This window comes from Phaseolus vulgaris, chromosome 9 (genome assembly GCF_000499845.2).
Source record: "Phaseolus vulgaris cultivar G19833 chromosome 9, P. vulgaris v2.0, whole genome shotgun sequence".
NCBI lineage: Eukaryota > Viridiplantae > Streptophyta > Magnoliopsida > Fabales > Fabaceae > Phaseolus > Phaseolus vulgaris.
Genome location: NC_023751.2, coordinates 33,224,504 through 33,512,861, shown reverse-complemented (window position 1 = coordinate 33,512,861; position 288,358 = coordinate 33,224,504). Strand labels below are relative to the sequence as shown.

General features: G+C 30.7%; 14 protein-coding genes, 2 long non-coding RNA genes and 1 pseudogene across 40 annotated transcripts; 8 read left to right on the top strand and 9 right to left on the bottom strand.

The window, feature by feature from the left end:
* Positions 1 to 5,005: 5,005 nt before the first annotated feature.
* LOC137822423 (acetolactate synthase 3, chloroplastic-like) lies at positions 5,006 to 11,557 on the bottom strand (annotated as a pseudogene).
* A 3,420-nt stretch (positions 11,558 to 14,977) lies between these two features.
* LOC137821384 (pectinesterase/pectinesterase inhibitor PPE8B-like) lies at positions 14,978 to 19,461 on the bottom strand. Its single transcript, XM_068625949.1, has 3 exons — positions 18,718 to 19,461; positions 17,717 to 18,247; positions 14,978 to 16,015 (listed from the first exon to the last, which is right to left on the bottom strand). Exons 1-3 carry the CDS (start codon positions 19,061 to 19,063, stop codon positions 15,318 to 15,320), a joined length of 1,575 nt encoding a protein of 524 aa, XP_068482050.1. The 5' UTR covers positions 19,064 to 19,461; the 3' UTR covers positions 14,978 to 15,317.
* Positions 19,462 to 39,266: 19,805 nt separating this feature from the next.
* On the bottom strand, positions 39,267 to 44,228 carry LOC137821679 (uncharacterized). Of its 2 annotated transcripts, none has more exons than XM_068626388.1 (6): positions 43,183 to 44,228; positions 42,623 to 42,720; positions 41,040 to 41,064; positions 40,217 to 40,337; positions 39,996 to 40,130; positions 39,267 to 39,831 (listed from the first exon to the last, which is right to left on the bottom strand). In XM_068626388.1, exons 1-6 carry the CDS (start codon positions 43,514 to 43,516, stop codon positions 39,627 to 39,629), a joined length of 918 nt encoding a protein of 305 aa, XP_068482489.1. In that variant the 5' UTR covers positions 43,517 to 44,228; the 3' UTR covers positions 39,267 to 39,626. The 2 variants fall into 2 exon arrangements, with proteins under 2 accessions (XP_068482489.1, XP_068482491.1); XM_068626390.1 differs by having other exon boundaries at positions 39,419 to 39,831; positions 40,000 to 40,130; positions 43,183 to 44,045.
* Positions 44,229 to 58,476: 14,248 nt separating this feature from the next.
* LOC137822422 (uncharacterized) lies at positions 58,477 to 60,071 on the bottom strand. The gene is made up of 4 exons (XM_068627309.1): positions 59,633 to 60,071; positions 59,338 to 59,521; positions 58,749 to 58,830; positions 58,477 to 58,653 (listed from the first exon to the last, which is right to left on the bottom strand). Exons 1-4 carry the CDS (start codon positions 60,069 to 60,071, stop codon positions 58,477 to 58,479), a joined length of 882 nt encoding a protein of 293 aa, XP_068483410.1.
* Positions 60,072 to 65,619: 5,548 nt separating this feature from the next.
* On the top strand, positions 65,620 to 69,592 carry LOC137821003 (protein TIFY 3-like). Its single transcript, XM_068625389.1, has 5 exons — positions 65,620 to 66,082; positions 68,475 to 68,580; positions 68,662 to 68,830; positions 68,982 to 69,039; positions 69,148 to 69,592. The coding sequence occupies exons 1-5, from the start codon at positions 65,940 to 65,942 to the stop codon at positions 69,293 to 69,295; spliced, it is 624 nt and encodes a 207-aa protein (XP_068481490.1). The 5' UTR covers positions 65,620 to 65,939; the 3' UTR covers positions 69,296 to 69,592.
* LOC137821004 (uncharacterized) lies at positions 66,392 to 66,975 on the top strand. Its single transcript, XR_011082728.1, has 2 exons — positions 66,392 to 66,532; positions 66,752 to 66,975. It is a non-coding gene; the product is annotated as an uncharacterized lncRNA (long non-coding RNA).
* Positions 69,593 to 71,811: 2,219 nt separating the features above from the next.
* Positions 71,812 to 74,442, bottom strand: LOC137820584 (large ribosomal subunit protein uL18c-like). Its single transcript, XM_068624729.1, has 3 exons — positions 74,126 to 74,442; positions 73,876 to 74,037; positions 71,812 to 72,061 (listed from the first exon to the last, which is right to left on the bottom strand). The coding sequence occupies exons 1-3, from the start codon at positions 74,297 to 74,299 to the stop codon at positions 71,912 to 71,914; spliced, it is 486 nt and encodes a 161-aa protein (XP_068480830.1). The 5' UTR covers positions 74,300 to 74,442; the 3' UTR covers positions 71,812 to 71,911.
* Positions 74,443 to 81,829: 7,387 nt separating this feature from the next.
* On the bottom strand, positions 81,830 to 82,622 carry LOC137821014 (uncharacterized). Its single transcript, XM_068625403.1, has 2 exons — positions 82,390 to 82,622; positions 81,830 to 82,292 (listed from the first exon to the last, which is right to left on the bottom strand). The coding sequence occupies exons 1-2, from the start codon at positions 82,484 to 82,486 to the stop codon at positions 82,168 to 82,170; spliced, it is 222 nt and encodes a 73-aa protein (XP_068481504.1). The 5' UTR covers positions 82,487 to 82,622; the 3' UTR covers positions 81,830 to 82,167.
* A 56,916-nt stretch (positions 82,623 to 139,538) lies between these two features.
* Positions 139,539 to 141,529, top strand: LOC137820796 (1,4-dihydroxy-2-naphthoyl-CoA thioesterase 1-like). Its single transcript, XM_068625046.1, has 3 exons — positions 139,539 to 140,027; positions 140,135 to 140,326; positions 141,307 to 141,529. Exons 1-3 carry the CDS (start codon positions 139,887 to 139,889, stop codon positions 141,457 to 141,459), a joined length of 486 nt encoding a protein of 161 aa, XP_068481147.1. The 5' UTR covers positions 139,539 to 139,886; the 3' UTR covers positions 141,460 to 141,529.
* On the bottom strand, positions 140,892 to 143,285 carry LOC137820795 (uncharacterized). 4 transcript variants are annotated; one of them, XR_011082687.1, is made up of 7 exons: positions 142,928 to 143,285; positions 142,763 to 142,813; positions 142,092 to 142,225; positions 141,879 to 141,990; positions 141,663 to 141,774; positions 141,265 to 141,400; positions 140,892 to 141,163 (listed from the first exon to the last, which is right to left on the bottom strand). XR_011082687.1 is itself a non-coding variant. In XM_068625045.1 (5 exons), the coding sequence occupies exons 1-4, from the start codon at positions 143,219 to 143,221 to the stop codon at positions 141,903 to 141,905; spliced, it is 567 nt and encodes a 188-aa protein (XP_068481146.1). In that variant the 5' UTR covers positions 143,222 to 143,285; the 3' UTR covers positions 141,551 to 141,774; positions 141,879 to 141,902. The 4 variants fall into 4 exon arrangements, 1 of the variants encoding a protein (XP_068481146.1); XR_011082686.1 differs by having other exon boundaries at positions 140,892 to 141,400; XR_011082688.1 differs by lacking the exon at positions 141,265 to 141,400.
* An 8,585-nt stretch (positions 143,286 to 151,870) lies between these two features.
* On the top strand, positions 151,871 to 153,185 carry LOC137821726 (uncharacterized). The gene is made up of 3 exons (XR_011082871.1): positions 151,871 to 152,010; positions 152,162 to 152,236; positions 153,015 to 153,185. It is a non-coding gene; the product is annotated as an uncharacterized lncRNA (long non-coding RNA).
* Positions 153,186 to 174,848: 21,663 nt separating this feature from the next.
* LOC137823128 (guanosine deaminase-like) lies at positions 174,849 to 178,878 on the top strand. Its single transcript, XM_068628269.1, has 5 exons — positions 174,849 to 175,238; positions 176,110 to 176,169; positions 176,266 to 176,456; positions 177,524 to 177,628; positions 178,494 to 178,878. Exons 1-5 carry the CDS (start codon positions 175,223 to 175,225, stop codon positions 178,680 to 178,682), a joined length of 561 nt encoding a protein of 186 aa, XP_068484370.1. The 5' UTR covers positions 174,849 to 175,222; the 3' UTR covers positions 178,683 to 178,878.
* Positions 178,879 to 190,747: 11,869 nt separating this feature from the next.
* On the top strand, positions 190,748 to 194,913 carry LOC137820439 (WRKY transcription factor 6-like). Of its 2 annotated transcripts, none has more exons than XM_068624540.1 (6): positions 190,748 to 191,036; positions 191,327 to 191,383; positions 191,582 to 191,758; positions 192,405 to 192,677; positions 193,953 to 194,066; positions 194,157 to 194,913. In XM_068624540.1, exons 1-6 carry the CDS (start codon positions 190,944 to 190,946, stop codon positions 194,691 to 194,693), a joined length of 1,251 nt encoding a protein of 416 aa, XP_068480641.1. In that variant the 5' UTR covers positions 190,748 to 190,943; the 3' UTR covers positions 194,694 to 194,913. The 2 variants fall into 2 exon arrangements, with proteins under 2 accessions (XP_068480641.1, XP_068480643.1); XM_068624542.1 differs by having other exon boundaries at positions 190,907 to 191,235.
* Positions 194,914 to 196,553: 1,640 nt separating this feature from the next.
* On the bottom strand, positions 196,554 to 200,817 carry LOC137820437 (cyprosin-like). 6 transcript variants are annotated; one of them, XM_068624534.1, is made up of 14 exons: positions 200,631 to 200,817; positions 199,703 to 200,057; positions 199,543 to 199,603; positions 199,307 to 199,401; positions 199,112 to 199,224; positions 198,773 to 198,941; positions 198,654 to 198,693; positions 198,255 to 198,319; positions 198,070 to 198,183; positions 197,898 to 197,962; positions 197,652 to 197,808; positions 197,428 to 197,547; positions 196,951 to 197,039; positions 196,554 to 196,815 (listed from the first exon to the last, which is right to left on the bottom strand). In XM_068624534.1, exons 2-14 carry the CDS (start codon positions 200,042 to 200,044, stop codon positions 196,731 to 196,733), a joined length of 1,515 nt encoding a protein of 504 aa, XP_068480635.1. In that variant the 5' UTR covers positions 200,045 to 200,057; positions 200,631 to 200,817; the 3' UTR covers positions 196,554 to 196,730. The 6 variants fall into 6 exon arrangements, with proteins under 6 accessions (XP_068480635.1, XP_068480638.1, XP_068480636.1 ...); XM_068624537.1 differs by having other exon boundaries at positions 196,554 to 196,866; positions 200,631 to 200,815; XM_068624535.1 differs by having other exon boundaries at positions 200,549 to 200,730.
* Positions 200,818 to 201,338: 521 nt separating this feature from the next.
* On the bottom strand, positions 201,339 to 209,406 carry LOC137820436 (INCREASED PETAL GROWTH ANISOTROPY 1-like protein 2). Of its 2 annotated transcripts, XM_068624533.1 has the most exons (9): positions 209,277 to 209,406; positions 209,065 to 209,171; positions 204,718 to 205,357; positions 204,078 to 204,524; positions 203,850 to 203,981; positions 203,073 to 203,254; positions 202,700 to 202,811; positions 202,153 to 202,296; positions 201,339 to 201,819 (listed from the first exon to the last, which is right to left on the bottom strand). In XM_068624533.1, exons 3-9 carry the CDS (start codon positions 205,339 to 205,341, stop codon positions 201,706 to 201,708), a joined length of 1,755 nt encoding a protein of 584 aa, XP_068480634.1. In that variant the 5' UTR covers positions 205,342 to 205,357; positions 209,065 to 209,171; positions 209,277 to 209,406; the 3' UTR covers positions 201,339 to 201,705. The 2 variants fall into 2 exon arrangements, with proteins under 2 accessions (XP_068480634.1, XP_068480633.1); XM_068624532.1 differs by lacking the exons at positions 209,065 to 209,171; positions 209,277 to 209,406 and having other exon boundaries at positions 204,718 to 205,900.
* A 4,249-nt stretch (positions 209,407 to 213,655) lies between these two features.
* Positions 213,656 to 258,018, top strand: LOC137823127 (uncharacterized). 6 transcript variants are annotated; one of them, XM_068628265.1, is made up of 17 exons: positions 213,656 to 214,199; positions 217,056 to 217,153; positions 218,359 to 218,478; positions 219,441 to 219,530; positions 219,638 to 219,753; positions 222,508 to 222,607; positions 228,319 to 228,390; positions 228,465 to 228,512; positions 228,590 to 228,667; positions 228,751 to 228,870; positions 229,000 to 229,105; positions 235,488 to 235,651; positions 235,828 to 235,962; positions 247,182 to 247,318; positions 257,184 to 257,246; positions 257,344 to 257,422; positions 257,526 to 258,018. In XM_068628265.1, exons 3-17 carry the CDS (start codon positions 218,446 to 218,448, stop codon positions 257,598 to 257,600), a joined length of 1,416 nt encoding a protein of 471 aa, XP_068484366.1. In that variant the 5' UTR covers positions 213,656 to 214,199; positions 217,056 to 217,153; positions 218,359 to 218,445; the 3' UTR covers positions 257,601 to 258,018. The 6 variants fall into 6 exon arrangements, with proteins under 6 accessions (XP_068484366.1, XP_068484368.1, XP_068484364.1 ...); XM_068628264.1 differs by having other exon boundaries at positions 213,908 to 214,199; positions 218,346 to 218,478; XM_068628266.1 differs by lacking the exon at positions 213,656 to 214,199 and adding an exon at positions 216,232 to 216,349.
* Positions 258,019 to 277,702: 19,684 nt separating this feature from the next.
* On the top strand, positions 277,703 to 285,492 carry LOC137820801 (CBL-interacting serine/threonine-protein kinase 1-like). 9 transcript variants are annotated; one of them, XM_068625052.1, is made up of 13 exons: positions 277,703 to 278,039; positions 278,126 to 278,526; positions 278,804 to 278,866; positions 280,652 to 280,723; positions 280,809 to 280,916; positions 281,038 to 281,118; positions 281,475 to 281,654; positions 281,756 to 281,971; positions 282,079 to 282,186; positions 282,343 to 282,459; positions 282,552 to 282,614; positions 282,706 to 282,780; positions 285,100 to 285,492. In XM_068625052.1, the coding sequence occupies exons 2-13, from the start codon at positions 278,338 to 278,340 to the stop codon at positions 285,112 to 285,114; spliced, it is 1,287 nt and encodes a 428-aa protein (XP_068481153.1). In that variant the 5' UTR covers positions 277,703 to 278,039; positions 278,126 to 278,337; the 3' UTR covers positions 285,115 to 285,492. The 9 variants fall into 9 exon arrangements, 4 of the variants coding, with proteins under 4 accessions (XP_068481153.1, XP_068481151.1, XP_068481154.1 ...); XM_068625050.1 differs by lacking the exon at positions 285,100 to 285,492 and adding an exon at positions 282,856 to 283,059 and having other exon boundaries at positions 277,704 to 278,039; XR_011082693.1 differs by having other exon boundaries at positions 277,878 to 278,039; positions 282,324 to 282,459.
* The last annotated feature ends 2,866 nt before the right edge of the window (positions 285,493 to 288,358 follow it).

The window sequence follows — 288,358 nt, the reverse complement described above, 5'->3', positions numbered from 1 at the left end:
AATAGTATTCTTATCCTCTAAATATGAAATTGTAAAATTTTAATTATTCTATGATTATATGAATTTTTATTATGTGTTTTCATTTTAACTTTAACACATTTAATTGTATAATTTCTCAAAAATTTAATATAATAATTTTCTTTAATAGGCATGTGTATCAGTGAGAGTCGTACGACCGAAACCATGTCTCGATCCCCATCAATGGGTCGACCGACACCATAAATCCAATTACACTCAAACAGAATTAATCAAGTTAATCAATGGTTAAGAGCTAGGTAATGTATTTCTAAACATGACCAAAGCCCTCTAATAGATATGTGTACCGGTGAGAGTTGTACAACTGAAACCATGTCTCGGTCCCCATCAATGGGCCGACCGACATCATAAATCCAATTAGCTCAAGCAGAATTAATCACAAGTTAATCAATGGTTAAGAGCTATGTAATGTATTTATAAACATGACCCAAACTCTCTAATCTAGCCCAATAAGGAAGGCCCACTAAGGTAATATAAATAGCACACATTCCAAGAACCAGGTACGTCATCACACAGTGCTTTGATTACTGAGTTCATATACTAAATCTGACTTGAGTGTCGGAGTGCCTTTTGCAGGTACCATCCGAGTTTGAGTTACAAGAAGACCGAGAGGTGAAACGAGTAGAGAGGAGGAAGGAGTTTGCTTGGAGAGTAAGTGAAGTGTTGTCTGACCAATCGACCAAGGAGGGAGAGGAACTCTTCCAATATTTCTCTGGGCCCCAACCCCCATTTGAGAAAAGTATGAGATTAGATAAAAGTTTGATGCAAATAATTGATAGAACATAATCTTTATGTGAGGAAGGAGTTATTGACTTTATTGAATTTGCGATTTTGAGAAAGGAAAATTAATACATACATTGACCATGAAAAAAGTACAACAATAATCTCTTTTAGTCTAAAAGAATAATTTGTGAGCACTTGATTACAATTGGGATAAAAAGAGACTATGTTATCTAGGATCGACATATGGCATCTTCATGGAGAAGTAGCGAAGGAAGAAGATGATGACAAGCAAAATTATAATGATGGGACTCCTACGATGTTACATGATATTGAGAGTGCTATTAATATTGAAGACAAATAAAGTAAGGAAACAAAGTATACAATAAGTCCAAAGTACAATACAATGAATGAAATACATGGAAGTTTTATAAACTACTAGAGAATGTTGAAGAAGCATTATAAACTTGTCCAAGTTATTATTTATCGTTCAATTATTGAATATCAAAGGTCTTTTATTTGAGTATAAAAGCGATCCATATGATACTTACTTTATTAACAAAAACATTTTTACAAGGAAATAAAGTTCTTGAATCATGCTTTAAGGCTAAAAAATTATTCATGAACTTGATCATGATTACACAAGAATAAACGCTTGTGCGAATGACTGTATTCTTTATCGAGGTGACTATTTGAAATCAACTTCTTGTCCAACCTGCAAATTTTTCCAATATAAAGAACCACATAAAAAGTTACCTCAGAAAGTTTTGCATTATTTTCCTTTAAGGTTACAACAATTGTATGTGACATATATTATGACTAAAGAAATAAGGTGGCACAAAGATAAGTTTTTTAATGAAGATGGAAAATGAGACATTCAATTGATTCTATTGCTTGGAAGAATTTTGACTCACAATATCCATCTTTTGCGACTACTTCACGTAATATTATATTTGGTCTAGTAAGTGAGGGTTTAAATCCATTTGAAAATGTGAGTAATTGATATATTGTGTGACCAATTGTTTTATTTCCTTACAATTTTCCACCTTAGATGTGAATGAAAGATCCTTATTTTATAATAACAATACTTATTTTAGGTACTAGAGCTCCTAGAGATGACATTAATGTATATTTATACCTTTGATTGATGAATTGAAAGAATTATGGGAGAACTGTAAGGACCGAAAAAAATAGTCTTAGAGTAGAAGTTGTACAATTAAAATGGCACCTCAATATTTTATTATTAAAGTTAAAAGAGTATATAAATATAAATTCAGTTATTTAGGTTTCATTTTAAAAGAACTATCATCTCTCTAAAAACTTCTTTTTCATTTTCTTTGCCTTCTCTCTAAGATTCTGATCTCCTCGCTCATCAGTTTGACGATCGGAGTCCGCCATCAGGCTCCTGGTAGTGATGAATACTACAAGACTGCCCGATCAAAATCTTTAATAGAGTAAGTTCATTTTTGTTCTTCTCATTGAGTCAAATTTTGAACTTGCTAGGTTGTCTCTGCATAGGCTTTGCATGTGACTCTTTTAGCTTCGGGGTTAATCTCTGTTAGCTCAGAGTCTTAGTTATATAGTTAGATTTTTTATCAGGACTCTATGGTGCAGGTTAGGCTACCCTTGAGCTTTTGGTAGGTTTGGAGCTTTTAGTGAGCATATGTTCAAGTTCAGATAAGGAAAACTAGTTTAAATTTTCAATAGAACCTTAGGCTAGAAGATCTGGATGTGAGGGTGACATGGTCACCAATTCCAAATTTGGTTTGCATGATTGATTGTTTATGAGTAATGTGGTATTATTTGAAATAAAATGTGAAAAATGTTGTTTTTGATACAGATGATTTATGGTAGAGGTTTTTGTTTGAATATGAAAGTTTAGTTGATTTGTATAGTTGATATAGTGCAAGTTACTCTTGAAGTGAATGAGTTGTTGAAATTGTTTTTGTTTGACTCTGAATGGTGAAATTAGGCAGAATTATGTAGATAATTCTCGCTCAAGCGAGAATAGAATGAAAAGATGAGAAGCTCTCGGGTTCATTCTCGCTCGAGCGAGAAAGAATCTCGCTCAAGCGAGACCTAAGATGAAATTCTGGATGCTCTCTGGTTCGATCTCGCTCGAGCGAGACCATTCTCGCTCAAGCAAGCAAATTTTCGCTCAAGCTAGATTCTCTATATATAAAAAAAAAAACCTTAAAATTTTATTTTTGCTTTTGAAAGCCTATTTTATTATTGCATATTGTTTTTAAGTGAAAATTCTAAATTTTATTTCAAAATATGATTAAAGGAACTTAGTTATGCGTTTTAGTGAATTTTGAGATGTGTTTGAATTGTTTAGAAAGTTTAAAATATGTTGTGATTGAATGAGGTATTGATGTGTTAAATGAAGTGTGCAATGATGTGAAAGTGTGATCAAAACATAGTATTTTTCAGGAAAGGAAATACCGTGTTGAGAGTGTTATTAGGGTGTATTGATCTATCAGGTCCCGATCCAATGAGATGATCCTGACTCTACTAATATAATGGAATCACATAGATGAAGTTATTGAGTTAGTGAGACTCGATGGAGGTTTATATGACTTTGTTTGCGGTTTGAAATATAAACAGGTCTTTCAAGTCATATGAATTTACCTTGTCATACGAGATGATGAGATTATGAAATATTGAGATGTTTATGCACATGGCTGTGTGAATTCACAGGGAGCAGTATGACAGGTGAATGTCTCAGGATTCTAATTTCAATACATGATACTTCCAGAAGTAGAGTCAAGTGTCTATGTGTTGTGAGTCAGTAGAAGTCTAACATGAGAAAGATGAATTGTGAATTTTGATAGACACTTGATGGTTGTGTGAAATGCATGAGAATTGTTGCCTTTATGTGGATGTTTAAAGTTATATTTATAGTATAAGTTTAAAAAATAGCTAGCTTACTCTTTGCTTTGTTTTGTGGTTGTTTTCTTTAATATGTGATAATCATGTATTTACACGGGAGCAGATGATTTTACAAGTGATATAACTCCTCGGTGAGGAGCTGGATGATGAAAATATTTTATTTTATTTTGAATATTTGTTTTAATTTTATGTAAATATTTAAACTCTTATGAAAAGAGATATGTTTTGAAACGTTATATGAAAGAGTTGTAAACATATTTGTATTATGTTTATATATTTATTTTAATATTTCATACAGATTATGGTTATTAGATGTGGAAAAATATAGGATGTTACAAGAACGGTGTAGAGACATATGATGCGTCAATGAAAGAAACCTTTCAATTACATGCATCTATTTGTGTGGACTATTAATGATTTTTCCATATATAGAATATATATAAGGATGGGGTATTAAATAAAAAATTGCATATCCTTATTATAATTGAAATACACGGTCCTTAAGTTTACCAAATGGAAAAAAAATTGTTATATGAAAAATCGTCAATTTTTGCTAATTGATCATTCTTGAAGAAATAATGCAAAAATCTTCGATGGTACTAAAGAAAATCGTCTAACTCCTAGACAATTATCTGAAGATGATATAGCACAACAATATCTAAAAATTGACCAAATTAGTGTTCTTATGTATTTCTTAAAAATATTAATTCAAACTATTCTTATTTTTCTATTATATTTAAATATATTTTTTTTTAATTTTAAATATTTTTTTCTTAATTAAAAATATAATTAAAATACTTTTTAATCAAATAATTATTTTAAATTTAAGTTACACAATTAGATAATATAATTTATTTTAATAAATTAAATTAATTCAACTGATATGTCTTGGTAATTAATTTTATCCTTTAAATATTGAGTTAAAGGTTCAAGTATAAGTATTACCATTCTTATCTTGTTTACTTAAATTTAAACATTAATAGTAGATTATATATTTTTTAATGTGAATCTAAACTAATTCTAGTAAAAGAAAAAACATCATTTTTTTAATATTATATATATATATATATATATTACATATGTTTTCGTAGTATATATAATATTCATGCACTCATATAATTAGTAATTAAATTATTATTTATTTTTAATATTTTAATTTTATATTTTAGATGTATTAGCACTCATACACTCCTTTCACAACTACTTATATTTGTGACAAAGCATATTATCTTTAGTCTCATTACTACAACAAAACCCAGAGGTACAGTACATAGACCTAGGGACAGTCACCACTGCATATTATGACAAGTTAAATAGAACTAGGGATAGTCACCACTGCATATGACAAGTTAAATAAAAGGAAAAAAAAATACTCTTACTACCAAAAACAACAACTAGAAATTATGATGCTGCCAACCCTGCAACTAGGAAGACACTGATATATATTTTACAAAAGAAGCACCAGGAACACTTGGTGTTGCCAATCAGTACCTTGTTCTACCATCACCCTCAGTAATCACATCCTCAAAGGATCCATTAGTGGGAATCATGGGCAACACGTGTTCCGGATATGGAACTATGACATCAAGAAGATAAGGACCAGGGGTCTCCAACATTTTCTGAATTGCCGCTCTGAGCTCTTCCTTCTTCATCACACGCACAGCGGGTATCCCACAAGCATCTGCAAACTTTAGCATGTTTGGGAATATCTCATTCTCCCTAGAGGGATCTCCCAGATAGCTGTGACCTCTGTTGCCCTTGTAGAACCGATCCTCCCACTGAACCGCCATACCCAAGTGCTGATTATTCAACAACAATATCTTAACAGGGAGATTCTCCACTCTTACAGTGGCCAACTCCTGAACATTCATTAGGAAACTCCCATCCCCATCAATGTCAACCACCACAGCACCAGGGTTGGCAACAGCAGCACCCATAGCCGCAGGCAATCCAAAACCCATGGCTCCAAAACCCCCTGACGTCAACCACTGTCTAGGGCTCTTGTACTTGTAGAATTGTGCAGCCCACATCTGATGCTGCCCTACCCCAGTGGTTATAATAGCATCCCCATTTGTCAACTCATCAAGAACCTCAATTGCGTACTGAGGAGAAATCTCATCATCAAACGTTTTATAGCTCAAAGGAAACTTTTCTTTCTGCACATTAATTTCTTCTCTCCAAGCTCCAAGATCAAGCTTACCCTTCACCCCCATATCCTCCAAAATCCTATTAATCCCCTGCAATGCCAACTTCAAATCTCCACAAACCGATACGTGTGGCTGCTTAATCTTCCCAAGCTCATCGGAATCAATATCAATGTGAACAATCTTAGCCCTACTAGCAAAAGCCTCGATCTTCCCCGTGACACGGTCGTCAAACCTTACCCCAAATGCAAGCAACAAATCACTCTTATCAAGAGCATAGTTGGCATAAACAGTACCATGCATTATTACAGTAAATGAAGATGAATATTCCTTGTCTGATGTGATGCTTTAATGTAGCGTACGTAATCGCACGTAATCGTAATGAAGAAATAGAGGTTTTGATGAACCCTAATTGTAGAGAGAAAAATAAATAAATATAAAAGAAACTTTTATTCACTTGTATATTAGAGAGCAAAATACATGGTGTATATATAAGAAAAAGATTAAGACCTAGCTGAAACAGAAAAAGGAAAGTTGGGTCAAACAAACAAAGCCCAATAATTTAAAATAGAAAATTAAATATATTAACACGCCCTCAAGCTGGGGAGTAGATATTTGTCAGGCCCAGCTTGGATTTGAGAGTAGAGAATTGTGCGGAAGCAAGGGGCTTGGTGAATATGTCAGCAACTTGCATTGCAGAAGTAATGGGTAGTAGTTTGAGGAGACAAGAGTTAAGTTTTTCACGAACTAGGTGGCAATCAATTTCGATAGGCTTGGTTCGTTCATGAAAAACTTGATTGGAAGCTATTTGAAGGGCAGATTTGTTGTCACAGTACAGGGTTGCAGGCTGGGAGAGAGGAAGATGTAAATCCTGAAGGAGGTAAGACAACCATTGTAACTCACATGTGGTGGTGGCAAGGGCTCTATACTCGGCTTCAGAGGAGCTGTGGGAGATAGTTGACTGCTTCTTTGATTTCCATGATATTAGGGAGTCTCCTAAGTAGATGGAATATCCAGTGACAGATTTGCGTGTGGTAGGACATGTTGCCCAGTCAGAGTCACTAAAACCACAAAGGTGAAGTGAACTAGTGTGAGAAAAATATAGTCCTTCACCAGGGGTGCCCTTGAGGTAACGCAAAAGACGTGAGACAGCTTGCTGATGATGAGTTGTGGGTGCAGATATGAATTGGCTTAAATTGTGGACAGCGAAGGCGATGTCTGGTCGCGTGTTGGTTAAGTAAATTAGACGTCCAAGAAGTCTTCTGTATTGAGAAGTGGCATCAGCATCGAGAGGGGAGCCTTGGTCGGGAGAGAGACGGGAGGTGTGAGTCATAGGAGTGGCCACAGGTGCAGAGTCAAGCATGCCAGTTTCTTGAAGGAGATAAGAGTATACTTGCGTTAACTTAAATGAAGACTAGTACTGTTGCGAGCAATTTCCAGTCCCAAAAAGTAAGTGAGATTACCTAAATTTTTTATCTTGAAGTGATGGTGAAGGGATGCAGTAATTGTATTGATTTCCTCCGTGTCATCACCAGTTAAGAGCAAGTCATCAACATAAACAAGAATAACAGTGAGTTTATCATTATTATATTTAAGAGAAAAAGAGAGTGATCAGCAACAAAAATAGAGTAATTAGTTGATAAAAGAAAAGTAGAAAGTTTGGCATACCATTGGCGACCAGCTTGACGAAGGCCATACAAAGACCGTTGAAGCTTGCAAACATGCTGGGGAGAAGGAAGAGAGAGGCCAGGTGGGGGGGTCATGTATATCTCTTCATGGAGATCACCATGAAGAAATGCATTATTGACATCAAGTTGTTTTAAAATCCAATTTTTGGTAGTGGCAATAGCAAGCAGAAGGCGGAGGGTAGTGAGTTTAGCAACAGGTGCAAAAGTGTCTAAGAAATCAAGTCCTTCAAGTTGGGTAAACCCTTTGGCAACAACTCTAGCTTTGTGGCGCTCAACAGTGCCATCAGAATGGTATTTGATTTTATATACCCATTTACAACCAATAATTTTCTTTTCTGGAGGGAGAGGGGTAAGTTGCCAAGTATTGTTAGCAGCAAGAGCTTGAAGCTCATCTTGCATGGCAGATTGCCAAGAAGCATGTTTGGAGGCTTCGTTATATGTCCGAGGTTCAGGATGAGAATTGATAGAGGAAATAACATTTCTAAAATTGGAAGATAAGGAATTGTAAGACAAGTAATTATGAATAGGATATCTACTACTTACAGTGTTGGTTGCAGTGTGGAAATCTGCAAGATAGGCAGGTTGTCGGTGAAGACGAGCTGATCTTCTTGGAAATTGGGGTGAGATGCTTTCTGGAGATGCAGGCGGTGATAATTCTGATGGAGGTGCAATGTTGGATGCAGGAGCAGAGGCACTATTTGTTGGAAGATCATAGGATAATGAGGCTGATGGAGGAACAATATTGGGTGCAGGAGTAGAAGCACATGGCTCGACAGGAGGTGCAGTATCAGAAAAAAAATCAAAAGCAGAATTATATGCATTAGAAATAGGGAGAGATAAAGTGTTAGGGTCCTTAGGCAAGCCACTGTCCAATTTATATGGAAAGTGGTTTTCATGAAAGATTACATGTCTTGATATCTCTATGCTATGAAACTTTAAATTTAAGATAATATAACCTTTTGTATTTTGCGGGAAGCCAAGAAAAATACCTTTGATAGATCTATCATCTAATTTTTTCCTATGTGCAGTAATGGTACTAGCATAACAAAGACAACCAAACACTTTTAGAAAGGAAATGTCATATGGTTTTCCAAACAACTTTTCATGAGGAGTGATGTTATCAAGTAATGGAGTAGGAATAGCATTTATTAAGAAAACAACATGATTTACAGCAAATTCCCAAAAAATAGGAGGAAGATTTGCTTGAAAAAGTAAAGCCCGGGTTACATTTAGTATGTGCTGATGTTTACGTTCTACAATGCCATTTTGTTGTGGTGTTTCAACACAAGATTTTTTATGTATAATTCCCTTTGAAGCATAAAAATTTGACATAGCAAACTCAACACCATTGTCAGTACGAATCGTTTTGATATTAGTTTTGAAATGATTTTGAACGAAAACAGTGAAGTTAATGATGTGCTGACGCACTTCAGATTTGTTATGCAACAGAATAACCCAAGTATAACGCGAGTAATCATCAACAATAGTCAAGAAATAACGAAAACCTTGCATAGAAATTATGGAACATGGTCCCCAAATATCAAAGTGTACAAGATCAAAAATAGCAGAGGTAACAGTATTACTTAAAGTGAAAGGAAGTTTTCTCTGTTTTGCACGACTACAAGTGTCACATACATGATGAGTATCAACAGTAATAAAAGAGTATTGTTTGCTTAAGACATGTAATCTTTCATGTGAAGGGTGTCCTAGTCTATAATGCCATAGTGTTTTGTCTGTGATATTACAATTAATAAAAGGAGCAAAACAATGCGGTTTAGATTGACTAGAAGCAGGCAAGGTAGTGACAAGATACAAGCCAGCAGTGGCTTTAACTGTACCAATCCTCTCTTGAGTGAGATTGTCTTGTATAATGCAGTGGGTTGAAGTGAAAGTTAAAGTGCATTTAAGTTGGTGTGTGAGTTTAGAAACAGATATTAAGTTTAATTGAAAATGAGGCACGTATAACACATCAGACAAATAAAACTGATCAGAAAAACGTACTGAACCAGAATATGTGGCATAAACAGTTTGGCCATTTGGAAGACTAATTAAGACAGGTTTAATTTTAGTATAAGTAGTAAATACGTTCAAATTGTGACAAACATGATCAGTGGCACCAGAATCAATAATCCAAGATTCTTTTATAGAAGATAGTGAAGAGAGAAACTTACCTGTTGAAGAATGCTCAGTATTGGGGATTTCATCCGTAGAGATGCTGCCGACTTGATTAATTTGAGTGTGAGAGGCAGGATCCTCAAGGTTTTGCTGACGCAAAATGTTGGTAAGGAATTGACACTGTTGTGATGTAAGTTGAATCCCCTTTACATCCTGTTCTTTAGGAAAAAGCTCAGAAAAAGTGTCAGTAGTAATCATATTATTGGCTTGGGATGTCCAATTGGTGAATTTGTAGCCAGGAGGGAACCCATGCTTTTTATAACAGGTGTCAACAGTGTGGCCAAGACGATTACAAAAAGTGCAGACTTTTCTAGTAAAAGAAAACTTTGAGGTTTTAACATTACCAGGAAAACCCACTTTGTGAAAACAAACAGCCTCAGTATGACCATATTTACCACAAAAATTGCATGTAATAGTGTGACTACTATTAAGACTATGAAGACTAGGGTTTTCATTAAACATTGCCTAAAAGATTTTTAAAACCAATCAAGATTTTGAAAGAGAACAGAAAAAAAAAAGAATAACCAAGAACAACAAAGAGGGAAATAAAAATCAGAGAGAAGCGCAGTAGAACTCTTCATTCGAAGAGCTCTGATACCATATTACAGTAAATGAAGATGAATATTTGTGATGCTTTAATATAGCGTAGCACGTAATCGTAATGAAGAAAGAGAGGTTTTGATGAACCCTAATTGTAGAGAGAAAAATAAATATAAAAAAAACTTTTATTCACTTGTATACTAGAGAGTAAAATACATGGTGTATATATAAGAAAAAGATTAAAACCTAGCTGAAACAGAAAAAGGAAAGTTGGATCAAACAAACAAAGCCCAATAATTTAAAATAGAAAATTAAATATATTAAGATGCATCCCCAACATATTTAAAGGGAATGCTCGTGGCCAATAGGAAAAGTTTCGAGGCCCATCAAAGTGCTGGCAACGGGAATCCCAGTGAGTTCTACAAACTGCTTTAACTCGGCGCTGGAGTTCAAAGAGCCACCTCCCACGTACAAAACAGGTTTCTTGGCCTCCAATATGAGTCTGGCAATCAGTCCCAATTGGGCCTCGCTGGAGAGCTTGGGCAGCCTGGCGGTGTACCCGGGGAGCATAACCGGAAGGTCCCAACTAGGAACTGCAAGTTGCTCCTGAACGTCTTTGGGGACGTCGATCAGGACTGGGCCAGGCCGGCCCGAAGTGGCAAGGAAGAAGGCCTCGCTCACGACCCGAGGAATGTCGTCGACGTCGAGGATGAGGTAGTTGTGTTTGGTGATGGTACTGGTAACTTCCACGATGGGGATTTCTTGGAAGGCGTTGGTACCGAGCATTCTCCGCGGGACCTGCCCAGTGATGGTCACCACCGGCACGCTGTCCATCATCGCGTCCGCTAGGCTACTCACTAGATTTGTGGCGCCGGGGCCGGAGGAGGAGATGCACACGCCGGGGAACCCCGTCGACCACGCGTAGCCCTCAGCCGCGAACACGCCGCCCTGCTCGTGGCGTGGGAGCACGTTGCGAATGGCTAGGGTACGCGTGAGTGCCTGGTGGATCTCCATCGACGCGCCGCCGGGGTACGCGAAGACGGTGGTGACGCCGTGCCGCTCCAGCGCCTCCACGAGGATGTCGGCGCCCTTGCGCATCTTGCCTGGCGCGAACCGCGAGAGGAAGGGGTCAGCGGCCGAGGGCGACACGACCAAGGCAGATGGTGTAGCTGCCGGAGGCCTGGGGTGGCAGAATGAGATTGCGAGTGGGTGAGCGTGAGAGGGCTTGGTGAGGGTTGGGTAAGGGAGAAGGATGGTGGATCTGACAGTGCATTTAAGGAATGCCGAGTAGGAAGAAGAAGCAGAAAATGGGGTTCTGGAAGAAGCAGAAAATGGGATTCTCGAAGAAGCAGTGGCTGCCATTGTGAACTGACAGTTCTATGAACACACCATCTGCATGGAAATGATTATATAGAGAGGAAGAAGAATTAAGAATCAATTTCAAATTCTTCACCTTTTCACTTTTATTTTTCTATCTAGTATTTTTCTTTTTCTATTTAGTATTTTTTTTATTTTTTTAGCATTTTTTTAGTTTTTATTTCTCTATCTAGCACCATTTCAAAAATAAATAAAAATATCAAACTTTTTATAATTTTAATTTTGAATGCATTAAAAAATAAATATTTATAATGTTTAAAATAATTAGAAATATAATTAATGAATAAAAAAATGAATTTTTACAAAATAAAAATAAAAAAGTAATAAATTAAAAATGTTTAGTTTAATTTTTTTTAAATGAAGAAAATAAAAAATTAAACCCTACAACAACATAAAAGTTGAATCTATAAACACAAATTAGTATTTATTTTTATTATTATTGATGATGTAATCATGTTAATTTCAAGTAAAAATACAACACATAATTACAAAAAAAACCAAAGTCAATTAGTATTAATTAATAGTGGACACAAATAATATTGAAATGTCTACCCTAAATGCAAAATCCTAAAAAAAAACTAATGCAAATGTTACACTTAATGCTTAAAAATGAGAAGAAAAAATGAAAAAATAAATAAGTATAGAAAATAAAAACAACAACAATAAAATAAAAACAAAAATAAAAAATAAATAAAGAATGACAGAAAAAAAAATATAAGGCGATACTAAATAAGTATATGTTGATCATGTAAAGAAAAATAAATAAAAGATTATCATTTATTTAATATTTTCTTCAATGTTACATTAAATAGTTTGTTAGAAATGAAATATAATTAATGACGAGAAGTGCACAATCCAGTAATGTTGGGACCTGTGTTTTTTGTGTGTCCTGATATTTGACAATATGAATATTTTTTGTTTGATCATTTTGTTCTTTTATATCCATATCAGTCCTTATTCGACTTGACTTAGGCCTCACCTTTGAGATTCTTTTCATGTGGGGACTTGGACAGAGTATTTGACCAGTGTATGCATGTCAATACTCTTCATTTATGAGTTCCATCAAATAGTCTTTCGTAAGATGAAAGACCTATTGTAATGTTGTTGTTTTTATTTTCTATATTTATTTATTTATTTCATTTTTTTCTTATTTTTAAGCATTAAGTGTAGCAATTGCATTAGTTTTTTTTAGGATTTTGCATTTAGGGTAAACACTTCAATATTATTTGTGTCACTATTAATTAATACTAATTGACTTTGATTTTTTTATAATTATGTCATGTATTTTTTACTTGAAATTAACATGATTACATCATCAATAATAATAAAAATAAATACTAATTTATGTTTATAGATTCAACTTTTATGTTGTTGTAAAGTTTAATTTTTTTTATTTTCTTCATTCTTAAAAAAAATAATTTTAAACTAAACATTTTTAATTTATTACTTTTTTATTTTGTAGAAACTCATTTCTTTATTCATTAATTATATTTATAACTATTTTAAACATTAAAAATATTTATTTTTTAATGCATTTAATATTAAAATTATCAAATTTTTTAATTTATTATTTTTTAATTTATTTTTGAAATGGTGCTAGATAGGGAAATAAAAAATAAAAGGGTGCTAGACAGGGAAATAAAAACAAAAGGGTGCTAAATAGGGAAATAAAAATAAAAGGGTGCTAGATGGGGAAATAAAAGAGTAAATGGTGCTAGATAGGTAATTGAGCCAAAATTGACACCACATTATAATAATATAGAAAAATCTTTTATTAACACCCTTTGTCACTAACATAGACTTGACACTGCTTGCGTGATATTAATTGACGCTGCAAACATGACATTTGGTGAGGATGTGACATTGGCATCTATATTATAATATATGACCCGTAGCACACGCAAAATTGGCTACCCGTGTGTCTATAAGTGGTTACTTATGTGACACACGCAAAACTGGTTACCCGTGTGCGTAAGTGGTTACTTAGGTGACGTTTATGATTACCCACTCTTCATGAAAAAAAAATTCAATTTTTTTAATAAGAATCATATATTACATCGGTTAGATGACTTAACCGATGTAATAACCCTACCATAACTACCTAGCCACAGGTTCCTCCACATATACTGGCACACGCAAAACTGATTACCCGTGTGTCTGTAAGTGGTTACATATGTGACGTTTATGGCACTCTTCATGAAAAAAAATCAATTTTATTTTAATAAAAACCATATATTACATCGGTTAGATGGCTTAACCGATGTAGGTTTCTCCACATATACTGGCACACACAAAACTGGTTACCCCGTGTGTCTGTAAGTGGTTACCTATGTGACGTTTATGGTCACCCACTCTTCATGAAAAAAAATCAATTTTTTTCAATAAAAACCATATATTACATCGGTTAGATGGCTTAGCCGATGTAGGTTTCTCCACATATACTGGCACACACAAAACTGGTTACCCGTGTGTCTGTAAGTGGTTACCTATGTGACATTTATGACCCACTCACTCTTTATGAAACAAAAATTCAATTTTTTTTAATATGGGCCATATATTACATCGGTTTGATGACTTAACCGATGTAATATGGGTAATTCTGAGTAAAAAAAAATAATATTACACCGGTTGTTTCTAAGAACCAATGTAATATATTCTTTTTTACCCTATTTTGAAGCTCGCGCTGCTCATTCGCGTGCAATCTTACTCTGTCACGTCATTGCCATGTTTGCAACGTCGAATGTGTGTTACTGTCGAGGATGTCAATATATCAGGACTCAAAAATATAATAATATTTAAAATTAAAAAATAAATTAAATATGATTAAAATATTGTTTTATTGATTTGTAAAATGTATGTTTTTTTTATTGTTTGTGGTGTTAATATATATCCCGATCCTTTGTCTTAACCTTTTATAAGAGAAATTCTAGACATACGAGGACTAAACTTTTATTATGTATGATTAGTTTCCATTGGTAAGAAAGTAACCTTAACATAATCTTCTTGAAAATGAACTCAAAGTCAATGAGGTATTGATTCATTTATTAAATGGGTGTATAAATCACTTATGTGCATCTAACCTACTTGTTATTTTCACCAATTGTGAAATCATGTGTTCGTTACTATGTCACATTTTGCATGGTAGCTCCTAATAAGATGAAATGAGATACTAAATACAATGACTAAGTGTTTGAAGCCATACATCAACGACTTATGAACATGATTATAAATTATCTGTTACGACATAATATCAGAGCGTATGTTAATAACATTCAGTACAATCTCTTAGTAGATCCCCATAGTACCGACCATAAAAAACTATTTGACACCACAAGGGATAAAGGCTTCCCTTAATGCCTCAAGAAAAAAGAGCTTTTCACCTAATGAGAAAAGTGCGAAAATGACTTCATGTAACAATTCTTGTAATATCTTTGTTTACAAACATTTTAACAGTACTCTTTTTCTCTGGGTATCAAGAACTACCTACCAAACATTTTCCTACTACGAAACAATACACAAGGCACTTCTTTAAGCTTATTCAAGTTGTATCGTGCAGCACAACATTGAGGAACACCCAATTCCGAGACCAAACAGAAAAATATTAAATAGCCAAAGTACAAATTAATGAAATTGAACACCTACCCACCACCATTTTTTACATTTCATCTGGTTCTTTGCTCTGAAAAAAACACTTTGAATAAGCAAAGTACAACAAGGACATGAAAGATTTGGCAGTGTTTCAATTTCATTCTTCCAATCCAGATGTGAAGGTTACACCAGTTGAAGGTAGCCAAAGATTCCCCTCAATAAATTGTGATACTGTGAAATTACTAGCCTGGCTAGAATTATTCATCACATGGTACCCTGGCCATTTCACTCGGTTAGCAACACCAGCACCAGGCCCATAATTCAAGTACTCTGCATAGTATAATGTGTCCAAGGCAAAGTCCCCATTCCACTCCAACCACCCTTCTGGGCTCAACACATCACTGATGTAAGACTGCATGAAAACTGTTCTGGAATATGGTTTCCAGGGTCTGCCAAGGTATGTGTGGGTGGAGTTAACCGAGTTCACAAGGTCAGAATCAGCAGAAATGTTGCAAAACTGGATTGAGAAACCAGTTGGTTCATCAGGGGTTTTCCTTCCTTGAGCTGTGATGGTGTTCTTTTGATTTGGCAACCCTTTTTTGACCTCTATGTGGCAGTTTTGGAAAATGGCAGTGGCATCACCAAATATGAAATCCACAGTGCCACTGATTCTGCATTCTCTGTAGAATTGGCGCATGGTGTGAGTATAAAGGCTGTCTTGGTAACCAAAAATCCCACATCGGTAGAATACAGAGAGGTCAGAGTCTGATCTCAGTGCCACCGCTTGGTGCTTTTCTGGTCCTGCTGTGTTCTGGAAGGTAATGTCTCGTGCTATGAATCCTCTGCCACTCACAGCTACTCATGCAAACCAACCACATAAATAAATAAATAACTAAAAATATAAAAAATAAAAGTGTTTTTTGGTCTCATGAACGTAATTAATGCAGCACATGCACATTTATTTTCATCATTAATACTTGCATTCATGGATTAATAATATGTTAGTACGTGGTTAGCGTTTAAATAGTAGGGCCAACTTGCCAACTTTGCATTGGATGAATCATACGTAACAACGTACTTTTTTTTTCTCACGTACAACATCTTCAACTTAACACTAACTTCATCTCTTTCTATTTTCCTCATATTTCTAATAACTACATTAATCATATGCAGTTGTTTCATCAGCTTTATCAATAAAGTACGATAACTAATTCCGTCGAAATTATCTTTCATAATTTTTTTAATTAAACTATTCTTCTGTGTTCAAAATACTTAATTCTTTTTTTTTATCATAGCACACACTACGATTACTTTTTCTAATTTTATTTTATTTTATTTTCTGTGGTTCTTTCTTTTTCTTTCACCTCTTAAGTGGGGATGCATGTATCATGTTTGTAGGTATGGTAAACATCTCATGTGTGTGCTCCTACACACACTTGTAATATGGTAGGATATACCTAACCTCGGGAATGGAAAAAACTTCTTTCATAATCACAGAATTTATTTATTTTTATCGGCAACAACTACACAATAAATACTTCACAACATATTATAATAATATTTTTAATTAAAAAATAAATTAACTATAATTAAAATATTATTATATTAATTTGTTAAGTTAATGTTATCTATTGTGATGCTCCTCCAAATAGGTAATAGCAGTCAACTTTAGGTCTCCTTCAGTATTACAAAAACATGCACAAAATAATTCATACTAAGTCAATGTTCTTGCTGAGATTAGCATGTCATTATCTTATAAATTAAATATTTCACCACAAATTATTCATTTAAATAAATCAAAGCATTTGTAGGATTTAATTTTATATTACTGTCTTATACAGACAATATTATTGCTAATTTTGTTACTTAACATTTTTTTTAAATGTTTTTTACATCAAATTTCTTTCAATATAACATCTAAATTTATTTTCGTCATACTACTACTACTATTATTATTATTATTATAATAATAATAATAATAATAATAATAATATTTTTACATGATGATAAAATTAGTAATGATTATATATGATTAAAACCCTCATTCAATAAAAACTGAAAAAAAATCCTAATATAGGCTTCTCTGGAAGTAAGAATTGACTTATTCAATATTATTTATATGAAAAATTTAAATTTCCTAACATATATATATAAGTAAAAAAAAAATCAAATTTTAAAAGAATATTTTTTTATTAATGTCATATTCAAAATCATTAAGAATGTATCACTTGTTATATCTAATTGTAACAGTACGATTCTCTCCAATATGACAAAAGAAAATACCAAAAATTGGGCCCTCAGAATTAAACGAAGGAGAAAAAAATATGGACAGAAGAATTTCTCCAAAAATATTTTTAGATTGAAAATACGAAAAAAAAAATTATATATTAAAATTAATTCGTAAATAAATTAAAAAATAGTAAAAAAAAAATTGTCGTATACATAACTTATTTTAACTTACGAAACTTTCTTTTTCTAAAAATATTTATGGAACTTGTTACATCCTACTTTATACTACTTTATATGTAAGTAAAGTATATGGAGGAGTGTTCTTACCAAAAGTTGCTGACCGGAACGTGGTCCAACCGTCGATGAAGCTCCTGTTACCGGTGATAACAGTGGCACTTATGCCTTCTCCGATCATCATGAGGTTCCACTTCTTCTTCTTGATCTCAACGTTCTCATGGTAAACCCCTCTCTTCACGAATATCACGTAGCGTTTCATGCTGTAATTAGGCGCAGCCATGACTGCATCCATGAGCTTGGTGAAGTTCCCGGTACCATCGGTGGAAACCACCGCATCCACGACCACCCCATTTGCCTGGAGCAGCTTGCTGTCCTCTGGTTTAACCCACGACGGAAACTGCCCTTGTGTGGAAGGGAAAGGGAAGTGGTTCGAAACGGGGTTCACCTGTGTAAGAAGTTGTTGCAGCAATGACATCACTTGGCCTAGCCCTGAGGACACTAAACCCTTAACAATGCCGTTGGTGCCGTCGAATCCGTCCATGCATGTGTCTTGGTTCGCAAGTGCAGCACTTACCCATGTCCTCAAATCTGAACTTAGGTTTCCTGTGCTGTTATGCTTCCCTGCAACATAAGGTATACAAGTTTCAGAAAATAAAAAGTTGTCTTTAATTTTGCAATACCAATATATTGCTTCTAAGATGGCTGAAATTAGTAATTTGATACTTGTGCTCACCATTTGGGTTTTAACCTTTAGTTATAACTTGGTCAAGTCATTCCAATTGAAAATGGACACAATTGAAAAAGTACACAGCTTTAGCAGTCAAAAACTGTGATAATTGACATACTCGACCAAATTTTAAAACCGAAAAGAAAAACGGAGAACTAGACTGAAAATAAAAATAAGATAAAAGCCCAAAATTGCTTATTCTACCTTTCAAAATGCATTTCTGTGTAAGAAAGAATTAAAGAATAATGGAACTGGAAATCTTAGTATATGCGTTTTCATCTTTCAGCAGAGATTTCGAAAGATAAATGTGAAGAAAAAACATGGTAGAGATACAGTGACAAAGTTTTGAAGAGGAAGATGATACCTTGGGGCGTCTGGGTAGCAGAGACAGACCAATCAAGTTCATCAGAGGAGAGGTCAAGCAAATCTAGACAATCAGAGACGGCGTTAGAAAGAAGCGAGTCTCCGAAGCCGGAACCAAACTCAGAGAGGATAGAGGTCACATCTTGCAACACATCAACCACAGTTTTCACTGTCCCCGCGAATTCAGAAGGCGAAACCTTCAGAGACTCGAATCCCACGGGGTTGATGCTGCTGCTGCTGCCGCCATGCGAGGCAGTGAACACAGTAGGAAAAAACAAAAGGAAGAAGAAGATGAGTGTTTGTGTGGCCACTGTTGGAGATAAGTATTTGGTTGAAGAAAGCGCCATTGGGAGAAGAACCGTGTTGTGTTGTAACAAGCTCAGGAGAGTTGCATATTATAAAGAGAGGAAAAGTGGAATAAATAGTGCAGAATGTAATGGTTAGATGGGCAGGTGAGGGAATTTAAGGCAAACTGGTGTGTTGCAGCAGAGTTTGGAAAAATAGTATAAAAAAAATTATTTTGTTTCACATTAATGTGAATGTAGGTATCTAAAATTCAAAGCTTTTTTTTAAAAATCCTTGTGAGTCAACCTTTGCTTCGGAACAGTAAGGTGGTCTACAAGGAAGGGGTGTTTAAGTTGTTGCAGTGTCGGCGGTGACTATCCACTCATAAACTTCATAGATACTCTCACTTTCTTGTTATATTGGATAAAATTTATGTTCCAGCTTTTAAGGTTGCTATTCTGAAGTAAACACTTGGTGGAACAAACTTCCATTAACCTTAATAATGTTGTCACAACAGACTTTAATCTAATTACTGTCTATTCTGTAGATTTTATTTTGAAGTAGTTATAGAGTTACTTTAGTTTTAGATACGTAGATTGTTGTTAATAGTTTCTTGTGGGCATGTCACTCTCGATGATCGAACAAGAAATCTATAAGGGCATTTGTGGCCAGTGCCTACAGTGAATTGTACAGCTTCTGCCGAATCAATTTTGACATCTGTGTGAACTTCCTTCCCTGAAAGATCTGCAACGATCACGATCTTCTTCCTCTGACGTGACCCACCAAAGAAATGTTAACCCTGTCCCATTTCCATTTTTGGACGCAAGAACAAGTTTGAAGCAAAAAAAAAATAACACCAGAGACCCATGCGTGGCTGTCTTCTTTAAATTACTGTACGGGAGAGTCTAATTTAGAGCGCAGGACAATAACTAAATTTTCAGGATCCTGATTTGTTTAAACTCTAAAAATAATATTGCACCTAAGGTAAGAACAATTTGGATTAGCACTTTATTTTTTTAATTCTATTTTATTTGCCTTGTTCTTTTAAAGATTACTCATGACTTTAGGGTTTTTAATTTTCTTTTATGTGATTTTGAAGTTCTAAAGCTTGAACTCAGTATAACTATATGATTCAATGATATGAACATTATGTTTGAAGTCTACTAAGTAATTCAAACTAAAAGAAATATCAAACTTATACCGTAAATAAAAACTTGTTTGAACAACTAGATTGGTAAAAAGTAACTAGAAGGAAACAACATCATTCATTGATAAAGAAATTATCGAAAAAATTATGAACAACATAAAAAAAAAAACTAACCAAATAACAAGGGAATTACAATTCAAACTATTTTTACTATTTATACCTATATTTTTACATGAAATAAAATGTAAGCGGATTTCTAATTTCTAAAAACAAATCACAAAAAATAAACTCTACTATATAAGAGTTTTATTTATTATTTAATTTTTTTTTTCTCCATAGCTATACACTAGTCGTTATGTCTTCTTCATAGACGAGTCCTATAGTCAACGTACCCTTAAGGTCCTTAAGTATATGTTTTGCCACTTGTCGATGTTTCTTTTTAGGATTAATCATGTAAGTGCTCATTAGACTAACTACTTGAGCAATGTTTAATCTAATGCAAATCATGACATACATAAGACTCTCTATTGCACTATTATAAGGAATGTGAGTCATGTATTCCTTCTTGACTTCTAATAGAGTAGTACTTATTATAAATAAGTCAATGGACTATGTTAATAGAGTAGCAATTAGCTTGACACCACTCATGCAAAAACGATTTAGGACCTTCTGAATTTATTCCCATCAATCTTTTGAAGTACTCATGAGAGAAAATGAATTCATCGAACCTCTTGTACCATTGCCTTAAAGATTGATTTAAACCATAGAAGGACCTATTTATTTTGCAAACCCAATTCTCCTTCTCTAGTTCTTCAAAACTTCCAAGTTAATTAAGACATCATAATATGGTCCTCAATGTTTCCATGGAGGAAAGAGGTTGTCATATCATGTTACTCCTACTTCATATCCATGAAAGCCACAAGCAATAGTAGAAACCTGATGGAGGTGTGGTTGACTACAGGTGAGAAAATCTCAATGTAGTCCACTCCATCCTTTTGAATTTACCCTTTGGCCACTAGAAAAACCTTATATATGATGGATTCAATATAAAATACTTTAGATTGTTTAACTTCAACATTAGATTTTTAACACCGCAACATTAAACCTTCTTTTTATAGACCCACTTAGATCCTACTGGTTGAAAACTATTTGATGTGTCCATATGATCTCCTTTCCAAACTCTAATTGTGTACTTGAGAATACCTTTCAATGTGGTTGGATGATGCTTTAGATAGTTGCTTCAACGTGTAAAAGATAAACGTTGTATACCTCCACCATGTTTCCCTACTTTACCATAAAACTACTTTTTTCATACACCTGCATCACAACATCTTCAACATTATAAGTGAGCCCACTAGCATCTAGTGCCCCCATTGAAACCAAGTTTGTTTTCAATTCTAGAATATGACGAACATCATAAAATGTCCTCATTACACAGTCTTGCATGAAAATCTTTATAGACTCAATGCTCACAATTTTGCAGGGATTTTCATTGTCCATCATAGCATTATCGCTAGCCCTTTACTCATATAAAGAAATCCAACTCTGGTTTGGACACATATGGAAAGTACAATTAGAGCCTATAATTCGTTCTTTAGAGTAATTCAGGTTATCGCTTTGCAAGCATTAGATGATCTTCATAAGATATTGAACCATCTTGAGGCATAATAGCTAAAGAATCTTTGTCCCATCTCTTAAGACAATTTTTCTTTGAATGAATCAGTTCTTCCTTGTAGTGTTATATGTTTTTGAGATTGATCTTAACATTTTCTTTCTTTTTTTTCTCTACCTTTAGCAACATTAGATGTTATAAACCCAGATGACCCAAATTCGTTTATTCCTCCATTTTCCTTGGTTTGAATGTTATGATCATATAGGAAAGACTTCACATCCTTCAGTGTGATGTAATACTTACCAACACTAAAAAGATTAACAAAATTCATGATCGAAGGGGGGAAGACTGCCCCTAAGGATCACTCTTAGATCTTCATGCTTCATCTTCACATCCATACCCCTTAGATCCATTACAATTTCATTTATTTCATCATGATGCTCCTTTAAGGATGAACTCTCCTTCATGCAAATCTCAGTCAACTATTTTTTAAGAAACAATTTACTACATACAAACTTTGTCATGAATAACTTCTTTAGCTTTAACCAGAACCCATAAGTTGTGTCTTCAATTGTTACCTCGTAAAGAATTTCCTCTAAAAGAGACAAAAATGATTAGCAAATAAGCCTTATCCTTTTGAATTCTCAAAACTAACTTCTCCAAGTGTGCAATCCTACTAGATAGGAGCATCCAAACTCCTATTCTTTCAACAAAGATTTTTTTTTGTCTTGATGTGTCGTAGATTAAAGTTGTTCTTTCCTGTAAATTCCTCAATCTTAATCGTGTTGGTCATTTTCTTGAACATATTCTTCATGATAAAGAAACAAATAAAAGAGACTAATCTTGATCAAGAATCAACCACCAACAGATGCAGAAAGAATTAGAACTGAAACCTTGATAATAGTTTGTTAGGTATCCGATAAAGAAGTTCATGAAAAAACATGTAAAGAAAACTAGACGATCTAACGAGCACAGAACAAAAATGCGTAAAAAAAATATCAAAGAAATGATGTATTGAAGAAAAAGTGGTATATTTATAAATCAATTATTGATAAACACATACAAGAACATAAATACAACAATCTATAAAAAAACACCCTCAAACAAAAAAAAGTTAAGTGATCAATACAAATATGTGTATAATTTCTCTCATTTCGCAACTAAATTACAATGTGTATAAACTAATAATAACATAATTAACCATATAAGTCAAAACATAAAGTTTGTCTAGCTAAACAAAATGACAGGCTAATAACAAAGTAATCTATGAAGCATACATAGAAATATACATTGTTTTGGTATACAAGTTTGTATATCATATTTTATGTAAGGACCGAGAAAATTAGTCTTAGAGTAGAAGTGGTACAATTAAAATGACACTTGAATATTTTATTATTAAAGTGAAAAGTATATATAAATAAAAATTCAGTTATTCAAGTTTTATTTTAAAAGAACCATCATCTCTCTAAACACTCATTTTTTCTCTAAGATTTTAACCTCCTCGCTCATCAGATCAACGATCGGAGTTCACCATTGGACTTCTAAAAGTGAACTCTACAAGAATGCCATATCAAAATCTCAGATAGAGTAAGTTTATTCTGGTTCCTTTTCCTTTGAGTTAATTTTGATCTGGTTAGGTTTGCCTTTAGTTTAAGATTGCATGTGATGTTTTTATCTTCATAATTAGTCTATGTTAGCTCAGGGTCCTAGTGATATAGTTAGAATTTTTATTAGGACTTTGTGGTGCAGGTTAAGCCCTTTGAACAATTATAGGATTGAAGCTCTTAGTGAGCATTTGATAAAGTTCAGGTAAGGGAAGCTAGTTTTAAATTTCCAATAGAACCATAGACTAGAATATCTGGATGTGGGGGTGTCGTGATCACCAGTTCCAAATTTTTTTTGCAGGATGGGTTGTTTATGACCAAAGCAAGGTATTGCTTGAAATATAATGGGAATATGTTGATTTTGATATGAATGATTTATGGTAGATGTTTTTGTTTGATTCGGAAAAATGGGTTGATTTGTATAGTTGATATAGTGTAAGTTACTCTTGAAGTGAACGAGTTGTTAAAATTGTTTTTGTTTGACTCTGGATGATGGAATTAGGCAGAATTATGCAGATTTTCTGCATATCTCCCTCAGGCAAGATAATTCTCACCCAAGCGAGAATAGAATGAAAGGATGGGGTACTCTCGGGTCTTTTTTCGCTCAATCGAGAAGGAACCTCGCTCAAGCGAGACCTGAGATGAAATTTTAGATGCTCTTAGGTTCAATCTCGCTCAAGCAAGATAATTTTCGCTTGAGCGAGACCCATTCTCACCCAAGCGTGATGTCTCACCCAAGCGAGATATTTAGAGAGAAAAATAATTAATTATTATATTAACTATGTTAAATATATTTTATAAACTATTTTTTTTAATATTTAAAATAGTTTCTATTAATAATAAAAATTTATAAAGTAATTTCTAAATTGGTATCTAACATTAATTACTAAAGTTTTAGTTTCTAACTACTTTATATTCTAATTTAGTCACTGTGTAGTTAATACTTTGGTAACTAAAGTTAAATATCAATTTAGAGACCATTTTATAATTTTTTATTAATAATATAAATTATTTTAGAACTGTCATTGATACAAGAGACATAGAAAATTTATTTTTTTTATAATGATTGTATAAACGTAATAGAAAATTCACCTTCTATATCGGTTCTAAACAATTCCTCATAATAAAAGCATTAATATATGTTACATTCCTATGTTTGTGCCTATTTTCTATTACGGTTGAAATTACACCCAGTTTCTATGATCAATGATGTTTTAATTGTCACATAATGTATTAACTTTTATGATGGTTAAGGTCAAACTAGTGATAGAAAGTAATACTTTTTAAGACATATATAGCAATAACCATAGAGAGTGTATTTTTTTTTTTTAACTTTTTGTGATATATTCATTTTCATACTTGCATAACATAACTTGCATAATAAACACATTTCTCAAGCAAATATTTTCAAATAAAATCTTAGTGGTCTAATACATAAATAATTTTAAAATATACTAAAGTTAATATGTTCAAGTTCATACAAAATTGTTAGATAATTCTAACATGATCATTTACAGTAAATACTTAAAAAAAAATAAAGTCTATTGTTCTCGGACCTCTTTTAACACTTCCTCTTTCAATGAAGATGAATCATTGGATATCTACATAATCAAATATTTAAGATGAAATTAACATTTATGTGAGCACAAGTTAAATACAAATATTATAATATAATAATTTATATATTGTAATGAATATAATATGAATTACTTACATTTGGTGTAATGTATTGTAACTTCTTTCTAGCAACATGTGGAAGTCGTGCAACCTCAAATGAGCTTTATAGCTCTATAAATAGTTACATACATTAAGACTCTATTAACTATGAAATCATATAACATAGAAAACAAAATAATAAATAACTTACGCGTCGAGTATATTTCTAATTGTCAAACTATTAATTTAATTGTGCAATGAGTACAAGAGAACAATAAGAGGTTGTCGAACTACATTTGACTATTGACATCCATATTTGCTCAATTGTATTTAACATGAATGAAGTTGGTTGTTTGTATTTAACATTAGTGTAAGTTGGTTGTTTAGACCTAATCATGCTTCAAGGGATGAAATTTTTTAGGATTTTGAAGGTAACTTTTTTATGTTTTTCCAAATATATTGGTATATCGAATAAACTTACAACTACTATAATTGTTTTAGATGTATAGTGATTGGTGGTATTTTTTTATTGAAGTGTGATTCAAAATTAATAATTTTAATTTTTGTGATTGGATAGATTGTCTTGTATATGGGATAATCAATATTTAATCGAGGAGATATGATTCCGATAATTCATGAGTCAACTCATACAAAAGATTTGATATCATCTTCAATTCAAAAAAATTAAATAATAAATTTATAATTTTTTTTCTTATACATTCCTTATTTTATTTATCTTTATCTCTACCAAATATAAGACTCTCAACTCCATAATTAAATTTTTCATTTTCCACATATTGTCTCTTGATAATTATGGGTTAGAAGGACAAAATGCATAACTTTATTTTTTCCATGTTTTTTATATACCCATATATTTAATAGGTATAATTACCTTATTGGTCCCTACATTTAGAATCAATATTCAATTTAGTATAGTGGTTTTTTTTTAAAAATCAATTTGGTCCTTATGTTTTTTAAAAAGTATCCAAATTGGTCATTTCCATTAAATCATATCTTACGGCGTCAAGTGTTGTTTATGTGGCAGAGAGAAGTGGGATTAGGTGTGTGTGAGGTGGCAAGTGGAGTGAATTGACAAATTAGTGAAAATCAATTGGGGATTAAGGTTTTTCGAAATGGGGGGTTAGAGTTTTTTGAATTGCAATGAGTGAGTGAGCAATGAGATTAGGATTTTTTAATTGCAATAGTGTGGTTGCACCACGCTCAACACAAATTTTCTCTCCATGATGCCTGACGACTCCTAGAAATGCGTCAACTCACTCCAAGACTCACTCCTCACCCGCAACATCTGAATACCCCAACCCAACACTATTTGCGACGCCATTCTCTACTTCTGTGTCATCAAACCCCACTAAATAACATTCCTAACTTGCAACGCAACGTAACGTTTTTCTCCCACAGAAATACCACTTCTATCGCCTCCGTTCGCAACTTGGAGAACAATTGTCGGAACTCCTCTTACACCGGTTGCACCAAATGTCTCCCATCTAGTTGAAGTTGCACCCGTGATTTCGCTTATGAGTTTGGGTTTAGAGTTTGTGCAGAGAAAAAATAATATTCAAAAATTAAAAATAAATATAATTAATTATAATTGTGCATAATACGCAGAATCCAACTGTACCATATAGTGTGCCACATAATCATCATTTAAAGTTGTTCATAGAAGGAACCAAATTATATATTTTTTTAAAAAACTTGAGATCAAATTGATTTTTTTAAACCATTATAGTAAATTGATTTTTTTAAACCTAAATATATATAAAAAAGTAATTATACCTATTTAATACATGTTAGTTTATAGCTAACCACATCATTTATCAAAGGCATTTTTTGTTTGGTGGGACTAAGTTCAAAATTTCATATCATATAAATTTATATTATTATGATTATATATATATATATATATGAATGTCTGTCTGACTATTGAGAAAGCAATGAAGTGGAAAGAGACCTGCTTTAAAGATGCGGTGATGCCCCAACAAGAAAAGCGCGTTTACAGCTTGCTTTCGTGCTATTGCCACTTGTACAAAATTAATAATCCAATTTTTTTCAATAAAAAATCTCATAGGTTTGGTTTACAAATTAGGCACTTGTGTATTTTTGTTATGTTCCATTTTTGTAGAAAATTTTGTTGGACAACCAACACTCATAATATATATATATATATATATATATATATATATATATAAAGATTGATCTTTGATCAATGAACTTGGAAGACCCGTGACACAAAACAAAAATTGAATTAAAATTGAAACATGTATTTATGATTATTGAATTATGGTAGTTTAATGATATAAAGTATGAAAACCTAACTAAGGTTGCATGCAATTGAAATAAAGTAGTTTACTGTGACTTCAAATAAATACTCTGCTTTAAGAAATCAACCCTTTAAGTTTGGAATTGAAGCACATTACTTAATATAGTAATATTAAGCATTAAGTAAAATTTATATATATTTAATATAGTATTAATTAAAATTTATATATTTGAAATGTAGTATTAAGTCTATTCTAATAATTGTTTAGCCAGGTATACCACTGTTAGATGCTATTGATGCACATGCAAATGTTCCATTTTGAAATGTCTAATTTTGAATGTTAGACATGTTTCTTTATATCTCGTGTTAATTACTATACTACGATGGAATATATAATATATAAATGTTCAAATCTTATCTTATAAACGAGTTTTTTTAGATTTAAATTACAATAACTGTAATATTAAGAATATTAATTAGATGGATAAATTTAAAATCATTAAAAAATAATATTATTCTTTTATGAAGTAAAAAATCATATTACGTAGAAAACTATGGAGCGAAGATGAATGTTCCATCTCTTTTGGGTCTTGTGGTATATACAAGTTGCGTATTAGACAGGTTCATCTTTTTCGTGTATAATTTATGCAATTTTAATAACATATTTATATATGCATGCTCCTTTCTATATATTTTTTTTCAATGTTTTCATATTGGAGTTTTAATTCATACAATTACAATAAAAAATAATTTTTTTATTTAATAGTAAATTTTAATCATTTTCCAAAAATATTGTTCCTATAATTAATAATAATAATAATAATAAGATTAAATAATAAAAATATATAAGAAACATTTAAAATAGGTTCTACATTAGAAAAATACTAAGAACAATAAAACATAAACGGATTGGCATCTCGTTTGTGCAGCACAATGTTCCTCTGATGCACTTTGAAAATTTCTGCTTGCCCCAAGTGAGTAGTAAGCAAAATCTCTTGTGGAAAGGAGTTTGGGCATGTGTAGTGAGGAGTATTTGGGAGCATAGGAATTCTGTTGTGTTCAAACAAGGTGTTGTTGATGCGGAAGAGACTTTCTTGTTGGCTCAACTCAAATCATGGCAATGGTTAAAGCATAAAGGTCACCGCTGTAGCTATTCTCTGGCTGATTGGGTCCTAAATCCATTTATCTGTATCAAAAGCTTCAAGTAACGGGTTGCTGGAAAAGTTTTTCTTGAGGAGAGGCATTAGGTGCTGCAGGAACAGAGGTAAATAGTGGAGTTGTCATCAAGAGCAGAAGAGCGGCTTGGCAGAAAGCCTTCAAAGGGGCTGTTTGGTACAAGAGGATCCCCGGTGTTGGGGCTGGGGAGAAAGCAGGTGGCAATGGAAGGTGTTATGGTGAAGTGGCTGACCTGGCTCTTGTTGGTGTTGAGGGAATCTGGCAGGCATGGCGATCTCCATGTGCTAGTCGGTGGTTGCCGAAGGCAAAGGTAAACATGATCGTCGGTTGATGAAACGGCGATCTCCATGTGTGCGTAGCTGTTGGTCGTCGAAACTTGTAATGGTGATCTCCATGCACTAGTCGGTGGTCGCCGAAGGCAAAGGTAAACATGATCGCCGGTCGAGGAAACGGCGATCTCCTTGCGTGCGTTGCTGGTGGTCGTCGAAACTTGAAATGGCGATCTCCATGCGCTAGTCGGTGGTCGCCGAAGGCAAAGGTAAACATGATCGCCGGTCGAGGAAACGACGATCTCCTTGCGTGCGTAGCTGGTGGTCGTCGAAACTTGAAATGGCGATCTCCATGCGCTAGTCGGTGGTCGCCGAAGGCAAAGGTAAACATGATCGCCGGTCGATGAAGCGGCGATCTCCATGAAGTGGTCGGTGAAGTTGTGTATCATTGCCGTATTCGAAGAACGGAAGATCAGGTACTGAAAATTACCGAGGTTGACACATCGCCGGGTTTGTGCTGGTTCGATAAAGATGTCTGTTAACCGTATAAGAGCAATGAGATGGGGTTTTCCCGAGTGGATCCTCCCCGAGAACATGGTTTTTCTTGATTGGGTATGGTTTTCTCACTTTAAGGTTGTTTTGTTCGAACCATAAAGGAGAGATATGTATATGGGTTGGGATACCCCTGAAGTATCCCCTTTAATTTTATTTATTCATTGCTGATAAAAAAAAAACAATAAAACATAAACTAGTAGGATATAAATAAAAAATTGCACAATTTTAGAAATATATTTTAATATTAAAAATGCATTAGAAATAAGAAAATTTTAGATACACACCTCAAGATGAGAAGAATATGAGAAAAATACTTACTCCAAGAGATAAATAGATAGACCAAAACCCATCATGAAGAAGAAGTTAACCATCTTTATAGGGTAATTACTTGATTAAAAGGATTTTAGTGGAGATCATCTAATACAATGTTAGACTGTCTAACACCAAAGATATGATAATATAAATAATGTCAGATTATATTAAGTCGTCTTCCAATTAATTCAGTAGTAAATCTAGTTAAGACATTATTAAAAACTTATCTACAATCAAAACGGTCAGGAATAACAATGAAAATAAAAGGGGTCGATATTGTTATGCAAAAAAAATAAAGTATATAAAACAATAAAAGGACACAGGTTAACTCTCAAGTTTATTCAACAATGAATTCATCATTGATTTTCTTTAAGATTTGTCCTCTTTTAGTCCTCACACTGTGTCAAACTTAATCAAATTCAATAAAATCTTATCAGCATAACAAACGTTCACTAATGTATTCACTATCTCACTAGTTCCAACGTCTACTCCTAAGATGTTTATCTTCTATCTCTTGAATTAAACAAACAAGAGATTGATTAAGACTAAGAGAAACAACAAAGAAAATCAATTAAAAAAAAGAAATGAATTCTCAACAAGCATTAAAAAATGACTCTTTTGACAAAAATCAAATTTCAGAAAGACCAATGGTAAAACACAATTTGCTATAAAGAATTTAAGAATAAAATTTTATTGAACAGAAACCACAAAATTAATTGCAAAAATCACAAGAGAATCAACCCTAATAATTTTAGTCTTCCATATGGAGGAAAAATGAAAGGATTACAATGAAGAAAAAAAAACCCTAATGACATGTTTTTCTAACACCACTGTCAAACTCCGAAGCTTGATGTTTTCTCCTTGAAGCTTGCAGGTTTTTATAGGTATTTTTGCTTCATCGATTTTGGAAATATATTTATGTTCAGATTTTGTTCAAAGTTTATCAGTTTCTAACTATTTAGAATTCTCGGATTCTTTTTTCACTTTTATCACGAAGTCTATTTCTTTGTATTCTTGTAGAATATCCGTTTCTAAGATATTGTAGATTTTATTTTCTAATTCTTTAACTTAGATTTCATTTTCTATTTTGATTCAAGAAAACAACTTGAACTTTCGCGTATTTGGCCCCTTCGCAGAGGTAGAAACTTCCTTTAAATCGTCTACTTTGGCTAAAAGCACAAAACTAGCAATTAAGGCCAAAATAAATTCAATTAGATGAATCTGAATTAAAACAATGAATTTATTCATGATTATAGTCTAAGAATCTATGGTTAAAGTTTTAAAGTGTGAATAAAACAATGTTCATCAACCCACTATTACAACATTGGCAAGTGTATCGAAGCGTATAAGTAGTAAAATGAAAAGTTTAAGTATTATTTTCCCAAGAGACTTATGTAATACTAACAAAGTAGATAATTTCTTACTATCTAAACTAATTAAACTATGAAATTTTGATATAAAGATGAATATGAAATTTTTAACCTAACTAATGTACCAAATTAACATTAACATCAATTATCAAAATTATTCATATTACAAGAAAATTTGCTATTACTTACTAATATTTACGTATAGATTTGGATCTGTATGGATCTGTATGTAAATTGGGACTTACATACGAATTATTATCTATAAATAAAAATAAGTTACCTACAAAATTTTTTGTATTTAATAATAAAATAGTTTGGCGGAAAAAATCAATAGGTAAAATTTGTATTTAATTATGGTGGGTTGAGGCAAGAAACTTTTACCTATGGATATTACATACGGATTGTTACCTATGGATAAAATTTAAACATATGTACAAATTATAGTTATTATTAATATGATCATTATTATTAATAAATTATTCATATTATTATTTTTAATTTGTATATGGTTGATATTATTAACATTATTAATAATATTGTTAATTTTATTTTTATTATTAACATTAGTAATAAAATTACTAATATTATTAATATGGTTAATGTTATTATTATTAATATTACTTTTATTATAATTATTATTATCAAGATCTAATAATAATATTATTAATATTACTATTAACAATATTAATATTATTTATATTAATTATATAAATATAATTTTTAATTTATAAATATTATTATTAACATTACTAATAATATTATTAATATTAATATTAAGATTAACAATAGTATGAAAATGATAATATTATTATTATAAATATTATTAATGTTATTTTTAATACTATTAATAACATTAATTATTATTAACATTATTAATATTATTACTACTATATTATTCCTATATTAATAATAATAAGAAGAAGAATTATAATAATAATAGTAATTATCATTATACGAATAATATTAATCATATGATCAAAATATTTATTTCATGTAGTGCTTAAAAGTTCAATGTATTATGTCAACTCCCTACAAGATCTAAATTTTACATTGATTAAAAACAAAGATGCAGAAAGTGAAACATATAAACAATGTAATATATACATCAATTAATGGTAATAAACACTAACCAGTGTAACATTCAATATAAAATGTGCTAAAAAAAGGCAAATTTTTCAAAACTTTCAAGTTTAAAGTGTTGCATCTCACTGAATTCTAGATGGAGTTTCTTTTGTTCTTCATTGTCCAAGTGATTTTATTCTAGTTTTATTTTTAAGTGTTTGTAAGTGTGGTTTTTTGGTTATGGTTATCAAGATTTGCTTGTGGAAGGATTTCATAAGTATGATTGGATCTTGTAGTGTTAAGATTTTGTATTATGTTATCTTTTTTGAAAATGCTTGTAAAAACTTGAAATTCGTAAATTTTCTTAATAAGAATGTTTAAGCAACTAGTCTCTCATAACCGTGAACTAATATAAACATTTTTTACAAATTTTAAGCACAAAGGTATTTATGTTCATATGTCATTTCTTGATTAATTAATCCCAAATTTTGGAAGAAAATAAGATTTTCAAACATTTTAAAGTTATATTCGTATATTTGAGTATAATATTATTTAAACTAACAACTTATGGATGTATATGCCACATTTTTAAGTCCTTACTTTTATTGTTTTTCGATAAAAGTTATTTAGTACATATATATGATTTCGCGTCAAATTAAGTTAAACATATGCATTATCTATATTCAAGTTAAAATTATTTAAAACAAATTATATTTTTTCACATTTGCAATATGGATTCGTAACCAAATATTAGAACAAGCATACACTTACTATTTTTTTTTATGTGACTTCTATTAGTTTAGTAATTAAGATTATATTTTTTTTCTTAGGTAAATGAGGTTAGAACTCTGATAGAGGAAAAACCACTTCTATGTTTTTTTTTTAAGAATCCAAATTTTTGTATAACTGTTGCATATTTGTCTCTTATCCCATGTTGAGCTCCAACTTTGTTTGACTTTTTACAAGTATACTAATTGTTATGTCTAACATTTAAGACATAATTAATGTGGTTCGTAAATTTGTGGATCCACCATGTGAGAATGCATGTATCATCTAAAGTATCAAGAAATTTATGAAGGAATTTATGACTTTCGTTATGGTCCTTTTAATGCACATTTATGGAACACTATATATGGTAATTAATATTACAAACTTATTACGAAATCACTTATGAAAACTCAAAAAATGTCATTAGCATTTTATTGGAGTGGGGCTTTTATAACAAATGGAATAATATTAATTCCATTCCTTGTTTGGAAGGTTTCCAATCGTAATTCATTTTAATAATTTATACAAAAATAAAACATTTTTGTTATGGAGATTATCAAGATGGATTTCAATGTAAATATTTTTTCCAAACTCTTTTCTTTTTTTCTTCTTTCTCTTATCTTTCAATCTGTCTTTTCCATGGCAAATATTGCATGCGATGGCTTCACACGCTTTTCAACGTTAAGTTTTTTCTCTCCTTGTAGAATGTGTTTGAAATCTTCTGTGTTTTAGACGCGTTTATTAATTCTGCAAAAGCTATTTGTAGATTCTATATTATTATACCTGAGTCAAAACCAAACATGCATTCAATGACTTTCTCTTTTACCAAACACTATCGAACAAATTTGGGAAATTCTAGTGTATCCCTCTGTCGAGAGGAAATAGGTTTAAAACATCTGTGTTATGATTTTTTTTAATCAATAAATAATAAATAAATAAAATTGAAATACAAAGATATGTTTCAATTTTCTTTAAAAAAATACAAAATATCGTATAACGAATGTAAAACTTCTCTCTTAAAAGTCAAGATTAATAAGAAATACTAAACGACTCTACGATCACTACAAAAATAATAAGATTTAGATGTCATTGAAAGCGTGGACCAACAGACAGACGCTATTTGCATTGATTAAGCCTACGCAAAGTGAACAAGAAAAAAAAGTAAAATAGATAGCGTTGGTCAAACACACAAAAAATCCACGCAAATCATTGTAAAAAATAATTAAATAAAATTAATTTATTTGTGTCAGTTAAGGAAACACAAATGAGACACTAAATTTGGGAGAAAAATAATTGCATTAAGTGTAGGTTAGGCCACCACTAAATAATTTCCAAAAATTTTAAAACTAATTTAACTTTGATGGAGGCTTATTCGACGCAAAAAAAAATATTTTATTGAAATTTTGTAGGTTTAGCTGACGCAAAATATTTTAGAAATTATAAATTTATAATAGTTTAGTTATATGATGGTGAAAAATTAACCCATATAACTTAAAAATCGCACAAAATGAAATGAGGTAAGCTTTCACGGGTCCTTTGGTAGTCTCATAGGTGTCACTACTTTTCATTCTCAACTCTCCCAAAACAGTCTTCTCTTCCAACTCCAACCAACCAGTCTTGGATACCACCACACCTTTTCCCTTTTCTATTTGTTTTCAACTCTTCTCTATTTCTCACTATCTCACTTTTTTATTCCTTTTGTTTCGTTTTCCTTTTATTTTCCAATCAATTGAGTGGATCACGCAAGTTCAAGATCGAAATCAACGGTAAGTCATCTTCTCGAACCCTAACCCTAATGCTTCATCCATTTGTTTCTTCTCTTCTCTCTGTTTTTTCTTTGCAACAATTCCATCTATGAATACCAAGTCACAACTTTCATGACAATATAATGATCTTAGCGTTGCGAATCGACTTCATAGGTTTGGAGAATTTCGGAGCTTCGTAGTGGACCGTGACGTCGTCGTGCTCCGATTTGGTCGTAGAAGCTCGGAACCACCATCTTCGGGGGCGAGATACGTCAAGACTCGCGTTGTGGATGCAGTGGAGAAGTCACAGACTCGGTTGAGTGAATTCTAAAGCTTTTTTGAGTAGCGATTGATCGGTAAGAAAGAAGGATGAATCAGAACCCGCAATCGAGTGAAGGAAGAGGCGACGATGATGCCACTCTCTCTGATTTCCTTGCCTCCTTAATGGATTACACTCCCACGGTAACTTTTTTTCTCTCTGTTCTTCCAACTTCCCATTTTGCACAATTTAATTCTTTGTTTAGATACCTGATGAATTGGTGAAGCATTACTTGGCCAAGAACGGTTTTCAGTGTCGTTCAATTGTGGGTTCCTCCTCTTATCTCTATTTACTATCAATTTTTCTTCATTTTCTATCCCACAAAATAAGGTTTCATGGAATTCGATTTAGGCGCAATTTTTATTTTTTTTTTGGAGGAAACGCGTTATTGATTACCGTCGTTTATGTTGGGTTTCTCTTGCCTTTTGTGGCAGTTATTGAAACATTTTGTATTTATTTCTAATCCATTCTTAGCCCTTGCATTTCTTCTTCATATACTGTGAGCTTGATTGGAAACACTTATCATTTTTTCAGGACTAAATTGGTAGTTGTTGCCACTCAAAGTTTGTTGCTTAAGTTGCAGAAGATGCACTTCAGTATGTTCATTTTACTTGTGTTTTTGGTTGAATCTTTACCTTATAGCTTTTATTTTATATTGAACTTGTTGCAAATATTAATTCATTCATGTGAGAGGAGTTGAGGAGTGTCTGAACAACTGTTACAGCTAAAATATCCACCATGGAACGTTCTTACATTTCCATTTATGCCTTTTATGTTTAGGTTCTGGATTGCTTTTATAAATGTTGGTTGAATTTCAGAGGGTACATATCTCTTCTAGTTGAGATAAATTGGCAGATTTGTTGCTGCATTTTCGATGATTTGATTGCTTCCCCTCTTCATGTGATGAAGAGTGGTTGCTGACTTTGTAGTTACACTTATCATCAATGTCTTGTGGCACTTCAACATTGCAAGAACTGATTTCTTTCTTGTTATCATCATTTGAAGTTTTGCCTGGTTCAAGTGGCGACAACAACTCTTCCAACTTGAGACCATTTTTAAGACACAATTGCAAGTGCTTCTCTTCAAAAGACCAGTTCTGAGATATTTGTGTGATCATAACCAAGAACATATTGTTTTATTGAGAAGGGTTTAACACTGGCTCCAAATTGCATAACCATAGTTAGGTTTTTGGTTTTGGTTTTGTTGTTGAGACATCACTCACATGGAAGACTGCAACTTTGCATGTGGATCCCAAACTAAACTCCCTAAATTAATATTTAACCACAGATCTTGAAACTCCAGTTTTTGCCTATGACAACAAGAACACCACACATAAGATGTCCAAGAAAAAACTCCATAAAATGACCAGGTGCAATACCGAAAGGTAAATCTTGAAGCTTCAGAAGAAGAAAAAGGGTCACACAAATGCTTTACATTCACATGTACAAATATTAAAAATGTCCTATCCTGTATATCTTTTTTTTTATTTCACAATTTGTGTGGGTGTAACGCACGCTAACATTTTCTTTTATTTCATATTTTGTATGGACCTAACCCACAGTAACATTTTAAATTATTTCTTTATGGTGTCGGCCAAACTCATTCATGACTTTAATTTAGCATCCGAGTAACGTAGGCTAAACCTACGCTAGTTTAAATTATAAAAAAATAGTGTTAACTTTGTGACGGCCAAGATGGCATAGTGAGTCTACTTGCGTCCACATTGCGTAGGTTTAACCTACTCAAAAAGTGTTCATATTGAGTAGGTTTAGCCTACTCAAATTGCGTCAGCTGCTGGGACCTACACAAAAATGTTTGCATCCAAGGTATTAGCTTCCATCTTTTCGGAGACTAGGCCTACACTACCAATGATTTTGCGTAGGTTTTTGGCTATTTGTGTCTATCTTAAGCTCATGCCATTTACCTTGTTTCTTGTAGTGGACAAAGAAAAAGTGAACTTCTCATACAAGAAAAACCAAAATCAAGTCGCATAAAGAAAAAGAACGCACACCTGCCAAGCAGTTTGAACAAATTATCGTCCTCTCAAACCACATAAAGATCAGTGTTTTGCTGCCATATTCATACAAGTAGTTGGGAATTTACCCAATCAGAGAAAGAGAAAGACACCGTTGAGACCTTGTTTTTTAACCAAGTCACGACTGCACTTGAACCAGAGAGAAGATTTCACTTGCATCCATTTTTGCTTGGTTAAACATTATCCCGTTCTTGTATTTTAATATACACCAAATGATGAAAACCAACTTCTTTCTACAACTTAGTGCCTTCTTTGCTAAACCAAGAACAATAAAATTGTTTGAAGTGTTCTTTCACAGCAAAATGGTTTACAAATCTAATCCCGATCCATTTGTTGCATGAATTTCGCATAGTATTTGCAATCGGACAAGATATTAGGAGTTGGGAAGTCGTTTCCTCCTTGCTCCCACATAAAACGCACAAAGAATCCACAAGGTGAACCAACCTTCTAAACAGATTTTGTTTTGTTGCGATCTTGTCTTGCAATGCCCTCTGAACAAAGCATTGTGCCGAGGGTGGAATGAACAAACCCACAGGACTCTGAAGATATCATTAGATGCACCAAGGGTTGGATTAGAAAGTATTTCATATGCAGATTTGGTGAAATACTTATAGGTTTGTGGGTCTCTCCATAGCCATTTTTCGTCCCAATCTGATTTCAAGGTTTGCATATATTATCCCATTTAATCCAAGCAATTTTCCTTCCCTTAGAATCCCAATCCCACAAGAATTTGCATTGAATCTTTGTGATCTTTTTGCATGTAGAGGATGGAGCTTTGAAGAACGAAAGTTAATACAAAGGAATGGCACTCAACACCGAATGAATCAAGCAAACACGACTAGCAAAGGATAAAATTTTACCTTTCCAAATAGATAGCCTCTTCTTAACCTTTGTAATCATCGGGTTCTAGAAAGAAGCTTTAGAAGGAATTCCCCAATAGGTAATAGGTAATCCAAGATAAATAAAAGGAATATTCATAATGTTGCAATGGAGAACCTTAGAGAACATTTCTAACATGTTTCTATCCATTCCAAGGACGCCAATTTTTCTCTTAAAAAAATTAATTTTAAGCCCAGAGTAAATTTCAAAACATCTAAGCATAGCTTTAACAACACAAATATTTTGGATATTCGAGTCGTACAAGATCAAAGTGCCATCTGCGAACTGAAGAAGCTTTATCTCCACTTTTTTGGCACCAACTTTCAGTCCGAAAAACAACTCCTTTCTAGTAACTTTATTTACTAAACTTGAAAGTCCTTGAGCCACAATTAGAAAAAGGAACAGTGCAATTGGGTCCCCTTGTGTGAGGCCTCTAGCCGGTTTGAATTCCTTAGATGGACTTCCATTAACTAAGATAGAAATAGAAGAGAAATCCAGACACTCTTTGATCCAATGCAGCCGAAACTTACTTAGTTCGGTCCATGACTTTCATCACTTCCGCACTCCTTAATTTCTAATTTCTCAAAAGGTGCAATCAACATATGATTGTCATTGTTTGTTATCTTCTAAAATGGAATATTATCCAAAGTGACCCCAAAATCTTCAAGTGTTGCCATCTTGTTTGAAAAGAATTTTAAAACTTCATCTTTTATTATGTTTGGTTCTTCAATCCATTTATCCTGGCAGAGCAACCTGTTAATTCCACTTTTCCTTCTTTTCCATCTAATCGTAGCATGAAAGAATTTAGAATTTGATTCCCCGTGCTTAAACCACTGAGAACTGTAAACTTGTGTTGAGAACTGTAAACTTGTGTTAGAGAAGGGATTCCTTTCTCTTGTCAATGATATGTAATCGACTCAAGATATCCAAACGAGACTCATTCTCAAAGTCAACAAGAATGTTTTTGTCATCCTTTTGATCCAACACTTTTAATTTATTCAGAAGACTTGAAAGGTTTAGAGCCCAATCCACGACATGTGTTTTCAAAATTAAGGCGCAATGATCCGATACCTGTAGGCCTAAAATGTAATGTTTACTTCCTGACCAGGTTTGTAACCACTCATTTGAAACTAAAACTAAGAATCTTTCAATCATGCTCTTTGTCTCGCTATTTGATCTTTCTCCTTAAACAAGGAATGTATAACAACCCCATCCTCTCAATGAAACTATTGAAATCGCCATTTGATCTGTATCAAGTGAACTTTGTCCTTAAACAAGAATGTATAACAACCCCATCCCCTCAATGAAACTATTGAAATCGGATATCTCCCACTTTCGCTTCTACCGTAACAAACACCCCTTCGCTCTTCCTTCTTCCTGATGACATTAAAGTCACCAAGGATACACCACGATTTATAGGCCTTGATCTGTCTTAATTTTGACAACTCCCATAACATGAAGATTGAACTCGAAAGATATTTTTAAAACTCAATTAATGTATAACAATGCATTATGGTATTGAATACAATGAAGATTGAACAAAAGTGTTACAAAATGAACTTGAAGGTCCAGATTGCTTTGTTAGATGAAGGTAGAACTCCATGATAAGAATTTTCCCGGAATATCCATCTGGTGTATAAACAAAATTTTCTCTATTAACCATATGGAAATACGTGAGAATGAGGATTATAGCCCTTGCAATAATAAACTCTTGAAGCTACCTACCCTAGTTTCACCTTTTTCAACTCTTCATTAGATATTGCAGGCATAAGAACTAGTCCACTACTTAAACTAAAAACCAGTATTTTTCACTAATCCTTGTTGTAGGATTTAAGTAACTACAAAGCTATCAATGACATCAATTGTTGTTCAACTTCTTCCCAGTTCTTAACTTTGGTCACCAGGGGATGCTGATCAGCAGAATCAGTCTTGGACCAAGGGTATGAGTTTTCATAATCAAAAAGTAAGACTCTAATTCCGGCTTCAGCGCACTCTATGGCATATCTTGGGTTATCATCAATGAGAATATTGGCATTTAAAGACCTACAAGTATACAAAGAATCTATCAAACAACAAATCATTGCAACCAGCAAGCTAGAAGCTTTTTTTTATCTGACTATCAAGAGAATTGGTCAAAATGTTGGCAATGAAACAATGGTTTTGTCCTGAAGCAGAGAAATGAAAGTAAACAGGATTAAGTTGCATACCTACAAATCTCTGACTTTGGTCTGGACACCCCATCAAGAGCAAAGTGGTTTCCAAAGTGAATATCCTGAAATAGTCCTGAAAAATGCTTCTCTATCCACTCAACTGTGTGATCCTTGATCACATTTTGCCGGGATCTGATCATAAAATACACAAATTGCGGTTAGTTCATGCTGACCAGATCCTGCTACTGGCTGAAGTAAAATCAATACCAACATCATACGTTACAACTGATAGGTTACAAAATCTTGATAACTTCTGCAAGGCCTTCTGAGCACCTGGGATAGGTTGGATCCCTGACTTGAAGTATGATGTCTCAAAAAATTCATGAACACGAGTATTTGCTGCACAACATGTAGGTACTCAGCACAAAGCATAATAATATGAATAAAAATGGACTTCATAAAGCTATTGAATTGTTTCACTCTTCACCTAATCAAATGTTTACATATAAGAATGTGAGTATCATACAATCCTGGATATTGAAACATCATTTAACCAGTGAGATGGAACAGAAGATGGCTTCACCTATTGTACTCAAACCATGGGAAGGATTGAAAAGTCTATGCAAAGGATTTGCTAATTAGAGATGGCAACAGAGTTATTTGGAAGTGGGGAACACAGGCAAGCATTCAGTGATTTTAGATAGTAATTCTGCAGAATATTTTTCTGAGGAGCTGAGACTCTAGCTGTAGCCATTAAAACACAATAAACACTCAGGCTCTATTTCCCATTTTTTCAATGATAGGGTTGTTCTCTATTACATTGGTATGCAAAAGCGACTCAAATTTGACAATATTTTGGTCGACAATTAAACTGGCTTGAGAACTTTATTCACAATAGACCTGTTCCCTTGAAAGATGTCAAATTTCAAAACACAACATAATGCCTTCAATCAGAGAGCAAAGTGAAAATGAAATAAGAAATAAAACAATTCAAATCTGATTATCCCACAGATTTTCATAAGAAATGGAGTGGGAGTAGAGAAGAATAATTCACAATTTCAAACAATGCAATATCCATGTGACTGGCATATATGCAATTACCTTCGTCACGTGAACAGTTCCATATCTGTATCAGAAATGAAAGATGCATCAGACTCACATACAAACATACTCATTCAAAGCAATACAATGGAATAAATGAATAAAAGCACGGATTATCTTTTCATCAGTGAAATTTTAATTCACAACAATAGCATCAGACTCACATACAGACATGCTCATTCAATGGATTAAATGAGTAATTAAACTCACAAAATATCTTTTCATCAGTGAAATTTTCATTCATAGAAATAAGGTGGTTGAAGGAAGTAATACTACTGCGTACAGTAAGTTGAAGACCAAGGCGAGATATGATAAAAGTACTCAAGAAAAAGGACAAAAGCTCTACAAATGAAAGAAACCCATCATAGAACAGAATTAATTAACAATTAGCACTACAAATGGAAACATGTTTTTCAGTAATGTTAACAGAAATGCATGTTTCCATTCATCCAAGCAGTTACCTGTAGTTCTATATCTAATTATAATTCAAATTATGAATCATTATGCTAATATTTGAAACTTGAATCATAAATTGTATCAAATTGTAAGATTCAAAAACACAAGAAAAAGATCTTGAAATATATCACATAAATAATCTATAGTTATTCAATATAATAATTGTCAACTAGAAAAATGAAGGTAAGACTCACAAATAATGTGTGCATCTAAACAATATTCAGGCCAATATGGACTTATTTTCTGTCCCTGGCTGGATCTTGTACAATGAATCAATCGACTAAAACCGTAATACAGCTATGACTAAACAAAGCAGCAAATGGCAGAATTTCACTGATGACTTCATCACTTTCCTAGAGTTTGGAAGACACGCTAGAACTTAGCCAAACATATCAAATTGGTTTGTTCTATGTTCAGTGTACTTCAAAAAAGAAACTAGAATAGAAAATGAGGTTAAAAATAAGTACTACAAGGTGTGGAACCAAGGAAAGCAGAACAGAACAGAACATCTGTTTGCATGCAAAACACTATGGTAGAGGAGAGGGGAATTCTCCACTAGTACTGTGAAGGCAGAATGAAGAACAGATAAGAACATGTGATACACTGAAAATTCCCAGACCCTGAAACTTGGGAGAAGTACATGACAAAAAACAGCTATTGCAGTAGGGAAGCCCAATGCCTTATAAATCCCACACTAGAATCCCATACTTCCAATGTGAGGCTCATGTCCTATATACCTTGATAGTGCAATTGAGTCCTATCCTTACACACCTCTAAGCAAACCTTTAAAATTCAAGGTATGTAATTATCAGTCACCAATGGTAGATTAAACTTCAAATTACATCATGCGAGATCAATACCAAAGAAATTAAATAATCTCAAATAAGCCTGATTCCATAAAATTTGGGTTTCCATGCGACTTCAATAACTTCATACATCTGCTGTCATTTTTTTTAAGTAATCTAAGGTTACAATTGTTTTATAGAGGATTAGTTAACAAGGGCCAAAATGAGTCTTGAGAGATAATGCAAATTATAGTAATATTGTAAATACAAAAGTTGTGCATTCCGAATTTGCAATTACTTGTCATTAAAGAATAGAATTACTGAAATAGCTATGAGGTGTACCTTGAAGAACTCATACACATGATACTCAGAAACTGAATGATTTGATGAGTATCGATCTGCTATGAACTCGTTCAGAGCGGACACAAAGTTTCCTAATACTGCTTATATAAAAATGCAAATGTAAAAGGTGCACATTAGAGGAAAATCAAAAGTGGATAATGATAGAGTAACGTTTACATTCTATGAATTGCCAAGAACGTTTTATGTTGACATCTAAGACAAAGCAAAAAATTGAGAAAAAGCTTCAACTGAAACATTGACAAAGTACATTAAGGAAAAATATATATGTAACATGCACCAAACTTCTATTTGAACTGCAGAATAAATTGACAGTGTCATGCACCCAGGTAAGGGATATTTGTCTTAGTTTCTTAATCATTTAATATTGCTTAAGAAATATCCTAAAATATAAAATGAAAGGAAATGTAGTATAGATCCAGACTAATAAATGAAACTGGAACAGGATAACGATTCAGCCCAGATTCTTCACAGAAAATTAGAAGCCTAATAAGATAACATATAACACAAAAAAGATGGGGAGCACATGCATAAAGACACACCTTCATCAACATCAACAGCAACAACAAGTTTCTGGAGTAAGTGTTGATCATCGAAACAAAAAGGTTTGGAGGGACTTCCACCCAAAGACCTATCTTCAACAGAAATACCTTTCTCAAAATCACCTAACAAGGGTGGGTGAGGAAGACATGCAAAACCATAAAGCTTTTTCTTTTCCTTCACGAAAACCCGATCAGAATTTTCACCAGCATTGGCATCAGAACAGGCTCTAAAAGTGAATCTAAGTCTTCTGTTAGCCTCAGAGGAAGAAATAGAAGGGTAATGGAAAAAGGCCCTACTTAAATGGGAACAGGGTTCATATAACAAATGAGCCATGAGAAGAAGAAGAGTATAGCAATGCAGAAAAAGGGGAAGAGCTTGCTGAAACAACAAGCGCACAAGGCCTCGTAGGTTCTTTAATTCAAATAGAACAACACCATAATCTTGGTAAAAGGAGTAATATTCCCTTGCAAAAAAGCCAAGGCCTTTTAACTTGCCAATCAATGGAACAATTTAACCATGCATCAAGGAACAAACTTTCATTGGACACTCTCTTTCGGCAACAAAAGGGTCTCTTTCTAACGCAACCTTTAAAAAAAAGAAACCATCAAAATGGGAACGATTTCAGAAAGTAAAAAACAAAACTTGGCACACCCCAGGTTCAAAACCAAACAGAATTTATGTAAAATCTGCGAAAAGAATGGCTTAGCACAAGAAGAGTTTCTAGAAGATGCTCCAAAGCTCAAAACAGAATATGCATTAAACTAAAACAAAACAAGAAGGAATGAAAATGGTAGAAAGTGCTCGGATCTTGATTCTCAACTACCCTCTTGTTTCTCTCCAACGTTATATACGGGATCAAGGCGGCACATATAGACAGAGGTCCTTCCTTTTGAATGAATAAAAATAATTAGTTAATTAATAAATAACATGATCTTTGTTGTCGGAGGAAAAAGGAAAAAAATAAAATAAAATTGGGGAAACCAGGATTTTGGGCTTCATTTTCTGGTTTCTTTGCTTCATTTGGGTCTACAATTTATCTGCCAACGACAAAGGGTGATAGCTGACGTAAGTGTTTACGAAAATTTTCCACTATGAGTAATAATTATGGACTCAATCAGTGTAAAAAAGAAGATAACGAATACAAATCTTATAAGGATTTTCGATATTCACTAGGATTTTGCTGATAAAAAAATTGTAAAGATATTTTACCTGACCTAAAAAAATATTATATGTATATAATCAAATAGATATTCTGGAAAGAAAATAGGAAAAAAAGAACGGAATGAGACCCAACATCAACATTAAAAAAAAGAAGAATATTAATTTGAATAATATTCTTTATTTTTTATTTGGAAATCTTAAGGTCATATTAATTATACCTTTATGCATTTTGTGATTTTTAAATAATTTCATATCTATTTATCATATAAAATATAAAAAAAATAAAAAATAAAAATTATACACCTATTTTATTATAAATAGATATAATAAGTCTTAAATTATCAAATTCATGCATACACTAAAAAAATGATGAAATTTTCTCAATCTAATCTAAAAAACATAAATTAGAACAAATGATTTTATATTGATTGATTAATGGAATTCATCCTACTTAATCAACACCCTTTTCTCATTTTTAGTTTGTTCACATAAATATATATATATATATATATATATATATACCTTTTTTTAACGTAACATGTACCATTGAAAGTGCGAAGTCGAAGTGGATAGATACAGAAAAGGTTCAGCGGTGGGTGGCTAAGCTAATTGATGCACATCAAAAGAACGTCCCACCAATCAGAAATAAAATTTTAAATTAATTTTCAATATATAAGGTGAATATTTTTATTTTAATGCATTAAAATAATTCACTAATTCTTCTTTTTATTAGAAGTTATATATTTATCATATCTAGATATTGGTTAAATTATTATTTGAAACTTAAATAAATTATTATTTTATTATACACTACAAGAAAATCATAAAATAAAAATCAATTTTTAGAGATCAAAATATTTAGTTGTAATAATAAATAAATTAGAGACTATTTTAGAAACTAAATAAAAAATTAGTTTCTAAATTAATTTTTATTATTGTTAAATGAATATCTAATTAGCAACCAAGGTTTTAACTACCAATTATTTAGTTTCTAAATTTGGTATAAAACTTTGGTCGCTAATTAAATACAAATGTAGAAACTATTTAACATTAATAAAAACTAATTTAAAAATAAATAAAAAAATAGTTTCTAAAATGGTCTCAAATTCAGTTTCTATTGCAACTAATTATTTTGATTTATAAAATTTAGTTTTCATTTCATGATTTTCTTGATAATAAAATATTTTGTTTCAAAGAGTAATGACAAATACAATTGTTTTACTACTTAAAATATAAAAATAATCTTTATTGGAATATTAAATAAATGTAAGTGGTGTGAAGGTGTCATTATTTAAAGTAAAATAATATTTTTCTCGTATAATAGGGTAGGGAATTAACTCAAAATTTTAACCATGTCCGATTAAACTGCATAATTTACCCGATTTTGAGAACTAATTTAGATTTTTTTTAGAAATCTTTATTTTAGTTATTACTTTTATTAGTTTAAGGATCGATTGTAGAAATCAAATAATATATACACAAAATAGCAAGATTCAAAACAAGCCAAAATGACATGTTGGAAATTACAAAAACTTGTAAAAAGGTAAACCAACTCTATTACCAACGAAGTCATCTTTAATGAAACAAGTTTTTTTTGTTTCCTTCCTTACAAATATGGATACCCTAAAACTATTTTTATCAAAAAAGATAAGCAGTAGAGTGATCAACTTCTCATTCTCCAAGGTACAAAGTAGATATCCTTAAAAGCTTTTCTAACAACTTCTTTATCACTTTATCTTTGGCTATTTCCACAACATTTGTAGCAACATAAAGTTGATGTTGGAAGCCAAATTTTACACCCAGATTCACAGCAAAATAACTAGACTGGGAGATCCCTGGAGCCTCATCTGTATTACATTTAATCACCATGCATGGTCAGTTAACTTGACACTGAAACCTGGTTTTGCATTTAATAGCTAAAGAGAAACCTTAATAATTCTGAACTCCTGAATCTTAGGATTCATGCATCTTACACAACTAGTTAACTAGTTGTAATTGACTTAACTACTGAAAATATAATATTAAGAGGAATATAATATTGTAGGGTTTGTTGTCAAATCTGATTTTGTTTCTAACCTTCCAGGTTTTAGCAATGGCACTTAGACCGGTGATGCAAACCACACTTTTGGTTTGTTCTCCCTTAGGTTTACTACAGAGATTTATAATGTCCTGCACAAATTGAAAATTGAGGCATAACTGAATAGTACTTGTAAGCCAATTCTACAGTGGACAATACACACTACAAAAATAATGATGGTAGAGTTTTCAAAAGAACGACACAAAGAATAAAAGAAAGACGTTACATGGGGCTAGTGTGATCTTAGCGTCTCAATAAAAATGAAAGTTAATCATTTGGTGGTTATGCATTAGAGATGACTTCCATGGGACACAAATTTACAAGGTAGTGTTTACTAAGTCTACATAAAAAAAATATTTTTCAACTATAGCGTGAGTTTGGGAGTGGACTTTAACTCTAACTCAACCTCATAAAACCGGCTATCAACTTGTGCGTGAGACTATATATTATGAGTGGTTCGATAGCCGCTCGATAGCGGGTGGCCTAATAAGCCCAACAAATAATTGTTAGGATAGACTCGAAATGACTCTATTACCATATTAAGAAGTGAATTTTAAGTCAAATTCAACCTCATAAAATTGACTTATAAGGTGAGGTTTGCACCCACTTATATATTATGAAATGTCATAATCTCTAGTCGATTTGATATCTCCAACCATAATTAAACTTAGCGCCGTTGTTGGGGACACTACGTGAGAAAACAAATGTGAGTAAATTGTTGTCATTGTAAACACTACCTAGAAAATAAATATGAGTAAAATGCACTTAAGGAGAGTGAAATGGCCACCAAGACAAAAACAAAAAATAACTTAGCGTGGGCTAAGGACAATAAACGTCCACGTCACCTTAGTGTCGCTTAGACCAACACTAAATGTAATAAAATATTAACTTACATCCACTTTGTGTCCCCATTCTCTCGACACAGTATAATTTTGCAACTTTTTTTTTATTGTATCTACTGTGTCCTCATTCTAGATGTTAACTTACTATTATTATTTTATAATTTTTAACTTACATCCATTTTATGCACTTTGTGTTCTCATTCTAAACTAAATATTATTTTTTCACTTAATTTTTTTCATTACATCTACTTTGTGTCCTCATGTTAACTTATTATTATTATTTTAATACTTTTTAGTGTGATTTATAGGTCTCTATTATGGACATAATATTTGACATTTATTCTTGTGTCCAACTTGAGTAGACTTCACCCAAACTAGTGGCTTCTTTTTATTGCCCCCACCTTTTGGTAGCAGCTAAAATGAATTTTTCTTGTAGTGACAATGATATTGAAAGAAAATGTGTTTTAAGACAATGAAACAAGTCTAACTTTAAGAATCTTTTCTAGTACATTTAATATGTGATTTTCTTGTAGTGAAAGAATTTAATTGATTATTTAAGTAGATAATCAATTAAGTGTGTAAGTATATATTTTTAAAATAATTTGAAGATAATCAATTATGTGACTAATGGTAATAGATTATTTTGTGTATGAAACCTTTTTAAAATGTAATCAAACTTATATAGTATGACTCGTACTCATTCAACACATGAAAGTTGTAAGCCAACTCTTCAATCGTTATGATTCTTGATTTTATTTTTTTTATCAATATATTTGTACGTGAGTCTAATGTATATTATCATTAGAGGGTAAATGACTTAATTGAATCATGACATTTAAGTTTTTACATTCTTAAATAGAAAGAGTTATATTACAATAAATTCACGATCCATTCATGAAATGTTGTGAAATGTTGGTGTTCCATCTTCTATTATTCTCCATTAGTTTAAGATATGATTTTATAAGGTTAAAATTAGAGGAGGGTAAAATCTTTGAGAATAACTTTCAATAAGTATTACAAATGTACAAGCATATTAAACAAATCTAACATATTGTGTTACAGTGTGTTTGGATCAATAAACGAAAATTAGAAGAACTAATAAGAGAAACGAAGTTGGAAAATTGAGACCTATAATGATTACAAAAACATAGGAGCAATATTTACATGGAAATGAAGACCTAATTAATTATATTTTTATATAGATGTTATATATTAATTAAGACATATTATGTTTTAAATATAATTGATTTATGTTGTTAATTTTATTAATATTTACATTTTTTATTATAATAAATAAATAATATAATATAATTAAATAAAATAAGAAATAAAAGTAAATTATTAATAATAAATATATATATATATATATAACTTTCTTCTTATTTTCACTCACTTTTTCTCAATGAAAATAACCTTAATTTTCACTTTTTTTTTTCTTCTTCCTTTCTTTTCATTTCCACTCCAACTTCAATCCAAACAAAATCAAAAGAAGGCCACGTTATATTTTTCTATGGTTATAAATGAGCATGCTAAGAATAATAGATTCGATAAGAGTGACTCTACCCATACTTAGAAGGCTAATCTTCCATTAAACGTTTTGTTTTGATTTTATCAACAATAGGTTGTAAATAAATTCTCATGGGCTAGCTATGAAATATGTTAATCCCCAAATATTGGAAAGGGATAATGGCTTCAGAAAACTTAAAAGAGAATTCAAACTAATTTTTGTTTAAATATAAATTAGTTTATATTAGAACTTCAATTTGTTTAAGTTAATGATTTGACCCAAAATTTTGATCATATTCTTGAACAAAAAGACATTAAACCAACATTTTCCAGAGACCTTACAAAAGATCGTAATGTCTTCAACACACAAAATATGGGAATAAGTTGAAGCCTTGCATCATTGACCAACACAAGCATATATTTGTGCCCATAATGAATAAGACTAACCTTTTAGTCTAGCCAAGAAGGTTGTCTCCCTACTAAAGCATCTAGTTTAGCCAAAAACAATGGTCTGCCTATTTTTATCGATCATATGTGTCATTTTTATGTTTTACTTGCTCTCCCTACCCTTTTGTATCTGAGTTTGTTTTAAGTATTTTTCAATATTAAATGTTAATTTTCCTATTAAGGAAAATTTTCGTAATTTTAGCTATTATAATAATATGAGGAGAAAATAATGGGATTGTTATCTTGAATATTTATTATTATTTAAGATTGTTTTCATATCGACTTTATTCCTATTTGCAAGAGCCCAAAACTACTCCAATATTTTCTATTATATTTTTAAATTTTTTATTAAAAAATATAAGTAATTATGAATATTATATATTAGAAAAATTTAATTAATTCAAACTTACACACAAAAAAATCATAATTCATTATTCAAATATTTTTTAATAATAAGGATAAATTTGTAAACTTACAATAAATCATCCTCACAAATTCACTTTATCATCCCTCAATCCAATCAACCTCACATATTTTCACACAACCTCTTTAATCCTCACAAATCCACTTCCTCCCCTCCCCACAAATCTCCTCTTCAATCCAAACACAACATACAAGTCCCCTAGCCTCAAGGCGAGGTCTTAGACACTAACTAATCAAAATTTTATTAGTAGTAATGGACCAAGCTTGAGCTTGACACTATGTCAAGTTAAGACTTAGACATGGTTTTGCTTTATTTATGCAAATTTCAAATACCTTAACATTGTTTTGTCAAATACCGACTAGTTTGTATCTAATATAATATTCTCTCGCATACCGAGTGATTTTTATTCATGTAGATTTCAAAATACCTTGACATTGTCCGTTAGATACACACTAGTTTGTATCTAATATGATTTATCAAATATTAAACCGCATACACATTTATGTATATTCTTCTTCGAATCAAGACGACATATGACTAACCTTTAAATGTAGAACCAAACATACATTTCTTCATTACTCAATAATATATCAATTAAAATGAAACTTAATGTATGAATCATCAAGATGTTACATGACTTTTCAGTCTTGGCTCGACACCATATAAAGTTAGGACTTAGACATTAATTTTATTTCTCTGATAGTGGATCGAGTTTGAACTTGGCACCATCTCAAGTTAAGACTTAGACATGATTTTCGTTTCTTTGATAGTGGACCAAGTTTGGACTTGACACTGTGTCAAGTTATGACTTAAACATGATTTTTATTTTTTTGATAGTAGACCGAACTTGGACTCCACATCATGCCAAATTAAAACTTAATTAGACATGATTTTTATTTTTCTAATAGTTGATCGAGCCTGAACTCAACATCATGTCAAATTAAGACTTAGATATGGTTTTTATTTATATGATAGTGAACCGAATTTGGACTCACGCCAAATTAATTAATTTTTAACGTTGCAAAGTAAAATTAGGTTTGATTGATTTTTCTCTCTTATCTTATCTAAACTTTTAATTCCTAACATAAATATATACAAAAGCATGTTAAATAGTTTTCTTTTTCCATAAATTAAAAGAATTTAAACATAAGTTACAAAAAAGAGTTTGAAACAAATATTACAAAATCACTGTATTGTATGTAAATCTTAATTGAAAAATGAATATAAAATAATAGTTAATGGACTGATAATGGTGATGAAATATTCACACATTAAATATGACACTTGTTCATCAATGTACTCATAGTAATTTATAACTAAAATAAATTATTTTAGAAGTTTTTTTTCATCTTTACCTTTGTCTCCTCTTCTTCTTTCTTCCTTCACATTATTGCAACCCCGCTTAAATCTCATTCTATTGATTGCTTAGTTTATTGGTGGGAAGTTTATAAAAATGGTTTAATTTATTTAATTTATAAAAATAGATAAATTTTAAAAATATAACTTTACTGAAATTATGTTTCCTAAAATGACTTTGATTCTTTTTCATTAAAGTTGTGCTTTTCATTACAGTTTTTTTTTTCTTCTGAAAGCGTTACTTCAGTTAAAAAAATCAAATTATAATAAAAAATATAATTTTGACTCATTAAAAAAGTTATTTATTGAAATACAATTTTTTATTATGAAAATGTGCTTCAAGTTATTTATTTATATATATTTTTTAAAAATTTATCTATTTAAATAAATTATAAAAAAATATCACTCAAATTTCTTAAAAGTTTACTAAATTGGGACATAAATTCATATAAATTTATTAGAAAAAATATATAATTATACTACCAACCTGCCGTCGCGATGCATATAAATCTTTCAGAACTATTATATTCTTTTAATTTCATTTCTCTTTATTTTAATTTTACAAAATTACTTTATAAATAAAAATAGTCTTTCATTTATGTACTATATCTTATTATAACTATATATTATTTTTTATTATAACTTTAAAACACTATGTCGCTATTATTATCCCTGTTTGGTAAGAAATATTTTATAAAATTAATTCTCATAAATTTAGATAATTGCGGTAAAAAAAAAACCCAATAGATGCACTAAAAAATTATCTGGGCTGAATCTAAAATAAATTAATAAAAAGAAGAGAGCAAATATTCATGCATATCTTGCCAGCTAACATCTTTTTGAGATTCTTTTAATTTGTGGCATTAATTATACATTCATAGTACATTATGAATCAAGAAATCAGCAAATGGTTGAAAAAGATTCAGAACAACCATTACTAGAAAACAAGAACAAGACAAGAAGAAGCAATTAAGAGAAGCAACAAGTACCAAGTACCAAGATAAAGCTGAGACAGAAAGATGCCATTAGTAAGGGACAAGTGCCTAAATTTAGTATAGTTATCTCTTTAACCTTATTTTTCAGTTACTCCATTACCACAGGAAAACTTTTAAGTTGGTTTATTTTGAGTTCTTTATTATTGAAATGGAAATCTTTTTTTGCTAAATTGTATCAAGTAGATACTATTTATATAATTAATGGAGTCTATTAGTTTGTAACCATTTTGCCTAAACGCAGAAAAATAGTGTGAATCAAGAACTACTATAAAAAAAAGTTGGATGAATCATTTACGACTCTATTTAGTGATTTTGTTTTTCATAGTTTAAGTGAAATCATGTAATAACGATGTTCATTCTTCATTGTACACCAATATGCTAACGTGGTCCATTACATAATTTCATTACTTTACACAATTTCAGTAAAAAAAAAAATATATTAATGTTAAAATCTTGAAATTTTAAGACATTTCTGACTCAAGAAAATCACTAAATAGAAATCAATTTTAGAAACAAAAATAATTAGTCATTATATTAACTAAATTAAATATTATTTTAAAAATTAAAAAAATATCAGTGTGTAAAATAGTTTTTATTATTCATCAAATTTATAAATTAGTTTTTAATTTGATATCTAATTAGCAATTAAGATTTTAGTTACTAATTAATTTAGATTTTAAAGTTGGTAGCTAAAATCTCAGTATCTAATCAGATACCAATTTAGAAACTAGTTTATCAATTTTATTAACAATAGAAACTAATAATTTTTTAATCTTTAAAATCATATCTAATTTAGTTAATATAGTGACTAATTATTTTTTATCTATAAATTTAGTGATTTCCTTGTAGTGTCTATTATTGGATAATGATTCTCACCCTTTACTCAAGACACTCTTATTCCAAGAGGGTGGCGGTTCTCCCATCAAAAAAGTAATTATATTTTAATAACTAGATATAGATACTACATTACATCCAAATCATTATTTCCTTTTCCAATTTCCAATAATTTAGGAGATAATTTTTCATATTTATTCTCCTCCACCTAGTAAACTTAAATAAATTTAATTTCTATGATATATCCCACCAAAATATTCACAATTTTCATTATCATCCAAATAAAGTATAGACAACATTTCCTTAATTAGTACCATTAACGGTAGAAACCATTATAAGATATCTTATATACTTATAAGTAGCATAAAATAAGATGAGAGAGAGATTTTATTTTGATACTTTTCAAGGTATTTTAAAAGATTAGCAGAATAATAATTAAATACATAATTAAATTGATTATTTTACAAATCTTTAATATATAATTTTTTTTGTGACATTACAACTTACGTATATTAAAAAATAATCAACTAATTTTGTTAATTATTTTTGTAACAAATCTTATGAATATTTATCATATCCGTAAATATGATGAGTATTAGTAAATTTTATTTTTGAAATATTATTGAATATAATGTGAGAAAAATTGTTCTCAAGCTAGTAGCTGAAATTTTTTAACATAGTCTAAAATCTTTTGATGAAATTTTAATATGTTTTTTTGTGAACAGTCTTCGGGTATGCAAAAACTCTCGTAATAAGGTATGTAGTTTTCAATACACCTTTATTATATAATATTCTTTTAGGTGTGTTGTCGTTAAATAAATTAGCAATGATAATGTTAATAATAAATTTGAAGCTAGAGTATAAAAAAAAATAGGGATAGGTAAAATTCATTAATGCCTAAGTGTTATTCAACAAAAGAAATATATGTTTTATACTCTAAGTAATATGTAAATATCCTAGATCTAAAGTCAAGGTGAGTGTTTGAAGAAAGACAATATCAATTTGCAGAGGAATTGAAGGAGTGTTAATATTATGATAGAATTGAATCTTGATACAGCATTGGAAGACCAAGTAATGTGTATTGTGTCTTATTATTCTAAATGTCTTGAGTTATTAAAGAAAAAAAAAGTTGGACGAAGCGAAAAGAAAAAATAGTGGCAAAATAAGTTAAAAAATTGGTGGAATCAAACATAAGAAAAATTCAATAGTCGACGTAGTTTGAAAATGTGGGTATTTAAAAAGTCAAATAAGAGAATGAGTACTTATTTTACATATTTGAATAAAGTATATTTTAAAGATTCATATCTTTTGCCATTAAGATGATTTTTATAGTAGAATTTGTCATCTTATGCTACTAGGTTACATCATTCGATTTGAAAATGTGAGAGTGATATTTCAAAGAATAATGAAAAAAAAATCTAAAAGACATAATATGTGAAAGCTTATGTTTGTGAATTGCATAGTACCTTTGACTGATTTAGTGGGCATTAATCTCTGTACCTTTGACGGTTTTGGTCATGGTTATGTAACCGATTTGATGGTTTGGGTGCTCAATAAGAATTTGAGTGTATGCATCGTGACCCTAAAGATTTGGTGCATATTTTCAAAGATTCTCTGCACAAAATTCAGAAGCATAATATCTTCATGCATATCCACTCATAACTGCCATATCAATCCATTTATTCTGCTATAAATCTGTGTGAATACTTGCTACCCTCATTGGCCATTCTCTTTCTATTCTCACCATTTGAAATCAAGAAAAGAATTCAGGTTAACATGGCTTCGTCTTCAAGACAAAAACAGAAAGGCAAGGGAAAGCAAACCACTTCTCAAGGTGTGTTAGAAGGATGGTTCGCTGGAAATGAAGAAGGCATCAATGCCTACATTCATGAAACAAGCAGGAAGCAGATCAACATACCCAAGGTGCTGGATTTCAACTGGCTGAAATCTGAAAAACTGGTAGAAACAAGGGCTGTGTTGAAGCACCAGAAACTGAAAAAGATGCTGGAATTAACGGGTAATGTCTATCCTGACTTGGTTAAGGTGTTTTATACTAACCTCACATTGGATGGGAAGAATGTTGTCTCTTATGTGAAAGGGACAAAGATGAAGATCACAAGTGAGGTGTGGAATTCTGTGGCTGGAATAAAATATGCTGGACTGAAAGTAGGGAAAGGAAATACCAGTGGAATTTCAGAATTCAACAAGCTGCAATATTACAAAAGTTGCATGAGGAATCCTACAGAGAGCATAAACAGATTCCATGCAGGGCATTTGAACCTCACTCCACGTCTAGTTGCATACATCATAGCTTGGCAACTGATTCCTAGAGGGACAAACCATGCTGTCTTACATGAAGAGGATCTCATTCTCCTATATTGCATCATGAACCAGATTAAGGTAAACTGGGTGTTCATTGTCAACGAACACATGCTCAAGTCAAAAAGGTTGGCTGATTACAGATTTCCCTATGCTATTCTTGTTTCCAAATTAATTGATTACTTTGGTATTGATGTTACAAATGAGAGAAATGACCCTATCAAAGCTGTAAGTGAGATTGATACTTCAACTCTCACCAAAATGGGTTTCCACAAGATTGAAAACAAGTGGGTGGTCCTCAAGGAGAAGGACACTCAAGCAGAACATGAAGATGAGGATGAAGCTATTCCTATGGATGATGACTCACCTGCTGCCCAATCTGAACATGAGGAAGTTGCTGCAAATGCCATAGTTGCCTATCAAAGTCCAGAATACCGTGGAGAACCAATGTCTATGTTTGAAAGGCAAGTGCTGTACCGTCTTGATGTCATGTCTACAGAACAAAGGGCACACTTTGAGGCTACTCATGCAAGGTTCCAACACCTTGATCATCAGATTGAAGGAGTTCAGGCACAGCTTGCAGAGCTTTACTACAAGGATCAGTAGTTTTCTGTTTTTAATGCTTTCCTTATCAGTTTTCAAGTTTATGTAATGTTGAACAATTTGGTTTCCTGGTTCTGAACTATTATGGTTATAATTTCTGCTTTATACCCCTGTATTCCCTATGCTTATATGCTGTTTGATGAATCCAAAGGGGGAGAAAAATAGCTCACCATGCTAGGTGATGCTAGCTGAAACAGGGAGTTAATTCTGCACCTTTAAACAAATTCTGCATGTTATGCAATATTGCTGTTTTCTGGTTTAAAGTCTGGTGCAGTGCAGGTACTTAAAGCAACGATGCTATGAGGTTAGCTATGGGGATTTGTCTCCATCAAACAGGGGGAGATTGTTGAAGATGGTTGCTGCCCCTTCAAGATTGTGTTTGATGAAGACTTGTATGTTGTGTTTGATGAAGACATTTATGTACTTTCCATGTATTTGTGCTTTGCTTTAAGTATGTCTTAGTTAGTGCTTAGAGGTTGTCTAAGAGTAGCTTTTTGCTGAGTAACTCACCTCATAACCACTGGCCATGTGTTAAGAACAAGCATAAGTTTTCTAAAACTGTTTTTCACATGTTTTACACAAAAACACGTTTTACTGCATAAAAATAAATCTGTTCTTGTCTAAATAAACAGATTCATTTTCTTCACTGATGCCTTGGCTAAAGTCTTGCAAAAATTTGATTTTGTGCATCAGGTATTTTGACTAAGTCTTCTTCTTTTCAAAACGACTGAGTTTCAAATAGTTAAACTTCCTCTGTTTTCGTTTTGAAAAATAAATCTGTTCATTTGTAAATGAATAGATTCTTTTTTGCCTCTGGTGCCATATCATACTTAAACGTTTTTCAGTTTTTTCTCAGCACCAGAATGGTTGACTAAGTCTCCTCACTTAACAGATTCTCTAACTGCTTTTTGAAAATAAATCAGTTCATTTTATTTTCAATCTGTTCATTTTATAACAGCTTTAACTGTTTTTCAAATTTCTGTTATAAGCTGGCTTTCTATAAAATGCAAACTTGTTTTCTGAGTTAAACAATGATTCAAACAGTTCATACATTTGCAAAAAACAAGTTTTGACAGCAGAGAGTTAAGTGTTTTCAAGGATTAGCATTTGTTCTTCAAAGATTTCAAAAATCAAAAAGTGCTTGTTCTTGGTTTGGTTCCAAAAGCTTGGTGTGAGGCGCAGCTACTGTTCGAGCAATCTTGCCTACTGGGTTAAGGCAGATCTTTGTTACCTCAATCAGGTGTAGTCGTTTCACTTCTTATTACTTGTAATAGTTTGGTTGAATCCTCTTCTTGATAGGTGTTCTTGGAGAGTGGATGTGTGTGTATGAGTGCTGAAATAGGTTTTTTCAGCAAGAGTACCTAAGTTCTTGTAGGTTTCAAGAACAGTGGGAAGTGTACTTGATTGTACTGTGTGTTAGTGAATTCCACCTGTTGTTGGTGAAGACTGGATGTAGCTCAGGTTGAGTGAACCAGTATAATTGTTTGTGTTCATTCTCTCCCTCACTCTGCAATTTCGATTCTGCATAATTGATAAAACAGCAAAGAAATAAATCTGTTCAATTGAAAATAAATCTGTTCTTTCTGGGCACTGTGCATACTGTTCTTGATTTCTGAAAAAGGTGTTTGAATCTGATAAGAACATACATAATCTGCTAAAACCATTGGAACAGATTGACTGTGATAGGCTGTTCAAGAAACTGTCAATGCTATTAATTGAACCTTAAACAAATTGCTTAAAGTTGAAGCTTGCTGTTTTGTGATTCATTGTTCTTAATTTCTGGAAAATTTCTTGACATCAAGAAGAACACTCATAGTCTGTTAAAAGTCACTGGAACAGCTTGTTTGCAAAGGTCACTCAATTAACTAGCATGTTATCAATTGAACCTTAATCACTTGCTTGAAATTGAAGCTTGCTGTTTTTGTGTTTCACTGTTTTTCAAATCTGATATCTGTGTGTGTGCTGCTGGAAATCCTCACTGCATAGTCTTGTGATTAGCTTTGATGTATTAAAAGCGTTTCAAACAGAAAAACAGTGCTGAAATAAATCTGTTCATTTTCACATAAATCGATTTATTTTCTCTAAAACTGGGTTAAACATTGTTTCTGCGAAGAAGTTTTAAAAGGTCAATTCACCCCCCCTCTTGAACTTTGGCACTATTAAACCCAACACATATCTCTTAACTTGATGAAAGCATTGATCTTCAAATGGCTTAGTGAAAATATTTGCAATCTGATTTTCTGATTTGCAATATTCCAATTAGATCATGTTCTTCCCAACTTGATCTTGCAAGAAGTGATATCGAATATCAATGTGTAACATAAATCTTAATTGGAACATGTAGATTAGAATCAATTTGAGTCATGATATTATTTTTTTCAATCGCCATCAATTATTCCTTCATAGTCTTTTGCCATTTGGGGTGTTGAATGACATTTGCAAGTCTCACGGGCAAAATCTGCAAGAAAAACAAAGTGAACTAAATCTCCATTGTCATCAACTTCATCATCAAAATTTACTTCGCAATTTTGAAGGTGTACAGGTTGTGGTTGTTGCCTTCTTGGTCGCTCCATCATAGTTGCAACTTCAGGTTGAATTACAGTTTCAGGTTGAATTACAACTTCAGGTTGAACTGCAGGTGCTTCAAGAGTGACTTCATCTTCCACATCATCATTCAAAACGTAAATATATCGTTTTTTCGAATCCATTTTAGCTGTTGAATTTCATTGTCATTCCTCATATTCGGCAAATGTAACATCACGACTAACAATCACCTTCTTTGTCATTGGATTGTACAGTTTGTATCCCCCATGCTTATATCCAATGAAAATGGTTTTTTCTGCCTTATCATCCAACTTCGATCTTACTGCCTTGGGAACATGAGCATAAGTAATTGACCCAAATACCTTCAAGTGTTGCACATGGGTTTGAATCCGCTCCATGCCTCAATCGGAGTTGTGTTAGGAACACTCCGAGTGGGTGATCCGTTTATCAAATATACCGCACATGTTATGGCCTCAGCCCAAAAATAATTTGGCATACCTTTCGCTTTAACCATGCTCCTTGCCATGTCCATGATTATTCTATTCATATGTTCATCGGGCCACAAACATATGTATGAACCAGCTCCAAAGAAAATTTTGCACGCCAAGGCTCCTTAACAAATGGTATCTTGTGATTCTTTCTAAAAATGCAAGCCTCACACAATTGATCGGGTGATGAATATGGGGTAAAACATTCACTAAATTTCGTTTGGACAAATTTTCCAAACTTTGAAAATTTAAGTGCCCAAAGCGTAAATGCCACAACCACGATTCATTATTCACTATTGCATTCAAGCACTTGAAATCACCCATATGAATATCTACTGGAAACATGCGGTTTTTTGATAAAAAGGTTTTAAGAATCAAACTACCTTTTTTTTATCAAAAATTGAGAATTTATTTTCAACTATGTGCATCACATAACCCTTCTCGGCCAGCTGTCCTATACTTAACATATTACTTTTCATATCAGGTACATAGAAAACATTGTGATCACCATTCTTCAATGTGATAAGAATTCGCCATTTTCCAGTCACCGAAACGAACCTGCCATCACCGAATTTCACTTTTGTGTGAAATAAGTCATCCAAATTCGCAAACAACTCCTTCTTACCACACATATGATTTGTGCAACCTGGATCCAAATACCAAGTCTGATTGTTTGGAGTTTCATTTGATGTGGCTGTCATTAGTACTGCATGATCCTCTTCATCTTGTTCGTGATTACTATCTTCTTAAGCACAATTGACAACATGATTATCACCTTTTGATATGCACTCATTTGTATAATGGCCACGTTTATGGCAATTATAACACTCAACATTTGATTTATTATAAATGCCTTCTCGTCCTCCGTGACCACGTTCCCCGCACCAAAAGTTATTTGAACTTGGATTGTGATTGGAACCAGTGTTGTTTTGCTCAGCACCTCCATGATTCTGGCCACCATGACCTTTGCTGGAATAACTACCATGTTTATGATAAGAGCTACCAATTGAGGCTTGTGTTTGTAAAGCCTGTTCAATTGGTTTTTCAATCTTATTGTCATTCATTCGCTGCTCATGCGCTCGTAGGGAACCAGATAATAACCTTACTGTCATTTTTGAAATGTCATTGGCATCTTCAATTGCGGTAACAACATGTTCAAATATGGGAGTTAAAGATCTCAAAATCTTCTCCACCTTTGCCTGCTCCGAATGTGTTTCACCATTGGTCTTCATCTGATTTGTTAAGGCTATAACTTTATTTATATAGACATCAACACTCTCTGTGGTTTCCATCTGCAACAGTTCATATTGGCGTCTTAGGGTTTGAAGATGCACCCTTTTGATCTTGTCATCACCTTTATAATTGGTTGACAAAATTGTTCAAACCTCATTGGCAGTTGTTGCTCCTTCTATCTATTCAAACGTCTCGTCATTCATTCCTTGATGGATGAGATACAAATCCTTATTGTCCTTCTTCTTCTGATCACGATGCGCTACTCATTGCGCCTCAGTTGCATTAGCAGCTAATGCAGTCACTTCACTCTCAACGACATCCCATAACTCATGATAATCAAACAAAACTCTCATTTGCACACACCACCGATTGTAATTTTTTTCATCAAGGATAGAGACTGATAGTTGGGTAGAGTTCATGATAACAGACTAACTCTTGATACCAATTGTAGGAACTAATTGAAGGAAATAAGAAAATACAAAAGGTTGTAAAAACTAATTGAAGGTAATTGCACTAGATTGCAAAACTGCTGAACTGATCTTATTCATTTTGATTTACTTCAATAATATATATAATAAAATTACAATTACTGTAAGCTATAAAATAGTAATACTAATAGGTATGTAAATTGACCATTAAGGTTGCAATACTAACGGTAAAATAGTTTAAAGGTAATAAAATCAGAATTAATAATAACAAATTTGTGAAGAAACTTTATTGAAGTTTGTGAGTGATGTGATGGTTGTAAGAAATTTTTTATTTTTTTTAAATATATAAAAGGTAAGTTTACAAATTTACCCTTATTTTTAAAAATATTTAAAGAATAAAATATGAGTTATTTCAACTTCAAATTAGTTTTAATATAAAAGACATAATTTTATTTTTATTCTTTCATAGTTTTTGTAACATCCCTAGATTTTCACACATCTAAAAACTAAAAATCTGTATAAAATATTAAAAATAAAATATAAACATAATACAAATATGTCCACCACTCTTTCTTAAAATATTACAAACATAACTCTCTTTATAAAACATCAATATCTACATAAAATTAAAACAAATATTCAAATTTCAACTAAAATAATTTCATCATCCAGCTTCTCACTGAGGAGGAGCTCAAACACCTGTAACATCATTTGCTCCCGTGTAAATACACGATCATCACAGATAAGAAACAACACAAACAAATAACATGGTAAGCTAGCTATATAAAACAAAATTATATATAAAATTTCAATTTGAAATTAATAAACATAAATTATTAAGTTTCATACAATTTCTCAAATCAACACAAATTCTTAAATCATCAAGTGTCACACAAATTCTCAAATCATCAAGTGTCACACAAATTCTCAAATCATCAAGTGTCACACAAATTCTCAAATCATCAAGCGTCACACAAATTCTCAAATCATCAAGTGTCTATTAAAATTCAATATTCATTTTTCACATGTCAGACTTCCACTGACTCATATCACAGACACTTAACTCTACTTCCGGAAGACTCGTGTATTGAAATTAGAATCCTGAGACCTGCATCTATCATACTACTCGTTGTGAATCCACACAACCATGCGCATAAACATCTCAATATCTCATCATCTCGTATGACAGGGTAAATTCATATGACCTGAAAGACCAGATTATATTTCAAACCCCAGACAAAGTCATATGAACCTCCATCGACTCTCACAAACTAAATAACTTCATCTATGTGATTCCATAATATCAGTAGAGTCAGGATGTCTCATTACGGGCCTGACAGATCAATACACCCTAACAACAATCTCAACACGGTATTTCCTTTCCTGAAAATACTATGTCTTGATCACACTTTCAAATCATTGCACACTTCATTTAACACATCAATACACCATTCAATCATAATATATAATTTAAACTTTCTAACAATCCAAATATATCCAAAAAGTTATTTAACAATAGTAATCTAAAATAAACTATGCTAAAATAATAAAATAGCAATATTCATATATGTATACAAATTTTTGGATTGAACGAAAATATTTTAGGTTGATCGAAATCACACCAGAGAGCACCCAGGAATTTGGTTTGAACGAAAATATTTTAGGTTGATCGAAATCACACCAGAGAGCACCCAGGAATTTTGGTTTGAACGAAAATATTTTAGGTTGATCGAAATCACACCAGAGAGCACCCAGGAATTTTGGTTTGAACGAAAATATTTTAGGTTGATCGAAATCACACTAGAGAGCACCCAGGAATTTTGGTTTGAACGAAAATATTTTAGGTTGATCGAAATCACACCACAGAGCACCCAAGAATTTTGGTTTGAACGAAAATATTTTAGGTTGATCGAAATCACACCAGAGAGCACTCAAATTAACAAAGACCCTGCTATAGCTAAAATTACTCTAATCAACATCAAACAACCCAGACTCAATAACATTATAATTGTATAACAACAACCATATATCAAATTTCACCTTCAAATCTTCTAGCCTAGTGTTCTATTGAAGATTAAGGCTAGCTTCCCTTACTTGGAAATTAGTAGATATTCGCTAAGAGCTCCAAAACCATCAAGAACCCAAAGGTAACTTAACCTGTAACACAGAGTCCTAATAAAAAATCTAACTATATCACTAGGACCCTGAGCTAACAGAGATTAACCCTGAAGCTAAAAGGGTCACATGCAAGCAAGGACAAAAACAACCTAACAAGTTCCAAATTTGACTCAAAGAGAAAAGCAAAAATGAACTTACTCTATCAGATATTCTGATCGGGCAGTCTTGTAGTACTCACAGGAGTCTGATGGTGGACTCTGATCGTCGAACTAATGAACGAGGAAGTCAGAATCTTAGAGAGTAGGGAGAGGAAAGGAAAAGAACTTTCTAGAGAGATGGTGGTTCTTTTTAAAATAAACCTGAATAACAAAATTTCTATTTATATGCTCTTTTAAATTTAATAATAAAATATTCAGGTGTCATTTTAATTTTACCACTTCTACTCTAAGACTATTTTTCTCAATCCTTACAGTTTTTATATTTATATTACTAATTTATTTTCTTTTACTATTATTATAAATATATTAATATTATTATTATATATATATTTTTATTTTATTATTATATTATTATAATAATTAAGTATAATATTATTATAATAATTAAGTATAATATTATTAAATTTATAACGTAGTCGATTAAGTTTAATATATAATTTATTATGTTACAAATTTTTATAAAATAATCGATTTTCATAATCCATTGATTATTTTATAAAATTTATAAAATACTACATATCAAAGCACTTAATTTACTTAATTTATTATGTTAAAAAATTTGTAATTAATTATTTTATTTTTATTATAATATAAATATATATATATATATAATATTTTTTATTGTAATATATATAATAGTGTTATTTTATGTGTATAAAAGAATGAGGGTAATCTTGACTTTTTATGTGAACTCTAACTTTCTTGGTTTTTCTTTGCTCCATAGAGGGGCTGAATTTATTCTTCTCCCACAAATCATTGCCTTTCTTTCCTTGCATTTGAATGAATGCAAACACACTCATTTTTTCCTTTTCTATTCGCATGAACAATGTTTATGTGAAAACAAACATACCCTTAAAGTACTAAAATAACAAGAGTAATTCTCCTAAACTTGCAAGAATCTAGCAAGAGCAACAATAATTGAAAATGACAACAATTATAAAACATACAATATTTTTAATATAGGAAAATTTTCTCAACGTGAGAATTAAGAACACATAGGCCCAAATCAGTTCATCAAGCTCTCACTAAGATCAAATATAGGCCCAAAATAAGCTACCTACTAGGGTCAATTTGGAAAGGCGAGGGGTGTCGGTTGAAAATTCTTTGTGTTGTCTGTGTGGGAAGGAGGAAGAATCTTATCACCATTTGTTTTTCGATTGTAATTTTGCTTGGCGCGTTTAGTGTTTATGCTTTAAGTGGCTTGGAGTTTCGTTTGTGTTTCACATTGATCCTAAGTCAAACTTTGACCAATTCAGGTTGAGCCGATCTTCTGATTCGGTTAATGTTGTGTGTAGTACAATTTGAATTGGGGTGGTGAGTGAACTCTGGAATCACAGGAATTTTATCATATTCAAAAGAGGAGTAGTGGACGCGTCTGAAATGTTTGCTTTGGTGCAAGTAAATGTTTGGTCTTGGATTTCGGTAAAAATTCTCTCTGCTTCGTTTTCCTACTCTAATTGGTATTTTGAACCTTTGATGTGTATGAGGATGATTTCTTGAAGTTTTTTTTTCAGGATTTATTTTAACGGGTGGGGCTTTTGTTAGTTAGTTTGGTGGTATTTGTTAGATGTTGGTTTCTGTATAAGGATTCACCCCTGAAGTGATTCCCATTTATTTATTTTTTATTGATGATAAAAAAAAGAAGATCAAATATGAATACAAGGAAGTTAGATAAAATGCTTACAACTAGTCAATACATCAAAACAATAATATTTTTAAAATTTGAAGAACAAAAGAATAAAAACCTATAATAAAGCAATAATGTGAAACTGATTTCTCCAACTAAAGACTTCCAATCGATGATCCCAACATTTAAAAGGAAGAACATTATATTTTAATTCTTATGTCAAAATTTAGCATTATTCATGATGAATAATTTAAGAATCATAATATTATTAAAATTGTTTGAAACTAGTTTTCCCTATCTCTCTAAAATATAATAGTAGTAAATATTTTATTATTTATTGTATAAGATAAAAAATATTATTTTTCTTAACTTAATCACCCCGAAATATCGTTTTATTTTATTTTACTAAAGATTTGAAGGTAATTAATACAACATAGTTTTATCAATTGGGGTGGGTAATGGAATTAGAACTTGAATTTATAACTTGCATCTTATTTTCGTCTCAACACTCTCCACTCTTATAATATATACTTCACTTAGCCAAATATCAAATGGTTAGTCACAGTCAATTCAAACCAAAATTTATATCCCCTTAATTTAAATTAATTCTTTATAATAAAATAATTAAATTTTACTGAAATCTATTTTATAATAATAATAAAATAATATGTAAATTAAATTCTTAGAAATACTGATTAAAGGATAATGACTACAATTATTGAATAGTATTTTTTTAAATGAAGTTACCGATTTTTTATTTTTTTTTACAAAAAGTTACGAGAAAAGAGAACACCTCCAATAGTTGTGAATAGGTTACAAATGATTATTTTATAGGTTTCAAAAATAATTTATGTAATCAACCAACACCTCAAGAGAGCAAAAAAACTCAACATAGAATAAATAATGATTATACATGTTTAATCATAACTACCTAATGGTCCACCAAAAACTATTTAATTGAATAGAAAGGCAAGTAATTTAAACATGTTTAAACAACAAATTAAGAATACCCCTTAAAAAATTAGGTACATGTTTACTTTATTCTGAGATAAAGTTAAATATAAACGTAAGACGATTTTGAAGTCCAAATTAAGTAAATAATAAATTTCGATCTACGATTTTATTTTCTAAAAATGTCTGATTAAAGAAGAAAGTGTATTTAAATTATGAAAACAATAAATATTTATTTATAATATAAGATTTTGAATATGAAATAAAAAGCAAATTAGATGAAGGCATGGAATTTGCAGTGGGAAAGTAGGCCATGTGAGGGCAACTTGTGAGAGACGCAAAGCAGAGAAGTAAGAGAATAAAATAAAGGAAAAACAGAAGCACAAAAAACACGTGCTCCATTAAAAGGTCGGCAACATCGTTGGTTGGTCAGGCCGCAGGTTACAGGAATCCACATAGCTTTTCTCGACGCGTTGAACAATTCTCAGACACGCTTCCCCAAATATTCATCTTCTTTTTCTTATCTCTTCTCTTCCTCCTTCCCACTTTCTTCTTCCCTCCTTCTGATCTCGTTTTCCCACAACAATGGGTGGCTCTGTCACTGTCAAGTCCGAGGTTTCCCTTCTAGAATCTTCTCCCTCTCCTGTGGAGAAGCCTGATGGAGTTTGTTCCAACATGGAGGAACACCACCTGGTCCAACCCAATATGAATGACTCCTCACCCAACAAGTACGTTGCCATAACTCTTCTGTCTCGCTTTCTATGGATAAACACACACCCTCTTCCCTCAAAGTTCCTTCCTTTTTTGTTTTTTCCTTTTCATTTATTGTATTTTTGCAATTGCCCTTTTTGATCTTGGCCAATTTTTGTGGATGCTGATATGCCATGGATGAAGAATAAAAGAGTGGTTTTGCTTGTGTTGATGGTTTCCGCATGTGTGAGGTCAGATAGAGGACCCATATGCTTTTAGGTTCTCTATTGTCATTTTATAGATGAAAATAAATAAAAAATTGTAGTATTTTGTGTTGACTGAAAAGGGGTATTGTTTGGTGCTGGAGATATGTATGGTTGGAAAAAATAACGGTGGGGGGTTTCGATTGTACTTGCAGGTTGTAACCCTACCTTAAGTTTTCTGATGAATTGAGAGAACTTTTTAATTGGACCCATCTTCTGGATTGGGTGAGTTATGTGTGCTGGTAAAGCTTTGGGGTTTCATTTGGGTGATTATTTCTTTTTCCTTTGCAAGAATGAAATTCTGGGAAGTGGAAGAGGGAGTATTTTCTTGGGTTTATTCTGTTTGACTCTATCAGAAAATAATTTTTCATAAAAGAATTTGACATTTGATCATGTTTAATGTTTAGTACTCATTGGAACCTCTGTTCATCCTCTCTCTCACAGAATCAAACCACCCAACTGAAGCAAGTTTCTGTCTTCTTCTCCTAAGCAGGCGCTGTTCTATTTTTTTGTCAGATGTATTCATTGCAAGAATCCTAGTCTTATCATTTTTTTTTGTTCACTCATTTAGCTTAATGTTGTCATATTTGCTGCACGTGTTATCATCATATTTTGTTCTCTAGGTGGAAAATTTTGACTAACACTCGTACTGTAGAGTTTTGTGGTTTTCTTCAACTGTCTTGTAGAAGTTTTGCTTGACTTTGATAGGTACTTTATTATCATGAATTAAACCTGAAACATTTCTTCATTTAATCCGTCTCTGGCTTGAATTATATTCGTGACGTCTCAATCAATCACCCAATCACTTTGAAAGTAGACCTAAAATACCTGATTATGGAACTTTTTGGATTATATGAGTTATGATCTTCAATTTTCCCCATAGAACAACCCACCCCATGTATTTTTGAACTTTCATCCCAATTTGAGCCACTCTTGTCTTACTCCTGTTTAATTAATAACCCTTTGATTTCAAAGCATCTTTGCATCTCAAGTATAACATTTCCTCTTTCTCAGCATGTTTTTGTGGCTTTTTCTCCCTAATTTTGGAATGAACATAAAAGTTATGCCGTATTTTGAAGTATCCTAAATTATATCCTAAAAACATTCTAACGAATCTGGAAAACATTAACCAAATGTCTTCTTATTTCTAAGGAAATGAGTTGGGGCTATTTTATTGTTCACCAGGGACTCATTTTGAAGTCAATGCCTTTGGTTTACTCTAGATTAAAAAAGCTTCTGGGCATTTATTTTCTGACATGGATAATGGATGGATTCATTTGGAAAGAGAGAATTCTACTTAAGATGAAATTAAATACTGAATTTTCTTTATCTACATCTTTAACTTAATGCCTTTTCAATTTACTATTTGAGGGTCTTTGCATGACAAATATGATACACCACCTTCCCTGTCAAGTTGAATACAAAATAGAAATTCATATTTTATATTCACCTAAAAATATAGCAAACCTCAATTTAACCTCTGTATTAGACAATCTAAAGATATGTGCCTCAAATCATCTCCCTGTTTCTTCTTGTTTTTTTAGTCACACATTGTCTCCCAGCAGAATACCTTTTGGTTTGGATAAACTTAAAGAATAGTAAAACTTTCAATACTTTAATGGATGAAATTCATGTGCACCCATACATTCTGTTTAGGTCCAATTGCAAGGCTTTTATGTGCATCACAGTTTTTTAACAGTGGTGGTACTAAGGCCTATTGACTATTATGGCTTGGCAATTGAACCCAAAGTCAATGGCTTCCTAGCTACTTGCGATGTTGTAGAGCAACAGTTATTAAGACACCTATTTAAGTTAGTATTTGGATCAGCCTATTTTGTGAGTAAGAGACCTTTTTGTTTTGATAGCTTCTTGAAGGAGCTTTTAAAAAGGACCATTTCCGTTGAAAAAACTAAAACAAGCATGCACTTGTACTAATCTGTGTGGAGTTCTACTGAAAATTAATGCTTGACTTGACACATCCCTTAATAATACAAAAAACATATCACCTAAAATTTAGAAAGTATAAGAAAAAAAAAGGGATTAAAGTATCGATGATTCTAAAAAGTCCAATTTATAATTTCCATCGAGTTCATTCTAACCAATTGGTTTACATGTGTTTGTGTTTGGTTGCATATTTATTTTTTATTATTTATTATTTCTCTTTTAGGTCAGTGCCTGCATCTGGACTTAATGCAGTGATTCCTAGTACAAACCAGCTTACCATATTCTACAATGGGAGTGTTTGTGTCTATGATGGAATCCCTGCTGAAAAGGTATGCCCTTGCTGCACTTTTACCAGTCTCTAACTTTGCATCTTATGATGCAATCCTAATCATCGTTTTATATACTAACAGGTGCATGAAATAATGCTTATTGCTGCTGCTGCTGCCAAATCTACTGAAATGAAGAAGATTGGGACCCAATCTACCCTCATTTCACCTGTTCCCACAAGGCCTTCTTCTCCACATGGAATCACTAACAATATTGCTGCCTCACAGAAGAATTCCATTTGCAGGCTGCAAGGTGATAATTTTTCCATTTTCATGCTAGATTTGGAGATGGTAGTCTTAAATAATTGTCTTTTTATAATTTACCATATAGCAGTTGCATTGTCTTCTATCTTAATTTGACAAACATTCAAGTCTCTTATGGCTTTTGCATCATCTTTCTTTAGAATTTCCAATAGCACGCAGGCATTCACTTCAAAGGTTTCTTGAGAAGCGGCGAGATAGGTACACTATCTACCTGCCATGTTTAGTGGGGGTATCTAATATTTTTTGTTCAGTTTAGAGACTCCTATTTTGTTTATGGTCTTATTTGTATAATATTTTTGGTTAAAGGTTGGGTAGCAAAGCTCCTTATCCTTCCTCATCAACCACTAAAGTGGGTGATAACATAGAGAACAACTTCTGTGCTGACAATGCTCCAGAACTGATTTCCTTGAATCGAGCAGAGGAGGAATTTCATCCAACTGTCTCTGCCTCTTGAGCATAAGTAGTGTTTGTTCTATGCTATGTTCTGTGATAGTGTGGAAGACCATGAATTTGCATGTAGAATCACAGAAACTAATATAATTATATTGTTAGGTTCTGAAGTCTATAAATGTGTTTTATATGTGACATAGCTATTGAACCTGAAATGGTGTAACAGTGTGACTTGAAAGTTGCGTGTATCTGTGCACGTTTAGGAAGTATGCTGTGTGTTCTGATCACCCTATATGAAACTGTTTTTCCTGTATTTCATTATGTGAACAACTGATAATCTATTATGTTGATGTTCCCACTTCTTCTTAGCTTTTAATCCTTCATATTTGTTCCTTGTAGAAAAGAATTGTAATAAGATGGATTTGATGGTTCTTGAGTTTTCTAATGTCATACAATCTTTGCAACACAAAGAATCACCTAAAACTATTTGTGAAAACATTTGAAAATTTCTATACGGCAGAGTAGGATAATATATTTTTGAGGCTACAATTGTGCATGAACGAGAATGTGAAAAATAAAAGTTCTAATAAATATAAGATTTCATTTAAGAAGAAAAAAAGACTAGAAAAGTAACAAAAGTTTCACACGAAAGTAAAGTGTGATCCAAAATTGCGAGAAAATCTAAATGTACCTAATTTTATAGGATTTTAGTCACAAACTTTTAAATTACTTAAATATTAATATTAGTTGTGTCTATTGGGCTTAGGTTAATTTTAACACGACAAAAAAAGTTAATTTTAATACTAGTACATATTCAAAGTGCTATTTTTACGAAATATGTAAAATTTTTTTCAAATGATAAATATTTTAAAATAAAAGTAACGAGTTAATGAAATGATACGATTCTTAATATTTTAATTTAAAATTCTCTTTAACTTATAAACAAATAGGTTAAAATACGCACCGTTCTTTGAAGGAAAAAAATACGATAACTTTGATTAATAAATAAATTATTGGGATAAAAACAAATAGAAGAAATGAGTGAAATGTAGAGAAAAGAGTTGAACGGAAAAAAAAAAAGAAGAAATAAAAATTTAGGAAGATAAATTTTCAATATTTTGCGAAATACTTGTTTATTCAAATCAAGTCAAGGGTCTGCAGGTACATTTAAGTCAAAATCCACATTTTCTTTATGTTCATCTAGAACCTCATTGCAAGTTGTAACTTTGAGCAATTTAAGTATAATTTTTTTTGGGAGCATAGCCAACATCTTCTACGCTATTCAGGGAGTCTTCAACTACCTCCAGATAGTTTCTGCTATCTTTGAAGCATTATCATCCTCTATTCCAAGTTTCATAGAATTTTTGGTTCTTATCACAACATGTTTTAAAAAATGGATTCACTATTCTATTAGTAATTGCAAAGGCCAAATACCAATGAAAAAAACTCATAAAAGACTTCATGTCACAAATATTTACCTCTGAATTAAAACAAATTCATTTATCAGTGTGAATTTAGGAGAGTTGTAAGCAAATTAAATAGCTAAAAGTTAAAGTCAATGCAAAGATATAACTGGTATAAAAAGGAACAATTTTTGGTAAAAAATGTAACAGATGAAAAGAAATGGAGGAAGTATGATTTATACAAAATGTTCAGTGAATTTTGCATAAATTTAAGTGGTTCAGTGTGCAAGTTCACATGAATTCTAAGATTGTCCTGTCCATAATTTTGAAGATTGTCTAATTACACGAGCATAGTACTAGAGTTTTATTTGAACAAGGTGTATCCAGCCACTGTCAGTGCCTTAGGTAAAGATCAATGCATTGAATTGAGGAATCCGTAACACTGTTAACAGTTTACTTTTATTTCATTTTGACTGCAATTTCCTGTTTTCATGATTATGCTAAAGGTAAAAGAGTTTTTACCAGGTTTAGTCACCTTCTAAAATTATGAGTCAATCATGTATATAGTTAAATAATGCATTCAGAGCATCTCTCATAATCTAATTAACATGCCCTGGCTTACAGCCTAATTGCAAGTTACATACAGCAAAGCCAGTGATTGAATCTAGTGAAACATCATACCAGCTATAAAACAGGATATGGTCGTAACATGACCTTATACTGCCAATTCTAGGAGGATGGACTTGTCAAGGGAAGTATAGCAGATTGGAGGTGTTCAGCTGTACTATTTTGATGATTATTCTTCTGGAAGATGCAGCATGCAATGTGATGTTGGATGTGAAGGGCAAGTAATAAACCAAGGCAATTTAAGCAGAAATTGACAAAATGGGTACTGACACTGGCTAAACCTAGTTATCTGCAGAATTTCAGATTACATGTCTTCTTTAACAGTGTACTTGTAGCTTGAAATGATTCTCTTTCCAGTTTCCTACTTTGGCTTTTAAGAAATGCATTGCTTTCTGTTAGCTTCTAAATATTACATGTTGGGCCAAAAATTTTATGCTTGTAAGAGTTGAACTCTATATAATCATTGTCAACATTTCTAGGGTGACTAGAGGTTACAAACAGTCTTCAACTAAAAAGAAAATGATGAATGAATAAGAGCCATTGGATCATATTGAAGTAGCTTGAAATGAGGAAAATGTCATTATAAAGAATTGTTGAAACCTCCGGTTACAAATTGAAACATGAAATACAAAGGACTGAGACTACTTAATTTAGAAATCTAGGCCATGTTCACGAGCTGCATCAGCAAGTGCTTGAACACGGCCATGGTATGGGTATCCCCCTCTATCAAAGGCCACCTTTTTGATCCCCTTCTCCAAACAGGACTTTGCAATGATCTCACCTATCCTCTTTGCTACTTCCTGAAACCAAAAAATTCAAAAGATCAGGACCACCATTTAGTATATAGAGGAAAAATAAGATTTGGCAATAAAACCTCTTAAGCAAAGGAGAGAAAAAAGATATGGCTAGAAAACATTTTAACCAAAGGTGACAAGGGCATTGATTATAACCATTGAAAAAATGTCTTTATGCGATAGAGTTAGACATTTCTAAAAGTAAAATGAAAGGAATCGGAATGATACAACTGTTTTGGTGCAGATAACAATTGTGCTTTGAAGATTATTAGATTAATTGAAAATTTTAGTAGATTATGGAGTTACTGGAGTATTCTTCTGACGAAACCATGTAAAATCCACTGTTGGGTAGCCACTTTGGTTTGACTTTTTGCATCCTGCTTTTAGTATACATTAAAACATCTGAGAAAATTAATGAAACTATATGAACCCTGATGGTCAGTTAAAGATGTAAATGGTTTCTTTCTTCTATAGTTATATTGTGTGGTGAACCAAATAAAAACAAAAGAATAAAAAATGGCATGGTGAAAGTACATCGTCATGAGAGATTCAGAGGGAACTTAAGCAAGAATCCATTGCCAAGAAACTCATTATCCAACTAATGCAAAAATTGACAATAGAACCTTCAACTGCAACTGATGTAGCTCACTTACAATGATTATTACAAAAATATACGTGCATACTTATACTCAAGAACCCAAGGATTCCTTCTTCATGTTATTTTTGTTTCCCTCAGTATCACCTAATCAATTGGCAAGAGGAAAACTTCTGGAATATGGTCACACACAGAAGTTGGGGTCCTCCCATGGTATTTTTTAACGGTACCGTTTCTACAGTGCCACATTTAAAATTTATATCCAAAGATCTTGCAGCAAAAATTAAAAGATATTCCATCCAGTTTATTGACAAACAGAGAGAAAGAAAAATGACGAGAATTGCAATGACTTATGACAACATGAAGTCAATCTTTGAGATCCTAGCCATTGCCACGTGAATGTGAGGGCAGTGAACAACATCTTTCAAACTGCATATGGTTTCTTCTTTTGAGTAGAGTTGCTAATTACAGATTTCATTTCAACAAATCAGTGTTTAATTTAATGATTAATGGTGTTTATCTTCCCTACAAAATTGCCAAGTGCTGGTTTTTGCCTCTAACTTGAAATCACCCACTCTTCATTCTTGCATTTTGTAAATACCCAAACTTTCATCGCTCAATTTTAAGTTAATAGAGAGTTACTTGGTAATATTTCTAACAACAAAACAATCATGGAACATACGAATTTTGACCCCTACCCCTGTTAGACATATCATCAAGTAAACTGTTCAGTACCACAATAGTTGGTTTTTGCCTCTAACATTTAAAATCCCCACTTTTCATTCTTGCATTTTCTTAATACCAAAACTTTCATCACTCAGTCTAAACCCGTTAAGTTACTAGACAGTTACTCTGCGACCATTCTGACAAAATTCTAGCCATGGAGCACACGGATTCTGTCCCCCTCCCTCAGTTAGACATATCACCAAGTAACTCTACAGCAACATATCATAGTTAGACAAAGGGATGAAAGTTTATGTAAATAATGCCGGGAGACAAAAAGGGGTTTTCAAAGTCAAGGGCAAAACAAAAAATAAGCAATTTGGACACCATTTGGGTCATTGTATTCGAGGTATTGTTCCTAAGGGGGAAGAGTGAGCTACCTTAATGTTGAAGTCCACATGGGAAATTTACTAATTCCCTTACCAATCCTTAACACATTATGCAGCAACAAAATCCCAACAGCATGTAAAACACAACACAAAACACTATCTAAATAACTCACAACAGTGGGGCCAGCGGAGTAACTAAACTCTTCAGCAATGGTCTTCTGCATTGTGGAAGCTGAAGCAAGCGTGCACATCGCGGTGTCATCAATCACCTGCACAGAGAGGTGCTTGTTGGATCGGAAAACCGACAACCTGGGCCTCTCGGGTGTCCCTTCAACCTGACAAAGGAAAAAAATGAAAAAGAAAAGCTTTCACCTTTAGAGAGAGTGAAAATTGAAATTGGGGAAAGTGAGTGAGTGAATGAACCTTCTTTCTGATGCGAGTGTGGCGCGCAGTTCTGTCTTCCCTGCGGGTCCTGACCTTGGCTTCAACCATAAAAGGTTTGAGTTTTGGTTGTGATGTTGTGGATAAGGAGGAAGAAGAAGAAGAAGAAGAAGGGAATCCGCAGGAATGGAGGAAGGAGAGAGAAGAAGCTAACATTGTTTCCAACTTCACAGTAATCACACACACAACCGTTTCTCCAGTTTATCGTCACCTTATCCTTCTACCACAATCACTTCTCCTCACTTTTTCTTTTCAAGCGTCTACTTTGATTTTTTTATTAGTATTATTTTAAATTTCTTGCTGGATTTCAGAATTATTTTGTTTTTTTATTAGGTTTTTGAATTAAGTTTTCTAGTTGATTCTTTGGATCATATCTCCTACTACTTTCTCAAATTATAGTTATATTATTTTTTTTATTATAATGATTCTCTAACTATAAATATAAAGCTTTCAAAATGTAAGGATGCAGGAATAATAATGTAATGTGAGAAATGTGAGAATATGATGTTTCTAAAGCAAAGAGAAGGTTTGTCTAGAATTTTAAAAAGATGATTAAATAAGTATTTTCACCTAAATTGGCAACTTTAAAACCTTTTTGGTGTTTTTAATACTTAATATTGAATAATTATATTAATTTGATGATAATGATATGTACATTGAATTAATTAGTGTACTTGTAATGCTTATTATAGAAAAATTAAGATAAAAAAATGTTACTAATTTTAAAATTCTTAAGAGTACTTAAAATTATATATTTAAACTTTATTTAAAAGTAATAATTTGAAAATTTTCTTAAGTTTTCTTTTCGTATGTTTATGTTTTTTTTTTCTTTAATTCAACTTTAATTGGTACATCCTTTACTTAATTTTGATTTGGATATCATTGGTTCTCCTAAGGTAAGGACTTACCGATTCAACATCATTTATCAATTCATGTTAATATAAGTATTTTTTTATGTTTTTTTTTTATAAAAGCTTTCAGGTTAGGTATCATTATACAACTTGACAACACATCAAGTAACAACAATCATATGCTATCATATGAGAAAAGTATTATTAAAAAAGAAAACAAATATAAAAATATGCGGATCTTTGAACCATAACATCTTAGCCATTTCTTTTCAAAATAAATATTGACAATGAAAGCATGATCAAACTCCTCCTTAGCAATATTTTCTTGATAGAGAAACTCATCAATATCAGACAAACTAACAGTCTCTAAGTTTTGTTGAATACCGAGGAGGAGAACCTGCTTAAGAAGAATTGCATTGTGAACATTACCAAAAGAATTTTTATTCTAGTCTCAGAGCTCAATTTTCAACCTTTTTAACTTATGTTGCAAAATAAACACAAGACAACCAACAACCGTATTAGCCCAAGAACCATGAATAAGCTTCGGACATGAAGTGTCTTGAAGCCACATAGAAAAGAAACAAAAATGGATAACTTTCCTCAAAGAATTACTAGAAAGACTAGCAAGAATAGGGGAATGATCATAACAATTTTTAAAAAGAACATGATGAGTACAAGAATCTCATTCATCCAGACACACTCCATTACATAAAACCCTATCCAGTCTTCTATGAATTCTATGCTACCCTCTTCTTCCATTACATCAAGTATAACAAGATCTAGTAAAAGGCATACAAGAGAAATAATTAGTATTAATCCAATCAAGGAATTCATTACAAGAAATCTGATTAGGAGCTACCCCTTTTACAATCATCCACTGAGAGCACAACATTAAAATCTCCTAGAATACACCAAGGCCCTGTGAAGGAACTAAGATCCCTCGACAAAAACCGTCTAGCCAAGTATGTGTTAGCACCATAAACACCTGCAAAGCTAAAATATTTATCATGCACAAGACAAGTTACAAAAATAAATTGATCATTGACCAAGAAATTTTGGACAAGATTAGGAACCGACAAACACCAAAATCTAGCAACTTTATTAACAATAGGAGACGTAGCCATAAAATGCATATTAACAGATTTGAAAAGGACGTCTAAAGCATCAGTCTACGACATCATGGGTTCAGTAAGAAAAACCAGGAGGGGTTTATATAGTTTAAGTAAACTAATCAACATCTCCATAGTTTTGTGATTTCTCAGTTCTCTAACATTCTAGAAAAATGAAGAGACCTTCATTGCGACGTTGTAGAGAAAACTGCCTTAGCAGTTTTTTTAGATTTACCAGTCCCCTTAGGTGGTCTCCCTGGTTTTCTTTTAGTGCAAACTATTTCCTCCTCAATATCACTGACATCCTCCTCCATCTCATTAGGATCAACCCAAAATTTTTAAACAACATCTGTAGTTTTCAAACCATCAAGAAAGGAAAAGTGATTTTGCAGGACCAACAATAGTGCTTTAACATCCCCAAGAGATTTAGCCTTCCGAGGGTGGGTATGAGGTGACGGAGATGGTACAGTTACAATAACATATTCCTCCACATGCTGACCATCATTTGGAGTATTAATTGGTGTTTTAGAATCTGCAGGTGATTTAGCCTTCCGAGGAGAGGTAGGATGCAACGAAGATGGTACAACCACAAGAGCAGAGACCTCCACATGATGATCATCAATAGGATTTGTAGCTGAATGTGACTTTGAGCCCTTGGCTTGCATAACAATAGGTGAATTTCTTATCATCCCCAGTTCGGGGAAATCCGAAGTGGGAGTGGACAACCCCTGCGTGGATGGGGACCTATCATGATGCAAGGCATCCTTGAGAAGAGGCATATCTGCAAAATCATCCACCACTCTACCTGGTTTATCAGAAGCAAGGTGACCCAAGAGTGACTTTGCATTAGCTTCGCCAAGAGCATCAATTTTCAATTTATCAGTGGGGCCTTCCACGAGCTTCGGCTGCGGATCTTTCTTCCGATACTCTGTACACTGATATGTATTTTTTTATGTTAAAATTGATTAAGATTATTTTCTGAAAAATATTACTAACATTATTTTTGTCAATATAGGTTAATGGTATTGTTAAGACTTAGACGATCTATATTTGTCTAAGATCATTAGATCATCCTTTTACAGATAAGTTTTGATGATAATAATATGAGCATACTATATTACATGTTACCATATATGTTTAATGAATCTCCTAATGTATGGTCTATGAAGTTGAAGTTCTATTAAACTTTTTAAGAGTATCATCTAGAACAAGATGATGTAAGTATATTTGTTTGTAATTGTTAATCAAACATATGTTAAATTGTAATTACACGAACCCTCTTGTACATAAAATAATTTATAATGAATAAGTTTAAATTTACTCTAATAAACTTAATATTTATAATCAACATCTGAAGAACTATTTTTTAAACAAGGAAATTTAGGATTCCAACAACATTCAAAATATTTATATTAAGAATCAATTGATCTTTACAAACGCGAAGCATATTATTTGCATATAATATTAATGCACATTATTTGTTATATATTATTTCATATTTCTTTTTTTACAACTCGCATAACTTATAGGGAAGTGAAACCTTCTATACATAAAATTGGACATAAAATAAAATAAAATAAAATAAAAATATATATATATATATAAATAAATGTATTTGTGCAAATTGATCAAAGATTATGTTATCCAACAAAAACAAACTTTATTACTGAAGATTACATAGAGCAACTTAAAGACTTATATAAGAGTAAGCTCATAACTCTCAAGAGACAAACACAGAAAAGATCAAATCATGTTATGCAAGTCATACATATTTAAGTGTTTTTTTGTCTTTAGGGGAAATGTTAACCTTTGGATTATTCATGTTGGGAAGCAATCCACCTATGAGAATTCTTGCTATATCATTTATCTTAAAGTTACCTATTCTTATCATCTATCATACATGTTTGTACACTACAAGAAAATTAATTAATGTCAACTAATTTAGAGATAAAAAATAATTAATCACTATAGTGACTAAGTTAGATACTATTTTATAAACTAAAAAAATTATTAATATCTAAAATAGTTTTTATTATTAATAAAAATTATAAAATAGTTTCTAAATAGGTATCAAACATTAGTTACAAAGGTTTTAGCTACTAATTACTTTAGATTCGAAATTAATTTCTAATTTTAAGACTAATTTAGAATCTAAAGTAGTTAGCAGGTAAAACCTTGGTAGCTAATGTTAGATACCTTGGGTTTTTCAAGATCATCACATTGTCTCATATGTTATCTTTGGCCTAATTCATTGGGATGGGGGGACCTATTCAAGCTGAAAATGCTAAGTGAGATCGATGTTATCTTTGGGAAGTCGTAAAATGAATCTAACCCCACCCATTTGTTTCTCAGTGACCGACTTAGAGGACGTTCTGCCACATGAGGATGACCTAGTGGTTTTATTCGTGATCATTACCGGGTCCTGATTGATAAAGGATCCCTTGATGTCATGTTTTGAGACACATTCGTGGACCTTAATATCCCTCGTGACCAATTAAAATCATTCAATGGGATCCTAGTAGGATTCTTGGGTGAGCAAGTTGAAGTCCAACTCATGTAGAGTTGTGAACGACCTACTCAAACGACGAGGCGACAAGCACCATCATGGTCAAGTATATCATTATGAATACCCCCTCGTCATACAAAATGTTGTTGGGTCGACCTTCGTTGAATATGTTAGATGCAGTTGTCTCTACGATCCACCTTAAGATGAAGCTTCCATCTCCAAACGGGAAGATCATCATGAAGGTTCACAAGGAAGCGATACATGAACATTCTAATGACACGTCAGGAGCGTACACCATAACCACTTTTGTTGCAAACCCAGATGTGGAGGCCAACCCCCGAGTGGTGTGTAACAAAAGGCACCCCAAGAATGTCAGAGATACCCGAGAGTTATAGTTGGAAGGAAAAAAGTTCAAGGTTGGTGTTTCCTTGAGTGAGGAACTGGAAAAGGAATTTAAGGAAATTCTATTGAAAAATATGAATGCTTTCATGGTTGACAGTCTACATGCTAGGATTAGATCTTGATTTCCTATGCCATTGACTAATCATTGATCCTCATGACAAGCTGGTCATGCAGAAGAGGAAAAAATCCAGTAAAGACAAATCATTTGCATTTTAGGAGGAAACCAGGAAGTTGGTAAATGCCAACCAGATAAGGAAAATCCAATACCCCGATTGGCTGGCTAACATCGTGATGGTGAAAAAGACTAACAACAAATGGATGATATGTGTCGATTTCATAGATTTGAACACTGTTTTTCCTAAATATTTGTATCCCTTTCCAGCATATATGCTTTGGTGGATAATGCCTCAGTTTGCAACTTTCTCAGTTTGATAGATGCCTTTTCGGGATATAACAAAATATGGATGCGCCCACTCGACGAGAACAAAACAACATTCATGGTCGAAGTGGCCAATGTCTGATGGGCAAAATATTGCAACCCATGATGGGCCAAAATGTGCAAGCCTATGCAGATGACATGGTAGTCACATTTGAGAGGTCGAAAAACTATTACTCCAGCCTTGAGGAATTTTTCAAAACCATCGGGATGCATCACTTGAAGCTCAACCTAGAGAAGTGTGTATTCGGGTTCGATTGAGAACATTCCTCGATTTCCTACTTACTAATAGAGGAATTGAGATCGATCCAGACAAATGCTCGACCATCATCAACATAAGGAGCCTTGCCAGCGTAAAAACACTTCACGGGGAGGATGGTCGCTTTGTCGTGATTCCTTTCGACAAGCGGGGAGAATTGAAACCCTTACTTCCAGTGCCTCCGTCGGAATGAGCACTTTGGATGGACAAATTAGTGTGAGGAGACATTTCTAAACTTGAAGGAATATTTTGCAACCCGCCAGTCCTCAACAAGCCCACACCAAACATCCCCATCTGACTATACATCACGGTGACCGACCATTCCATTAGCTTACTCATTGTCCAAGATGTTGTTAAGGGAGAAAAGCCTATTTATTTCGTCAATAAAGTTCTTCAAGGAGTTGAGAAGGTTGCCTAACTGTTGTTTTGAAGTCAAACAACGCCATTATTATTTTCAAAGTTTGTTTGTCGTGGTGATGATCGACCTTCCCTTAAAGCAAGTCCATAACAAACACCGAATATAGTCGGGGAGGATGGTCAAATGGGCAATCGAATTGTCAAAGTTTGACATATGGTACAAACTGCGAGGTCTGATGAAAGGGCATACTCTAGTAGACTTTGTGGCCGAGCTCGCGCACATACCTACTCTAGCTCCTCAAGCGAACTCCAAGTGGAATTTTTCCATTGATGGAGCTTCCAATTTGAAGGGCAATAGAGCGAGCATATTTCTTGAAGGACTTAATGAAGTTTTGTTTGAGCAATCCCTTGGTTTCTCTTTCAAGGCAAGCAACAATCAAGCGGAGTACGAGGCTTCGATCGCGGGAATGTTACTTGCCCAAGAAATGGGTGTTTGTCATCTAATAGTCAAGAGTGACATGTAACTAATGATATGACATGTCTTGTTGGAGATCTCACATCGACTAGAGATAGGAATATTTCATGTATATAAGTGAGTGCAAACCTCACCCCATGAGCTGGTTTTATGGGGTTGAGTTAGGCTTAAAGTCCACTTCGTAATATGGTATCAGAGCCATTTCGAGCCTATCCTAGTGAGTGTTTGTTGGGCTTATCAGGTCACTTGCTATCGGGCCGTTATCAGACCACCCATAATATGTTATCCCACGCACGAGTTGTCACTCTTGGCATGAGGGGGTGTGTTGGAGATTCCACATCGACTAGAAATAAGAATATTTCATTGTATATAAGTGGATGCAAACCTCACCCCATGAGTCGATTTTATAGGATTGAGTTAAGATTAAAGTTCACTTTGTAATATGTCTTCGAGATTTTCAACTGAAATCAACATTAAGAAAAGGTCCATAATAATACATGATGCTCAGTAAACAACTTTGGTCTATGTCCAAATTTTTGTGACCCATTTCAACCAACTTATATTCTCCCTAAAATTTCTACAAACTGATTAACATAACTTCGAAATTCTCAAAGATTGTTTCTTATTACTGCTTGTTAGAAATCTAAACCTACAAGTGAAGAAAAAATTAAGAAAAAAAATCAAAATTTTGACATTCATTTATATTTGCTTCACCTATATATAATTTGAACCAGAACAACTTCCATTTCGTTAGAAACTATTTTCTGAATAAATTAAAATTAATTAATTTCCGTATTATTCAAAATGGTTTTATTTATTAAATTTGTCGATAGAAGTACTTCTATGTATTTTGAACTCAATTTTATCTTGCATATAAAAAATTATATATGAAAGGTCGAAAGTTGAAAAGCTTTGTGGGACCATGGCTCCTTTTACTTTGAAGGTTCGCCACTGATCTTATTCTTTAATAAAACTATTTTCTCTTTTAACAATAAACATTTATCCCTAATCGATCCATCTATCTATCTATCAAATAAAATTGATCTGAGCATTTAAAAGTAATCTATCTAAAAATAGAAATATCCCTTTTCCATAAAAAATTTCCTTTCAACCTTTTGCAGGTGTACTTTGTTTCTTACCAATACACTCTGCAGTATTCTTAAATGTAGTATTTAGTATGAAGTGTTCTATATAAGTTTTAAAAACGAAAACATTTTTTTTTTTCTGATAATACGATCATGAAATCGATTTAACCTCCTGCTGAAAATCACCATCTTGAACAGTGAAAAAATAGAGGAGAAAAAGAGAGAATGATAGATAAAACAATGTACATTTCATAAAAAAGTAAAACAAAATCTCTCCATGATTTGCTCTAATCAATCATGTGGATTCCCTGTTATAATAGGTCCTTTGACTTGCAAGAATCACAAAGTGAAATCACCACCATGAAGAAGGGGCACTGATCCAAAGCTATCAAACAGCTACACATCACTCTTTACATTCAACACCATCCACCAGATTCAAAACAAGGCATATCAGAAAACCAGCATCCAAAAACACATGCCAATTGCTTCAGCAGAATCCTTTTTCTCCTGGTAGATGAGAGAAGAGGGGAACAGCACACACGTGTCATGATGAAGTTATATTGCAGGCTGAAGATTTTGACTTGTCAAGAATTGACCACATAACTTGAACATCTTCATACCCACATGCCATCACTTCACCATGGAGATCCATAATCCGGTTCTCTTGTTCTGCAGAATCACACAAAAACAACATATAAGTAATCGATGACCCACCAGATTTTATGATAAGACTATGTTATGTTATGTGAAATACAAAGACAGAAACCTGTTTGAGACTTCTTAGGGTCCCTGGGGGGTTGCTGGTTAAAGAAAGTGCAAGCCTTTTTGAAAGGGGTGGCAATGGTTTTCTTCCATGAGGCCATGTTCTTGGTATTGAACTATTGGGTTGGTCTAATCTCTTGGCCTTATATAGTAGTGTGTTTGTGGAAGAATAATATTATAGAATAAGAAATTGTAAGAGACACACAAAGAGAGAGAGAGAGAGAAGCAAGATCCGTGAGATGAGGGTATAGAAGGAAGAAAAATCACTCTTTTTATTCAATTCTCTTATCTCATCAAACAAAACCTCGCCGACTGTAACCAAGCACATGCTGCACTCTTCCTCACACACCCTACTTACACGTGAATTCTTTTCCACTCGATTCTATTATTTCTTTTTTTTTTCTTTTTCATACCATTAATATTTTCTATGCTACCACAGTTTTTGTATAAATTAAACATAGCTCTCTTTAATAATTATTTCAATTTCGTTTACTGTTTTCATTCTTTTTTTAATTTAGTCCTTCAAAAAAAACAAGTTAATGTGGTCTGTTTTATTAAATTCATGATAACAATGTTACACTCCTCACTGTAATTGATATGAACCATGAATGATTTAACATGATGAACGAATAACTCATTGATAAATAAAATAGGTGATACAAACAGATAAATAACAAGTGTCAAATATTATACTGCAGTACTGTGGTCACTATAAATTTAACAAAAGAATTACATTATTTCAATTTCGTTTACTGTTTTCATTCTTTTTTTAATTTAGTCCTTCAAAAAAAACAAGTTAATGTGGTCTGTTTTATTAAATTCATGATAACAATGTTACACTCCTCACTGTAATTGATATGAACCATGAATGATTTAACATGATGAACGAATAACTCATTGATAAATAAAATAGGTGATACAAACAGATAAATAACAAGTGTCAAATATTATACTGCAGTACTGTGGTCACTATAAATTTAACAAAAGAATTACATTATTTTAGAAAAATGAAGGACTAATAACATTCAAAATAGTAGAACAAAATGAATATAAGATTTTTTTTTTATTATTAAACCTTAAATATAATTACTTCCCACGTCAAAATTGAATAAATGATTGCTTTATAAATGAGGAATTATATAATTTAATCATGGAGGATATTGATTAAATATATGAAGATATACAAATGTTGCAAGTATGTTTTCTCTATAGTTTTTTTGTGATATTTAATTATTAGTTTATGATGTTTAAAAGTTAATTTGATATCAACATTTAAAGATTAATAATAGAGAGTGTTTTTTTTTTAATATTTAAAAATCATTTTTTTTATTTTCTGGTATCTCCAATAATTTTACATTATTTAAGGGTTGAGATCAAGAATAGTTTAAATACATTTTTTTCTTTAATTTATCGTGACAGAACTTTAAACTCCAAAGCAGATAATACATCAGATGCAGTGATTGACTTTGTGATGTTATCTCAATGGACTTGAGGTTGGAATATTGACGTCTGTATGTGGAGACGAAACAAGGTTCTAAAGACAAATCATAGTTTCCTTAACCCTCAACTAGGAGGAATTCGTTCCTCTTAGACCTCAACTGAGAGACTTGTTCTGATACGCTCAATAGTAGTACATTACTTAGGAGTCAAGGTCAATGATAGTTTAAGTACATCTCTCCTTAATCCACCAAAACATCTTTTAAAGATAAAATCGTAATATAACTCCAAACTCTAAAGTGAATAATTTCTCAAATATGATGATAATCTCAACAGACTTGAACTTGTAACATTTTATTTTTAAAGCTAAATTATCACATTTTTTGGGGGAAAATGGGATGGGATAAATTATTTTTGGTTTGAGTATTTAACATAACACAACGTATTTGAAATAATTGATTAAGCAATCTAATGTTAATAGATTCACATGCTGAACGGTGGATTCTATTATTATTTTTTTAAAAAAAAGAGGAGACAAAAGGGTATTCTTTCTTTGCCACTGGAAGGGAGGTCCTGGATTTTCGTGGAAGGTCCCTCATTGCCTTTTTTGCAACATATTTTTCTTTCCCTAGTTTCTCTTTGGAAATAAGTCATACACATTGGGTGCACAATTTCATGTTCACTTACCCCTTTTAGACCTTCCAAAGCTCCTTGTTTCACACCACTTATATGATATGTTTATATATAGAGTTTGTTTCTGTGGGCTAAGAATAAGGGCTATTATTTATGAATCAGAGTGTTGTAAAAGCAAAAGTTGTAGATAAGCAAAATATTAACTAAAACCATTAGCCAGCAGAAGAAGTAGATAAGCAAAAGTTGTTTTAGGTCTTGGGTGATCTTTGATGGTGGTTTTATCTCCTAGGGGTCAACAATAACGAATAATGATATGGTGATTGCTTGAAGGGAAGAACCCCAATGGTGATCTGAAAACTCTGAGCCATTTGTGATGAAACAAGTTGGTGATTGGACAAGGATTAGTTCCCCATTTCATGGCATGTGATGCCCACATGCTTTAGTGGGGAATGGGAACATGGATCACTGAACTTAAGGCATCCAAAACAAAAACCAACCCTTGTGTTGTGCAGGTCTCTAATAATAACTAAAACCTTCCTTTTCAAACCCTAGTACCCAACTTTGACGTAAAAATATGCCCATATTTTAACTTTCCAATTCAATGGTCTACAAATGTATTCTCAGATGAATACAATAATCAAAATATAATCTTATGGGTTGACATCACATTCACTTGCATTTCAGGGAATCATTCATGCTTTAACATGTCAATAAAAAACAACATTATCATTTGAGCGTGAGAGAATATTGTCTCTATATAATATTATATACTATTTTCCAAAAAAAAATATTATGTTGGAATTTAATTATTGATTTAATGCATACACTTGATGCCACCTTAGATATTAGATCCTAAATGAATGAAAAAAATAATGTAAATGTTCTTTAATAAATATGTAAACATTCATGGTTATGTTTCTACTTATTACATATATTACATAGTAATAAAACTTAAAGACAAAAAATAATTAGTCAACTAACTAAATTAGATACTATATTAAAAATTACAAAAATTTTAGTTTCTAAAATAATTTCTATTATTAATAAAAATGTACAAAATGATTTTTAAATTGGTATATAGATTAACTACAAAAGTTTTAACTATTGATATTTTAGATTTTAAGTTTAGTCTCTAAAAGATTAATAGAGACTAATTTAAAATATAAAGTAGGTAGTAGATAAAACCTTAGTAACTAATGATTAGATACCAATTTAGAAATTACTTTATAAATTTTTATTAATAATAGAAACTATTGTACATACCAATAATTTTTTTTTAGTTTATAAATATAATTAATATAGTAACTAATTATTTTGGTCTCTAAAGTTAGTTTCTATTAATAATTTTCTTGTAGTGATAACACGATAAAAAAATACACAATAAAAAATATATTTATATAAAAAGTAAACTAAATATTTTATTTTTAAAATTCAACATTACAAATGACAATAATCAATTTCACATAACCAAGAACTTTCATGGATTTATAGTAAAATTTGATAATAAGAACAAAATATATTGTGCACCAAATTTTCATTAACAAAGGTTAATGAATTATGTTAGTATTAAATTAATATAAAAATGAAAATAAAACCATTTTATTACAAGTGTAATTATTTATAACTTTTAAAATATTATTAACATTATAAAAAATGACAATAAATAGTTTATCTAAAAAGGAAAAAATATAATCATGTCTATAATATGGAAAACAAAGAATATAATGTTCAGTGAAAATAAAAAATAAAAATATTAATTTAAAGCAGTATGAATTTGATCCACTTTTTATTTATTCTTATTATTATCTGGAAAAATATTTAAATAAGATACTAAGATTTAGGATAAAGTTAGTGAATATTAAAATATGAAAGGTTGTAAGTTAAGTTCTTTTTATAAGTTGTGAGAGGAAAATTAACTTTTCTTAGTGAAGTTTATGCGTAAATATAGATTGGAGTTCAAATATCTTATTTGAATACATTAAACTTTTATGTTTGATTTTTTTATTTTATTTTTATTATTGGTTGTGTGGTGGACATTTAATATATTGGGGAAAGAATGTACAATAAATTTGTTGTAATAAATGTGAAATGTTCAATCCTAATGAATTCTACCTAGTATTGGAGTTTCAAATTTGGATTATGGCAGTTGAATATGTGTGCTTTTAGTTTAACAAAAGTCTTTTCGAAAGATGAAGTTTTTTTTTTATCAGCAATGAATATATAAATTAAATTAAATGGAATATTTTAAGGGTGTCTCAATCCTTATACATGAATTATCTCTACAAATACAATCCACCAAAAATTCAACCAACACACATGCCTAGGGTACTTTGGTTCTAGCTTAGAAAGGTGAAGTTAAGTATGATGTTTTGTAGTTAAGAATGATAAGAAAATACGTGAGTATTGGTGATAAAGTATTGAGATAAATATTAAAGAGAAGACAATAATGATATTATGGACAAAGTTCGAGAACTTGTATATGATAAAGTCCTTGATCATTCGTTTATATCTTAAACAAATGTTATAAAAATAGTAAAAAGACTATTAGCAAACAATTAGATGATTTTAACAAGTTGATTATTGATCTCGAGAATATTATGTACAAATATACAACAAGGATCATGTTGTATTTATTTCCTAAGACACCTGACCAATTTAAGAAGAACTTATCGTATTAAAGAAATATTCTCTTTTGAAGAAGTTTAAATGACTCTTAGTTCAAAAGACTTAGATAAGATACTAAAAAAATCATTAAATAAAAATTAATTTTAAAATAAAAAATAATTAATTACTAGAAATTTATTGTTATTTAAAGTAATTTTTATTATTAATAAATAATTTTTATTAATTATTTATGATTTTTAAAATTGATTTTTATTTTAATGATTTTTTTTAGAAGGTTGACGAGAAGACGTTCAATCAATAATAAAGACGACCTTGTAGCAAATGAAAAGTGTTTACTAATAAGAATAGAAATAGAATAAGCTTAAAGTGAAGCACAAGAAATGATAGTGGAGGTAATGTATCTAACCTTTGATGTTAACCTTGCAAGAAGAAAAAGAAAGAAGAAAAGACACATGAAAATATATTGTCATAATAATAGGGATGGAAAATAATTAGAGATTATCCTCAACTAAATAAAAAGTAATAAGTGTAAAAACTATATATATAATAGGTATATTCATTCCATGACTACTAATTTAAGTAATGTAAAATATGGGATTTAAATAATAATTTAACCTATATTAAAATACACAAAAAATAAGAAAGAAAACTTTTGATTTTTACTTAATGTGATGATATATTGTTATGTTCCCAAAGCAGTTTGATTTGATTAAGTTCTTGGAATACTTCCATTTAATTAAAGTATATGTGTTCATTGGTTACAGCAGCATGAATGATTATCTTAAGTTAGAAATATATAATTATTCCATTGAAGGAAACTGAAAGTCCATGTATATATTTATTAATTACTATAGGGTAGTGAGACCCCATGAATAATGGCATCTTATGTCTGTGGAATATCCGAAATTGGGTAAGTCGTTTTTATATGTTATGTGCATTCAACTCGTATGCATGCTTTGATGCAAGTAACATCATTTGATATAAATTGTGATAATGCAGAGAAACCAACGAGGCTTTATTGTTTATATGCTTTCACATGCAATGTGACTGACAACTACAACAGTGATGATTATTGCTGCTATCATTTTTTTGTTTTGTTTTATAAATGAAAATAATGCATTTATTTAACAGCGAATTGAGATGATTGATGGGTGGTTTTCACATGTACGCAGACTGCATGTTTGCCAATTCAATGGATGGTCGGTCTCTGCTTTTCTTCTTTAAGCTTCATCTTTTCCATTTTCTTTTTTTTTTTCACTTCATTTTTAAATGTAACAATGTTTCTCTGTTTATGCTCATCCACCATCAACAACAGTATCCATTGCTTCTGCCACAGGATTAAATATTCTCTTCACCATCATCCAAAACATTTTAAACTTTTTTTTTACTATACCGATAAATATCAGACGAGTCAGTCATTCAATTTTTTTATGATAACACTTAATAGATGACAACGATAGTTATGAGAGTCTTTATGAACTATATTTATGTTCTGAATTATGCAAGAAAATATATTTGAGAAATCAACTAAATACTAATTAATTAAAAGATGATAGAGATATTCTTCAAATATACCAACAAACCTATATACCATAATACATTCCTACAAATCAGGATCACGATATACATTAATGAGCAACATATTCAACCATAACAAGAATCCATGATTAAGACTATAAATAAACCCTTTACAAAAATGTAAAATACGTTTTTATCAACTTTACAATATGTATTATTTACACAAAGTACTTACTTAATTATCGAAGTATCTTTTTCAGATCAACCGAACATCAAGATTTGAGGAAAATGACTAAAAAAAAGAAAAAAAATCATCGACATATCAACAATTGTGCTACTTAGTTTCCGATACTATCTAGACCCTTTTTTCCTATATAGATACATTCATTAAAAGAAGTAGAAATTAAAATGATTGAAGTTGTTGGATTTTGATTGTTATATTGGTAGGATTGTTGAAAAGAAATGAATGTGTAGTGTTTATGGGCATCTTTAACTTTGTGACCCATTCTTATCTATAAGCTGTTCCTAGTTGGTGGTTTGTGGTAGTTATGACCTAGGACTTGGGGAGGTGGATGTGGACACAAAGATGAGCTTAACTAACAAAGTTTGAAGAGGACGAAATTGAAAGGGTGAAGGAAAAACTGAAAGGTTGGGAAGTGCAGTATGAAAGTACAACATCTGGTGCAATTCAAATTGCAAACTAGAGAGAGACCTACAAAGGTACCACTAACAAGGACTAAAGCTTGGATGCAATCATCAAATATCAAAGCCATACATACCCTTTATCCATTTACTTTTTAATTCATGCCTCAACTTTTCTTGGAAACTTTCTGGGTTGTGTACACAATTATGTGCATATTTTTGTCTCTTAAAGCACAGAAATTGGTCCCCACCTCCATCTTTTCTTACTTTCAATTCTCTCTCATCTCACTATCTCCCTTTCATTTGAAACCCTATCATGAGTTTTTTAATATCCATCAATTCTTTTGTTTATCATTAATCTTAGTTCCAAAAACCTATCTGTTTATGCACAATTTCTCTACTTTCCGAGTATGAACATTACATAATATTTTTTAGACTAACTACTAAGGGTAGAATGAATACTTAATTTCATGAAAATTGTAGTGATTTATATATGGAGTGAAATTAGGTAAACATGTACAGTTGTGAGTAGAACTTTTTTAAGTGTTATTGCTTATCCTCTCAGGATTAACTTGCAATTAACTATTGAAATTGAAGAAACATGATCTGCAAGTCATGTTTTATATTGACTTTGTGTTTCGGTTATGTTCAAAGTAACTGTAGAGTTTTATATTATTCTTAAGAACAACTTATTGATTAATATGCTGTTGTAACCAATGAACATAAACACTTTAAAAGCAAGGTAGCTCATTATTAAAGTGTTAATATAGAATATACCATCACTTAAAACGGAGACAATGTTCAGTGTCCACTAAAGTAGGAAAATAAGACTTTTTTTATGTTAAATTCCTCGTTTTCTGAATTATTTATTTATAAATAATTTTAAATTCGATTTTTATAGTGCAAATATTATTCAAAGAGGGAATTTGAAGGGAGAGATAAAAGTAAGAGAATAATTTATGAAAATTTGTAGATGAGTGAAATTTATAAAAAATTTAATTGATGAAATTATAAGATTCTAATTTTATTTTATAATTAAAATTAATTTAAAATAACATATGATTAGTCATTTTTACATAAAACTCGTGTGTAATTAAAATATTATTTTTGTTATGATTTATGAACTCAATTAAAAAAAAAATATGAATTATTTAATCTTGTAAATATATGTAAAATTGTTGAAAATAAATTTCAATAAAATTTAAATAAAAATCATTATACAAAATTTAATCAAAATTGTAAATTTTGTAAAATTTAATAAAATAAAAAGGATTTGGTGTAAATATTTAATACCAAATAAATATTAAGCATAAAAATAAAATATGAAGAAAGGAGATAATTAAATTACAATAACTAAATAAGAAAAAAATTATATCATGAGAGTAATAAATCTAACACGCTCAATAAATCTAAAAATGTATTAAAATTATTTTTATAAATTAAAATTGAAATTAAATAAAATTATTATTAATACTATTATTATTATTATTTAATAAATTTATTTTGAATAGTATTATTATTTCATAATTTTTTTTTATTTTAGTTATTATTTTTTATAATTTTTTTATTCTTAATAATTATAATTATTATTGATATATATTATTATTATTTTATAAGTTAATTGTATTATTATTATTATTTGTTACTATATATTATTATTTTATAATTTTTAATATCTATATTATTAATTTATTATTATTATGATTATTATATAAGTATATTTATATTATTTATTATATATTATTATTATATTATGTTATATTATATAATTATAACCGATTAGTATAATTTATAATATAATCAATAATTATGTTATATGTAATGGATTATTCCAGTTTTATTTCAGAGTCGTTTGTTAGTACAAAAATTAAGGATAATTTCGTTTTTCACCATAGTTACCTGTTTTTCTTTTTTCTTTCTTTTTTCTTCATCTTTACAAGGAACATAGCAAGTCCTCCTCTCATGTTTCTCCATTTTCATTTCTTTGCAAATGGCTTAATTGAAACACAGTGTAAGGGTTTTTCATATAAATCTAATGCCAGAAATTGGAAAGAATTTGAGGAACACAGTTGAATAATTTAAACATTTTTTTATTAGATGATGTGATTTAGAAGACAGCATAACTGAGCAACATATGGATAATTGAAATAAAAGAAACTGAGTGTTTGCCACATGCCCAATTTTTCTACTATAACTGCACCACTTGTCTTGCACCCTATTAAAATAATAAATATTTAAAATGCATATTTTTAGAGTACTATTCGATTCAAAACTTGAGAGAAGAGAGATTTTAATAGAGAAAGGTAATTTTAAAAGGTATGAATTAAATATACCTTTTTAGTGCACTAAAATTAGTGACTTTTGTATTTAGTCTTGAAAATATACTTTTATACTAGGTGACTGCAAGAACGAAGGTTGAGGATGATAAAAAAATTTATAGGGTTTGCAGAGGTCATATTTCTATTACCATAATAAAATATTAAATTAACTTTTAAATATTGATCATGATGCTAAAAAGATTAGTTAAACTGAATCTAATATAACGTAAAAAATTAATTTGTTATAAAAGAATTAAAAATCATATTTATTTATTTTTAATTAAATAAATATTTGTGTTAGTGTTAGATTTGTATCAGTTTAGTCAACAATAATTGAAGGTGTTTAATGTTGAATGTTAATGGAGTTGGTTAAGTAGACTCTAACGTGATATAGAGAGTTATTTTTAAATTTTTAATAAGTAATTATTTGTGTTAGTGTACTCAACTTAGTCAAAATTATTAGAGTTTGTTTAATCGACACATAATGTTGGATTCTAAAGTCGGCTTAGTCAATACTAGGGTGATGTAAAATATTTTTAAATTTTTTTAATAAATAAAATTATTTATGTTAGTGATAAACTAATATCAACTTAGTCGATATTAACTAAAATAAATATTAAAAATAAATAAGGTTAGTGTTAGTATAAAATGCTAAGTTTATTTATTTTTAGTAGTTTTATTTTAGTTAATGTCGGTGTAGTCGATGTTAATTTATATGTTATAAATTTGTGTGTCTTCGTGATAACGTTCTGTATAAATTTACTTACATTGATATCCTTCATCCACATGCATCTCTTTCGCCTATACTCATCTCTTTCATCCACACACATCTCCTTCATCCACACATTTCTCCTTTATTCACACTCTTCTCTTAATTCCTTCAATTACACTCATGTACTTCATCTACATTCATCTCCTTCATATATACATTCATCTCCTTCATAAACATTCATCTCCTTCATCCACTACATTTATATTTTATTTTGTTAAAAATGAGGCATTTTACGAGAGACATTTTCTTAGAAATTATTATCATTAACGTCGACCAAACTGATACATGTTAAATTGATATTAAAAATAGATTTTATTTACCATAGGCTAAGTCGATACTAAATTAATTAATATGAAAATAAAAAATATTAGTGTCGGCTTGGCCAAGTTAAAATACTTTAATTAAAAAATCAATTCAAAAATTCGTTTAACATTAGCATTGATTAAGCTGTGCTACTTACATTACAAGAAAATTATGAAATAAAAACCAATTTTAGAGACAAAAAATAATTAGTTGATATAGTGACTAAATTAGAGATGACTAAATTTTTTTTATTTCTATTATTGTTAAATAGTTTCTAAATTGGTATCTAATTAACTACTAAGGTTTTTGCTACCAAATTTAGAATCTAAATAATTGGTAGTTAAAACTTTGGTAGTTAATTAGATACCAATTTAGAAACTATTTAACAATAATAGAAACTAATTTAGAAACTATTTTTTTTTCAAGTTTCTAAAATGGTCTCTAATTATTTTTGGTATCTAAAAATTATTTTTTATTCCATGATTGTCTTGTAATATTAGAATTGGTCATCAAAAGTCAACACTAATTAATTTAAATAAATGATTTTAGAGTCGAACACATGTGACCGACGTTATTAACTAATTAAAGCATGTAAATAGAAAATTTTAACCTAGAGAGTACATTTAATCAATTCAGTGTTATATAATGAGATTGAACAATGGGTTTGAAACTTTATATGGTTTGGTGTTATATATTTGGATTAGGAATTTAATGATTGTGAAATGGACATTGATGTGTAAGGGTCTAGGATTAGTTTAATAAAAGCTGCCACTCTTATATTAGCTTGGGATTTTGCTCATTTGAACCTCCAAAGGGCTAATTCTATATTATTGATTGTTTGATTATTGACAAATTATCTTAAGTCTTTTTTTTTTTTAATGTTTTTTAAAGGAAATTTTGGATATACCTATTTATAAAAAATGAAACATACCTATTTATAAAAAATAAACATAGGTAGAATATACTTATTTATAAAAAAATTTAAGAAGAGATTAAGTGGAAATCTATTATATCAATAAAATGAGTCTCTATATATAAATCCTAAGTTAACTAGCTTATTCACGCATCCCCTTCACGAAAAATATAAGTAATTCTAAACCTTATTTTTTCACAATAATTATTTATAATTTATTTTCAAACATAGGTTCATTGATAATTAATCATAATTTCTATTAAATTTCTAAGTGAAAATAGTTAATTATTTCAAAATTGTTGAGATACCAAATTTACATTTAAACGATTATCTTTTGAAATAATCAATTAAATTATACAAAATTATATTTTCAGAAACAATGAAAAATAATATAATTAATTATTTTTATACATGACCGATTTAGTCAATAAAAGAACATTTTTCAATTATCTTTATATTGTTTTCAATTCTTTCTTGAAGTTATCAATTGCAGTTGCTTTAAAACATTCTATTACTTCAACAAACACTTCAACAACTTATGATCAATATTCTTTTGTTAAAGCTATCATTCAAGATAATTTGGTGGTATTGGTACATTATATAACTTTTAGGACATTAAACACATGAATTCAAATATATTCATCTTTAGTTGGTTTTTGCTTTTGGGGTTTCAATTATTGTGTCTAACTTTTTTTGTGGAAATAGGTTGGTCTCATTGCGGATTATTTGTTGTACATGTTTGCCACCAAAGATGGCATTGTGCGAAGGCAAGTAATTGGCTTACATGTTAAATTATGTGTAATTTTGAGAGATTTCACATCCGTTAAAGTTTTAATAGTCGTAAAGAGTTTTTTTTTTTTACTTTCTACGTTAAGGAATTTCTTTTGATTCAATAACATAAGGAAAGTTTTTAAAATAATCAATAAAAAAAAGTTCGTGTAGCATAGTGCATATTGAAAGGAGAAAACATTCTAATAAAAAATATATACAATATGTTGAAACTCCCATATAGCAAGAATTGATATGGTTTAAGTACAAGTTTTTTCCATAAGTTTTTTCCATAACTATGATGTGAGTATTTAATTACTTTACCTTTTACTATCCTTATCATACATGACTCTTTTCATATACTAATGTTATTCACATCATCTACTATTCAAACTTCTAAATCTTTCTATATTATCTTTTTTTTAATATTTTCAAAGACCTTCATATTCCATATTTTTAATCTTCCTTCATGTACTTTAGTTTATTTTTTTCCATAATCTCATGCTTACTTCTTTATTTATGTTACATTCCTACAATTTCTTGACTTTCCCCTCAATTCTCTGTGTCTGCCATATGTCCATTGTTTTGAGTGACTTTAGTCCCCAATCTGTTATTGTCCTTCATTGTTATTGCACAATGGTATGATACATTCCTATCTAGCATATATTATTTACAGCGATTTCATTGGTTCAACCATTCTTAGGTTAGTAACACTCTATATATCCTGCTTTTTGATGTATCATCTATTGTATACCATGTAAATTTTCCTCCTAGCAATAGTCCGTCCACTAGTTCCATGTTATTTATAAATAGATTAAACCCTTTTATCTATTTTCTAATGTTGTTTATTGTATTTCCACCCATTCTCTCATCTTTTTTCCTACAACATTGAAGTCCCTAAGCAAGCACCATATTTTACATGTTGCTTTAATTATTATTAGCATAACTTCATCCCATATCTTTTATTTTTCTTTTGAATTCACAAGATGAATATATATTACCAATAGTTACCCTAATACCATTCTCTCGAATTTTTTCTATTATTATTAAGAACCTCTTTTGTATTACTTCTTTTTCCAAAATGAATGATTCCATTTGCTACACACTTAAGATCTCACCTGCCGTTATATTGTTTGTTATGAATCCATTCAATGTCATTGTTTTTCACATTCTATAAACACTTGCTTGCTTATTTCTGATTTTTTTTTTCTCGCAAACACATAATTTCCACAATATTATTTTCTAATTAGGTTGCTTATATGTGTCTTTGTAGTCCCTCCTAGTGCTCTTATATTCACGGTTACTATCTTCATATTATATATTTTCTCTACCCCTTTTTTCCTTGTTTTTGCACCTCTATCACTCTCTTTCATCTCCTTGAGTACATTAATTATTATTTTCTCATCTCCTTTGATAGTGAATCCTAATTCATTTCCTATATTCCACATTCTAATCACTTCCTTGTTTTCATTATTAACCATAAGCAATTATGTATACCACTATCTGAAATAAAATTGTTGAGTGTTTGGAGCTTTAACCTATTTGCATTTCTTTTTTGTGTTTTGTTGCTTTGTATTTGATCTTGACTTTTCTTTTGGATATACCTTTTGCTATATTTTTCCTTCAATAGTATTTTTTTAAAAAAATTTGTTGATCTACCATTGCGATGCTGATTAGCTTCGTATGATTTTCAATTATTTCTTCATCTTCTTTCTTCCTTTTTTTTGCAACCACCTTCCCTTGGACTCTTTTTTGTTTTCGTTGGCTCCTTTGGGAATCACCATTGTAGCCCATCTTCTGAGAGTTGTCATCTTCTCTCCTCGTGTTTTGCCCTAATTAATGTTCATTTCTTCGTAGGTTTTCAATTTTGTTTTCTTAACTTTTTGTTCGACATACTTGAGTCCATAAAGGATTATATTGACTTCCTTTATAGTGGAATCATGTTTAGTGAGTGGGCCTAATAATTGTGTCTCTTTTACAATCTCTATTTAAAGAGATCATTGTACTTGTAATTGGTGTGCAACAGGACATAATGAAAACCTAATAGTTGTTCGTGTGTATGTAGGTTGCAGTTGGCGACTGGACCACGTTAAATCTTGAGTCGTTTATTTTTCTGCAGTTGATTCGTGATTGTGTGTGTTGCTTCCGCGTGCGTTTTTCCCCATCAAGTGGTATCAAGAGCCTTGGTTCGTTTACACACTAGAGATCCGATCAGCAGAAATTAATCAACGAGACGTGAAAATTGCAGTTGCAGTAGCGTCCCAAAACTAGGGTTTCGCAAGGGTTGCAGTAGCGTCCCAAAGTTAGGGTTTGGTAGAGGCTGCAACCGCGTCCCAAAGCTAGGGTTTCGCAGAGGATGCAACAGCGTCCCAAAGTTAGGGTTTCACGGTGGCCCAGGATTCGCACAACCCAAATCTGCAACTCGCTGCAAGTGCGCGCAATAGGCAATGCGACAGGAGTGGTGGCGGCTCGCGACGTTGTGCAGGTGGCTTGCTCGTAGTAGTGTCGTGTTTAGGCAGTGTGGTGGAGTGCGCCAGTACGGCGACGGATCGCGTTTTGCGGTGAACAGGTGCAGGTGCTTGCGGTGAGCGAGATGGCACGGAGGTGCAATGCGATGTCAGTGACAGAAGACGCAAGGTGGCGCATGCATTTTTCTATTGGTGCAGCAGTGACGGTGCGATGCTAGGCGCGGGGTGTGACTGTTTTTCGCTATGACACGGAGTTATGACAGTTCAGTTACTGAGGACATCAATATTCGATCTTAGCCAGACTTACGTCAGTGGGTATTAAGTTCGATGATGAAGTTCAAGCTTTACTACTGCTTTTGTCTTTGCGTGACAGTTGGTCCATAATGGTTATAGCAGTTACCAATTCAGCGGGATCCGATGGATTCACTTTTGAGAAGATTCGTGATCTCATTCTTGGTGAGAATGTCCGAAGAAGGAGTTCTGGGGAATTATCTAGTGAATCGCTATATGTCATCAGAGGTAATAAAAATATCAGAGATAGTGAGAGCAAGAACAAAAGAAAGAGTCAGTAAAAGACTCGGGATTGCTCAAGTGTAACATATTGGAACTGCAAGGAGGTGGGGAATTTCAGGAATCAATGCCCAAATGATAAATAAGTCAACATTGCAAAAGACTTCGTGGACGAGGACCTTTTAGTCTGTTGCGCGGATAGCAGTGTGGATTCCTGGGTCATGGATTCTGAAGCATTGCAGAATCTAGTTATTGGAGACTTTGGAAAGGTAAGACTAGCAGACAACATAACTCTTAAGGTTACGAGCATGGGTGACATAGTGTTGAAGACACCAGTTGGTTTATGGACTTTGAAGGATGTTAGAGTTGTTCCAAGCTTGAGGAAAAGTTTGATTTCTGTTAGGCAGTTGAACGAACAGGGACATGAAGTGAAGTTCGGAAATCAGCAGTGGAAGGTCGTCAAGGAAAATCTTGCCATGGCCTGCGGAAGAAAGAGAGGTTAGTTGTATATGATCGGATTACTGTGTCTGAGGGAGTGACCGTCCCAGTTCAGAAGATAAACAAAGTCCGGTTCACAGAATCTCGTGGGCAGAAGATGGTTGTCTTTACAAGAGAGAAACCTAGAGCCACAGGTCAGATTCAGGATGAACGAGCATGGAAAGGTTCAGGTAGACCAGTCAGAGGTACTTGTGGCAGTGGGAGCACGGGTTGTGCTTTAGCTGAGGTTCCTAGACGACAATGGGTTAGGAGAACCAGTATTCCAGCGGTTGAAACTTCTCCAGAAAATTTCTTGTTGAATATGGAGAGTGTTTGTTCTCGGGTTGTTCCAGGATCCAACAATTCCTGTAAGTGGGAGTCAGTAGGAATAGAGAACGGGTCAGTGACTGACGTGTTGAAACTCAGGGGAGTTTTAACGAAGTCTTCAAAATGATTAAGAAGGCCGGTGGCAACAAGAGGTGGAACATTGAGTTCCGTCGACAGATTACAGAAGTACATGTACACAGTTGAAGCGCAAGTGAACATTGTTCTGTGACTTCAAGTGAGAGATTGTTGGGTATGAAGTCAAGACCAATTGGGTTGGGCTAACTAGACACCATGTTTAGTGAGTGAGCTTAATCATTGTACACAGTTGAAGCGCAGGTGAACATTGTTATGTGGCTTCTGTTGAAGATGGTTGCTGCCCCTTCAAGATTGTGTTTGATGAAGACTTATATGTAGTGTTTGATGAAGACTTATATGTACTTTTCATGTATTTTTGCTTTTCTTTAAGTATGTCTTAGTTAGTGCTTAGAGGTTGTCTAAGAGTAGCTTTTTGCTGAGTAACTCACCTCATAACCACTGGCCATGTGTTAAGAACAAGCATAAGTTTTCTAAAACTGTTTTTCACATGTTTTACACAAAAACACGTTTACTGCATAAAAATAAATCTGTTCTTTTCTAAATAAACAGATTCATTTTTTCACTGATGCCTTGGCTAAAGTCTTGTAAAAATTAGATTTTGTGCATCAGGTATTTTGACTAAGTCTTCTTCTTTTCAAAACGACTAAGTTTTAAATTGTTAAACTTTCTCTGTTTTCGTTTTGAAAAATAAATCTGTTCATCTGTAAATGAATAAATTCTTTTTTTGCCTCTGGTGCCATATCATACTTAAACGTTTTTCAGTTTTATCTCAGCACCAGAATGGTTGACTAAGTCTCCTCACTTAACAGATTCTCTAACTGCTTTTTGAAAATAAATTAGTTCATTTTATTTTCAATCTGTTCATTTTATAACAGCTTTAACTGTTTTTCAAAATTCTGTTATAAGCTGGCTTTCTATAAAATGCAAACTTGTTTCTGAGTTTAATAACGATTAAAAACAGTTCATACATTTGCAAAAAACAAGTTTTGACAGCAGAGAGTTAAGTGTTTTCAAGGATTAGCATTTGTTCTTCAAAGATTTCAAAAATCACAAAGTGCTTGTTCTTGGTTTGGTTCCAAAAGCTTGGTGTGAGGTGCAGCTACTGTTCTAGCAATCTTGCCTACTGGTTTAAGGCAGATCTGTGTATCCTCAATCAGGTGTAGTCGTTTCACATCTCTTTCTTGTAATAGTTTGGTTGAACACTCTTCTTGATAGGTGTTCTTGAAGAGTGGGTGTGTGTGTATGCTGAAATAGGTTTTTTTCAGCAAGAGTACCTAAGTTCTTGTAGGTTTCAAGAACAGTGGGAATTGTACTTGGTTGTACTGTGTGTTAGTGAATTCCACCTGTTGTTGGTGAAGACTGGATGTAGCTCAGGTTGAGTGAACCAGTATAATTGCTTGTGTTCATTCTCTCTCTCTCTCTGCAATTTCGTTTCTGCACAATTGATAAAACAGCAAAGAAATAAAACTGTTCAATTGAAAATAAATCTGTTCTTTCTGGGCACTGTGCATACTGTTCTTGATTTCTGAAAAAGGTGTTTGAATCTGATAAGAACATATATAATCTGCTAAAAACCATTGGAACAGATTGACTGTGATAGGCTGCTCAAGAAACTGTAAATGCTATTAATTGAACCTTAAACAAATTGCTTAAAGTTGAAGCTTGCTGTTCTGTGATTCATTGTTCTTAATTTCTGGAAAATTTCTTGACATCAAGAAGAACATTCATAGTCTGTTAAAAGCCACTGGAACAGCTTGTTTGCAAAGGTCACTCAATTAACTAGCATGCTATCAATTGAACCTTAATTACTTGCTTGAAATTGAAGCTTGCTGTTTTTGTGTTTCACTGTTTTTCAAATCTGATATCTGTGTGTGTGCTGCTGGAAATTCTCACTGCATAGTCTTGTGATTAACCTTGCTGTATTAAAAGCGTTTCAAACAGAAAAACAGTGCTGAAATAAATCTGTTCATTTTCACATAAATCGATTTATTTTCTGTAAAACTGGGTTAAACATTGTTTCTGCGAAGAAGTTTTAAAAGGTCAATTCACCCCCCTCTTGAACTTTGGCACTATTAAACCCAACAGCTTCAACTGGGAGATTGTTGGGTATGAAGTCAGGACCAATTGGGTTGGGCTGACTAGACACATGTTTAGTGAGTGGACTTAATCATTGTCTCTTTTATAATATTTATTTAAAGAGATCATTGTACTTGTAATTGGTGTGCAACAGGACATAATGAAAACCTAATAGTTGCTCGTGTGGATGTAGGTTGTAGTTGGCAATCGAACCACGTTAAATCTTGTGTCGTTTATTTTTCTGCAGTTGATTCGTGATTGTGTGTGTTGCTTCCGCGTGCGTTTTTTCCCATCATCTAGGACTACCCTTTATGAGAAATTCCTAATTTGTGTATGTTGTCTTTGTCTTCCCTAGCTCTTCTTCTTTGCGGACATTAGTTTCAACTTTGGTGTTTGTAGATGGTCGTTCTCGGATGCTTCCCAACGGTAACTTTTGTGCCTTGTGACTTTCATTATCATCTCTGACATTGTTGTCTTTGACGAGGTTCTCTTGCGATTTGATTTTTATCTTTATGTGATTATCCTATTCTTGATTAAATTTGTTTGACGAAACACTAGTGTAAAAATGGCATACTACAATGACATTCTTGGTCGATCAAACGAGAACTGGTGTAAAAAAAATGTGGTGGCAGTTTTGTAAATATTTGGTACATATTACATCGGTTAAGTCATCTAAGTGGTGTAATATACTACTCTAAGACTGAAATTTGTTTAAAACTTTTTTTTGGTGTTAACATGGTATATTACACTGGTTAGATGGCTTAATCGGTGTAATATACCAGACTCACAAAAAAAATTTAAACAAAACTTAAGTGAGAGCGTGGAATATTACATCAAATACACATTTAAGCCCCTATATTACACCGGTTGACTCGAGTAACCAGTGTAATATATGGCCACATATAACATCGATTGCTCAATCGATGTTATATGTAATTCATATTTTACAACGCTCACATCAACACCGGTGTCATGATCGATGTAAAATGCCTCATAGAATCGGTGCAAAATGCCATTTCTGCACTAGTGATACCATTTCTGATATTCCCATGGATGATCCTTTGTCATCCCCTCTTTCCTGCTTCTTTATATTTACATTTTTTTCCTCTATAATTTGGTACAATTCTTCGTTGACTTTCACCTTCATTACCATGTTGGTCTCGCTTCGGATTGACAATCGTATTTTTATTTTTGAAAAATCCCGTGACTCTTATGCCTTAGTTGTTTCATATACTTCTAGTGTTTCCATAACTACAATCAATTTACTAAAGCATTCTTCATTCCATAATGATATTGGTAAGCTTTTGTACTTTGCCCACACTATTGTATTTCCTGTGATTTCGTTCTTCAACTAGGGAATGATTGATTCAAACATCATAAATAAGCATTTCCCATTCTCCTCGATTGTTATTTTAATATATGGACATTCTTCTTATGTTTTCAATACTTGGTTATCCCCAAGATATCTCACTGTGATGTACCCCTTGTCCCTTATGATTAGGTTGTCTTTTATGAACATGTAATCATTCGTCACTACAAGAAAAATGTCTCTTAGCGACCACCAAAATTGGTCGCTAAACTGATTTGCAACTGAAATAGCGACCAAACAAAATTAGAAGCAAAAACTCTAGTGGCAAATCACTTAACGACAATTTTTTTCATCGATCGAAAAATTGTGATAAAAAAATACTCGTTATTTTGTTTGCAGAGGATTTGGTCACTCGAATTTTAGGAGACTAATTCAACTAACAAAAATTAAGAAATTTGATTGATAAATCAGTTATTAATGAAGTTAAATTTAATAATTTTAGTAACTAATTAGGAACTACTATTAATGTTAATATTTTTTTATTAATACTATTAATGTCAACAATGTGTGAGAGGAAATTGAACTTAGGTCCTTTGAGTAGAGATGAAACTTATACCACTATATCAAAAAAATTTGTGATCATATTATTATTATTATTAGGATTATTATCGTTATCATAATTATTATTGAGATTATTATTATTATTATTATTATATTAATATTAATATTTTATTTATTTATAAATATTATTACAATTATTATTACTATATTAATAACAATTAAAACAATATTCTTCTTAATAAAAATAATCATAATAATTAAAATAAAAATAAAACATTAAAATAATTATAAGCATAATCATAATAATAAAATAATTATAATTATTATAATAAAATAATTATAATTATAATTCGATTGCTAATTCTATTGTTAATTTTGAGTGATATATCTGTATTTAACGATCAATTTGATTTCGTTCATTAAACCCATGTAAATTATCAACGAAAAATAAATTTGATCATTAATTTGTAGTCACATATTTTTATTTAACGATCAATTGAAATTTAGTAGGGGTGGCAAAGCGGGCCAGAATGTCCCGCGCTTGGCCCACAAAAATGCGGGCTGGGTTGCCCCGCCCCGCAAAGTTATTGCGGGCTAGAATTCTCGACCTGCCCCGCATAAGAGCTAGCCTGCGGGTTTGCGGGCCAACCCGCGTTCTTTTTTCTTTTACATTTTTTTCTTACAAAATTGTCAAATTAAACTTATATATTTGTTACTATCAAACCTAAATTAATTTTTCTTCCTCTTCAAACATAATCAAACATAAAAACATTAAACAGTAAGATAAATATCAAATATCACTATTCTTTCACTTCCAAAACATTAAAAATACCTAATTCCAAAATATTAAACATAAACATAAACATTAATTCAAAAACATTAAACATAAACATTAATGACATTCTTCCATTTTAATAACATTTGATGTCACTTTAGAAGAATTTTCATCCATTTTTTTTTCTTGCGGGTTAGCGGGCCAGCCCGCCCCGCCCCGCTGCTGGCCCGCGCGGACCGTGAACTAATGCGGGTTAGCGGGTTGAAAAAGTCAGCCCATCCCACGTTTTTTACCAGCAGGCCGCGGACCGACCCGCACGGCCCGCCTCGCTTTGCCATCCCTAAAATTTAGTCACTAAACAATGTAAATTATCAATGAAAATCAAATTTAATCACTGATTTATAGAAATTTAACAATCAAACTTAAATTGATCGATAGTTCAGAAATATATCTTTATATTTAACGAAAAATTTAATTTCAATCGTAAAATTAGTGATAAAAATCAAATTGGATTGTTAGTTGTTACATATTAGTAATCAAAACCACATCAATCTTGATTTCAATAAATTTATTTCGGTTGCTAAAATGGGTGAATGAATAATTTTTTTTACTCTGTCCTGTGTAGCTCTCCCTCATCCATGTATATATTTCTTCTCTAACTTTTATCTCCATTCCCTTCCATGTTTCATCACTGCCTCCGATTTTCCACCATTCTTTCACAATTTGTGCATATGTCGGTTGTTGCTCTTTCTTTCTCCAAATCCCTATACTTTTTTCTTATCTTACAGTCTCTTGCGTTCTCATTTTTTCTTCATATCTTTTATGTTTTGGAATCTTCACATATAACTTCATGTTTCTATCCAAATGTTATTCAGGCTTTTCTCTAGTTCTGCACCTTCTTTTAACATCAAAAAATCTTACAAATCCAAATATGTTTCCTCTCCAGTTGTGTTTCCTCTTGAAATAAATTCTTCTTAGACTCTTTTTCACCTTTAGAATATTTTTAACATTTCCTTCTCTCCAAAATTTTCTGGAAAGTGTGGGAAAAAGAATGTTGTTCCCCGTTCTTCCATGCGTCTCTCCATTTTGAGCTTAATTCTTAATGTGAGTTAGCACATACATAATGTTCTGGGAAATCTGAAAATGTGGTGTTAATCATAGTGTGAAGTTTGAAAGCATAGGTCCAAGTAGTGATGTGGGTCCTCAACATTCCAATTTTGAGTAAACATATCATACATCAATTTTCAATGAATACACCATTTAGCCTCCATCATCATGTGGACTACACATCAACCATTATGTTTCTTCATCTTTCTATGCCACACAAACCAACATCATCTCAATTTTCATAACACACCATCAAGGAATCCATTCATGCCCAACTACATTAATTACTTTTTATATCAAAGATTACAATCATAATCTATTTTTAATTATTTCCATAACCCCACTTCAAGCATTTCAACAAAATCAATCAACCAAATATTACTTCAACCAGTATATATAATTAGTTATTAATTTTTGAACAATTTAAAGTAATTAAACCTATGAATATTTTTGAAATGTAACTTAATATATACTAGAAAATAAGTTAAAGATTCTTTGTCTACTAGAGTGGATGATCAATTGGAAGTTACAAATAGAAATTTAATTAAGATAAGTAAAGAAGATAGTTGAATTCTTTAAGTTTTTTTTTTTTTTTTTTTTTGTGGAGGTTTAATTATTGGCCATGTATATGATTTAGGTTGTAAGGTGGTCGCATTTAAAGCTAAGCTTAACCTAACTATATTGTTGTGAGTTGGAATGAGTTATTAAGTTAGGTTATATTTTGTTTATTTCGATATACCCAATTAGAATTTGGTGAGGTAAGGCGTAAATGAGTTTTAAACTAAATAAATTCCATCCAACCTTAATATATATAATAACCATATAATAAAACTGTTATTGTAAAATGTTTTATATCATATATATATTACTACAAGTAAATGTTAATGTTGTAGTACAATTTTGTCTCTTAAAATATCAATTGTGATTTTGATTTTTTTTATTGCTATTATTTAAAATTTTCAATATTTTAAGAATTTCTATTTATATGTGCGTTATATGTACTATATCAAGCTTAATTAAGATAATTAAGGTGTATTGAAACTATTTATTTTGAAGTTTTTCTCCATAACTTTTTTTAATTACTCATCCTAATATCTTAATTCAATCTAACTATAATGAGTTGAGCTACCAAATAAGAAAGGTAATTTTCCTCAATCCAACCAAAATTTAATTTAATTCGGTTGAATTTAGAATTAGAATAAATTCATTTTAATTAATGAGTTATTTACTTTTCTATAATATAAACAAGACCTTCTAGAGAGACAAAAGCTCATTTTTTTATTGAAAAAATATTTTAGAAAAAAATTATTTGAAATTAGGAGAAATAATGGATTAAAAGTTTTGATTCAAGATGATGAGAAAATTCCTTGGAACCTATACTTCAAATATATATTGTATACAAATAAATATTTGAAAATTTTCTTTGTATCCATCAAAGTTGTGTTTTAATAGTGTCAGTTTCATTCATTCAATACTTAGAAGTACTAAGAATATATTTTCTAACACACTTTTATAAACATATTTTTCTTTGATTGAAATTTATTATGAATTAGAAAACTTTTATTGGGTCTAACAAGTTAATCAGTGACTCTTTCTTCTGCTTCTTAGTTTTAGATTGTTTTTAACAAAAAAAAAAAAAAAACAGTGTATTGCAGGATATGTTAGCATTCCTTTTCTATGATTTTATTAACATTTGATGTAGATGATGATAAGAGAGCAATGAACTATTTATTACTTCTAGCCAAAATCAATATATTAACCATTAATATTTTTAATTGTTCAATAGATTCACCTACTATATTATATCTCTTTCCACAAAAAAATTTAATAAATATATCTTATTATAATAATTTTTATTATTTTTATCATCTTATAATCATTTATCGTGATTATAATTATAATCATCCTTATCATACTATTACATTTATAATAATACTATTATTGTCCCTCCACCGTACCTAAACATTAGTCGTAGCTATTGAAAGTGATGCCTTCACCATAAAAATGTACTCAACACAACAATACAAGTATAACTATTATTTTCCCTTAAATATATTTAAAATTATTTTCTTTAACTTCTAATATCCATTTTAAAATAGAAAAATAACTGTCACATTCACATCTCATATCTCTGCACAACTACAAATAACACTAAATAAAAATTTCTGCATAGAAATATTTTTAAAACACTGATATGTTGACAAATTTTCCACTAAATTATAATTAAAAAATAAGTAATGTTATATCAAATTAGTACTACTGTCCACTCTACAAGTAAGAAAAAAAAGAATCGATGCTTAAATTGGATAGATTGTTATATAAGAAAATTATTTGAGGCAAATGGAAGTGTGAGTGAAGATTGAGAGATATTGTAGTGAGAAAGAGAAAGAGAAGTACATTAATTAATACATGCAAGAGAAATGGACTTTCACGATGGAAATTGGCGAGTGAAACGGGTGGTGTAATACTTAGCAATGAAATCAGAAGCTTTTTTATCAATACCAGGCTCTGCAACCCAATGCTCTCTGTCTTCATCACTCGCAAATATCCTTCTTCTCCCTCTCTCACTACTTTCCCAACACTCATAATCATTCCTCCTTCCACTTTTGAAACAACTCTTAAGAACACAAAATGGCCCCTTACATCCCATTTAGATTTTTACAAGGATGTTTTAAGCTTTTTGAGGTAATCAAAGTGTTGATTTTCTACTTGTTTTGGTTGCAATTAAGGTACATGCATGGGTGTTCGAATTTATAGATATTGTAACCTCTTCACATGTTTATGTTAGATCTCCTATTGGACGATCAAAAAGTAGGCTACGGATTCCCTGAACTTACTTATAAGACTGGTTATTGGTGAATATTGGAAATGAAGCATAAGTTCTGTTCACACAGTCAAACATTGCTTTTCTTTTATCCTCCTCACTTTTATTCCCTAAAATTTTCTACCAATTATTTTAGTTTAAGGCTCACAAAACACAAAATCATAGATACAATACATTTTAATTTAAATTAGATATAATTTATTCATTTATCTTTATCCCTTCAAATTTTATTTAAATATTTTATTCATTTTAATCTATTTAATAAAAAACCATCTAATTATTTAATTTTATCAAAATTCATTTTTAACAATTTTACATATATCCACATTACTAGATAATTTGTATTGTTTTCAACTATGATTTGCAGTAACGAAAATAATGTTTTAATCAGACGCTAATAATCTTACAATTTCATTAATTAAAAAAGTTTATCAATCACACTCTTTACATCCCTAACAAACTTTCATAATTTTCTTTCTTTCTTTTTCTTCACTTTTCACTCTCTTAATCAAAACCTCATTTTCTACTCTTTTTTTTCCCTTTAAATCCATCATTTTCCTCTTCCATAAATCCTTCCCTTAAACAAAATATTAGGAAATTAAAAAATAGACTGAAACGAGATTTATAATTGACTCAATTTCAAGTATTGTTAATGATACTGTGTAGTTCTGGTATGTGAAAGAATATGAGAAATGAAATATGATATTGGAAGAGTCACATTATCCTTAATATTTCATCTCCAAGCATTTATGATAGGAGTTTTGCAACATGTGTCTACCGTGAGTGTGTGCAGTACCCATTACCCTTAACATTATTCGTTTTAGTTTATCATCTAATTAGTTTTTTCAATTAACACATGAATTACAATATGTATGCCATTAAAAACCAAAGGCTAATTTTGTAACCTTGTTGGATCATATCTGTGAGAAAATTCACATTTTTGTTCTAAAAAATAGATCACATCTCATAGTTTTGGATAGCTAGCAAAGCCAAGTACAAAATAAGTGTCATCAGTTGGCATACGTAAGCCAACTTATTTTGGGCCTGAAAACAATACAACCTAGCTTTGGTATCTTGGACTCAAAGTTTTTTTTTCAGCATCTTGGACTCAAAGTAAGGTTTTGCTTTTTGCACAGAAAGCACCCTCACATAAAAGAGAACTTATGCATCTTGATTTTTGTAATAATGATAATTTTTTTATTTGTTATTTGAGATGTTAAATATTTATATAAAAGTTTTTATAATGAAAACTTTTATAAAATGTGTGTTGACAAATCATTCAACAACCTAAAGTATTCTATTAGGTTTAGAAATATTTATATAACTAGATTATGACTTGTACAATTGTATGTTTGTATGTACTGCTTTTCAGTTTTGACAAATTCAGTATTTGATTTGTGGATCATTATTTGTAACAATTAATTTTAAAAGTGCTCAATTTAACTCTAGAAATGCTTTGTTGCACTCATATTCACTTTCTCACAGATTTAATCTTAAAGTCAATAGAAATTAATTAAGAATCTTAACTGATACATAAGTTGCATCTTAAGAATTGATATAACTAAAAATATACTTATATAATCTCACTCTTTCTGTTATTTTCTTTTTCCCTCACGTCTCAAACTCAATTTTTCTTCTTTTGTCACTTTTTAGATGTTATTGTCTTTGGTTCTTCAAATTACGATATTTAAGATATGCAAAATATTTAGTTGTTATTAGCATGAAGGTATTCAATCCTCAGACAAAATCACAAGTGCCTAATTTTTATTTTATTTTATACATTTATAGTGTATGCAAAATTATTTATCCACACATAATCCAATCTAATTCGTAAATATCTTAGTAGTCATAAAGTTAAAATAAACATTTATGCAAAGAATATTTGACTCCCTATTGCAAAGAACATTTGACTCATTTACACTCAATAATTGTTGATGTTAAACATAGAGAGAATCTAAACTCAAATATATTATTCCTTTATGATTTATCCATGTTATGTTTATTTACTTGTGAAACAATCTCTAAAATAAGAGTTAAAATAACACTTTCATTAGAATGTTGGAAAAATCAGAACTAATTTTTCATTTTTTGTGTAGAAATAAAATAGACACTTGTGGAAGCAATGACCAAACAAAAGAAAATAAAGTCTACACTATGAAATTAGGATTACAATATTTGTTTCTCTCACTCAGAGGATAACACTTAATCTCACCCAACAAGGATGAAATACAATGTCTCTCTAACCTCTCACTAGGATTTATAATCTCACTATGGTGGATATCAATTCTCTCATTGAATCTCTATGTTGCTCTTCTTACTTGTTTGCATTTCTCTCCCCCACAAGTTTCCTCTATCTAAAGAATGAGATAAGAGATAATAGATAATTAATGTTTGACACATTTTCAAGATACCTTAAAAATACTATCTTTAACTTTGTAGGTTGAACTTCATTCTTCAACCGACATAATTACTAGACTTAGAAATGTCCATTAAATATACTCAATGGGACAATTATCAAGATTCATTGATATATCCTCTCATTAATTAAAAAAGAATTTCCAATATAGATTAGGAAATATTGTTGAAGTTTTAAACAATATTAGAATAAACAAAATCAATCAAATCATCCAAATTCAGAATGAAAATATTATTTACAACTCTCCCTAACCTTTAGTTGAATCTCCGGCAAAGTTATCTCCAACTTTTGAAAGTCATTTATTAAAATTTTTAGTTGTAGGTTGTTCACCATCAAAGAACTTGTTATTAAGTTTGATGTTCTTAGTAAGTTGTTGCAACATTTTGCAGTATGACCAAATATACAAAAAATTCATTGTTGAATACACAATATTTTAACTTGAACCTATTTGAACTGCTGGAAAAATCAGGGTGAAATCACCTCCTAGAACAACTACATGTCCACAATAAAGGCACGTTAGGATTAAAAGATGTTGAGAACCGTAGAATATCTCTTAAACATTTGTCTAAAGCTTCGAAACAAAACTTATTTATCATAGTTCTGTCATCCAATATTATCAATTTTTCTTTTTTTGAAAAGTTTAGCATGTGAATTCTCTTATTTATACTACAACACGAGTCATTTGTTTGAATAAACACTTCATCCATTTGAAAGTTTCAAGGAACAATGAGATACATCTGACCCTTAAAACACAGAGTAAGTGTCAATGTTCCAAACAAAACTTTTACCAATGCCTCCATAACCAAATATGCCTCTATTCTTTTTAATCAGCAAAAGAATTTAAAAATACTAAGATCTTCCAATTCATTTACAAAAAGGAACATATAATGTTGAAATATTACATAGGTTTATTAGCCTCTTCTGTTGGTATAACAATGGACCATATAGAAAGAAAAAACCACCTTCTTTTTCAACAATTGCTTCCATTATCTTGTCATAAGCAAATTACTAATTATTTATCATGAAAAATATTGATTTAACAATTGTGATAAACAAGTGTGAACAAAATTCAAGTCTTCTGTAGTGAAAATAAGATCCAAAAAAGTTAATCCAAAATAGTGAAAAATTAGAATAAGATCCAAAAAAGTTAATCCATAATAGTGAAAATAATTCATATCACTTCTCTCTCATGCATCATTGTTTGTTGGATCCAACAGGAACCAAGTTCTTGTGGCCTTAAACCTAATAACTAAGTTGTGGCTGGTTGATGTTCCAAAGCATTATTAACTCCCGAACCTCTTATTAGAAGATACACGTTTCCCTATTAAAGAAAATTATGTTTTTCTTTCTATGGATCAAACCCTAACCAGTCAAATAAAGAACATGTCTGCTCTCTTTCCATGAAAATTTCAAACTACAACTTTCTCTCAAACAATATGAACCAGTTGATCTTGATAATTGAATTTTTAGTTTTTGCATAAATTTATAAATTAGAATATTCTCTTCTGGTTTTGATGGAAAAGGGCCAAACCTGATATAAGTAAAGAAAACAGAATTCACGTCAAAAGGATAGAAAGAAAGAGATCGCATGCAATGTACTCTACTCTCAAATGCCCTCCTTCACATCAAACTATGTCCCTTCAACGTGATTTTGTCGGATTCATATTCATTATTTTTTTTTTAACAAATATTGTAAAAAGTGGACATTATATTGGTTCCAATAACGACCTATGTAAAAAAGTGAGATATTATATCGCTTCTAAGAACCATGTAATAAAAGTTTTTTTTTAACTCTTTAAATACACTTTTATATGGTTATTATTTAAAAAATTTATATTGGTTACTATATAGAATGAATATAATATTTGTATATTTTATATAGATTATTGAATTAATAAATATGTTTCACTTTCTACGATAATGATATTTACATTTTGTTGGGAAAATCATAACTATTTCTCTCTCTTTGGTGTAGATACAAAATGGACATTTGTAGAAGCAATAAGCAAGCAAGTGAGAAGAACAACATAGAGAGTAAATGTGAGAGTTGATATCCATCATAGTGTGAAATTAGAAAATGTGATAAGCATTAATATTTCTCGACAATGGTATCATTCACTAGTTCTGATACAAGATGGAATGAGTCATCACTCTTGAGAACTAGTCGGACATGTTGACCTAGACGATTTCAATTAAAAAGATACTAGACCGTTATAGGGAGTTTAATTATTTATACCACTCAATTAAGTCGGGAAGAGGGAGATTTGTTGGTAATCCCTCCTTAATTAATGAGAGATCATGACCAATAAATCTTGGTTATTGATCCATTGAGTATATTCACTGATGAACATTCCAAAGTCTTGGAATTATATCTCTCTTGTAGACTATAAAATTTAACCTAGAAAGTTATAGGTAATATTTTCAAGGTATCTTGAGAATGTGACAAACATTAATTATCCATTATCTCTTTATGAAGAAACATTCCTCTCAACTTGTGAAGAAGAGAAAGACAAGAAAGTGAGAAAAACAACATAAAGAGTAAACGAGAGAGACCATAATGTGAGATTAGAAATCCTAGTGAGAGGCTAGAGAGATATTGTATTCCATTCTTGTTGGGTGATATTAAGTGTTACCCTTAGAGTGAGAGAAACAAATATTGTAATCCTACTTTCACAGTGAAGACATTTTCTGGACTAGGTCATGTGGGTTTTGAATACGAAGTACTATCACTCAATGATTAAATGGAAATATTACACAATGGTCTAAACAGTCTTAAGATAAATGGTCAGTGGTGTGAGGACCCCCTAATAGTAAAAGAGAGGGTGAAAGAGTTTCTCAGGAAAAGGTTTAGAAATTAACAGTAGGTTCAACTCAGGTTGGATAATGTGTCCTTTAATAAAATATCATATGAGGATAATGCTATGTTGGTTGGTAGTATTTATGAGGAAGAGATGAAAGAGGCAGTTTGGAACTGTGATAGTAATAAGAGTCTTGGTCGGATGGTTTTAACTTTGACTTTATTAAATTTTGTTGGGAGGACATTAAGAGTGATGTTGTGAGTGAAGTTAAAAATTTTGAGGAAGGAGGGAGATGGATGAAAGGGAGATTGTGAAGAAGTCGTGTCATGTAGGTACCATGTCAAAGTAAACTCGTGTTAATGTGACACAATTTTAATTGGCGATTTTTTTTTTTAAAAGTAAAGACGTGTCTAAGTAGCAGAACCTCAGATCAAAGTAGGTTATACTGAAATCATGCAAGGGTGACACGACTCCAACTTAACAAGTGTGTTTTTTAAAAAATTGGAATAATTAATTTAACAAATTTTATAAAATTAAGAAAGAAAGATTTAGTAATTTTTAATTGAAAAATGAACTAAAAATGGTGTTATAAACGTAATTAGAAGTCTAAAATTTACAAAAAGGCCTAAAAATACTTTTTTTTTTTAAAAAAACTATTAGTAAATGGTTGATTTTTTAAAAATTTGGTATCCCCAATCCCCTTCGAGTATTGACCATCGCATTCCTAACCTCATTTTAAACAACTTCTATTTTTAACGTGTTTCAATTCGAGTTATTTATAAAATTTATAAAAAAATGTATAGGCTGATTTTTTTTATAAAATTTGTCAAATTAATAATTCAATTAATTATTTTCATTTTTTAAAAGAATAAAAATAAAAACATTTTTTTTAAAAAAAATCAATAAAGCTGAAGTCATGCCACGATGTAACTTTAAGAAAAAAATCGTTAATCAAAATCCTGCAAAATCCTGCTAGGTTGGCATGCATTACTAAATTTTAAATAAAAAAGTAATTAGTTATTATCTTGACTAAATTAGATACTATTTTATAGATTAAAAAATTATTGGTATCGAAAGTATTCGGATCAAGTTGTGTCACTTTAACACAACTCTAACACGACTTCCATAATGAAATCGTGTCATGTTGCATGACTTTTCTTAATTTGTATTTTTTTAAAAACCAGTCTCATATAGATAATAATTATATATATATATATTATAAATATTTATACACACTTACTACCTCTATGCATAAATAATTACTATTGGAAAATTCATCAATACTTATCAATGTAAAAATATCATGGATAATTACTAATGGATGTGGTACACACTAATATTACTAACTCATTTGTAGCAATATTTCATAATCAGCTGGTAAATTGTGATTACTGAAAGATTTTCACATTTTCTGACAGATTATAGTCGTTGGTAGCTCCATTGCTTCTTGTAGTACGAATGAAGAGTAAGTACAAGTGATGGAACTAACAATTACAAGTGATGTGAGTAAAAGAAATAAACCAAAATGATTCATGGAGACCACAGATCTATTTGAGATCTACAAAGATAAAAGGAAATAGTATGTGTTAACCTAACCAGGTTGATAGACTGAGAAGGGTTCACACAAATGTAATTATTTTGAATTATGGGTAAGTGCATGAATGGGAAGAAAGGGAATTTTCAAGATGCAAATTTGCTGTGAGAGTCAGTGAGTCTGGTGGCATAGTAGTTAGCAATGAAATCAGAGGCTTTTCTGTCAATGCCAGGCTCTGCAACCCAATGTGGTCTGTCTTCATCACTTGCAAATACTCTTTTCCAATTCCCATTGCCACTGTCTTCATCATACCTATTCTCACCTGAGAAACATGCCTTCCATATGTTGTAAAATGAGTATGCAGATGACCTCTTCCCTCCCACTCTCTTTTCCCTTCTCATCATCACTCTCAACACTTACAACTCAACTCCTTCCAATCTTTTCAGCCACAACTCACCTCTAACTGCTATCTTAGCTTTCACTGATATGCTTATACAAGCAGCTGCTTGTATTTATAGAGTGGCAAAGCAAGTCACATGCCCTATTGTTTAACTTATTCTGTGATGAAAAAGGAGGATAAGGATTCCCTTAAATCACTGATAACCGATAAGGATGGTTATATTTTGTGATTGATCCACACAGAAGAGGCAAAGTGTCCTCCTTCTCTCCTTTTCAATTGTTAGTTACCATTACTATTCTTTTCCCTCCATGCCCTTTTCTGATTATGTAAATAATGGTCATAGAACTAGAAGAGTGCAAAGTAAACCAGTAATTTTGTTGAAACACCGATGAATGTTTGTTGTGAAGCTTACAAATCTTACAAGAGTTACAGCACAATAGTTTGGTAGAGCATGTCAGGTTCATATGCATGAGCAACGAATTGTAGGGGTAGCTACCTAAACTAGGCCTTCTTCATTTACACCACGAATCAATTCCTCACACTCTGCACAGGTTCCAGTTAGATTAATTCGCGCATACATTCCCAAATCACATTCAAAATATCAACAACATTTCTATCAAATTAATTTTACATTACTTTATAAGAAACGGACAAATATAAATAAAAGTTCTGCAATTTATTAAAAGGTTTCTGAGCACTCTATAGATAGCATCAGAAAGTAAGTTACCAAAGCAACCTTACACATTAAAAAAATAATTAATATTAATTAAAAAACAAAATAATTAATTATTATTATATTGATTAAGTTGCATGCTATTTTATAAATTAAAAAATTGTTAATATCTAAAGTAATTTTTATTATTAATAAAAATGTATAGTTTTTAAACTGATATTTAACATTAATTACCAAGATTTTAGTTACTAATTGAACATTTTCACTACAAGAAAAATTGGTTTTAGGGGAAGTTTATTTTCACTACAAGAAAATCATCAAATAGAAACTCATTTTTAGATACCAAAACAATTAGTTGCAATAATAACTAAATTATAAATCATTTTAGAAACTAAACAAAAATTTGATTTCTAAATTAGTTTATATTATTGTTAAATAGTTTCTAAATTGGTACTTAATTAGCTACCAATGTTTTAACTAGCAATTATTTAGTGTAAGGAGAAGAAACACTAAATAAGACACTATATTCTTCTTACTCCAATATTGCTTCTTCCATCACCTTACTTCCCTAACATGAGTAACAAGTCATTGTTACCTAGTTCGACAACAATAGGAGTTTATCACTACTTTATATATCCCAAATAATTTCATTATCTATGGGCTTCAAAGCCATATGTCTTTTTGACTAAAGATTGCAAGGAGAAAGTAAGTTTATTACTTCCCACTTTCACAGGAAATTAATTATTATATGCATTTTAAAATAAAGGCCTTAATTTAAAATATTTCAAAATTATGGGAATTGAATATTAATAATTATAATTAAAACTAAAATTGCACATAAATTATATGTGCATAAAAAACTTACACTTTCAAAATAAATTTTTGAAACTTTAGAAAAATTATTTGTAATGTAAAGTTACACTTTCAAAATTTTAGAGAATTTAGTTATTAAATATATAAAATATATTAAAACTATGTAGTTTTTAATTATTTATTTATAAATAGATTGAATTATATTTATTTATTAAAGTTTGAGAAATCAGGAATGTTTTATTAAGGTTGTACAATAAATCTTTGAAATTTAACGAGTTAAAAAAATCTACGTTATTTTGTGGAGGTTTTTAGAATAAATCTTTAGAATTTAACGAAGGTTAAAAAAACCTCTATTATTTTGCCAAGGTTTTAAAATAAATCTTTAAAATTTAATGAAGGTTAAAAAAAACCTTTGTTATTTTGTTGAGGTTTTAAAATAAACCTTTGGAATTTAACGAAGATTAAAAAAACCTTCATTATTTTGCTAAGGTTTTAAAATAAACCTTTGAAATTGAATGAAAGTTAAAAAAACCTCTATTATTTTTTCGAGGTTTTAAAATAAACCTTTGAAATTTAACAAAAGTTAAAAAAACATCCGTTATTTTACTGAGGTTTTAGAATAATCTTTGAAACATAACGAATGTTAAAATTACCTCCGTTAATTAAATCAATTCATAGGATTATATTAACCTCGACTAAATAACCTCCATTAAAATCTTTTTTTCTTGTACAGTTCATAGCTATTCAACATCTCACAAATTTACCAAATGTTCCTAATTAGACCTTAGATGACTCTAGTATCGTTAATCAGAAAGTTATTAGAAATTTCATTTAAACTTCTCATATTCTCTCTCAGAGTAGGAATGTTTGATTTGGGAGAATTTCATTCCTCTTGTCAAGACTCTTATTCTTTAGAAACTTTTACATAGTAAAATTTCTTTCTAAAAGGAGATTCAACTATGTGTTCTCCGTAGAGGATAGCACTTTACATCTCTATTTTGGGTGTTATATTACTCTTAAAATTTAATCTTGGCTTCAACAAGTTTTTCTAGGTTTGATTTTTCTCTCTCTTAATGATATTTTGCAGTTTCTCAAAGTTGTAGGTAGTCCTCTTGTAAAAGGATTCGTGTAGAAGTTGTTACTTATGTTCTTTGGATGGTGTAGAGGATGTGAAATCATGCTAGGTTTCAACAAATTTAAATTTAATTTTTTTTCATATACATAAATTTAATGGCACATCAAGATGTTAGGTAATTGTTTTAAACATTTAAATAATGATATTATTGACTTTTGCATTATGAATTTCTTTGGTATCCAAACAATCCCATAAAAAAAAATTGGACCTTAGGTCATTACCCCAAAACTAATTTTTTTTTAGTAATTATATGATAACTTCATGGCATATCATTAGCCGCAATCCTGGTGACATTACTGACAATTGAAACACCAATCTTTTTTCTTTGATCCACAAAAAATAAATTAAATAAAAATAACAAATTAAATAAAAATAACAACTCATATAGTGTATTGAAAGCTTTTACCTATGAATTTGAAATTAAATAAAAATGACACCTCATATTGTATATTAAAAGGTGTAGGTGAATTGTGGAAACAAAGAAATAAGAAAGTTTTTATGAATAGACACGTAGTCTACACTGAAATCTTTATTGTAGGTTTGGTCATGGATTACCTCTAAGGTAAACTTAACATGTTTCTCTTACTCTAATTAGTATCTGGAACCTTTAGTGTACATAGAAACGGTAAAAAAATGTTAGAAGAACTAGGCTGGGGTGAACAAGTTTTTTTAATGTTAGAGGTGATGTTTTTTTTATTTTTGGGTATGGGGGTAGATGTGGTAGCTTTTGTGCTTCCCAGTTTTTAACAAGAAGTAGAAGCAATTTTTAACAAGAAGTAGAAGCAAGTTTTAAGTTGGAGGAATTTGTTTTTATATAAAGATTGAAGTTTCTCTCTATTATTTATTTATTTTTTATTGGTAAAAAAAATATCATATTTATGGGATAATTACAAAAGATAGCTGCAATTATCTTTTTCCGGACAGGTATACATAGTTCAATACTAAAAAAATAATCATAAATTGATAAATCCATTTATTCATACAACCACATATTATTATTTTTATTCTCATGCTTCTCAAAGTTTATTTTCCATACTCAACCGCAGTGACCACTATTTAGAATCATGCAAGCATTAAGAACCACAACTAGACTACATTCACTATAACTACATCAGTACGTTGCATGTAAACATATAGATTTTAATAAAAGAAACATTATAATTGCTATTATTTTCAGAGAGATAGATGCAAAATAGAAATATGTTAATATAACTTTTTATACCAATACTATCGTATTTGAATAGAGATTTTTTTTATGAGTTGAAGTAATTCCAGTACTCTTATTTATATTATCTTTTATTGTTGATTTAAAAACCTATGAGAAAAATCTAAAATGCTCTCTTCCTTAATTGCTTGCTTGAGTGCAAAATAAAATAAACAATATATAACGCTTGTATTATCCACGTATAACTCTTCTCTATCCGTATAGAACAGATAACTCCAAATCAGATTCTACGGATTTATAGAAGAACACTTTTTTTTCCTAACCAATTAAACAGGCTAAGTTGGAATGCGATGAAGTGCTGCATAAAGGAGCCATATAATCCTATAGTATCCAACAAGATTCTCAAATGACATGTTGTATAGGGTAAAAGTGAAACATGCGTGCATTGAGTTAACACTATGTCTGCTCTATCTTACAAGGAATATAGTATATATTTTGGACTGAAAATTGTAGAAAATAGAAACTAAGTGTTCTGATGGAACAGTGTTATCAGCACTGAAGTTAGTGCTATATACAAAAGAGCCAGAAGTGGGAACCTTATGATTCCAAGGATAGACGACATTGACTGATGAGCAACATGTTATCACGTGATGTATATCTGTAGTCATTGTGATGTTCACTTTTTTGCTGATAGTGATTCCATGCAAGCTTTGCCACTGCTTCTCCCCTAAAACTCAGAAGAGGACAAACTTCCTTTCTAAACCACACTTCCTTTGTCCGATTATACCACACTAATGTAACAGATCTCATCAAAACTCTGTGTTTTAACGAGAGTAGTAATAGGATGGATAAGCTCTTGAACGATCTTCGTGTTACACCTACATTTTACCAACATTGCATGTTCATTAAGGAAGGTGCCCTACAAGGAGAGGGTGAGATAAGAGAATATAAAAAATGATAGAGTCGAAGTTTCATAAAGTGGTTCATGAACTGAGTGAGTATAGGACAGGACTTGCCGAAGACAAGAAAGCACTTCTGTCTTTCAGACTTAACAATAGAGGCTTGTGAACCATTCAAATGAGATCACTTCAAAACCAGTGACCCTGAGATCATTTGGCCAAATCAAATCTCAATATTTATAAGTTGAAACTATTTTGAATATTTTCTATTTTGTATATAAGAAATGTGAAAGTTTCTTTTCACTTTTCAGAGTTTTTAGGCCTGAATAGTTACAATTACAATGGCAAATAATAAGGTTTTAGGACCTCCAACAAGTTGCAGTGGTATATATCAATCACATCATTAGTTATTTTCATATCTTAATGAAACTACAACCGTGACTGTGATTGGTAAATTAAAATCTTTACAGAGCATATTTCACGAGAACAAGCCTACAAGTCACAATTTATATATGTTTGTGATGGAATCAAGAGGTTTATTATTGTTTGAAGTAGTTTAGAATTGTTTGAGTAACATTGGGTAATACTTATTTTTAATGCATTAGTTATTATTAATGATATTCAAATTTTGATAAATATATATATATATATATATTATTTCATATTATTATAAAAAAATTATTAAATAAAAATTATTTATTTATTATATTAACTAAATTAGATATTATTTTTAATTATTGATATCTAAAGTAGTTTTTGTTATTAATAAAATTTATAAATTATTTTTTAAATTAATATCTCTAATTAGTTATTAGTATATATTTTTTTAAACAAATAAAATATTTTGAAAAAAACATGTTAATTTTAAAATAATAGACTTTAAAATATTTTTTAAAGTTTTTCAAAAGACATTATTTTAATATTAATTGTAATAATGTTAAAAAAATGTTAATAATAATAAATAATTTAACCACCTTTAGAAGCAAACGGAAAGTTCACTATAACAACTTACCCTCACCATGCCAATTTTGTTCAACAAAATGCAATATGCCCAAGAAAGAAAAAGAAATGATAATAAAGAAATTAACAAAGTGGTGCATTATGCAAATGACAAATTAGAATTAAAGTCTCATGATTGAAATAAATGAGCGATGTCACATTTATTTATTTTACAGATAACGTTGAGTTATATTCGTTCAAAATGATTCGGTTACACCTCACGTATTTCTTTTCAAACAATTTAGCATTATCCATTTATTTTGTTCGTGAAGAAGTTGTAATATTCTTGTGTTGTCTTAAAGAAAAGGGCTAAGGAATATTGTGTGAAAAGGCAAACCAAGTGACGAGACACGACACATGAATAACTTAGAGAAGATGTGCAAAAGACACAAAAAGTTTGAAACAATGAACTCGCTCATGTATATTGAGTTCAGATTCCTTCGATAACAAACCCTGTCCCTTCAACATCATTCTGCCAGATTGATGCTTTTATAAACATTATATATATATACTAGAGTTTGATCATAGGTTGTGGTCAATTTCAGACTATAGAAAGATCCAAACTGAAAATTAATATGTTTAACACATTCAATTAAATAATGGTTAAGTATATTTTTCCAGAAATTAATCTAAATTTTAAATTTATTTATAGTATGAAAATAATTTATTTCGTATACAAAATTGATTCGATCTAAGATTCTACTTCATCAAAGTGATTATAGTATACATCAATTTAAAATAAAATAAAAAATCTAAAAAAATATTAATAATTTTTAAGAAAAAATTAACAATTATTTCACATACAGAATAACTTATTCCAATCAATTCCATAATACAAATATATAGATGCTTTAAAGCTTACATCAAGGAAACACAAATTGTGCTATAATACTAAAACCAAAAACATATTTAACCCATTAAATAAATAAGATAACTGTTTAAGGTTTCAAAAGTTTATAAGGTTGATTTTCTTAAAAATTTAATTGATATAAACTATTAAAATATGGATATTTTTTTATATCTGGTTCAATATTTTATACGGCTAATATATTTTATTTTTTTATATTTTTCTTATAAATTTCAATTATTTTTTTTAAAGAATCACTTAACGGTTATCAAATTATTTTTTCTTTACTTATTTATTCAATTATCTTTTAATTTTAAATAAAGTTTTATTAATTCATATTTTATCTCTTCATTTCCCTTTACTTTACATCCAAGTGGCAAAAATCACTACAAGAAAATCATGAAATAGAAACCAATTTTTAGAGACCAAAATAATTAGTTGCAATAGTAACTAAATTAGAGACCATTTTAGAAACTAAAAAAATTCTAAATTAGTTTTTATTATTGATAAATAGTTTCTAAATTGGTATCTAATTAGCAATTAAGGTTTTTTTGCTACCAATTAAGAATATTAATAATATGAATATAATATTAATAATATAAATATAATTTATATTATTATTATTAATATAATAATAATAATTATTATTATTATTAATATAATAATAATAATTATTATTATTATTATTATTATTTATATTATTATTATTATTTATATTATTATTATTAATAATAATAAGTATAAATTATATTAATAATAATAAGTATAATAAAAATCGTAATATGACCAAAAAAAACTTGTGTAGTGATTAATGATTCTTTGGTCACTCAACATGCAAATAGATGGTGGAAGAGGCTAAAATTAAAAATAAAACATGTGTAATAGTCAAGGTGAATTTTGGAAAGGTTTATGACTTGGTTAGGTGGGATTATCTTAATTACATGATGGAGCGATTAAATTTTTGCAATAAGTGGATTATGTGGATGAAGGAATGTTTGGAATCATCTACAAATTCAGTACTAGTGAATGAAAGTCCTACTAAAAAATTCATACCTACAAAAAGACTAAAACAGGGAACCATTAGCTCCATTTATGTTTTTAATAGCACTAAAAGGCTTATTGGGAATTGTAAGACAAGAAAGCCAAAAATATATGATAAAAAGTAAGAAAGTAGGTGAAAATGAAGTTGAGATTAATATATTAAAATTGGTTGATAACACATTATTCATATGTATTTTCAGAATATAGTGGTTATAAAAAGTATCATTAGGTGCTTCAGAATTGTGTGTAGGCTTAAATTAAACTTCTACATAACCATTATTCTTCACTAGAAGAAAAATTCAATTTATCTAAACTGCTGAGATTCCAAGGCAAGTCCCTTAAAGAATGTCCATAGAAACTTTAACCATTACACCAGTCAAATTTTGTTGTTATGTTATGATTATTATTATACTTATGAGTATAATTATCAATATTAATATAATTAATAAAATAAAAATTAGTAACATTATTCATATATTTAATATCATTAAATATTTTTAATATGACGATAAAAACATTAATTTTTACGAAAATAACTGTCGCATTATACAACTATTAAGGGAGTGTGGAAGTGCATATTAGAATCCAAGTATGTGACATGGAGAAATTTGTGGGCAACATTACATACGGATTTTTTTGCAATAATAATATTATGTAAACAGGTATTTGCAATGAATGGGATCCGAAGCAAGGTTCCTTCAGATAACTCAAAGAAAATTTAACCACTACACCAAGCAAATGCTTTAATATGATTATGATTTTTATTATACTTATTATTATTAACAATATTAATATTAATAATATGAATATTAATACTAATAATATTAGTAATATTAATAATATTCATAATAATATTAATAATATTTATACATTTTCTTTTGTTCAACTTAAAATATTTATTAAATCAACTTAAAATATCTTCTTTTGTTCATCAAGTCAGTCAATTTATACATTTTCTTCGCCATCTAAAATCGACAGGGGTTTGTCGTGTAATTGCCTATATGAAAGGAACATATCAATGAAGTTTATTATTTCTCATGGTGACAACTCTTAAATTGATAGCTTATGATAATGTTGATTGGGTTGGGTTTATTGATACTCAATGATTTGTTGTTTGGTTGGTGGTAATTTCTTAACTACTCATTGATCGAAAATTAAGAAACAAGCACAAATTTCGAAGTCATTTAATAAATTAAGGCATCATTCCATGTGTATTGCTTGTTCTAAAATAATTTGGTTTCATGATATTTTAGTTGAACTTGGGTTTCCTCAAGTAAATTCAATCCCTCTTTATGCTAACAATACAAAATTGATTCAGATTGTTGCAATCTAGTATTCCATGAGTAAATCACGCACATTGAAATAGATTGTGACTCTATTTGTGAGACTTATGATGAACATGTATCAATCCTTCACATCAATATCAATATTTTTTATTTTAAAATTTATTTACTTTAGTCACAGCTATTATATGTCTCTATACCAGATTTATTTTCTCATTTAAATTGAATTGAGCCAGTTTAAGATATTAAAAGTGCCAAAAAATGAAACAATGATGAGCTAAAGCAACAGATTTTCTCAGCTAGTATCAAATACAGTGGTGAAGATGAATATCACAACTTACACTAAGATATGGAAAGTCATAAGAAACTTTAGGGAAACAAAGTGAAATGTCAAAATTCTAATGACAATGAATGAGTTCTTATACTGTTAATCTGAGGTGATTAACAGGTACATGGTTCCAACCCCAAACACATGAGAAGTAGGAGATGAGTGAAACATGTGCAGAAAGCAAGGATGTTGGAAGAGTGGGAAGCAATTCAAGATGCAAACTGGCGTTGAGAGTCAGTGACTCTGGTGGCATAGTATCGAGCAATGAAATCAGAAGCTTTTCTGTCAATGCCAGGCTCAGCGACCCAACGTCCTCTGTCTTCATCACTTGCAAACATCCTTCTCCCACTTCCTCCTTCTCTGTACTCTTCATAACTATTTCCACTTGAGAAACATGCCTTCAACATACTCCCTAAGGAGCAACTGCATGACCTCTTCTCTCCCATTCTCTCTTCTCTTCTTTTCTCTTCTCTTCTCTTCTCTTTTCAATGCCATTGAAGCAAGTGTTACCATTTATAGACCCACAACTCACACTCTCTTCCCTTACCACATTATCTATTGTTTTATGAAAAAGAGTATAAGAAAAAAAGGTACAGATTCCCTTAAATCACTCATGAACATATGAAAAAGAAGCATAAGCGTTGTCCTCCTCTACTTTTCATTTCTCACGCAATACTTCTCCCCTACCTCTTCCTCCATCATACACCACCCAACTTTGCTTTCTTACTATATATTCTTATCACTTTTGTTATGAGATGTAAACAATGACTTTATATAAAAATATGAAAACAGACCCTCTACTTTTATTCTTTTGTTTCATTCAATTAGAGTATGCAGATTTTACCTGTGTAATGCTTAAGCTATTTAAGAACTAGAAAATAAACTAATGTGTCTAGCAATAATTATATTTTATTCAATAAATGATCAATTTTAATCCGTCAAGTGATATATTGTTGCTATATTAATTTCTAATACGAAAAGTATGAAATAAGTCTTTTAAATATATTTTAAATTTTCATTTAAACTTTTAAATTTAAACACTTTTTTTTTCATTATTTCTTAAGCATATACTTTGTTTTTGTTAACTCTCCAAAGTAGAGATAAAAGAAACAATTGTTGATTTGAAAATCCTAATGAATTTCTAGAACTTATGAATTAATTGTTCTAAAAAGATAAAATAAAACAGAGTTACTTTATTAATAAGTGAATTTTAAACCTAACTCAAGTTTATCAAATTGAATTATAAGATTATGGTTGCATCCATTTATATATTAAATGTTCTTATCTTAATCTTTAATCAATGTGAGATTTGCATCACACCTCTCACGTTGAGACCTATCAACTCGTGCATAAGACTATATATTATGGTTGGTCCGATAGCGGATGATCTGATAAGTCCAACAAACTCTCACTAAGGTATATTATAAAGGACTCTGATATCATATTAAAAAGTGAACTTTAAGTTTAACTCAACCTTATAAAACCAGCTTATAAGGTGAGGTTTGCACTTACTATATACTAAAAATGTTCTTATTTCTAATCAATGTGTGATCTCCAATAGTCACAATAATATTTTATTTTGAAATCGTTCAAATATGATCTAAACTCCATTGGAACGAGTCACATAATGAAGGATAGAGTATAGTTTACCTAAAATAAATTTTTTTATCAGCAAAAGATAAATAAATTAAAATAGACATTTTAGAAGCGTCTCAACCCTTATACAAAAAAATCAAGAAGAGTTCATCTCCTTATTTCAGCAACAAGCAAAAAATAATACAAAAAAAAATAATAAATTCATAGTAAAATTAAGGCTTATACATTGTAGTGACTCTGAATGCAACGTAAGTTATTAGAAAGCTCAATGAGAAAGAAAATAAAACAATTTCTCACACAATTCTCACCAAGCACAGTCCATTGAGAAATTCAACCAAAGTTTGATGGAGAAGAACCTTTAAGTCATGCTGAACTTGAAATTCTTTATGATAAGTTTCTGTATAAGTGTTTTTTAACAGATGAACTAATTTTAGTCTAGGTTTAATCAAATAAGTTAATGAAGCCCAAACATTGAATGAATTTATTCAATTTCCCATATACTTGCCCCTGAATTTTCTCAGCCAGTATTAATATATGAGCTACACATCAACTATGTTTTTATCTTGTATAATACAGCCCATATATAAGGTTAAGGGTGCTGATATATTCAGACCCTCAATTCACATTTTTATAAATTAATATTTTATTTATTCTTATTTTATTTTTTAATTTATAATTATTATTATATTATTATAAACAGTATTAAATGTATGTTATTCATTTTGTTGACAATGTTAACAAAACTTTTCTCTAAGGCTAAATGGACGAGAATGAGTTTGTAGATTGTAATCTTTTATTCCTCAATGAACTATAACTTTATATTCATGAGTTACGAAAATTTTAATGTTATTTGATTGTTGTGTTAATGATGCATTAATCGTAGAGATATGTAAGTTACAAAAGTTTTAATGTAAATGAGTGATTGAGAGGGTGCAGCAAAATAGTGATATTGACATTCAAGTGTATTATAATATCTAAGTTCAGAATTTATTTATTATAAATACATTATTTTGAGATATATTATAAAAGATTACTAAAAAAGTATATATTAAAATAGCTTTCAAACGATTAAATTACGACATTATTAACTTAGATTAAGTTGACTATAATGCAACGCAAAAAAAAAAAAATTGTAAAATTGTTTTTATTTTTTAATTAAGTAATTATGTATGTTAGTGTAGAATTAGTCTTAGCTTAATCGATACTAATAGAGTTAACTTAATGTTCGACGTTATTAGAGTCGTCTTAATCAACTCTCGGATGACATTGAATATTTTTAATTCTTTTAATAAGTAAAATAATTTATGTAAGTGTTGGACTAGTGTTGACTAAGTGAGCTAGCTAAAATAAATATTAAAAGTAAATAAGGTTAGTGTTCGTCTAAGGGACGCTAATTTTATTTATTTTTAATATTTATATTAATTTAAATCAACATTGGCTAAGTGTACCCTCGTGATAATAAACCGGAACTGTAAATTCTTTTTAATCTAAAGACTCATTTAAATTTGATAAATCTTCTCATCTACAATTTTCCTCTCTCACTTTCCATAAATCTCCTTACACTCATTTCCTTCATTCATACTCAAATCTCCTCATACTCATTTCCTTTATTATCATTCATCTCCTTCATCCACATATTTCTCTCCACACTCATGTACTTCATTCACAATCATCTTCTTCAACCATACTATTCTTCTAATTCTTTCATTCACACTCATCTACTTCATCCATATTCATCTCCTTCACACTACTAGAAAATCATTAAATAGAAACTAATTTTAGAGAAAAAATAATTAGTTGCAATATTGACTAAATTAGATACTATTTTAGAGACTAAAAAAATTATTGGTATCTAAAATTAGTTTCTATTATTGATAAATTGGTATTTAATTCGTTATCAAAGTTTTAGCTAATAATTACTTAGATTCTAAAGTTGGTAGTTAAAACCTTTGTACCTAATTAGATATCAATTTAGAAACTATTTATCAATAATAGAAATTACTTTAGATACTAATAATTTTGTTAGTTTCTAAAATAATATATAATTTAGTCAATATAATAACTAATTATTTTTATTAGTAAAATTAGTTTCCATTTAATGATTTTCTTGTAGTGTCATCAACACTCATCTACTACCAATTTTTTTTCTTTTTATATTTTATTTGTTTTTTTTATAAAAGTTCTTATGTTAAGCATCACTAAGATTTTTTATGATAATATTTTAAAATTTTTCTTATTAGTGTCAACCAAATCAACTTAATTTAAATTAATATTAAAATATTTTTTATTTAGCATCGATCAAGTTGACGCTAAATGAAATAAATTTTAAAATAAAAAAATTATATTGACCAAGTCAATGCTAATTACTTTAATTAAAAAAATTAATTTACAACAAATTAAAATTGGTTAAATCGACACTACTTAGAGTTTCTCTTCACAAGTTAGCATTAAAGAATTAACGATTTTAGAATCGCACACATACGATGCAAACCTTACGATGCAAATCTAACGCTGCTAACTAATTAGCATCAACTTTTGATTGTTATTGTCTACTTTTAACAATGCTAAACAACTTTTTTCTTGTAGTTGACATAGATAAAAATCATGACTAAGAATAAAATGAAAAATATTAAAATTGTAATCACGATCATGATTATCAACATTGTACATAAAGATGTTATAAACAGCTTAACAATGTTGTTTATATGAATGTGTCTTGGTGATTTACATAAAGATGTCATAAACAACTTAACAATGTTGTTTACAAATGTATCATTTTGATTTGACCAATATCATTTGGTATTTATTTTCTTATAGCACTGAAAATTTGAAGATAGATATAACGATGCATTACTTTCTAACACTAATTTTAGTTTGATTTTTCATATTTGTTTTCTCCTTTTATACATATTATAATTTACCTTAAATCTTATAATTTACCTGGAATAATTGATGAAACTTAAGGTTCAAGTAATGATGCGCTTGTTCAACCATTAATTCATGCACTTAGTACCTTATCCGAATCAGTGATCACTTTTATTCTAATAACAATACTAATTAACTTTATTTTTTTTGGGGCACGTAAAGAAAATCTCTATTCTCTCTATAATTGAAACGAGATTCTTGCTATATTTAATGCAAATAATTCCATCTTTAAAGGTAGGTGTGTTGCTTAGTTATAATTTACAAGTACACAAAGATTACCAAATCTTGAGTTTCCCTTTGACAGATTATGATGAGGAAGGTACATGTTATACAGGCCAATTATATATACCATAAATCAACCGAATTAGCTTATGTAGCTGTATCATAGTATCTATGGCTCTTCTCACACTAAACTCAAACTAATAAAGGGCCAAAATAAAGTGATGCAGCAAATGAATGATATAATATATGTGATTACAACCTAAAAGACCTTTAGCAAATGATTAAAAATAGTGTAGAATAAAGACAAAACATGAATATAAAAATAAAACTGCTTTTGTATTTGATCAAAATTGAATTGTACCATATGTACGCGGCTACTATGGTGTTGGTTGAGGATCCCTTAAGAATTAAGTTCTGAGAAAGTTAAGACAGCTTGAGGGCACTCTCTGTTGGAATCAAGGTGTGAGGACTTTCTCAGAACTATACATGCTTAGGCCTTTCCCTAAAAATAACATAAAAGCACATACACTAACAATATATATGTCCATTAAAGCTGAAAAGGCACAGAGAAAGGAGACAGAAAAAAAAAACTTGCTTTGTTAAAGAGAAATCTGTAGGGTACAAAGCAAGGACTCCATCTTTACATAATACAAGTACTTGTTTAAGTAATGCTTTTAACTGTGTTTAGTGACTCTTCATTTTTTGCATAATAAAAATTTACATTTTCTAATATGTATAGTGTCCGAATAAAATTGGAATTCTAAAACAGCAAATTATGTATGTTTTGTCCAATGACAGATGTCCTAAAGCTATAACATGCTGGAATTAAATTCCATTCAAAGTACATTACTTTGCTTTAGCATAACTTCCAGATATTGAATATCTTATATCTTAGCAGAAGACAAAGAAAAGTTACACATACAGATTGAGCAAAATTAGGAGCATAAGCTTATTATGATTTGTGTAGGCATTATTTGTACAAGGAAAAGAAGGCATCTAGGCAAACAAAGTTATCACTGTAATAAGAAAGCAAAGTTGGGTGGTGTATGATGGAGGTAGAGATAGGGGAGAAGTATTGCATGACAAATGAAAAGTAGAGGAGGACAACGCTTATGCTTCTTTTTCAGATGTTCATGAGTGATTTAAGGGAATCTGTACCTTTTTTCTTATACTCTTTTTCATAAAACAATAGATAATGTGGTAAGGGAAGAGAGTGTGAGTTGTGGGTCTATAAATGGTAACACTTGCTTCAATGGCCTTGAATAGAGAAGAGAAGAGAAGAGAAGAGAAGAGAAGAGAAGAGAGAATGGGAGAGAAGAGGTCATGCAGTTGCTCCTTAGGGAGTATGTTGAAGGCATGTTTCTCAAGTGGAAATAGTTATGAAGAGTACAGAGAAGGAGGAAGTGGGAGAAGGATGTTTGCAAGTGATGAAGACAGAGGACGTTGGGTTGCTGAGCCTGGCATTGACAGAAAAGCTTCTGATTTCATTGCCAGATACTATGCCACCAGAGTCACTGACTCTCAACGCCAGTTTGCTTCTTGAATTGCTTCCCATTCTTCCAACATCCTTGCTTTCTGCACATGTTTCACTCATCTCCTACTTCTCATGTGTTTGGGGTTGGAACCATGTACCTGTTAATCACCTCAGATTAACAGTATAAGAATTCATTCATTGTCATTAGAATTTTGACATTTCACTTTGTTTCCCTAAAGTTTCTTATGACTTTCCATATCTTAGTGTAAGTTGTGATATTCATCTTCACCACTGTATTTGATACTAGCTGAGAAAATCTGTTGCTTTAGCTCATCATGGTTTCATTTTTTGGCCCTTTTAATATCTTAAACTGGCTCAATTCAATTTAAATGAGAAAAGAAATCTGGTATAGAGACATATAATAGCCGAACATAAGATCTATTACAGTTTACACATATAATTTACTAGCACAAATGTCTTGGTTCAGTATTTGGCACAGTAGTGTCATTTTATACAAAAGCATAGTATGACTTAATATAATGTTCATACAACATCACGTTGAAGGGAAAGGATTTCTTATGAATGAGGGAATCTGGACTTAGTACAAGTAAATGAGTTCATTGTTTGTAACTTTTCCTGTCCTTTTACGTAATCTAATATCTTCATGTGTCCTGTGGTGTTCCTTTTACTTTTCAACACAATATTCCTTAGCCCTTCTGTTTAAGACAAGAGAAGATAATTATAAGTTTCAGAAAAATACTTTTTTTTTGTGATTCAGAATTAATCACATACATGCACTTAAGTGGTTGCAGGTGTAATTAAAATAATAATGTGAAAACTGGCTTTTAAAATATTTGATTATGTAACGGTACAGAGGAGAAACAACAGAAAACAGAGAAAAAGAACTCAAGGAAGCAATGGTTTATTTAATCAAATTATGCAGCATCAATATAATTGACAATTGAAGTTTATAACAATTGTTTGAATTAGACGGTCAAGATGTCAATGTAATAAAAGAATTCCACTAGACAGAATGTCTGGTGTAGGTGGTAAGTAAAAGAATTATGTGAGGCATTGTATGAAGAAGAGAGAATATGAGAGGGGAAGGAAGGTGAATCAGATTTAGGAAGAAAGGTAGCATATGAGTTGCTCCTTCTTAAGGACACACAAAGTCCTTTAATAGGATATTTTCCTTGCCTTGACGTTTGCTTCTGCATGTAATCGTTTTAATGATTTCCTTAGGCTCCCAATTCTCATCTTCTCTTGTTTCAATACCCTCCATGTAGGCCACAACCTTGTCCTCAAGGTTAAAAGAAGCGTAGGACAGTTTTAACTCTCTCATTTTTCCAAGTAGTGTCTTCCATTCCCAAGGACTCGTATTGAATCAAGACTTGAGGAACATGTAAATTACCTTCACTAAAAAATAAAGTTGGTTTTTTCAATGGAAGAAATTCGTTGGTAGAGTTCCAAATCCATCACAAACTAGATATTATGCCGAATTATATAAAAAATAAATCCGTATGTAAATGGGTATAGATACATTTATATATAGAAACATTTTTTTTGAGTGTAACATTATTTATGAAATAATCTGGAGGTTTGTGCATCTACGAAAACATCATCCCAAAAAAAAAAAGTCGGATTAACCAACGATTTATTATTTACGAATTTAAATCCGTAAGTAAATTTAACATTATATACAGATATTATTCACAGATCTAAATTCATAGGTAACTTAACATTTTCTACAAAATATATCTACGAATTTAAATTCGTAAGTTAATTCAATATTACCTATATATTATTACTCACTAATCTTTATTCATAGGTAAATTTTACTTTATCAACAAATTTTACCCACGAATTTATATCAATAAATAAATTCAATATTATTATTAATATAAATATTTTTATTAACATTATTAATATTTTTCCTACAAATTAGAGTTAGTGAACATTACCTACGAATTAAAGTTGATGGATATTATTAACGGATTAGAATTGGTAGGTATACATAATACTATCACTATAAAATTAATAATATTACTAATATTAATAATCATAATAATAAATATAATAATAATCATAATATGAGGAAAAAAAAAACTTATGTGATATAGTGGCTAAAACTTATTTGGTTTCTCAAGTAACTTAACTTCAAGTCTCACCCAAAAAAAAATGTTTCTCATATGAAAATGAGTGACGTATACATTTTACATTATATAAAGTTAAAAGTAATTTTGCATTTTTTAACTTTTAAAAAAACAACAGTCGCTTTAGATTCGACTTAATTAGTTTTAATAATCTCACATTTTGTCTAATTGCTCCCATTCTCTTGTTATATTCATACTTCACTTTTTAATTTCTTGTTGTTTATATAGAATCAATATAATGCAATTTGATATAGTCAAAAAAATTCATGAAATTTTCATCAATCTTCAAAACAAAATAAAAAAATTGTATAGAGAGAAAAGATAGAATATGGAGAAAAAAAAAGTCACTACATATAGTAATGGGTCTAAAAAATAGATTACTTTGGAAACTAATTTAATATTTTTTAGTACTAGTAACATCCGTTCATAGTTGACACTATAGTAACTAATGGTTAAAAATTCTTGTTGTGATTTAATTTTTATTTTTTTTCAAACTAGACCGGTGCATGAACTCCTTCTTTTAACTATATTTTTCCATTGTTTTAAACTTTTTGCAAGTACCCTATTGGACAAAGGAAAAGGCAGCATTTGGGTATTGAAATTGAGAATTAGAAACTATTATCAATGGACGTGCAATGTTGGTACGGTGTAAGTGGCACCATGTATCATAGTGCATTGCAGAAAGGAAGTTGTCATTTTGTGCTTTTTCTGGGAAAACCATTGGCAAAGATTGCAAGGAATCACCATCATCAAAAAGTGTACATTATCACTAGATATGTTTTAAAGCATGCATAGCTCAGAACACCATTCCAGCATATTGCTCATCAATCAATGTCGTCTATTCTTGGAACCCTAAGGTTCTCACTTCTGCCTTTTTGGCACAATTAGAGCAACTTAGTTTCTACTTTCTACAGTTTTCACTCCAAAATATATACTAAATTTCATTGTAAGCTGCAGTACTGATTAATGTCAACTCAGTTCACTAACGTTTCACTTTTTTCCAGCATTTCAGATTCCAACTTAGCTCGTCTTATTGGTGATGAAGCACTAAAACACGTGCTCTTATGCAAAGTGGTGGAATCTGATTCGGAGTTATCTGTTCTAGACTGATAGACAGGAGTTATATTTGGATGATACAAGTTTTATATATGCTGTTTATTGTATTTTGCAGTGCACCAATTTAAGGAAGAGAGCATCTTTGATTTGTTTCATAGTTACTTCAGGAAATGAGTTGTTTGTAAACATCATACTGAATGTAGTTCTTTTCTTTTCGCTCTTATGCCTTATCTTATGATTCAGAAACACATATAAAATGGAGCAAATATCTGTAAGTTGTCCAATTAATCTTTGCAATGTTTCAATTTGTAGGTATTGATTAAATTGCATGACATTTTATCTACAATGGAGAGGAAATCTTTGCCAACTAGTGAATGCATTTTATGCATAAGTTTGGCAACATTATTTTTGACGATGACAATTGTCTTAATAGAAGAATTATGTGTGTTTGTGGATAAAAATGATATTTTATTCCCTCATTTAAATTTTGTTTCAAATGCATCCATCAATCATATTTTACACTAAAGAGTTTAATATTATCGCGGATGAATATTTTTCGTGAAGGGAATGCGTGTACTGATAAGTTGGTTAATTTAGGATTTATTCATAGAGAATCTTTTCATTGGTATAATAGGTTTTCATCTAGTCTGTTCTTAGAATTCTTTATTAATAGGTATAATCTACCTATGTATCGTTTTTGTTAACATATGTGTTTTGGTCTAGTACTCCATATTTTTGTATTTTCTTTCTTTTTCTTTTTTTTAATAATAATTTTTTTTTTCATGTAATGACAAATGACTGTTTTTACTTGAGGTGTCAGAGACTAGGTGAGATGTCAAGTAGCATAATGATGCTTAACATAAAAAAATTTTATAAAAAAAATAAAAAAATTATCCTCACCTCATATCTTTCGCAATATGTTAAGTAGTAAGTAGTTTTTTATTAGTAATCAGTGCGATAAGTTAATGATAGAACTAAATTAAGAAGAAAAAAAATTACACTAATATGCTCCAAAATTATGTTGTATCATTTGTGGGATATACCGCAAAAGATCTTATATCAATAAACCATTAACCCATTTATATAAACAATTATGACATTATTTCCAATGAAAAATTATAAGAGAGATGAATTTATTAGTTTTTATTATATATTACTTAATTGTATAATAATATATGAAAACTTATTGAGGAGATTAGTTACACTACAAGAAAATCATGAAATAGAAACCAATTCTCAAAGACAAAAATAATTAGTTGCAATAGTAACTAAATTAGAGACCATTTTAGAAACTAAAAAAAAATTTGGTTTCTATATTAGTTTCTATTATTGTTAAATAGTTTCTAAATTGATATCTAATTAGCAACCAAGGTTTTAGAGACCAAATTTAGAAATTAAATAATTGGTAGTTAAAAGTTTGGTTGTTAATTAGATATTAATTTAGAAACTATTTAACAATAATAGAAACTAATTTAGAAACTAATTGTTTTTTTAGTTTCTAAAATAGTCTCTAATTTAGTTATTATTGTAACTAATTATTTTAGTCTCTAAAATTTGATTTTTATTTCATGTTTTTCTTGTAGTGTTAAGGTGTATTTGGTAAAATGTATTATTCAGATTATAACTGTAATTAAGAGATAAATTTTTTATAAAACTATTTTACCTATGTTTGATAATGTAACTTTTAGCTTAGTTCAATAATATTTTCAATAATATATTTAGATAAAATTTATATTTTACTATCTTACTTTTTAAAATAATAATAAAAAATCCTAAACCATGCTTTACACTATTTTTAAATTATTGATTCAACGTTACATTTATTTATAATTATTCATTATTTATTTAATAAAATATTTTTTTCTACTGAGAAATTACAACTACTTTCAAGTTTTATACATAAATATTACTTGAAATTTAATTTATATAAATTATAAATAAATTTAAAAATATATATGATTTCCTAGTATTGACTTTCAAACTAATTTATAAGATTTGAACTAGCTTATTTCATATATTTTTTTCATATTTCAACTACTTTTTCAGTTAATTTTAGCTAATACAGCTTTAGACTAATGATGGGAAAGTTTGTCACTCTTTCAAAAGATTCATATAAGATACTTTAAAGAATGCTCTTAGGCATGAGCACAATAAAAATGAAAAAATTATATCAAACTTTGAATTTAAAATCAAGATCCTCTCCAATCCAATCCACTCCTGACTTGACTATTTTCTTCCATGAGTGGGTGGTGGGGCTTAACCAATTGGTGTAGGCTCGTATAATCAAGTTTGGAAGGTTGCATCATAGTAAAAAAAAATAGTGCCAACAAAAGCAAAGTTGAAGAATTAATGTTTCACCAAGCAAGGTAGGTGAGAAGTATTGCGTGACAATTAAAAAGGAGAGGAGAAGGATGCTTATGCCTCTTCTGTGTGGATCAATCACATGAGACATAAACATCCTTATCAGTTATCAGTGATTTCAGGGAATCCTTATCGTCCTTTTCATCACAGAATAAGTTAAACAATAGGGCATGTGACTTGCTTTGCCACTCTATAAATACAAGCAGCTGGTTGTATAAGCAAATGAGTGAAAACTAAGATAGCAGTTAGAGGTGAGTTTGGAAGGAGTTGAGTTGTAAGTGTTGAGAGTGATGATGAGAAGGGAAAAGAGAGTGGGAGGGAAGAGGTCATCTGCATACTCATTTTACAACATATGGAAGGCATGTTTCTCAGGTGAGAGTAGGTATGACGAAGACAGTGGCAATGGGAATTGGAAAAGAGTATTTGCAAGTGATGAAGACAGACCACATTGGGTTGCAGAGCCTGGCATTGACAGAAAAGCCTCTGATTTCATTGCTAACTATTATGCCACCAGAGTCACCGATTCTCACAGCAAATTTGCATCTTAAAATTCCCTTTCTTCCCATTCATGCAGTTAGCCATGATTCTTCAATAATTACATATGTGGTCTCCACCAATCATTTTGGTGTTTATCTCTTTTACTCATATCACTTGTAATTCTTAGTTCCATCACTTGTACCTACTCCTCATTGCTACTACAAAAAGCAATAGAGCTACCAACGACTATAATCTGTCAGAAAATGTGAAAATCCTTCAGGAGTCACAATTTACCAGCTGATTATGAAATGAGTTAGTAATATTAGTGTGCCAATGAAACTATAACATCCATTAATAATTATCCATGCTATTTTTTCATTGAAAATTATTGATGAATTATCCATTAATAATTATTTACGGATAGAGGTGGCCAATATTTACTTCTATATCACTACAAGAAAAATCATTAAATATCAACTAAATTTAGAGATTCAAAATAATTAGTCAATATATTGACTAAATTAGATATTATTTTACAGACTAAAAAATTATTGGTATCTAAAGTGATTTCTATTATTAATAGAGATTAATTTAGAATATAAAGTAGTTAATAGCTAAAATCTTGGTAACTAATGGTTAGATACTAATTTAGAAACTACTTTATAAAATTTTATTGATAATAGAAACTACATTAGATGTCAATAATTTTTTTAGTTTATAAAATGGTATCTAATTTAGTCAATATAGTAATTAATTATTTTAGTCTCTAAAATTAGTTTCTATTTAATATATATATATATAGTTTCTTTATATGGGTGTGGATGGATGTGGGTTTGTGTGTGTGGGTGTGAGTGTTTGTGCACGAACATGTGTGTATGTGTTTGTTTGTGTGCATGTGCTTGGGCGTGAGTGCTTGTGTGTGCGGGTGTGAGGGTTTATGGGGGTGGGTGTGAGTGTATCCATGTATGTGTTTGTGTATATAGGTGTGTGTGTGTGCATGTATGTGTTTATGTGTATGTGTGTTTGAAGTGGGGTGTATGTTTGCGCTTGTGTTTGTGTGTGTATGTGTGGGTGGGTGGGTGTGTGCTAATGTATGCATATGTGTTTGTATGTGTGAGTGTGTGCATTCGTGTGTGTATGTGTATGTGTATGTGGGTGGGTGGGTGGGTGGGTGTGGGTGTGGGTAGATGTAATGTGTGGGTGAATGGTTTGGGTGTCTATGTAGGTGCATATGTGTGGATGTCCATGTGTTAATTTGTTGGTGATTTTGGGTGTGTGTTGCTTTGTGTGTACGTGGGTTGGTGTTTGAGTGTTTGTGTAGGTGCGTGTATGGGTGGATGCATGTGCGTTTATGGGAGATTTGGGTGTTTTTGTTTATGGTTGGGTGTGCATGTGGGTTTATGGGTAGGTGTGGGTGTGAGTGTGTTTATCGGTGGGTTTGGGTGTGTGAGTAGGTTTATGGGTTAGTGTGGTTGTTTGTGTTTATGTGTGTGGGGGTGTGTATATGGATGGTGTGTGTGCATTTATGGGTGGCTTTGGGTGTGTGGGTACGTGAGTTTGTGGGTGTGTGTGCTTGTGTGGGTTTATAGGAGTGTTGGTGTATGAGTGTGGATGTGTGTGGGAGAGTGGGTGGGATGTGTGCGTGTGTGAATACGTATATGTTGGTGGGCAGGTGTGTTGTATGCATGTTTCTGTGTGAGTGTGATTGTGGGTGGTCGCGTGTTTGTGTGAGTAGGTACGTAGGTATGTATGTGCGTGTATGTCTGTATGTGCGTGTGTGGGGATGCATGTGTGTTTATGTGTGAGTGTGTAGATGTATTTGTGTTCAGGAGTGTAGGTTTGTGGGTGTATACGTGTGTGGATAGGTGTGGGTGAATGGGTTTGCGGATGGGTATGGGTGGATGTGTTGTATGCACATTTGTGTGTGTGTGTGTGTATGGATGCGTATGTGTTTGTGTGTACGTGGGTGTGGGTGTGGGTGTGGGTGTGGGTGTGGGTGTGGGTGGGTAGGTGTCTGTGTGCATGTGTGTCCCCTAATTGGTGAGTCATTATTTCATTAATTCATTTGATTGTGAACTTTATAATGAAATGGATAGTTGAACCACCTCCACGAGCATGACGAGGCTGTTGTCACAGAGGTCGTCCACGAGCTTTGTGTCGTCAACGACGATAATGAACTTATCGGAGGTGGTCTCCAACATCTTCTTGCGGAGAAGGACCATATTGCGGCTTTGACAAGATTGAGGTGAGGATCGAAGTTGTCCTTGGTAAGGATAATGAAGCGAATGGTTGGGAAACATTGAGGACGTGTGTGCAGTTTAAGAAAGGTAGGGGTGTGCAGGATAGCTCCGGGAGCGTGTTGGTGTACGGAGGATAGATAATGGGATGAAGAGAGGGATAAGGAGGTTATTGAAGAAGCGAAGAAATCCAGGTTTGTTTCTTTAATTTTTTTTTCACTTTATTATTTTTTTGCTTCATTAATATTCATTTTTCTGCACCCATAATTGGGGTTATGATTTTTGACATGTGTCTTGACTATTTTGTTATCCTATATACATACATCAATAAGAAAGTGCAAGAATATTTACACTGTTTTTCGATCCATCTTATTTGTTTAAGTTGGTATCAGAGTGGGTAGGATCTTGCTATGCCTTCTTCATTGTCATTGTCTCCGTTGTTGTCCAGTGTTGTTTTTTATAAAAAAAAAAAAAGGGTAAGGCTTAGGTGCACCTTGAGGAGCGCAATCCAGCTGCGATGGTATCGCAACCAACTGTTTGTTTTTTACTTCATTTTTATGTTCTTATTACCACCTTTGTGTTTGAAGACTTACTCTCACGATTTTAGGGTTAAACTTAATCTAATGTGTTCTTAATGCATAAAAAAAAACTTTGTAATGAAATAATAATTCTAGTTTGTCTAGAGAGACTCTGTGTATTTGTGCTTAAATTGAGAGACATTTTAAGTGTATAATCTAGAGAAACTTTATGTACATAGTTTGAAGAGACATTGTGTATTCAAATAGTCTAGAGAAACTTTATGTTGTAAGTTAGAAGTGACATAATAATATTTATAATATAAAGTGAAACTCTTTTTCATTTTTATTAGAGAAATGGATGTAGTTCACGTTGGATGAACCAGTATAAGAATTTCGTTACTACTGAACTTTCTATAACACATACATATCTTATTCGCTATCTCTTTCAATAAGATTTGTGAACTTGTTCATAAAATCATTAGACAATCCCCTACCAATGTCTAATAGACCTCTTACAAAAAGATTTTTTAAATTTTTTTAACTTTACTTAAATTATCCCCTTCCTAAAATTAAGATCTTGTTTCATTCATTTTCATAGTTACAAACATCTAGTCATAGTAGCAAAATATTCTCTTGACTTTTAAATTTTATAATTCATTAATAACATAGTGGCAAAATACTTTCTTGACTTTTAAATTTTATAATTCATTAATTTTATTTTTAGAATAGGATTTTATAGTTTACAATAGTTACAAATTTTGATTTATTTTCAATTTATTGTATGTTTTATAATAAACATTCCATGTTGTGAATTTTTTATGTGTGACTTAAGGTTAATTATAAGTTGATTCTAAATTACCTTAGACTATTGTTTTATAAATTATGGTTGAATGAATTTTAGTATGATGTAGATTAGTTTTATTTGAAGTAACCATATAAAATTGAATCAACATTAGAACAATAATAATGTGGTATCTCATTTTTAATCATATATTTTTAATCAAACATTGAAAACATATAATTTTCAACTACAACTTTATTAATGATTTAAAAAATTAAAGAAGCTTTAACCTCCATTAAAATTCTCTTTTACATAATTATCCACTATAATCCCATCATAATAGACAAATATGACAACTACATTATACAAGTAAACAATAAATCGTTCTTTAAAATTTATAATTCAATATTAATTTAGTCACTAAAAAATAAACTTAATATTAAATTAGTCTTTAAACATTAGATTTTTTATATAACGGTCCAGTAAAATTTAATAACATAACACATTCTTTATATTTGTATATTCAACCATCAAAATAACCATTTAGCCTAAAAATTCGCCCTACCAATCTTTGAACAGTAAAAGAATCCAAGACTTTGATTCAACGTAAGAAAAAATCCTGTTTTATTAACTCCATTTCTAACATCCACCATGTCTCTCATGATGAACCCTTCCTCCATCTTCTGCATGACTTATCCAAACTTTTAAAACTCCACTCACCAACCACTAAATCATGTTTCTCTAAATGCCTAAACCACCCTCCAACCAACCAACCAACCCCAACAATTTTCTAGTCAATATTATACATACAACTTTCCCATTTTGCAAAGCCTCAACTCACAAAAAGTTTCACCATTACATAATCTGTCAACAGGGGAAAGCTTGTAGCTTTAATCTGATCTAATTTGTTCATGGAGGATCAGCCATCATCATCATCAAAATCAAAAACTGCTGTTTTGGATCAACCCCTTCATTTAATGGGGTTTGAACTTGAAGAATTATCACCACAAAAAATCACTGGCCGTCTCCTTGTCACCCAGAAGTGCTGCCAGGTCAAGCCAATTTCATTTTTTTTTTCTCAATAATAAGTTTTTTGTGTGTGTTTCTGAATGTTACAGAAAGTTACATTTTTCATGGTTTTTGATTGTGCATGAGGCAGCCATTTAAGGTGCTTCATGGAGGGGTTTCAGCATTGATAGCAGAGTCTTTGGCAAGCATGGGAGCACACATGGCTTCTGGGTATAAAAGAGTTGCTGGAATTCAACTAAGCATCAACCATTTGAAACGAGCTGAGATGGGTGACTTGGTGCACGCAGAAGCTAAACCTTTAAATGTTGGCAAAACAATTCAGGTGCTTCCCACGAAAATTCTTTATGTTTTTTGCAGTTTTTGTTTAATTCTTATAGCATAAAACTCAACAAATGACTATAATTATATGAGATATGAATGAGAAACATGTTTGTTTTGGTTAGTGGAATTGAGATCATGAACCTTATCTCTTCTTGCGAAGACAATAGCAATAAATTGAAAAGGACAGAAGAATTCGATTTCACATTTAGTAATGACAAGTGGACGGATCAAAATGATTCTATTTCACCTAACTTTCATTCCTCTCATTCACTCACTTTTATCACACTTATCCTATAATTTCAATTTTTACAATTTTTTATTTCAAATTTTAATTAATAATTATAAGCATAATATTTTTGAGAAAAGATTATTTTATCTTTAAAAAAGTAAATTCTAAAATCTACACTTCGAAATTGTATTTTCTCTTATTTACATCTTTCGTTATTTCAAATTTAGAATTAATTTTCAGATTTTACAATTTTGAACATTTTTTTAAAATAAATATATTTTAGATTATAAAATTCAAAAGGTATTCTTAAATTTAACCTAGGTACGAGTAGTAAAAATAAAAAATAATAATTCAATGTATCTCATAATTTTTTAAATGTTGGGTAAAGTATTGCTAGAATTAGAGATGCGACTACAAATAAAGTCACCAACACACTCCAGAACAGTTACAAATTGTGAATCTTAATGGAAAATCACATCCCAATTATCCCCACAAAGAGTTGAGTAGGATGAAATGAGAGGACAATGTATTTGTACAAGTTTTTCCATAGCCTTATAGACATTCCTAGCTTCATTCTGCTTGACAAGGGCCTCTAACAATCTGCTATCTCTGTAATGAGTAAATATTTGTTGGCTAGATACCATCCATAAAAGACATTAAAGAAAAGACCCTGTTCATCAAATTACTATGTTGTTGCTACTAAGGCTTACAAATATGAGAAATGTATGTCATGGCAGTTTTATCTGTAGCAGGTGTGGGAGGTGAGACTATGGAAGATTGATGCTTCAAACTCACAAAGCAGATCCTTGGTTTCATCTTCTAGAGTAACTCTAGTAACCAATATGCCTGTCCCAGTTCATGCAAAAGATGCTGCTGAACCGTTAAAGAAGTTTGCAAAACTGTAAACATATTTATGACATTTTTTCTTAAAGTGAAATTCAAATTCTGCTTGAATAGAATTAATTATATATTAAACCAATGGTCCAAATGTTTACGTATGTTACATGTAAGAAACTACTATTAATGCACAACATCATATATCTAAAATATGGTTCACATGCCCCAGAAAACTCCCAGCCTCAAATAAGCCAACTTATTGAGTCAATACCTATAAATGGATCAACAGAGAACTAGCACAGAGCTTCTTTCTCATGATTTTGCAACATCAGCTTCAAAGTTAAAAGCCCAACAGTTCCTTGGGATCATATTTCAGTATAAACCTGTAATTTCAATTTTCAACAAAAATCATAAGGCTGAAAATGTTGTATATCTATTCAGTGATTCCCATTCAACAAAACCAAGCAAGCTCAGTTCCAGAACATACAAGCTTTACTCAACGTTATAAAGGTTAGGATGTTGGGTTCTTCTTGCGAGAGGATTTTGATCTGACAGTGTTCATGCCCTTTGTTCCCATAGGAACACCAGCAATTTTATGCCTACCACCAAACATTGACATAACATCATCAGAGATTGACTAACAATAGCAGCAAGTATTCACCAAAAAGAACAAAAATTAAGCTAGAAAAACAGTAATTGCCTGAGAAGACTAAGTTGTTGGGTTAATTCATTCAGCTCCAGACTAGAAAGTTTGAGGGAAGATAAAGTCCCAGGCACCTCTTCCGAAACAACCTTAGACAATTTCTTCACTGAAGCTCCTAATCTTCCAAAAGCCTGTGCGAAAAACAAATAGCAACTCTTTGAATTTTATCCATTCAACACATCACTGCACATATATGGGTTTCACACTAACACATCATGACCACATATCAGACGCATTTACCGACAACTTTTCATGATATAAACTTTTTTAGATAGTATAATTATGGTCCAAACCAATAACTGTCGGAACATTCCCCATTCAACACACCACTACATACATCTAGGATTAAAAGGAATAATTTAACAAGTTAAATTTGTTAAAAACACTCTTAAAATATAGCTTGCGTAGACTATAAGAAACATCTGCAACAGCAATGTCAAGCAATGTCTCTGCTAGAACATTTACGTCTGCAACTGAAATTGAGATAATAACTCAAGGATGTTAGGTTTCTACTATCACATTGAAACCACAATTCTGATCACATCAGCAGCATTTATCCGCAAAATCAAAACCGAAACAACAATTCAAAACCTTAAACAATCACAAAAGCCGCAATTTAAAACTTTAATCAATATATTCCCGAGTGCATGAGATAAATATTAACTTACAATTAGGGTAGGAATGGAAACCAGAGCTACAGAGAAAAACGCTCCAAAAGCCTGCAAGCCCGAAAAACGCAGGTTCAGTTTACTTGATTTTGAAGCCAAAAATGCTTAAAGATGCAATTTCCATTCTTATTTGTTTAACAAATGGGCAATGATATAAGATAGCACCATGGAGAGGACGAACAAGTGTGGTAGAAGCCCCAAGTAAGGGTTGGGTCGGAACCCTAGATTTTTTGCCACTTCAATGGGCAAAGCTGCCACGACCAGCGACTGCGATGCTGACGTAAAATCAGGTTTCTGCTGTTCTGAGATTACCGGCGCCGGGACTGTGTCCCCGGCGACCGGCGTCGAGGTGGCTGAGATACTGACACGAACGGAGAACGGGGCACGTAAGGTGGCGGCCATTGAAACCCCGTTCAACTTGAAAGGATGCGAAGACAGTAAATGCGTTTGAGAGAACATTGTCAATTATGATGCAAAGTTTCCGATTTTGCAATGAACTGATTCAACCCAAACTACTGTCACAAAAATAACCCACACACTTTTTTTTTGTAATATAATGATAATTATTAATTATATATTTAATCTGTAAAACTTTGGAAAAAATCTGACTTTCGTCTCTCAAATTACAAAAATATTTTTCTTAAAATTAAAACATATGTAATTTATTCTATAAACATTAAATTTGATAGACTTTAAATCATTTCTAAACTTTAAAATTTAAATCTTAAATTATAAATCTAAAGAACTTAATCTCTAAATCAAATAAGTCGTTTTGCCTTTTCAATTTAATATTTAACTACTAAATTTATTTTTTTCAATTTTGACGAACTATTTTTTTTTTTTCAATTTTCAAGACCAAAACTATAATTATCCAAGATTTTCATTATTAAAAGCATAGTTAAACCTAGATATAATTGCACAATCTTTTCTTAATACGTATATATTTTTCAAGTTACGTTAGTTTGGTAAAGAAAATACGATAATGAAGAATACAAATATATTTATTAAATGTTTGATTTCAAAATATAGACGATAAAACAGCACAAATTAATTCAACATGGAAAGGATAAAAGTTGTGTAATTTTTATTATAAATGATGAGATAAATTTGTAATCTTCAAAACTAAAATTGTAGTGCACATTAAAACTATCTGTAAAACTAGTCTATTTTTCCTATTTTATTATCTATCAATCTATAAGAAAACTCGACCCTTTGAAGACACGTTTCAGCATTTAATAAAATAATTTCTCGTTTATTTCTTATTTCCTTTTTTTTATGTTTGTCCTCTAAAAGCTTAAATAATTTTATGTGTTTCTCTATCACTTTTTTTTATGTTTTTTTATAAGACACAATTCTCTTTTTCTCCCTCAAAATTCATTTTCCTAAAAACGTGTTTCTCCCATGTTGAAATATAGTTTCAACATAAAAAAAAAAAGTAAGTGATATATATATATATGAGATTCTTTTCTTTTCTTTTGAACTTCATTTTTATTATTTTATTTTGGTTTTAGAGATTTTGATTGAAAAATCAAATTTCATCAAATAAAAATAAAATTAATCCATACGATTAATATATAATCACACATTATTTAAAAATCAAAACTAAAGATAATTTAAATACAATTTTTTTTAATCCACTAAGATACGTTTAAAAATAAAATCGTGACTCAAAAAGACTTTAAAATAATAATATACCATATATGAAGATTAAAAAACTTCAAAACAGATAATATTTCAAATATAATAATTAATTGTTGATATCTCAAAATCGTAACATTCCCCAATTTTTAATGTTAAATCATGATGGGATTTAATATTGGAGGCAAGGATTTTTTGATAAGGAATATGCAGTTAATTAGTAAGAAAAGTAAAAGCTTTTTTGGTAAAAGAATGGAAGAATGAATCAGCAATCCAACATTATTACTGGCAACTGAAATATCGTTCAACACATGACACAACAAATTTTAGTTCTAGAAAAAGGGCTCTTTAAAAAGTTTATTTGAATATAGTATTGTATTTTGCATTTCAACAAACTATTTTAGTTAAAATAATGCAAAAAAATAAATGTCATTGACTACCTATACACATAAAAAAAAAATTATCTGCAATAAAATTATTAAATAAATGGGAACCACTCCATGTGGTCTAAACATAAACTCTAAACATATACACATAAATAACTAACATATCTCATATCTTCTCTATGTTGCAATGTCCAATTAAATATTTAATTGATCAATTACCATAAATCAATAACTAATTATGTATGCGTTATTAAAATTATTCAAAAAATTTATTATTATACTAAAAATAAAATTGAAAATATTTATTGTATAAAAAATACAATAAATATTATTGCGGTGTGACCTTTATTTTATTTTATTTAAAATAAATAAATTTAATGTACTAAAAAAAGATAATGTTTTATTTTAATAAATAAGTTAATATTAAGAGTGACATTGGATCTAGTTTTAAGTAAAATCTTATATTTAAATTTTTTTAATAAAAAAAATAATATAAAGAAGAGATTTCAATAAGATAGTCTTTAAAAAATTAGTCATCTTTATTAAAATATTTGTAGCAAAACTTTGTTTTGATAAAATACTTTGATATACTTACATAAATATAGAGAGAAAATATATGCAAAACAAAATTTTAATTATATTTTGTCAAATTTTCTAACGACCCTCGTACTTGAATTCATTTTTTTTATATTAATTGAATGAATTGAAACATAGATAAAATTTAAATTTTTCAGCAAAAGAAATATGTTTTTTTATAATTAATAAAATTTTATTTTATTTTTAAAAGGATTCTTTAATCGGGTTGGCTTGCGGGCTATCTCTTATCCGAGAGCGGGAGTTTCTTCCTGCACCCCATAATTTTTAAAATTTCAAAACTAGCATTTACCTTTTATTTGAAAAGGGGCACCTGCATTTTTTAAATTATGGAAATGCATTTTTTGTATTACGGATTCTAAAATCTGGAAACATTTTATGAATCCACAAATCTGGAAGATTACAAGACTCACCAATTTAGAAGATTTACGGATGCACCAATCTGGGAGTTTTGCGGATTCAATATTTTGGAAGATAAAAAAAAAACAAAGTGTGGATTCCCTGTTCCATAAATCTAGCAAACTACACTGTCTGGAATCACAACATATGTACGGTAGAAACGTAAATTTGCAATAAAAACATAACTATAGATCTGAAAACCAAAAAAAAAATACTTATCTTCTTCTCCAAACAGAGAACCACCAAGACAAACCACCACCAAGTCGTTGAATACACCACCGATCACCACCAAGAGAAACACCTTCCTGTGCCAAGAGACGGAGTAGCACCACTGTTGAGAGAGCAATGCAGTCTGTCTGTATGAAAATGAAGAAGAAAGAGTAGAGTGTGGGTGTTGTGTGTATTTTAGGGTTTTAGAGAATGTTAGGAATAAATTGTCTTTGCATAACATTGTGGGGGTGCAGGAAGAAAAATATAGGGGTGTAAGAAGAAATTGACCTCTTATACGGAACGAATCAATGAGATGAACCCACATACCTTATGCGGGATGGACCAACTCGACCCACATTTTACAATACGAGACGGACCTGTGTAGGACAGGTCAATCCGCATTGTCATCCCTAATTTTATAAAAAAAATCATTAAAAAATTCAAAAGTACTTTTTTACTTTCTAAGATTTTTTAATTTCAAAGTTTCTTTCTAATTATACATTTCAGGAACTTTTATTATATAAAAAAAAATTCAAATTGTAAAATAAAATGACTTCTAAATTTTGCAATTTAAAAGACTTTTTTCATTGAGTTTACCTATGATAGAACATATAGACAAAGATGATGGCGACGATAAGGGGATCGAGAATGCAAGAGAGTGACGGAGGCAAGGGGTGACAGTTGGTAAGTGAGAAAATTTGTTTCTTTTTACCACTATATGTGCACATGGAAAGTTTGAGGGTGTAGAAAGAAATATTTGGTAAATGGATATGAAGGTGAAAAATAATAATATGGGCCATCTTATTTCAGGGCTCTGTTATAATATGTATCATTTCAAGGTGAAAAGTAGATTTTACAATGTTAAAAAAAGAAAACATGCTGCAGAAAATAGCTTTTAGAATGTTAATAAAATAAATATGTCTTTTAAAAGTATATTCTAAAATGTAAGAAAAAGCATTACGAGAACTAATTTTGAAACTCTATATTTCAAAATGTAATTTCTAGAAATACTTTTATTTTCTTTACATTTCCTAAATTACTTTTCGTAATACATTTCTTTATTTTTTTAACATTTAAAAAAATACTTTTTAAAACTTTAAACAAGAAGAGAACAAGGGAAATATGTCTTTTTAAATCAAAGAACAAACGGGAGTGTATTCAGCAAAACAAATTATCTTTTTTACAAATTTTAATTGATATCTTTTGACTTCTAAAAGAAAAAAAAAAGAAAAAGAAAAAAAATTCTCATGAAGTAAAATTTTTATGCTTCTAATTTTTCTAATTTTAATTATGCATACTGTATTGTTAGTTATAAAGCAACTTATACAAGACAGTTTTGTTTAAGCTTAAAAATAAAGTGATTTTGATAAATATATATATATATATATATATATATGAAAAATAAGTGAATTTTATGAAAACATAAATTACTTATGTTAGGAAAATGTATTTTTTTCATTAAATTTGGCCCTTCGTATTGTTTAAAACACCTTTCACAGCAGCTAAGTTTGTCTTTTCCTTCTTTTTGCTTTTTAAAGTTTAAACATATACAAAAATATAGTAAGTGCTCTTTGAACTTAAAAAATAATACTTATCTTAATTACTAAATAAAAAAAATCAGGTTTAGAATTTCTTACATTTTTCGTAAAAGGTTGCTTGTGCTAACTTAGTTTTTATTCATAAAAATCAATTTTATTGGTATAATAGACTTTCATCTAGTATTTTCTTAGAATTTTTTATTAATAGGTATAGGTATAGATTACCTAAATATCACTTTTTTATATATGAGGTTTGATATAGTCCCTTATATTTGCTTCTATTTTTTTTTTAATAATATTTTTTTCATGTGGTGACAAATGATTGTTATTACTTGAGGTGTCAGTCTAACTGAAATGTCAAGTTTCACAATTAAGCCTAACATGAGAACTTTTATAAAAAAAAAGTTTTTTTTTTTCACTAAAAATAACTCAAAACCGATCATAATTTGTCTTTCTCTTATAAATGCTTATGAAAAATTACAACCAACCATCTCAATCAAATTAATTTTAGTGTGTTTAAAGTTGAGTTCATATTAAAATGATAAAATAATTCATATATCCATCACTAACTTAGTTCATCCATAAATAGTTTTATTTAATTCATCCATTAATAAAATTGGAATATCCTTCCATGTGTAATGTTTGTAATGAGTCATTGTTTTTCAAAATTCAACTATAATTCATTCATTAATATTAATAGTTCAAAGTTAATATAAGCATTTTTCTAGAATTAAATATTTTTTTAAAGAAAATATCAACATTGTTGGTTCGATCTTAGGTGTAGTATTGTTAGCTTGATATTAATAAGAGAAATGATGGCTAAACCTTGATCGAACATCATTGACTCGACCTCAACCAATGCATCTTGAGATTGACCTTATCCAATGCTTTGTCAACTTCGTATTGGCCATGACATAATTGTCTTAACTTCAGTTGGAACATTGTTGTCTTAGTCTTATTGGTTCATTTTAAGTTGAAACAACGTCAACTTTTTTTAGTTTGACCTCTATCAAAAGAATTATCGACTCAATATTGACTGGAACATCGTTAGCTACTTCGACCAAGGATACCAAATCATCTTTGGTTAGGGACATTGTCGATTCGACCTTAACCAAATATATGACTAAGTTTGGATTAAGAACACAATTAATTAGTTGAGGGTGTTATTGTTTCAACTTGGTCGAAACTTTATCATTTTATATTTAACCTTAGTTACTTTTCAAAACTACATTTGTTTAGAGCATCATAAGCACTACCTCAATCAAGGTATCATTGTCTTGACCTTAATTGAAGCTTTATCGACTTATCTTAACCTAATCCAAGTAATTGTTGGAGTAACATTGATTTGAGTGTGACATTTTTCACCTAATCTTAATTTAGACACTTTTAGTTTGACTTTGATTGAATTTCTTTTATTATTCTCAACCAAAAACATCTTTTGGCTAATTATCTTTCAACTTTTTTTAATGGATACAGTTTAGTTAGACTTAACCAAGCATCTTTTGACCAATTTCAACTAAATATCTTTAATTTAACTTCGATCACAATATATCATTATATTGATAAAGAAAATATTAATCTTTAAAAACAATCAATGGATGAATTAAATAGATAGTTTATTAGGTCAATAAGGATTGATAAAAAAAATTAAATAATGCTTAATTTTTTGATGAATTAAAATATATTAATAAATTATTGTATCCAATCCATTAAATTTTGTGCAATTTATCTAGTTTTCCACATCTAGTTGATATACAATTATATTCACGCCAAATATTTGAAAGATGTGAAAGTTACATATAAGACATGTTTGAGTAAATTTGTCCACAATAGGTGGTTAAAGAAAATAAATGAAATTAACTTTTTTTATAAACTAAATATAGTTTATAGAAAACTATAAAATATTTAATTTAATAAAAATAATATAAGAGAATATCTACCCACTTAACTTGCATATATAAATTAGTTTTAGTTAATACAAAAATTATTTTAATTTTAATTTTCTTAAATATTTATTAAGAAATTTATTCCAACGTTGTTTAGGTCAGAAATCACATTTTAAATGGTGTTTTAGACATGTATGTACATAGTAAATTGAATATAGATGCATTCATTTGTGACTCATGCAAGAATAAAACTATTTTTTTTAATATCGGTATTATTTTTTAGTTTTAGAAAGGTTATCTTATTTTTATTTCTCTAAAATGAAAATGTAACACTTAGTATTTGATAGTGATCCAAGTTTTTATACTAAAAATGATGTATTTTAAGTAAATAAAAAGATATTTTTTTATTTGAAAAAGCTAAAACTAAACTTTCGAAAACTTTATAAGGAGTGGAATTATATTTTATAGTATGAAGATATATTTGAAAATTATAAGAGTGTTTTAGAGTTTATCTACTAAAAGGAATATTTAAGTAAAAATGTCTAAGAGTTGTTGTTATTTGTATCTAACACGTGTATTAAAATGTGTGATTGAGCATGACATAGATGGACACGTGGGATAGAACACAGGTAGAAGTACAACAACATTGTTGACATGAAGATAAGAATAGGCTTATAGTAGGTGACCTATCACCCAGACATTCTAATACTTTGAGTGATACTCATGTTGTTGTGTCTTGGATATGATTTGACAATTAATGTGAAAGCTTTTGTCTAATCTCAATTATTATGACTAATTCATGTTTTAAATGTGAAATGAAGCTTTGGATAAGAAGATAAAGAAGAGGGATATGAAAACACTTGCTAAGGTTGTATTTGGTGGATGAGAAAGGATGGGTATTATTAATTAAAAAGGAAGGTAATTTGATTTGGAGAAACTTAATGAAAATGGAATTTTTTTTTGTAGACTTGTGTAAAGTCAAATCACAGTGGAATAGTGAAAAAAAAAAATTAAATTATTTTTAAGTGAAATAAAATATAGATAGATAAGTGATTCACATTCAAACCATAGTTTATGCTGGAGATTTCACATCGACTAGATATTAGAGTCTTTCATAGTATATAAGTGGATGCAAACTTCATCTCATTGAGTCGGTTTTATGAGGTTGAATTAGGTTAAAATCTCACTTCTTAACATGATATCAAAGCCATTTCGAACCTATCCTAACAAGTATTTGTTGAGTTTATCATACCAATTGCTACATCCACAATTTTTTGAATGTAGTTTGGTTAAAGTCTTTTGTAATGGTATGAATGCAAGTAATGTAAAAAACATTAGAAAAACTAAAATATTAATAAACTATTTAAGTAGATAACTGATTATAGGTGAAAGCACATTTTGAAAAATACGAACAATCAACTCATAATCAATTAAATAAAAAATAATCAATCATCAATAAAGTGATTTTTTTAAATAATGTGTTAGTCAAATCATAGTTGATAATTTCTAATAATATTAAGTTTTTAACTAATTATAATAATTTATTATTATATGTGATAATTGATTGATTGATTCATGAAACCTTATTTAAAAATAGTTTTTAAAAAACACACATACAATATAATGTTTTCATTATCAAAGGTCTTCAAACATCTTCAAATATCTTTACATAATGAACTTGATCAATAATCTTCCTTTTTTTTATGATAACGAATTTTTTTTCTTTTAAGTATGGTGTTCTTTAATTATGCTTTCATACACGAATTAGAGAAAAGTTTGTTCTTTAATTATGCTTTCATACATGAATTAGAGAAAAAAAAACTTTTTTGTAAATGCAGATTTGTGTGCTTAGAAGTTAGATCTATTAAACATAACTTTCACACATCTAATATGAACCAATAAAATGATGTAAAATAACTTGAGACTTAGTTAAATCAAGAGTGGGTGAATTGATTTTCTATAACTTTTAGAATTTTTTAAAAAGATGAACCCTTTTTTAAACTTTTAAAAAAAGTTTAATTAAAAAATTGAATGTAATTAATTATGAGATCAAGATTGATAAATATTGCACACAAAATATCAAAACATAGAGAATAAAATATAAAAGATTGAAAAAAAGTGAGAAAAGTTAAACAAAGATTTATATTGGTTTAGGGCACACAAAAAATCCTACATCTAGTCTTAGATATTCAACCTTAGAATAGTCTAAATCCACTATCTTTCAAGAACTCAATGCAAACAAATACAAGATAAGAAACAAACATATCAACTCTTGAACGCACTCAAGAAGGATGTGTTATCTCAGAATGAATCAAATGTTCAATTTATAGAGTTTCTGAAAAGTTATTTAAAACTTATTCAAGTACATTTAATCGATTATCTTAAGTTGTTAATGTAACAGCGCTTTTTTTTAGAAAAAGCTACAGACCCCCTCCCCCCATGCCATTTTCTCTTTTCTCTCTCTCTCTCTCTCCAATTCTCTTCTCTCTCTCTCTCTTAATTTCTCTCCCAAACTTCATCTATTTTAGAATCTGATCATACCACGCTGTAGCAGAGGAGTTAAGGAACATTTCTACCCGATCAGATTTTCAAACAGAGTAAGTTCATTTTTACTCTAAATATCCTTTGTTCTCTGTTTTTCCTTAGGATTTAGTCATCAATCTTGGTGGGGTCAGTTGAGAAGTTTAATCCTCTCAACTTATTATATTATATACTGAAATTTTGTTCTGTTTGGATAATTTGCATTAGGCCCGTAAATCTTGAAGCTTATCCAAACGGCGGGGAATAAAATTCTAAAAGTTGCTTGGAAAGCAAGCAATTGAGGTAAGGGAAGCTAAATTTAATTTTTAATAGCACCCTAGGATAGAAGATCTGAATGCGGAAGGGACGTGGTCCCAATATTCAATTTTTCTTGCAGGCATGTTGTGTGTTATATATATTGGGTTGTTTGTTTATATGTTATTTAAATTTGTAAAAATATTATATTTTGATGGTTTAATATTTAAGTATTGTTTTTTTATTTTAATTACGTTTTTGAATGTTGTGGATCGTGTTTGGAATGATATTGTATTGACGGAATGGTATGGAATTGAATTCATACATTTGAGATAATGTATGGACTGATGTTGGCTGTGTATTAAGTATTGATGCCTATGTGGTAACAGAGATCTCCGAGCTTCACTGATGATCTAAGTCACATAGACTAAGATATCAGGTGGTGAGAAGCTGATGGGGGAGTTCATGCACACCGTGACATATGAGATGCACGGCTTGGGTTGTATTGAACTTACCCTGATCCTTTCTGTTGGATTCGCTGGTAATCTTTGGATCAGGTGTTAGTCTCTGGTAGGACTTACTTAATACGGGTCTTCCGGAAGACGTTGTTTGTTGAATATCTTGGATGTGTAGATCCATGTGAGATCTATGTGATTGTTTTAATGTTGAGATTTGAAGAAAGTTGAATAATTTGAGAAATTGATCATGTAATTTGGTTTTCTCTTTTGATTTAATTGTGTATATTATAAAATTCTATTTTCACTAGCTTACCCTTGCTTTTCTTGTTGTGTTTGAACTGCAATGACTGTACTATGTACACGAGCAGATGACCATACAGGTGCAGGAGAGCCTTAGAGGGTTCAGAGTCTTATTTTGAGTTGTGGATATGTAAATTGTATTTCTATAAATCCTAATCATGTATTAGGAATGTTTTTGAAAAACTCCAAGTTTGTATAGAAACTGGTAGAACTTTTATTGTAATAGTTATATGTAAATTATGGGGTATTACAGTTAATTGATTATTCCTAGAATAAGGTGAATTTCAATTAAAACACTATTTGTTTTAATGAATTATTTTACTATTTAATTGATTATTATGTTCTTCATCATTTTTGAAAACTTTTTTATAACGTATTAATTGATTATTCTTAGAGACAAATTAAGAACTCAATTGTTTGTTCTCTATTTTAATACATTAACAAAAATGTAAGCTTAAGTGAGATATCACTAATCAAAAGAAATGTTTTTTATGTCATTTTTATAAACTAAAAGCACAAACAAAAACATTTTCAAAGATGTCTTTGTTCCAACTCTTAATGTAGTTTTGAGGTACTTGATATTTTGTTTAATAATAAACATAGAGCAACCCACAACATCATCTTTCTAACATTGTTTGATAAGTAACTTGCAGTTTTTGTGATCCTTCTACATAGATAAGAAGTGAAAAGATGATTTATCATTTTTGGACATTATCCATATACCTTAGAATAAGATGATGATCATATTTACTTTGAGTAATTGTGCAATAATTAACAATGTTCCATGCATTTAGGCATGTAAGATTGTAGTAACCTCTATACAGGTGCATTTCAGTAAGCCAAGTGATCATTTTACCATTAGATCATGAAAAATTGGATTCAAAAGTTGGGATATCCAACATTTAATTGGAGTCAACCTAATAAAAATAGTTAACACAAGAAAATAATAGAATAAATGGTCAAAATTTTCACTTTTCACTATCTTTTTTTCTTTGCACTTTACTTCACTTTAATCAAACAACTTCTCTTCCATTTATTTCTCTTATTTTCTTTCCTCTTCCATTTCATTTAATTCTTTCCTTGAAACCACATAAAACTAAATCTTATTTAAAAAAAACAATTTCTTTTGAGATTTTTTAACCGCATTTCAAAATATCCACTCATTTTATTATTGTATTTTATGGAAATCTAACCAACTTATTGTATTAAGGTATTTCCTTCCGACCACTTTTTTTTATCTAAAAAATTAAACCTAGATTCTTATTTAAAGTTTTCAAGTCTAGTCTAGTAACATTCAAACAAAATGTTGATTGAAAGTATTTTATATAATATTACGTTGTCATGTTTTGTTCATAGTTTTGAGGTATCTATAAAAATAATTTTTAATTTCCTTAGCATACTTTATATCTACTAACACTATAAGAAAATCATGAAAGAGACCAAAATAATTAGTTACAATAGAAATTAAAATAGAAACCATTTTAGAAACTAAAAAAAAATTAGTTTCTAAATTAGTTTCTATTATTTTCTATTATTGTTAAATAGTTTCTAAATTGGTATCTAATTAGCAACTAAGGTTTTAACTACCAATTATTTAGTTTCTAAATTTGGTAGCAAAAACCTTGGTTGCTAATTAGATACCAATTTAGAAACTATTTAACAATAATAGAAAATAATAAAAACTAATTTAGAAACCAAATTTCTTTTTAGTTTATAAAATGGTCTCTAATTTAGTTACTATTGCAACTAATTATTTTGGTTTCTATTTCATCATTTTCTTGTAGTGTAAATACACATTTTCATTTTATTATTATTATAACAATAATAATAATAATGATATGATAGTAATAATAATTCTTTACTTCAAAAATTATTTTAAAAAATAGAAGTAAATTTTATTAATTAAAATCTGTTTTTAAAAAAAAATCAATTTGAGAATATTTTTACAAATTAACTTATCTACAACACAAGTTTAATATATAAAGATTTGATTTTTGAAATTTATCATTTTTTTTTTATCTTTTAAGGGATTTAAATAGGGTTTTAAGAAAGAAAAAGTATTTTAGATAACATTGAAGGAGAAAAAATTAGTGTATTTTAAAATTAGAAGGACAGAGAAAAAAAATATTTTAGCAAATATGAAGAGTTAAAATTAAACCTTAAAATATTCTATTTCATCTAAAAGTATTTTTTACCCAAAAAAAGTAAATCATTCAATCATAACGATACAATATCAAGATAAATAAATAGTGACACAATCAATCCCATCATAACTATTAAATACAAAGATAAACAAACAATAAGACAAAACATCAAATTTTCTCAAAACTATTTCCTCTATAAAATGTTTCTTGAGAAGAATATACAAAAATAAATAAAATCAATATTTTTATAAGTTAAAGTTAGTTTATATAAAAATTATATAAATAAGCTTATAAAAATTACTTTTTATATTTTATTTTTGTATTATTTATCTCCTTTAAAAATCCTTATAAAAAAAGTTTTGGATACTAGAAAGTTCTAGGATGGATGAAGATAATTTCAAATAAAGTTGAATTATTAGTAGTGGCCTACGTCAAACATATTGCATGTGTCAGCCCCAACTTACCAAAACTCTGTTATATAAAATTATAAATATTATTTTATTTTATATATAATGCTTCACATGTATTAAGAACTAACGTCACAATCAACAAATCAGAAAACGGAACAACACCTCCGTAACGTGTGGCTCTCCAACATCACAGCAGCACACATGGCTTTAACAAATGGAAGATGATACTTTCACATTATCACCTTTTTTATACTTTTATTTAACAACTACACATATTGTTATTTTATTTTAATTTTGCTTTATATTTACTTTTATCAGTTAAATATAATATTTATTATGAAATTAGGACCACTACCACCTAACTAGACTACACCATGTGAAACACATCATAATGACCATTCATAAAAAATTAAGAACCTAACAAACTAATTCAATATAGGACAAAACATTATATATTATATAAGAGTTATGATAGGTTGCTATTTTGTTATTTTATAATATTGTAATAATGTCGTAAGAATGGATTCACATTGATGGGTGAAGACTTTAACGAGGTTTAATTTATCATCATTTAAAAATTTCTAATATTGTAGTATAATATAATAAACTAATTAAACAAATAAATAATACACAGAAATTTGTAATATTCATCTTTACCATTACATAAAAATAATATAATATTTAATAATTTTTTTATATAATCTTTTAATTGAACAATTTTATTTTTTAATGAATAAATAAATTAAAAGAAAAATTTAAGAGATGTCTCAAGCAAAAACCTACATCAAAACATCAAGCTTCTAAAAAAAATTAATATTACTAACCCTCAAGATTAAAACTTAAAAAAAAAAACTTCTTTAATGAAATTTTTGGTGATAATAACTAACATTGAAAAATGGTACAAAGAAGTCCTTTGCATAATGTATCTTATTTTATATATTCTTCATAATAAAAGGTTATTTGTAGTTGTTAATTCCAGCATCAGGCTATGAACCTAAAAAATTATGTCAGAATGTATTGGTCCATTTTGGTCTATATATTCACTAACATACTCATCCAATATTGATGTGCTACCATATTTACCAATCATAAACTACCACAAAAAATCAAAGTGTTTTCAGTCATAACAAAGAAATCAATAAAAAAAAAAAAATCTTGTTATATGATACAAATTTGCTAATTAACCCCATCATTTCGATTGTTTAGTAACTAATTGAAGAAAATAAGAGAAGACAAAAAATTGTAGTAACTAATTGAACATAATTGCACAAAATTGCAATTTTGATTTACTCAATCATATATATATATATATATAAAAAATAAAATTACAATTACAATTACTGGAAGTTATAAGATAGGAATACTAACAGGCCTGTAAAATAACCATTAATGCAATATAACAGTAAAATAGTTTAAGGGTAATAAAATCAGAATTAATAATAATAAAATCTGAATAACCAACATTCTCCTTTAATTCTGATTTGGAACAACCTTTCCAATTTGAGTCATGATATTGTTTTTCTCAATCGCCATCAATTATTCATTCATAGCCTTTTGCCATTTGGGGTGTTGAATGACATTGACAAGTCTTACAGGTTCTGATTCTGCAAGAAAAGCAAAGTGAACCAAATATCCATTGTCATCAACTTCATCATCAAGATTTACTTCGCAATCTTGAAGGTATACAGGTTGTCGCTGCTGCCTTCTTGGTCGCTCTATCATAGTTGCAATTGGAGCTGCAACTTCAGGTTGAATTACAGCTTCAGGTTGAACTACAGCTTCAGGTTGAACTACAGTTTCAGGTTGAACTGTAGGTGCTTCAAGAGTGACTCAATCTTCTACATCATCGTTCAAAACGTAAATATATCGTTTTTTCGAATCCATTTCAGTTGTTGCATTCCATTGCCATTCCTCATCTTCGGCAAATGTAACATCACGACTAATAATCACCTTCTTTGTCATTGGATTGTACAGTTTGTATCCTCCATTTTTATAACCAATGAAAATGGTCTTCACTTCCTTATCATCCAACTTCGATCTTGCTGTCTTAGGGACATGGGCATAAGTAATGGACCCAAATACTTTCAAGTGTTGCACATTGGGTTTGATTCCGCTACATGCTTCAATCGGAGTTGTGTTAGGAACACTCCGAGTGGGTGATCTGTTTATCAAATATACCGCACATGTAACGGTCTCAGCCTAAAAATAATTTGTCATACCTTTCGCTTTAAGCATGCTCCTCGCCATGTCCATTATTGTTCTATTCTTTCTCCCGACAACTCCATTATGTTGAGGTGTGTAGGAACAAGTTATGTTATGTTGCAACCCAAGTTCTTCACAGTGCTTCTTGAACTCATTAGACTTGTACTCACCTCCTCCATCACTATGCACCATCTTAATTTGTTTACCACTCTCTCTTTCAACAAATGCTTTAAATATTTTAAAGCAGTGGGATACCTCATCCTTGCTTTTCAATACATAAATCCAGGTTTTCCTTGAAAAATCATCAATAAAAGTTAAAAAATACTTATTACCTCCAACTGATGATATGTTCATCAGGCCACAAACATCTGTATGAACAAGCTCCAAAGGAAATTTTGCACGCCAAGGCTCCTTAACAAATGGTATCTTGTGATTCTTTCAAAAAATGCAAGCCTCACACAATTGATCAGTGTGATGAATATGGGGTAAACCATTCACTAAATTTCTTTTGGAAAGATTTTCCAAACTCTGAAAATTTAAGTGTCCAAAGCGTAAATGTCATAACCACGATTCATTATTCACTATTGCATTCAAGCACTTGAAATTACCCATATGAATATCTACTGAAAACATGCAATTTTTTGATAAAAAGGTTTTAAGAATTAAATTACCTTTTTTATCAAAAATTGAGAATTTATTTTCAACTATGTGCATCATGTAACCCTTTTCGGCCAGTTGTCCCACACTCAACAGATTACTTTTAATGTCAGGTACATAGAAAACGTCATAGATGTACCTGTGATCACCATTCTTCAATGTAATAAGAATTCGCCCTTTTCCAATCACCGAAACGAACCTGCCATCACCAAATTTCACTTTTGTGCGAAATGAGTCATCCAAATCTGCAAACAGCTCCTTCTGACCACACATTTGATGTGGTTGTCATTAATACTTCATGATCCTCTTCATCTTGTTTGTGATTACTATCTTCTTGAGCACAATTGGAAGCATGATTATCACCTTTTGATCTACACTCATTTGCATAATGGCCACGTTTATGGCAATTATAACACTCAACATTTGATTTATTATAAATGCCTCCTCCTCCGCGACCACGTTCCCCGCGCCAAGCGCCTCCATTATTCTAGCCACCACGACCTTTGCTGAAATAGCTATCATGTTTGCAAACAATCCCAAGGTCCATTGAACACTGGTGCCCTTTAAACAGATCTTGCATATATCTTGAATGAACCTGCAGGTTAGTACCTCCTCGACCTAAACAAAGACCATAATATATTTCAAAACACAAAATCTGCAATGTAAAGATGGTATCTTCTAAGAGAAGTTCACAACATTTTCAAAAAAGCATTAGGCGTTGTACCTAGTTAGAGTAAGAAAATTGGGCTTTAGGTATCTTATGCTTTAATCATGTCCAAACATTTAGTTGTGCCATACAAAATACTTCTAGGACATCTACCATACCTTGTTTAAAACTATCATATTCCTATGGTTTCAAATTGTCCATGTAATTCCTATCTACACTCCTTTCCATACTCTCTTTTTGTTTTTCAGTGAGTTTCATGAGGTGAAAATATTGAAAATGCTGGAGTAATTGTTCATGATGTACAAATTTTACACCTAACCAATTATCATAGATAACCCAAAATACTAGTATTGCCTTTAATTCTCTAACACTTTATTCTTTCTGGATACAATGTTGAATTAAAAGATCATATTTGTTCTCAATTTAAAATACAAGGATCTTCTACTAGTTAAATAAAAAAAACCCTTCAAATATGATTAATATTTGATTGAACAAGCAATCAATTATTGATCAAGAAACCTAACAAATTATCTATTAAGTGAATGACAAATTCTCCCTGCACATCCATACTTTTTTTTAATTCCAACAATACCCTTTTAAGTATATGGAAGAGTATGGTGTCTTCTTCATTTTCAAGTAGTAGTGATTGCTTGTGATGACTGGTGGAGAACATTGGTGGTTGAGGTAAGTTTTTTGGTGATTTGAGACTAGGACCTTAAAGAACAAGATTCACATCAAACTAGATCGACACTTGACTCTCTTTTATAGGTGCAAGTGTCTGAATTATGTTGTTGTTAGATTTCTTTTATGAAGAATTTTTTTTATAAAAAAGAAAAGAAGATTGAACGACATGGTTCCTTAATTATGTATCTAGTTTTGCAAGGAAATGAAAACATACTTATTTGGCTAAGAAGCGCAATATGAGTCAAATAATTATGCAAGGTCGAATAGCAGGAAAGTGTTTCTACAAGTCAAAAAGCCTTAACACCTTTTTGGGTGCGGGAGAGAAACACTTTTCATCAGTTTAATTGCATGGTTTTGAGAAACTTTTCCTAGTTTGTACTATGCTAAAAGCGAGTCAATCTCACTAACTTATTAGCAACAACGTATGAAAGAAACTAAGAGTTACCAACTAAGGACTCTATTTAAGAAACTGCTAGCACTTCCTTTATTGTTATCGTGTTCAATCAATCAAAATGAATAGAGTCTGAAAGGGAGGTATGCGACTAGAAGGAAGATATGAGAGTGCGATAGTGTAACTGAGATTATTTAAAAATATGATATTATACTTTAATTATTTAAAATTAAAAAAACCGACTTTTCTCATTAGTATGAAAAATATGAAAGTGTATGAAAACTATGATGGTGAGAGAATTTGCATAACTGAATTTATCACAACTTAATGTGGTATTAACGAATAAACTTATCAATAAAAAATTAAAAATACGGAGGAGTGAGATAACCTTGTAGCATTTGTGAGTGTATAAGAAGACCTACATATGAGCATTGTGACCTAATTATCATCAAGTTGAAAACTTTATCTCAATCATTGAGCATTATGATGGGACAACAAAAATTCTTAATCTGCCGCCGCGTCCATCCCAATTAGGTTTTGTAAAACAATTCAAAACACTTATTCATTAGTTGAACGTTTTTGTCGTCTACCAAAATTGTTGTCAATAATTGTACCCACAAAAATTCTCTTCTCATCCTTATTATTATATGGCACTAAAAGATTATTTTCATCACATGAATATTTCAATATCCAAATAATCACTTCAAAAACTATATATACAACTCTTTTAGTCAATATTTTAGTTTAAATTTTAAAAGATTGTTCAGCAACTTTCTAAATTTCTAAAATTTAATTACCATGAAGTTTATGAAATAACTAAAAAATTAGGAACTAATTTTTTGAACTTTCTTATTTTAAGAACTGACAACATTTTCCACTTTGAAGTACTAAAATAATCCTTTGATATTTCATTGTTGGCTATGATGTATCTATATGACACCCACCTAATTTTTTTTACCAAATTGGTCTATTTTTAAGATAAAACAATACTTTAAAATAGTTTCTCATTATTTATATTAAAATTAAGTATAAATTAGATAAAAATAAAAAGAATAATATATATTATAAACTTTAAATTTAACTTAATCTTATAAAATCAATTTATAAAATCGACTTATAAAATAAGATTTGCAGTCACTTGTATACTATGAAATGTTCTTATCTTTAACCGATATGAAATCTCAAATCCACACCCTTCATGCTAAAGTTGTGAACTCGTGCGTGAGATTATATTATAGGTGGTTCAGTGGTCTAATAAATCTAACAAACTCTCGTTAGAATATGATCTAAATGACTCTGAAATCATATTAAAAAGTAAAATTTAAATTTAAATTAATCTTATAAAATTTACTTATAAAATAAATTTTACACCCAATTATATAAATATTTTTATTTTACTAGTTGATGTGAGATGTTTAACCATATATATATAAAAGAAAACCTAAAAATATTTAGTTTCTTTTATAGGTTTACTTATGGTTGATTAATTTTTTCTGTGTTTCTTCTTTCCAAAGAACCCAACAAGGAGATCGAAATATAATGGTTCATTAATAGACTTAAGAATCAAATCACTTTAATCAACAACTTTTTTAATAATATTTTAATATTGATATTAAATAATATCGTCTTACATGATTTGTGGGGTCTCTGAAATTTTGAGAAGAAAGGGGGCATTAATAATTTTTGTTGGAGAAGGTTGTAGATGAGATAGACACGTTAGACAAAGCACTTGAAATATTAGATAGTAGAAAGAGTACAAGTAAGTAGCTTTGTGGGTGAAGGCTAAAGAGCATGAATCCGAAAGTGTGTGGAAATTTCCATGGAGATAAGGATAAGAGAAGCTGATTAGGATTCAATGGAACTTAAGGAAAGATGAAATAGCATGAGATAAAACAGGTGACGCTGCAACTTCAAACAAATATTCAACTTTCATGGTTAAAACAACTTCAGAAAGACTTCAGCAAATTATTAGCATGTTAATTAAATAAGAGTTTAATATTTTGGTAAAATAATGGAAGATTGATTCAGCAACTCACCATTATAACCATTCTTATATTCTATCATCTGTTTTACAGTGTCCACCATGCTTGAGTTTTTTAATAGAACTTGTAATTGTGTCAACTTCTTTTTATTCTCTTTGAAATGGTTATTTTTTATCACTTTCACAGAGCAACCTTTCTTATAAATCTTTTATAAATTCTAGCTATTGAATTATGTTAGATTTACCAGTTTAAAAGTTAAAATGAGAAAAATTTACTGAAAATATATATGGGACTGTTTTTCTTAAGTATTATTCATGTATTTTAATAATACAAAATTCTTTTTATTCCTTAATAATTATTTTTAGGATATTAATTAGCATTTGTCCTATAGTCAATGGAATGTTTTTTTTATTGGAAAATGCTTACCAATACTACCCTAGAACATTGATTGACAATGGTTAAAGAAATAAAATTAGTATTTTTTTTTAATTGGGTTACATAAAAATACCCTCTTCTAGAGAATTTTGATAATTTTTTTTTAATTTCATAACGAAAATATCAAGAACACTCATTAAACTGTAAGAAAATATATGTTTAACGTTATTCAAAAATTAACATTAATAAATAAAGATTAACACTAATTAATCAATAATAAACGTTTATTCATTAATTTCAACTTTTCAAAATCGATACTAATTCATCATTAATTTTTAATTAAAAATAATCAACATTAAATTAAATAAATTTTAAAATAAAAACATATTAACACCGTTTAATCGATATTAAATAAAATATAATTTTAATATTAATTTAATTTGTGTTAATTTAACGTATGCTAATGACAATAATTTTAAAAAAGAAATTTCTCATGCAAGATTTTTATCTTTAAAAAATAAAATAGAAAAAAATTGTTGATGAAGGAGAAAAGTATGAACAAGAAAGATAAATATCAAAGAATTATATGAATGTGAATAAAGGAGAGGGAAAGATAAGGGTGAATGAAGAAAATATATATGAATAAATGAAATAAATATGAGTGAAATAGACAACTGTGAGGAGATTTCAAAAAAATTGTGAATGAGAAGATGATTAATTAAAAATAATTAACAAGTCATAGTTATCGTCACAATAGTTAAAAAAAAGTTAATACTAACCTAAATAAATATTAAAATATTTTTATTATTAAAATATATTTAATATTATTAAAATAAGTTAAAATAACTTTATTATCTTATTTTTATACTATATTTAATATTATTAGAATCGATTAAATTAATTATAATATATTTTGTAACATATTTATAATTATTATAATATATTTAATATTATTAGAAACGGTTATATAATTCTTATATTTTTCTAATATTATTAAAGGTGACTAAGTCCACTTTAATATCTTTTCTTTCAAATATTTTATATGATTAAAATTTATAACATTTTTATGAATTACATATTATTAAAATAATTATAAACAGTTTGTATCGTGTAGAAATCTCTTTAACTAATTTTAACAATATCATTATTGGCCAACGCTAAATGTTAAAAATTATCTCCACATTTTTCTTAGTCTTACAAATATTTTATTTATTTATTATGTGACATCACTACTATGTATTAAACATTACCAGTAAAACCTTGGTCTATTGTAGAAGTTTTAAGTTCTAATGTTACTATTGTCGTACAAAAGATAAAAGGCAAATGCAAACTAGTGTTTGATTAAAAATTTATAAGATTTTTTATTAAGACGTGTAGAAATATAATCTCCTATGATCTTTTTAATGTAGTCTATGCTATTTTCAATAAAAAAATTGTTAATGATTTAATCAATGCTATGAAGACTCACATATAAAATATTCATTTTAAATATTTTTTTTTTAAATATTGAAATGCTAATTGTATCAATATGGGTGAGGCCGACTCCTTGTCTCCTTGACCGAGACCCACCTGACTGCCTGAGACCTGGTCTACTTGACTGAGACCAGAGGAACTTGGCCGAAACCTGAGAGACTCAGCCAAGAGGACGAGACCGATGGTCTACATGGTCGAGACTTTGGCCGAGACGACCAAGGCGAGGCCAACTCCTTAAAAGACTTGGCCGACGGCCGACCCATATTACCGTCAATGCTCAAACCCAGGTCAGTTAAGCTAACCCGTCATTAAGGATTAGGTAATGCAATCCTAAACAGGGTCCACCTCGATAAAACGGGCCCAACAAGGTAGGGTCATTAGAATAATATAAATAGCATGCATCCCAAGGAGTAATGTATGTCATTTATTACTGTTCACCTACCAGAGCACCATCACCCGCTTTACTGACTTGAGCGTCGGAGTGCCTTTGCAGGTACCCCCACCATCCGGTGTTCACCGAGACCGAGTGCCGAAGGAGAAGCAGGAGAACGAGAAAAATCTCAGTTCATCACCCAACGACTTGACCGACTGAAGGAAGGAGAAGAAGACTTTAACAGTACTCTAGGTCCCATCTCCCTAGTAGGAACACTAATAAGTGCACAAATTATTGATAAAAAGTTTAAAGAAAAATATTTTTAATAGGAAAAATAGCATATGTTTTCTAATAATTTTTATGCAATTCCGCATAATTTTCAACAAATATTTTATATTAAATGCTCTAAATGATAGCATAAATAATAACTTTGTTTTATAGTCTCATATATTTTGTAATTTTTTTATATGATGATAATGTGTCACATAGCTGAATAGAATGATGTCTAATGAAAATTTTATTTTAAAAAATATATTTTATTTTGTATTTTATAACTTGGTTAATTTTTAACCTTTTATTAAATGAAAATTAAAATTAGTTGATATAATAGATAACCATATAATTCTTTTAACTAAAAGTAATTGCATAACCCTTCAACTAAAAAATAACTACATAATTTCTCAATTACAATTTCTAAAATAACTATTATATATTTAAATATTTTACTGATGTAAAAGTGCTGACAAACACAGTTGAAAGCTAGTTTAAATAATGGGAGAAGCTTCGTGGGAGAAAAGAGTTAGGGAGAAATAAATGGTATAATGAAAACGATTTCTCATTAATTACGTATGAACAAGGGTTGTCATAGTGGCACGCGTGCTTATTTTATTACCTCATTATTACTTTCATAAAAAACTCACTAATATTATACTTTAGTATAGAAGATAATGCTTCTTGACGTATACATATAATATAATTAATTCTTAAAATGTCATTAAGAATGCTCCAATTATTGACACTCAAGTTGCACATATCTTACCTTATTTCAACTACTATAGGGAGGGAAGTTTCTTACAGACTACACTTGATTCAATATTTGTTTAATAAGTTTTGATTACAAACATTATATTATAAATTTAATTACTAAATTTGATTATGTTTTTGTCTTTAAAATTTGAAATGAGTTTGATTTTAGTTCCAAAATGTAAGGATTTATAGGATGTCATGCCTATATTAAAATAAAATTGTTCTTTGTATATATTAATTTTAATTATGTGAATCTTCTATCACACAAATTTTTAATGGATTTTTTAAAGATTGAATATTTGTTTTAGACAGGTCCATTTGTTTGGAGGTGGTATGTTGAGCTAAGACGCAATTTTGTTCTTATGTTTTGATGTCCAAAACTTAGAAGTAAATTTAAAATTCTTATCAAACACTATACTAAATGATTTTTCATGCAATCTTACAATATCTTTTATGTATAATTCAACTAGTTTATCCGATGAATACCTAATATTAATTGGTAAGAAATGATTATATTTTGTTAATCTATCTACAATAAACCATATTCAATCAAATTTTGGAATTGTTCGAGGTAGGCCAACCACAAAATCCAATACTATACAATCCCATTTGCATTATGGTATGTCCAAAGATTGTAGCAACCCAACTAATATTTGATATTTTATTTTAGCTTTCTAACATACTAGACACGATGCTACATATTGTGCTACCTCCCTTCTCATCTTGGACCACCAAATATTTTCTTAAGAATTTGGTACATTTTTTATGTACTTGTATGTATGGTCAATATGCTCTTATGCGTCTCTTCCAAAATCATCCTCTTAAACTATGTTATTAGGCATTCTATCACCGAATCTCAAGATTTCCACCCTATCTAAGTTAAACCTTTCTCCACCCTTTTGTCCTATCAATCACTTCTTCTTTTGAATGAATTCCTCACTTACTTGGATATGAGGGATTTGTCTTTTTCGGTCACTGGTAATTTGAATTGAGTTTAATTTCATCCTATCATGGTTCACGATAATTGACAAATTTATATCCTAAATTTTTCTAACGTATATTCAACCATCAATAAAGAGACATGTAAAGATTTTTTGCTTAATGTGTTTGCCACTGCATTTGCTTTTCATGGATAGTAATGTAATTCAAAATCATAGTATTTCATAAATTTCATCCATCTTCTTTGCCTCATATTTAAATCTTTATGATCAAACAAGTACTTAAGACTTTTGTGATCACATAATGTCTCCATGTTTTAAGTGAAAAAACAACCAAAATTAGTTCTAGATCATGAGTTGAGTAATTTTTCACATGTGCTCTTAGTTGTCTAGAAGCATATGATATTACTTTCTTATCTTCCACACGAATACATCCTAATCCCTTTTTAAAGACATCACAAAATACCACAAAGTATCCAATAACATTTGGTAAAGCTAATCTAGGAGAAAATGCTAATATCTTTTTGAGCTCTTGAAAACTATTCTCACATTTTTCTGTCCACTCAAAAGTCTAACTTTTTTCGGTGATTTGGGTTAAAGACATGTCTATTTTAGATAATTCTTAATGAATCTCCTATATTAACTTGCTAAACCCGAGAAAATTAACCTTAGTCACTATTTTAATTGTTTTCACTTTGGTTGGGTGTACCAATACTCCTTCCTTGGAGATCACGTGTCCTAATTTTACTTCCTCTAACCGAAATTCACATTTAGAAAATTTAGCATACAATATTATCATCATCTGTCTTGGAACAAATAAAAATGTCATGTTTAAAAATAACTAAAAAAAATGATTTAAAAATGCATAAAAAATCCTACTCGTGTAATCTTTGAATATTGCAGCAGCATTGGTCACACAAAAATACATTACTTGATATTTCTAATGTGGACCTGATTCCTAAATCAATATTTTGTACATCTTCTGCTTTTACTCTAATTTAATTGTATCTTGACCTTAAATCTATCTTAAAGAATAAGGTGTTTCTCTTAATTGATCCAAAAAATTGTCTATCATAGGAAGATAATATTTATTCTTGATAGTGAATTTATTTAAGTGACAATAATCTACACATAACTTAAAGTTTCCATCTTTCTTAAGAAGACACAGCAGGATGAATGAATAATTTCTCAAGCAACTCCTCAACCTGTTTCTTTAATTATGCTAATTTAGAATATGACATCCTATATGGTGCTTTTAAAATTGGTCTAGCTCCAAGTATATATATTTTTGAAAATATTCAATCTCTATGTTAGGTGGCACACTAGGAATATTATTGAAAAAAAAATCAGGAAAATCTTGAACAACTACTATATTTTTCAAATTTACTTTTCGCTTTACTTCAATGAAGGATAATTACATATATTCATTAACTTCATCTCCTAAAGATCCACTTACTGAGTTGGTAGGTGAGTTTAAAAGGTCTTTAGAATTGGAAAATATTATAGAATTTTTTACACAATTGAGAAGGATTTGGTTGGAAGATAACTAGTCCATACCAAAAATTACATCTAATTGTGATAAAGGTAAATAATTAGATTTGTAAGGAATTATGAACAAAAGACAATCCAAATAGATTTTATTAATAATTACGTAGTTATTTGTGGGGATTGAAATAATCAAACTAACATCCAAATAGGAAAGTGACAATTCAAGGTTTCAAACACAATCATAAGAAATAAATGAATGAGTTACACACAAAACATATCGTACATTTAAAGTGCTTCCTTTAATGAAGCACATACCTTGGATCAAATCATTGTTTTTAGCAATTTCGAACCTAATCATGGTGTATACTCACCTAATTGTTGTAGACATTGTCCAAAGTGCAAAAGGGGTGAAATGTGGTTTTTGTTGCCCACATGCTAAGAACACATGGCCAAAATTTTCACGCTTGAAACATTCGGATCCCTTAAGTTGATGATTTCTAGTATAATGATATTTTCCACACTTAATTTGATTATTTATTAGTCTACTAAAATTTTATGAAGAAAAGTGATAGGATTGGGTTTCTATTGACGGTGGTTATAGGATTTTTCTTCATTATATATTTTCTTATTTGGATTAGGCTTGGAATACTTTAGTTTAATGTCTTGACTGTTTTTAAAATCTTCAAAAAAAAATTTACACTTATGAATAAGTGTAGGAAAATAAGAAATTTATAATATTTTTAATGACTTCTTTAATTTAAACCTATGTCCATTTTCAAATTTTATGACATATTCGCATACTATCATATTTTTCTATTTCAATTGTATAAATCTATTTCAATTGTATAAATTCTATTTTTTTTTTCTCACATTAAGTAGTGAAAAAAACTATTGGTAACACTCTTTAATAAAGAGCTATAACTAAAAAAGTACAATGACATTTGTCAAAAGCGAAAAATGAAATTAAAGTTTTCTTAAACAAAATGTCTCCATAAAAAAAATTATTTGAGAAAAATAAAATAAATAAAGTTTTTCGTAAACTAAGATTATTATTTTATACAAATTAAAAAATGAATTTTTTTAAAAAAACTACTTAAGAAAACGTTTACAAATTAATTAACTTATGCATATAGACTAATTTTAATTTATGGAGTAATTATTATTTTTTCCTAAATATTTCTAAAAAATTTATGGGAATATATCCTAAAAATCCTAGTTTCTTCTATTTTTAAAGAAAAATGTTCTATTAACACCCTCTTTCACTAACAAAGTCTTGACACTGCTTGCGTGTCATTTAATTGACGTGCAGACGTGACATTTGGTGAAATGTGACACTGACTCTATATTATAATATATCACCCGTAACACACGCAAAACTGGTTATCCTTGTGTGTAAGTGGTTACTTATGTGAGGTTTATGGTCACCCACTCTTCATTACAAAAAAATCAATTTTTTTAATAAGAACCATATATTACATCAGTTAGATGACTTAACCTATTAAAAAAATAATCATTATCAAATTATATGCAATTATTGTATGCAATATTGTACGATATTGTATCCAATTATATGCAATTAATTTAATTTGGAAAGGGAAACTGCCTACACTAGTATATATTTCCTATACATGTAATAGTGATGTAAATGTACACACAAGAAAATAAAAGTGACATGTTTGTTAGCGTTGCAGGTCTATTTGCCCATAACTCGTCTATTAATTCTGCTTTTACGAAACCATGGATTTTGGATAGCGGAGCAACCAATCATTTTGCATCTGATTCACAATTTTTCACACACACTTCATCATCATTTATTCCAAATGTTAATCTGCCCACAGTCTCAACTGCGCTCATTTCATCTACGGGCACAATTAAATTCAATGACAATATCACTCTCAAAGATGATGTTCTTTGTGTTCCTTCTTTTAATTTAAATCTCATGTCCGTCAGTAAGATAACCAGTTCACTAAATTGTTGTGTCGTTTTTACTCCACATGGTTGCTTTTTTGCAGGACTTGACTATGAGGAGGATGATTGGCTCGGTAAACAACACGCAGGCTTATACTACATGTCCCCTCTTCCAAACCAAGCCGACACATCTCAAATTTCAACTGACCCTGATTTATGGCACAAGCGCCTCGGACATCCTTCTCCGGCGTGTCTACAACTTGCACCTTCCTTACTACCTATCAGTAAAAATCTCATTCTCATTCATAATAATTGTAGTATTTGTCTCAAAGCTAAACAAACTAGGCTACCATTTCCTTTAAGCATAATAAAATCTCATTCTCCATTTAATCTATTGCATTGTGACATTTGGGGTCCTCATAAAACCCTAACTCATCCTGGAAAACGTTTTTTCTCACTATAGTTGATGAGACTATACTAGATGTACTTGGTTATTTCTTATGAATCACAAGTTTGAAACTCAAAATTTCTTAGAATCATTCATTACTTTTGCACAAAATCAATTTCAGACATATATTAAAACCATCCGCGTTGACAACGGATTGAAATTTATTTCTATGCGTAATTTTTTTCTCAAAAAAGGTATTGAATGTCAACGCACTTGTGTCTACACTCCTCAACAAAATGGAGTAGTAGAACGCAAACATAGACACATTTTAAACACAACACGAACCTTCCTATTTCAGTCTCATTTACCATTAGAATTTTGGGGGGAATGCGTTTTAACCGCCACATATATCATTAATCGTTTGCCAACACCTTTACTAAAAAATAAATCGTCCACCTACACTTTCTCACTTAAAAACTTTTGGTTGGCTCTGTTATGCAACTGTTGTTTCACCTAAGCAAAAATTTGATCTGCGCGCTCGACAGTGCATTTTCATTGGTTATCCTCTCAATAAAAAAAACATACAAATTATTTGATATAGATGCATGCACTTTTTTTACAAGTCGGGATTTCATCTTCCATGAAAGTGTTTTCCCATTCTGCCAACAGTCCCAGACGCAATCCTCACATCCATTACAAGGTATTTTGCCCACTATTGACATTGACTTACCCACTCCTGTCCAACATTCACTCGATCAACCTTCTTCTCCTACTCATCACAATGCACCTGAACCTCCATCAAACCAACCTTCTTCTCCTACTCGTCACAATGCACCTGAATCTCCATCAAACTAACCTTCTTCTCCTACTCATCATAATGCACCTGAACCTCCAGCAGACGAACCTTCTTCTCCCACGCCAAGAAGTCTAGCACTCATTACCAAACTTTCTCCAATCGACCTTCCTATTCGATGATCCAGTCGCACATCAACCCCATCTTCCTGGCTTCAAGACTACGTAACGAGATCCCAAGCCAATCACTCGACCACTGCCCAAGACCGACCGAATGGAACCATGTATCCTATGTATAATTTTCTTTCTAATTCACGATTTTCTTCACACATAGTGCATATCTCACTAACATCACAGCCACCAAAGAACCTCACACTTATGCTCAAGCCATCCTTGATCCAAATTGGCAAAAACCCTAAATCAAACGTGGACCTTGACACCGTTACCCGCTGGGCAGAAACCCATCGGATGCAAATGGGTCTATAAAATAAAGTATAACTCAGATGACATCGTCAATAGATATAAGGCGCACCTTGTCGCAAAAGGTACACTCAGATTGAAGGTGTCGACTATTCTGAAACTTTTTCACCAATAGAAAAATTAACAACTTTGAGGTGTATCCTCACCATTGCAGCAACTAGAAATTGGTTTACTCACCAGCTATATGTGCAAAATGCCTTCTTACATGGCACATTGAATGAAATTATTTACATGGACTTGCCACCCGGGCATCATCGACAGGGGGAGAACATTGTATGTCGACTCAACAAATCCCTTTATGATCTCAAACAGGCATCCCGGACATGGTTTTCAAATTTTCTCATGTGATTAAATCTGTAGGATTTCAACAGTCCAAGACAGACTACCCTCTATTCACAAGACAAAATAACTCATCATTTACTACCCTTTTGATTTATGTGGATGATATTCTTTTGACAGGAAATGATTTGACATCAGCGTGTTAAAAACTATCTATTACAACAATTTTGCATTAAAGATCTTGGAGACTTAAAATATTTTCTAGGGATTGAATTTTCCCGTTCCAAAGTTGGTATTGACATGTCCAAAAAAAATATGCGCTTGATATTTTGCAGGATACGAGACTCGCATGTGCTCGTTCAGACAAATTTCCAATGGAGCAATACCTAAAACTCACACCAGACGATGGAGAGTTATTAAAGGATCCAGTCAAATACAGGCGACTCGTGGGACGAATGATATATCTCACAATTACTCGGCTTGACATAGCATTTTCGGTTCGGACCCTAAGTTAATATATACAGACTCCACGGAAACCTCATTGGGATGCCGCAATTCGAGTCCTAAAGTACATTAAAGGATCACTGAGACAAGGATTGTTATTGCCATCCGAGAACAATCTGACATCGACAACTTATTACGACTCAAACTGGGGAGGTTGTCAGACAACTTGGAGATCAGTATCTGGGTATTACTTCTATTATCTCATGGAAGTAAAAAAAACAGACAAACGTATGAAGCGGAAGCAGAATATCGTGCGATGACCAATACTTGTTTGGAGATAGTTTGGTTGCGATATCTGTTGCATGATTTAAAGGTGCCATGTAACAGCTCAACTTTTCTGTGACAATCAAGCGGCATTACATATAACAGCAAACCCAATATTTCATGAACGCACAAAACACATTGAGATAGACTGCTACATTGTGCGAGAAAAATTACAAGTTGGGATAATCAGTCATTTATATGTACCGACACAGTATCAGCTCGCAGATATTTTTACGAAGACAAGACACTAGAGGAACAATTTAGTTTTTGACGCTACAACACAAGTTGGAGGTTCATGATCTTCACCTACCAACTTGAGAGATATTAAGGAAATAATAATTATCAAATTATACACAACAATTGTATGATATTGTACCCAATTATATGCAATTAATTTAATAATAATAGGATCCTACCTAATTAGATTGTAATTTAGAGAGATAAACTCCATACACTAGTATATATTTTCTATACATGAAGTGATGTACACACAAGAGAATAAAAACATCTTTTTTCTTCTTTCCATCTTCTTACATACAATTTTCTTATATAACCGGTGTAATAACCCTACCAGAACTACCCAGCCACAGGTTCCTCCACATATACTGGCACATGCAAAACTGGTTACTCGTGTGTCGGTAAGTGGTTACCTATGTGACGTTTATGGTAACCTACTCTTCATGAAAAAAAAATCAATTTTTTTTAATAAAAACCATATATTACATCGGTTAGATGGTTTAACCGATGTAATAACCCTACCAGAACTGGTTACCCAGCCACAGGTTCTTCCACATATACTGGCACACGCAAAACTGGTTACCCGTGTGTCTGTAAGTGGTTACCTATGTGACATTTATGACCCACCCACTCTTTATGAAAAAAAAAATCAATTTTTTTTAATATAGGCCATATATTACATCGGTTAGATGACTTAACCGATGTAATATGGGTCATTCTAAGTAAAAAAAAAATATTACACCGGTTGTTTCTAAGAATCGATGTAATATATTTTTTTTCTCTATTTTGAAGCTCACGCTGCTCATTCGTGCACAATCTCGCTCTATCACGTCATTATCACGTCTGCAACGTCAAATATGTGTTAATGTTAGAATGTGTCAATATATAGGACTATTTTTAAAATATTGTAAAGGTGAAAATCCTTATATTCTTAATTAATAACTCTCAATTCGGGTGATATTGATGTGTTGGAATATGCTTTGATATTAGGATTAAATTTCGTTATAGGAAAGGATCACATTCCATTAAGATTAGATTATATCTACTTTTTATATGTTCTCCGTTTCATTTGTAACAAAAATAAATTATGAACATTCATCATTTATTCAAATCAACCCCACTCAAATATGAAAGAATATAATCTACATAGCTTATTACATAAAAAAAATATGAACATCCTCAGTTTTAACCTAAACTACTCAGTGTATCTTATTATAAGATATACTAGAAAAGTAATTTAAAAGACATTGGGAAAAAAATAAATTGGATAAAATAGTTTATTATAGCATGACCCATGTGAGTATGATATTGTTGACAACTTATCAAAATTTGTAACGACATTGGATAGGAACGATGGGAATCTACGTTGGTATGAGTCACGAGATCGAGAATAAACATCCCACCTGTCTCTTCCTCATCATCTCCCATAACTAATCACTGCACCACCATCTCCTTCTCATCCATTTTCTTTCAACACCCTCTTTTTTATTCTTATTTTGTATTTCATTTTCATTCCAATTTTTCTTTTTCTTTTTAATTTGTTATATAAGACGATTTATGAAGTTAATTTTTTCTATTTATGTTTAATATTTTCAACTTCATTTTACTCTCTTTCTAAATATTAATGGAAGAGTTCATTAATTAACACATGATAAACAAAAACAACAAATGACACGGGGAATTGACAAAAAAGTTAAATTGCTACGTGGCACATCACTGTCATTATGAATTTGACTAAATAATTACGTTAATTTATCCTAAAAAATTGTTCAATTAAAAATATTTAAAATGCCATGACAAAAAAAAAAAACTATTATACCTAATTTTTTTACTCTTTTATACATTTTTAGTGAGAAATCTATATTCGTTTTTCTTCTACTTTTGTCTTTTCTTTCTTGAACATCTAAGTGTGAAAAGAGGCCTTTTTTTTATTTTTATCTCCCATGTGGGTGTTTCTATAACTTTGCATCTAATTATTTTTCTGCACGATACCGTCATATCACGAATTGTTCTTTACTTTTATTAAACATTACACTAATGTATATATAATATACACATGAGAAATGTGGTTAACGTATATTTTAAACAAATTCTTTACTATTTATTGAAATTTGTCAACTCGTTCCTGGTTTAATAAACATCCTTTATAACTTCATGAATTTGAACTAATAATGAAAACATAATTTTTTTTATCTCATAACCTTATTAAGATGTCGTAATCTGGATTAATATTTTATTCTATCTGGGTAACTCTCTATGTATAAACTGAAAAACTTGATTATGTATTAGATAGATATTGATTCACATATTATTATGACTTTATTGTAAAGATTATAAGAGAGGTATATTATATAAATATGATTGGATAATTTATGAGACTAAGTATAATTTTATAGTATTGATATGCGTAGAGGGAACCACATTCTGCATTTATTGTGGAAGGCATTTTCTCTTTCATGGTCATCATCCACTTGGATCTTCATCTTCTTCACCAATGCACTACTATAAATAGCCCAACAAAATCGTTGATTCATCGGAGTTCACACAAATAGTTTCAGTTCACTAACGTAGTACCTGCTTCGTATCTTCGTTAGTTCATAACACCAACAAAGTCATGGAAGAAGTTAACGGTATGTGCCTTTTCTTAGGGTTCAGAAATTTCTCATTATCATTTTTTCAAGTGCCTTTGATTTTACCTTTATCAATCAATTTCATTCCTACAATTTTAGCTTCTATATCCATGGTTTTGGGCATGTGTAATTGTCTCTCATCTACTCATAATTTTAATCCCAACACATTTTTGCTCCTTCCAGTTACAATAATTGTCCACTGATCTTGTGTTAATTAGCAAAGAATGGTTCATTTTAGGTTCTTTTAGAGGAGGTAAAGTGTGTTTATTTACCACAACTGATTTGAACTTTTTGGAAGACATAAGAAAATTTTGACACCAATAAAATATAAATAAATTCGTATAAAAGAATAAAACATCTGTTTTAATTCTTTAAAATAATATATTTATAAATATATTTTTCTTCTTTCTTATTCCATCCAATAAGAAAGCATGGCTCAAACTTCACTCCAAAAGTTCAATGTTGTGTAGCAAAAGGGTACAAGTTAAGCCACCTTGTTTGGTTATAAGAGATGCTTGGATTAACAGTAAAATTGAGAGAAAATAAATAGAAAGCAACAAAATGAAAAAAAAAATTGTTTTACTCAATTTTTCTTAACATAAAACTGTTTAGTGTTTTTAAATGTTTTCTATTAAAAATATTTAATTGTTTTCTTTTGAAGAGGGCTTTCTTTTCTGGCGGAGCCCACTCATTTTTGCAATTTCTAGGTGGTATGACTTTTTTATACTTCAGTGGTGTTGAAAAAGTAAATAAATTTTAGATTTTTGAATTTTTTTGAATTTTAGAATTTAAAATAATTTTTGTTTAGTGAATGTTGAGTTTTTTCCTTTTAGTATTCTTGATAACTTTTTTGCTTTGTTGATGACCACAGTGGTTAAAACGAAGGGTGGAACAGTTTCAGTAGCTTCTGCATTTGCTGGGCATCAGGAAGGTAAGTGATACATTGAGGTTCTTAAGTTTTGTCTCTGAATTTATGATTTGTGTTGCCTCTTATTAATTAGTTTTTGTTGGTGCAATGGTTGATTAGCTATACAGAGCAGAGATTACAAATTTTTAAGAATTGCTGTTGAAGAAGCATATAAAGGGGTAGACTCTGAAGATGGTGGTCCCTTTGGTGCTATCATAGTTTGTAATGATGAAGTAGTTGCCAGTTGCCACAACATGGTACTCAGGAACACAGATCCCACTGCCCATGCTGAAGTCACTGCAATAAGAAAGGTCAGATAATTTCTTTAAATGCCACTAAAATGCATATTTTCTTTTAGTATGATTTCTTAGGCAATTCATGCTTCATGTGTCCACATATAGCTTCATTTGAGCAAGTTATTCAAATAGTATTATGGACCACTATGGAGACACTGCACAATTGATTTTCAGCAGCAATCTCTGATATCTGTTCTGCATAATTTTCTCTGCTTCAGTGGACATTAGCTGGAAAGTTGGTTAGCAACCTAGAATATATTCTGCTGCCGATTTTACTAAACAAACATAATCTCTCAAGCATAAGCATTGTCAGACTCTCACTATTTTTGGAATAAAAACACTTTTTCTAACAATCAAATCAATCTCATAAAACTAACAAAAAAGAGATTTACACCGGTTTATATATTATTAAATATTTTATTTTTAAGTAGATTTAGGACGTCAAACATATATCTTATACCAAGATTGATACTATATATTTATAGATCGATAATAGCGGTTTGATAACATGTTACACTACAAGAAAATCATGAAATAAAAATCAATTTTTAAAGACTAATTAGTTGCAATAGTAACTAAATTAGAAACCATTTTAAAAACTAAAAATAAAATTGGTTTCTAAATTAGTTTATATTATTGTTAAATAGTTTCTAAATTGGTATCTAATTAGCAACTAAGGTTTTAACTACCAATTATTTAGTTTTTAAATTTGATCTTTAAAACCTTGGTTGCTAATTAGATACCAATTTAAAAATTATTTAACAATAATACAAACTAATTTAGAAACTAAATTTTGTTTTAGTTTCTAAAATGTCTCTAATTTAGTTATTATTGCAACTAATTATTTTGGTCTCTAAAAATTGGTTTCTATTTCATTATTTTCTTAGTGCAACCTGATAAGTCCAACATATTCTCATTATATTTGAATAAATTTTAAATGATTTTAATCTTCAATAATAATAATAGAATTATCGAATTGAGTGCAAATTATTAGGTATTTTGTTTTTCAACTTTATGTGTAGAAAACATGATTTATGCATTAGTGGGATTCATAATTTAAAGTGAATGATATGATTTTGCAGGCTTGTGAAAAGCTAAACCAGATAGAACTTTCGGACTGTGAAATTTATGCTTCATGTGAACCTTGCCCAATGTGCTTTGGAGCAATCCACCTTTCACGAGTTAAGGTTGGAAATGTCCTGTTTTTCCTAAGCTTTTCAATTGCTCTTTTCCTTTCATTAATCCTACAATAATTTAATTAAAGTACACTAATAGTGTAGAAGACTTCTCCAATTATTAATTACAAATTATTCATAACATTAACTTTTTGTGTAATTATTTTAAAATTACAAGATTAAATAATTTTTTCTTACCCCAATTGACTAGTACTAAAATTATTACTTTTAAAGTTGATATATATTGAAATTGATAGTTTATAGTAAAATTGGTATCTTCAAAACTTTCCATTGTTTTTAGTACTCAACATAAAATTTATGTTAATTTTACTCTTAGAATAACTGTTACTCTTAAACTAATTATATGTTTATATAATCATCTTAATCCTAATCAAGAATTTGTAGATAGACTATAAATAACATTATCAAAATTAGAATGGCAGCACGTTACTTTAAAAATAATTAAAAAATAATCACTGTTATGACTACATTAACATATTTATTAAAAATTAACTCTAAAAATGTAAAAAAAAATTGACATTCTCTCAAAAGAAAAATATCTACTTAACAATTATTTTAATAATATAATAATATGTATAGTATTTTAAGTTAAAAAATATTAATATTTTGAGTTGTTAAGTAGATATATTTTATTTATTGTCAAAATACTAATATTGATAAAAAAATATTGAAATTCTTTTGAGGGTATTGGTTTCAATCTGATCCCTTGAAAGGTAACCAAAATTTATATTAAGATTTCTTAAAATCAGTGAACAATTCAGAAAACTTCACAGGGAAAATACATGGAAATTAAAATGATTTTAGAAAAGTTACTTTGTGCACATTTTCTTATAGAATGTTGAATTTATGTATGTAGAGATTGGTCTATGGAGCAAAGGCAGAGGCAGCAATTGCTATTGGATTTGATGACTTCATTTCAGATGCATTGAGAGGAACTGGATTCTATCAGAAAGCACAGTTAGAAATTAAAAGGGCTGATGGCAAAGTGGCTAACATTGCTGAAGAAGTTTTTCAGAAAACAAAAGAAAAATTCAGAATGTATTAAGTCTCTGCTTTCCAACCACATCTCATGAAGCTTCATGTTCTTTAAATTCTAATAAATATCAACTACTAACTCTATCATGCCAATAAAAAAAAAAAAAAAGTTTCACTTTGTACTATATCATCATTCTCATCCTAAATCTTGCAATGATTGTAAATAAAATAATTATGAAACCCCTCCTATTTTCTTGTTATGTTAATATTAATGAGTTTTACACTTTATTTATGAGATGCTAAGAGAAACACCTTATCTCTTAGCATGTCATGTTCAAGCCTAAACCACTAATTAAGAAAGTTTTGGTTAGAATTCAAACTTCATCATCATGACCCAATTTACTAATCCTTCATTATTTCATTAATTAAGAAAGAATCATGAGAAAATTCCAATTTATCTTTTTTAATTCTTAAAGATAAAGTTGTTCTCTACTCTATTATCCATGTGTTGTGTCATGGATTCATATAAGAAATGTTAGTAGATTTTATTTTAGTAATGTATTTTGAATTGTAAAATTTGGAAGACACTTTTATATTTTATAATTTTTTTATGAAAAATAACTTTCAGTCACTTTCGAAGTCATTTTTTTCATGAATCTTTTTATTCTAATTACTTTATATTACACAACACGAAAGTTAAAATTGGCTTTAAAATTATTATTTTGGATTATCTAATCTTGTGAGTTTTTAAGTTTCAAATTCAACAATTCAAGAGGTTTTAGATTTCATGATCTAGAAAAAACTTTAAATTAAAGGACAAAGTGAGCATTTTAATATTTTTAAGGTGTAGAAGAAAATTATGTGGTGGAAAAAGAAATTCCTTGAGGTCCAATCTCTTAGTCCGTTTCTATGTTTCACAAGCCCACAAGCTTAAAATCATATATCTAATTCATTGACTTAGGCCGAGTCAAATTATTCTACATATTAGGTCATTTTACCATAAAATAAAATACTTTAATTTTATATCTGTTTTACTCAATAGTATGAAAATAATTATTAAAAGTGTTTCACTTCTTCTCTCTTAATATACTTTTCCTTTGAAAATTGCTAACTTGGAACTTAAACATGTATGTATTAATTCTCTAACTCTCTTGTAGCATCTCTTGAGTCAATCTTAATGGTAAAACACTTAAACTAATTTGATTTAAGAAAGACATGAGAAAGGAAAATGAATCAAAGTGAAATAATTTTCTAAAAAGTACTTATGTCAAAATATCCAAAGAAATCACAGTAATTCAAAAGTTATTAAATAGTTACATGAAATAGCATTATAGCATTTTCTAAAAAGTTAATATATGTCTAATCAACCTTACTTTATCCACTTCGTCATTGTTTGCTAATTGCTGATGAACACTTCTAACATTTGATACTTACAATGAATAAAAAATGATTTCATGACTATCCTAACATATAAATACAATATAAACTTGTAGTAAAAAAATCATATTCTTGCTTATGTGTACACATTTATACTTTACAATGTTTTTAATAAAGAGATTTTTCTTCAACCATCAAAGAAATTGTCATATCTCAACTCATATCATGATAGGATTCATGAAAAAATATATTGTTCACCATAAATTTTAACTTCGTATGAATAATTCACTTTCCACAATTTTCCGATACATTAAATAGTAGAACAACATGCAAAGAAGAAACTTTTATATTTATAAATTTCATATTTAAAAGAAGTGACAAATCAAATAATTATCATATTAAGAAAACAACAACAATTTAATAAAATAGTCATAATAAACCCTTTATTGTTAACAATTTTCTTAGTGTATATAGTTTGAATTTCCTCCCCTTTGCTAACTATGCATCTTTTGTATTCTTGAAAAATCTATTTTAACAAAGCAAATTTTTTTGTCCTCATTTTATACGAGAGTTTTCTTCACCAGGCTGGGTGAAAATTAACACTGATGGGCCTACTGGGGGATATCCTAGTCTTGCTTCTTGTGGAGGTATTTTTCGTGGGAGTATGAGAGAATTTATTGGAGCTTTCTCTACATCTCTTGGAAATTCAGTTTGCTCTGGTTGCTAAGTTTTATGGGGTTATACATGTTATGGAGGAAGCTCAAAAGATGAAGCTTACTAATGTCTGGCTGGAATGTGATTCTACTTTGGTTTGTGCTACGTTTACTGCTAGGACCAATGTTCCTTGGATGCTTCATAATCGATGTGATGAAATACTTGTTTTAATTACTGTGGGAAAATCAGGTTTAGGGTTATTCATATTTTTCGTGAAGGGAATGCGTTTGCTAATAAGTTGGCCAATTTAGGATTTATGCATAAAGAATCTTCTCATTGGTATAATAGGCTATCATCTAATCTGTTCTTATAATTATTTATGAATAGGTATAGTTTATCTATGTATCGTTTTTTTTAACATACGGGTTTTGGTCTAATCCCTAATATTTTTGTTTTCTTTTCTTTTTTAATAACATTTTTTTTTTCATGCGATGACAAATGATTGTTGTTACTTGAGGTGTCAGCATAGCTGAGATGTCAAGGTGGATAGTAATGCCTAAGAAAGCTTTTATTTAAGAAAAACAATTTTTCTTGTCTTTTTATTTTATCAAAATAAAATAAAATATTTTGGGGATGTTTTAACCTATTAAAAAAATATGATTTATGCATAACTTTAAAAAAATAAATCATCCATAACCATACAAACAATTAAGTGGTCTATCAAAAGATATAATTAATACATGAAAAAGCAGCTAGTTAGTTAGTTGTCATCCATAGCTAGCTAGTTGTCATCCATACAAAGATAAATTCAATATCGGCACAATATAGGAGTTCCAAAAGTCTAAAGAATCCAATCACAAAAAACAGAATCAAAATAACAGCATAGATTCAGTAACATAAACACTCCCTAACCAATTATATTCAGCATCATAAATTCTCTTGCCTCTAATATTTCTTTCTATATAAATATAAGGTTCCCACAATTCCTATTTGTTCAAAAATAGCATTCTTTTACCAAATCATCTAAAGATTGAATTGCTATTAATCATTACCCATCTATTTTAATGATAATAAGCACATCATGAATTTTGAATAAATTTTTTTTTGCTTACATAAATTATCAATACTTACAAATTTCTCTTTTATTTTTAGCCCATTATAATATAATAACATATTTTTTATGACGTGTTGGACAGATGCAATCATATCATCCTAAAATACAATAATAATAAAAAATGTTATTTTGACAACCTTCGTAGAAAGATATTCGTGCAGGATTTTCACATATCAACATTCTTATCAAAATAAACACGTCTTTATAAGAAAAAAAAAACTTATATTTGTTAATATTTTTGTGACTGAACAAAAAATACTAAACATAAATTACATTATTTTTTTTATATAAATTTAGTCAGTACAATTTATATTTGTATTTATTTATTTTTTGGAGTGATCTAGCATGTGAGTGTCCCTCCCTAGTGGGCAATGGAGTGTGGAAAACTAACCAATTTGACCAAATCATATGATGTTGGGGGCCTCAACTCATTATATATTAGTTAAGAAGAATGAGTCAAATGTTGTATTCGGCTGCACATATAGGGCCAAATTTCACTAGAATTTGCACAGATTGAGGATGTTTGAGACATAATTTCTGGTCGTGAAGCAAAAATTGGTATGAAAGGTATATAGGTGCAGCTTTCTTTTACCACCTGATTCTTCTTCCTTCTACTTGTTGATTTGGATATATGACTTTGAAGCAAGTCATTGTTTTCTCCTATATCGTTTTCATCAGTAAACTCACTCATTTGAAACCCAATTATTTATTCCTATAACCTCATCCAAACACGGCACAGTCAACCCTAGTGTGGTCTTGCTTGGAACTTAAGTTGAGAGATCCACATTAATTTACTGGTTCACATCCATTAACCAGTTTTTTTTTCTTTCTTCAAATAAGTTAATTTCATTCCAATAATTACTTCTATTTAACTATAATTTTAAAAGTTTCGTGCTACATATGGTACTTTATTTCAAGAGTGGAATTTAATCCCTGCCAGAAAAGTTTATTAATACTAAAGAAAAGTTTATTCATAGTAAGCAAATTTGCTTAAAAAGTTTTGCACAAAACTTGTCTACGAAAGTGAAAAATTATTGGATAAACAAATAGAAAGTAGAATCAAAACTTAAAATTTGAATTGACCACTGTTAATTGGTAAAAGTATAACGATTGCGTCACTTACTCAATGATCAAAGTTTAAATTATATTTTTGATATGAAATATATATATATATATATATATATATATATTACATTATATATATAATGCAAAAATCAATATTATATTTGTTGATGTCATGATGAACTCTAATTTATGTACCACAAATTGTCTCTAGAGCTTAGTTAAATGTTTAGACCGTCTTATGAAAGGGTGTAGAAGACTGTCTATTAGAGACAATCTAGTAGTGTTAAGATGAGTTAGATTGTCTAGTGCATGTTTGTTGTAATTGTTTTAACGATTTTGTTTTAAACGGTGTTTTGTTATTTCTTTTGTTTAGGTTCTATATATAGATATTATTTTGTGTTTAGAGGATACACTGTATCATGAGTAGACTTTCTGTATAGAACCTTATAGTGGGATAAAAGTGTTTTCTTCCACTTATTATTTTTCTTGCTTTGTTATTGTAGAGAACTTAACAATTGACGTCATTATTTGGGGAGTGTTACACGAGTAAGAGAGAGTCATGGGTAAACACTTTCGAGGTGGAGGGAAGTTTGTGTGGAGACTCATATTTGAGGGAGAGATTGTGAGAAATTAAGAGTGAAGTCAAGAATCTCATATTGGGTGGAGATGGGTAAGATTATCAGTATATAATAGGAGAAACACCTACAAATCTAAAGTCTTTGTATCTATATTTTTTATCATTACTATATGTGTATTTATTAGAATGAATTATAAATTTATAATATCACAGTAAACTTCCAAACACACGGAAGCAATCCAACAAATCAAGAGAAATTCCTCACCACTTTGATCTTCTTCCATCTCCAATCTGAAAAAAATGGATGTGTTGAAACCTGAAACTTGTGATATTGTTGAGCTTCTCTCGTTTTCCTATTCAATTTCTTCAACTATGAGCAACACAAGGGAGATCTCAATCAATCTTCCTCTTAAAGGATTTCTTCACCCAGTTACAACTCATTGTTTTAAATTTTATCAGAGTGGAATGAAGTGGAGCAGCGGAGAGAGTGATTGGATGGAAGTTATTTTCTTTGATATGTGAGAGATTCAGTGTGGGAATCAGGAAAGGGTGTGATCTCTCAATAATGAAATGACGAAATGTAATCAAATGAAATGTATTAATAAGGATAAATAGAAAAAAAATTGTGTATACAAAAAAGCGCTTATGAGGAGAGTCCTCATTATATATTTCTAGCGGAATTTTAGATTTCTAAATACACACTTACTAGTTATTAAGGAAGTTAGGTTTGATTTTAGAAGATAGAATTAGAAAAATAAAAATAAATACTAATAAAAAAAATGACGGGAATGTTCAAGATAAAAAAAATTTCTTATTATATATTTTTAAAATAATAAAATAAAATATTGGTATAAGGATAAAATGGAAAAGTAAATATTTACATCAAAATAGTGGTAGAAAATCTTATAGATTATAAATAATAATAATAATAATAATAATAATAATAATATCATTTATTAGTTATCCTGATTTATTTATTTTAATTGACATATTGTAATAAAATTGTTCACCTATCAACTTTATTTTTCCTTTGGAAATATCCAAATTTTCTTAAATAGATATTTTTTAAATAATATTTACTCTTTCATTTCTTAGTTAAAAACACTCATTCTAGAACAAATAAACAACATTAATAAACTATATATTTATATAAACTTAATTTAATACTTAAAAAAATAACGGTTCCTCAGCATTTTCAACGAAGACAAAGCATGATTCATACATTTTCAAAACCTACATCTATCTTTTTATTATTATTGTCACCAAAAATTGAACCATTTTAGTCATGCTGATGATGATTTAATTCTTCTATCTCTTAGTATGTGAATCAAGTTAATTACGGATAATGATGAAGAATATATACGTTCACCACCAATGATAAATGAACAGAACATCAAATGAAAATAGACTAGTGAATATCACTCTAAAATAATTTATATTATTAATACACATTTATAAATTAGTTTCTAAATTAATATTTAACATTAACTATCAAAAGTTTAACTATTAATTATTTTATATTCTAAAATAATCACTATAAAAAATAATTTAAATTTTAAATAATCAGTACCTAAAACATAATGTTAAATAATAATTTATAAATTTGTATTAATAAAAAGAAATATTTATAAAATAATACCTAACTTAATTATTATAATAATTAATGATTTTTTATTTCTAAAATTAGTTGTCACTAAAAAAAATAATGAAATAGAGACTAATTTTTAGAGACCAAAATAATTAGTTGTAATAGTAACTAAATTAGAGACCATTTTGAAAATTAAAACAAAAATTGGTTTCTAAATTAGTAGTTAAAACCTTGGTTGCTAATTAGATATCAATTTAGAAACTATTTAACAATAATATAAACTAATATAGAAACCAATTTTTGTTTTAGTTTCTAAAATTGTCTCTAATTTAGTTACTATTGCAACTAATTATTTTGGTTTCTAAAAATGAGTTTCTATTTGATGATTTTTTTGGAGTGTGTGTTTTAATAATTTTGTAGTGATATATATTTTTATATATAAATAGGTTTTTACAGTTTTTTCGCCTTTTGATTAATAACTAATATACTTATATTAAGTTTTATGTAATCGAATAATATATTGGAAATGAAATAAAAGAATAAATTTGCTAGACTCTAATTTGAAGTAACTGTTATTTTTTTAATTATAACTATATATTTCTAAACATAAATAATTATAATATTTTTGAAGAAGCTATGATCCTTAACTCTCTGGAACATGGTAGTTTTACTTGTCTTTGGTTTGAATTGATTATTTAGTGTGACGTTTTTCCATTAACGTGAGCGTAGAAGGTTTTTGATTACCTGTTACTACTCAACAAACTCATAACACAGATAATGTCAAAATTCACAAACGCGGGGTAGACGCGCAAACAATTCCAAAAGTCTCCTTCCACAATAACTATTTAATTCTTCTAATAATTATTTCAATATAAAAATAAAACATTTTTAATTAATCATGTTCCCACTTTTAATGTTTAATTTAAATTTACACACTTTTATTAAATATCTAATATTTATAAGAAAATGAGTTACAATAATAAGGTGAAAGCAAAAGTCGCGCACTGGTTTTTGAATTTTGTTTTCTCGTCTTTCCGAAAGACCTTCTTTATTAATTGGATGTAATCGAATGATCCATAAATTATTAATATAAGACTAGTTTCCAATTTTTTAAGACTAAGAAAATGGTTTTTTGAAGACTGTTATTTGCAGCTTTTTTTAAAAAAAAAAAATATCAAATTTAAAAACTAAAAATATGTTTAATGAAAGAAGAATCAAATTCTCTTGGAGATTAAATGTAACAGCAGGGAAGATGCAGAGGAAGATTATTAACAAAACCTGAAGGCGTTAAACAAATTCTATGTTTTGGAACATCTTTCAAATACTTTATTTTATTTATTTAAAATTTTGTTGATAATAAAAATGAATGAGAAATTTAAAATTTCTTAAAATGTTGCTATGTATAATAGTTGAATTTAGAGTTTTGAAGAGTATTTTGGAGGAAGGTTGAAGGTTCCTTCGTGGTGAATAAGAATAATGGTTACATATTTATGATGAGTTGGCTTGGTCTATATTTGACTCTCTGTCAAAACCTTGGGGAGAAAATAATATCAAACACAAACCACTTTTCTATGTCGCAAACCATATATTATATATTCATTTTAATTTTATATAAATATTTTGTTTATATAATTTTTTTTTATTTTAGACATTATATTCAATTTAATATCTCAGTTAGATTCTCCCCTCAAATATAATAATGATATGCTAACACATAAAAAAAAAATATATCAAAACTTATATGCTAAAAAAACTATAAATACTTATCCATATCCAATTTGGCATTATTGAAGCGTAGATGTTAGTAGTAATACATAAAGAGTGGCGTGTGACTCTTGATTGGAAGAATAATAATTAGCATAATGGTCACTATTTTACAATTTCCGTCAAATTCCTTCATGTAATTATTAATGTCTTTTAGTTCAAATATAAAAACAAGTTTTTTATTTTTTTTCTTCGGGACAAAACACAAGTTGAGCCAAACAAAGTTGAAGCAAGTTTTACAAAAAAAAAATAAGAAGTTTTTTATATATATATATATATATATATATATACATATAATAAACAAATTACTCACTCACCAAACTTTAGAGAGACTCAAACACATGTTTCTTAAGTGAGAAAAACATTTAACCACTACATCACAAAAATTTTATTATCATATATGTTAGGATTATTATCATACGTATGATTATAATTATTAATGTTAGTATTATTAATATTAATATATTTTTTAATATTATTAACATTTTATTAGTATTATTAATATTATAAATATATATATTACCTACCAACTAATATCCATCAAATTTATAGATTCCTAAGTAATCTTATTTACTTTTCTTTCATTTTTCATTATTTTTTTTTTATCTTTTGTTATTATTTATAATTATTATTTACAATAATAATAATAATTATTATTATTTATAAGTATTAATTATGATTATTATTTATAATTATTAATATTATCGATATTGTTTATATTGTTCATATTATTAAAATTATTAATATTATTAAGATTATTTATATTAATAATATTTTAATAATTAATTAGATATCAATTAACTAATTAGATTTTAATTTAGAAACTAGTTTATAAATTTAAAAACTACATTAAATATCAATAATTTTGTAATTTTTAAAATAATATATAATTTAGATAATATAGTGACTAATTTTTTTTTTCTTTTAAGTTAAAACTGTGAAATAACAATTTAAAAAAATTATCTTTAATAATTTTTAAGTTAAAAAATATTAATCAAAATATTGTAAAATTTTTAGAGTACTTTTGTCCTCTTGCATACATATAGTTGATATGAATTATTTAAAGTTTTTAACGTGTGTCCCAAATATTGAAAGTCTTAGACAATGTGTCCAACATGCATGTACATATCCAACAGCTGGATTTCTCTTTCAATATTTTCTTTATACATAAATAAGTAAAAAAAAATTTGAACATTTAATTTTGAATATATGGAAAATGTAAAGTGTTTTTATGTTGGGGAAATTTCCCTTGAATTTAATTGGCCGTGTGGTGTACTTTGGTGGTTTATTTAATAGAAAGTGGTTAATATATTTAATTAATTATCTCGTCTTTTTCCTTTGCATTAATGAAGGGAAACTAAGTAATCTAGAATCCTAATTTGTCACTTTCATTCCAAGGTATTTCTACATTGACTTACAATATTACAAATAATATTCCTTTTGCATAATACATAAATACCTACACTTTAAATACAAATGGAACATTTTGTTAGAAGTCATAAAATATACATTCTTATATTAAATATCAATTAATTTATAGATAAAAATAATTAATTATTATATTAACTAATTTAAATATTATTTTATAAACTAAAAAAATTATTAATATTTAAAATAATTTTTATTATTACTAAACATTTATAAAATAATTTATAAATTTATAAATTAATATTTAATATTAGTTACTAACTATATTTTTTCTATCTTGACCTGCTGCAACTAAATAAAATTTAATGAGTATCTTGTATAAAGTAAAAATAAAAAAAGGTCTTAAAAGTGATATGATATTCCAAAAAAAAAAAGAGATTAAAACAACACGACTCTTGCAATCAAGATGTTATTTTAAAAAAATGTCTTAATAATGTCAGAAAAATAAAACTCACAAAAATCAAATTAAAACTTGTAAAATAATCTTAGAGATAATCTTACATCATATAGACTAATCAGATTACTTCCATTGTATTCATTTGAAAAGTTTTCACACTGTTATTTTTTTTATATATAGGTAAACTTCTTTCTAAACTTTTAAAACAGAAAAATAAGAAAAAGATAACCACATTGTCGATAAAAAAAATTATTTTTCTAATTTGTGTACAATTTAATTTTCTTTTTATAAAAACTTTACTTTATCACCAGAAAAAGTATTATTTTAAAAAAAATGAAAGAATAGAATAAAACTCATATATTAACAAATTTAATTTATAAAAGTTTATTTTATATTTTTAATTTTTTTATTAAAATATTGTCTAAATAAATACTAAATTTTTTAACTAGTACAGCTCATTACCGACTTTTTAAATTAGATAGGACCCATATGCGCTCTCATTGGACATTTGTTCACAAATGTTGAAATTTTTATATGAAAATTAATTAAGAACACAGTTCAAAAGCAATAGATGAGAAGAAAAGACAAACTCTTACAACTTGTATTCCAAACTGCTAAAGTTATAATAAACGAATAACAATTCACAGAAAGTTTTTTTTTTCTTTTTTATCATTGAATATTTTTTATGATCACTAGTAGAAATACGTGTTGTGTTGTTAATTTTGTATGTCATAGGATCACGATTTTAAAAAAATAATTATCATGATAAGAACAGTTACCATAATATTATAAATGCAAAATACTTATTAGTCTTATAGGTCGTTAATTTCTGTAAAAAAAAACTTGTTGATTTTAATAAAAAGAAGTTTCTTTTAAATTATATGTTTTTATTTACAATTTTAAGATCTTATTATAGAAAATTTGTTTGTATATCACTCAATCAACCATTTATTGATTAGGTTGAATTTATGATAATTAAAACAGTTTTTTTAACTAAAATATTTCAATTTATTTCAACCAACCATATATGCGACTAGTTTATTTTGGTTGATTGGTAGTAGAGTGTTAGGAAACTTATGTTTGGGTGTTTTGTATAAGGATTGGGATATCCATGAAGCGTCTCATTTTATTTTATTTATTCTTTGTTGATAAAAATAAAAGAAAATTATTATTGATGGCTCTTAGTTGAAAGTTGAAAGTCTTTGATCATTAACACAAAGGTTTAGTCTTCCATGTCCAATTCAACCAAATCTTGGAACCTCCATTATGCATAAAATAATAAAAAATCCTTTTTTATATATTTTTTATTAAATTATTGTTTTTCTATAAAAAGAAAAATATATTTAAAGAATGTCTAAACCCTATTATATATAGCAGGTTGTGACTCAGCATAACCTTCAATAAATCAACAACAAAAAAACCTATCTCCTATCACCAAATGTTGATAGAGAACCCTCTCCCAATATTAAAAAAACTCATAACATAAAAGAGAAATGATACTTTCACAATCATATAAAATTTTTATATAACTTTTAATATGATTGATTTAAATATAAATATATATAATAAATAATAAATTTATAATTAAATAATATAAAATGTAGTTATATATAAAAAATAAATAGAATTCTCAATATATCATTATCCTAACTCAGCTTCATTAACGTCTAAAGTTCATGAGAGTCTTCAGAAGCTAATTTCTCTTTAGGAGATCACACCTCATAATTGTTGCAACATGCACCTACATCTTCCTCACCATACAAACAACCATAATATACATCCCATAAACCACCACACATACCAATCACAGAAAATCTTCGTTACATTTTTTTCCTTCTCTTAATTATGATAAGATAACAAATGAAAAGTTTTACATTAAATTCTTAAATAAGTGAAAAGTTTTAAACTAAATAAAGGTGTTGATTACTATATAAAATAAAACACCAAAAAAATTTTTTATTATCTTAAAGTTTTAAGTTAAAAGATGTATTAATCTTTAATATTTGTTGATACGTATAATATATTAAAAGTATGGTATCTTTGTGGAAAGAAACCAACAAAAAGTCTATCTCTTTTCTCCACCCTTACATGAGGTCATTTTTCATATTTTGTGTAAAAAAAGTATATCTCTTTTCTCCGTCCTTTACTTTGAGTCTTTTTATATTTTATGCAGAAAAGTATTAATTTAACAAAGGAATTAAATACTTTAGATGGAAAAAACAAGGTAGTAGAAGAATAGACTTAGCAAGGACAGTGCAGAAATTTCGTCCATAAATGCTGCAGACTACACACCCACTATATATGGATATCTGATATCATCACCATCTCCCAGTTAACTTGTAGTAATCATCATAAAGGGTTACATAAATGGAAGAAAAATCTTCGTTAAAAAGTTTGCTGAAAGATGAAGAAAGGCCTTATGATTGTAATACAACAAGGAACCGAACCGATGAACCCTCTGTAAGTTGTTTTACTGCTTAATCTTTATCAGATTTTTAAACTGTTGTTGTGATCAGTATTCTTTCAATATTGCAAAAACCTTGAGAAAAATTGTGATCCATGAGACCATCATTATTGAGGTTGACCTTGCTCTCGATCTCCTTGCTTAATTCCACTTTTTACATCATACAGTTCTTACATGAATCATCCACATATATGTGTAAGTGTGAGCAGAATTTTTCACAGCATAACATGGTTTTGAGCTATGAACTGATTTTGGCTTACTAATTATGAAAAAAAAAAATGTGCAGATGGGATCTACTCTTCTCTGCTTGAGCCTGAATAACTCTGGACAGCCCTTTAACCAAGTGAGTATTAATTTCTTTCTGGGGTACCCTATAAAGCTTAGAATCTCTTATTTTCTAAGCATAAATTTTCACAGCCCTTTATCATGCATAAGGGATACTCTGAAGTATCTGTATAAGAGTTGAGACACTCTTATTTTAGTATCTGAAGTGTCTTATTTTAGTATGTATTTCAATTTTTCTGGTGTTTGTTGTTGTTAGATGGGCATCCTGAGAATGAAGCTTGAGGAAGCGAAGAAAGAGAATGAAATCTTAAAGGCCATGCTCACTCAGGTCAATGAACACTGCACTGTTCTTCAGAATCGCATACTTTTTGAGATGCAGCAGCATCAACTCTCTTCATCACCTTGCAATAATAACAATAATCATGACTCGCAGGTAAGTTTGACTTAAATTTTGTTTTGCACAAAAGCTTCTTTTATCAACGTGTTAACTTTCCTTTTTCAATTACTCTGATTCAAAATTTTAGATTAAAATTTCCTTAAAATGAAGCAATTAATGTAGCTAGTTTTACTTGGTCAACAACTCAGCATATATATTCAGTGCCAGCAGTAATGTCAGGCCCAGAAGGTCTCTATCTTCTAGCTAGCTATACCGGGAATTGAAGACAAACAGATAAACAACAACTATATATGACCAAAACAAAAGAAAAAAAAACATTATTTTTTGTTGTTTTTGTAACTTTCATGACGTATATACATTTGACAGAAAAATATACAAGTGCAAAAAGAGTAAAATGATTGAGGGAAAAACTGTAATAAAACCAGGACTATTAATTGGAGATTAAATAATTATTAGGACTATGAATTGGAGATTCACACATGCTAATATTAAGAATTTTTTTGTCACAATGTTGGCATATATGCAATTGCAATGTGATTAGAATTGACATTAGTTTCTGACTTTTTGAAATAAATGTTGATGAGTGTTAAACCTTTAAGCTTGATTTTTGCAGTATATTCTGTCCTATGATTATGAACAAGCTAACTAAATATGTTGCATATCTTTATATGAATTTTTGAAGGGAGAAATGCAAGATGTGGAGAAACCAATGCTACATACTCGGCAGTTTTTGAACATTGGTGACTGTTCTTCATCACTTTCAGAGGGTTACAAAGAAAACTTTGTAAAGAAAATGTTAGGCAGAAGCCTGGCATGTGAGAAAAACAATGTTGTTGAAGGTGAAATGAAGAAAAAAATAGCATTGGATGAAGCAAAATGCAGAGAAGATCAAGCATCTGAGGTTACTTGCAGAAGAGCTAAAGTATCCATCAGAGCACGATCAGATTTTTCTATGGTAAGAATTTCAACCTCATTTTGTAACTACTGTGTTATTATATGGCTTTTGTACAGAACTTGGAAATTTTATATTAGAAAAAAATACTCCTCACGCCACAACATGATCCTTCAACTTTGATTCTTAATTTTTTTTAAAAGTGACATGATATTTTTTTAATAAAAACTATATCATATGAAATTGAACGCGTGCAAATCAATTTATTTTTTCTTTCTAAATTATAATATCTTTTACTTTTACATGTAATAATTGACTGATCATAGCAAGAAAAAATAAGATTTTTCTGATAAACATATATACCTGGCCGGCTGACACCTGCGTAAATCTACCAATGCCATTGTATTATGTTTTTAATTAATTGAAAGAAAAATTAATTATATTCAACGGGTTTGAACATGGATTACCCCACTAATAACTCTTTCTGATTTTTTTTATTTATTTTACCACCTCTAATTGTTTAGGTTAACAATTTAGTCTTTTTTACTTTAATTGTTTATCCAATAATTATATGCTTGACACTTTGATTTCCACATATTATTTATCTTTATAATATATCATCTTATCAAATTATAAGTGAATACTTTAATTATCCTATTATAAATAGATGATTCTAATTAAACTATTTTATTTATATTATAATAAATATGAAAAAGTAAGTTAGAAGAATAAAACATGTTTTTCACCTACATTTTTTTATCAACAAGAATGAAGAAATAAATGTGAACTATTTTAGGATGGTTTAATCCTTATACATTTCACTTAAAGTAATTTTCCACCTTCGTTGATACTCCTTACTCGGTAAAACTAAATTAAAAAATTTCTAGTTTACTAAAAGTTGAGTTATACTCTTTTCATTTTATGTAGCCTACCATTTCTTTTGTAGTGAAGATTGGTTGAGTGGTTTGTAGAGCCTCAAGTTTGTATATAAGTCAAGTATTGAGAAGATTGATCTTAACCATTTTTATATAAGGGTTGAGACACCCTTAATTAAAATATTATAAAGATTGAATCCGTGTCTCATTTTATTTTATGTATTTTTGTTGATAAAAAAACTGTTTTTATTTCAATTATAATATAATTTGGACTTGTGGATTTTGGAGAAGGTATAAATAGTTTCTCTATCTCAAAATAAGGGTTGAGAATACCTAAACTACTATTTGTAAAAAGTACTCATTATTATTGTATTCTAATTGATAAAAAAGTAATATAATTTGAACATTTGTTACGAATGAAATGTGTATTTGAGTGGAATTAATGGTATGATTATGTATTGAGATGGGAGATGGTTGTCAATGGAGAAAGTATGGACAAAAGACTGCAAAAGGAAACCCTTGTCCCCGAGCCTACTACCGTTGCAGCATGGGAACTGCATGTCCAGTTCGTAAACAGGTTTCTTCTTCTTTCAACAAATCTTCAAAATTCTTAAAGCTGACAAAAACTTGAAGAAAATCATTAATGGTGGTATTACATTTGCAACAGGTGCAGAGGTGTTTTAAGGATGAGACTGTTCTCATCACAACCTACGAAGGGAGCCATAACCATCCACTCCCACCAGCAGCCAGAGGTTTGGCAAGCTCAACATCAGCAGCACTCAACATGTTCCTTTGTGGCTCAATCTCAAGTTCAGTTGCCACCACAACTCCTCCAAACTCACCTCTCTTCTCTTCATCACTGTCTTCTATTTCCCCAACTGCACTAGCTACTTTCTCCCACAATGCAACTTGTCCCACAGTAACACTGGACTTGACCCACCCCAACAGCAATAACTATCTCCACTTCCAAACACACCCTTTGTTCCCTCTCCCACTACATGCCCACTCTCCAACCTTGTTAACCCCAGACAAAAACCTTACATTGGTGGATGTTGTCAGTGAGGCTATAACCAAAGACCCTTCTCTCAAGGCAGCACTTTTTTCAGCCATTTCCTCACTCAGTAAGAGTAACAGTGGTTATGATCCTTGTTCTAAGATGCCTGCAATACCACCTCATCAGCCTTACACTACTGAGTTGACATAGACCTATATCAATATATAGTTGTCAAGATAATAAATCAAACAGCAAAAATGTGGCTTCTTTTCTAGCAGAAGAGGTGAGCATGTTGTGTGTGTGTGAGAGAGAGAAAGAGGTAAGTTTTATGAGAAATGTAGGTCACAACCATGCTAACACTGGCTTTCCTTAGTCTTTATATTTTGTAAAATAAATTAATGAACATATTGAAGTTTTGGCTCTTAATTAACTATCCGCCTAGTGTTATTCTATGTGTGTGTGTGTGTATATATATATATAAAAGAGAAGAAAGCAAATCTAAAGATTTTAATCTAAGGATAATAAGTGTTTTATGATGTATTTAGAGGAGGGTAGAAGTGAAGAAAAAAGAAAATGTTATTTATATGGATAAATATAAAAAATGAAGTGGAAGAATTTCTCCTCATTTGTTTAATTGATGAATGGAAAGGATTCAAAAATAATCAAAAGAAATAGTTGAATTAAATATAGATATTTTTATTATATTTAAGATATATTTTAATATAATATAACTAACTAAAGGAAAATGGATTTTTTTTTATAGTTTTAAATTGTACAAGTGACTTAATCTATCAGAGGTCATTCAAAAGTGAAGTTTAGTTCCAAATAATCAAATAATTAGTTAGTGTTATATAATATTTTATTTTTTTTTGTCGATGCCTCCATATAATATTGAATCATTTAAAATAAACATGATATCTAGAATGTAATTGGCATGTGTAAAAATAATTATATGATTTTAGTTAAAGGAAGTATCAAAAACATGTTATTTAGAGAAATCACAAAAAGAATAATCTAAAGGTTGAATTTTGGTTTCTCAAGCTACTTTACATTATCATAGTTACTCACTCAAAATGCTTCTAACATTTATGAGATTTTTTGTGTCATATTTACCCTTTTGGATTTTATATATGTTTAGTGGTGAGTAAGGAAGTGAATTTTTCTAATCTTTGTCTCCCTCCCTAAGGCTACAAGGATTTGTTTGAATGAATTTCTTCATAAAATCTTATAAGATAGAAAAATAAAAACCAAAAATTTAAATTAACTTTTCTATAATCTATAAATTAATTTGTAAAAGTTTTCTTAAAACTTATCTTAACTTCCTTTTCTTACTTATGCATAAACTAGTTTTGTCTTATAAAGGTACTTATTTCATATTTTCCTTTTCATCTCTAAAAATGTTTATGAAAGAATTTATCTAAACATGTTATAAGTAATAAATTTTTTCAAAGCATATTCCCCTCGTCCTGATATAAATTATCAAAAGATACACTCCAAAAGATATTATAAAAATCATGTTCCAAATATCCACCATGTTCCCGAAATTTTTATGAAAATTTTGGTTATCCCGTTCCAGAAATTCTGGAAAGCATATGCTAGAAGAAAGCCTAATGTGGAGTTCACTTTAAAAAAGGGTAATATGGTCATTTTGAAAAATTGTTGGGGTTTGTCAATAAAGTTTGGGAGTGCAGGAAGTAAAGGTCATAACAAAAACAATTCAGAATTTATTTAAACAAGAATTATTGATCAGTAACTTAAACTTTTTACAAATTTAAGGTCGACGTATATGATTCAAGTGGCAAATAGAAAGTTCGGGTAACATAGAAACTATTTCAAAAGTTGTCTAATCTCTTTACAATTTTGCTAGTCAGATTATGCTCATAATGTGTTTGATAAAAGTTGTGATTGAACATTTGTATTTATTTTGGCTTAGCATTTCGTCAAAAAATTTCATCTTAAAGTTCTGTTTTAATTCCTCATTTCTTTCATAAAGGGGCGTAACTGAATATCAAAGCAAATGTTTTTCTTGCTAAATTAGAATCCTAATTCAAGTGATTACTTCATATATAATTTAAACAAATATCACAAATTTTATTCTTAGAATATTCCAATCACCATTTACAATAGAATAGAGACCTTGAGACAAATTCTCAAGGACTGCAATTATTATTTGCCACAGTGAATCATGTAGACCTCCATTTTTATTATTCAAAAAGAATTTGGCATAGTAATATCACCAAGCTATAACTATGCAGCTTCTGCAAATCCTATACGGAGATTGCCATAGTCAAATACTGTATGATATGCCCCCAAGAATATATTTCCAAGAACCCTGCAAATATATCACTACTGTCACACAAAGGGGGGAAGAGAGAACCAGCACCTGGCTCATTGCTGAAGTGATTTAGTACCTTACATAATTTACATTTTATCAACGAAAGACATTAATATGACTAGAATAGATTACCAGAGGGGACCCTGTGGAGGGGGCACATCTATAGCAATAAAACCACCATAGCAGACAGTAGAACAGCCATCTTCAAATCGAAGTATATACTGAGGACAAAGGAGAGATAAAACGTTTGAAATATTATGAAATGGGAACAAACTATGGATTGCATCAAACAGGACCAGCTTTGCTATGTTTATTTGTTAAACCTTTTTAATGGAAAGGGGTAGAAGAAGCAAATATGAGAAGTTGGTGTTGTATATCCACATCTAGAGACACAGACAATTCATAGTATATAAGTGAATGTAAACCTCATCCGATTTTATAAGGTTGGATTAGACTTAAATTTTATTTTTTAATATTATGAAATGTCATTAGAGAGAAACTGATAAAATTGAGGTAGTATCTGATATGAATACATTATGCATGAGCCCTTTTCTAGTGCTAAGACAGTGATGTATAAAAACAACACAGAATTCATGTTAAACAACAAACCTGATCTGGAGAGAGGGGAAAGGATTTGTTTCCAATCGTGAATGTGATGTGCGGCATGGATGAAATACTATTGCAGTTTATAAATGAATGTCCAGGGGGATTTGGGAGCTTCTCACACAGCTTTGGACAAGGAAATTGACACAATGAAAAAACTTGTGAGTGATTAATTTTTTACATTTGTGATGTGAAGCATTTCTAACCGTTGTAAGTTTGTAAACAACTACCTCATCAACATATTTAAATACTTTTTCTTTTACATTGCTTTGCTTAATCTGAACTTGGATCCAAAGGACAATCATATTGCACAACGAACAAAAGGGACTCTCCCTTGTCGGTGATCCATTCCAACTTTCATTATGCACCACTGTTTCAATAACATCACTGCAGGTTAAAATTAGACTTATGTTAAGAGAACAGGAAGAAAGGAGTGTCTCTAAAGAATCAAGGTAAGGAAAATGAAAAAAGAGTACTCCATTGTGTTAAATCCATTATTTGAACAGAGTCCAATGTCACTGCATATAAGGTCAGGATTTAACTGCAGATATGAGACGTGAGAAAGTAGGTAAAATAAGGTTAAAATTCAAATAGCTGTAGTCTGTGGATAATAATTGAGTTAAGTGTAAAATTACAGAAGGAACAAACCCCAGCAATCAAGGATCCCCATATTGAATTCCCATAGTTATGGAGAATGCTTTTACACTCAAAACTGACATATCCTTGTGCTCCAATGGCATGGTTAATTTGAGTCACAACACTCTGCAAACAAAAACTAGTAAGAAAACCCCCCAAAGAGGAGTGAACAAAGAGAATAATGTTTGAGAACATACTGTTGGACCAGCAATTAGAGATGTTCCTGAGTCTACAATTGCAGCACAGCCACCCTCACACAACCCTGTAAAATGTTTTGCATGATTTTCTGATGTGAGGTAATTGACAAAAGTACCAAGCATGGTAAAATTTGGAAATAATGCATGACTGCAATAAAAGAGTTAACGTTGAAAAATGAATCAAGAGGACCACTTGAATTAAAAAGGGAAACAGTTGGTACAAAAGACTTTTTACTTCTCAAATGGCTGTGGAAATTTAAAATGTCATTTCTGGAACATGTACCAATTTGTAGTCTTTTAGTATAATGCAACGTCTAGCAACTTTAATCTAAGAAAACGTACATAGTATTCAGTCACACAGCTAAAAGAAACAATGAAAAACGATGCAGATTTAAGCACCTGTTGAGTTATTTGCAAGTAAAACATCTCCCACATCAATCTGCAGGTGCAAACTCCAAAAGTCAATAAAGACATATTAGATGATTATAGCCATGGATGAAGTTCTAAATAAGCTATACCTGCCAATAACCCTTTTGGGAAAGGGGAACATATGTGTGATCACCTCTAAAATGCCTGTAGTCTATACCACCAAAGACAATCTGACCCCCCATTTCTTCTGTTGGATCTTGATTTAGCCAAAGAGAGAAAATTTTGTGGCATATGTGCCCTTGTTCGATCATATTATACCTGCATTCACAAAACTAATTATTGCATCTGAAGCAGAAAAAAGTCAAGAAAAAAGGGAAGTTTGACTATCCCTCTACCCTGTTACCATAAAAATAAAATCAAATCTAAAATGGAGAAAAGAAGAAACATCAATAAAGAGAGAAATGAACTAATAAAGTTCTTGTGTGTACCACACTGGTGTGACTTTTCCAATTGAAGCATCTTGGAACCCGAGTCCAAGTATGCCATCAAATGGAAGTGCTGAAAGTGCCAAAGATCCCTCTCTTGTAATCTCCGCAAACTCCTGGAATATGGGAAGTAACAAAAATCAGCAAAACCAATACAGCATAATCTGACTGAAAACAAACAGAGGTCAAAACACTGACTTGATCTTTGATTATGACATCTCCAACTTGTACATTATCTTGGCTGAAGAATCCATAAATAGATCCTTCGCCATAAGGGATTGTGCAAGGTGTCCCTGCATATTTTCCCAAATGCAACTTTAAGTATGTTCATTGAAACAACATTTATGTTTCTGCATATAAAAACAAATGAAGCATATAAAAAGAAAACAATTAATTGATCTTTTCAATTATACGCCATGATAATCCAAAGTTACCAATTTCGGTATAGGTGCTAGATATCTTCGACCTATACTTGGAATGAAAATAGCAAGCGATCTGCACATCCCATGTGTGTTTTTAAAACATGTTCATTCAAGAAAACAAATAATATATGAGTAACCACTTGCATCAGAATCAGATCATTGGGTAACTTACAGAGAAGATGCATTTGGAAGATGGAACCCAAAGATTTGAGCTGCCAGTGTCAAACACGACATTGAAGTATTGTGGGGGTGAACCAATACTAATCTCCCCAAAAAATTGTGCATCAAGATAATTCTTAAGATATATTATATCTTCATCACAACAATTTTTTTTAGCACCCCCTAAATCACTAGGATGAACGGACTCTTCGATTCTTGCATCTTTAAGACTCTGAAGGTCTAAATTCCTCCTTTTCAGACCAACCCTCTTCAACCCATCATCAGAAGTTGCAGAAGTCAACGATCCTAACCAACCCCAAACACACATAACAACCAGCAGACACTTCAAACCCATTCTTACGAATCATCTGGTTCAACATGTTCAAATAACTTCAGCAGAAGCAATATAAAACCAACATATTAATCACAACAATCAGATAATCTTTACCGTTTTCAGTTATTTTAACAATTTCAATAGTTTAACTTAAGTAAACAGCTGAATGTTAAAAACCCTTGAGTTCATTTAAATGCCAGCCATATATGAAACAAAGACTTTTCCAAACAAAAGTAGAAATAGAAAACTATGATAATATCCTTTGAATTAGCATCAGAAGCAAAACACAACAATTTCAAGGTTCACTGATTGAAGTGAAGGAAATATACTAGAAGTCTAAAATCAATAGTAATTGAGAACATTAAAAGATAAACTTGAAAATATCACACCAGATGAAAAAGGTAGGCCTACACTATAAAGGAGAGTAACATGGCTTTCGTATATTGAACTAAACAATCATACGGGTTCACAATTTTATACACCTAATAGCAACTGACTGTGAAGTTTGAACAATTTACAGCTTACCCTTTCCCTCAAAATCGAAGTTTACTTGTTTATTTTCTGTTTAAGTTGTTTTTTGTGCTGAAAAGGAACAATTCAACCTTACATGGAAACCACTGCGTAGTTTCGATTAAGATGATGTTGTTTCCCGCACGGTAATAGGAGTGGAAGTAACTTCAGCAGTTTTCAGCATATTCCCAGAATCCAGATGTCACTTGAGTTTGTACTAATTATAACGACACGAACAGGTGTTGGTCGTGTTCAGGGCTTCACGGCAATATAGAACGAGTTACACATGGACATTTTTATTATAATGTTATGCATGCATAAATTCTTACAAATTTTATTTTTCAAATTTTAGTTTTAATCTACCAAAAAATTTTAATCCAAAATTTAGTCTCAATAGTTACATGCGTGTTAAATTTGTTCTAGTGAGATTCCTTTTGTGATCAAAGTATACGGTAAGATAGAATACGAGCCATGATGGGATAAGTCTAAAGATTAATTATATTTATTTATTGGTTTGGTCCAAAATAAGAATTGAATAATAATATTATTAGTTTTGATTGGGGTGGCCACAAAGTTAGTCACGATAATGACAATAAAGAGATGAGAACAACAATAATAAAGTCAGATGCTAATAAGAATAGGGGTGATTATAGTAAGAATGTTAAACTAGCTTATAAAGTGAGGCTTACACCTACTTATGGATTACTAAATGTTTTTATCTTTAATCGATGTAGTTTTCCAACAAGAAATTATGTTTAATGAATATATATGTGCTCAATATGTAAAAGATCTATATCATCAATCGATTAAAATCAGTTTTGTTGGTTATTATCAAAGTTAACAAACTTATCATACGTGGTAATCTGAGTCTGGATAATCATGAAAAGTACTTTACATTGTAAGTGCATATAGCAAGCATATCCTTTTTTTTTTTTCTCAAAAACTGTTTAAGCTCAATGACTGTGAAGATTTTATCCATAGAACAAGACGAGGAACCAGCTAGTTTGTAACAGTCCAATTGTTACAAACTTAGCTACTAAACTTGCTCAAGCACCCTATGGAAAGTTCTTTCTTCAAAATCTCTGCATGTATATTCTTATTTCTTCTGAATGGTCGTCAATAGTGTTGAACATTGGGGATAAGGAAAAGAAAGCATAAAATACAATGGCCTCTCACGATGATGCTATGCCAGCCAAAAGTTCTCGAGACCCTGCTAAGTGTCCTGGTACATGTTGCCTTATCTCTTCAAAAGCACAAAGAGTTTCTGCATCCAAACCTCCAGCAAACTAGAAAAACATACCAAAATAAGTGAATCAGCCTCATAAATGATGAAAATGGTAATATTTCCTATTGTGGCTGCAAATAAGTTTTTTGCTTTTTTATAAAAGAAAGGGTTGATGGTCCTTTCATATGGAAATTAGAATGGGTTAGGATGATCCACTTAATTGTTTAAGCTAATTACATCACCTTATTGGGTTATATGCTTGGCAACTATAGTATACTTGCTTTTCTTAGGTCTTGTGATGGAACAATTGCTATAGTAGATATTCCTAGTAACTATATATGATGTTTCTATAATCATATATGGTGTGCAGAGATTTGCAGACATTGAGAAATACCTGATGAGCTCTATATGCAAAATGCATGCCCTGAAGCAGAAGGGATTCTTGACTAGACTGTCTGTCTGAATTCTTAGCAGATCCAAGCTCCATTGTCACTCTTTTCATGTACATCTTGACCAGAGTCATAGAAGCCTGCTTAATCTGCATAAATGGCATATTTATTATTCATCCAATCAAGTTTTACATTGAAAAATTAAGATACAAAATGTATGTTAGTAGTATTCAGTAACCAATTAATTACAAGAGACTTGGATTAATAAATCCTAAACTGAAGCATGTTCTTCATTCAGTTAGTTGTGTTGTTTCATTTCATTTTCATTGAGTTAAAGAAACACTGAAAGTAAAGCAACACATGGCGGAGAGTCCTATGGCTCACACAACACAACTCAATTCATGGTTAAGTATTATATCTATTCATGCAAACTAATTTCAAGAATTGCCAATGTCATTAAACCTTAACTTCCAGTTCTTATTAGAAAGACAAGGTTTACTAAGTGTCGTTATTGTTGTCATCACATTCACAAAGAAATCATACAAATGATACCTTTGCCGTGATTCCTGAGTCAAGCATCCAAGCAGTTGGAATTTTGTAATCTTGATATGAACGCATTACAGAATTTCTCAACTTGATTAGTCTCTGTATGCTGCACTCAGACCTATCACAATGAAACCTGGCATATTTAAAACCGAGGAAATAGACTATGCACTCATAGTATAAATTTTACACCATCATCTCAGTACAAATTATCATATATGGTATGTTTGTTAACTTTTATGTTATCTACTTCAAAAGTTGTATGACCAGTGATATTTTATTAGTTCACGATGTAAAACTGTTTACATTATCTGTGCTGTGCATAACCATTAAACTCTTTAAAATTAGTACTTAAATATGTGATATAGATTTACTTTCTTACTTGTCTAATAGTGTGGCCATCTTTCTCAAGGAAGCTCCACATGGAATTTCAGGATCATCCTTGAAAGAGAAAATCTCTTGTTCTAACAATTTAAGGTCACGATACTCAACTGCAGCTTCACGCATGGCATCAGCTTTCCTCTCAGGCCAATTAAAATGCTTCAAGACTGCACGCTCATCTGCCTGTAGAAAACAGAATATGTAGCAATAAGAAACCAACAGCAACTTAGCATCCTTTCAGTTTCAGTTTTGTATTACTTGATAGCAATATCACCATAAAACATATACTGTTTGGGGTGATCCGTCTCATCTCATTTACTTAAAAAAATCATTAGATGTATGTTGTCAAACTACAAAATCAAGTAGCTCGTGGTGTTCACTTAACCAGCTTTCCTTATCTACCAGGCTTAAACAAAATATTCCAACAAAACCAGAAGGACAGTATGATAGAGGTAATATCAGAAGGGGTGTATGGCATTAAATGAAAAATCAGCAAGAATTTGTAGTTTTCATTCTGAAGTAACTAATGATAAACTTTCAATCAACAGCAGTAAATTTTTCATATTTTAGAAACAAGATATACACCCTTTTTCACACCAATTTTAAACTACAATAAATTTATAAAGGAATAAAACTATGTCTCATATCAAAATGGAAACTATACATTTGATGTGTCATGGTCTTGAATGAAAAATTGACAATGAATTAACACAAATTAGCTGCCTAACTAGTACAGAATAATTGGTCCAAGAGATTAATAATTTTTCTAGACACTCACCAATGATGAGAGTTCACCATCAAGCCAATTAACAAAATTTAAGACATCTTCAATGTCCATGTAGGCCGCTTCTACCACCTTTTTTATAAGGTCATTGATAAAATCTCCTTTTGTTTCAATGTCTGCCCTTATCTGGAAAGCATAATCAGTCACTAATGGTGTATATTTAATTTTGAAAATGACAGCAAATGTATAGCCACCAGTTCAATTTGAAAACACAATGCTTACTGCTAAGAGATGAGCAGAACGGTTTTGAATTTCTCCAACAATGCTGCTATGTACATTCACAGCATCTGGCTTCTGCTGTTTAACCGGTCCTGTTGTGTTTTTCATTTCTTCTTGATTCTTTAATGAGTGAAATAATTTCACAAATGCAGGGGCCCTTTGGGTGTTACTCACTTTTGCTACAGGCCTAGAAGGGATTGACGGTGGCATCGGTGGTGGGGGTGGTGGAGGCGGTGGCAGACATGCTTTTAGTGCAGGCTTTCTTCCTATCCTTATAGTTGTAGCTTCAGGAATGGTAGGAATTGCTGTTGGTGCTGAAGTTGATGCTTTAACAAAGCATCCATCAGTAAGGGCTTCCTTTTTCACTCTGGACCTTTCTAATTTGTCAGCAATGAGTTTCTGAATGTGTTTAAATTTGGGGCTCTGATGTTCACCAATTGGCTCCTTCATCTAAAATAAAATCCAGAATCATTTTCAAGGCAGCAACAGATATGTGATGGGCTAACCATACTAGAAAATATGAACAGTAAAAAGAGAAAAGACAATGGAAGAAAAGAAGCAGGATACATTCTAAAAGTCCAATTATTTTTTCCCATAAGCATATGATAACAAATAACAAACCCATTAACATTTGAACTCTCACCTTTTCACTTCCACCCAAAGACATCACCTTTGATTCAGCAGCAGCAATATCCTTAGTGAGTTTTCTGTTGTGAGATTCCAGCTCCACATTCAAGCCCTTAACTTTTTCCAACTCAGCCTTCAAAGCCAGCACTTCAGACTGCAGATTCCTAATCAAACTCTCACTCACCTCAAGCTTCTCCATCAATTCCTTCTTACTCTTCCCATCAGGTTCCTCCTTATCCCTCTTCATAGCAAAATCCCCAACCGCACTCCTTGGACTAGCAAACTGTTCCACAGCATGAGGCCTCATGAAACGAGGCACGGCCTTAGGCTCTACAGCTTCCCTACCCCTGTGGGTTCCCACAACCTCTTCATTGGGTTTGGCCTTGTTCAGCACTAGACCCCTTTTGATCCTGGAAGCGTGCTTCAACTCTGGAGTAACAGACTTGGCTCTCCTTGTTGGAGTTGACACCACCCCATTGACAACCTCTGGTGGAGTCCTTGGAGGCTCTCTGTACTTGGAAGGAAGTCTTAACCTTGATGGAGTTAAACTGCTCTGAAGCCTGATCACATTTTTTGTTGTTGGTGGTGGTTGTGGTGGTGATGGTGGTGGTGGTGATGATGCTGGTGACCCTTGTTTCATGGCTCTTGTTCTGAAACTGTTGTCTCAAAAGAGGGAGATAACTCAAAGAATGACAGAAGAAAAAGAACAAAAGAGAAATAAATAAAAAAAACCGAATAGTTCTCTGTGTCAGTGGAATGGTGGTGTTTTTCTGAATGTCAATAATACAGGTGGTGGTTGAAGCAGGAACATGCCACCTAGAAAAGACAGAGGATTTATGCAACACCTTTGTGTGTGGAAGATGAGACATAACACAATCAGTTATAGTATGGCCATGAACAGTTACACCAATTCTTTGACTCAAGACAATTTGTGTGTAATAAAGAGCTTTGATGATTCTTTATTCTTTCTTATTCTCAATTAAATTGCACATTGCAATGAAGTGAGTAGAGTAGCTCAAACACTTGTTTGACATGGAATGGAAAAGCTCAAAAACTTGGTGCTTAACTTGGCCACCATAAAAGAAAGTGACCCACATCTAAAGGGTGAGGACACTATGACTCTTAAGGTACGATTAGATTCTAATAGAAAAAGGGTCAGAAATTCCATTGATTCTTTGTCTTTCACTAGGCAGAATCTTGTCCTAGTTGTTCCACTTTAGATGGAATATATGCTGCTTGAATGCCTAGGACTAGTTTTCCTCAATAGGAACTTACCTATATCTGCAACAATGCTCCTATATCACAATATAAACTTGATCAAATATCAGATTACTAATAGATTATCTGATACATTATGAACCCGTTTGTTTTAAAATTGAATACAAATATTTTTCCATTGCTAAAACAAATTTAAGATCCCATGTACACGTTGTAAACTAAAACATGTATTACTAACTATACACAGACTATCACATGCATGTGTTGATGACGATTTTGTTATAAAAGGACTAAACCGTTATTTTCAAAATAAATAAACCATCTTGGTCCCAAAAGAGAGTTACTGTTTTTAGTGCAAAATGCCACGGTGTGATTCCGTAGTAGACTTTGTCGTGTACTATAAGAGACAGTGTCAGCATCCTTAATTCAATGTTCCAAAGCAGTTAAAGACATGAAACTTGGTCATTATTTAGTAAAGTACAATAGTACTCTTGCACATTAAATCCTATTCCCATAAAACACATTACATAGAGAGAGTCGTGTCTTCAAAGGTGAAATTACTAGTTGTTGGGTGTTATTTATTTTTGTAAGGCCAACATAGAAATGTATTCTAACTAGATTTGGTTGTCGAGTTTTCTGAAGTTGGTAGAACTTAGAAAAGAGCACACTTGATGTTTGGTGGCATATTCTCTTTCATTGTGGCTTGAATTACAAGTTTTAGCAGTCTCATTGGTTCATCGATCAATAATGCGTTTCCAATTGACTTAACAACTTAAGCACTAAACTAAAACCCTTTTTTCCCTTTAACCATGAGTGTAAACAATGCTTTGATTTTGGCTGAAGGGAACAAAGTGTCACTTGCAAGCATGGAAACAATGTTTTAAGGATATGGATTCCTCTGCCTTAAATGTCAAAATCAAACTCATACAGGTCACTCTTTACCTTGTCTTCCACGGATAATTACAAAGTCATTGGATTAGGGACCAGGGGTTGAGAAAAAAATATCATTACAAAGGAACTAAAAGGTAATAAAACCTTACTACAAAATCATTATATCGAAAGCAAAGGAACTAAAAATCTTGGTAGTTAGTTAAATATCAATTTAGAAACTATTTGTTAATAATAAAAACTAATTTAGATACAAATAATATTTTTAGTGAAAGTTAAAAGATGTTTACATTTTCTTTTTATTTCTCTTAGCACCAATGTTAATATTAGAAGGCAATGAATGCATCAGACAGAAAAATCTAAGTCATGTAATATATAGGTTCAAAACTCCAAGTCTCAAACCCAACAATCCCATAAACTATTGAACTAAAAGACAAAAAGTGTGGGTGGGGGTATCATGAGCTTTAGCCATCAATTCTTTACTTGATGCCCCAAAAGCAATAAAAAATATGTAGTAAGTTCCTTTTCACTTTCTGCAAGAAAGATTCATCAAGAATATATGGACGAACCTATATGTGTTTTAGACCTTTATAGACTTTGGCTTCAGGTGTTCATTTATCCTTTATTCTTTCAACACAGCATATCAAATTCTTCATTTATCCTTAACATAATAAAGCAAAAGGAAAATTATTACTATCCCATCTTGAAAAGTTAAAGTTTAATAAAATCTTAGTGGGACCAACCAAGTAAAATTTAGAAGGAATGAACTGATGGACTAATATTGTTGCATTTCCTCAACTCAAACTAAAAACATTGTTGAATGTAACCATGCAGTTATCTTACTGGAAGAGTGTCTCATAGATGTGAATTTGTTCAATATTTTAGCAGATGGGGATTGCTGACATAAAAATTCAAAGTCTCATGTGAATGCAAGGATGTTCTTCTGATCATAAAAATGTTCTCATCAAACACTTAATTTGTGAAAAAGGTGACATGTGAAACCTGAATCAACTACATCAGCAGCATTACATCATTGAAGCATTACATCATTGAAGTGCATGAGAGAGAGAATGGTGTAGGTAGGATTTGCAGTCCCTACAAGTATTACATTAGATGCTACCTATGGTTGAAAGCAGGCTTATGTGATCTATGCACAAGATCAAAACACAAAATAATGTCAAGTGTATCTTAAATGAGAATTCCTTTGCAATAAATCAATATCTGAATAAAATCTCAAAACCACATTCTTTTTAAAACTAAGCAAACAAAATTTATATAAATAGTTCTCTTCAATGTGTTCTGATATCATCACGAAGTTATCTTTTATTGAATTGACAGAGTAGGAATGAAAAAAATAATATGATAAACTCATAATTTTTGCTACCAATGATGTTTGTATGCAATTTATGTTGATAATAATAATAAAAATGTTATGTTCATAGAAATATTCACACTTACAAATACTGTTGGTACTCGTGGCTAGGATCCGCAATATTGCCTGTTATTAATAAAACTATTTTTATTGTTTAAAATAAGTTATTTTTACTAGTTATTAATTAACAAAAAGAACCATTTTTTTTAGTTTTAAATATTCAAATTATTTAAAAAACTATCAGAGTAATTATAAATTATGATCAGGCGTTTCTCTCAATTATTTTTTTGAAGTTGATAAATATGGGTATTCATGATGCCATTATTATAGTAAAAAACTACTATTTCATTATAGTTTTGCAATATGTTTTGTACAAAAGATTTAAAATTAATTATATGAATTTCTTTGTTTATTTATATAGCTTTACTCTTTTTATTTGTGCAATTTGAGAATAGTTCTCTGAAAAAACAAAATGCTACTTGTGTCGCTGAATCAAAGTATATATAGGAGTGCAGAAAATAAATTATACTGTATTAACTTCATAGTGAATATTCTGCATGCTCTGTACAAATGCTTGTTACTCTTTGGTTTGTTGGTTCCATAGTTTCAAAATGCTTTTCTTATAATCTCAACTTTTAGGAACTTCGTTGATTGGTGTGAAGAGAAAATATGTTTTCCTTGTTAAAACTAAATAGAGAACACAGATATAAGAGAATTTGAGCCTGCAGTTTTCAGTGTTTGATCAAAAAGGTCAGAATTGCATCGTACACAATAAAGAGTACACATATATGCTTATACTTCAGAGAAAGTGAGTGTAATTAATTAAAGACTTCAAACTAGTTATTGTGAATCATAAACAAATAAATAAATAACAGAGCAAAGTACCTGTTTTCCTGAATTTATATTTCAGAGACAGAATGCAGTTTTGAACATGAACTCCCCTTTAATCATTTAGCAACTTCTTCCAACTAAAACTCCTTTGATATCAACATCTGACCATGCAAATGATATATTTATGGATTAAAGCTGAACTTGATATGCTGAGTAACAAGACTGATACAAACATACCCAGATGGGAAAAAAAGGTAAAAGGGCACCTTGAAGCTTTCTGCATTGAACTCCAACCAATGTGAGGTTGAACTAGTCTTTGGCAATGTGAAAAGTAGCAAATATAAGATGGAGAGAAAGGCAATGTGAGAGAAGGAGTGTTGGGGGGTTGAGTGGGTGATTCCCTTTGAAGGAATACTTGAAATAATACACAAGAAAATGTTCTAACTTTGCCTGCGGTTAGTTGTGACTTCACATCACAGAAGTGCCATTTGTTACTGCGGTTGTGACTTAAGAAATGTCATTATATTTGTTCGATCAGTGGCTTGTCTTTCGCAATTTTGCACCTGAATTCACGTGCCTAACATTTCATGTCTGTTGCATATCTAAAGAGGTGTGAACACAAACTTCATCCCATTTCAAGTGGGTTTAATTAAAACTATCTTAAGATGGGAGACAGCACCATGTCTTAGTCACATTCATTTTATTACTATCTTAACCAAACTTCCTTTTCATTTCTCCAACTTTTCTCTTTCTTTCCAACTCAATATATAACTCACACTTTTGACTTAAAGTCATTATTGAGATTGTAATATAATCTTAATACAACATTAACTACATAGGCTGACTGAGCTGTTCTAGGTATTGCCAACAACATCTCGAACATGTAGAGTAGAACTCACTTAAACAACATATCAACATATCAGAGATTTTATACTTGATGTCAGACTAATACAATGATTAACTTTGATATCGTTACTAATTTAGGTCCATCACCACGAGAATATATAACACATTTCTATAAATATGTTGATCAGGCTAATATATATATTTAATAATATTTATTATCCTCAATTACCGAATATTAAATAGTTACTTGAACGTAGTATTTTTTTTATAGATATATTTAGTAGGATTAAAAATTCACAATCAAGATTTATTAGGTGCTAATATTGAAGAATCTAAAGAATACGAGTAATGTGAAATACAAAATTTTATCGATCTATACAAAAATCAATGGGTTAATGTTTAACAAAATAACTTAAAGTTATGAAAATAGTCTATGTTGTGAAAATTCGTTATTCAAGTATGATTTGGTTTAGTGCCACTAATCATCTTTATGGATATTAACCAAACCATCTAATTTTAGGAATTTAAGTGTAAAGGTTTTTTTTAGATATTAACCAAACCATTTAATTTTAGGAGTTTAAGTGTAAATTTGAAAGTTGATATGTGATAAAGTAACGTTATATAGTGATTATATAGTGAGAAAGATTCATCATAAGTTCTATTTTTCTTTTTTAGAAATAACGTCAAATTTCTTATACGAATTAGCTATCTGAATTCTTCAGATTTTACCATGAGTTGATTGGCACTTATAAGATTTAAAAAATGATGTAAGGTTCTTGAATGACACTAACACCTATTTAAACTGAATCGTTTTCTTACAGTGATTAAAAAAAAATTAAAGTTCTATTATAAAATATTTAAGCATATTAATATCAAAAAACTAAATTAGATACAACAAAGGCAAGAAAAAAAAACACATATACTAAGCTCAGTTTGAAAAAAAAAATATACAAACCATCTTTTTAAACACTTATCATTATTTTCCTATTCCAAAATTACCTCCAATGTCTCAGATTTCTTTTTCTCTGTTAGAAAATTTAAATTAAAAAATTATATAAAAAAAGTTGGCTTTTGATTTTTAAACTTTAAGAAGTATATTTGTATTAGTATATTCAGATAAATTTTTGAAAGTCTATTTATATTCTGAAATTATGACTCTGGAAATATATGTTTCACATTTAGGACATAAAATGTTAAAGTTTATTTATATAGGTTTATGTCTGTGCTTTTATAATTCATAAGCACATTTGTTTCGTATCCTGAAAATAAAATTTTGGATCTGTTTGTATAGTTTCAGAATGTGTGAGATTTGGAATTGCAGTTCGAGAATATAAATATTAAATTTCAATAATTGACATTTGTTACGGATATATTATTTTATTAAAAGTAGTGTATAAATAAAAGGTAGTGTCAAAAAGTAATTCAAATGCATTTTTATCAAAATTAGAAAAGTGGATTAATTTTACATCCTAATTTTTTATTTTCGAAAGGATAATTTGAAATATAAAATTTATATTTCAAAATGAAAAAAATATTAATTTGATTGAACAAACTTCTTCAAAGACTTTTTTTATGTGTCTATGTGATACAATTTGCCTTAGTGTATCAATATATTATACCTGTTTTTATCATTATTATTATTCATAATTATTATATATGTAATCATAATATTTTTAAAGTTATAAACAATCTAAAAGACTCGAAACCAAGTCTCTAAACCAAGTCTATTGAGTGATTAAAAAAACTCAAACCAGTAAAGACAAGTTCTTTTATTAATATTAATAATTATTAATATTATTAACATTATTAATTACTAATATTATTAATTACTAATATTATTAATTACTAATATTATTAATTACTAATATTATTAATTATTAATATTATTACTATTATTAACTATTAATATTATTAATTATTAATATTATTAATTATTCCTATTCTAAAGTTAGTTAAAAAATACAGAGTCCGAAAATAATATTTTATTATTTATATTTTATATAAGGTAGATATAATTTATGAATTCTTCTAAGTCTCTTAATTAATAAAAATAATGACTTTAATAAGGATATCCACATCATTATGTTTACTAAGGACGTAATATTAATAATTAATAATATTATTAATTATTAATATTATTAATATTATTAGTTATTAATATTATCAATATGATTAGTTATTAATATTATTAATTACTGACATTATTAATTATTAATATTATTAATTATTACTATTATTAACTATTAATATTATTAATTATTCATATTTTAAAGTTGGTTAAAAAATACTTTGAAAATACTATTTTATTATTTACATTTTATAAAAAATTAAATTAAGGCAGATATTATTTATGAATTCTTCTAAATTAAACTTTTTTTTTCTTAATTAAGAAGAATGATGACTTTAATGAAGATGATCGTCCATCACTATATTAACTAAGGACACACTAAAATTATCAAAATCGTCATCATACTCACATTCGCTTGTTAACAACAAAAACGATAGTAAAAGAAATGCTGCACTTGGTTTCTTATAACCTATCAAGATTAATTTTGTCTAATTCATATATATAATTAGGGGTGACAATGACGGTTCGCATGTCCGCATAGAATATGTAAGCTGATTTTTCTTGTCAGCCCGCCTAAGAATTATTTATTAAAAAAATAATTTTTTAAATAAAATTTTTGATTTTTTTTTATTTAGATGCATTAGGTAAATGGTTTCATAATATTATTTTCATGAAACATGTATAGTAAGATGTTATTAAAAATTTCGGAATGTAAAATATAAGGTTACATGAAGAAAATATGGAAGTTTAAAAAATATATATATATATATATATTTTAAAATTATGCGGGTCAACCCGTTCCGCCCCACACTTGACCTGTACGGACTGCGGGTTATGCGGGACGGGCCTAAGCAGGCCAACGGGTTAAAATAAGCAATCCACCCTGCGTTTTTTTCAACGGTCCGCCCCATTTTGTCACCCCTATATCTGATGGGTTGAAAAACAAAATGCAAGAATAAAGATCGTCATCTTAATTTTATTGAAGAGTATGTCCTTGTTGATAATACATTTATTAAATCTTAGCTTAAAACATCCAAACGATATTCTTTCTCCTTTTTGAATAGTCTAGAAACATATATTTAATAGAGTGGGTATCCAACTTCCCGTTTCTTATAAGAGCAAAGACAACACAAGTGAAAATAGATATCATCTATGGACATCTTTGAAACTCTGACACTCAACAAGACACATGATAAGATAAGAGTTGAAATTGGCACACAAGATTCAGAAACACACAAATTGCATTTTAGAGTTGAAAGGAGAATAGAATATAATACTTTATTTGCAAAATAAAGGTGGAGGAACCATAAACCTCTCCAAAATACCAATATTACGCTAATCTAATAAATAATTGTTAAATTAAAGAGTTAAACACCCTTTTCATTACGTGCTCAGTTATAGCACAAACATTCACATAGAGACTAGATACGCATAATTATTAATATATTAATTGATAATAAAAATTTATATATATTAAATATGTTTCAATTTTTATTTGAAATAAAAATATATTTTTCATGTTAAAAATTAATTTTATAATTATAATAAATTTATACAATAAATTTAACTTTTTAAAAATTAACATATTTTTTTTATTTAAAATTATGTTTTAAAAATTTAATAAATATTTTTTTAATTGGTACTTTATTGATATGTTACGATATGTTACAAGCGTCAGTGTGTCCGATATTGTGTCAAAGTACTTTAAAAATTACTGCATTGTCAGAAAATGACACGTAACAGGCAAAAAAGAAAAATAAAATATTATTTTTTTCCATTCTGTCACACAAAAAGCGTTTCCGGAACACAAAATCCGTTTCAACCGCTTCCTCCTCTCATCTCGCCGTTTCCGCCGCCAGAACCACCGGACTCTGACGGCGATGTTCGGCGCGAAGTCCTTCGCAAACTTCTCCGCACTCCTTCACGCGCCTCCTCCAGGTAGCCGCTATAGGATGGAGTCACTTTCAATTACGGCTTCTTCGCGGAACCGCGAGGGAAAACGCTTATACTCTGTGTGTCTCTGTTCCGTTGACGCGACCACGTTAATGATGGTGGCGTTTTCTCCATCACGCCGTCCAGCGATTGCGACGTGGATACCTCGGGGAGAGCACCAATGGGAACTTGAGCGTTAAGTTGGAATGTCTCGAGGATTCAAGAACGGTCCCAAGTTTTTTCCGTTACGTTGTTACCGTTTTGTGTGTGCTTTGGTTTTGTGTTCGTGTGGTGAGGTTTTGTGCTGTATTGCACAGTGATGGATTCTTCGTCTCGTTTTTCGGTAAATGCTCGTAACTTTTTCCGTTACCGTTTTGTTGTTTCTGGGTTGTGTGTGCTTTAGTTTCGTGCTTTTGTGGTGTGGTTTTGTGTTGTTCTGTTTGTGGTTTGTTGGAGTTGCGTGAATACATGTGTTTGTGTTGTGTTGCGTTGCACATATTGATTCTTCTGAAAGAAGAGGGAGGATTTTGAAATTTGAACTAAAGAGGCGGTGGGGTTTTCAAGTTTGAGCCGTTTTTCTGACTTTGCTCCTTTAATGTATTGAATAAAACTGGCTTCGATGCATTTGGTTTGTTTTGTCACAAGATGGTGAAGTTGTCTCTAACAATTTTCCTTTGGTTGATACTAGCTACCAAATATGGGCCTCCCTTTTCTTCTTGTTGACATTTGTGCTTAGTTAATTGAAACTTTTTGAATTTGGCAAATGCTATGAGCCCCGTGGGAACATGGTAAAATCTAACAAGGAAAAGTATTAATTGAATACGAAAGTTTTTTATGTTACCAACTTTTAATGCTGCATTTTGTTTGAGAAGAATTCTAAATTCTCTTACATACCTCTACTTGCTTTGTATGGTAAGCATTTCTTATTTTTATGATTCTAAAACTAAGTGCATTTATTATTTCAGTTAATATTTTCTTTATAACATTTTAGGAAGATATATAAGGGCATTTCCATTGCTGGATCATATCTATGTTCATAAGTTTAAGACCTAAGTCTTATAAGAGGTTCACATTAAAGTATGTTGACATGACATAGAATTTAAGATCTTGAGTTATAAGAATAAAAAAAAATTGTTTTGAGAACATCAACAACCAAATACAACATCAAGTGTGGGTCTTAGAGCATCTTCATTACAGGGTCATAGTCATTAGTTTAAGACTTGGATCTTATAAGATTTACTCATTGGAGTATGTTGACATGATATAAAATTGAAGACCTTCGGTCATATTTGTCTTGAAAACATCAACTACTGAATAAAACATTAATTAAAGTGTGACTATTATGAGACTCTTCTATAGGAGTAAAAATTGCAAGGAGGTCTTAAAAGTAATATGGCACACTTAGACCCATAAAATATAAATTAAGACCTCGTATGATCACTGTTGCAATGGAGATAGCCTAACATTACTCTTTCACTAAATGCTTCTAATCTTATTTCTTAACAAGAGCTCATGGGAAATTCATTAACAGGATCAATTGTTGTATAAGATGAAGTAATATACTAATCCTAGAAGTACCAACTCATTCTGTCAAAATGTTTTGTTGATGTGATAAGACCATTCATATGAGTTAGTCTAGAGAAAAGACGCATTAGTGCTTTAAAACAGTAATGATGTTCCTATTTGTATCATATCTATGTTGAACACTTCGCATACTAGAGTTGGATATGGGGACTGATCCTCCCATTTAGGCCTGCATCCCCACTTTAAAAAATTCCGCCCACGTAGTTTGCACCTTAAATTGACTTTAACTTTTACAAACTGCATTCGCCCCACAAAATCTGCAGGCTAGACTGTGGTTGTGAGCCAGGTATAAAAGGCTCACATTCAAAATTTTACTAAAAAATGCAACTCGCACCTGGCCCACATCAATGTGGGTTTATGTGGGTAGTCTGTCAGTTCTTGCCCAAATACTTAGCTCTAACATCTACTTTAGGTACTACTAGTTGGTCCTCTCTTGATTTAGGATTTTTATCTTTAGTTAATGTATACCAATCATGTCTTGTGTTTTATAGAAATTGCCATATTTGTGTCTTTGTCATATTGAATAGGGGTCTTGTGTCTTATCTAAGCTTGGGTTTCATTAAAATCATGTTACTGGGTTTGCTGTTTAGCCCATTCTATTGAGGCCCATGAAGTACTTCAAAGCAAGTATTTAAAGGGAAAAAATCCCTCTCCCTTGCATATGTAATTGTACTTTCTTGGTTGTGAATCTTCAAGAAGGTTTTGATCTTTAGTAATGGCTTTAAGAGGTATGTATGATTTGCAATAAACTGCTCTCTGTCTGATGTTCTAGATATATACTATGTTTAACAGTTCATAATGAAATGGAAGAGATTTCCGGGTATGAAAGAGAACTAAAGGAGGCACTTTCTCTTGTTTGAATGTTCAAGTAAGAAAAGGATGGGGAGTTCTCTTTCCTTTGTTTCAGAGGTAAAATGAATTGAAGAGAAACTATTTCCCTTATTAAAGTATAGCTCTTGCTCAACTTCTCTGTTTAGCAGAAAAGGAAGGAAGGTAGAAGATATTGCAGTCATTTCCACTTGTTTGAGTGTTATAGTTAAACTAAGGGGAGATAATTTGAAGGAAAGATCTAGACGATTTTGATAAGGCAGCCAACCAAAGAATTGCATATAGAATCAGTAATTTTTTCTTGAAAACATTAACAATGGAGGAAGCCAGAGTCCTTGATTGTTTCCCTTCTGTAATTTAGGGTAAATTTATTGTCTATTTCTTAACCCTATAGTTTTTCTTAATCTGTTAACAGTCCTAAAATTTTGTTTCAAGTAAAACGTGAATTCCACCAAAGTTTGGTTCTAAATATCTCGTGATTAAGTTCTACTAGATTTAACTAAAGTAACATTTTCACTTAAACCAAACCTCATCAAGGTAAGTTCAGAAATTGATATAATTCGGGAGGGTAAATGTAATTTGTTGTCTAATTTGGAGTGGAAGAATTTCAGGCCTCCCCCTTCCTTTTCCTCCCTAAAATTTTGAAACATGGATATCGTAATTTTATATAATTAACATCTTCCCACAAATTACTGATCTTAATTACAAATATTTAGCTTTGATCTGTGTTAAATATCCAACACCATTGTATTGATTATGCTTGAAACAATCATTATTTACCTTGTAGGAATTGATGGGCATGCTGTATGTGAAGGTCCAATTGAGCAGGTGGTCAGAACAGAGACTAGAAAAGCTGAAGATTTATTGAAAAAATTGGATATTCTGGTGGGTTATACCTACTAGACTTATGTTTTTTAAGTCAAGTAAACATAGAGTATATTACACACACATCCCCTTAGGCAGTTTAAGAAGCCTTTGCAAACAACACATTATCTAGTTTTAGAAATTGTGTCACATTTTTCATATAATGTATATACTCCTTTGCATAACTTTCTCTGATACCCTTAATAAACAAACAACTAAATGCACGGCTTAGTTTAATATGAAACCGGAGGAGGTGTTCTCGGATGGTTCACAAACTTGAGACTTTGATGTAATTTACTAAGAATTTAATTGCAGTACATGGACTGTGTAAAGGTTACACTAATGTGCAATCAAGTATTTCTAAATAATTGAAAATTGTTTCCTTTTGTTTGTAATTACTTTAAAAGTCATGTCTAGGATGATTTCTAATTGGTTGACAGTGCAAAAATATTTATACTGATAGATATCAAAATTAAATTCCCTACTTATGGGATTAATTTTATATTTGGTTCCTCTTTTATGGCCTATATTGTTTGTCCTTTGATATTCTTCTGTTAGTCTGACATCTGATATTTAAGGTCAATGGCACATGATTTTTGGATGTCCCATAATAAATGGTTTAATTGGACATCAAAAGGACTACTGCGATGCGTAGGATTAAAAGCACAATTCAATGATTTTTTTTTGTTTCATTTTTATTATACGAGTTAAGCAATTTTAGTACTATATGTCATAGCAGGTCTTTTAAATGACCAATGATAAGATTTTTGGCACTTGAAAATCTTGCGCTGCATCTATTATTTCCATTTTGTAATTGAATCGCTTGAGTTGTTTAATTAGAAAAGTTGGAAGACTTGACTGGAACAATAGAATATTGTGAGACTAAAACCTCTGAATGGGACAGTAGCCTTCTTCCCAAAGGGGTGCCAATTTGAGGATGTTATATATAGTGGTACTTTTATTAGGAAATTAATTTATGTTATTGTACTATTTGAAATTTTATTTTCTTCCTTTTCAATCAACTGGATACAAGTTTTCTAATATTTTTATTTTAGCTCATGATATTGGCCTGCTATATATCTTTGACCTCATGTATTTTCTTCATTAATTATTGCTGATTGGCACTGTCTATATTTTTACCCTCACACTCTACTCTGTTTGGGTGTGTCTTGAACATTCTATAATGTACATAAAGTAAACTAACGTTCTTTAGTGTCCTCATGCAGAGTCCATCTTCGTCAATAAATTCAGCTCGTGGAATATTTTGCTCCCAGTCCCTGAATCTAAGGTCAATTAGTGCCATTGGATATGACATGGACTATACCTTGGTGCATTATAATGTGAAGGTAGTGATGAAATTATAGTGTCTAGATAATCTAAGAGTACTTGAATTTACTGCTTTTTAGAATTTGAGTTTAAGGCCTAACTCAATCTTGCAAAACTAACTTGTAAGGTGAGGATTGCTTAAGCACTATAATAATATTGATGGTATCTACAATTGATGTGAGATCTCAACTATGCTATATAATTTTATGAACCATTATAATTTAACTACTAAGCTTACGCATAAAACTGTAATGTTCACTTGTATTACATGTCATGCACATAAACAAAAACAATTACACGTAAACTTTGTAGTTTAAGAATTAGGTTATACAGACTGTGACTGGGGCATCACATGAGGTTTGTAATGAATGTTCTCTTTGGCATTTGTTAATGTACCTGTGCATGGTTACAGTGGTATTTTTCTCCATAGTATCCCAAGTCTCCAAGCTCTTTTTGTGTGGTGTTTGGAATATGTGAGATATTTGGATGGAGGTATTCAAAGCTCACGTCAGCATTATGCTTCTCATTGTTAATAAGGGTTATAAATTCAAATGAACAGTATATTTACCTTGAAATATTAACCATTTATATTTAAATTCTATTGGTAATGGGTCCTTGGGCATTACCTCTAGGTCTTTGTCTGTGTTAATTCTACTTTATCGGGTAATTAGCTCTCTGTGATTAAGCTCCTTAATGCATTACGCTTCTGAATATTGGGCCAGTGACCAAAGGCCAGAACCCTTTAGGTATATCTTGTATTATTAATTTTTACAATTTGGCACATGAGTAGTGGTACAAATTATTTTCTCCTCATGGTGCTTATTTTTTTTTTCCCCTAATTTGTGTTAACATCATTTTGCTTTGTACGTCAAATAAAAAGTATGAAAGAGGTTATTCTTGGTTGTTTTTTTAAACTATAGGTTGTTTACTGTATGTATCTTTGTAGTTGAACTTCTACTATATGGATGTGTCTTTTTAACAGGCTTGGGAAGGGCGGGCCTATCACTACTGTATGGAAAACCTCAAGAAATTGGGTTTCCCTGTGGATGGACTTACATTTGATCCAGACCTGGTAACATGTCATCTTTGGCAAGCTGAAGCATTTTGTGATTCATTGGATTGGATTAATATTATCTCTGTTTTTTCCAAGTGACATTTACATTCCTTTAAATTGTTCAGATTATTAGAGGCCTTGTAATAGATAAAGAGAAAGGAAATTTGGTTAAAGCTGATCAATTCGGTTATATAAAAAGAGCCATGCATGGAACCAAAATGTTATCTACTCGTGCTGTGAGGTAAGTGTCTGAATTTTGATTATAGAAATTCATAGTCTTCTTTCCAATTTGTTATATAAATAAACCCTGCAACCAGTACCAACTTGTTAAAGTAGGTACCATTTTAAGAGATAATGATTCTATGGTAATGCTTTGTTATCATCTATGGAAGTTATCGGTGAACATTGGAAGTTATCATCATGTATTCAGTCTTATTGAAGTCAATGTATACCTAGGTTCACTGGTTCAGTGTCCCATTCTTTAAAATGAGTTAACGCACTACTTGTGCATCTTAGATAATCATATGGATCAACTACTGTTTCTGTTATAAAATGATAGAACCAACTCATAAAGATATAATGAAAAACACAAGAAAACAAAGAACTTTATTGTCTCCACTGTAACTTTCTTCCACTGTTTGCAATAGTTTCCACCAAGATCCACTGTTTCTAGTGTGGAATACTGTAGTTATCTAATGAAAACTATCCAAGGTTGATTGACAGATGGAGATTATGGAGAGCTAAGGAAGTCCACATAGCAGTATTGCAACTCTTCATCAATGTAGCTCAATAGCAGCTTCTTTGTAATTGAGTTCGATACTGGAGTCTCATTTCCCTATGTTGCCAAGTTTTAGTCTGGTGGTTCAGGTGGTGGTAGTAAGGTGACTAGCTTATTCAAGACCCACCCTTTCCTTGTTGCAGCTGATTTCTTCCCTTTTCAACATCAGCAATGTATGGATGCCATCATCAACACAATGGCCACTGATGCTAAGGCTACCCTAGAAAAATAACCCTTTTTGCTGCTTTCTTTGTTGTTTATTTGATTCTTCCTTCGTTTTCTCCTTGCAATGTTCTTTGTTGGTTTCTTGGATCCTGGTTTCGTGGATCCAATCCTTGTTCTTCAGAATTTCTATTTTAGTTTTTGGTATGAGGTTTCCTCCATACTAAAAAGCCATAAATTTTGGTTGTCTCTAAAGCTAAAGCCATAGAAAGCCATATATTGAAAATCATCTAACAATCTTGCTCTTCAGGTTTTTAATCTTGAAGATACCCCGAACCTTTGGTTGTAACAACTTGAACAAACCTTCTCAAAGGGAAAAAAAGTGTAGCATTTTGGTTGCTTTTTTTCAAGAAAACCACCAATTGAGAGTGTTTCCTCTCATTTCCATCCAAACCAAAGATAAATTTTCCTCCACACACTTCTAAAACCATCAAATAACTTATTTAAATTGATCAACCACCAATAGGCATTCACCATCACATCAAATATGGGAAATCATGCTATCAAATATTGGACTTACTTTTAGTACCCCACGACTCCTATGATTAGAGATGTAAATGGGTTTTAGTATATAAGTTAGTAACAAGCAGAATAAGATCTGGAAAGGGGTCTGGGTTAATGTTATTAGAAGTATATGGGACCAAAGGAATCTGATTACCTTTCAACAAGGGGTAGTAGATGCAGAGGAGATATTCCAGAGGGCCCAACTTAAGTCTTGGTTGTGGCTGAAGAATAAAGCCCATTCGTTTTCTTATTCTTTTACAGATTGGGTTTTCAACCCAATTATCTGCATTAAAAGCTGCTAATGTTTCCTGGTTTTGGGTCTCCTGAAGAAGCTGGTTTATCTGGTTGGTATCATGTGAAGGTTATGGTTCGGTTGGAACCTGTGATGGTGATGGAGTGAATCCCTTAGGGGTTAGCTGCTGTTACCTGTATTGGGGTTGGTCTTCAATCATCTTTTGCAGGAACATGAAGCATCTTTATAAAGGAGTCATAACACGGGAACAGCTGTTTTGTGGTGGCAGGGTGGTCTTCTTGCAGTTTCTGGAGTCACAGGGCGTGCTTAGATCAAGGTTGGATGCTTTGGGGGGGTCGGTGAAGGAATGAAGGTTTCAATTGGAGAGGGTGTGATTAGAAGGGTGCCGTGGGGAGCTGCGTGGAAAACTGGTGAAGAGTGTTAGGATTTTTTAGGTGTTGTTGTGCTGTTCTTTGGAGTGCAGTTGGGTGTTGGGTGCTGTTATTTTATTGGTTCTTTCATTTGGTTCTTTTATAAGTGCTGGTTTGGGTTTGGCATTCCCTTTTGTAGGTTTAGGTTTTTGGTTATACTTTCTTTTGTGGAAGTGTAACTTTGTGGCTGTGGTACACGGGTTGGGATACCCCTTAAGTATCCCCTTAATTTTATTCATTTATTGTTGATAAAAAAAAAAGTATATAAATGAGTGAAAACTTAACCTTGCAAGTCAATTTTGTAAGATTGAGTTATAGTAGTTTACTTTCTAAGATGGTATTAGGGTCTATCCTAGCATTATCATATCACCTGTCATTGGACCACCTTTAAATAGCTAGTCTCACGCTAGAGATGTCTAGAAATATGTCAAAATTATAGTATATAAGCGAGTGCAAACTTCACTTTACAAGTCATCTTTGCAAGATTGGATTTCCACTTTCTAAGAGATACCATTTGATAAAACCAACTAGTAAAAGAGAGATAAATGAATAAACATTCAAAAAACTAAGAGTTTTTAGTATCTTCCCACTTACTCACTGTTATAGGATATCCATTCACCTATTTGAGTTAAAGTTTTGTAGGCTCTATTTTATGAGAGAATATCCTATATAATTATTCATATTATATATTTAATTATTAGTTCAAATTCGTTTTCTATATTTATTGGTTACGTTTAGACTATACAACCTTATTAGTGCTAGTATTTTGAAATCAATTTAATAGTTTAAGTTTTCCCTTTATTTTACCTAATTTTATGTGTGTGGAAGGGAGATATATGGGATAGAACTAGTGGACTTGCGGCTAGAGGGTCGATGGGTGTTTCTCAGCACATTCTTCTCTATGTCGGAAGCTGTGGCTTATATGCAGGTACGAGTCAATTGCTATTGAAAATCTCTTAAATTTTGTTGTAGTTGTATTCATCTACAAATTGTGTAGTAGCATTTTGATCTTAGTTTATTTGTTCTTTTCAAATTCTAACAAAGGGTGATATGTGTTTGTTTCTTAAAATTTGAGAGTTGTTACTTGTTAAGAGTAAAAATGTTTTAGTATGCATATAAGCTTGGCCATATGTCCCCAGTAATATAAATGTGTCACTACACATTGTAGTGTATCTTGTTGCAGTTTACTGATACTTCTCTATATTCTTCTTCCCTCCCTCTGTTTACGTGGTATCTAGAATCGGGTAGGGTTTAGACCAATTGTCAACAATTTCTCTCCATAGTCTTAAAAAACAAGCAACCAATAGCCTTAGAGGAGGCCAACCAAGACTATTGGGGTGTTGAACAGGTTTTTGGTGGTTTGAACATTATTCAAATTGTAGAAAACGGAGATATAATTTTTTTAGGAGTGGGGAGTGTGCTTTTTTGCTATAAATGATGGGGATAGAGGTTTTTTTTTTTGTCACGCAAGTAAATATCAATTGCTTGTCATTGTTTGTGGTGTTTTGGGTGCTTTTCAAGGTGTTATGGTGTAACCTAGTGAGAATTTTGGATCAGAATTTATGTTCAACTATTGTGTTGTGAAATACCAACTAGGCAATTCCAAGGAGCAGACTATAGAGGTATTTACTATTTCCTTCAATCTCACTGATATTGAGCTTGATGGGGAACTATGCGAAATAGAAGTATTTGGTAGGCTTGTGGGATGGCAAAGAAGATTATTTGACATAAACATCTCCAAATGAGTCAAAAGTAGCAGCGATAGTACGAAGGGAAAACAGATCCTAGCCTTCTCAAATTTTGTTGTAGATAGTCTCAATTCGTAAAAATTGGCTTTTGTTCCACTTCCAACTTTGGAGAATGGTGACTCAAAAGAAACTTATAGGCTTGAGTTTTCATTTCGGTCTTGGTTCATAGTATGAGGTGGTCCAATCTCATCTTGTCCATTTAGTAGGTAGATAATCTTAGAGATGTCCTTTCTTAAATTATATGGCCCACCTTTTAAGGATCACTCTTTATTCTCGAAGGTGAATAACATATTCATTAAATTGTTTTGTAACCTTTGTTCTTGGTGGACAAGGTTGTTAAAATCGAGATTATGGTTAGAACTTTGAAGGGCTCACAAAAATCATAATCATGGGATCGAAACACAAATTATTGATTTTATTTTCTATAAAAGTATGATATATATATGTACCATATATACATATATTTCAGGTTAACATTAATTTTTCCTCTAATATACACACGTGATGATTACTAAAGATCAAACACGTGCTGAATTATATTAACCATTAATGGAGATCAAATAAAATTAACAGAATTAAAGAACTGTAGTAAGAATGTAGTTTTTTTTTTATTATACTAAAACGAAATATGTCAATACTTCTTGTCCTGAACCGATTATTTACCCAAATACAAATGCAAACATTACTAATTTAGTATATTCTAATTGTAATTTCTCAAATTTCAAGTTCTTGCCATGTCAAATGTGCTCGAGTTACGTTCACATCCTAAAGAACTACATGTCAAATTAAGTACTCAAATGGCAAGCCTTTGAAGCTACGAATGTTGATCTCCATAAGACTCCCATCAAGCTGCTGGAGTCTTTTTCCCAATTGCCTTAATAGCCAAGGAGTTGCCAAACCACTTTTCTTGGTTCTTGAAACCTTCCAGTTGGAAATCAATCAAGAGTTGCTCCTTAGGTTCTACCACCATCATTTGTATACATTGCTGCAGGTCAATTTTAACTTCTATATCAACTTTAAAATTAGGAGAATATTGCGATTTAGGATTCAGAAAATAGTTCGCAGCATGCAAAAGCCTATGGAGTTTGTTGTCCCACCTTTCATCAATAATATTCCACAGATCTTCATAACTAAAAGTAGAAGAATAATAATTTGAATAATGTTGTTGAGTTTCTAAGAAGTCAAATCTAATGATAAAATAAATTTCAATTTGGAGATTAGTAAATTAGCTACCTTGTCACCAATAAATTCTTTATGTATCTTTTCTTCAAATTCACTGCCTTGTCCCATGGTTGGTTTATCATCATAATCTACCATTTTATGAACTTGCAATTATATGAAATGCAGATAGTTATAATCTACAATATGATATTAAGTGTGCTAGCTATTAGAAGCTGTAAGAAAATTCTAGCGATCTCTTTCTAATCTTTACTTTAGGGTTAGGGTTCTCTATAAGTAGAGGTTCTTGTACAGTTTGAAATCAATGTGTGAGTGGTTTTCATGTAAGCAAGGAGATGCAGAAGCAAAACTTCGTCGATGAAATGAGTTTGTGAGTGCGAATGTTTTCCAGTGAATAAGGAGAAGTGGAAAGAAAATTCGTTGTCATTAGTCTTTGAGTGCCACTCCAATGACTTGGGTATTATTTTAATTGATTTTGGGTTTTATTTTAATTAAACCGCATTCACCTAAGAAGATGAATCGGCGAACAATGTGAATTTTTTATTGCCTTAATTTTTAATTGAGTTTAGGTTTTATTTTAACATAAACCCCATTCACCCAAGAAGGTGAATTGATGCAGCGGAAAACACACCGAGAAATGCTGATCCACACGATTCAGCAAGTTTGCTCGATGATCTGTGCGATTTTACTATGCCACGATCACGATTTCAATGTGCCACAATCATTGTGCAAGCTTGTAGGATAGAACGATCTTACAATTCACAATTTTAACTACGTTGTTGGTGGGTTTATATTATGAAGATGCATCTTGGGGAATCTATGGCTCATTTAAAGGCATGCGTTGTTGCGAACAAGTATGCTCTCAAACTTATGGAGTTGATTATTTTGATGCTTTTCTCGTATTACTAGGCTTTCCTTTGTTCATATTCTTTAATCTTTTGTTGTTAAGCATCATGGACCAATTTTCCAATTAGATGCGAAGAAAGGTTCATTGCATGGTGACTAATAACAGGCAATGTGTATGAAGCAATGATAACCACTTATTGTGTATGTTTTTTCAGACAAAACTAAGCTTCCTCTAATGTAATATAAAGGTTAACCTAGGTCGAATTCCCAAAGACAAATTTCATATATGTCCATTGTTTTATATTCTCCTTAAACAAATTAAGGTTCGGGGAAGATTTGAATGAACAAAATTGCATCAAACATAAATGCAAAAGCGATGAACAGTAAAGAAAATATAATTGAGTAAAAGGACTGACAGAAAGCTGTAAAAATTGAAATTGAAAACTAATGTAGATAAAAAAAACTAGAACTAAAATGATAGAAAAATGAAGGTGCACTAACGAATAAAAAATAGAGCAGTATTAGACGGTTCAAATGAAACTACACTAGACGATTAAAGTAATGCATGAATGTAAAAGCGAATTAAAACTATAATTTGAATTTAGAACAAGTAAAACACTCATGAACAAGAAAAATGAAGGTGCACTAACGAATAAAAAATAGAGCAGTATTAGACGGTTCAAATGAAACTACACTAGACGATTAAAGTAATGCATGAATGTAAAAGCGAATTAAAACTATAATTTGAATTTAGAACAAGTAAAACACTCATGAATTTGTAAAGGATGAAAACTAAGTACAACTACCAGACTGTCTAATGGACAATCATCTACTAGATCGTCTAATAGTTGTACCAATGCAAAACTAAGCATTTAATGAAAATATAAAAGATAGGAATGTAAGACTTCATAAATGTAAACGAGAGTAATTGTAAACAACATAAATTGAAAGGAAACAATAAAATTCTTCAAAGCAAGAAAACTGTAACAAAGACCGTCTAATGAACTAAAATTGTAAAACTTGGAATAGAAAAAAAGATCAGGACTGGAATTGAAATTGCAATTGAAATGAACTGAAATTGAGATGTATTAAGTGCAGAAACTGAAAAGGAGAATTTCATTCGAGAAACGCGCAATAGTCATTTGAAACCATGGTTAAGTTATCTTCAACTTTGAATCTAGGAAACCCAAATATGGATTCCTTTTCTAATGAAGAAAACACAGAATCAATCGGTTTGTATATTCAAAGAAAGCAGTTCTTAATCAAGAACTGAATTCTAAAACGATTTCAAAGTAGAAAAACAACTTGAACAGAGCATCATCTAACACATTTTCAAATTTGTTGTTACCCATTTCAAGAATTTAATTACCTTCCAAATGTAAAGTTGCAGTAATCGAAAGTGGTAAAGAAAAGTAGACGACGAGAAAGTTGAACTCGAATTGATAGAAATTGAATTGCATAAAACTGTAATAGAAAACTAACTAACTACCATCTACTCTTAAGTGAGTGTAAGTGTAAGTAAATGACCGTATCTCTCTTAATTCGTGGCTATAGTTCCCTATTTATAAGGTTTTGTAACTACGAATGGATGGGCCTAAACTAAAACAAAAATTGGGCCCATTGAAAATCTATTACACATATACTAGATTGTCTTCTAGCTCCTAGACTATCTAACTGTCAAATGCCTTTTGTTCGGCAGATTAGATAGAGTTATTCCTATTAGCTTAGCATTTCCAATCTTCATGGTCTTATTGTCTTCATTGAAGCTCCAAAATTTAGGAATCTACTACAACAAAGATCAGCTCAAAAGGATATGATAATTGAATCAACTGATCAGACGGTCTAATCAAAATTTTAGCTGAAAAATACAGTTTTTATACAAGATTTGTTACAACTCTATTTTTCTATAGAAAATGCAAATCGATGCTAACAATAATAAATAAGATAGATAAAAAGGCTTAGGGAATACAATAAGCCTAACAAAACATGAACAAATCAAGTGTTATCAAGCAACCACCTAGGTTTGTTGCTTAGTGGGAGTATGAGAAGGTTTGGTGCTTAAAGAAGTCATTATAGCAACCGCTTATATCTTCGTTTAGGGTTTAGGGTTTACAGGTAGATAGATCTAATAAATTGGCTATTGCATTTGGATAAAATAAATGAATGAGTTATTTATGAATACTTGTCCTGTGAAACTATGGTGTATAAGCCAAGCTTCAGTATGTATCACATCAAACTCAGTTTCCATGAACGAACAAAACATATCAAGATTGGTTGACACTTCTTTCGAGAGGACAACAATATCTTATATTTACTTCCTATGTTAAGATAGGCAACCAACTAGCAAATGTATTTACCAAAGCTTTAAATGGGGTGTTAGTGATCTATTTCTAACATCTATGCTCCAACATGGGGGGGAAGGTTAGAAATTTTTGTTAAGCATAAGTGGTTTTAGTATGTATATGGACCTACCCCATTTGCTTGTACATACTTAACCTAGTAATATACATATGAAGGTTATCATATATTGTAGTCTATCCAATTACAGTTTTCTCATACTTTTCTCTCTCTCTACACTACCATATCTATGAATCCTTGTTGTTTAGTGGAAACGAAAAACCACCTAGGGATTCTAACTTTTTAATTCTTTCAAGTAGTTGATAGATCCAAATGATATTTTGAAATATTAAGATGTGTTTTAAGATGAAGCAACTCCAGCAAGCAACTGTAGTCTAGTTTATTCTTGTCTTGTGACTAACAAGTTGTCTATATTGTAAGCATCTATTTTACACATTCCACTTTTAATCCGATTCAAAGTTTGTTGGGATGGAATGAGACTTTATTGATGAGATGTGATTAATTTTAGATGGTGGACATATTGGATGATGGGGTTATACCAGCCAATCTTGGCCCCTTTGACTATAAAGGGCTTTATAAGGTAGTGTGCCCATATCTTGATAAAATTATATTAAGTAAAAATATTCTTTTTTTCACCTTTGACTTGACTTTCAGGCTATGGGAGTAGCCCTTGTCGCGGCACATGTAGAAGGTCGCCTCAAGGTGATAAGATACACATGTTGGAAGATGTATTTAGGTTGTGCTTTATGTGATCCTATTAACATATTGTATTTATCTAGAGTGATATTATGTCAAACCCTGAACAATATGTGGAGCTTGATCCGGAACTGCCCTTCACACTTTTGGATCAAAAGGAGGTATTACTTATATTATGTTTATCATTGTGTTGCATTGCAGGTAATATGCTTCTACTCCTTACTTTGTTGTCTTTGTGAAACAGGCAGGAAAAAAGCTTGTGCTTATTACCAATTCAGATTATCATTATACAGACAAAATGATGCATTATTCCTTTAATAGATTCCTTCCTGGTGAGATGGGTTGGCGAGATTTATTTGACATTGTAAGTTCTTGGACATTATAAATGCAATATGAAGTTACCCTCTTGATTGTGGAGGAATAAAAGATACCATTTTTTTTAACTGTTGAAATAAACCTGGCATAACTTGATATGGCTCTTGTTCATGAGTAGATAGTTGTCTCAGCAAACAAACCAGAATTCTTCCAGATGTCACACCCCATGTATGAGCTGGTGACAAATGAGGGTTTGATGCGTCCATGCTTTAAGGCTCAAATTGGTAGGTGCTCCCTGTGTCCCACATAGTATGTTTCATTGCCTTTCAACAAGTGTAAATTATTCTTTTTTTTTTATAAAGAGCATCACATGTGACTTCAAACTTTTCTTTTATTGTTTAAAATATCAAATCAATAATTTTATCTAGAACATAATTCCTTGCTCTCAAGTTTGAAAGAGAATAAATTATTTTTTATTATTTCTTATTACATACATTATATATATATATATATATACACACACACACATAGATGAGTTGGGTATTTTTGGAAATAAACAACTCCTACTGTAATAAACAGAATCCTCAGATTGTGGCACTGTTATGCTAGAAATAAAAACAAGATACAACAAAATATTCAACATGAAAACATAACATACAAAATTAAAACTAATAAGAATAAAATCTAGAACTTCTTAAAAAGCTGGTGAATAAGTATTCTCCATTCCTAGCTTGGATGTAATTCTCTCAAAGTTGTTGCTGTTCAACCCCTTGGTGAGTATGTCTGCAAGTTGTCCTTGAGTAGACACATATGGAGTGCAAATCATGCCACTGTCAAGTTTTTCACTGATAAATATCTGTCCACTTCAATATGTTTAGTTCTATCATGTTGTACTAGGTTGTGAGCTATGGTAATGGCAGATTTATTGTCACAATAGAGCTTTATAGGTCCATTCCACTTTATCTTCAAGTCTTTCAATATAATCTCCAGCCATAACAGCTCACATATTCCTTGATCAATGAGTACGTTGTTTGGGTCTTGTACCCTATCCATGAACAGTAAGTTCATTCAATATCACTAGCTTTGTGTCTCAAGGTAATTGGATTCTTCATTTTGGGGCAATTGCTCACATGACCCCATTTTCTATGTTCTCCAATACGTATTTCAAAAGGACTAGAAAACAACTCATTACAATTGCAAATGGTAATAGTGTTCCTGTATACGGATTTCAAAATATAACTTTAGAATCATCTATTGTATTGAAGAATGTTTTGTATGTGCTATAGTTGACCAATAGTCTTATCTTTCTCCATAAACATACAAAAGATTTGATATAGATGAAATATATTTCTGAGATATCTTACAAATGTGATTACAGTCTCTATTTATAGACTGTTTTACAACCTAATTAAAGAAAGAAATAATAGGCAATGAAAGCCAGAAATAATGAGTGTTTAAAGCTGTACAAATCAAATAAAATCAAATCACTAACAAATCTGTCCTAATAAATATAAAATGGAATCTGCACTTAATTATAACATAATTCTCCTGATTATGCAACACTCCCCCTCAAGTTGGTGAATGTATATCTATCATTCCCAACTTGCAAGTAAGATCTTCGAATTGTTTTGTGGGAAGTCCCTTAGTAAACATATCTGCCAATTGGAGTCTTGAAGGGATGTACTCAGTGGCTATAAGACCATCATCCAACTTCTCTTTAATAAAGTGTCGGTCTATCTCTACGTGCTTTGTTCGATCATGTTGAACCGGATTGTGTGCAATACTGATAGCGGACTTATTATCACATGCCAAACCCATAGGAGCTTCATATTTTATTTTTAGGTCATCAAGTATGATCTTCATCCATAAGAGTTCACACACCCCTTGAGCCATGGCTCTAAATTCTGCCTCTGCACTTGATCTTGCAACTACATTTTGCTTCTTGCTCCTCCATGTCACCAGATTTCCACCCAAGAACATGCAGTAGCCTGTGGTGGATCTCCTATCAACAATCGATCCTGCATAGCCAGCATCAGTATATACTTTCATGGATAAGTTTTCCCCCTTTTTGAATAGCAATCCTTTTCCTGGAGAGGCTTTTAAGTACTGAATAATTTTATCTACTGCCTGCAAGTGTCTTTCTCTTGGATCATGCATAAATTGACTAACCACACTAACTGCATAGGCTATATCTGGCCTAGTGTGTGAAAGATAAATGAGTTTTCCCACAAGTCTTTGATATTGTGTCTTCTCCACTTTTGGGTTTTCCTCATCATTCCCAATCCTATGATTTTGCTCTATTGGCACTCCAGTGGGCTTACAACCCAACTTACCAATCTCTTTGAGAAGATCAAGGATGTATTTCCTTTGAGAAATAAAGATGCCCTATCTCGAGTAAGCAACCTCTATCCCAAGGAAGTACTTCAGCTTCCCAAGATCCTTCATTTCAAATTGAGCAGCTAGTCTCTCCCTCAAATTTTGTTTTTCAATCTCATCATCACCTGTAATAATCATATCATCTACATAGACCAAAAGTAGAGTGAGTTTACCATTCTGAGAATGTTTTATAAACAGAATATGGTCACCTTGGCTTTGTCGGTAGCCCAAAGATACCATAGCTTGAGTAAACCTTCCAAACCAAGCACGAGGTGATTGTTTAAGACCATATAGGGCCTTCTTAAGTCTGCACGCCTTATTCCCTTCATTAACAATACCATAACCAGGTGGAATCTCCATGTATACTTCTTCCTCCAAGCTTCCATGCAAGAAGGCATTTTTAACATCAAATTGATGCATTGCCCAACCAAAGTGTGCTGCTAGGGAGAGAATAATCCTGACGGTATTCATTTTTGCCACTGGAGCAAAAGTCTCCTCATAATCGATCCCATAGGTTTGAGTGTACCCTTTTGCAACCAACCTTGCTTTATACCGATCCAGTGTGCCATCAGATTTATACTTAACTGTGTATATCCACCTACAACCCACTGCTTTCTTATCTTTTGGTCTCTCTACAATCTCCCAAGTCTCATTCCTTTCTAACGCGCTCATTTCTTCATTCATGGCTCGAATCCAGTTCTCATCTTTTAAGGCTTCTTGTACCGATGAAGGGATTTTGATAGAATCAATAGCTGAAAGAAAACTCTGGTGCTGCATAGAAAGTTTTTCTGTAGACACAAATTGGGATATAGGATATTTGGCACAAGATCTTTTTTCTTTTCTCAAGGCAATAGGTAAATCATTTAGGTTAGGTTCAAAAGCAGTATTTAAGGTGTCCTCAAGAGTCTCACTGGTATGAGTTCTTACCTCCGGTTCAGACAATTGAAGTTGCTGTTCGACCAGGACGGGTTCTTGTTGCCTTCGCTGATATTGTTTTCCAAAATATTTGTCTTCATTATTCTTCTCTGGTAATGATGTTGGTGCAGGGTCTTTGTCATCCTCCCTAAGAACGAAATCCTGCAACAAAGGAAAAGGTGGCAACTCAAGGTCCTCAGCTTCTTGAATACTCTCCCCCTGAAGCTGAGAACTAGGAAAGAAAGACTCTGTTTCATGGAAGGTGACATCTTTGGAAATATACACTTTACGACTTTGAGGATGATAACATTTGTATCCCTTTTTGTTGGGGGCATAACCTATGAAGACACATTTGATGGCACGAGGATCTAACTTACCCCGATAAGGACTATGAACATGGACAAAAGCAGGACAACCAAAGACACGATTCTGAAGACTATTCAACATGGGAATAGAAGGATAGAATGTGGTCATAACCTGAATAGGAGTAACACCCTCTAGAACCCGAGAGGGTAATCTATTAATCAAATAAGTGGCAGTCAGGACTGCTTCCCCCCAGTAAGATCTAGGAACAGATGTTTGGAAAAGTAAAGTTCAAGTAACCTCAAGGAGATGACGATTTTTCCTTTCAGCAACCCCATTTTGTTGAGGAGTGTCCACACAGGTTAATTCATGAACAACTCCATTTTCCTCAAGAACTTGGAAAGGTTTTGGTTCACATATTCTCTTCCATTATCAGAACGCAATCTCTTAATTGGACTTTCAAATTGTGTTTGAATCATTCTGTAAAACTTTACAAACAGGTGAAAAACTTCAGACTTATCTTTCATGAGGAATATCCAAGTAACCCGAGTACAATCATCAATAAATGAAACAAACCATTTTGCACCCGAGATATTAGGAATAGATAAAGGTCCCCATACATCTGAATGAATAAGATCAAAAGGTTTAGAACTTTTATTACCATTGGGAGGAAAAGTTGTCCGATGGTGTTTAGCAAACTGACAAACATCACAATGAAATGACTCAGCAGACACTTTTGTAAATAAAACAGGAAATAAGGACTTTAGGGTACTAAATGGAGGATGACCAAGACGTCTGTGTTGAAGCCATATCTGAGAGGATGACCAAGATTCACGACCTTGCTGAAGATTAGAAGTGTGTGCCTGTAGTTTAGCACCCTTTTTACTTTCTTCATGCTGTAAATAATATAACCCGCCCTGCTCTTTAGCAATTCCAATAGTGTTCCCCGTGGCAAGATCCTGAAAAACACAATGGGAAGGGAAAAATACCACTGCACAATTTAAATCTTGGGTAATCTTTTGAATAGACAAGAGGTTATTGGATAGTTTGGGAACATGAAGCACATTTTTTAAAGGAAATGAAGGTTGAAGGTGAATGTTACCACCACCATTAATGGGGGTAGTGGAACCATTAGCAACAGTAATATATGGCTTACCGGATAAAGTAGTGTAGGATGAAAAAAAAGAGGAATGAGGTGTCATATGATCAGTAGCACCAGAGTCTATAATCCAGATATTTTCAGTACTAGAAGCATTAAAGGATAAAAAACTAGAACTCTTACCACTCATAGTAAAGGAACAATAGCTAGATGGCTTACTAAGGGAGTCCATGAGAGTTCAAAACCAACTTTTTTCAGATTGGCAAAATTTGATCCTGTTCACGCACACACAAAAAATCCGCCGGAAAAATTTTCCGGTGGCGGTTTCCGGCGGCGGTTTTCGGCGAGCAGTGGCAGTTCTGGCGAGCGGTGCAGTTTCCGGCGAGCGACGACAATGGTGGTCGGTGGTGGTGGTCGGCGGTGGTCAATGGCGGTGGCAGTAACGGTCAATGGTGCAAGGTGGTGGTGGTTGTCAATGGAGAAAGGATAAGGAAAATAGAAAGTTGCAGCAATGAAGGCTGTCCAAAAAAAAAAAAAAAAATTGCAGCAATAAAGGCTGTCAAGGAAAATGATTACAGCAATGACGGCTGTCAAGGAAAATGATTACAGCAATGAAGGCTAAAAAAAATTGCGGAAGCAGAGTCTCCTAGATCAGGAGCTCTGATACCAAGTGGAAAGAAATAGATGAAATATATTTCTGAGATATCTTACAAATGTGATTACAGTCCCTATTGATAGACTGTTTTACAACCTAATTAAAGAAAGAAATAATAGGCAATGAAAGCCAGAAATAATGAGTGTTTAAAGCTGTACAAATCAAATAAAATCAAATCACTAACAAATCTGTCCTAATAAATATAAAATGGAATCTGCACTTAATTATAACATAATTCTCCTGATTATGCAACAACTTCTTTTCTTCTTATTGTGTATTTCAAGACCTTAGCACGAAGGTGATGATTTTAATTTCTAAGGAGTAGAGTGGGTTGTATTTGTTAGAGTCCAAGGACCAAAACAAAAACAAAATGTCATGACCCAACAAGCAACATCAGAAATGTGGACAAGTTCTCAAATATGGTTTCATCATAGAAGACTTAGACATCTCTCATTCTTCCTTATCAAAGATCTTGTTGAGTCTTTCATTTTTGACATTTTTCAATTGTTAAAGCACTACCAAGTATCCTATCCCATTATTAATAAAAATAGTAATTTCGCATTTGATTTTATTCACTTTGGTGCTTTGATACTCGGGAGAATCTATTTTTGAGGAAAATAGTTTGTTACTTATATTACGATAGTTGAAAGAAATAGATGGAATGTATTTTTAATGTATCTTACAAATGTGATTACAGTCTGCTTGACAACCTAATTAAAGAAAGAAATAATAGGTAATGAAAGCCATAAATAATGGGTGTTTAAAGCTATACAAATCAAATAAATCAAATCACTAACAAATTTGTCCTAATAAATATAGAATGGAATCTGCACTTAATTATAGCATAATTCTCCTGATTATGCAACACCCCCCCTCAAGTTAGTGAATGTATATCTATCATTCCCAGCTTGCAAGTAAGATCTTCAAATTGTTTGGTGGGAAGTCCCTTAGTAAACATATCTGTCAATTGGAGTCATGAAGGGATGTACTCAGTGGCTATAAGACCATCATCCAACTTCTCCTTAATAAAGTATCGGTCTATCTCTACGTGCTTTGTTCGATCATGTTGAACCGGATTGTGTGCAATACTGATAGCGGACTTATTATCACACGTCAAGCCCATAGGAGCTTTTATTATTAAAATGAGTTTTTATTTCCTTACAGAGTTTAAGTGAAAGTATTATCAATTGGGATAGAGGTAGTATTCAATCCTTACCGTGAATGTATCATGAAGGGTGCATTGACTTTGAATGTACTACTATGAAGTTATTTTTAAGATGTTTTAACTTTGTTGTACTTTGTTTACCATATTCGGCAGGTGGTTTGTACTCAGGGGGGAGTGCAAACATGGTTGAAAGTTCCCTGAATATACATGGTGATGAGATACTTTTCATTGGAGACCATATTTACACTGATGTTAACCAATCCAAAGTCCATTTGCAATGGCGAACGGCATTGATTTGTCGGGAATTGGAAGAAGAAGTGAGTACAATCAGTTGACACAACAATTTTTTTTTTGTTTATGATAAATTAAATTTCGTTACCTTGCACAGCTTTTTTTTATGTTGTGAATCATGTCTACTATATTGAACAACTACGATGCTTCAAATACTCTCCAACACTGAAAATTTCTGTGCTATCAAATTCTACAAATTCAGAATAGTGCCTTAATTCATAGCCGAGGTTGTAGAGAATCACTGTTGGAGCTTATAAATCAAAAGGAAGTTGTTTGTGATATCTTTAACCAACTACAACTAACTCTACAGAGGCGAAGTAAAAAGCTTAATTCTCAGGTAAGTTTCATCCTTTACTTCTTAAAGGTATGGTTCAATTATAGAGTCATGTAAAGCTAGAAATTAGGAATCCTTCTTTATTTACTTTTCATTTATCTTTAATTACGTTATATTAGAAACAGGAAGTAAAGAGAAACTAGATTGACTAAAAGAATTCTTTTTTTATTCATGTTAATGAGTGATAAAGAAAATACTCATTATATAGGGTGAGAAATCTAGCCAACTATCTAACAAACAACTTGTTAAAATAGTTAATTATTGTTTTGTCAGCTTTTGTTAAGCTACTTTTTGGGTGTACCTAGTCTAGGGATTAAGAGTTAGGTTGTGGCTATTCCTTGCTATGTACTTCTCTAATATTTTCATTTTTTAAAATAATACATGACTGAGAAAAACACTAACTGGTTTTACTCGTCTCTAAATGCAAGTTGGTATCAGAGAGGGTAAGATCTCGCACTATCCTCTGTGTTGCTTGTCTAGATGTTGTCTGTCATTGTTCGCTGATGATTGTTACCTTTTTTGCCAAAAATCTCAAGGTTTGTTGCATCTCAAGGAGGACAACCGAGTGTGAGAAGTTGTGTCCTAAATCCCCCAGCCATGTGCTTCTCTACTCTGGCATATTGTAACACAAGATATAATCAAGTACATACTCTAATTCCCCCCTCAAACTCAAGGAGAGGATTTTTCAAAAGAAAAAATCTTCACATTGAGTTTGTTTTTGAGAAATGCAAAACGAGTTGAAGAAAGGGGTTTGGTCAGCATGTATACCCACTGATCCAGGTTTGGAATGTGATAGATGAAAATCTGTTTGGTTAGAAACTTTTCTTGCACAAAGAAAACATCAATCTCCATGTCTTTGGTGGGGCTATGGAATGCTGGGATATGAGCAATAGGCACCACTTTGATTGTCATAGCTAAGAACTAGAGTAGTTAATGAAACTTGTTATTCAATGAGCAAAGCAAAAATACATGTCATCAACATCAGGTGCCCAGCAGCATCACAAAAGGCTTTAAGTGACCGAGACTGTGAGAGAGGTTCACGTTAAAGATGTAGCTCATGAGACAAAGTACCTTTAAGATAACTTAGGATTCATTTAACCGCAGCCTAAGGAGATTCCAGTGGTTTGGCCATAAATTGACAGACTTTGTTCACAGCAAAGCTGGTGTCTGGTCTAGTGAGACTGGCATAATGCAGAGCATTCACCACTGAATGATATAAAGTAGGATATAGAAAGAGATCAGCCCCAAATTTGGATAATTTGCCAGTAGAAACCATAGGAGAAGAAATGGAATGAGCTTCTGCCATGTGTTTTTGAAGCAAGTCCCCATATGTATTTACTGAGTCACACAGTAGAATGGTTAGGTAAATATTTGATTTCAAGACCAAGAAAGTAATCTAGATGACCAAGTTGTTTGAGAGAAAAGGTTGCATGGAATTTAGTTGTAAATTGTTGAATCAGAGTAATGGAGCTTCCAATGATTATGATATCACTAATGTTGTTAGTAGGATATTAAGTGTACTGATAGAAGCTGTTAGAAAATTCTAGAGATCTCTTTGTAATAATTACTTTAGGGTTAGATTTCTGTACATATAGAGGCTGATGTACTATTTCAAATGAATCAATTGAATAAAAATCTTCTATCGTTCAGATTTATCCTCTTCAAGTACTAGCATATACCAGAAAATAAACAACATGAGATTAATGTCTATAGACAAAGAGTAATGAGTCACATTTACTGCCCAAAAGACCAAACTGAAGGAGTGTGGATTTTAATATGTCAAACCTTTGTCTTAGTGCTTGTTTTAATTCATAGCGTGCCTTGTTCAACATAAGAACAGGAGATGTATCCCCAACTTCAAATCTTGGAGGCTTTGCAATATAAACTGTTTCTTCAAGTACACCATTCAAAAAGGCATTAACATCCTGTTCAAATAATTTCCACCTATATTAGATAGCAAGGGTAAGAATAACTCTGATTATAATGGACTTTACCACTAGAGAAAAGGTTTCATGAAAATCAAAGTCGTGCCATTAATGAAACACCTTATCCACCAACTTTGCTTTGTATTTATTTATAGATCAATCAACATTCTTGTATTTATTTATAGTCATTCCTTGAACCAAAATATCCATTTGCAGTCAATAGCTTGTCTGTAGGGAGGTAAAGAAACTAAATCCTATGTATTTTGCTTCAAAAGTGAATCATATTCTTTATGCGTTGTAGCTAGCCAATTAGCATCCTTAAGTGCTTGCTTAACTATTTTAGGTTCTTAATGGGTAAGGAACAAGGAAGAATGAATTCTAGAGTAATGGATACCAGATTTATACCGAGTCTATATAGGATGGGTGTTGACTACTAGAGCTGGAACAGGAATAGAAACTGACTCATAAGAGGTTGGATCAGAGGTGATAGGTGGTGTCTTGGAAAGTTCAAGTGTGATAGAAGGTGCAGGTTGAGCAGTTGGGGAATTATGAGGGGTTCTAAGATTGTAGTTTAAACTTGTTAGATATTATTAGATATAATTAGATATTATTTGATATTATGAGATATTATAAATATTGTTAGATATCTCATATTTATGTAATGGGCTTAGCCCATATTATTAGGTATAAGAGTAGTAACTGTTATTAGGTATAACAGTATCAACTGTATATAACAGTCTTAACTGTTTACATTTACTTTGTATTACTACTGCACTGGGTACTATTAATACCCAGCCTTCCCTGTACATCAAGCACTGAATCATATAATAAAGATTACTCATTCTCTATCTTTCTTCTCTCAATCTCTCTATACTCTTATATGGTATCCAGAGCCAAAAATGGCCTCATCATCTACCACTGAACCCAATTCTGAAAATTTTTCCTCCAAGCCCGAGGTTCTTCTCCCTCATATCTTTCATACCCCAATCCCTCTGAAACTGGATCCAGACAATTTCCTTGTCTGGCGGCAGCAGGTTAATGCTACCCTTCGCAGCCTTGACCTTCTTTATTTTCTGGATGGTTCTTGCACTCCTCCGCGCTTCATCTCTGCCGAAGAAGACTCTTCCCAATTGTTAATACAAAATACATCCAGTATGATCGTCAAGATCAGGCAATCTTGGCCTGGTTATTGGCATCCATGACTGCAGGTATCCTAACTCAGATGGTTGGACTGGAAACTTCAAACCAAGTCTGGGAAAAACTCCAGACCCATTATGCATCTCAAACTCGTGCTCAAATAAAGAAGCACAAACAGCAACTGCGTACACCCAAGAAGGATCGCTCCATCTCTGCCTACCTTCTTGATATCAAGAAAACCGTGGACCAATTGGCTGTTGTGGGTTGTCCAATTTCTCCAGAAGATCACATTGAAGCTGTTCTTGATGGGCTATCTGACGAATACGACCCTTTTATCACCTCTGTCACATCTCGCCTTGACCCATACACAGTAGCAGACATTGAAGCGCTGCTTCTTGCCCAAGAAAATCGTATTGAAAGGAATAAACAATCGGTTGATCACATTTTGTGTGTGTTTCTTGGCTATGCCTCCAATCACAAAGGTTACATGTGCCTCTCTCCAACTGGGCGTATGTATATTACTCGTCATGTTACTTTTAATGAATCTGTTTTTCCCTATGCTGTTTCATCTAACCCTTTCTCTTCTGTTTCTTCACCCACTAATAGCCCCCACTCCGATTCTTCCCCCTCTTTAACTGTTTCTCAGCAACCGCCTGTTTCTGTATCTCAACCAGCACCTCCTGACTCACAACCAACCACCTCAGATTCTTCCCATGAACATCCTGATTCCACTGCTTCTATGTCATCTCACTCTGACTTGTCTTCCACTACTTTCACTCCCCTCAATCCTGCTCCTCAAAACACTCACCCCATGCTTACACGCGCGAAAACTGCTCTACTTGGTCCAAGTGCTTTTACTGCTGCACCTGTTTTGCCTCTTCCCAAATCCACCAAAGAAGCCTTACATCTTCCCCAATGGCTTTCTGCCATGCAGGAAGAGCTTGCTGCTCTAACCACGAACAACACCTGGACTCTCACCACTCTTCCTCCTGGGGTTCAACCCATTGGTTGCAAATGGATTTTCAAAATAAAATACAATGCTGATGGCTCTTTTCAGCGAAATAAAGCTCGCCTCGTTGCCAAAGGTTTTCATCAGCAACAAGGTTTTGACTATTTTGAAACATTCAGTCCTGTGATAAAACCTGTCACCATACGTATTATCCTTACTCTAGCTCTTCAATTAAACTGGTCTGTCAATCAAATTGATATTAATAACGCCTTTTTGTATGGTGATCTTGAGGAATCTGTATACATGGTTCAACCTCCTGGCTTTGAAACTGGTGACTCCAACACTGTTTGCAAACTTAACAAAGCTCTCTATGGGTTGAAACAAGCACCTAGATCCTGGTTTCACAAGCTAAGTACCACTTTAATCTCTCTTGGTTTTCATCCCACTAAAAGTGACACCTCCCTCTTTCTTCACTTCCACAATAACGTTACTCTTTTTGTCCTAATTTATGTTGATGATATTCTAATTACAGGGAATTCTAACACTGCCATTCAGCGTCTGATTTACTCCCTCAGTCAACATTTTGCTCTAAAAGATCTTGGCACTCTCCACTATTTTCTCGGTGTTGAAGCCACTTGGACATTGGATGGAGGCTTACATCTCTCTCAAACCAAATATATTCAAGATCTCCTCCATAAAACCAACATGCTCTCCTCCAAGCCTCAACCAACACCCATGCTCTCCACAACTCGTCTCACAAAAGACGCTACCACTGCTGTAGACGATCCTTCCCTCTATCGCTCAGTGGTAGGCTCGCTTCAATATATACTCATCACTCGTCCAGAACTCGCCTATAGCGTCAACAGAGCGTGCCAGTTCATGAACAACCCTCAACATCACCACTGGAATGCTGTTAAACGTATTCTCCGCTACCTTGCTGGCAGTACTACTCATGGGCTTCATCTTCGGCGCCCATCCCAACTCACACTAAATGCCTTTGCTGATGCTGATTGGGGTTCTGACCCTGATGACAGGAAATCCACCTCAGGCCTTGTTGTTTATCTTGGATCGAATCCTGTTGCTTGGCTTTCAAAGAAACAAAAGGTTGTTTCTCGCAGCTCCACTGAAGCTGAATATCGCAGCATTGCTGCCACGCTTGCTGAACTCAAGTGGATACAGAATCTGCTCACTGAACTTCATCTTCCTCCTACTCTTCCCACCATTCGATCTGATAATCTGGGCGCTGTTCTCCTTGCATCCAATCCCATTATGCACTCCAAGACCAAGCACTTTGAACTTGACCTTCATTTTGTCCGTGATGCTATCCAACAAAAGCAGTTACAACTTCTACATGTCCCTGCTACACTACAGATCGCTGATGTCTTTACGAAACCTTTAAGTGTTGGCCCGTTTTCAGCCTTCTCGCATAAATTAATGGTGTATCCTAAACCATCAATTTAAGGGGGGGATATTAGGTATAAGAGTAGTAACTGTTATTAGGTATAACAGTATCAACTGTATATAACAGTCTTAACTGTTTACATTTACTTTGTATTACTACTGCACTGGGTACTATTAATACCCAGCCTTCCCTGTACATCAAGCACTGAATCATATAATAAAGATTACTCATTCTCTATCTTTCTTCTCTCAATCTCTCTATACTCTTATACATATGTTTCTTTTTCCTATATAAACATAACCCTATGTGTTCAATATACACAAGGGATTTACCCTATTCTTTCTTTTCCTTTAATATGGTATCTAGAGCATAAGGTTAGAGTTTAGGGTTTAGGGTTCAATTTTTATTGATGAATCCACTATTCACTGGAATTTTCCAGCCACCACCCCCACTGTCTCGCCATACTCGCCTCCGGACCTTCGCTGAACCTTCGCCGGACCTTCACCGGAACTTTGCCGGACCTTCGCCGGAGCCGCCGCTGGAATCTCGCCAGAATCGCTGTCGGAGCCTTCATCTTTGTTGCTCCCGCCAATTAACCGGTGACTGAATTTGTCCTTATCTTTTATGGCTTCTTCCGCTTCCGCTGCCACTATGGCTTCTTCTTCAGTCATTATGCCGGATTCATCTATTTATACTAATTACGTCAATGTTCATCTTTCCATTGACAAATTGGATGGAACCAATTATGACACTTGGGCATCAGATATTAAATTATGGCTTAAGAGTCAAGGTTATGTTGATCATCTTACTCATCCTACTCTTGCTGAAAATGACGTTGTTCGTTGGTCGAAAATTGATGCTCAATTATGCATTGTTATCAAATCGACCATTCACTCATCTTTAAAACAAATTTTTCGTACCTATGAAACATGTTCAGAAGTTTGGGAACAAGCAAAATTATTATACACCAATGATACTCAACGTCTTTATGGTGTGTGTCAAAATCTTCTCACAATTGTTGCTCCCAAACGTCTTGATGGTACAATGGCAGAATATCTAGGTAAACTTCATGCTCTTCTTCATGATTTTAATGAGTTATTACCTCCTGCCTCTACTCCTTCTCAAGAACTAGAACAAAGATCCAAGTTCTTCATGTTATTGGGTTTACATGGTCCTCCTGATGATTATTCTCACGTTCGTGATCAAATTTTGGGATCTCCTATTGTGCCCAATTTTACTTCCACTTGTTCTACCCTTTTGCGCGTGCCAGGTAAACACACCGCTGATATAACGTCTAATGTTGATGACTCTTCTGCTTTAGTATCTCAGCATAATGATCGTACTCGCCCTCACAAGCCGGGCAAAGGGCGTCACAAGTGTGACCATTGTGGCAGACTTGGCCACAAAATTGACAGATGTTATGCCTTACATGGTCGTCCTCCTAGATCTGTTGCGGTTGCTCAAATTGCCCCTGTGCAACCTTCTACCATGGACCATACTTCAATTGATACCCCAAGCCAGCCTGCTATTTTCAATGAATTTCTTAAATGGTATGAGGATCGTCAGAACCCTAGTTCCACGACTTCTGTTGCACATTCAGGTACATCTTTTGTTGGCCTCACTCACTCCACTTCCCATGGCCCTTGGGTTCTAGATTCAGGTGCCACTGATCACATTACTGGTAATAAATCTTTTTTCTCTTCCCTATCTACTACGGGTTATTTACCTTCAGTTACCATGGCCAATGGATATAGGGTACCATCACATGGTGTTGGTACTATTAATCTTTTTTCATCTTTATCTATTGATAATGTTCTTTATGTCCCTGGGTCTCCATTTAACTTATTATCCATTAGTCGTCTCACTCGTTCCCTTGACTGTGTTATTTCTTTTACCAAAGATTCTGTTACTTTACAGGACCGGAGTTCGGGACGGATGATTGGCACCGGATGTGAGTCTCATGGACTTTATCAACTACAGATCTCTGCACATGTTGGCGCAATTATGGATTCTCCATCTCTCATTCATGCTCGGTTGGGTCATCCTAGTCTTGCCAAGATGCAACAGCTTGTTCCAAGTTTGTCTAATGTGTCTACTTTATCATGTGAGTCGTGTCAGTTAGGGAAACACATTCGTAGTTCTTTTCCTCGTAGTGTCTCACAACGTGCTTCATCTCCTTTTGCCTTAGTTCACTCTGACATTTGGGGACCAAGTCGTATTAAGTCTAATTTAGGATTTCAGTATTTTGTTACTTTTATTGATGATTATTCAAGATGTACTTGGGTATTTTTAATGAAAAACCGTTCTGAGTTGTTTTCTATATTTCAAATATTTTACAATGAAATTAAAAATCAATTTGGAATTTCCATCCGAATTTTGCGCAGTGATAATGGACGTGAATATCTTTCTCATTCTTTTAAAAATTTTATGGCTTCTCATGGTATTCTTCATCAAACTTCATGTGCTTATACACCTCAACAAAATGGGGTAGCTGAGCGCAAGAATAGACATCTTGTTGAAACAACTTGTACTATTTTAATCCATGGTGATGTTCCTCAGCGTTTTTGGGGTGATGTTGTTCTTAGTGCATGTTATCTCATTAATCGCATGCCATCTTCAGTTTTAGATAACAAAATTCCTCATTCTATTTTATTTCTACATGACCCTCTCCACTCTTTACCTCCCAAAGTTTTTGGGTCCACATGTTTTGTTCATAATTTTAGTCCTGGTCTTGATAAATTATCTCCTAAGTCACACAAATGTGTCTTTTTAGGGTTCACTAGATCACAAAAAGGATATAAATGTTTCTCACCGTCTTTAAACCGTTATTTTATTTCAGCAGATGTCACCTTCAGTGAATCTTCCCTTTACTTTAAGTCTTGTCCTTCTCCTTCAATTTCTTCATCTAATCAAGTTAATATTCCTCTTGTTGTGCCTAGTGCACCTAACAATTCACCACCGCCACCAACTCTTCAGGTGTATAGTCGTCGTCAACCGTCTCATCGTCCATTAGCAGACTCTATTTTGGTGCCAACACCTCATCCCCCTCCGGCTCCTATAGTTGAACCTCCGACTGTTGAACCTGATATTCCTATTGCTATCCGTAAAGGTATACGTTCTACTCGTAATCCCTCTCCACATTATACTGCTTTGAGTTACCATAGACTATCTCAACCCTTTTATACCTGCCTTTCGTCTATTTCTTCTGTATCCATTCCAAAATCTGTAGGTGATGCCTTAGCCCATCCTGGTTGGCGTCAGGCCATGCTTGATGAAATGAATGCGCTTCAGAATAATGGAACTTGGGAACTTGTTCCTTTACCATCTAGGAAATCTGTTGTTGGTTGCAGGTGGATTTTTGCTATCAAAGTTGGTCCTGATGGTACTATTGATCGTCTCAAAGCTCGTCTTGTGGCTAAGGGTTATACCCAAATTTTTGGTTTAGACTATGGTGATACTTTTCTCCAGTAGCAAAGATGGCCTCTGTTCGCTTATTCATAGCTATGGCTGCTCTTCAACAATGGCCTCTTTATCAACTGGATGTTAAAAATGCTTTTCTTAATGGGGATTTGCAGGAAGAAATTTATATGGAGCAACCTCCCGGTTTTGTTGCTCAGGGGGAGTCTTCTAGATTGGTATGTCGTCTTCGCAAATCCTTATATGGCCTCAAGCAGTCTCCTAGGGCTTGGTTTGGAAAATTTAGCAATGTTGTTCAACAATTTGGTATGACTCGCAGTGAAGGCGATCATTCAGTTTTTTATCGTCACTCGAGTGCTGGGTGTATCTATCTTGTAGTATATGTTGATGACATTGTTCTTACCAGCAGTGATCACCATGGCATCTCACAAGTAAAACAACACCTTTGTCAACACTTTCAGACCAAAGATCTTGGCAAACTCAGATATTTCTTGGGGATTGAGGTAGCACAATCCAATACTGGTATTGTTATCTCTCAAAGAAAATACGCATTAGATATTTTGGAGGAAATTGGGTTGATGAATTCGAAATCTGTTGATACTCCCATGGATCCCAACGTCAAGCTTCTACCCAATCAGGGGGAGCCTCTTTCAGATCCTGAGAAGTACAGGAGATTAGTTGGAAGATTGAACTATCTCACTGTTACTCGTCCTGATATTTCCTTTGCAGTCAGTGTGGTGAGTCAATTTCTTAATTCTCCATGTGAAGATCATTGGAATGCAGTCATTCGTATAGTGAAGTACATTAAAGGCTCTCCTGGAAAAGCATAATAACCACGTTTGTTATTCAGATGCTGATTGGGCAGGATCTCCATCTGATAGAAGGTCAACTTCTGGTTATTGTGTCTCCATTGGTGATAACTTGATCTCTTGGAAGAGCAAGAAACAAAGTGTTGTGGCAAGATCTAGTGCAGAAGCAGAATATAGAGCTATGGCCTCGGCTACTTGTGAGCTTATTTGGCTTAAACAGTTACTTAAAGAATTGCAATTTGGAGAGGTTACTCAAATGACACTGATATGTGATAATCAGGCTGCTCTTCATATTAGCTCAAATCCAGTTTTTCATGAAAGGACAAAACATATTGAGATTGATTGTCATTTCATTCGAGAAAAGATTATATCAGGAGATATCAAGACTGAGTTTGTTAATTCAAATAATCAATTAGCAGATATTTTTACTAAACCCTTACGAGGACCTAGGATTGATTACATTTGTAACAAGCTGGGTACATATGATCTATATGCACCAGCTTGAGGGGGAGTGTTAGATATTATTAGATATAATTAGATATTATTTGATATTATGAGATATTATAGATATTGTTAGATATCTCATATTTATGTAATGGGCTTAGCCCATATGTTTCTTTTTCCTATATAAACATAACCCTATGTGTTCAATATACACAAGGGATTTACCCTATTCTTTCTTTTCCTTTAATAAAACTAATGTAAGAATTAAGATTACTGACAGCGTTAGGTGCAGTAGGAAAAATATTAGCATAAGGAAACCTATGTTCATTAAACAATATCTTGAGATATATATTTTCCAGTAGATGAGACATTTATAGCCCTTGTGTGAGAGAGTATCCTAAGAACAAACATTCCTCAAGAATAAAATGAAGTTTATGAGAATGGTAAGCTCTCAATAGAGGAAAACAAGCACAACCAAAAAGCTTTGAGGAAATGAAAGTCAATATCCCTATTAAAAAGAATACTAATAATGGAACACTTAAGAGAAGCTATAGGCAAACTATTAATAAGATATACAACAGTGGTAAAATCATAATCCCTAAATTGCAAAGGAAGAGAAGCATGATACAGTAAGGTGAGGTTCAAATCAACAATGTGTCTTGTTTTCTTTCAACTACACCATTTTGATGGTGCGTACGAGGACAGATGAGTCTATGAGAAATACCATGATTAGCTAAAACGGTAGTGAATGGTGAATGTTCTCCATTCCAATCAAAGTGAACATTTTCTATTTCTGAGTTAAGCTGTAATTTAACCATTGGCTTAAAAGTTTGGAAGACAGTGTATTAGCTTTACACTTTATAGGAAAAATCGAATTGAACCATGAATAGACATCAATGAAGGACAAATAATATTCTGCATAAGAGGTAATTCATTGATTTTCTGTTCTGAGAATTTGTATACATGTTGATTTTTCTGATTCTACTGTGAGAATTCTTATTGAATTTGTTGTTGTTGAATTTGCATTGTGTTACTTGTTTTATTTCCATAATTGAACGAAGACAAATTTAATATGAATAATTATTAAAGACTGCGCAGTAATATTTCTGTTAATATTGATATTTAGATTTTTTGTGTAGTTGAAGACTGTTGCTGCAACTAACATGGACAATGAAAATCTTAGTCAAAGCATGCAGAAATTACTTGACGTTATGCAAATACTAGATGTAAAAATTGCTCCAATGCTGGAGGCAGATGGGGATCTCTTCAATAAAAGGTAAGTTCAAAGAAGAGGCCTGTTGATATACAAATTCTTCATCATACTAGGCTTTATTTCTGCCACAGATCTTTTATACACACACATATATAGCTTATATAGCTTATATATACTGAGCTATACCCTTGTTTGGATAATGGGCCTGAGTTCCTTAAACCTTAAGATAGTTGCCCTGTTTGCTAAAAATGTCATATGCAGGTCCTGTTCTTTCAATCTTTGGCACTCCCATCATCATCATATAAACTATTTTTTGTTCTTGGTCTGCCTTGGTGGAACTTAAGTTCCTTGGTCAAGGGTACTGTTGGAATCTCCTTAATTGCCTGCCTCAATTCTTAGGATGTAACTTATATGTGTAAGTTGAAAATATGGAGTATTTTTTTCAATGAATATAACTGGCACACATTCCTCCTTTTTATAAAGGGGAATTACATCAAGTGATATCGTAAAATAGGGAAACTATATCCTAAACAAAGGTAAGAAAATATCACAATAATGAATTACCAAAATGAAGGCTAAACTAGAAAGGAACAAAATAGTTACTAGCTATTCATGGAAACAAAATAAATACAAAATTAAACTTAATTAGAGGAATATTTTCATGGAATCAAATAGAGTTAGTCCTTTTTTGACACTTTATCAACACTCCCCTTAAGCTGACTTGAAGATATCTTCCATTGCCAACTTGTTGGTTATGCTGTCAGAGTTTCCTGGGTAGAATCCTATGGTTATGATGACTGTTAATTGTTCTGCAGTGTGAACATAAGTAATAGAGTTGTCCCCTTTCTATCTTCTATCCGATGAAGTGTTTGTCAACTTCTGCATGCTTGGTCTTATCATGCAGAACTAGGTTGTATGCAATAGATATAGCAGGCTTGTTATAATAATACAACTTTATTGGCGGGGTATTTAAAGCCTTCAACTCTTTTAGAACTTTTTCCACCCATAACACCTGACAAATTCCATGAGTCACTGCTCTAAATCAGCTTCTGCATGACTTCCTGCTACAATACTTTCTTTTTTTGCTTCTCCAACTACAAGATTTCTTCCAACAAGGGTGCTATAGCCTAATGTTAATATTTGGTCCAAGGTTGTCAAACTCGAGAGTCTATGTAGACTCGTGGGAGATCCGTTGACTCGACTCGTAGATGGTCACAATGAAAGCAAGAAATAATGGGTGATTAAAGTTGTACAAATCAAATCAAATCACTAACAAATTTGTCCTGATAAATAGAGAATGAAATCTGCACTTAATTACAGAATAATTCTCCTGATTATGCAACACTCCCCCTCAAGTTGGTGAATGTATATCTATCATTCTCATCTTGCAACTAAGATCTTTGAACTCTTTTGTGGGAAGTCCCTTAGTAAACTTATCTGCCAATTGGAGTCTTGAAGGGATGTACTCGGTGGCTATAAGACCATTATCCAACTTCTCCTTAATGAAATGTCGGTCTATCTCTGCGTGCTTTGTTTGGTCATGTTGAACTGGATTGTGTGCAATTCTGATGGTGGATTTATTATCACACATCAAACCCATATGAACTTCATATTTTATTTTGAGATCATTGAGTATGATCTTCATCCATAATAGTTCACAAACCCCTTGAGCCATGGCTCTAAATTCTGCTTTTGCTCTTGATCTTGTAACTACATTTTGTTTCTTGCTCCTCCATGTCACCAGATTTCCACCCAGGAACATGCAATAGCCTGTGGTGGACTATCAACAATTGGTCCTACATAGTCAACATCAGTATATATTTTCATGGATAAGTTTTCCCCTTTTTTTAATAGCAATCCTTTCCCTAGAGAGGCTTTTAAGTACTGAATAATTCTATTTATTGCTTGCAAGTGTCTTTCTCTGGGATCATGCATGAATTGGCTAACCACACTAACTGCATAAGCTAAGTCTGGTCTAGTGTGTGATACATAAATGAGTTTTCCCACAAGTCTTTGATATTGTGTCTTCTCCACCTTTGGATTTTTCTCATCATTCCTAATCCTATGATTTTGCTCTATTGGCACTTCAGTGGTCTTGCAACCCAACTTACGAGTCTTTTTGAGGAGATCAATGATGTATTTTCTTTGAGAAATAAAGATGCCCTGTCTAGAGTAAGCAACCTCTATCCCAAAGAAGTACTTCAGCTTCCCAAGATCTTTCATCTCAAATTGAGCGGCCAGTCTCTCATTCAAAGTTTGTTTTTCAATCTCATCATCACCTGTAATAATCATATCATCTACATAGACCAAAAGTAAGGTGGGTTTACCATTATAAGAATGTTTTATAAATAGAGTATGGTCACCTTGGCTTTGTCGGTACCCCAAAGATACCATAGCTTGAGTAAACCTTCCAAACCAAGCACGAGGTGATTATTTAAGACCATATAGGGCCTTTTTAATTCTACATACCTTACTCCCTTCATTAACAGCACCATAACCAGGTGAAATCTCCATGTATACTTCTTCCTCCAAGCTTCCATGCAAGAAGGCATTTTTAACATCAAATTCATGCATCACCCAACCAAATGTGCTGCCAGGGAGAGAATAATCCTGACTATATTCATTTTTGCTACTGGAGCAAAAGTCTTCTCATAATCGATCCCATAGGTTTGAGTAGACCCTTTTGCAACCAACCTTGCTTTATACCGATCCAATGTGCCATCAGACTTGTACTTAACTGTGTATATCCACCTACAACCCACTGCCTTCTTATCTTTTGGTCTATCTACAATCTCCCAAGTCTCATTCCTTTCTAATGTGCTCATTTTTCATTCATGGATTGAATCCAGTTCTCATCTTTTAAGGCTTCTTGTACTGATGTAGGGATTCTAATAGAATCAATAGCTGAAAGAAAACTCTGATGCTGCATAGAAAGTTTTTCTGTAGACACAAATTGGAATATAGGATATTTGGCACAAGATCTTTTTTCTTTTCTCAAGGCAATAGGTAAATCATTTAGGTTAGGTTCAAAAGTAGTATTTAAGGTGTCCTCAAGGGTCTCACAGGTATGAGTTCTTACTTCTGGTTCAAACAATTGAAGTTGTTGTTCAACCAGTACGGGTTCTTGTTGCCTTCGTTGATTTTGTTTTCCAAAATATTTGTCATCATTATTCTTCCCTGGTAATGATGTTGGTGCAGGGTCTTTGTCATCCTCCCTAAGAATGAAATCCTGCAACAAAGGAAAAGGTGGCCACTCAAGATTCTCAGCTTCTTGAATACTCTTCCCCTTAAGCTGAGAACTAGGAAAGAAAGACTTTGTTTCATGAAAGGTGACATCCTTGGAAACATAGACCTTACGACTTTGAGGGTGACAACATTTGTACCCCTTTTTGTTGGGGGCATAATCGATGAAGACACATTTGATGGCGCGAGGATCTAACTTACCCCGATAAGGACTATGAACATGGACAAAAACAGGACAACCAAAGACACGATTTTGAAGACTAGTCAACATGGGAATAGAAGGACAGAATGTGGTCATAAGTTGAATAGGAGTAACACCCTCTAGAACCCAAGAGGGTAATCTATTAATAAAATAAGTGGCAGTTATAACTGCTTACCCCTGATAAGATCTAGGAATAGACATTTGGAAAAGTAAAGCTCTAGTAGCCTCAAGGAGATGACGATTTTTCCTTTCAGCAACTCCATTTTATTGAGGAGTGTCCACACAGGTTAATTCATAAACAACTCCATTTTCCTGAAGGAATATGGAGAGGTTTTGGTTCACATATTCTCTTCCATTGTCAAAACGCAATCTCTTAATTGGACTTTCAAATTGTGTTTGAATTATTCTGTAAAACTTTACAAACAGGTGAAAAACTTAGACTTATCTTTCATGAGGAATATTCAGGTAACCCGAGTACAATCATCAATAAATTAAACAAACCATTTTGTACCCTAGATATTAGGAATAGGTGAAAGTCCCCATACATCTGAATGAATAAGATCAAAAGGTTTAGAACTTTTATTACCATTGGGAAGAAAAGTTGTTCGATGGTGTTTAGCAAACTGAAAAACATCGCAATGAAAAGACTCAGCAAGCACTTCTGTAAATAAAACAGGAAATAAGGACTTTAGGGCACTAAATGGAGGATGACCAAGACGTCTGTGTTGAAGCCATATTTGAGAGGATGACCAAGATTCATGGCCTTGCTGAAGATTAGTAGTGTGTGTCTGTAGTCTAGCACAGTTTTTATTTTCTTCATGCTATAAATAATATTACCTGCCCTGCTCTTTAGCAATTCCAATAGTCTTCCCTGTGGAAAAATCCTGAAAAACACATGGGAAGGAAAAAATACCACTGCACAATTTAAATCTTAGGTAAGCTTTTGAATAGACAAGAGGTTATTGGATAGTTTGGGAACATGAAGCACATTTTTTATAGGAAATGAAGGTTGAAGGTGAATGTTACCACGACCAGTAACGGGGGTATTGGAACCATTAGCAACAGTAATATATTGGTTACCATATAAAGCAGTGTAGGATGAAAAAGAAGAGGAATGAGGTGTCATATGATCCATAGCACCAGAGTCTATAATCCATATATTTTCAGTACTAGAAGCATTAAAGGATAAGAAACTAGAGACTCTTACTACTCATAGTGAAGGAACAATAGCTAGATGTCTTACCAAGGGAGCCCATGAGATCTCAAAACCAACTGAGTTTTGCAGATTGGCAAAATTTGATCCTCTTCACAAAATAAGTTTGCCGGAAAAGTTTTCCAGCGGCCGACTACAGTTTCCGGCGATCAGAGGTCGGTGGTGGTCAGCGATGGTCAATGGTGGTGGCAGTAACGGTCAATGGTGCAAGGTGGTGGTCAATGGAGAAAAGATAAGGAAAAGAGTTGCAGCAATTAAGGCTGTCTAAAGAAAAATAATTGCAGCAATGAAGACTGCCCAGAAACATAATTGCAGCAATGAAGGCTGCTAATAAAAGAGATTGTAGAAGCAGAGTCTCCCATATCTGGAGTTCTGATACCAAGTTGAAAGAAATAGATGAAATGTATTTCTGATGTGATTTACAGATGTGATTACAGTCTCAATTTATAGACTATTTACAACCTAATTAAGGAAAGAAATAATAGGTAATGAAAGCAAGAAATAATGGGCGATTAAAGCTGTACAAATCAAATCAAATCACTAACAAATCTGTCCTAATAAATAGATAATGAAATCTGCACTTAATTACAGAATAATTCTCTTGATTATGCAACAGAAAGACATGTATCTCTCAAAGAAAGTATATTCTTGATCTTCTGAAAGAAACAGGTAAAATTGATTGCATGACAATTGAAGTTCCTGTAAAACAAAACCATAGAATTGAAAGTGATGAAAGCAATTCTACTGTGAATAAGGCTAATATCAAAGACTTGTGGGGAAGCTCGTTTACTTAGCTCAAACCAGACCTGAGATAGCCTATGTTGTGAGTGTAGTTAGTCATTTCATGCATGATCTAAGGCAGAGACATTTACAAGGTCTGAACATAATCCTTCAATATTTGAAGACATGTCCAAGAAGGGAATTATTGTTCAAGAGGAATAAAAATTAAGAATGGAAGTGTATACTGATGCAGGTTATGTAGGGTTTGTCATAGAAAGGAAATCCACCTCACGATATTGCATGTTCTTGGGTGGAAATTTGGTGACTTGGAGAAGTAAGAAACAAAATGGTGTTACAAGATCTAGTGCAGAGGCTGAGTTCCAAGTATTGGCACATGGGGTGTGTAAATTGTTATGGTTGAGAATTATTCTAAGAGATCTTAAAGTGGCATGTGAAGAGTCTATGATTCTTTATTGTGATAATAAGTCAGCTATTAGCGTTGCTCACAATTCAGTTCAACATGATAAGACCAAACATATAAAAAGATAGATCGACACTTTATTAAAGAGAAACTGGATAGCGACATTATCACCACTTCTTATGTCCCATCTGGGCTTCAATTAGCATACTTGTTTACAAAAGATCTTCCCACTGAATAATTTCATGATCTTACATGCAAGCTAGGAATGATAGATTCCATTCACCAACTCGAGGGGGAGGGTTGTTTGTAGGATATTAAATGTACTACTAGAAGTTGTTAGAAGCTATGGAAGATGCTAGAGATCTCTTTATAATAATTACTTTAGGGTTAGAGTTCTCTATATATAGAGGTAATGTTTCAATTAATTTAATTTAATAAAAATTTTCTTTCATTCAAATTTTTCCTTTCGACCAAGGACAATCATAACTAATATTGTTCAGTTAATGTTATTAATATTAGGATTTGATGTAATTAGAATATGTTCAATTTCCATCTTTCTTTTTTAGCTACAACTGTTGTAGGAATAATTATTTTCTTGATATTTAAACCAAAAATTAATTTACATAATTATTCTCTTATTCCTCTTTATACCTCAATTATATCAGTGAAATATATTCACTTCTCCTCATGGTATAAATCAAACTATTTGACTTTGACAAAAGATTACTTTCCCTATGGTCAATGAGTACATCAACTCAAGTTCCACCACAAGGGAGACATGAAGTACTTCTTGGAAGTGCACAGATTTGAAGCCACTTTATACGGGTAGTCATGTTCATACAAAAACTATTGTTGATACAAAAAATGCACCTAAATCCAAACCACTCAGCAAAGAGTAGATGCAATTTTCACAAATTACCTGAGAAAGATCTTCAAAATGCTACTACGAACTTTTCCACTGCTACACTTGCTGAAAAAGGTAATCCTTCTACTGGTTTTCATGTCAACAACCACAAAGATGGAATCAACATTCCACGTATCTAAACAGAAGTTTGAGATTTAGGACCTGTGTCAATTGAAGTACTTCCTTGGGTTGGGATGGATGTGGTGCGCTCCAAACATTGAAAATAAGTTTGTATTGGATTTGCTCTTAATAAACAAGAATGTTGGGTTGTAGACTAGCATATACACATGTAGAATCCAATGTAGAATTGGAAAAAGAGAGTTCACCCACTGACAAAGGAAGGTACCAAAGACTGATTGGGTGACTTATGTAACACTCGACCTAACATTGGTCACCCTGCTAGCATGGTAAGTCGATATATGAATGACCCTAAAGAGACAACCATTAGAATTGTAAGCCTCATCTTATAGTACCTTAAAAAAGCACCTAGAATAGGGTTGCATAATTGTATTTCAAGAAGAACTCAAGTAAATATTTACATATGCAGACTAGGCCAATTAATAATTGATAGAACACCAACTAGTGGGAACTGCTCATTTATTTGAGGGAACCTAGTTACTTGGAGAAGTAGAAAACTTTGCTAGGAGTTGTGCAGAAGTTAAGTTCAGATCCATGGCCCAGGAATTTGTGAACGAATGTGGATAGAAGAATGCTTGAGGAGATTTAGGTCCCTGCCAATTATGCCATGAGTTTGTTATGCGATAATAAAGTTTTTTAGCATTGCAAAAAATCGTGTGCATCATAATAGAACAAAACATGTGGAAATCGTTTGTCATTTCATAAAGAAGATTGGTGGGATAATTAACCTTGTGCAAACTCCTAGTCATCAAACTGTTGACATTTTGGCAAAGGTTCTACCCAGAGCAAACTATGAGAACTTGAGATCCAAGTTGCACATGATTGACATCTATGACCCAACATGAGGGAGAGTGTTGTATTCTGATATGGAATTAATGTTGATATGTATTGGTGATAATTAAGGAAAGAAATATGGATCAAGGGATTCGATATATGGATATCAATTAGAATTAATGAGATCTGATTTTTGCTGTTAATATTAGGATTTGATCTAATTAGAATATGATGCTTTTCCTTCTTTCCGTCTTTTTTGTTACAACAGTTATAGGAATAATTATTTTTTCTGATTTTTATCTCCTATTCTATTTATACCTTCTGATTGTAATGTAACAGTTACTTGTCATATAAGTATATTCACTTTTCCACAAAAACCTTTATTTTGAAGAAACCCGCTTATATTCTTATTAAAGAATTAGGCCCGTTGCCATTTTCAAAAATAGAGGCTTTGGTGTCAAAGAATTAGGATGCTTATCAGTTTTTATCGTCTTATTACTTGTTAGTCCAAGTAGTTAAAGTTGGTGTCGAATAAAGACATCCTTCCAATCAAGTCTTTCATTGTTTGGAGAACTATTTTGGATAAACATTCCACTGAAGATAATTTAGTTGAGGTTCTGTGTTGGCATCAAGATGTTATTTATGTGGTTGTCATGTTAAAACTGCATAAGATTTTTTCTGGATCGTCCTTTTAGCAATCTAGTTGTGGAATTGGTTTAGTAATTTTGTTCAGCACCGGGTTCAATTGTAATAGTCAAATTCTCTAAAATAAAGAAATAAAAATATGTTGAAATGAATAAAAAGATTCTAAACATATTTTTCTCCTAATTATTATGGAGATATTGAGGATATTCTTAGTAATTCTATATTTATATCAGGTTACCCCCATCCAAAGAGTGAAACCTCCTTTTCCCTTCCTATGTTGCTCAGCATCATCCCCACATAAATCCATCCACAATGTACTTGACCGACCTCATCAATTGCATCCTAGATTTGGATTCAATGTACGATCCCTTCTTCATATGTGGGGTTTCATCCCACTCATAAAATAACCAAGGTTTTGCTTTTTGGGTGAACGACCCACCTGTGAGGAAAATAGTTCAAAAGCTTTTTTGAACTTCCACAACTCTCAGTTGGCATATGTTGGATCAAGTGTTTATCAGTAGACAAAAGTTATAGGTAATAGTTAGGGCGTAACTCTATCTACTTAAAAGCTTAGTAGTCCAAGTGTCACGATTTAATTGTGATTTGGCTCACCTAACCTATGTCACGGGAAATTGATGTCACCTGCAAAAATCTACCTCAGGAATTGTCCCACTAGGAATCGAGCTCGTGACATTACCTTTGATATCAATTGTGGAATCGAATTCTTATCACTAGCTCAAAAGTTGTAGATAATAGTCAAGGTGGAACTTTTTCTACTTAAGAGCATAACAGTTCAAGCATCAGAATTTGATTGTGACTCGGCCTATGCCACAGAACAATTGATGTCACATGTAATAGCATAGAGTTGTCAACTCTTCAAATGGATTATCCAGTTGTCTACGATCAAATCCTATAACTTCTGCCAAGATAACTCATCTTTTGTCTCAATTAGTAGATTAAACCATTAAATAGTGTGACCTTCCATGCTTAGTCTAGCGAGCTTAAGTTTTATATCCTTAGGTGTATTTCTGGTGTCAAAGTAGATCTTGGCATGCGTAATCTACGCCACTAGGTCTTCACATTCAAACATGGGTAATTCTACCTTCTTTACTCATCAAAGTGAGAGTCCTCTAGGTCTTCACATTCAAACATGGGTAATTCTACCTTCTTTACTCATCAAAGTGAGAGTCCTCTGATGACTTCTCTAACAATTCCTTTCCATAAACTCTAAGCCCTTTCACAGTTTTACTCAACTCTGTCAACATCACATTTTGTTGTTGAAGTTGTTCCAGCTATCATAACTAGCTGTCTGTTATATTTATAACAAGAGCTATCTGTTAAAACACTAGTTATCTTGACTGATACAGTTAAGTCACAACACAGTTAACATAACCAGCAGTCTAGCGCTCAGTTCAGCACTTTACTGACAGTACAGGGCTAATCCAACTGATACAATACATCTCTAACGCATGTGAACTTGTTTTGTCTCAGCAATTCTGATTTTAAGCCTTTTAAATGTTGTAAAACATTTTTTTGTTCCTATTTGTCTTTGTTTCAAGAGAGGAAAAAACGCTCATCCTAGTAATCAACATATATTTTCATTTCTCTTGCAATTCAGTTATTTATTCCAGATGCTTGTTATTAACCTGCTGTATCTGCCTACATTAGGTGGGGTTATCTATCACGTGCTGATTTGTGGGATAAAAGCCACTTGATGCGACAAATTGAGAAGTATGTTCTTTCTTCTAGACAACCCAGATCTCTATTGTACTAGACTATGCACTTTATTGAAAATGAACTGTTTAAATTTATCTCATCTCAATTGCAGGTATGCAGATATATATACCTCTAGGGTGTCAAACTTTCTATATTACACACCCTTTATGCATTTCCGCTCTCAGGAGCAGGTATGCAGATAATCTTCTTTTTCTTACCTCATCTTCCAAATTCTTGAAGCATTATTTTATTATTCGGCTGTAAACTAAGATATTTTTCTTTATTGCTCTGCAGAACCTTGCACATGATTCACACACAAACTATTGTTCTCGAGTTGATAAGTTTCCTTCCAATGGAAAATTGGACTAAAACAGAGATGCAATAGAAGAAATCTATGAATTATGTACTGTATTATTTAAATTAATAACATGTCTATGAAAGACCCTAGATATCGTGTTTCACAATCCTTTAAAAGTCCCCGTATAAATGGAGATTATTGGTATTTTGGCTCAACAATAAGGATGGCGAGGCAAGGTACTTTCCCTACACCAAGGGATGTTTTAGTTGACTTTTGGTTTCAATGAGAGAAATAAATGGAAGAGATTGTGTTTCGGAGTGAATCAGAATGGCATGTACACAGTACACTGGGTATAATAACATTTATGTGACATTGTTGATGACCAATCATATTCATATGATGTATTGGATATTGGATTCAAATGAATTTTATTTCTACCATCATTGTAAATCTTAATGCATTTCCTTGGCATATAATTTTATCATTTCACTCGTTTCGAAGCTTGAACAACAAAACAAAACAGATCTGGCTGTGATTATTGGTTATTGGTGGTCCATGTACTTCATTTCTGAATCGATTGTTATTATTTGCTTTTGATGTTTCTTTTCTTTTCTCCTTAACATAATATCAAACCTGAGGACAAAGTTGCATATACAGCGGAGATGTAATGAACTCAAATCCGTTGATTCTTTCAACAAATAGAAGTTTAAAGCCTAATAAATTTAAAATGACAACATTTTCCATTTTTAGTGCTAAATTTTCGGTGAGCTGTTGAAGACTGGTTGCGACGATGTCGTTTACTGTGTGGGTAAGTTGAAAGGTGTCAATGTCAGCTTGTAAATGCTTGTTGTATATGGTTGGAAACGTGTTTGAAAATTATTCTAGAATGCGTGATCCAAGGGTATTATCTAAAAAGGTTATTCCAAAATTGTATTAAATGTGAATTTTTGAAATTATGAATGATGAATTTTGGAAGAAAAAAAATTACTATGGATTCACCAATATGTAGTCACATGGGAGAGTGTTTCAGAATGAACAATTTAGAGAAAAAAACCTCACCCCAGTCAATAATTAGGAACACCAAATTTTGAAGGTCATGAAACTACCCTTTTCGAGCATTTATTTTGGATGTCTGTAAAAGTACCTATGAAATAAATAAGTACTTTGAAATTTGTGACAAGATTACATTTCCTAAAATGAGTGATGACTAAGGTTTTAGATAATACATGAGCAAGCATAACTCTGATGAATAGATCTTATTATAGTTCACTCCTCTCTAAAGATACCCTCTGCTCATTAGCGAATCTTGTCTTAAGACAAAAACAAGTTAAACTCTTATAAAACGAAACTCTAAATTTCTTAAGTTTTACTATCTCATATCATTTTTTTTATCATAACAATTGAAATAGTTTTAATTTGTCCAGTGTGCAAAAGTATTAAACAAAAGTCATGATAAAAGAACAAGACTAATCATACATTAATAACCCATATTTTTTTATATAACCACATTACAATTCTCAATATTATTATTTTAACATCTTTTTCATATCATTTAATTCTAAATTTATATTTTATTATATATATTTATTTTTAAACTTATCACAATAAAAGTTGTAAAAAAAATTATTTGGTAAAAGTATAAGTCGGATGAGAGTATTCCACATCAGACACCATTTTGAAATGTCATATTGTGTATTTTTTATAAGTTAACTCATAACCACTCTCTATAAAAAATTCTAACACAAAATATCATTTATCAATGTGTGAAAGTCCCATTTAATATTGTTAATAATACGTAGACATCACAAAGATAGAGTGTGATGTAACCACCCCATTACAATAAAATTTAGAGGATGTCATAAAACTCTGAAAAAAGGAGTGACTAAAAATACTCTAAAGAACACAACCTAAAGAGTGAAAGAGAACCACGATCCCATTATATAACTTTAATTTACAGATGCATGTAGAAAATGTCAATAAGCATTCAAGTGTTAAAAGTGTAGTTTTTTTTTCTAGACGGGATAGAAAGTAGAGAGTGAATTATGATATAAAGAACATATTAAAAAATCTATTTTAATAAATTAAAAGTTTGTTAATCAAATCAAATTAAAAAAAAAAAGCTTAATTGTATGAATCATTTTATTATTTTTAATTATAAGTAACGAAATATTTTTTCTTTTTTTTAGATATCAATAAATTTTGATTACTTCTATTCCATTTAATGGTATTTTTTCCCAAATTACTTTAATGAATATTTGATTTTTTTCGCACCATTAATATATATATATATATATATACTGTTTTTAAAATATTTAATTTTAATAAAATGCAATATACTTAAATTTATTTTAATATAATTATAATATAAAATTAACTTTAATAATGGGTGTTGTGGTCTGAATTGTTCTCACAAATCAAGCAGCATGCAGAAGATAGCAACATGTGACCCATAGGCATAGGACCAATAGATGGGTAGAGTGGAGGCTAACTCACAAAAGTCTGAAAATATATTCTAACCATTAAAATCATAATTAAATTTAAATATCTTAATAAAGAAAATTTATAAAATATTTAAATAAAAATACACTATGATAAATCTTATGCGATCCACTCATAATATATAAATAAATTATATTATACTATAAATTATTTTTATAAGGTTAAATTAAATATAAAAATCAATTATTAATATGATATGAACAACACATTAAAGAATTCTATCTAAATAATAACTCTTATGTCGCCAACAATTGAGTTGTTATTGAACTATATGATAAGTACAGGATATTCACTCTTTAATATAAAGAAATATGTTAGCTAGGACTAAGTTGATGGTATTAAATTATTTCTATCACATCAAATTATATATTCATATAAAAATATCACACTCTAATTATTAATTATATTTTTTTACATTAAATATGAAATATGTGTTGAATTTATATGGTTGTGACTGTTAATGAGTTATCTGGGACCATGCCTTCAGTAAAGGGAAATTAATGACACAAGTTAAGTAATCGAAAGAAATATCTATGATTTGTGATCATAAAATAAATGTATGGTAAGCAATAGCTCAACAATGAGAGTCCTTTCTAAATCAAGAAGTGATGAAAGGAAGATACATGAACATGAGTTTGAGAGATGAAAATGTTGCCATGTGGCAAGCATTAAGGGTAACCTTCACATTAAGGGTCTTTCTCTTTGGACCATGAGTTTTATTTCATGCAGGTTTGGTGGTTGAGGTGATGCTAAGTGAAAAGTGGTTGCCAATAAATGAACACCATTATTCATCAAATCAAAGGATCACACTTCACTTTTCAAGTTATGGCTGTAGAAACTAAACCATATGTGGCCAAAACTTCTTTTCTTGTGAACATCTATGACTTGGTTACATCTCCCTTTGTAGTTGAAATTATGGTGAAAAATTAAGTATTGAAATAAATTGATGATGTCTTAACAAATCATCATGTACCATAAAAAAAAAATCATAAATAAAAATAAATTTTAGAGGTAAAAAATAATTAGTTGTTAAATTAGACACCATTTTATATACTACAAAATAATTTGGTTTATAAATTAGTTATACTATTGTTAAATAGTTTTTAAATTAGTATTTAATTAATTACCAAGGTTTTAACTACCAATTATTTAGATTCTAAATTTAGTAGCAAAAACTTTGGTAGCTAATTAGATACTAAGATAAAAACCATTTAACAATAACAGAAACTAATATATAAACCAATTCTTTTAATTTTTAAAATGGTATTTAATTTAGTCATTATAACAACTTGTTTTTTTTTTTTCTAAAATTAATTTCTTTCATAATTTTTTGTTCGTAGTGATATCATATTCTAACCGAAAAAAAATAATTTTTTATTGAATAAAATAATTTTAAAATTATATTGATCAAATTAAATTGGTATATTTTAATTTACAGTTATCAGAAATAATATTTTATAGTTAAATAATAAAGTCAAATGTTCATTTATTTGGAGACAAGTAATTGGTGGTCAGTGTTCAAACTTACTATTGGAGGAACAACATTTTTTGGGACAAAAAATTGGGGAGTTTTTTTAGCTTGAAGCTTTTAAGATATTGTTATATTTATAAGCTTAAACTTCATATTTGCACTTTAATATTAAAATATGGTGTTGGAGCACAGAAAATCTTCACTCAGTGCCTTCAAAATTTGTCTTTTTTTAAAAGTGGGTGTTTGTCATATACTCTTTATGTCAACAATATCTAATTAATAAATTAGATCCATTAGGCATTGTATTATATACTAGAGGTATTAAAGAATATATAAAATACTGTAAAAATTTAAAATAAGTATAAAATAATATTAATATATATTTGTATATATGAAAATAAATAAATTACACTGATATGGTTTTTCATAAAAATTAGCAATAAAGACTTAAAAATAATAATTTTGTCTCCTGATTACATAATCTCCAAATTAAACTAATTCATCTTAATTAACAATTCAACTTGGATTTACATTTTTAAAATATTAACTAAATTAAATAGTATTTACTTGAGTTTAATTTAATTTTAAACCGAACTAACTCTCATCATTAATATTCTTAAAAAAAATTAAAGTATTATTTAAAAAAAAAAACTTAGTAGCACGAGAGATTGATTATTCACTTCCAACTAAAAATACTCTTGGTTCACAAAAACGAAGTCACTAATAAATTAATAATCTCACTAGTTAAAATAAGAATTTAATTAGATTTTTTTTATCATTTCTAATGGATTAACCTTTATGATAAAATATTTAAACATTTAATTGTTTAAAACTTAATTGAAATACATTGTAAAAAGTTATATTTTCAATTGTAGATTCTCATTTATTTAAGATCAAACACATAAACAAATGTCTAGTAGATTATTCATGTTGACAAATATGTTTTCAATACAATTGATATAAATATCACAATTTGTAAAATCTAAAGGGTTTAGAAGTTTGTATGGCACAACAAGTCTTTCTATTCTCCATTTAGATATATGACATAGGCGCATATACCATAATTAACCTAAATTCTCATTGATTAATTTTCTATTTGCACCTCATCTACTTAATTGTAAAGATTCATTAAATAAAGCAACTATATCGATTAAATAAATATTATCATAACTTAATAAAAAATCATAACCAACCAATTTTGAATCGTGAAACAAACTATATTTTCCATTCTCAAATGAATAAGACAAACCAAAGTTATCCAAAGCAGAAATAATAATTAAGTTTCATCTAAAACACAATACAATAAAAGTTTCATCAAGGTCCCAACAAAAACTTGTCTTTAATAATAATCAAAAAAATTTAATTGCTTCAACTTATCGTCTTGTTATTACTTAACACTACAAAAAAAAATTAGGAGTGGCAAAGTGGGGCAGGCTGTGCGGGTCGGCTCGCGGCTTACTGCAAAAAACATGAGGTGGGTTGATTATTTCAACCGCTAATCCGCTTAGACCCACACCGCATAACCCGCAGCCCGCGCGGGCCAAGTGCGGGGCGGGGCGGGTTGGCCCGCATAACTTTAAAATGTATAATTTTTTTTCTACACCCTTATATTTTCTTCATCTAGTCTCATATTTTACATTCCAAAATTTTTAATAACATGTTTTTACGCATGTTTCATGAAAATAATATTATGAAACCATTTACCTAATGCATCTAAATAAATAAAAAAAAATCAAAATTTGTATTTAAAAGATTATTTTTTTAATAAATATTTCTTATGTGGGTTGGCCAGCAGGCCCGCGGGCCAACCCTTATGCGGGGCGGGTTAGAAAAATCAGCCCGCAAATTTTATGTAGGGCGGGCCAACCCAACCCCCTTTTTGCAGGCCAAGTGCGGGGCGGGCCTATGCGGGGTGGATCAGCCCGCATTGCCACCTCTAAAAAAATCATGAAATAGAAACCAATTTTAAAGACAAAAAGTAATTAGTTGTTATAGTGACTAAATTAGAGACCATTTTAACTATTACAATAATTTTTTGTTTTTAAATTAGTTTCTATTATTATTAAATAGTTTCTAAATTGGTATCTATCTAACTACCAAGGTTTTAACCACCAATTATTTATATTCTAATAATAGAAATTAATTTAAAACAAAAAAAATTCTAGGTCTCAAATTCAGTCACTATAACCACTAATTATTTTTTATCTTTAAAATTAATTTCTATTTCATAATGATTTTTTTGAAATGCGATGTTTCTTTCAGCATCACTTATTTAACTGCTATATGTGTCCAAGTGAAAAAGTTAAATTAATCTCGAAACAAACCAAATTTAGAAGTATACCTTTCTCATAACACCTTGCATGATTAGTGTAATGCTTTTTCACGTCCCCTGCACCTCCACAAAAGAAACAACCATTGCCTTCATATTCATTTGATTTCTTGAGTTGTTTCCATTTAGGTGCAATTGCCACATTCATTCAAGTATAGAAAAGACTATCACTTTTTGTCTTATCTTACTTCAATTTTCCATCTTCCTCAACATAATAAATGCACTAACAAGTACTCATACACTTCTAATTTAAATGCATTTAGTTTTAGAGCAATATTATACATCACCATGATGTACTCTTATCCATATATTCATGGAATGATGAGTATAATTTTATTAATAATAGATTATTAGACTATAATAATAAATAAATTTATTGTTTTAGTTTATATTTATGTAATTGAATTTATTTTGAACCTTAACTATTTTTTTATGTTAATTTTATGTTTTTTATATTAGTATGAAGAAAGTGTCTATCTTTACAAATGGACTAAATATGCAAAAATTATAATTATTTATATTAATAAAATTTTAATTATTTAGCGATATCTCAATCCAATAATAATAAATTTAAATTGTTAATGATAAGAATATGTCAAATAATAAACCTTTCTTTAGGATGATTTAATATTTACAAGCAAAACTAAGTAATAATTATTCAATTATAGCCACAATGCACATACAATATTAATCTCCTCTTGTACTATTAATACGCACATACACTATAAGCTCATAATCTTTGTATATATTAAAATAAATTCATTTACACCTGAGTGGTGTTGTTTTAGTTAATTAATTCCAATATATATAAATAAAGTAAAATATGATATTTTTTTAAATAAAAGTTTTTATGTTAGGCATCACTATACAACTTGACATCTCAGTTACGCTGACACCTCAAGTAATAACAATCATTTGTCATCGTCTGAAAAAAAAATATTATTAAAAAAGAAAAAAAAAGATAGAAAATATAAAAATATAAAAATATAAAAATATGGGGGACCAAACCAAAATTCATATGTTAACAAAAACGATACATAGGTAGACTATACCTATTCATAAATAATTCTAAGAATAGACTAGACGATAACCTATTATACCAATGAAAAAAATTCTCTATAAATAAATCATAAATTTGTCAACTTATCAGCACATGCATTCCCTTCGAGAAAAATGAGTAATCCTAAACCTGATTTTCCCACAGTAATTAAGACAAGTATTTCATCAATTACGAAGCATCCAAGAAACATTGGTCATAGCAGTAAACGCAGCAAAACAAAAAAAAAATAAAGTAAAATATGAATATATGATAATTATCAATTTCAAAAAAAAAAACATCAGTTGACTTTTATTATGTTCTTCATATTTCAATTAAAGACACATATAAATATTTAAATATCATTCTATTATATGAAAATATATCTAAAAAAATAAAACCAATAATCACATTATCAATATTATTTTATTCTAATAATAATAGTCAAAAGATACATATATATACAATTTTATTTCAACTAAAAAAACATTATAAATATATATAAAAAAATTGTAATGGAGAAATAAGTCCTAAAGAAGTTAATAATCGAGTATGATAATAGAAACTCTTATGCTAATTGTTAGAACCTAAACTTAAACCTTTGATGAAAAATATCATTTATATAACCTGAATTTATCAGGTTAATCCTAGAACGAAATATATACAATTTATCAATAATTGAATTACCAACATGAATTTTGTTATGATAACTCTTTAATAATTTATAATGAAATGTTAGAAGAAGAAAGAAAATAACATGACATGGGAACATAACATGTTTAATAAGGATGATTTTTTTTTATTAAGAGTGATGGTAGTCTTTTAGTTAAATTGATTAAGCTTGTTGCAATAATTTTTTTTATTTGGAAGATATGACGTATGAGGAATTATGCTAGATTTCAGGATAAGATTAAGGTTTATAGGGCTATTTCGGTAATTAAAAATTTAATTTGTCTAGTGGAAAATTCGTCTAAAGCTTCAATAAAGAATGATATGTTAGATTTCAACGTGATTAAGTTTTTTGGTATTAATACTCGCAGTGGTAAAGTTCTTTGTTCTCTTTCTATTAGATGGAAGTTTCCCTCACCAGGCTAGGTTAAAATTAACATTGATAGGGCTACTAGGGGTATCTTAGTCTTGCTACTTATGGAGATATTTTCCGTGGGAGTATGGAGAATTTATTGGTGTTTTTTCTGCATTTCTTAAAGTTCAGACGGCTATGGTTGATGAGTTTTATGGAGTTATACATGCTATGGAGGAAACTCAAAAGATGGGACTTATTAATGTCTGACTTGAATGTGATTCTACCTGAGTTTGTGTTGCGTTTACTGCTAAGACTAATGTTTTGTGTTTGCTTCGATGAAATACTTGTCTTAATTACTGTGAGAAATCAGGTTTAGGGTTATTCATATTTTCATATATTTTTTGCAAAGGGAACGTATGTGTTGATAAGTTGACTAATTTAGAATTTATTCAAAGAGAATCATTTCATTGGTATAACAGACTTCCATCTAGTTTGTTCTTAGAATTCTTTATGAGTAGGTATAGTCTACATATGTATCGTTTTTGTTAACATATGGGTTTTGGTCTAGTCCCCCATATTTTGTATTTTTTTTAATAATAATATTTGTTTCATGTGATGACAAATGATTATTGTTACTTGAGTTGTCAACATAGATGAGATGTCAACCTAACTGAGATGTCAAGTTGCATAATGATGTCTAAAATGAAATTTTTTATAAAAAAACATATTTATGGACAAATGAAAGTTTCCTTTAACATATAACCACCACACATTAAAGATATCATAAATCTTTAATAGAAAATTGTCAAAAATAATTTAATGTCATTTGATATTTTTAATTTAGTATAACATATATATATGAATAGTGATATATATATATATATATGACCAATTTTAGATTATGCGTGATGAAATTTAGTGTTATCCTTTTTCTACATAACTACATTAATGACCTCTAGTCTTATTACATTTAAATTGGTTCTTGAATTTTTTTTTTTTTTTTATGAAAGTCAATCAATACCAAACACAATCTGATTGTGTTACTCTAGTGAGTACAAAAATTTAATAGAATTAATGACTATGAAGTTTATAAGAATTTTTAATATGTTTTAAATTTAATTATTTTTTTAGTTTCTATATTAAAGTTTAAAAATCAATTAGATTGTCTTAACAACGGTAATGGCTTGAAATAAAACGATATTTCTTTAAAATATCGGAACTAAATTGATTTTTTTATTTTTAATATAGGGATTAAAAGAATAATTAAATATATATATTTTAATATGTATATTTTGAATTTAGGAGTTAGATTTATATTAATCCACATATATTAGGTCCTAAATTTAGTTCTCAATGCCAATCTCTAAATAAATATTTTCACTTTCAATTTAATGAGTAATAAATGGGAGTAGTTGATGATTTTGATATTTTAAATAATTTAATATTTTTATATATTTTATAATATTCCAATAGTATGACTTTATGGAAAGCTTATAATAAAATAACATAAAATTATTTAACTTTTAGGTGATAAACTAACTCCCACTTCTATAGTTTGTAAATTTCGAACTAATAAGTTAGTTTATTGATTTAAAAATTGTAGTAAAATTAGTTAATAAACTAATTGGTAAATTAAAATGATATAAAAAGATATAACTACACTAATTTTATTATTTAAATAAAAAAATTGTTTGTAGAAAAAATATATCATTATATAATTATAATTTTAAATTTTAAAATAATTAAATTCTTATTACAAAATTTAATGTTTGTATTTGTTTTTTAAAAGTCATATATGTTTTTTTTATTTTAATGTCATTTTATCTAAAGTAATTTAATGAGTATTAATTAAATTAAATTTATATTTGTTATAAATTAATTTTTTATTTATTAATTTAAACTATTGTTACATTAAATTTCTTTTTTACAATTTATATTATCAACTAATGAAATATTCCTTACTTCAATTTGTAATGTTATCTTTTTTAATTTTAACTACTGAAAATATTAAAATAATCCACAAATACTACAAATATTATATTGACAAGAATATTTAGAAGATCTTTTGATAATGCATCCTCCTTTTATTTTGTTAATGATTATGTTATCTAATATTCATCATTTGAATAAGATCAAAATGGAAAGTATAAATAATTTTTAAATTTTTTGTTAGCAAAATTTGATTTAAAAATAATTTTTTATTATTTATCAACATATAATCGATTATCTCTTACCAAATCAAAAGTACATTTTACTTGATTTGCAGATAATCGATTATATATAATAATTATCGATTATATTGATTAAACATGATTTTCATTAATTTCATAAATAATCAATTATATTTAATAATAATACATTCTGATTTAAAATATTTTTTAATGACATTAATAACATAATTATCAATTATAATCAACCATAGTCAATTATTTTAGTCACTTATTCCAAAAATCTTTAAAAAAATTCTTTAACTTTTTCTCCTGTAATTTCTCTAGGTTTCCATTTATTTGTAATTTTCTAAATTATTATGCATCGTGTATATGTTTGTAGGTAATTAAGTATTTTTATTGTCTTAAAAAAAAAATTGAAGATCGAAAGTGTTATGTTATTCTTGTTTAAGTTACATAAGTGCACTTACGATTGAATAATTTTAAAATAAAGTGAAAAATCCTATTAAAATTGTTTGGATTAAATTGGATATAGATTCTTGTATAATTGGATGAGTAATTCCTTACTAAGTGTGTTTATTTCTTATTCCTCTGCATCAAAAAAAACTTTTGAGAATAATTTTTTATTAATTATAAGTGGTATATTTTTTAAAGCAATTAACTTCACTCTTTTGATTTTGATTGTGATTTTAGTCATATTACATATTACAGTAATTATTTGTCTATGTAAAATTAAAAATATGTAATAATATGTACAAGAAAATAAAGATAATATATATATAAATAAAATAAAAATATGAGTAACCAATTATAAACTATCTAAAATACGTTACAGTTTAGAAAATAAAAACTCTTAAAATAAATTATTTTAAATATCTTACCAAATATTTTTGTGTTGATTAAATTAACTTATAATGACTAACTACTTTGTTAATATAGTTTTAAATTTGTGTAGTGGCAAAACTAAAAATAGGTTATCTACTTAATTCTTCTTCCAACTTATTAACACGTATTTTAAAAATAAAATCGTGATGATTAATTTTTTAATATTATATTTATATTTTTTTATAAGAATGTAATATAAGTGCATCACGTGGTAATAATATTAATAATAATATATAATATATAATATATAATATATAAATTTTAGCCATAAATTTCTTTTTCTCATTTTTTAAAATAAAATATTTTTGCATTAATAAGAGTTTTATAATTGGTGATTTTGTCTCGAAATAACTTAGGTGGGTGAAGTATATTTAAGTAATATCTCATAAATTCGTAGAATATGATCTTATTAACATATAATATAGACCACATATATTATGATCGGTAAGATCAGGAAGTATAAAATTTTATTTTACTAAATTTTATTGTTAAATTTATGTAATAATTTTAATTAAATTAGTATTTAATTAGCACATATAAAACAAGCCCTTAACAACAATGTGGCAAGGAAACAACTTATCAAAATGTTTATGGAAACGATGTCCAAATTTTATAGTTTCTTAAATAGAACAATATCAAAAAAAGATTTTGTGAAATAAAATAATGCAAGGAAAAATATTTGTAAGGAGTATAAGATACAAAACTTAGTACATGAATTAGGAAAAGTAATGAATCTACTCATTTATATTAGAATTATTTTATTTTGACATATAGCTTATTATTACTATTATTGTTTTATTCTCATTCAATGATATATAATTAAAGACGTAATAATGCAAGCACAACCATTTTGACTACTCTTCCAAGACACCCAATTATACTTTCACTATTTTTCTTTTGTTTTCTTCCTTAATGAGTGTAAGATTATTAAATTTAGATTAAATTTTAACTTAATTCAATTATATTTTATCAAGTTAAATTGTAACACCCCAACAATTTTACTATACATTATACTATAAATCTATTAAAAGAGTATATATAAAGTTTATAGTAATTCAAAATACAAACTTATTAAATCACATCATATATGTAAAAATATAAATATTCACAAAATGAGGGTAAAAAATAAAAATCTTTATTTTTTTAGATATCACTCCTACATATGTATGTCATTATACATAGTACAGTTATTGCAGTTCATAATACAAACAAACACATGTAATTATGAGTTATTAAAATAAATTTCTAATATCTTAAAAAATATTAAAAAAAAATTGTCCAAATTTTTTTATGATTGTTGGGATTTTGAGTATCAGCCTAGTTGAGATATCAAATTTTATGATGATTCCTAACATGATTTTTTTATATATAAATATATATAAAAAAAATTATGAGATTAGCAATTCATAAATAATTAATTTTCTTTTTGCAATTAACATAAACATACAACATCCATGTATCAACTACGATAATTCAATTTCATTCTAACGTCAATATACAACAATCATATAGATCACACATGGATCTATACATCAAGGATATCCAACAATCGAAATATCAACTAACGTTTTTCAGAAGACTCGTATTAAGTAGCCCTTACCAAAGACTTAGATTTATAAGTGACTCTAAGAGAAATGATCAAGGTAAGTTAGACATCCAATATCATGTGTCTACAACAGGTCACAATATGTAATGAACTCCCTCATCAACTATTCTCACCACCTGAGATGACCTACACTACCAGCAAAGCTAGATGGTCTCTATTACAACATGGGACAAACAATGATTCATACATTATCTCAGATGTATGACTCCAAATTTATACAAATTTCATCATTCTCATATAATATATATCTTTTGAAAATTTCATAATCTACAAACTAATATTCACTTTACATTTATAAAAGCATTCATACATAATTCAATTTCTTGAAGAGACGTGAAGAAAAGAAAAGAAAGAAAGAAATAATTTTTTTTTCTTTTAGTTTGAGGGAGAATATTTTAGCTTGAGCGAGAATTGGCCGAGAGAGTTGATTTTTCAGTGTTGCTCATCATCCTTCAATCATTTCAATACAATTTAAATCATTCAAACTCATATATTCATCAAACCATAATCAAAATTCAGTTTAATTAACTTTATATTTTAACATGCATAATTCAGTTACTATATTAACTTCTTATTTAAATTAGTTGTCATAAGATTCTATTAAAAAAATAGTTTCCCTTACCTATAATTTTTTATTTCAAGGAAATTCCAACTTAAATAGGAAAGTCACTCCAAAATCTAAAAACTCAAATAAGATATCCAAACATCACCAAATTTTAGTATGAGTTTAACCAAGTTAAGCGAAACATTTTTCTCAACTAACCTCACCAAGATTGATGTTCAAATCATAAGGAAAATGAGAGAAGAAAGAATCTTCAGAGTAAACATAAACTTATTACTCTGTTTGAAAATAAATGACCATTGACTCTGACTCCTTAACTAGTGTAGGGTGTAATCAGATTTTGAAATAGATTAATTATGGAAGAAAAAAGTATAAAGAGAGGAAAAAAGTTATTTTAGAGAGAGAAACAAAAAGTTGTGTGTTTTGCAAGATGTTACATAAATTAGGTTTATTTTTCTATTTAAAACTTGAGTTAGATTAGATTGTGACATTGAGTTGAATAATTTTTAAAAAAAAAGTGACAATTTTTAACTTTTAACAAAAGAAATTGCCTCATGATAATTATTTTCAATATAAGTAGTCGTACTTCTTAAAAGTGCTTAGATATCAAAAGAATTATTATAAATTTAAAACTTGATGAATGTAAAGAACCATTTAATTCTTAAGAGTTTAATTAATTATTTTAAATATGATGAATTATCACTATTTTATTTTATTATATATTTAAGTCAGAAAATTTATAAATAAATAAAATTAGTTATTCACATTTTATTTCACAAAAATTATTGTCTTCCTAAAATATTTATCTTTGATCTTTTTTCTAAATTTTTGAAACAGGTGTTCATCTTTTCATATATCCAAGTTTATTTTAGAGATCTTGGTGAAGAATAAAAATACCATTTCTGTTTTTTCTATGTATATTAAATGTGTATTCAGAGATCTTGGAAAGAATAAAAATACCATTCTGTTTTTTCTATGTATATTAAATGTGTATTCATGATAATATATTGTGTGGATAGTATCAATTGTAAACATATGCATGTATTTAAAATACTGGCTCCGTATTTAGTATATTATGTTATTTTTAAATTATGATAATGTGTGTTTCGATAGGTTTAATATATCTTCATATCACTCAGATGTTGAGGAAAATGACACTTTAAATATACTTCTTCCTTTAAACCACTAAAATATTTGTTAAGAACAAAATTGTGACAGATCATCGACTTTCACAATAAACAATATCTCAAATATCTTAATTTTTTTTAAGACTTTCAAAGTGTAATGTAAATATTATATACATGCATAACATAGTTAGGTTGAGTTTAATATAATAATTTAGTTTATTAAAAATTGTGATATTTAACCTGAAATCATATAGTGTATAGTGAAAAATACAGAAGGTCATATACTAATAGTATTGAGTTTAGACATGCCATCAAACAAATATACTAATATATAGGCTTAATTGTTCTAATGATTTTCTATTATTTGTTCTATAGACAATTTAATATTCATGATAGTTACAATATATCTAATATATCTACGAACAAATTTGGTATATAAAATATTTCATTAAATAAATGTCTTTTTATTTCAAGTTATTGTTATTTAAAACCCAACATATAACAATCACTTGAAACTATTCAACATACTCTCCATAACATCACATTTGAGATACATAAAATACAGAAATTATAATGTATTAAATTTGGAAGGCTTTTGTACAGTTAATTAGGTTTTTACACCAATAATTTGCTACCTTATAATAAATATATTAGATAGTCTATAATTGATCAAAGTGTCTTTATTTCAACTTAAAATTATTATTATTTAATTAAATTTTTTATCGTTTTAAAAAAAATAAGACAAAATTTGATGTTTGACATTCTCAATGTGAGTATTTTAAAATATAAATAACATATTTCAATATTAAAATAGTAATATACGGTTCAAATTAAATTCTTTTAAAACAACTTTTTTTTAAATAAAATAATTTTTAATTAAATAAAAAATTAAGTAATTTAAAATACATTATATTTTTTGCTAGAAAAATGATAACGTTTTCATAACTTAAAATCTATTGGTAAAAAAAAAACAATTGTTTTAAAGCAGTTGAATTTGTGAGGTTATAATACTGTAACAATCAAAACAAGAAGCATATTGATGATGAAATATTTTTTTTTAACCCAATATTTCAAGTCAAATCTATTTAATTAAATCGAGTCTACTAAAATTCATACTAACAATTTGATATTACTGAATTTTATATAAAAATGATACAAAAATATTAAAATGATGTTTAATTAATATTTAAAATTTATATAAGTTTCATATTATATATAAAAATATAAAGAATTTTTGTACTCATAATATTTTTATCGGTATACTTAGTACCATTATAAATATTTTTTATCCATCCTTACTTTTAAATAAATTTCAAAACTTATCTTCCTACAAATTATGACGCTATATTTTATTTTCACTCATACTTTAAAGTCTTTAAATTTTAAATTAAACATTTTAATTAATATATTAAATTTAAACAAAGCAAATTTAAAATAGTGAGAATATATCAAAATTAAAATTTATACATATACAAAATAATACAAATTAAATTTAACTCATGAAATTAAATTCTTTTTATAATCGGTTTGTAACCTAGTATACACAATTTATTGTAAATTTTACCTTTATCAATCTAACTCGTTTAATATTTTACCATTTAAGTTTTATATTTTTTAAAAACTTAATTAAATACTTATACAGTAAAAAAAATACCTATCATAAAATTAATATCATATACTTTATAACTACTTTTTATGAACATTTTTTTAAAAATCTAATAACATTTTTTAATAAAAGTTATTTATTTATTTTATTATTATAAAAAATGGATACACATGTGTTTTCACTAATTAAAATAATATAATTTTAAATATATATATATATATATATAATTTTATTATTTTTATGAATAATTAATTTGAAAATAGAAAATTAATATAATTATATATATATATATATAGTTTTGTAAAATTGTAACACCATATATACTATTTATTATGCTCTTGGTGTGAGTTGATTAAGAGATGAATCATTAATAGACACTTTTAGGAATTAGGATCAAGATTCAACAAACAATTCAAGAACACAACAAGAACAGGAAAACCAAATGGAAACTCATTCCAAGAACATGAACCGATTGATATCACAAAACCAAGACACATGAACCAATTAGAAACTCCAACAAGTCATTCTAATCGATTAAAAACAAAGATAACAACAAACTATCGAATGAAAACATCAATTAAACAAGTTCTACCGATTGAAATATCAAGAAACAACAAAGACATGTTTAGAGTTTTTTTATATGGAATGGACAAGGAAGAAGAAGATGAAAAGTTGAAGAAAATGGGAGTGGTCACGCCACTTGGATGGTGGAAGGCTCCAAGATGAGTGAGAGTGTCGCCACTTGAGGATTCCTAAGACCCACAAGATAAGACAAAGAGAAGGAGAGCAAGTCTCACAAAGAACCTACTCAAATTCAAGAGAGTAACTTCACTTTCAATTTCAATATTCAACTTATGTTTACAAAAGCAAGACTCCTCTTTATATAGGAATAGAGGACTGAACATGAAAGGTAAGATGCATGAAGAGTCATTGTAAATGAAGAGGCAAGGTACATGAAAAGACAATGTAAATGCCGCCCCTATCCAAGTCACTTCCTTATTCTAGAAAAATGACTTTTCCTATTACTTCACTTTTAATGTTCTATCTTGAATCTATTCTAAAGATATTTCAAAAGGATATTAATTGAGCTTAGTCTCATCTTTTGAGATGACCCTTCAATTATAAGATCCTTGTTCATCTTCATGTATTTTTGGGTTACACCAGCTCTGAACCCAACAAAGGATTTATACAAATAATACAATATTTCAAAATACTATATAAAACTTTAGATATAAAGATATTCACAAGGAAAAGTTGAAGAAGTTTAATAAAGTTTATAGTCTTCAAATGATCTCACACTTACATCCATATTTGCTTGTGTAATAGTAGAATCATCACAATTCATAAAACAAAAAACACATTCAAGGGGTAAGCTATTTAAATAAATTTCTAAAATATAAAAAATTACAAAGAAACAATTAGATCATAAATACTTCATTTTTTTTTCAATCGAACTTAACCATACAAAATTCATGTACCAATCACAATAATTCAATTTTATGCTAATACCAATATACAACAATCATATATATCACACATGGATCTATAATCAAAGATATTTAACAATAGCAAAATGTCAATTGAAACCTTTTGGAAGACTCGTATTATGTAGTTCTTACTAGATACTAGCATCTGATTCAATATTCAAAACTTAGATTTATAAGCGAACTTAAGAGAAGGGATGATGGTAAGTTCAATATAACCAAAGTCGTGTATCTATAGGTGGTCATAGTGTGTATGAACTCCCTTATTAGCTCCTCACCACTTAATGTCTTAGTCTATGTGACCTAGACCATCAATAATTTCCAACATAAAAGTCAATACATAATACACAAATCAAACAACGACTCACACATTATCCCAAAAGTACTCAAATTCATACATATTCTATCAATCTCGGTAATCATTTTCGTACAATACAAACATTTAAAATTCCACAAATCAATTGAATATACAAGTTAATATTCACTTTATATTTTGATAGTGCTAAATTTACTTTTTCTAAATTGAATCAATTATTGGCCTTAGAAAGTTGTAATCACTTACAATTTACAAAATGATAATTTTTCAGAAGATTCAATTAAATTTCATGACCTATAGTAAAGAATATTAGAGGCAGCTAAGTGAAAATGGCTAGTGCTAGGAATTTAGCTTGAGCTTAGGGAGTTTGTGCCCAACATGGAGAGTTGGAGCTTGAGCTTAGGGAGTTTGTGCCCAACATGGAGAGTTGGAGCTTGAGCTCAGGGAGATGTGTTTAAGTGTAGGGAGCTAGTGTTAAGCCGATTTGAGGCATAAAGCACCCAAAAAACTGTACCTCATTCCACTTAAGCAGAGAGAGCTTGCGTTGAGCGGATTTGAGGCAAACAATATCCCAAAAACTATACCTCATTTTGCTTTAGGGGTTAGTGTTGAACTAATTTAAGATAGGGAGCACCACCAAAATAAAGTAAGTTATCATAAATATATAAGGTCTTGTTTTATATACAAGTATACATGATTTAAATCACAATATCACAAATAAATCCAAGGCTTAAACTTCAAAAAAACATCTCATACTCAATCTAAACAATAAAAAACATTTCAAATTGTGTAAACTTCAAATAATTTTCATCAAATAACATCTATTTCACTTAACAAAACAAACATTGCAAGAGGATTTTGAAACTAGTGACCACCTCACCTTCACATCCAGATAATCTAACTTAAAGTTCTATTAAAAGATAAAACTAGTTTTCTTTACCTGAAATTCCTTATTCCAAGGAAATTCCAGCTATAAGCAAGAGAACTACTCCAATTCTAGAGACCTAGACTAAAGTATTCAAATATCACCAAATTTTAGTACGTGAAAAATAAGTTGAGATTATCATTTTTCTCATCTAACTCTACCAACACTGATAACAAAATTATAAGAAAAAAATATAAAACAATAAATATTTAAAGTAAATAGAAACTTATATTACAGTCAATGAAGATGAATATTCATTGTCTGATGTGGTGCATCAAATGGAACACACGTAATTGCACGTAATCGCAATGGAAAAATGAAGGTTCTAGTGAACCCTAATTGCAAATGAAAAAGAGACAATGACTTAAGCATAAAAGAGAGAAAATCAGATAAAAGAAAATACATAAGAAATTCTTATTTATTTGTGTATTAAAGAGTAAAATACATGATGTATATATAAGGAAAAGACTAAGACCTAATTGAAAAAAAAAAGTTAAGTCAAACAAACAAAGTCGAATAACTTAAAACATAAAAAAACTAAATATATTAACAACTTATTTTATTTTAAAAAATTATTCGAATAGAAAAAGTTTTTAACTCTTTATTAAATTTTGAAATAAATAAATTATGAGAAGGAAATCTTAAAAAGAATTTGGAGGGAGAGGAAAAAAATAAAAGAGAAAAAGGAGTGTACGTAGAAAAATATAAAAAAAAAATAGATAGTGATTAGTTATTTAATTATTTTTGACGTTATTCAATTATTTATTTTATTAACTAAATAAATTATTTTTTATTTATGAAAGGATAAAATGTCCAATAACACTAAAGAAAATTAACAGATGTCATATTTATACCATTATATAAAAATGATATACTATTTGGTAACTTTCTTTCGTGTCATATTTCAATTAGATAACTTTACTATTTAATAAATAAAAAGAATTTATTTAATAAAATAAATTATTATTAAATAATTTGTTAAAATAAATAAATAAAGGATACATAATGTTTTAATACAGTTTCAATAAAATTAATATATTTATTTATGTTTTAATTAATTATAATAGTGTTACCAAACTAATCTCTATAAAAAATTAATTTGTTTTAAAAAGAGGCAGAGAATTAAAGAGATGCTTAGGGTTGAGAATGAATTGGGAAAAAATTCCGAACATGAAGCGTGAATCACCCACCAATGGTGTAACGTGAAAGCGATACGAGGTTACGTGTGGGGAATCCGTTGTCCAAGAGAGAAGTTGAACGGTTTGAACCAGTAAAAATGATAAATACTCTATTTATACATTTTCATCATACATGGCTCTGTATCTACACTCAAAAAAACAAAAACAAAAACAAAATACTTGTACAACACTACACAACAAATCACCACGTTGCTACCATTTGTTGGCAACCGTTTCAAACAGGAAAAGCCGTTTACTATTCTTCGCACAAAGCTGAAAAAACTTCAGGCTCAGGTTGTTTTCCGAAATCTTCATCAACTTAAACGTTTTCTATTCGCGTGTTATTATTCTGAAATTCTCATTCGTTGTTATCTTCACAGAGGAGCCGTTTCAAACAGTTTCACCTTCTTGTTTCACTTGCAACCGTTACCGATAATTCAACTCACAACTTGATTTTCGTACATAAGCAACCCAGAAGGGTCAGCACCGCAAAGAAGCAAACTTTTCATCGGTTTTGGCATCAGGGAGAGAAGGGTCGTGAAGAGGAACACGTTTTGGCAAGAGGGTGTTGAGAGAAAGGTGTTTTTCAGTGATGGTGATTGTAAACCTTGGGAGAAAGGAGGGGCATGGAAAACGACTTGGGAAATACGAGTTGGGAAAGACTCTTGGAGAAGGAAATTTTGGGAAGGTCAAGTTGGCAAGGGACACTGATTCTGGGAAGCTTTTTGCTGTTAAGATCCTTGAGAAGAGCAGGATTATTGACCTCAATAACACTGATCAGGTAAGCTTCAATCATTGTTGCTACTTACATTTGCTTTTTACTCTCTTTTAATCTGTGCTTTCACCAAATTGCGACTTTTCAAACCTGGTTTTGTCACAATTCATGACTTTTAAACTAGGTGGTGTGGTCCTACAAAATGCAATTGGTTCTGTATTTGTTTTGCAATTTTTGTGCCGAGTGTTTGTTTGATTGCAACATCACTTCTCTCTGCTTTAGTGACTTGTAAATTCCGATTGAAACGCAACCTATCAGTTTTCTGATCTATTTTTCATGGCAGATAAAGAGGGAAATATCTACCTTGAAGCTTCTGAAGCACCCTAATGTCGTCAGATTGTACGAGGTAACATCCTAATCCAATGATCCACACTATAACTTTAATGTTACACTTTTTTTCATCCTCCAATTTTTTCTGGGTTTTGAATTGGCACTGTTTTTTTTGTTTATCCCTTAATATTTGCTTAGTTTGTGTTTTTTCTTGGCCAAGTGTTTTGTTTTACGTGTAAAGTGCAGCTGTTTGCTATCCTTGATTGTAGAATTGTTTCTATTTTTGATGCGTTGTTTTGGCCTTTCTCCACTTGGTCAAGAAAAGTTACCTTAGCTTTTATTTTCTTCCTGAAAACTTGTCTACGGTATTATCAGATCTCCAATTTGCACAGTTTCTTCATTCGTTGACGTAATCAAAATATTAAAATAAAATTGCATGATTAGACATTTGACGTAATCAAAATATTAAAATAAAATTGCATGATTAGACATTCGACGAAAGCATTTCATATATCATTAGAAAATGCGAGGAGTTAGCCAAATCCCTCTGCATGTAGGTCCATATTCCCCTCAATCATTGGTTCACTTATGTCTACACTTTCCCCACATTTGTGTGTGGGTGCACATTCTATGTCTTTTTGGCTTAATTCAAGTCATAGTCACCATTCATCTCATCTTAAAATTCTCAATTTATGCTTTCAAAAATAAAAAAAAGTATGGTCCAAGTTAATGGATTATTGGATAACATAGCTATTTAGTTTCATTGAAGGGATTGTTTAATTGATTGATTTGAATAAGGAACCACTAAGAAGGTGCCTTTTTCAAAAGGAATAAAATGAAAGTAGAGGTGGAGTGAAGCTAAATTATGTCTAAAAACACGTTTGGATATTGGAATCAAGTTTTGCTTTCGTGTCTTTCAAAACACGTTTGGAATCCAGTTTTGCTTTTCTATGCCTTTTTGGCCTTGAACTATACACTCTTTTGTATACTTAATGCTTCTAATCTTATTCTACGTTTTCTTTTTGCTTTAAAATAAGCTTTTGAAACAAGAAATTTATTTTAGTTTTTATATACAATTGGAAAATTAGAGGGTTTTTTTTTATTAAGTTTCTGGAATATAAATCTTAACTTAATGCATAGAGGTTCTCATGCAACCATCAAGAGGAAGCATTTAATAATAATACTTGCCAAAACATAGATAGTAATAATTTTTATTATCTTACATGTTAATATTGTGTATATTAATTTTTAATTTAATGTATTTATTTATACTTTTTTTATAGTGTTTTGTTTAAATTAAAAATATTATTTAAAGTTAAAAGAATTTAAAGTTATATGTGAGAGGGAGAATAAATAGGATGTGAGAGGATAGAAAACTATGAGGAATAAGAGAGAACCATTTTTATGATTATTTGACAAAAAAAAATAATAGAAGAATGATTTCATATAAATTAGAAAAGTATATTCAAAAGTAAAATATCTAAACAAATTCCCTTTAGAATCTTTATATATAGTTGTACATTATAAATTTAGAGCACCATATAGCATGAGTGAGAGTTGCGTATTAAATAGTTCAATAGTACAATTTATGTTGTATTTTTTTTTAGTTGTTAAGCATTGGCCCACAGCTTTTGTCATCATTTCAGAGAGTAACACTGCGTTTAATGTTTGATGGGTTGGCCTCACCAAATATATAGTATGTGTACTAATAATAACACATCTTATACCACAAAGTGTTTTGAGACAATATCTATTACACTATCTAACACAAGGTTTGGTCTAAAACATTTATCTTGTATCACTGTCCTGCTTTTTAGAACAAGAATGAGACAGATGCTTAAATTATGTTCTATACTCGCAGGTCTTGGCTAGCAAAGCCAAAATTTACATGGTACTTGAGTACGTGAATGGAGGAGAGTTATTTGACAAAATTGTAAGGAACATTTGCTTGATATTATTATTACATAAAGATTTATTGCCTAATGCAATGGTAACCAATGAACTATACTTGTCTTCAGGCATCCAAAGGTAAACTTGGAGAAGCTGAAGGTAGGAAGATATTCCAACAGTTGACTGATGGTGTGAGCTTCTGCCACAGTAAAGGTGTCTTCCACAGGGATCTTAAGGTATTTTATTTGTCTTCTCAAGAACTTTTATAGTAGTATCTTGGAACTAGAATTGAAACTATGCTCCATGCTTACTACCAACTTTTGTGTCATTTTTTCACCAACTGATAACTTGTTGCAGCTGGAGAATGTACTTCTCGATGCCAAAGGGAACATAAAGATAACCGATTTTAACCTTAGTGCTTTGCCTCAGCATTTTAGGGTGAGATACCATTTTCATGAACCATACCTCAACACAACTTATTTTCCACTCAAAAGGGAAAACTAAGGAAAGTGGTTTTGTAAAACATATGTTTAAAAATAACACATTTCCTTATCATTGAGATATGCCTACCATGCTAGTTAATTTAGTTCTATATAGACATATTTCCTTCTTAAACGACTCTAACTAGTTATGAATATTTTAAAGTATCATGTACTGTCTTACTGTTTCAATTTCCTATTCTTGGTCATTGAAATGCATGGTCAATCTAGATTTTTAGTTTCGCATAGATATCCCTCCTAGTTTATCTTTCATAGTTTTAGTGTGATTGAATTGTGTGACTCTTAAAATTTCAGGAAGATGGGTTGCTTCATACTACTTGTGGAAGTCCCAACTATGTTGCTCCTGAGATTCTTGCTAATAAAGGCTATGATGGTGGAACATCAGATATATGGTCATGTGGTGTTATCTTGTATGTAATTCTTACAGGATATCTTCCTTTCGATGACAGAAATCTTGCAGTTCTTTATCAAAAGGTATTCCTATATGATTCATTTCTGTTCTTTTTTTTTTACATAGTTTAGTAGTTGTATTATATATATCACAAATGTCATTTTCTTTCCCATGAGGATGACAGATTTTTAAAGGAGACGTTCAGATACCAAGATGGCTATCACCTGGTGCTCAAAACATTATAAAAAGAATGCTTGATCCAAATCCTAAAAGCCGGATAACAATGGCTATGATCAAAGAAGATGAATGGTTCAAGGAAGGTTATACTCCTGCAAATCCAGATAATGAAGAAGAGGGTGTGTACATTGATGATGATGAAGCCTTTTCCATCCATAATGCGGTAATACTTTGTAACTTTCACTTGTCAAACAGTTAATAATTGTTACCATTTTGTTCTTAATGTTTTGGCCTGTAATCTGAACAAGTGAACATTTGTATTGGTAACAGTCACTTGAATCAGATCAGGGTAGTCCAACATCGCCACCACTTGTCAATGCATTTCAATTGATAGGGATGTCTTCAAGTCTAGATCTCTCTGGCCTATTTGAGAAAGAGGTGAGGATAAGAGGATGAAAGTTTATTGGCAGTTGGCAGAGGAAGGACACATTTATGATATTTGAGCTTATTTTCCTATGTTTTAACTTCTAAAATATTTACCACTTCCTAAGATAAGTTCACTCCATGTAACACAGATTATACTTAATGTTCCAGGATGTTTCGGAGAGGAAGTTAAGGTTTACATCCACTCATCCACCAAAAGATTTGGAGGAGAGGATAGAAGACATTGTAACAGGGATGAGATGTAGAGTCCAGAAGAAGAATGGGATTGTAAGCACTATTATTGATTATTTTTGTTAAAGGTTGTTCTTGTGAAATATTATTATTAGTTTGTCTAAATAGTCTACAATGTTGGATTTCAGTTGAAAGTGATACAAGATATCAAAGCACAGAAATGTGTAGGTAGTCTTTCAGTGATCATAGAGGTAAATGCATGTATACTGATGTCCACATATATGCAATTTGCATGTATAGTTTTTCTGACATTTTTTTTATCTTATTGGTGAAACTCAATAGGTATTTGAAATTAGTCCAACATTGTATGTAGTAGAGCTAAGTAAGTCTTGTGGAGATGCTTCTGCATATAGACAGGTATGTATCTCATCTCTATCTGCTTCATTCAGAAAATTCAAAGATGTAATTTTTCTCTTTCTTTTGATGATGTAGTTATGCCAGAAGTTATCAAATGAATTGGGTTTTGATCCAAACCAACAGTTAGGGAGCTCAGAAATGATAGGCCTACTGAGAGAAAATAATTTGGAAGCTATATAATGCAGATGTGTAATGTATTTTTTGTTTAGGGTGAAATGATTTTGTAAATGTGTTAAAATATCAATTATATATGTATACCATTTTAGAGAATGATTAAAAGTTGGAGAAATGTAGATGACAGCAACAAATGTTTCAGCTAAACTTTAATAAAAAAAAATAACAAAGTACATAAATTCTTTACTAAAGAAATAGGTTCAAGAACTTTAGATGAGACTCACTTAAGATACACACACATGCTCATGCAATTTTAAATGAGAAATTCAATAATTACTAATCATATATTCATAGGTTATGATTTGAACCCAAAACTTATGTGCATAACACCACTCTTAACAAATTTTTGTTGTTGTTTGTTAAAATTTGTATATTTTTAACTACTAAAGATATTAAATATAAAATATTTAAGATTAGTCCAATAACACTTAAATCTTTAAAACTATATTTTTTATTATTTATTTGTACAAATACATCTAATAAATCAGAATTGATAGTAAATTAAATATTTCTATTAATTAAAAATGGTAGGAATTAAAATTAAAATCTACCAAAGTTTAGAAATTTTTATCACAATCGATGCATCTTACAAAATAAGTAATAAAGGATACTAGAATTATATTTAATTATATTTATAAAAAAATGTTTTTAATGAAATAGACCTTAAATCAAATGAAAATATTGTCAAAAATAGTACAAATTAATAATTCCTAAAAGAATAATAGTTTTAACGAATTAACTAACTAATTTTTTAATACTGACTAATTTGGATGGCTTTAGATGATTATTTCTTTCATAATTAAAATCTAAATATTTGTTGTTTTACTTTTAAGTTTAAAACTTTTAGAATTTTAGTGGGTTTTTTATTATCTCTAAAAAATATTATTGGGTTTTTTGTTATCACTAAAAAGAATTAGTGGGGTTTTTAGATTATAACTAAAAAAATTCTAATTAACTATGTTATAGATTAGATATTGAAAAGTTAAAGAAGAAAAATTCTCTTCCTACCAATATAGAGGATAACACCTTACATGAACATGCCTAATATATTTATAGAAATAGTTAAGATTTGCAAATTTGTATTCTTTATTATATAAAAAACTATTTATATAAAAAAAGTCTTGGGATTCAGTATTTCTTTTTACGTAATTTACTGGATATTTTTACAATAACAATCCACACCCATCATCTTACCCTTGGAGTGTAGAAGAAGTACAACCCATATATTAATTGATTTCATAGTATTGAAAGAATTATGAATTCAATTTGAAATTATTATATAAAGTACCAGATAAATAATTTATTTGATTAATCCCTAATATAAATTATAAATAAAGTCTTGGATTTAAATCATACCAATAAAAAAATGTGATGGAAAGAATAATTCAAATTAAAAGTAAGGCTTAAAATATTTATGGACAAAAATAAATTATTTCGAGGATAAAATGTGTAAGACTCGAGACAACACCCTCTCATCTTTTTTCTTTCTCTTTTTTTTTCAATTTCTCTTTCATACATCATTTAATCCAAAATTTGATTACGATATGGTGTAGCTGAGTAGTCATGGTACATTTCTATCCGATGAGATTTTCAAACAGAGTAAATTCATTTTTACTCTAAAGATCTCTTATTTCCTCTATGATTTAGTCATCAATCTTAGTGGGTCAGTTGAGAAAAGTAATCCTCTCAACTTATTCTATTATATATTGAATTTATGTTCTATTTGGATAACTTGCATTAGACCCTTATATTTTAAAGCTTATCCAAATTAAGAGGCTAAATTAACTAACTTTAATTTTTTTAATAGTACCCTAGACTACAAAATCTAGATGTAGAGGGGACGTGGTCCCAATATTCAATTTATCTTGTAGGGATATTGTTTGTTTCCATATTATTTAAACTTGTAAAAATATTAGATTTTGATGGTTTAATATTTAAGTGTTATTTTTTTATGCTAAATAAGATTTTAAATATTGTGGGTTGTGTTTTGAATGATATTGTATGATGAAAGTTATGAAATTGAATTCATACATTTGAGATAATGTATGGACTGATGTTTATTGTGTATTAAGTATTGATGTCTATGTGGTAACAAAGATCTGTGAGCTTCAGTGATGATCTAAGTCACATAAACTAAAATATCAGGTGGTGAGAAAATGATGGAGGAGTTCATGCACACCGAGACATATGAGATGCACGACTTGTGTTGTATTAAACTTACCCTGATCCTTTCTCTTGAATTCACTGGTAATCTTTGAATTAGGTGTTAGTCTCTGGTAGGACTTACTTAATACGGGTCTTCCGGAATATGTTGTTTGTTGAATATCCTAGATGTGTAGATCCATGTGAGATCTATGTGATTGTTTTATGTTGGGATTTGAAGAATATTGAAAAATTGATTCATGTAATTTTATTTTCTCTTTTGATTTAATTGTGTATATTATAAAACTGTCTTGTTATACTGTGAACCGCGATGATTGTACTATGTACATGAGCATATGATTGTACAAATGTGAGAGGTTCTGTAGGGCTTTAAAATGTTCTTTTTAAACCTTATATTGTTAATATTTGTATTTCTATATAAGTCAAAATCTTGTAATAGAAATATTTTGAAAATTTCCAAATTTGTATAAAAATCAGTAGAACTTGTATTCTAATAGTTAGATGTATTTTCTAGGGTGTTACAAAATGAATATTTTTTATTTGTTTTAAAAGAATATTTTTAATAAAAATTTAATTCTTATTAATAAAATTTAATTTAATTTTTATATGTAATTTGATATATCAATAATCTATAATTTATAATATATGCTTATATAACATTATATAAAGATGATACAACATTTGGTAACCTCCTTTTGTGTCATGTCTTGATTGAACAATTTAATCTTTAATAAATAAAAACAATTTATTTATTTATTTAATAAAATACAGTTTTTAAAAAATACGTATTTTTATAAAAATATTTTATAATTTAATAATATATTTTTATTTTAATAATTATTGTCTTCTATAATTATTAATAAAGAGGTTTTTTTATTTTTAGTATACACGTTTCGTTATTTATCAATTCTATCATTATCAATATCATTTTTTTTATTTTACTCTCTATATTTTGTAACTTCTTTTTAAATTCAATTAATTATTTACATTAAAAAGACAGTTATTTATTATTATTCTATCAATTATACTCTCTTCAATATAATTTATTCTATTATTTTATTATTTTACATTTTGTAACTATTTTTTTTAAGTTTAATAAATTATTTACAATAAAAACTACCTATAATAAAATTACTTATATTATAATTAATAAAAAATCATTCATATCATTATTTAAAGAGGATACATCATCTCGTAACTTGTATTATTTTTTATTGGACAATTTTACATTTTAATAAATAAAATAATATTTATTTAATAAAATAAATAATTGAATAACTTTTCTTTATTTTAAAGTAACTAAATAACTTCTATTTTTTAAATAACAGTTATGTAATTTTTTAATATTATTTTTATAAAATTATATTATTTTTTAATTAATTATTTACAAAAAATAATAAAAATTATTAAATTATTAAATTTATATATTTTAATCTAATAAAGATGTGAATACAAAAAACATATATTTTCAATAATTACGATAAAAATGATTTTTTATTTTATTTTTTGTTATCATAATAAGAAGGTAGACACATGCATATACAAATGTTTTTACTAGTGTTACACTTATCGATAATAAAACTTATCCTTATAATCATCAAAAGACATAAATCCTCTATAGTTAACAAAGTCATAAAGACATTATATTTTACATAACCCATAAGTAACTTGTTAAAAGAATACTTGAATATGGATAGCTATGAGTAGTTAAGTGTCAAAGAATACTTGACTGGACCAACCAATAGTGGCTGGATTCGAAAGAATACGTATTGGGATCCGTCATGAGTGATTGCGAATAGAAATAGTACTCGTTTGTACTTTGTAGCAGTAGTAGGCTTAATGGAACTTGACTGATTGGTTAAGAACTAAACGTAGTTTGCATTATAAGATGAACTGGTATAACGTAAATCCTTTTTATTCATTTTTTCGTACATTGCATGCTATTTTCTTGCAACTAACTTAAAAATGTGAAGTTTTTTTAACTAAGTTTGTGCAAATGTGTTTTTACATTATTTGGAATGTAGCAACTCTTGACTAAAACCTTGAGTATTATTTGGAACATAACCATCCCTAACTAAAATCTTAAGTATTATTTGGAGCACATTCTCTATTGGCTAAACCAGTGAACATTCTTTAGAATACAATTAGTTTTGGCTAAACTTGAGTATTATTTGGACTTAACTACTCATAGTTAAAACACAAAGGTTTACAAAGAAAGTAATCTAAAAGATCATACATTTCACTAGAAAGAAAGGTCATGTCTTTGATAGATACAAGGGTTATCCACTATTCTAGATAGCTATGAACATGAATAATGTTCTTCCTCGCAAGCAAAGGCTAATGATGCTTAATATTACAAGATTGTTCTTGTCGCAAGAAATTCATCAACCTTCCTTCTTCACATATATCTTCTTTATATAAAGGTTCAAAAGAAAATAGTCATTGCAAATCTTTTGATGCTTCTTCTTGCACTAACCACACTTGAAGCTTTGAGACACATTAAATGCATGCGATTTCTTTGGCAACACATTTGGAACATAAAAGTGTTAAAACATGCTTAGACAAGTAACTTCTTTCCTCCTTTGAGAAAAAGGCTTGCTGACAAAATGATGTGAGATCCTAAAAAAAATGGAAAAAAAAACATTTTCTACAATAAAAATCATTTATAAGTTTAACGTATATACAAAAATCTCAAAGTTTGTGAAGTATACTTATTATTTATACAAGTAAAAAAATTATCAAAGTATATAAATTTGCATTTGTTTAAAAAAAATTTTTTAGACAAAATTATAAACAAAACACCTGAAATAAGACAAATAACAAATCATAATTGTGTTCGTTCGTCATATAACTTACGTTTGTTAAACAAAATTAAATATTTGATGTATGATATGTTTTAACATTTTGCTTTAAAAATATAATCAAATTGAGAGATAGATTCAACTTTGATTCTAATATTAATTTATTTAATATATATTTACAAAAGTAACCCCTATTTTGAAAAACAAAATTGTTTGTCCTATACTTTATTTATTTTGTATATTAATACGTTAATGTAAAGTAAATATTTTAAAAATGATTAACATTATATGATATATAAACAATATTAGAATATTTTCCAAAGTTTGTTGAGAACGGTTGCAAACGAAAAAAATATACGTTTAGTTTTTATTACTTTGAACAAAATTTGTAGGTTTTAAATGAGTTTAATAAAAGGAGAACTAGAATAAATTTATCCTTA

Coding starts and splice junctions, on each gene's coding strand:
- LOC137821384 (XM_068625949.1), bottom strand. CDS start 19,063: ATGGCGCTTTCTTCAACCAAATACTTATCTCCAACAGTGGCCACACAA. Junction 18,248..18,717: donor TGCTACCCAGACGCCCCAAG/GTATCATCTTCC, acceptor CTTATGTTGCAG/GGAAGCATAACAGCACAGGA. Junction 16,016..17,716: donor GTTCCGGTCAGCAACTTTTG/GTAAGAACACTC, acceptor TTGCATGAGTAG/CTGTGAGTGGCAGAGGATTC.
- LOC137821679 (XM_068626388.1), bottom strand. CDS start 43,516: ATGGCTCATTTGTTATATGAACCCTGTTCCCATTTAAGTAGGGCCTTT. Junction 42,721..43,182: donor TGCTGTTGATGTTGATGAAG/GTGTGTCTTTAT, acceptor TTATATAAGCAG/TATTAGGAAACTTTGTGTCC. Junction 41,065..42,622: donor ATGTGTATGAGTTCTTCAAG/GTACACCTCATA, acceptor TTTCTGATACAG/ATATGGAACTGTTCACGTGA.
- LOC137822422 (XM_068627309.1), bottom strand. CDS start 60,071: ATGGAAACCACAGAGAGTGTTGATGTCTATATAAATAAAGTTATAGCC. Junction 59,522..59,632: donor TGGTCACGGAGGACGAGAAG/GCATTTATAATA, acceptor GTGCTTAAGAAG/ATAGTAATCACGAACAAGAT. Junction 58,831..59,337: donor GTGAAATTCGGTGATGGCAG/GTTCGTTTCGGT, acceptor ACATATGAATAG/AATAATCATGGACATGGCAA.
- LOC137821003 (XM_068625389.1), top strand. CDS start 65,940: ATGGGTGGCTCTGTCACTGTCAAGTCCGAGGTTTCCCTTCTAGAATCT. Junction 66,083..68,474: donor AATGACTCCTCACCCAACAA/GTACGTTGCCAT, acceptor TTTCTCTTTTAG/GTCAGTGCCTGCATCTGGAC. Junction 68,831..68,981: donor TTCCATTTGCAGGCTGCAAG/GTGATAATTTTT, acceptor ATCTTTCTTTAG/AATTTCCAATAGCACGCAGG.
- LOC137820584 (XM_068624729.1), bottom strand. CDS start 74,299: ATGTTAGCTTCTTCTCTCTCCTTCCTCCATTCCTGCGGATTCCCTTCT. Junction 74,038..74,125: donor ACACTCGCATCAGAAAGAAG/GTTCATTCACTC, acceptor TTCCTTTGTCAG/GTTGAAGGGACACCCGAGAG. Junction 72,062..73,875: donor ACTCCGCTGGCCCCACTGTT/GTGAGTTATTTA, acceptor TTTTGGTTTCAG/GAAGTAGCAAAGAGGATAGG.
- LOC137821014 (XM_068625403.1), bottom strand. CDS start 82,486: ATGGCCTCATGGAAGAAAACCATTGCCACCCCTTTCAAAAAGGCTTGC. Junction 82,293..82,389: donor CCCTAAGAAGTCTCAAACAG/GTTTCTGTCTTT, acceptor GTGATTCTGCAG/AACAAGAGAACCGGATTATG.
- LOC137820796 (XM_068625046.1), top strand. CDS start 139,887: ATGGAGGATCAGCCATCATCATCATCAAAATCAAAAACTGCTGTTTTG. Junction 140,028..140,134: donor TCACCCAGAAGTGCTGCCAG/GTCAAGCCAATT, acceptor TGCATGAGGCAG/CCATTTAAGGTGCTTCATGG. Junction 140,327..141,306: donor ATGTTGGCAAAACAATTCAG/GTGCTTCCCACG, acceptor TATCTGTAGCAG/GTGTGGGAGGTGAGACTATG.
- LOC137820795 (XM_068625045.1), bottom strand. CDS start 143,221: ATGTTCTCTCAAACGCATTTACTGTCTTCGCATCCTTTCAAGTTGAAC. Junction 142,814..142,927: donor ACTTGTTCGTCCTCTCCATG/GTGCTATCTTAT, acceptor TCGGGCTTGCAG/GCTTTTGGAGCGTTTTTCTC. Junction 142,226..142,762: donor TTTCCATTCCTACCCTAATT/GTAAGTTAATAT, acceptor TTTTTCGCACAG/GCTTTTGGAAGATTAGGAGC.
- LOC137823128 (XM_068628269.1), top strand. Junction 176,457..177,523: donor AAGTCACTGCAATAAGAAAG/GTCAGATAATTT, acceptor ATGATTTTGCAG/GCTTGTGAAAAGCTAAACCA. Junction 177,629..178,493: donor TCCACCTTTCACGAGTTAAG/GTTGGAAATGTC, acceptor TTATGTATGTAG/AGATTGGTCTATGGAGCAAA.
- LOC137820439 (XM_068624540.1), top strand. CDS start 190,944: ATGGAAGAAAAATCTTCGTTAAAAAGTTTGCTGAAAGATGAAGAAAGG. Junction 191,037..191,326: donor ACCGAACCGATGAACCCTCT/GTAAGTTGTTTT, acceptor AAAAATGTGCAG/ATGGGATCTACTCTTCTCTG. Junction 194,067..194,156: donor CATGTCCAGTTCGTAAACAG/GTTTCTTCTTCT, acceptor CATTTGCAACAG/GTGCAGAGGTGTTTTAAGGA.
- LOC137820437 (XM_068624534.1), bottom strand. CDS start 200,044: ATGGGTTTGAAGTGTCTGCTGGTTGTTATGTGTGTTTGGGGTTGGTTA. Junction 198,694..198,772: donor CCCAAAAGGGTTATTGGCAG/GTATAGCTTATT, acceptor TTGCACCTGCAG/ATTGATGTGGGAGATGTTTT. Junction 198,184..198,254: donor CTCTAATTGCTGGTCCAACA/GTATGTTCTCAA, acceptor TTTTGTTTGCAG/AGTGTTGTGACTCAAATTAA.
- LOC137820436 (XM_068624533.1), bottom strand. CDS start 205,341: ATGAAACAAGGGTCACCAGCATCATCACCACCACCACCATCACCACCA. Junction 204,525..204,717: donor CTTTGGGTGGAAGTGAAAAG/GTGAGAGTTCAA, acceptor ATTTTATTTTAG/ATGAAGGAGCCAATTGGTGA. Junction 203,982..204,077: donor GTTCTGCTCATCTCTTAGCA/GTAAGCATTGTG, acceptor TATGCTTTCCAG/ATAAGGGCAGACATTGAAAC.
- LOC137823127 (XM_068628263.1), top strand. CDS start 214,176: ATGGATTCTTCGTCTCGTTTTTCG. Junction 228,391..228,464: donor ACTATAAAGGGCTTTATAAG/GTAGTGTGCCCA, acceptor CTTGACTTTCAG/GCTATGGGAGTAGCCCTTGT. Junction 235,963..247,181: donor GTAAAAAGCTTAATTCTCAG/GTAAGTTTCATC, acceptor TTTTTTGTGTAG/TTGAAGACTGTTGCTGCAAC.
- LOC137820801 (XM_068625050.1), top strand. CDS start 278,338: ATGGTGATTGTAAACCTTGGGAGAAAGGAGGGGCATGGAAAACGACTT. Junction 278,867..280,651: donor ATGTCGTCAGATTGTACGAG/GTAACATCCTAA, acceptor CTATACTCGCAG/GTCTTGGCTAGCAAAGCCAA. Junction 282,187..282,342: donor CTGGCCTATTTGAGAAAGAG/GTGAGGATAAGA, acceptor TTAATGTTCCAG/GATGTTTCGGAGAGGAAGTT.